The sequence below is a fragment of the Aulonocara stuartgranti genome (assembly GCF_965226115.1).
Source record: "Aulonocara stuartgranti genome assembly, chromosome: 16".
NCBI classification, from domain to species: domain Eukaryota; kingdom Metazoa; phylum Chordata; class Actinopteri; order Cichliformes; family Cichlidae; genus Aulonocara; species Aulonocara stuartgranti.
In genome coordinates this window covers 32,469,135-32,711,065 of record NC_138952.1, presented here as the reverse complement: position 1 = coordinate 32,711,065, position 241,931 = coordinate 32,469,135, and the positions used below count along the sequence as shown (strand labels likewise).

The 241,931-nt window shown below is 40.8% G+C and overlaps 8 protein-coding genes across 22 annotated transcripts; 5 read left to right on the top strand and 3 right to left on the bottom strand.

Annotated features, from left to right (window-relative positions):
• Positions 1 to 7,556: 7,556 nt before the first annotated feature.
• fam124a (family with sequence similarity 124 member A) lies at positions 7,557 to 31,721 on the bottom strand. 5 transcript variants are annotated; one of them, XM_082508224.1, is made up of 5 exons: positions 31,393 to 31,481; positions 30,977 to 31,011; positions 26,858 to 26,889; positions 14,667 to 15,439; positions 7,557 to 8,650 (listed from the first exon to the last, which is right to left on the bottom strand). In XM_082508224.1, the coding sequence occupies exons 4-5, from the start codon at positions 15,420 to 15,422 to the stop codon at positions 7,844 to 7,846; spliced, it is 1,563 nt and encodes a 520-aa protein (XP_082364350.1). In that variant the 5' UTR covers positions 15,423 to 15,439; positions 26,858 to 26,889; positions 30,977 to 31,011; positions 31,393 to 31,481; the 3' UTR covers positions 7,557 to 7,843. The 5 variants fall into 5 exon arrangements, with proteins under 5 accessions (XP_082364350.1, XP_082364349.1, XP_082364346.1 ...); XM_082508223.1 differs by having other exon boundaries at positions 14,667 to 15,433; XM_082508220.1 differs by lacking the exon at positions 30,977 to 31,011 and having other exon boundaries at positions 31,393 to 31,721.
• Positions 31,722 to 33,531: 1,810 nt separating this feature from the next.
• Positions 33,532 to 36,928, top strand: tsn (translin). Its single transcript, XM_082508226.1, has 6 exons — positions 33,532 to 33,726; positions 34,489 to 34,582; positions 34,668 to 34,764; positions 35,034 to 35,149; positions 35,236 to 35,315; positions 35,622 to 36,928. The coding sequence occupies exons 1-6, from the start codon at positions 33,538 to 33,540 to the stop codon at positions 35,850 to 35,852; spliced, it is 807 nt and encodes a 268-aa protein (XP_082364352.1). The 5' UTR covers positions 33,532 to 33,537; the 3' UTR covers positions 35,853 to 36,928.
• Positions 36,929 to 37,034: 106 nt separating this feature from the next.
• arhgef49 (Rho guanine nucleotide exchange factor 49) lies at positions 37,035 to 108,757 on the bottom strand. Of its 9 annotated transcripts, none has more exons than XM_082507347.1 (8): positions 108,674 to 108,757; positions 58,926 to 59,073; positions 53,172 to 54,814; positions 47,338 to 47,533; positions 45,759 to 45,969; positions 43,204 to 43,793; positions 40,395 to 40,540; positions 37,035 to 40,071 (listed from the first exon to the last, which is right to left on the bottom strand). In XM_082507347.1, exons 3-8 carry the CDS (start codon positions 54,752 to 54,754, stop codon positions 39,243 to 39,245), a joined length of 3,555 nt encoding a protein of 1,184 aa, XP_082363473.1. In that variant the 5' UTR covers positions 54,755 to 54,814; positions 58,926 to 59,073; positions 108,674 to 108,757; the 3' UTR covers positions 37,035 to 39,242. The 9 variants fall into 9 exon arrangements, with proteins under 9 accessions (XP_082363473.1, XP_082363475.1, XP_082363472.1 ...); XM_082507349.1 differs by having other exon boundaries at positions 108,670 to 108,687; XM_082507346.1 differs by lacking the exon at positions 108,674 to 108,757 and adding an exon at positions 107,650 to 107,937.
• A 6,445-nt stretch (positions 108,758 to 115,202) lies between these two features.
• On the top strand, positions 115,203 to 122,301 carry eaf2 (ELL associated factor 2). Its single transcript, XM_082507393.1, has 6 exons — positions 115,203 to 115,417; positions 115,887 to 115,981; positions 116,384 to 116,520; positions 117,527 to 117,696; positions 118,863 to 119,090; positions 120,920 to 122,301. The coding sequence occupies exons 1-6, from the start codon at positions 115,315 to 115,317 to the stop codon at positions 120,964 to 120,966; spliced, it is 780 nt and encodes a 259-aa protein (XP_082363519.1). The 5' UTR covers positions 115,203 to 115,314; the 3' UTR covers positions 120,967 to 122,301.
• Positions 122,302 to 128,461: 6,160 nt separating this feature from the next.
• cyp27a3 (cytochrome P450 family 27 subfamily A member 3) lies at positions 128,462 to 139,839 on the top strand. The gene is made up of 9 exons (XM_082508725.1): positions 128,462 to 128,976; positions 129,464 to 129,654; positions 131,020 to 131,219; positions 133,760 to 133,957; positions 134,474 to 134,637; positions 135,815 to 135,981; positions 136,198 to 136,279; positions 136,420 to 136,626; positions 137,415 to 139,839. The coding sequence occupies exons 1-9, from the start codon at positions 128,716 to 128,718 to the stop codon at positions 137,571 to 137,573; spliced, it is 1,629 nt and encodes a 542-aa protein (XP_082364851.1). The 5' UTR covers positions 128,462 to 128,715; the 3' UTR covers positions 137,574 to 139,839.
• A 6,889-nt stretch (positions 139,840 to 146,728) lies between these two features.
• On the top strand, positions 146,729 to 169,795 carry slc15a2 (solute carrier family 15 member 2). 3 transcript variants are annotated; one of them, XM_082507364.1, is made up of 22 exons: positions 146,729 to 146,855; positions 146,946 to 147,032; positions 148,564 to 148,651; positions 149,821 to 149,962; positions 150,359 to 150,451; positions 150,819 to 150,918; positions 151,346 to 151,595; positions 152,542 to 152,624; positions 152,801 to 152,884; positions 152,992 to 153,081; positions 155,293 to 155,337; positions 155,624 to 155,659; positions 158,217 to 158,305; positions 160,021 to 160,102; positions 160,445 to 160,570; positions 161,511 to 161,672; positions 164,326 to 164,372; positions 164,524 to 164,631; positions 164,910 to 165,009; positions 165,088 to 165,231; positions 166,489 to 166,593; positions 167,390 to 169,795. In XM_082507364.1, exons 2-22 carry the CDS (start codon positions 147,024 to 147,026, stop codon positions 167,588 to 167,590), a joined length of 2,184 nt encoding a protein of 727 aa, XP_082363490.1. In that variant the 5' UTR covers positions 146,729 to 146,855; positions 146,946 to 147,023; the 3' UTR covers positions 167,591 to 169,795. The 3 variants fall into 3 exon arrangements, with proteins under 3 accessions (XP_082363490.1, XP_082363489.1, XP_082363491.1); XM_082507365.1 differs by having other exon boundaries at positions 146,734 to 147,032; positions 151,346 to 151,436; positions 151,518 to 151,595; XM_082507363.1 differs by having other exon boundaries at positions 146,729 to 147,032.
• Positions 169,796 to 169,889: 94 nt separating this feature from the next.
• On the bottom strand, positions 169,890 to 186,355 carry hspbap1 (hspb associated protein 1). The gene is made up of 8 exons (XM_082507383.1): positions 186,258 to 186,355; positions 184,304 to 184,517; positions 182,168 to 182,358; positions 180,521 to 180,657; positions 178,307 to 178,478; positions 176,497 to 176,580; positions 175,988 to 176,098; positions 169,890 to 171,041 (listed from the first exon to the last, which is right to left on the bottom strand). The coding sequence occupies exons 2-8, from the start codon at positions 184,500 to 184,502 to the stop codon at positions 170,457 to 170,459; spliced, it is 1,479 nt and encodes a 492-aa protein (XP_082363509.1). The 5' UTR covers positions 184,503 to 184,517; positions 186,258 to 186,355; the 3' UTR covers positions 169,890 to 170,456.
• A 247-nt stretch (positions 186,356 to 186,602) lies between these two features.
• On the top strand, positions 186,603 to 233,418 carry slc49a4 (solute carrier family 49 member 4; the record flags this gene model as incomplete). The annotated part of the gene is made up of 9 exons (XM_082507385.1): positions 186,603 to 186,897; positions 190,632 to 190,725; positions 198,676 to 198,947; positions 199,653 to 199,782; positions 204,618 to 204,726; positions 210,054 to 210,121; positions 217,571 to 217,698; positions 219,581 to 219,763; positions 231,773 to 233,418. The coding sequence occupies 9 exons, from the start codon at positions 186,603 to 186,605 to the stop codon at positions 231,886 to 231,888; spliced, it is 1,395 nt and encodes a 464-aa protein (XP_082363511.1). The 3' UTR covers positions 231,889 to 233,418.
• Between the last annotated feature and the right edge of the window lie 8,513 nt (positions 233,419 to 241,931).

Genomic DNA, 241,931 nt, shown 5'->3' with positions numbered 1-241,931 from the left:
ACTATATACCAATATTATATACCGTATTTCTGTGTATGTTTGCGCATGTTTCACAAGAATCACTGCACCTTTTCCCCATTCTCCTAGAAAAATATCTCAGCTTGCACAGTACTGTGATTTGATCATATCACATCGATCTTGAGGTTATAATGTTTGTGTAAGAGGCTGACTACTGCAAACACCTGCTTGTTTTTTTGAAGGTCACACAGACACACTCACTAAGACATCCATTCTGTTATACAAGTGCTTTGGCCTTTTGTTGTGATGATCAAAAGACATTTTTGCTTTGAGCGTCACACTACTGTGTCAGCATTTTTTAATTGGTATCGCTCTGTGAGATGTGGAAGCGTTGCTCCAACATGTGACGCATAACAGCATCTCAGCCTTCAAGAAACAACATTATATGAAACAACAGACTTTGAATGAGGTTTTTAAAAGTGTTTAGACATAATATTGTAGGGTTACAATGTAAGCACCTTAAGACAGAGAGAGAAGTCTTAGTAGTTATGTTATGAAACAGATTCTTCTTCCTCATCCTTATACCTACACATTACCTATGTAGTCTTCACATATGCTTACAGTATGTGTTCCATTACTAACATTCACCATGACATTATTATTGCATTTTGATAAAAAAAAAACAACAACCCAAAAACATGAAGAATTGCAAATATTTGATCACGGTATGCCCTTTTTTTCACCTAAAATCAGTCTGCTCTGGAGTGATCTGCCCCTCAACTGTCCCTCTTAATTGGGGAAATGAGAGTCAGCAAAATAAATTGTGGGTATTTTTCCCATGAAGACAGAGCATGATTGGTAGCCATCAGGTATTTGGCAGCTTTGACTAACAGTGGATTCCAGCCATTACTGGACTTGACTAATTAGTGAAGCCGTGGCTTGGCTTCATTAACCAGAGTCAACGCATTCTTTAAAACCCAACTCTCCGACTCTAAAGGCAGGAATTTGGAATTTTAAGGACTTTGTTGGAGAACATGAGACATCACAGTGACTGACCAAAGACAATTCTTTGTAAAGATGCCACCACTGACAGCAGCTTTCATCTTGGTGGACAAGGGGCCTTTGGTGCAACACTATGTTAGAAATTCACATTGGTGAAGTAGAAATACTGGTTTGTACTCTCTACTTCTGATCCCTGGACATGCTACAAAGTGAGCTTCAGCTGCACTCAGAGTTCAAGATGCAGGTCAATTTACTCTACAGTGTTGCTGTAGAGTAACCTCCAAAGGGTTATATTCAAACGTTGATGTTTTATGGTGATGTCAGCAAATCCTCAAAAATGACATCTGGATTGTTTTCATGGCTCATTTGTGCTGATGTACAATGATTAACATATTGCTTTAAAGTTTGGGGAAAACAGTGAAAACTAAAGCTTTTTGCCTGTCATTTGACCTTGAAGCATTACATACTAAAATGGCGCTTGTTGCAGCTTTACAGTATGATTGGAGCAGAATTGGATTCTATAAGCTTTTTTGTAAGAGTGTTATACAGCTCTCTCAAAGTTTTTATTCATTTTGCCACTTGGTGTGATCTTGACCTTGACCCAAGTTTCACCAAAATTAAATCTGCTCGAGCTCTTATTGGTATCTAGCATCACACAGAGTTTGAAAATGATATCTTGAAAACTGTGGAGGCTGGACAGCTAATAAAGAGACTGATGGGCAAACAGACAGATGGAACCAAACACTGATAACACAGTCATCATCACTGCTCTTTGAGTAAGCAGCTACTTGGTCATTGAAGCGGCGCCCTTGCATGACAGCTGGCTTGTACCAGGCTACAGTGAAGACTATACTACAAGGCAAAGCACTTTAAGTCTTGCAGTTCTTATATAGACTGGGCCCAAGTGCGAACCCTAAGTTCATGCTCTGTCTGAAACTAGCCATGTTAGCTCTCTGTTTAAGCCAACTTTCTTTTGATTGGCTGTTGCTTGCTTGGTTTTTAATGAAGTGGTGATCTTGTATGGAAGGTTGTTTCCTCCACTGAAAATATTTTTGGGTTGTTTTTTTTTTTTTGCCATCCATAAGAAAAAGATTTGGCTTAGTATGTCACAGTTGTGAGATAACAACTCAAAAATGTTATGTAGCTCTGCCTAGGTTTATTTATTTATATATTTTTGAGTGGTGGGAACTAGTTTCTATACTTTGAGCCCTGGGTGTCCCACTGCGCGACAAAGATGCCCAATCTACCTTGGACCACAATCCCCAAGGGAGCAGGCCAGCAACCGCGCCAAGACATCCAGTGAGCTACCCCGGAGTCACCAAGCGCTTAAAGATATCTGCTCTCTTTGACATCATAGAGATCAAAGAGTATGGAAAAAATTGCAAACTGAGCATTCAGAGCCTTCTGACACATCATTCATTCACTGACACACACGAACACACACTTTGCAATCATTTTCAGTTTCTCCTTGGTCACTTTATATCTCTTTGTGGTTGTTTTTCACCTATTTATGCAGAACTCAAATGTAGTGCTATGCTAACTGAAAATGTAGTTAATACTAGAGATGAAGAGAAGCTGTTGATTCCTGTCTAAAGCCACCATTCCCTGCAGATCTACCTGACACTCCTTTGCACACATATTATGTTATATAATAAAATTAATGATGTAAGAGGCGCTCCCTTAGGTTCCTGGGCACATATCTGGTTGGTTTGTTCAGGTAACGATCCATGCCAACACCTTTCATGTGCACATGCATTCAGCTTTTTGTTTCCAAGAGCTTGGAAATATTCAGTGAAGTTTTTTTTCCTTCCCGAAAGCAGCACCGTTAGTTGATGAGTATTTGTGCAACTCTGTGATATCTCTGCCTTTCTCCACATAGCAGCAACTTAATCCCTAACTAGTGGAGGCTATCCCCAGGCTCTCCATTCATATCCTTCACTGCAGTCTTCTCTCCACCCAGTGACTTTTACCCTTGCAGGGAAAATAAAGGTCATCTGAGGTCACAGTGTAGAAAGCAATGAAGAGGAACTATTACAACTAAAATCAACACAAGAAAAAAGAAGACAATAAAATGAAGGTGACAAAGGATTGAGAGAAAGCAGCTTATATATAGTTGTAGAAATGATGTGACAGACTCACTTACTCTGCTTCACCTCCAGTGGCCTACTTCCCTTCGGGCCCCGGGGCCTTGGGGCAGTTCATTAGGATTAAAGGGGATGCGGGTGTGTGGGGCCGGGCCAGGCTGTAACAACGCCGGTGTCGCCAGAGCGATCTGCCAGGTACGCCACGGCGGATTAGAGCCAGTAGTGCTGGCACTGGGAGAGGGGCGACGTGAGGGGACGTGTCCCGTGCAAGCATCACCTCACGGGGACATGAGCGTGGCTCTGGAGAGTTATGGGAAAAATCTCGGTTTTACTTTTTAATTTTCTTTGAAGCACAAGAAATTGGAAGTGGGTGTGGAAACAGCGGGTACTATGTGGGAAACTGGAAATACCCTAAATGTTTAAGAAAGTATCCCATGCTGCAACAAAGAAATAAAACATCAATGACACAAAAGCATCATTTTTGAAGCTTTTAAGAATCAGACAAAGTAACTGTAAAGCAGCTGTAGTTGTAACTTTTAAAATCCTATTTCTGTTTCACTATAGCACCATCTGCTGCCAGTTAATATAATCTCTTCACAGCCTAGTCAGACATCTGTTAACATTAAAAAGTCATAGTGGGACATAATTAAAACGAATTCGTTAGGGAAGGCACAGATAATTTGGTATATTTATATCGGTTTGTCAGGGTTTGCACACCCGCCTAAGGTCACAAGGCTGTGTTGTTTAAACAACACCTAGTTGGTACAAAGAGTGCAAACAAAATAACCAGCCCAAACTGTTGATATAAAGAAGGATGAATCCATGCTTTCATGTTGTTTATGCCTAATTCTGACGCCACCATCCAAATGTCACAGCAGAAATTGAGACAGGCGTGGCACCTGCACACGTTGGTCCTAACGAGCAGATATTTGAGTTACTGTTGCCTTCCTGTGAGCTCAAAGCAGTCTGGCTATTCTCCAGTGACCCCCAGTAACAACCAGGTATTTTCACCAAACTTCCACTCACTGGATATTTTCTCTGTTTTGGACCGTTCACTGTAAACTCTACAGACAGTTGTGTGGGGAAACTGCCAGTAGATCACCCATCTGCCACCAACAACCATGCAACAGTCAATGTCACCTTATTAACTTCTTCCCCTTTCTGATGATTAATTTCAGCATGGGCTAATTAGATATTTGTGTGAACGAGTGGCCAGTGAGCGTATAATTAAAATAGTAATGAATGCAGAGTTATTATACAATACACTGTAAGGAAAACTATACCGTTCCCCTTTATGCTAATAGCTTTATTAAACATACTGTTAAGTGGTATACTTATGGATACATAATAACTGGGCACTTCTGACTCATATCTATAGGGCTGATTACCAGTGATAACATCCATCCAATCAAGTGAATCTGGTAATCAATAATCTATCAGACCTATAATCAGGTTTTCTTTTTTATGTATATATTTCTAACCCAATTTGAAAATCCACTATCCTCCTTTTTCTGTCTTCCCTGCCTCTACATTGTGTCTTCTCTATATTTAAGTGATTTTCAGATCTTTGTTTTTTGTTTTTTTACATGTTGCAGAGCCCTGTAGTCCAACTATTATTCATTTCAACAGTTTCCTTGCACAGATTTTCAAAATTTTATTCATTTAATCTAAGTTGTTGAACAAATTTTCCAAAACTGTCTGGGATCTCAGGATCTCAGCTTGCAGACTGATCTATTTTCCAGACTTGGCCCGAAGAGGTAATATATTACACAAATCTCTGTGTTGATTGGTGGATGATTACATCACCTCCTCAGGGTTGCAAGGTTTCACCATGACAACCAATGTGCACTAATGTTGGATATTTCTTCTTCAGACTGTGGACCACACAGGCAGGCTCGCACCTGCGTAAGTGCTCAAACAGTGCAGAGAGACAGCTTTCACAGTTCGAGCTGAAACGAGAGGTCGTTAAAGATTTTCCCGAGACGCAGAAGAGAGTTGCAGACCTCAGTGAAGCAGCTCTGACACATGCAGATACTGTTTCAGTGAGTCCTTGAAAGCCTGTGGAGAGATTACCTGAATTTATTCATGTGGAGATTACTTCAAAGGCGAGACCCAACTCTTAAGTAGTAATAAAAAGAAAATCACTAGAAGTGAAACTCTTGTACTCAAGTTACTTCTTTAACCTCAAAGTTCAGCACAAGAGGGCAGCACTGCATTGTATTGAAATACTTTATTGTAGTCTCCACATTCCAAGAAAAGTCTCTTAAGAAGATATCTTTTTCATTTTTTTGCAAGTAATTTGTATTTAGGGAATTATTATTATTTTTTATTATAACAATGCTTCTTACACTGCTGGAAAGCCTTTCCACATAAACTGTGCCACATCTGCAAGGAAAAATGCATTTTGAAGGTTGAACAGCAGATTGAGTATTTGGTTTGAACTCATGAGAAATTTGCCAAATCTCTTCTGCCAATGCCAAACAACTTATTCTGCTGTTGACTCTTATTTTGAGGTTCTGGTACCCCAGGTGCTTACAATCGTATCCCTTATGAGCAGCACCTGTGAGCATGGACCCTACTACAGCGCTCAGTTGGTGTCTGCGCCAAGCATACCGTGTTTGACTGATCTGGATATGGCCCTTCCTACAAAAGTTGGTGTGAAACCTGGTACCATCTCTAATGGGGGATGTCAGAGACAGGCCATGAAATTGGCATCTCAAGAAGAAAAAGAAGACACCACAGGAAGACCATTTCCTCACCTGAACCTGAACATGTGGGGAACGTTACGTTATAATTTGTGCAGATTCTGTCTACGGCAGTACACATAGAACATCATGCTGATTGCTGCACCGACACAGTAACACCTTTTGGTGGAGACGTGATGGTGTGGGGAGGGATCTGCCTCACTAGGAAAACGAGCCTTGTCATCATTGAAGGAAATCTCAGTGCAGAGATTCCAGTGACAGTCCCATATCTCCACAGTCTGGGACTGAACTCTATCTTCCAAGATCACACCCACCTCAAAGAGCAGGTTTATTGGAGACTACCTCCAGAATTTAAAAATGGAGAGGATGGAATTACCTGCCTGCAGTCCTGACCTCAACCCTGCTTATGGGATCAGCTTGGACATGATGTTCGTGCCAGAGTGACCAACACAATCACATTTGCCTACTTGTGACAAATGCTGGTTGAAGAATGTGATGTAATCCCACAGCAATACTACCGAGGCCCCTCTTTGTTAAAAGAATAAATTATTAAATTGCCAATTTGTCTTTAGTCTTCAAATTTCAGTTATCCAGTCCAGTAAACAACACCAAACAAGAGCCAGTAACAGAATCTGCTGTTTGGCATTGGCAAAGAAGATCTGGCAAGTTTTCATGGGCGCAACCTACAAATGCATTTTCCTTACAAATGTGGCACCATTTAAGGGGAAATAAACAGGCTTTCCAACAGTGTAAGATTTGTTGCCAAGAAGCATCACTACAAGAAATAATTTCCTTACTTTCAGTGCCAAGTTTAGATAAAACGTTCCCTTTGAACAGAAAGAAACTTGCAGGAGAATCATGTGTGTGTTATTGTTCCTGAATCTTATATCCTACTCTGTGGTGCAGCCTTCTGTACCTCTTGCACTTTTTATATTTACACAAAATGTCTTTTATTTTCACCATCTGGCTTCTTTTTAACATGCAAATGATCTTGTGCATATTTTTTTAAATATACTTACCACACATCTGACCACATTTACATTTACTATCACTCTTCATGTCTGAATTAAGGTTAATTTAAGGTTCTTAACCACTAAATTACAGACTATATGAAAAAAAGAATGAATGGGATCTTAAGTACAAATCAAAATAAACACATCCCCAGTCTGTGTACCTTAAAATGTGGAAGGAATTTAAAGCATTTCTCTTAACCGGAAGGATTGCTTTCCCTCTCGTGCTTCTCAAATTAATTTATGGCTACATTTCTTTGACCATTTAAGACCATATGACTGTACTCTAACTTTTAGTAGCTTCTGCTGCTTTCTCTGTGATAACTTTACATATTTTATCCACCAAGTTTGCAGATCCATGTACTTTTGAGTACTGTTAGTGTGTCAGTCTTATTTTGGACAGTGGCAGGCCCTTGATTTAAGAAAACTTTTTTTTTATTTTTATAGAAGAGCACTGGTGACCAACCTACTACCTGCACGGCAGTTTATGTTTAGCTTAAAGAGCTTTTTCTATGTATTTGGCAGCTTAATATTTCAAGATGCACAGTCTTCCAATTTTAAACCCATCAGATGAGGCATCCAGGCCAAAAGGACTTCACACAGGACTGAAATGCTAAATGTCTGGTGAAAGCATTAGTGGCAGAAATCTTCTTTTCACTTATATCATGTCAGTTTTTAATGTTGCCATTTGGTTAGGCCTACACAACAAATCTAATTGGTTATGATCAGTGATGTAGAAAACGTGACACCTACCCTACGTTTAATGGAGTGTTAAGCAACACATTTGAAAGGGGACAAACAATTTGCAATTTTATTAAATGTTTCTGTACACAGATATGCAACTTCTCCATTAAATGCGTGAAAGTAGATATGAAGTAGCATTTACAGAGTTTATATATACACATGCAAAAAAAAAATGCAGCATTCACAAATATTTCAGAACAAACTTTGTGCTTTGCTTCAGTTTGCTGTTGTTGTTTTACTATCAAACACCAGGGGGCAGAGTAGAGCTTACATGATTGTCTCAGCACTAAGGTTTGATATTACTGACCAGAGTTAAGTCCTATGAGCCTTTAGCAAAAGATCAGATGTAGAATTCTTGTTCTTCCTCTTCTGTCGTGTCTTTCTCTTCAACTGGCACACTAATTATGCTGCAGCTGTCTGACTCGTTCACTGAAGCTGAGGACAGTGTGTTTGCACTGGTGCTTTGGGAACATGACAACTGCAAGGCAGACCGAGAGCTTTTGATGGAGAAGCTGTTTGGAGTCCGGCCCAGAGCGGCCGATTTGTAGGTGCCCTCTTGGGTGATGGGAGAGAGGTGGGGTCCGATGTCTTCTGGTGGGGCCGATAATGGCCGAGGAGTCTGTGGGAGGCTCGATTTGACGTACGCAGACACAACTGTGAGGTCCACACTGCTACCTGGATTTACCTTGTTTCCCGTGTCTACATCCGTCTCCTCTGCCCCGATCAGAGTGTCCACATTGAGGCGGAAGGGCGGGATGAGCGAAGAACTCCGGTGAAGGGAGTGGCTCCTGTAATTGGGGCTGGGACAAGGACCCGGAGAGGAACAGGCAGAGCGGGAGCTGGCTGAGCCCATGTTGGGTAGAGAGAAGAGGGATCCGGACCGATTGCCCGTCCAATGGGACCTCCAGCTGTCAGGATGTTGTTGGTCTGGCCACTGCTCCTGCTCATCTGGCTCCTCACATGCCAGAGGCATGGAGTAGTGGGAGGTCGGGTGGACTTTGGAACGAGGTGGCATCCGTTGATGGTAACGGCGGTTCCTGTGAGAGGTGGCGCTGCGGGTGAAGGTGGACGGAGCAGAGGCAGATTCAGTGACGGTGCATGATCTGTAGCAGGGATCATGTCTGTGTTTGCAGTATGCACCCTGGACCTGAATAGGAGGGAAAGAAAAGCAGTGAAAATATAGCGATTTGGGGTCAAGGGTCATATCACCACGTGGGATAGGTGGTAGGGCAAAAACAATTGTAGCTTATAAACTGCTTCCTTTAACCTGCCTATTCTGATAGTAGACTGTCTGTATGCTCTATTTGTTCACATGGGATCTGTGGGTTCAAGACCATTAACCTCCCTCTGTACAGGGCTTCCATGCAACAGGACACTCCTCACACAACATACAGGCAGCAAAGTGAAGGAGGAAGAAGTACAAGGGAACCCCGGGGTCTCCAAACACACCCCACACCCCCTGCTCTCACCCTGGCCTCTGAATGCTGATGACTTCTCCAGCTGTTGATGTGAGTCACAGAAGAACCCCCTGTGTACTGTACATATATCCATTCAGGATCTTAAAATCAGAGTGCGCTGTTCAGACAAATCGATGAAATATTACAAATCCAAAAAGGAAATTATGAGAAGCAGGAAACACATGAAGCAACACTCCCCTGTTCTGACATACAGTGACTGCTGTTGCTTTAAACATGTAAGGCAGCTGCAGCAGCAGGTTCTCGTCTATGATTTCCTCCTCTGTATATATTGAAATCCACAGCGCTCTGCTGATAGTTTCTCCATGTTTCTGTTCTCTTGTCAGCTCCGTCATCCGACTTTCCAACAAGACAATACAGACAGAAGCAATAACTTCCCACACAGCAGCCCCCAGACAATCTTCTGAAGCAGCACAGGGACTGAGGGGAATCTGCACATTTCCATATGTTGAACAATAAATATATAAAAAGAAGTTCAAAGTGATTTACAGCTTCCTCACAACAATCTACAGTCTGTTCAAGAAATCACTAAGTCTCTATTTCTAACCTCTATAAATACTCTGTCTGATAATGATAGGTTGAATCCAGTACAGCAAATATTCACTCAGTCACTTTATTATTGGGTACATGGCAGCAACTCAACGCATTCAGGCATGTAGACACTATTAAGGCAACCTGCTGAAGTTTTAACAGGCCATCAGAATGTGGATGATTTGGTGATTTGAGTGATTGAACAGGCAAGTCCAACTATTTTGAAAACTGGTGATTTGAGATTTCCCCCACAAACACATCTAGGGTTTAAACAGATGGTCAGAAAAAAGGAAAATATCCAGTGATATGGATCACGTCTCGTTGATGCAAGAGGTCAGAGGAGAATGACAAGACTGCTTCGTGCTGATAAGCATCTCTGAATGCACATTACATCAAACCTCGAAGCTGCTGATGAGCAGAGGAACCAACTGCATGACACTCCTGTCAGCAAACAACAGGAAACTGAGGCTATAGTTCAGAAAGACTCAACATACTGGACAACAGAAGATAGAAAAATGAGCCTTGATGTCATTTAGATGGTAGTTTCAGACAATATGTTACTGCAGCATAATTATAATGCAAAAATTCTGCTCAGTTCAAAGCATGCAGGCAGCTTTTCTTGAGATAATAAAACAAAAATTACAGTTACATAACACGAGCATCTGTATTTGCATCTCTGAAACTGTAATGTTTGGAAGTAACACACATACTTCACAACAGTGACGTGCTGCTTGCAGGGCTGGTTCCTGTAAACTGGAGAGAACTGTAAATGTTATCCAAGACTAAAAACTACATATTTTATTAGCTGTAACATTCTGGAGTTTTACTGATGCAACTCAGTTTAGTAAAATTACTCTTTGAACTGAGGAAGGGTTTTATTTTGAAAGTCTTTATGAGACAAAGCTGTAATCCAGGGTTTTGAGATTGGTTTATGGCAAAGAGGGTCCTCACAAGACTAAAGGTGCGTATGTGTGTGTGTATAAAAAGTGTAACAAAGCGCCCTGTGTTTTCTTCTCTCCCTGCTCAGTGTCTCAAAGTTGACTCTTTTATAAACCATCTCTCTCCTTTGTCTCCATCCTGCTCTCTGCTCTCAGTCCACTTCATCCTGTTTATCTTTTCCTTACTCTTCTTCTCTTTGTTTTTCTTGGTCTGCTTCTGCTCTCAAGCAGTGGCGTCACCTTTTCCTTGCATGATGCCCATTTATTCCTTCACTAAAGCACCGACTGAGACAAAGGTGGAGGACCAGCTACATTCTCTGTCAGCGTAATCTATCGAGCTTTACTAGGTACCATCAGTGAATGCTGACAGTAAAAGAGTTTAGACTGCACTGTAGCACAAATAGTGACATAGAAACACAATAACCTGCACTCATTTTGTGTTCACTAGGTTCATATTAATCCCAAAGCTTCCACAATTTCCTTTTTCCATCCGGACATTGGATAAAAATGTAACATTAGCTTCATTGTTTGGCCTTTAGTCATTTGTTGTGATTCTCTCATTGCTTAGACATTTGACAGATAGATGTGAGGCTCTAAGAAGTATATATATATATATATATTTAAGTAGATCTCTCAGCAGTTGTTCATTCTTTGTTTGTGGCTGATGCCAAACGAGTCTCAGTGTGCAGATCAGCTGCACACACTCGTTATTTACTAAAACTATTTTCTGTCCATGCGTGGGTGAAAGTTTCAATCCTCTGTCTACTATTAATACATGACAGCACGAGTTCAGCTTTCTGTGAGGACAAAATGCCAGTGAGGAGCCACAGCAGGACGCTGGGTAATGAGGCTGTTGACATGGTGATTATCAGACCCTAACTCTTGTAAGCTTTAGTTATCTGGGATAAGCCAGGTCAGCCGGATATATGACCTCAGGAAGGCAACGCCACGACAACGGGACACTAATCCTCAACAATGCTGTGGAAAGCAACACATTTGGACTGTATTTATGTTTATAAACAAAACTCTTCACATGATGAGCTTTTGCTTATGTGTGGCAGTGTGACTGTGGTTTTCAAAACTGCGTTACTGAGGCGACGCTCTAGATGATCAAATAGGGAACCATTTTATGTTCCTGTTCCTCAGACCATGAAGAAAACAGAATCCGATTATAAGAAAGGACGATTTCTTTTCCAGACTTGCAGCATTCTGGAGGCTAAATTTACTAGAAAGCTGGAGCATTTTTGAAGCTGGCATGGTTATAAAAACTCCAGTTGATCAACAGAAACATTTAATGAGCTGGAGAATTTGTTCCTTTAATAAAAATTCATATTAATTTCATATGAATATGGAAAAGCATCTCCTATGGAGCACTTAGTGCTTTGAAGTGTCCACTCAATAGTCATCCAAAGCAGGTTTTGTTAATGCATTAAATATTATAAGAATTTGTAATTTAGTAACAAATTGATGCCGAAAATTCTATTTGCTATGCTATGCTACTGTCTCTCAATGAAAGCAACAAACATATGTTGCATCATATGGATAAAAATAAAGAGAGAAATTAATACAGTGCTGTGCAAAGTCTGAAACCAGCCCTCATTTCTTTATATTTTGCTTCTGAGGAGCCATTGTAGCCTTGTACCTGACCATTTTCAGAGGAAGTTTTTTTGGTTGATAACCCACTCAACACTGACCTATGAATCATCTAAGTATAAAAAAGGCACTTAACTCAAGTGATGTACCAGTGTTGTATCCATGCATAACAGACACCTTAACAAAGAAGCAGTTTTAAATAGTATCTTTAGGTCCTTTGTTACCAAGCAGCCCGTCACAAAAACATAATTTGTTCCCATTTCTGTATTTCAACCTATGAAAAACACCAAAGATAAAAAACACAAAAAATTAAAAAAAATTTGAAACAAGTGATTTTGAGTATACTTTCAAAAACATTTTGTTTTGCAGAATCGGGAGGCCAAAACATTATCTACAGCAAATAAACAGTCTCTGAAAGTCCTGAGCTTAACAGGAAAACAGGAAAGAAATCTCATCACTGAAGCCTCATCAGAAATGGTCTCAGTGGAGGTTTGGCTGTCAAGAAGTTAAGGAAGGGAAATGGGGAGTAAAAGCTGAGGTATGTCAAATTACACAAGAACTGGACTGGGAAAAAAATCTGTGGTAACTGGTCTGATGGAGTGAGGAATCTTAATTTTTAAACTTTGGTTCATCCTGTCATCAGTATGTATGGTGGAGGTCAGAAGAGAGGTGAGTATCTACAGCCATCCGTGGCTTCATTTTTCACCATGGCAGTGATCCCAAACACACTGCCAATGCAGCAAACGCAAACCTGGTTAGAAAAACACTGAATGGAATACTCTCAGTCATGGATTGACCTCCATAGAGTTCAGACTTCAACATTTCTGAAGCAGTGCGGGATCATCTTGACAGAGGACGGAACAAAAAGCAGCCAAACTCCAAACAAGAGCTTTGAATGTCCTTCAAGAAGCCCGGAGTAATATTCGCGTACATGTACAAACTGCTGTTGCCTTATATACTGCATTTCCATATTTGTTTACACATTTCAGTAAATTGTTGCACATATTTCCAATTTTCCCAGCAAAGTATAAAGAACTGAGGGGTGGCTTGAGACTTTTACACAGCACTAGATGCATGTGGTGATTTTTATTAGCGAGCCAATGAAAGAAAACAAAAATAGACAGAAATAAGTTTGACAGATTTTCACTATTACTCTAACACGTCAGAGTATTTATTATATACTGAAACGTTACAGCTGCATCTGTAGCTCCAGGTTCCCAGGAGGCTTGTGTTTCCTTGTTGGGAGCTGGGTGTTGCCATTATCCCAGCCTGACAAAATATACATACACTGTGCACAACTTTCTGTGAATAAAAACACTCCCTCTCTGCTTATCTGTACAAAGAGTGTTTTTACAGAATGTAGTTGATGTTTTGGGAGATAATTTATTCCTTTCATATCACTGTGCCTCTGTTTCACTTGCCTACATTTAATATATTTAATGTATTGTAGTCGCTGCAATGTGGAGGTCCATGTGACTTGATTCCAGGTGGCAGCTAAGCATCATGCATATGGCCCATTGTCATGATTTATTAGCTTATTGTTTCTCTCTGTGCCGTTCCAATCCCAGTAATGGACTGAAGCTTAATTGGCTTGAACTTTCAACACTACTTATCTCCGACCGCCTGGGCACATATCCCCCGATAGGTGATACCTTTCCAACAAGGGCCGCTTGATTCATGTCAGTCTTTATGTGGGTGTTTATATTCAAACCCACACAGGCTTTTCCAGCACCTTTCAATATGGAAAGATGGAGGAATTAAATTAAGGACCTACAATAAAATAACTGAATCCTTCTTGTCTGCTGTATGATCTTGTTATTTCTGGATTGAGAATCAGTCTGAACTGCTCTTCTTTTTCTTCCACCTATAAAACTGCCACTTTTGTCTGCTTCTCTTTTACACAATTAAACACAGATTCCAAACACTGCTGCACACCCAAGCCCATTTTCAGTGTGTTTTTCATCTTTCTTTTATTTTTTTACTCTTTTAATAGCATACAGTCGTACACAAAGGAAAGACTTGTGAATCGCTCCTTAGCATCATGTTTCAGGAGTTGAGCAACAACAAATCCTTTTACATGAGACCAGCTGGTTCCAACAACTAATTATAAACTTGCCTCATTTCATCAGATTAAACTGAAATTACTCGTGTAGGTTTTGGTGTATCTGCAGGTATAAAAACATAACACACTCTTTCAAAATAAATCACACCATGCAATTGTGTTGAGTTGTACTTTTCCTATGTTAAAGTTACAGTTCAGTGAGGGCCACTATATTCAAAAGAAGAGTAAGAAGTTCCCATTTGCAGGATTTCACCATGCCTCCATTGTGACACCTCCCCACCGTCCCAGATGCATATTTAGTGGAGACTGACTCAGCAGCTGCAAGACCCCCAGCAAAGACCACAGCAGGCATCATTAAGAGATCGATGTAACATTTATTACAGCACAAAAAGTGAAGGCGGGTAGCAAAGTGGTTTGCAGATGTGCAGCAACTGTGACTATGTAAATAAAGTGGTCCTTAATGAGACAGCCAAATGCGTATTTAAGCTGATGTGGGCAGGAAATTTTAAGGCACATATACATTTAAAAAAACAAAAAAAAAAAAACAGAATGAAAAACGCTTACCTGCAGTAGGATCTTATTTCCATCGTAGTCCTCCGTTTGCCAGCGCACCTCACTGATTGGGCTGCAAGGGTGTGGCAGCAGGGGCACCAGCACTCCGACGTCCCGGACCCTCACCTCCATTACTGCCGAGTCCAACACCAGGGGACTGTGGCCTCGTGGGAGTCTCTTAAAGGACAGCTGGATCTCCATATCAGGGTTGGAGTACACCACAAAGAAGCAAAAGTCATCCTTCTTTTGTGCAACCCTCCGCTGAAGCAGCAGCTTGTACAGCCGCACCATATCAACATAGTTTTCATGGCGGCAATAGACTGTGAAACGCACGATTTCCTTCCCATAATGGACCTGCCGCACGGCCCAGAGCGGCGTGCCAGGAGACAGAGTGAAAAAGTCCTGACTGCATGGGGTCAACGGTAGCATCCGCCGGCCATTGCTGACTTTTTCAGTATGGTGGTAGTGCCAGGGCGGCCGCTGCAGAGCGCGATGCAGCATCAGTATGTGCTCATCACCGCCGTAGGCCTCCTGGAGGAACAGGATGACCGCCAGGGCTGGCTGGCAGGCTGAAGCTGGGCTTCCATTTTGATGCCGCTTTGCCCGAGGTCGCTGAGAGACGGAGGCTCGCTCTGAGACCCTGAAGAGCTGCAGTTCAGGGTGAACCCACGCCAGCACGGCGTCGGCAGCATGCTGCAGGAACTTGCCCTCGCCGGGGTCAGCAATGAGGTGGATGCTGACAAGGAAGGGATCCTGGAGCTCACCCATGGATAAGTCACCTCCAACAGCACACATGGAAGACAAAGTAGAAGAAACAAGGAGGACAGGAAGAAAATTAGATAAAATGGGTATTTTTGAACTTTATATAGAAATAAGAAGGTTAAAAAAAATATGAATTCTTAAATAAAATGAATCTGTTGCTCCAAACTGTCGAGATCTATCCATCCTTCTGCTAAGCTATTCCTTGGACACTGGGAATATTTTTTCCTGACACATTCACTCTTTTCTTTGTTTACTTCTTTGTTCAAGTTTTCCCATATTTTCTCACTCGCCTTCCCCATTCCCACAGATCTCTAGATCTCAGCTCTCCATTTCACTCGTCCACATCCAACTCCATCTTTCTTACAATTCTGAGGTTTACCTTTTCTCCCCTCTCTCCCTCCCTCCTTTCTACCAGACTCATGTGGAGCAGGGCTTCTCTGTGGAGGCTCATTAGTGCCATTTAGGAGTCATTACTGAAGCCCAGAGGAATGTCCCAGACCGCAGCGGGAGCGATGCATTCAGGTGTAGCCTCTCCCTGAACCCCCGACATGGAAAAGCTCGGCACCGTGATGCAGGTGCTGCAAATCCACTTTTCCTATGCTGCCGACACATTTACGTCAATCAGTCTTTTCTTTCTTGTGTGTTACATGTAGAAACTCACACGGCTGCCTGTTATCTCCATGTACACTCACTCTTTGTTTTGCTACAGTCTTTAATCCGAGTTCTCATGGGACTTGTCCCATTTTGTTTGTGCTTTGGGAAAGGACACACAGGCTACTTTCCCTGGCACAACATACTGTTTCACCATTGCCAAAATCCCTCCGTGAAACCGAGAGGCCAAACAGGGATGGGTTTTGTCTCTCGAGTCCCACCGGCCTTTGTAAAAGGACAGTTCAACTTGACCAAAGAAGTGACATTTTCAAAATGTCACTCTGTGGTTCCAATGGAACAGACCTAAATAATAGGTGTAGAGGTGCTATGAATGTAGCTGTTAAATATTAAAAGGTTCAGTAAAAGCAAGATGTGGTGGGAAGTATACATTTTGGTACAGTTAATTTATTTTATAACGACCCGAGGCTCGTGTCGGTGATGTTCCACCACAAAACTAATGTTGGTCCAGGCTGTGATTAGTTTTGTGGCATGTAAACACCGAGGATCTATAAGCAGATGTGAAGGCAAATTTAGTTTTAATAAAATGCAATGAAGCCTCAACTGTGACACAGAGCAGCCCTAAATGGCAGTTTGTCTACAGCGGTAATGACATCCGGATCAAGAATGTTCCACAGCAGGTTTAAGCGGGATGTCGGCGCACTGACATCCTGTAACACACATCTACGCGCCTACACAAAGAGAGACGGAACTGCTGTCATTAACGTCACCCTGATCCCTTACAATCACTGTTAACATGTAGCTGGCATTAAAACGCCAAACAAGTGGATGATAGGGCTCTTTAAGGGTATTTACTGCACAGCACATTGTGCCGACACACAGACAGCTCGACGTCTTCACACTCCTGCTGCACACAGCTCTCCTGGGATCAGTTTTCATGAGTCAGAGACCTTTGCCCCAACCATCTTATTTCTGCCTCATTAGAAAACAAACAAAAACAGCAAAAGAACCTAAAAAAAAAAAAAATCATCATCATAACCATTCCTTTCTTATTTAAAAAAATAAAATAAATAAAAATCTCAGTTTCTTGCTTTTACATTTGTCTTTTTTTTCCTCCATTCCCCACCCCCACACTCTTTCTTCTGCCATTTTTACACATGACAACTTTTGGGGGAATCAAGTTGGGATATTTTCCACAGTTTCCCTTTCTTTTGTAGCACGCAGCAGGAAGCAGCACGCCCCGGCCGTGTGCTCACTAATGGAAATACTGCATGTGGTTTAGGTAAGGAAGCTGGACGGAGCATGCAGGAGGCAACGTACACCGACATCCAAGCAGAGAATGGAATATTAGTCTCTCTCTGTGTTGTGTTCCTTGCACCAGTGCATAAAGCTACTAGCTACATGCTTGCAAAAATCCACTGAAAGGTCAAGATGTCTACATACTGACTTGTTCAAGGGAGACAGATTAGATCAATTAGAAAATTACTGAATAAGAAGCCGTTTATGGGTTTTTAGTCCACTGTTTAAGTTCAAAAATCAAAATGTGTTAGATTCACAGATGTCCCTGCGTTAAAAGCAGCGGAAAGATAATCTGGCAAGCTCATAGACGAGCTGTATGAGCTGCAGTGTTTTGGCCCATCTTTCTAAAATATACAATTCCAATACCTTGTACAAAGTGATACTTTTCTTGGCAATAAGGGTTAATGTGGAGCTGGAAAACAAGAGAATAAATCAGAGATTAAGTCTCCCCAATCCTGTGAAGGGAACGTAAGGCGTTTGTGAGTAAAGCTCTGGAGAAGTGTGTCTCTAAGCTCTTAATCCACTTGAGTCTTCAGGCTAACTGACTCGATTGACTACATACAACTCATGCATGTGCATATCCATCCTCAGCACACACACAGGATAAAGTGATTTCCATGTGTTGTGCATATTTGTCAGACTTACATGTTTTAGATTATCAAACTGTTTTTTATGTTAGACAAAGATAACGCAATTAAATGCAAAATGCAGTTTTTAAATGATGGTTTCATTGATCAAGAGAGAAACGTTTCCCAAACCTAGTGGGTCCTGTGTGAAAAAGTAATTGCCCCTCTTGTTAAATCGTGAATTAACTGTGCTTAACCTTTTTTTTTTTTTTTTTTTTTTTTAAGCAGAGTTCACTTTCATTAAACACACTTAGGCCTATTTATTGGCAGAGGTGTTGAATCAAGAAATCATTAAACAGAACTTGTTTGACAAAGTACAGAAAGGCTAAAAGATGTTAAAAAAAATAAAAAAAAAGGAACACATCATGGCATGATCCATGGGAGAGTTCAAGGAGAAAACTGCTGTTGACCAGTGGTTTTCTCCTTGAATACTCATTATCAGTTTTTCCAAAAAACATCTTGATGATCCCCAAGACTTTTGGGAAAATATTCTGTGGAGTGACAAGTTTAACTTTTTGGAAGGTCTGTGTCCCATTACATCTGGTATAAAAGTAACACAGCATTTCACAAAAGGAACATCATACCAACGGTAAAGTATGGAGGTGGTAGTGTGATGGTCAGGGGCTGTTTTGTGCCTTGGGACCTGGAAGACTTGCTGTGGTAAATGGAACCATGAGTTCTGCTTTCTACCAAAACATCCAAAAGGAGAATATCCGGCCATCTGTTCTTATTCGTGTGAAGCGCACTTGGGTTCTGCAGCAGGACAATGATCCAAAACACATCAGCAGGTCCACCAAGAAAAACAAATAGAAGACTTTTGAGTGGCCTAGTCAAAGCCCTGACCTGAATCAGATTGAGATGCTGTGGCATGACCTTAAAAAGGTGGTTCAAAAGCCCTCCAATGTGGCTGAATTACAACAATTCTGCAAAGATGAGAGGGCCAAAATTCCTCTGTGGCGCTGTAAAACTGCTTAGGGCAACTCTAACCAGTTATTAGGTTTAGGGAGAAATCACTTTTTCACACAGGGTAGGTTTGGATTTTTCCCCCAATTAATATCAAACAAATTCACTTAGAAAATGCATTTTTTTTTTTGTTTACTTGTGTTATATTTGTCTAATATTTAAATTTGTTTGATGATCTGAAACATTTAAGTGTGACACATAAAAAAAAAATGGAAATCAGGAAGGGGGCAGACACTTTTGTACTCCACTGTAAAAGTGCCCATTTATAAAAAGGGACGGTCTTGTCCAGTTCTCAGAGACTTTAACCTTGTCTCTGTGGATACGTGTTAACCAGGAACACATGCTCGCTGCCGTACCCGCAGATGATGACGTGAGATAAAACAACACGCCTTCCAGCGAGCCCCCTCCACATATGAGAGTGATTAGCAGCGAAAACTCAACCTCTCCTCGATGTGTGTATGTGTGTATGTGCGCAGAAGAACTCCAGTCGCAGCTCTAGCTAGCCAGGCCTTCAGTGTAAAAACAAAACAACTGAACTTGGAAATTCAAGATGTGGGCCCCTTTTGTCGTCTGCTGAGAAAGAAAAAAAGAAGGGGGGGGGGGGGGGGGGAGTTCCAAATCTCATACATCACTTTGAAATGACAGAAAAAAATAAGTCAAAGATTTATATTAGTGCAAAGACTACATTTATTATGTTTTGGCACCAGTCACTCAAGGTGTTGCTCGCACACAGAAGCTGTTCTCTCATTTAGATTCAAATATCCTTTCTCTCAAGTCTCAAATGTGTGCCGTTTTCCATTTTCTGATAACTATAGAGTACACATACAGTCACAGTGGGGGATGCTGATTTTAAACGAGGAGGTCTGTGTTTGTAAACAGAATCAAAAAGCTCTCTTTGCAACAATTTTTCAGCTCTCCATCTGTGTGACGTCAAAGAGGGTGAATATCGAGTAGCCAATCAGAAGAAAGTTCACTTAAAGGAAGGAGCTAAGAAAAGCAAAACAAAACAGTCAATTACTTGACTGGATATAATAAAGCAATTTTGTGCTCATTACTCAGTACTGCATTTTCACATCATCAATCATTACCTGTCACTTCCCAACAACAATTTGGACATTTTTAATTATAGTAAAACATCAATAAGCCAGGTACTAACTCAGGAAGTTGTTAAACCTACGTGAAACCTAATAATTATTATTAATAACTGTATTTTATTTTTTTATTTAACAAGTAGTAATTTACTTTTTTCGGCCTTGCCCACTCCACTCAGCTGCCTTTCCATCTCATTCTGTCTGCAGTTTGCTGAGTCGAGGTTTATCTGATCATGTCTGAACCAAGCTGAACATAAATGTGAACCCCTTTAACTTAAACTTTAACAGTTGTTTCATATGACTCTGACAAAAAACAAAACAAAAAATAAATACCCCCACCCTTAAATTACCTAAGCAGTTCTCATACAAAGACTAAGGTAAAGTGATATATTGCTGTCTTCTGAGATAAGAGCTCAGGCTTCTGTTTGGATCTCTGCTTGTCAACTGCATCTCACACTGTGAGCGACATACATGGGAGAAAAAGAAAAACGCCAAGTCTGCATTTCTTCATGTAATTAAATAAATTAAAGCTGCATGAGTTGACGCAGTGAGAAAGAAAACAAGCTTGTTTACTTTGTTGTCTAGAAGATACAAAAGGACCTGCTATAGAGCAACATAAACAAAGAGCCTTAAAAAAAAGAAAAAAAAGAAAAAAAAAAAAGGGAATTGCTGACTTCCTTTCCCAGAGCGGAATATACAAAGGGCTCAGTATGTGAACGCCGCCAGCCCTCAAGTTTCACAGAAGATAAAAGCAGTCAGACCAAAATGTAGAGATACTATTCCTGGCTTTAAAGTGCTGTTAGATTCAAACTTAAGAAGAAAGATAGATTGATTAGATAGTGAAGACTACACAGCCAGGATCATGGACGTCATGTGACCTTCATTGTCTGAACACACGTGGAACGAGGCAGAACGGCTGAGGCGAGGGACAAACGGCAACTTGAAAAAGTTGCATTTCCTGCACAAATACCGGGTGAATGCTGTATAGCAGAAATCATGTGCTGAAAACAGTTGAAGAAACAGAACTGTCTGCTGAGAAAGAGGTGACGGAGCTGAACTGTCTGCTGAGAAAGAGGTGACGGAGCTGAACTGTCTGCTGAGAAAGAGGTGACGGAGCTGAACTGTCTGCTGAGAAAGAGGTGACGGAGCTGAACTGTCTGCTGAGAAAGAGGTGAAGGAGCTGAACTGTCTGCTGAGAAAGAGGTGACGGAGCTGAACTGTCTGCTGAGAAAGAGGTGAAGGAGCTGAACTGTCTGCTGAGAAAGAGGTGACGGAGCTGAACTGTCTGCTGAGAAAGAGGTGACGGAGCTGAACTGTCTGCTGAAGATGGATTTTTTTTTGAAAGAGTACACTGAAGAGTGTCAAGAAAGCAGAGGGAGAACGAGCCAGGAGGATTCAAACCTGCGCCACCGCTCTCAGGGCCCCTGCTCATCTCAGTGAGCCAAAGCAACACTCATCCCAGGGATAGATGTGACGAGAGAAAAAAACGGCGTCAGTTCCAGAGTTTGAAATCTTAGAGGAGGACAGATTTCCTATTCTGAAACAAACGTAATTCATGGGAAAACAGTAAATGGTATCAAAAAAATTCTTTCACCGTGAGCGTCAGGAGTGTTTGAAGATATATTGCCACAAGGCTCATGTCTTTGGAGTCCACAGTTTAGGACAGGGGTGTCAAACTCAAATACACAGTGGGCCAAAATTCAAAACTGGAACAAAGTTGCGGGCTAACGTTAATATTTATTGAAATATATTTATTCCTCCAGATAAAAGAATGAATCTTTTCTTATGGACTCAAACACGTTTTGCTGAAAAACTTAATATGGAACAAGCTAAGCTTAATACTAAACAATATATATATTAGCTGTATAATACCAGTAGCCCAGCTCTAATAGTAATTAGGTGTGGCTTCGCGGCCCAAATGTAATTAGGCTGCGGGCCAAATTTGGCCCGCGGGCCAGAGTTTGACACCTATGGTTTAGGAGATATGATGAGTTGAAATGTTAAAGAGCTTAATATTTTAGAAAGTATATAAGTTGCGAGCAACTTTTCAGTAACTTTTGTTTGCTCTAGAGCAAGCCATATACTAATCTGAAGGTCGGTGGTTTGATCCCTGACTGCTCCAGTCTGCATGCCAAAGTATCCTTGGGCAAAATACTGAACCCTGAGTTGTTCCTGATTCGTTCATCCAAGTGTGAATTTATATGAACGAATGGGCAAATGAAGCGCGTTATATAAAGCACTTCAAATCCTCAAGTACAACAGAAAAACACTACATAAGAGCCGGTCCATTAACCATTTATACACAACAAGATTCTAATAAAAACACTGAAAAACACTCTTCGGTGCTGGTGAACATGCATTTCTAAATCTTAGTTATGTAGATCGAGCAGCATGTTAAAAGCTCAATATAGTCAGTGCAATTTTAATTCCTCACAGGTTTGAATTTCTGGACCGAGTTCAACATGGATCCATTGAAAAACATCTCAAATCTCCCAGTTCTTCCAGGATCTGGGAATAAGTTCAAAAGATGAGAAACTGCTTTTTCCTGGTTTCACTAGCCCCAAATTATAGCAAGATGACATTTTTTTTTTTTTTTTTTTTTTTAAACGTAATCTTAGATCAGAGGCAACATAATGAAGCTAACTATGAATACACTGGTATTTGCTCTCACATTGACTTAACAGACGGCTAGTACCCAGTAATAACTGTCCTACTTCACTGTGCACTCAGTCAGCACGTACATACTCACCCATTCATTATCACAAGGGCCCACAACAAGGCCGACAGACTGAACTGCTTCAATTAAGCCATTAACAAAAAAGCCGACTGCAGCACATTTAGCGCTGTTCTGGCCTCGTGGTTCAACTCTCATTCTGGAGGATGCACATTTGGTAACACTTAATCCAAGCTGCCTCAAAACAGGGCATGGATTTCATACATTCAGCTGGAGAGAAGGCACCCCAACCTTGTGTGTGTGCGTTACAAGCTGGTCTGTTACGGGTGGTCCTTGGGCCATCAGGTACTATTCAAACTGACTGTGTTGAAAGTGTTTTGGCTGACATCACCACGAGTGGTTTGCCGTTAAAATGGATACTCGCCGCTGTCCCTTTGAAAGAGCAGTGTGTTTGAGCGTGAACACAAGACGGCGCAGATAAAAGGCAAAGAAGCAATAGACACCACACTCTGTTACACATGAATTTGTAACATGAATTTGTAAAATTTGAGTTAAAAAAAAAAAGAAAAAAGAAAAAAAGAAACCCATATAAAATCACATACTTCAGTAATTATAGTTGAGCGAAACAAGACCAGCATGCAAGTGCCAAAAACTGCAGTTCCTTAAATGAACACACTCCAGAAGTGAGTCAGTCCCCATGTTTGCAGCCTGATGCATACAACCGTTAAGGTCTCCCTTTCATTTTATGAAGGCTTACAGTTAAGCATGATTATTGGCATGGTCGTGGCTGGGTGGGAGAAGTGGAAAGGTTCCAGACTGTCTGAGATGATATTAAATGGTAAACTTAGGCAGAAGAGAATATAAACAGACTTACAGGCTTCATACGGCTTTACTTTATAAAATAATCAATTCTTGGATTACTTTTAACTAAAGATAAAAGTTTTTAAAGCTAAAATTTTAATCTCTTGCCAGGGATCTCAGGGATCCAGACAAATGAAGAATGAAGAAACGTTACACTACAGTGATGAAAACCAAAACCACATTTTAAGAAGCAGCTGCTTGTGGCAGCAGTGGTGCTTCTGCTGTTACTTCTTTTCTCCAAATTCTTTGAAGAGTTGCCTCAGCTGGCCTTTTCCTTTTAGCTCTGAATGTATCACCGTTTCTAAAATCTGCACCAGATTATTTTTATGTAACGCACATTTCTTTTGCTTCAACCAACAGACTCATTCTCATTCACAACTGGTAACTTATTTATTCAAATTTAAATATTTTTAAAAGCTTTCATTTCGAGGCCATGCCAGGTGAAGTTGTAAGTTGCTGCTACGTGAAATCTTACTGTGAAAAAAATAAAAATAAAAAATACTGGAGGGGAAAGGATCAGTTGACAAAGAGCGAGCGAGTGAATTCGACAAAGTCGAAAGCTGATGGCAGCTCGCGGCTCTTGCTGTCGAGGTATTGATGTTGGAGGTTTAGCGTGACATCAAGGACTTAATCACCATGGACTTTATGACTAGTGTGAGCTGAGGTCAAAGGTTAGGGGTTAGGACCACCTTAGGAGAAAGTAAATGCACTTCTGTGGAGGCAAAAGACAAGAGGAGACTAAACCAGCATGCACCTCTGTGAAACGAATACATCAGTAGACACTCTGAGACAGGATGTTCCTGATTTTAGAAATTGTGCAAATGTAAGAAAACAGTTCTACACATTTGTTTAATTTGCACATTGATCAGAAAAGACTTACTGGAGGCCCGGGTAATGCCATCCAGAGCAAGTATCTGGTTAGACACCATGTTTCTAAGATTTTTAGTACAATAAGCTCAGTTTTATCTGAGTTTACAAGCAGGAAATTAGAGGTCTTTATGTTTTTAAGGCATTCCTTCAGTTTAATTAATTGATTGGTGTCATCTGGCTTCATGGATATCGATATATATAAAGCAACTTATCAGCTTTTATTGCAGTTTCCTCACTTCTTACAGTGTTACAGGGATGCTGTATGCAAAATTTTAAGAGCCATGCTAAAGATGAATCTGGACAGATGCAAAACAGGTCGTTTTTAGAACTTATACGATGTCTTATTATACAAAGTAAAAGAACAGTTTTCAGCCAATCAGAAACTATATCTTCTTAGACAAATGGTGCAAATTGTTTTACTTTAAAAAAAGGTCCTCTGGATGGATTTCAGTGTGTAAATGTATGCACGGTGTTTGCGCTCAGTAGTAGTTCCTGTCCAGCAGTGGACTTGTGAATGTGGTCACACTCTGTCCTGCAGTATGTATTTAAAGTTCTTGTGTTTTCGGACAGTGTCCCAGTGCACATTTTGTTCCAGCTCTGACCTCCAGTGATGACAATGGTGGGCAGAGGCTCATCTGACACAGCGATGACACAGGAAACAACAGGGGAAAACCAAACCAGACTCTCTCCTGGATCACTGTGTGTGTTTCACTGCTTCCTGGCTTACGGGTGCGGTTCAAGTGGGATAACGCAGCTTCCTGCAGACCAGATTAATGGGCTAATATTGGATATAATCCTCCCATTGTAAAAAAGCCTGGAGACCTGGCAACCAGACTGAGAGCAGGCCACGGCCTCTGCAAACACAGACCTTCACAATCACGTACACTTTCAAAGAAAACTATGGACACACCCACAGTGTGTAAAAAATGCCCAAGACAGGAAAATGGCCTAATGATGCGAGACAATTCTGTCCAAATTTTGATTATTTATTATCCAGATTACTTTTTTTTTTTTTCCCCATTTATTGTTATTTGTGAGACTTGGGAAAGCAGTAACATTGTTAACCCACAATGTGTAAGTTATTATCCAGATTACTTGCTGATGTTTCTCTCATGTCATGTGCACGTTGCTTCAGATTTGTCTACCATACTGGATATGATACAACCACCGGCTGCTAATGAAAAATGCATAGTCCTCCTATTGGTTGACAAGTGATTCCTACAGGTTACTGACCAATGCTTAGTGAAATCAATCAAAAAGAAGGTGCTGTACCAGAAACCTCTTTAATGTTGCTTTGGTCACTATTGGATTGCTGTGGTTGCCGATAGTGTACAACAACACTTGCCAGCTGCTAGTCAAACTGTAGTGAATATTAAGAAACTGCAACTGAGACAATCTGCTAGCATCAAAAGTAATTACACTGAAGTTTTTGCCAGCTGCTCAGGGAATACACATTTTTCCTTAGTCAACACTATTGTTACACATCCAAAATTGTGGAAAATTGACTGTCACATGGTTAGTGACCATGTGATTCATGTGCCTTTAGTTTACTACACAGGCAAAAGCGTGTTCACACAACCAACTATGCAAGTACAGGCAAATAAATGTATGCTTAAACTTGTGACTGGGGCAGCGAATGGTTGTCTTTGTCTGTGTGTTAGCCCTGCGACAGACGGGCGACCTGTCCAGCGTGTACCCCGCCTCTCGCCCTAAGACAGCTGGGATAGGCTCCAGCGCCCCCCGCGACCCTAAAAAGGATAAGTGGAAGCGAATGGATGAATGAAACTTGTGACTGGATTTCTAAGCCTTATAACATAAGCCGATGTCATAATTAATAAAAAATATGGCCAAACCTACCAAAACAAGATCCAAATATTGATGTAAAAAATACACGTATAACACATTTCTACACTTGAATAAATTTATTAGCTGACTGAAAGGTTTGGTTAGAAATGCTTCTTGTCATGGGTGAACAGTTGCTGTGTATCTTAATCGAAAATTGTTGCATAGTTTTATCTCATGGGACTGTTGCTGTGTAGATTATAATGATGATGCATCTGTTTACTTACCTCCCTTTTTAGGAGGACATTAAAAGTAAGCTTTTTATGTTTTCCCTCCACTTTGGCTTCTTTACCTCACCAATACAAATGTTTCATTTATCCCTGCGACTGCTAACCATTACTAACGTGTAAAATGTAATGTGTAGCATACAAACCGAGGTGGACAGAGGAAAGAAAAATGTAATAAACAATGTTGTTGTTGCTATACAAATACTCTTCCCTAAAATCTGCTGTGGATCTTACAGGCCACTAAACACAAAGACACAAACACAATCCTGGCCTGTGAGTGGATTTATTTAGTCAGTGTGTATTAGGGAGATAAAGACCTGAGCCTGAGCTGTGTGTGTGTGTGTTAGCAATACTTCATGTCACTGTTAATTTTACTTACTGCTTGTTGAGGACAAGGGACTGTAATCAGACCTGCAGAGGACAAAAGAAAACAGATTTTTTTAAAAGGCAGAGGAAATGTCGACAGAGAGGACAAGACAGAGAGAGGAGACAGAAGTTTATATTACAATATGAATTGCAATCTACATGATTTACAGGATGACACACTCCTATTTCAGATGAAGTGCTGACATCTGGCTAAACAGTAGGAGAGGTCCAGCTGGAAGGTCAGCAAAAATGCACACAGAGATTTCAGAGTGGTTTCTAACGGAAGGGATAAAAACACAGGCATTTGCTCAAGTACTACTTCCACTACTGAGATACAGTACAGCTCCTAGCCTCTTGTATTTTACTTGAGTTCTAACTACTGCATTTTCCTAGTTAATTAACACATTAAATAAAACTTCCTGTTTTTTAGGAGCTAACAATCCCACTCAACCAGTAAAAACATCAAAAATGCTCCTTACACACTCACACATTAACAACAATAATAATAATAATAATAACTATTCTTATCCACATGATTGACATGATGCTGGAAATAAAAGGACGTGTGTGTGCCGGATTTTAATGTGTCATGAATTACTACAACCATATAGTTTCTCTTAATTATAGAATCAGTTCAGCAACAACTTCGTTGTTCCTTCCAAAAATTGGATAAAAAGATTGGTAACACATTCTACCATTAAAGTTACAAGTCATACAACTCAAACTAATGACTGTACAAGCGGAAAATATGCTCACTGAATCAGACATATTGGGAATTTATGACATTTAAAACATAGAAACTACTGAAAGTGTGAAGCCATCACTGGTATTAGCACGTAGATAAAAATAATGTTAATCACACAGTTGATTTAACTAACTTAAAAAACATACTGGTTTGGTTTCCTAGCCAAACCAAGTATGAATAACTACAAGAACTGGCATATAAAGTATGTGGCTCCAAAGCTGGTGGAAATAATGTGTAAATATGGCCAAGTTGAGATAATTTGGTTTTTCCCCTTCAATCTGCTGACAGCGTGTGCACTAGAAATACCTAGCTAGAGCCAGGAAGTGATTAGCCTAACTTAGCACAAAGACTTGAAAGAGGCTAAATTCTCCTGGCTAAATTCAAGGGAAAACTACCCACCCCTCAAAGCTCATTATTTCACTCCTGTATCTTGTTTAATATGTACACATGAGTATAACAGTTACATTTTTATGGCTGTACTTTGGCTTTCTTATAATGCTGGATTCTTTGTATATTGGTTCAAATGACAACCAGTCTCCCTGGAGAGAGGCCAAAACATTTCCAGTCCTTCTGATTTCTGTGCTATGTGAGGCTAGCCATGCCCAGGCTCCAGTGTTTTTGGTTGCACCAGTCTTTATGTAGAGTTCATTACAAGAAAGGGGGGGGGGGGGGGGGGTATATTTATGGTTGGGAAAATGTAATTGATGAAGTAAAGGGTCTTCACTTTTTGAAGATTTATCTGCTCTTAAGCTTCAAAGAAAAGATAGAGAATTACATTTCAGCTAATCTGATCTCCAGACAGAGTAAAATTATGACATTTTATGAAATTACATCCAAGACGTGTTTGCCCACATACAACAAGGCTGACTGAGGAGCTAACTCAAATCCTGCAATTAATAATTTGGTGAAAAGGTTGCATAACTCCAGGTTCACATATATGCATTGCAACTTGACGATATTAGTCCCACAGGAGTCCTCCGACAGCCAGAGAACACTGTTCCTCCGCACACTCTGTGAGTCCATCTCTAAACTAATAAAAGTCTCTGGAACTGCAGGAAGCAGAAGAGCAAGTCTATTTCCTGCAGCAGGAGGTTATCAATCTAACTAATGGGCATTAGCGGTGTAGAGAAAGGAATGGGTAAGAGTGAGGGAAGCAGCAGGTGTGAGGACACAAAGGTAAGAAAAGATGATGGGCTTGCAGAGGCAATATAAATATTGGGAAGAACAGAAATAAGCAGAAAATTGCAGCAAAAGGGGACAAAGTGAAAGTCATACTCTCATCTCTGAGTGCACAAAGAAAAATGACAAGGAGTGGGAAAAAAAGTAGGTTTATGACTCTTTGAAATAGAGTTGGAGGTAGTAGTGTGCGCAGTTGCACACTAGTCTGTTTATTTTGATGGCTCCTTTGGGTGTGAGCATTTGGCAGGGCTACCCCTGCAGTGCCGGCTAGCATCCCGCCTGTGGTTCCCAGTCTGGCCGCACTGCCTCGCTTCATCTCCACCCAAAGACAATAAACACAAAGTGAAGCGCAGACAGGCAGCAACCCAGTCATACGCATAAAGTATGAGCGCAGGGTGACCCAGTGGGCTTGAAACTGAGTATATATACGTATATTTAAAAAAACAAAACAAAAAAAACTTCTTTGACCCATGGAAAGCTAAAACAGATTCAGATGCAGAGCGATGAAGAGGGACTTAGGATGGCAAGAAAGGGATGAAGATGAAGGCATAAGCTAACCGAAAACGTTCGACTGTTCCAAGCGGTGACTCATGTGAGCATTTTACGGCCTATCACCTCTAAAGTCAGGCTCTGGTTATATTCAGGAAGGATCTTTATCACGGCTTAAAAGAAACCAGACATGACTGATGGTAGATGGAAAGTCTGTATTCAATAACAACATAACATTATCATCCTACTTCCCCCAGAGCAGGGGTCTATTTACACAACCGTGACGCATATATTCATGTAGGTTTGTTGGTGTTCAGGAATAAAAATTATAAGTATTCTGTTTTTCTCGTTTGACAGAACAGCAGTTATATAAGAACACGGCAGAGACAAAGTCATACACAGGACCGACTCATCTATTTATAACTCACTAATAGGGGGTTAAGATGGACTTTATGACCAACAAAATATTGTTTATTTTATTCATTTATTCAAATGCACTGGTGGAGTGAAAGCGTTCTAAATTTAGTGGATTGAAGAAGAAGAGGTGGGGGATGTGAGCAGGTGGAGGTGGACGGGCCTGGAGTTTGTCATTTAACAAGGATACTTTTCACATACAAGTACTTTTAATGTAACTGATATTTGTCTGTATTTTGTTTTTAACCATTAACAACACAAACATTGATTATAGGCTAAATTCTGAGACGCTACAAGGCTGCGAGTGGTGGCAACAATTAGGTTGGACTGCTTGATATGGTGGCCTCGTATTTTCTTAACCGTGTGCAATTACACAATCAAATGTAAAACCGTGCTTGCACTACTAGATAAACTATTTTATGTAAGCCGTGACTGAAATGAAATCCTGTAATAAGAATATATAGAGTAAATAACAATTAACCTAATTGCATACCGGGCTTTTAATCTTTCTTCCACCATACATCTCCGTGAGGGATCACAAGGATCTATATAGGCAAGGTTAATACAATGTAAAGGCATAAAGAAACCTTGATGTGTAATCTGAGAGTTCAGAGATGTGCAGTTTGCCTGTGACTAATCTGTAAGGACACCACAAGCCCTTTAGCATAGGACATCATGTGACATGGTCATGTGTACATGAATGCCTCAATCGTTCTTCTGGTTTGTCCCGCACATGGTCAGTTTGACTTCAGGGTTTTCAGACACAACAGTTTTCTGACATATGGGACACGGTTTATTCAAACACAACGAGTTATATTTACCTAGACTTAACCAAGCTGCTTTGAAATGTGAAAATAAAGAAAGAAAAGTTGACGACACTTTAACTTCATCTACAAAACAAGCCACAGCTGGACTCTAACCTCAGTCTCCATGGTGAAAGTCCTGTGTTTGGTCCATTTAACCAGCCTTTATCCTGCTGCCTCTGTAGACTTATCATAAAATAAAATAAAAATCTCACTTCATCTTCTATCAGAAAGCCTTTCTGAAAAACCCTGAAGGCAAACTTCTCACACAAACTCACTACCAATTTTACTCTTTACTTAAAACAACAACAACAACAAAAAACAAACTAATATCCCAAACACATTAAAGACATATACGATCATCACGTTTATCGTGTTAAAGCTTCAAAAAAATGAAAGTGAACCTGTCTTTTAATTTTGCGAGACATACAGAGACACAAACACGCACGGAAAACAACTAGTAAATCCTTCACAACAACACAACATCAAATCAGTGACATACCGCAGGAGACAACGAGGCACATCTTTGTTTAATGGCTGCAAAGGAGTAAACAGCGTTAACTTAACACGCTTTCCTGCCAAACAACTTTGAGTTAGATCTTTTTTTAATATTCCGCTAAAAATATTAGCATCCCAAAACAGCTTGTCCCGAGCTTAGTCTGCCTCAGTAGCAAGTGTAATATATAACATTTAAAAAATAAAATAAATAAGCATGTGAATTTAACTGAGGATCGTCGAGACCAATAAGCCAAATCTCATTTAAAATAAAATAAAATAAAAATGTTGTGTGCTTTCTCGCTTCTTCTTAAATGAAAATGAGAATGCACGTTGGCTGTGGTTAATTTAAAATATTTCCTGATTCCAAAATCCCAAACATTTAGTGAGATATTCTGCATCTGTTGTTTCTCCTTCACTCACCCTCCAGTCTCGGCTCCTGAATCCACGCAGTCATCTTCTGTTAGGACTTTCTCCATCTCAGAGGCTCGGACGCGTAGCATTTAGCTGCATTATTTCAGTGAAAGCCACAAACTGAGCGTTCAAACGCCTGGAGAGACCACACTGAATCAGACGAACAGAAAACGCTCTAAATCCCCGCCGGTGTCTGGGTCCGCACACGAGCAGAGGGGTTTAAACTTGTTGGATCAACAAGCTGACTTTTCTGCGTCAGCGGCGGGCTGACGGGATGCCTTCAGTTGCTGTGGGAAATCTGACGACTACAAGCGAACGAGGCAAACGTTTGGATTGGAGTTTGGATTTTGTTCTCACATGTTTCAGTTTCCTGCTGCCAACATTATACCGGTATTACCGTGAACGGTATGATATGGCCCAGCCCTAATTCATAGTGTCTTCTAGACTAGTGGATCAGTTGAAGGGTCAGATGCATCTCTCAGCTCCAGTTTCAGAGCTGTGCTGAATTTTCCTCCCCTATTTCCTAAAGACATGACTTTCAGATACTGTTCATCTGCTGTAGATAGTTTTTAAGTCTGTCTACTTCTTCCACTTCTTCTTTTGTATTCCACTTGTGCAGTTTATCATAGATTCAAAGTGCCTTGAGTTAGGTGACTTTTTAAGTCCTTGAATAATGCATAGGTCAGTATGATTTTTTTTAAGACCAAACAAGCCTCAGAAAATGGTCCGGTGCAAGGACCAAGCTCACCCTAAGAAAGCCTGGAGAGCTATGCCTCAAGACAACTTAAAAAGTCTGACACCTTGCAAGTAAGATATAAAGAAACTGCGGGTGGCTCGAGAGTTTTGCAGTGTACTGTAGTTTAAAATACGAAATCAAAATTATAACCATAAAAATGGGGATAAATATTCTGACGTAATTGTGATTTAAACTACTACTCCAGTATTTTTGTTTTGTTTTTCATTTTAAGAGCGTTGAGCTAAAGACGTTTTTAACTCATAGTTTTTAAGACGGGTGGGTATATCTATATTTTTAGCAGTGTATGTATTTATTAGTGATGAAAATAAAAACTCTCGCACGTAATGAACGATGCACCTGGGGCTGGTAAGGCTGCGTTAACGAGCAGCACGCAAAGGCAACAGTAGCAAAAGTGCTGGTTTGGCGCCGTCAACAGGAAGGATAAGGTAATGCAGTGAGTCTGTCTTCCAGGTGGACCCACTGAGGTCAAAGAAGGGTCAGATTTCCTAACTGTAGACAAAACATTTTTTAGGCTCCCCCATATATCCCCATACTACCTTTAGCTTCCCTTACATTTAATAAGGGTTGCCTGTAATTGCACACCTGGATTTATTAGGTAAAAATATCACTTTCATTTTTTGGTTTTTTTGTAATAACAAGCTGTTTAAATTTAAGCAACCACAGCATACACTGAAGTAATGAAATAAGCAATGAACAATTATTAATCTATATATTTTAAAAAAACCCATCTGTCTTCTACTTTTAAAACAGAAAAATGCACGATGACGCCGGCACACAGATTTGGTAGATATGGTTATTAGTGTGAGTAGGACAGAGCTCAAGAGTAAAATACGATACAAAATGAAGGAAAGGTGGCAGAAGCAATGGGAGGAAGAGAGGATAGGGCGATGGTTTTATAAGATCCAAAGGAAGGTGGGGGAAATGAGAAGTACAGGCGGAAACAGGAGAGAGGAGACGATTATATCTCGACTGAGATTCGGACACACAGGTTTAAATAGCACATTGTTTTTAATAGGTAAACACTGTACAGGGGAGTGACTGCAGTAGGGAACGGGAAACAATAGAACATGTTTTCTTGAATTGTCAGAGGTATGATATTGAAAGGAGACAACAGTTCAAAAAGCTGGACGATATGGACGTGAAGTTGGACTTGATTGATTTGTTTCGCACGACCTCTGTAAGTGAAAGTTATCGGGCTGTATTTTGGTTTTTAAGGCAGACCCATTTGTTCGAGAGGCTTTGAATTTTTTTTTATTATTTTTATTATTTTTGTCATTTCTGTCCACACTCCACACCAGTTGGTGGCGGTACTGCACCATTTTGCTGTTTGCCAACCGCCAGTAAACCCTATACAGAAGAAGAAGAAGAAGAAGAAGAAGGCTCTGATTTATGCATTGATGACATCATCACCAGGCGCCAGCTGGAGGCGGAGATTGACCGTTCTCGTGCACGTTGATGTGTTGAATAGCTGCGGAAGGTTCATTTTCGGTATCAAGCTTACGGCTGGATTCAGAAGAGAAATGTCTGTCACCGAGATGTTCAGTTACATCCAGGGCTTCCTGAGCGCAGACCAGGACATCAGAGAGGTAAGCACGAACAGCACAGCGTTAGCTCACAGAGACTGCTAGCTAGCAGCTAACCAGAGCCGAAGACTTGTCGTTAAACGTTTAATGAAAATATTTAACCCTGGTAAATGGGACATTATGGTTTAGCTGCATCAGCTAATACATTTAATTCAGGTCGATAACAGTTCGCAATAAATATCACTTTTACTGAAATCTAAATATCATCAAGCTCCAGTGTTTTTACCACGCTTGTAAAGCGTTTCCCCCAACCAAAGTTAATTTAAAAATTAGTGAATTTAATGCGGGATAGCTTTAATTCCGAATATTGCTGATTGGTTGTGGCTGTATCGCCCTAAGACAGATTTTAAACCATTGAAAAATATACCCGGGTAAAATAGACAAAAAATAACATTGCCCATTAATAATGTAGAAAATATGAATGTACTGGTGAAGTACAGAGAAAGTCTTTGTGGATACAGAGAAAGCATGTGATAAAGAGGAACTGTGGCACCGTCAGGAATGGCAGAGAAGTATATGAGGGTGGTGTAGGACATGTATGAAGACAGCCAGACACAGGCGAGGTGTCCGGTAGGAGTGACAGATGAGTTCAAGGTGGGGCTGAGATTATAATAGGGATCTGGTCTGAGCTCCTTTTTGTTTGCAAGGGTGATGCACAGGTTGTAAGCATCTTAGGTATTCAAAGTGGCAAAGGTATATTGATTTTATTCGGACTTTAGTAGAAGCTTTAAACACTTTGTTGTTCTTCATTCCCTCTTTTCACAGGATATTCGTAAGGTGGTTCAAACCTTGGAACAGACCGCCAGGGAAATACTAACAGTACTACAGAGTGTCCACCAACCAAGTGGATTCAAAGAAAGTGAGTGACCCGTGGAGCTGTAGATACTTGGATAAAATGATTTTTGAACCTCTGGTATGATAATCTTCTCTTTTCTCCCTTTTAGTTCCCAGCAAATGTGCGAAGGCGCGGGAGCTGTTCTGCACAGTCAGGACACAAATTGCTGAACTCAAAACAAAATTTCCTATGGAGCAGTATTATAGGTAGGAATGACTTTCTTCTCAACAATTACAGTTATCGCCATGATTATGCAACGCTAATGAGTTTTTGAATGTTTGTTATTTTGTTCATGAAACCAAAACTCGCAAAATTTTGCTGATAATGTGTTTTTAACTGTCTTGTTTTATTATTAAGTATTTTTAATTTATGTGCCTCTGGCTCCCTAAAGAAACAGGACTCACTGTGAGCAGGATATCCTTAAGAAATCAAGTGTTTTTATCTTTGTTTCTCGGCTTTCTTCTTCTCTCTTTAGGTTCCATGAACACTGGCGTTTTGTCCTGCAGCGTCTGGCTTTCTTAGCAGCGTTTGTTGTCTACCTGGAGAGCGAAACTCTTGTAAAGCGGGAAGAAGTGGCACAGATACTCGGGAGTAGGTACCACTTAATGTCATAAAGTCGAAGTCTCACTGGAGAAAGTCGGCTAATCTTTGCTTCCTCCTCTCTCTCCACCTTGTAGTCGAAGTGGTGCGAGAGAAAGGCTTCCACCTCGATGTAGAGGACTACCTGGCAGGCGTCCTGATCATGGCAAGTGAACTGGTGAGTTTACTGTTAATTGTTATGTTGCTACATGCAGTCATGTTCTATATATTAAATACATTCTAGGAATCATGAGGACAAGCACTTGATTGATTGATCATCAGCAAGTTTGAGCTCCTCTATAAAAGCAGAAGTTTTGCCAGTTTGCAGGTCTGGAGCATTCAGGTGTGTGTTTTGGGGAAGAAAGATATTATTGCAGTAATTTCTGTCCTTAAATCTGGTGGTAAGATTATTTCCAAAATGTTGTAAACAATGATTTGTTGTGTATAAGTTGACCTTAACTCACCATGCTGTTTGTCGATCCAGTCACGCTTGGCGGTAAACAGCGTCACAGCAGGAGACTACAACCGGCCCCTGCGCATCTCCAACTTCATCAACGAGCTGGACTCGGGCTTCCGCCTGCTCAACCTGAAGAACGACCCTCTGAGGAAGCGCTACGACGGCCTCAAGTACGACGTGAAGAAAATCGAAGAGGTAGTTTATGACTTGTCAATCCGCGGTCTGGCCAAGGAGCCCGAGGCCGCTGGTGAGAAGTAGAGCGGCGAGGGTGCGATTGGCAGTGGGAGAAGGAGGGCGTGGTGGCTGCCCCGCCCCCAAGCTGGGAACTCTCCATGGCTGCTGCAGATTGGAGACTTTACACCACCTGGAACATGAGAGCCAGGGATCTGCCTGAGGCCCCAGCAACCGAAGACAGACTGTGTGTGTGCGTGCTTATCGGCGTATATCTGTGCGAATGCATGTGTGAGACGTGCGTCAGGTGGATGGCAGTCTGTCGGAAAGGATGGCAGAGGCGGCGACGCCCCCCATCAGATGATTTACTATCAACGGTTTGATTTGTTGCTGGTTTTGGAAACACGTTCTCAGTCTTCTGATCCCTGTTAAACTGAGCTGGTTTTGCAGCTGTTCACTCTCTTTCGCAACAGTCAAATTTTTATTATTTCTTTACAGTGTATTGATGCTTAATTGTTTAAGATGGCTCAGAGTGAAGCGCTCCAGCCAGGCTCATTTATTCTGTCATTGTTTTTATGTGTTTACAAAGAAAAAAGAAACAAGTATTTGTGTTGTTTACCAGCATTTGATGCCCGGTGTTTCTTAGGACTCTGACTTTATTGTTTAAAAAAACAAACAAAAAATATCTAGGAGCCTCATTTATAAAGAAGATGGTCCACTCAAACTTGAGATATTAAATCTAAAATCCATAAAGAGAGTAACAACCGATTCATACATTTTTAAAGTGTTTGAACTCAGAAGGTTTTGGATTTCCATCAGTAGCATTTATAAACGAGGCTCTGGGAGAGGACGAGCCAAAGAAAAGACAAAGATGCACTTCATATGACATAAAGCTACTGTGATGAGTCAGGTATGTTCTTTGTTTTCATACAGTAAGAAACCCTTGCAGCGCAGTGCCAACGTCTCTGTGTGTAGTACAGTGTGTCCATTTGTTTTTCATGGAGAGAAACATCTTGAAGGTTTGTTTCTGTTGTGGGCGTCCATGCTTCAGTTTGCTTCGATACTTTAATGTTGCTGAATGGTGTTTTTATATGGAAAAAAAAAATCACTGTTTTCCTTCTATATTGTGATTTTGTTTCAAATAAATTGATCTCAATTGTTCAGTGTGTGTTGTTGTCTTTGAAATCCTAAAGATGATGCGAATGATTCTGAGTACACACATCTACGTTATAAAAGACTTTATACAGGAAAAAACAACAACAATAAAGGTTGTGTTTAAAATCTTTTAATATAATGCACAATATATTACACTGAGGAAATAAAACGTCAGGTCTTTCATACACAAATGAGGAAAAGAAACTTTAATGAAACTGCAGGTTTAGTTTTTTCTTTTTAAATCTGAAACCGCGTCCTCCAACAGTACAGGCGTATCGGTGTGGAGCTGAGCAGCCCTGCCCTCCAAAACACAGTGATCGTGCTACTTCATAACATAACAGCATTGGTCTTATCTGGTGGTTTTGGTTTCGATGACTGGGTCGACTTTATAGTTTCAAAGTGCTGGAATCTGCTTCGGTCGACCAGAGTCCCTCTTTTACATCAAGTATGGTCAACAGTAATGACTGTGTAACAGAGTTTTTACCAGCGGTTACACTGGAGAATATACTATTACTGAATCATAATAATAAAGTGCATCAAACAAAATAAAGCTCTCTTAAATAATAAAAAAACAAAACACACCATGAGTAGTAAAAACACAAATTAGAAGAAGACACAGAGGATCAGTCGATCACATCAGCAGTCAGGGACTGTCGAAGGAATAATTATATTGCCTGTAAATGAATCTCGGTCAAGTGACGGAGAGCAGACGAGTCTATTTCAGAGGTTAATGCTACTATGACGGATTGCAAATACTTCAGTCAGTTTTCATTTAACAGTGATCAAGTACCAAGGCACAACAGCTCATCGCTAAGTCACATAACACAGCTGAAACTGCGTCACGACGAGATGGTTTGGATGCTTTTTCTTTGAGGCGTTTGTCGTCAAGGTAGCAGGCTTTTTCAACCTTAACGCCAGAGTTTCACAACAGAACCTTTTTTTTGGTCTCTCACAGCTACACAGAGGGTGGGATGGACAAGAAATGGTGGCATAACTGAATCAGTTAAAGTATTAAAGTCATAATAGATAGTCTATTAACAGAAAGTCAGTGATTCTAAGTGGTTTGTTTACTGAAAAGTGATATTCTTAAAATCTGAATATAGTGAGTCTCCTAAGAAGACTCTTAGGAGTTACTGATGCCAGACCAAATGATTGGTTGAAGAAACAACCAGCAAATCATTCAATAATACAAAAAACTGGTTGTTGATTCTCTGTTATTACATTATTACAACTGTGCAGAGGCCAGTGGTGGTCTCCACATGAGGTCCTGAAGCTGAGGTTGGAAAAACTCTGCACTTAACACACAGGTAGTGTTTGACGTCACCCGGTTTGACAGGATGTTCCAAGAAAGAGGACTGACGAGACTCTTCACAAACTGCTTTCATGGCACTTAAATATAATGACCGTAACAGAGGCGTCCTTAGCATTAGGGAAAGCTTTAGTCGTGCCCACCGACCAATCAGACTCCAGTTAAATGTGCCACATAAAACCCAACGACACAGTAAAGCAGGATTAACACCTGAACGCCAAAAGGAAAACCTCAGGAAAACGAAATGCATATACAGTAGCTACTTACTTTGAAACTGGCAGAGATTATTGCTGTTACGTGAGTTCTCACTGAAAGACGGTGACGCGTACAGGTCTGTACAGCCCGTTTTGAGAGGCTCTACTCCACTGCTTATCTGGCAGTGAAAGATTGCCCTACCGCCAATGTACAGTAGAGGGCGGCACACGGACACAATAGGGCGGTGATGACAAACGAAAACCACCGAACAAAAAGATGTGGACGACATTTCTGCCTTGAGAAATGTTCTTACGTCACACTGTGTTGTATTAAAAAACAGAAAAGAAACTAAAAAAACAAAGATGTTACAATTTTTCCCGTTGCAGTCGGTCATGTTCAGTCATGCTGTTCAACAGACACACGTTACTTACTGAAAAACACAGCTCTGCTTCTCCGAGAGCAAACAGTCTTTACAATCAAGGCCGACGAGATCGACCCAAGTTTTTTTCTTTGTTATTCATTTGGTCGTCCAACAATCTGACTTTGCTCTTGTAATGTAACAGTTTCAAATTAAATCTACATACATAATATTTTATGACAGTATGGCGCACTTACAGCTTCGTAACAAAAACAAAGTGCTTCGTCGTTTTCTTGCCCTCATGAGAGTCTGAGATTTTTTCTCTCTTCCCTTTTTATTTATTGTTATTGAATTCTAATGAGTTATGACAGCGGAGTCACTCAGAAATGCTTCCTGTTGTCGGCTGATTTTTGCAGTAGGAGGTTATTTACAGTGTAACAAAGGTGAGTGGTGGTTAGTCTCAGGACCGCGTTTGGTTCGTGTTGATCATGATGTTGGGCAAAGCGTTACGTCTTTTCCTCCAGGTGCCCAAGTCCCGAGCGTACCTCTTAATCTGGTGGAACCACTGCTGGGTGCGAGATTTGTCAGAGGCGCGGAAAACGAAAGACTCCCGCCGGATGTCAAGCACCTCGAATGTGTCCTCGCAGTCCGGATCTGTCGACACCACGCAGTTCCCCAGTCGGATGGGCTCTCTCAGCACTGTGAACTTCCCGCTGCTCTTGTCCTTGATCAGAACCAGCACTCCGTCCCGAATGCTCTCTCCGCCGCTTTCCATCTGATCCCCCCGAGCCACCAGGTCGGCGCACAGTCCCTCAACCGTCCGCTGCGTCCTCACCATCAGCAGGCTCTGGACGTTCTGGAACTTGAGAGCCTTGCTGCCCTTCTTCACCCACTGACCGTCCGCCGGCTGGGACAGCTGGAGCGGCCCCTCCATGACAAATCGCGTGTTTTCCCTCGCCCACCCCACCGTTTTCATCGACACCTCTCGCATCTCGATGTTGATGACCTCCCGGTTCTTGCGGCTGTCGCGGCGGAACGAGCGCAGGGACCAGGTGACCCCGTTGCCCTCCTGCTTGGTCTTCATGTTGATGTGCTCCAGGTGGGACTCGACCCGACTCTTGGCCTCACGGAGACGCGCGTAGTCGGGGTGGCACTCGGGAGTGACCTTAATGATGCGGCTCAACAAAAGCGGGTACTTGGTCACGCGCTGGAGGGGCGCCATAAGGAAGGAGCGCAGGTTCATACGACGCAGGGCTGTGTTGTCATTCTGAGAAACATCCAGGAAGATTCTAAAGAGAGAAGTGAGACAAGAGGACGATGAGAACGGAGACATTCTTACAGTCTGTGTATGTCTTTGGGGAAACTCTTAAAAACTTGATTAATGGAATCATAAGACAGCCTGAGTCATGGGTGAGCTGCAGTTCTGTCTAAAAATATGAATCATTGCAGCTCTGCTCTTGAAATAGAACATCTTCTGAATAAGTGATAACTCGCTGTCCTTTCCATTAAGAATTACACAGCACAGCCGTGGCAGGAACAAGAGAAAGCTCCCACAGCAATTTTGCCATCACACAGAGCCACAGGAAGACCAGTCCTTGTACTTTGTGTGTACCTTAGCAGCTCTTTTTCTTTCTCCAGTGTATTCAGCATGTTGACTGAGGTGGACTGCTGCAGACAGTAGGTCTGAAAGGCGGGCAGCATGTTGACAAACTCCAGAAAGATCTCTCCTATGTACACTGTCAGCAGATCTTCATCTCCCTGAAATCAAACCACAGGAAAGCAACGGCCTTAAAAGTCATTGTCCAAAGTGGTACGTGCAGACTTTATGCTTGGCTCTCGCCTCATCACTTCACACAAGGGTACTAATTAGTGAGCATAGCAGTTATCAGGGAGTGACAGTAATACTCCCAAAAATTATTAGTCCCAGATATACCAGCTGTTTTAAGGTAAACTTGAAACAAATGGTAACTAAGTACAGTATCATACAGAGAGCATTTTAAGACTCATGCGTCTCACTGAGAGAAGCAGAAATGAAACAGAGCTAGGAGAGACACCCTTCAACTGTGATATGAGCGTTGATATTCAGAGTTCTTCCAACAGAAGACGCTTTGCAACTTCCCTGTTTGTGGCGCATGTGCTTGAACAGCATAAATATGTAAATGACTACCTACACATAACAAATGTCAGGGATTTTGTTCATGTCTTATGTGTCTGAAAGAAAGAAATGATCAGCTGATATTTCAGAATACGCACAAACAAAATAAATAAGTAATAAAAGTACCAAAAGTGGCACATATACCGTTTTCTGATGACTCTTTAGACCATAGGTGTCAAACTCTGGCCCCAGCCTAATTACATTTGGCTCGCGAAGCCATACCAAATTATTATTAGAGCTGGCCTACTGGTATTATACAGCTAATATATATATTGTTTAGTATTAAGCTTTGCTTGTTCCATATTCAGTTTTTCAGCAAAACTTATTTGAGTCCATAAGAAAAGATTCATTCTTAAATCTGGAGGAAGTTTTTTTTTCCAATAAATATTAATGTTCCAGTTTTGAATTTTGGCCCACTGTGTATTTGAGTTTGACACCCCTGCTTTAGACCTTTAGTCATTTGAAATTCAAGGTGGCCGACATTTTTTAAGAAGGCTGTTGGCTCTCCTTCTTTAAATTTCTTTTAAGAAAATTTCTTTCTTTAAAGATAAGTAGAATGATCTTAATGCTTGACCTTAAAGAAACTTATTTTAGTAATAAGAACTTTATTTATGGAGCATTTTACAAAGTGCTTTATGAGTCTGGAATTACTTTTTTTCTAAACAATTTGTAAACAGGGCTGTAGCAACAAAGCTTGTACTTTTGTTTCAGACACATCTCCTGGATGGACTCCTGCACTCTTCACTGTTTAACTCTCACCACTGGCTAAAGCTGGCTCAGGATCTTTCTGACCTGCTCAGAAGGTTAGCAGTTTGATCCCTGACTTCTATACTTAAAGCTTACCTGGCAAGACAATGAACTTCAAATTTCCCCTGATGCATCGACTGGAGTATTTGTGTGTGTGTGTGTGTGTATAATTAAATTGTATGTGCGAGTGTAGTGCTTTGAGATCTCAGTAGAAGCACAACAGTGCTGTATAAATATCAGTCCATCTACCTTGCGTTGTACTATATAAGGACAGAATGCAGAGGGATGATAAGTTAACTGAATTAACTTCAACTAACTCTGATTTATAAAACAGACGTTGGTGACATCATTGCTGTCAAACTTGTTGATGAGGCACTAGGTGTCTCTGTTTTGTTGTACTGTGTTATGCAGACACTAATAGGAGGGTAATAAGCTCCAAGAGCAACACCTGGGCCCAGTGAGCTGGGCTGTAAAAGCTCCCTCCCTTCTGCAGTGACCATGTGACTCCCAGGCTCGGACCAGCACAGCCACAGTGTGTGCTTCAGGTTTATTTTATTATTTGCTCTCCAGCCACCCATGCATGCTCCACACTGCTGACTTTCTGATAAACACACACACTTTTTAGTTTCATTATATTTTTGCAAGTAAATTGTAATTCCCTTCATCTTTTCTCCCTCTTGCTACTGCAGCCAGTGAGCTGGGCTGTCAGCTAACTAATGTTACTGACTTGTTAGTGTAGTTATATTTGGCTCACAGGAAGATTGGACCAGCCAAAGGGTAAACAGTGCAGAGACACGTGTGCCAGGTTAACCGGTGATTCTAAATCAGCAGCAGGGTTTAGATGCGAGTCTGAACGATTATTTTTCACTCTTTGTTAGAGTGCCCATGGTGTACCCAACCTCTCGCCCAATGTCAACTGGGATAAGCTGTTGAAGAGGCAAATGTTTACAGTTATCAGTAGCACTAACGCTCCTTAGCTTTAATGCTAACCACTGATTTGTTATGTGTTAAGCCAAAATAAGTAAAAAGAAGACTAAAGTGCTCTGTATAGCTGAGACGATGTCCAGAATTGGTGATACTTTACTGCAGGCACTATCATCACTACACAAACAGTATACAGTCACTCATTGTTAATGTAAGCATATTCTTGAGAGCATGATTAATGGTTCCTCTCCTCTACTTGACAATAAGTGACCTTGTTTTCGTCGTCGCTGTGAGAGAAACAAACATTTTTACCTGCAATTGCTTTGAGTGTATACATGTAAATGCGTGTGCTTAAACTTGTAGTTCTGATGTTTGTACTGAATCTCTAAAGTGTACTTCTACATATATCTGAATTTGGACTCAGTAACAGTTAAAAAAAGAAACAATGGCATTTAATGACATTATAAGTGTGACCCTTAAGGTGAATTATGCAACAACAGGAGATGTTGAAATCCGTTTGTGAGCCAGAAGATGCCAACTTTGCTCATGCACAGCTGGTATTTATGTGTGTTGAGAGACAGAGAGTGTGGGTCACCTGGTCAAAGGCCTGATCGATGCTGTCCTGCAGGTGTTCGGTGAAGCGTTCATTGACATCTATCAACTCCTGAACGTTGCTGAACACCACGGCGAGCTGCTCAGCGGTCAGCAGCCCGGCACTCTGCATGGGGCAGTAAAACTCCTCTTTGATGATGCGCAGGTCCTCGCCGTAGCTCGACTCCGTGTTCAGAAACTCCAGGATGGCTTCCTTGCGTTCAATGCGCAGCTTGGAGCAACGTTCGCACATGCGCTCTCCCCGTTCTTTCGAGGCCCCGTCCCTCAGTCCACAGTCCGGACACGGTCTCTGGGCCTCCCAGGCTCTCAGAGAGGCCGACGGTCTCTTCCAGGTGCGGGACAGACCCGGCCCGATGCCGCTGTCCACTCGTTCCACGTCGGCTCCCCGGCTTCTGCGGTAACGGCGAGGCTCGTTGTCCTCTTCGTCGCGCTCATCGCTGAGGCCCACCACTCCGCTGTCTGCACTCAGGCTGCTGATGGTGCTCCAGCGGTGTTGTCCGGTTCGAGTCACGCCCAAGACTGCCTGGCGCTCCTCACCGGGAGGCTCTGAGCGACCACGAATTGCTGCGGGTGCTGGGGAGAGGGATGTGAGAATGATCTGATTCATTAGCAATCAGAATGTTTATGGATTTACCCTCCAGTTTTTGTCAATCAAATAAACGCAGGTTTCTGGGAAAAGGCCAGCAAGGTCATCATTAACATATGTCGTATTGATGGACTTCCTTTGCCCAGCACTAGTGTAATGGGTCTTCAACTGACAGGGAACATAAGCGGGTAGTTTGTGTGTGTGTGTTTGGTGGGAGGACTTGAGGACAGGGTCCAACGGCCATAATGTTCAGTGACAAGCAAGACTCCAAGTTGCATAAGGGATGTAAAAACAGAACAAATGTATTTCTTAAAAGCCTTTTTTTCTTTTTTAAAAAAAGAAAAATGGGATGGGATGTCAAATGCCAGGCTCAGCTGGAGGCTCATTCACAATTTATTTGGATTCACCTCATGGTGAGGTCAGAGGTGTAATGAGGACAAAGAGTTCTGTAAAGGTGCTGGCATTTGTTCACAGGAAGGAAGCATCAAGTCAAATCCCATCACACAGTGATGGGGTCAGTGCCATACACCATAGGAATATGTGCAATGTTTATATGTTGAGACTGTATACAAAGATAGATGACCTGAAAGTCCCCCAAAAACAAAGCCAAAACATCTCAATCACCTCTTTGTAGATGGATGAACCCCACCTGCTCCATGCTAGCAGACAGGAAATAGGCCTAAATACAAACCATCCAGCTTTGTAGGCGACTGTCACTGAAATCAGCTGAGTTTACACATGAGGAGTCGTCAATGAGATGGCAAATAACTGAGAGAAACTGAGGGCTTAAATAGACTGGATAATAAGGAAGAGTTGAAACAGGTGAGAAAACATCTGGAATAAATCTAACTAATGACACAGAGGAAGTAGAACTAAACACAACGCACAGGACAAAAGACTAAAAGAATAAAACAGGAAACAGGCACAGGGAAACGAAACAATAGCAAAAGGTCCAAATTGACAACACTGGGTCAAGGATCCAGGTACCCTGACAGAGACAGCTGTAGTGGACATCACAGGCTCTGATTGCAGGTACGTCTCTAATAACCCCAAAATACACCAATCAGCAGTATTCTTTATAACTTTTGGTACAAAATCAAAGCTGAGAAAAGTGGCTACAATATACTGAAGTTCATTCACACTGTAAGGTTACCTACATAGCTTTAAAAAAAGTTGAGAGGCCCTTTTCCCCAAATTTAAAGTGCTGTTGCCAGTTTTCTAACTAATCATAAGATAATGTTACCTGCCATTGTGCAGTTACACTCAACAACCCACAGCAGTTGAGATGTACATGATTTCTAAAAATCATTTCAAAAACACAGAACATGGACAAGATTTTAATGTCAAAGGTATTATATCTCTTAAAAGTCAAAGTGATACAGAATCCAGAAAGCTTTACTGACATGTAGGCTTCCAGCAGCCTACATGTTAAATAGCTACCTGCCCCCTGAGTTATGTTTTATTTTATTCATTAGGGTCATTCGACTCGAGCTTGGAAATATTTGTGTGGAAGCAAAGTAGAGGCAATAAATGTAAGTGTTTTACCAGTTGTGAAGAATCTCTATTTTGGTGACATTCATTAAAAATGACCTTAGTGATGTTGGCTGGAAAGTTGGATTCAAGGATGAAGGAAGCATCACGTTGATTAGTGTGTGGCTCCTGTTTGCTGAGGTAGATATTTGAGCAACACACACATATTCTTAATAGTTGCATTTTTGTTACAACCCAAACACTTCCAACCAGATTTGACGCATGGACATCCTTTGATGGAAGTTCACCAGTCTGTGTCGTTTCAGCTGCAGTGACACAGAATTTTTTGTTGAAGTCGTCCTTATTTGTGGGATTTTCTTTATCCAAAGTAGCTCCATTTAATTTAACTAAAACCTCAGCGGATTACACACTTAAAGAGGAAGAAGAAGGAACACGATGTGGCACACCTGTTATGCACTTACCACTGTCTCTGTCTCTATCGCGATCTCGACGGTGGCCGTGGAGTCGAGCGGCGGCGGCAATCTTCATCTCCAGCTGCTTGCGCTTGGAGGCGTCGGCCGGCATGGGGTCACTGTAGTGGGGTCGCAGGCGGCACTCACGCTGCGCTCTCACCGTCTCAGCCAGCTCATAGGCTGCGTCCGAGCTGGAGCGCCTGCAGCCCAGACTAGCGTGCTGCCAGTTGGAAAGACACGTGTGTCAATCAAATGGTCGTGTTGCTATAGCAACAGGTGAAAGAGGGCAAAGCTCTCTGAGGTACTAAAGGAGGCAATGACAACAAGACTGAAATTCCAGCTTGCGTGTTTCTGCGTGTGTGTGCCTGTGAGAGCAGTTACCATGCACAGTGTCACCATCTTCACTGGCATGACATCATTACATAACAAATTTTGGTTATCGCTCTGATCCCGGCTTGTAGCACTGACAAGAATCCAAATTTCACAGTCAGTCGCAGCACTAATCGTCTTCCAAGTCTCGTAAAAAGGCTGTAAATTCAGCGAGGCCACGCTTTGAAAATTCTGCTCTTATCGCAACTTCAAACCACCCAGCCTTGAAGATGAGAGATATCCTCCAGATGACAAATTCTTTAGAGGTTAAAGCAAGGAATTCCCCAAACACTGCAGCATTCAGCATGGACAAACACTCCTCGAGTGATCTCTGAAATTCTTTTAGGGTCTCTCAAGCCCCTGAGAATCAACCTGAGATATAAAGTTCAAAGGTCATACCTATAGCATCTTCCTCATCACCCCAAAGGCATCGTCAGCATCCCCTATAACATCCATATAATGGCTTTAAATTGCCCATTATCTTCCTAACCGTAGACACGAATAGAGCAACTAAATATGACTGAAAGGTGCAAGACTTCCATCGCTTCACACAGCTCGCAGCTATTGGATAAAATGAAGGAGAATAATTCATATTCTACTAAATTATCTAATAACACCCGTTTGTCTGGTAAATGCAGAGGCTGTTAATTTAAAATAAAAGAAGGCAAGAAAGAAGCAAACGCACCTCGACATCTGTTGTCTAAGCTACCTAACAGCTGCTGCAACATGCAAGCGAGGTATGACTCCATGTCAGTCCGGCTCTTCTGTTCTGGTCTGCAGATGCAGAGAGGAGCATGATGCTAGCTGCAGCTGAGCCTGGTGTCAAGCTGCAGCCAGCCAGCCAGCAGAGAGAGAGAGGAGGCACGCAGAGAGCAGGAATGGAGCGCTCAGTTACCAGCAGCAGCTCACTGCTGGAGGGGTGCTTAATCCTCCTTTTTTTTTTCTTTTACTGCATCCTCAGTCGTTGAGCTGTAGCAGGAAGACAGACCGCTGCATGCTTGTTCTCAGCAAATACCTCTGCATCAGTATATGTGAGGGATGTGCATGTGTGCGTGTCGCAGTCCCCTTGCTTGTCCCAGTCACCGATGAATACCAATAGATCAGCGCGTTTCTGCACACTGCGAGGCAACGGCAGAAAGCAGAAGCAACCTAAGGAGCGCACGGGGAACGCTGTTAAGACATGAAAAACAAAAAAAAGAGAGAGAGAAAGAATCCTTACGCATTCTCCTGCTTCCTCTCTTCCTCCTTCTCCTGCAGGTGCTTCTTCGCCAGCCTTGGCTCCGCAGGCCGTTGCCGACGTTGCCATGGCAACGGCGGAGGGCTGACAGTCGGCCGAGGGGGCGGTGATGTCACAGCCTCCGTCCCGGTCACCTGACAGCCTGACGGGGGTCTCGGCGGAGATCTCTGCACTGCAGCTGGTGAAGAGAGGAGGGAGATGGACATAGAGAGGAGGGGAGGGAGAGAGATGGGTGAAGAGAAGGGTGGGAGATTGGGAGGGTGGGGAGGGGGGGGTGAAAGGGAAGGAATAGAAAGCAAAAGGATAAGGGGGATAGAAGAAAAAGAGGAGGGAACAAGACGTGTGGGAAAGGTATTGAATGAAGGAAGAGGGGGAAATTATAATTCTGGCAGAGCCCTCTTCTGCTTACAGCATCTCTGTCATTCATTACTCCTCAGTCTTCCTTCTCCAGCTCACATGCCTTTCTTCTTCCTGCTATGTCTTCTCCACCACCCACCCAACCACCACCTCCTCCTTTACCCACCCAGACTTCCAAATCAATCCCTCTCCTCTTTTTGTGGCCACCAAAGCCCACCCGCCAACCCTAAGCTCCTCCTCAGGAGCACAGTAATTAGGCCCACCAGCAGACATTAACACCTGAACCCCACGGACCACGGGGACAATGCCTTTTCGCGGCCACGCACAAACACGTGGAGGCATTATAGTTTTCTTTCATTCCTTTGTCTGACAACTGGGGATTCGTTCTTGCTGCACACAGACAGCATGAGATCTGTGACATCCCAAAAAAGCACACAGTGACAAACTGCTGCACAGGAATTTCACTACACTGGAAATTGCATATCCTTGAACACACAAACCACAAATACATGCCTGTGGGGACTTATACGAGCATTTGTAATAGCAGAAAACAAACAGACCAAAGCAAATACAAATCCACCACAAGATGTGCACCTTAAAAGTGGCCAGGGATCGTTGTTGTGATTCACTTAACGCATCAGTGAATGAGTACAATGAGTTTATTAGAGCTCGTTTACACTGAGTTTATTAGGGGACATTTACTCTACGGCCGAGCCATGCAGTAAATGTGCCCTACTCGGAGAATGGACTAAAACAACTTAAAAGCTAATTATACACAGGCGGCACAAAAGTGCCCTCCAAAAGTCGCTATAAAATCTAATGCTGAACTGCACAACTTTACGCCAGCACAAGAAGTCTGCACGTTTATGTGGTCAACCTTTTAACCTTTATAAAGGCTTAACATTCGGACTGGTAGCTGGTAGCTATCTGCAAGCTTCATAACTGGACCCACTTGTAGTTTCGGTTCCTTGTGAAACATTTTTAATATTATTATCTGACAAATAACTTTGTTTCCTGTGTGGTTAATTTTTCTAACAGTTTGTTCAAGATTAAATTTTAGTAATATTTGAATGTGCTAGCACTGATTAGCAAGTATCTGTGTCTGTCCGATACTGTCTTTGCATGCTACTTGCTAACCTAGCTAGCAAGCTAGTTAGCTGACTAGCACTTTCTCCAAATATGGTCATTTCTGGCTCAACAAAACCATCACACTGAGGCTTGGAAACAGAACTTCACAAACCAACAGGTACTTTCCTCTTTTATATACAGTCTATGTTCATTCCTGGCCTACCCTGTTTATTCCGTCCCTCTCTTTAAGTCCTTTGTGATTTCGTGAAGTCATTTAAATGAAGTGTTAATAATACAGGAAATGTTGATTTGTGGTGTTTTACATTTTGTTTATGCCATTAACTTCAGGAGAAAGAACCAACTGCTATGCTGTATATTGATTTTGTTTTTTCAGCACTGTTAAACTTCACGGTCCAGTAGCCACGTGTGGATACTACCATATTACTGCAATCATTGTAAAAAAAAATGTTGTGACATCAGTTTGACATATTTTTATATATATTTTACTCAAAATAAAGGTGTTTGTGATTTTTTTTTATTAGCTACGCGAGCTTAATTGCCCCAGGGATCACAACCCATAACGGAGTCTCGATGATGTCTGGGCCCTCACAGGGAAAGACAGGCTGTAAATTCCTGATATACTGACTTTCTTCACAAAGGCGTGTATTTGACAAGAACAGAGGATGGTTAGTCTCAAGAATTTGACGCAAGAGTTTAGTAAAACTGGCTCGAGCTTTACTGTAATGTTGAGTGAAATGTCTTCTCCATTGTGTTTTAGTAACAACAACAAAGCATCAATCAGCCACAATATTAAAACATTAACTGGTAGAATAAATAAGATTGATTATGTCGTTATACGGCAGTTTTCCTTTGGGAATCTCTGAGAAAGCTCTACACTGACCCGTCTTTTAATCTTCCCAGACTTAAACCTCTTTGAGTTTTAGGTCTGGGAAGCACAGGCTTGTTCTACACCCTGCAACCCACATCGACCAAAAAATCCCTGCCAAGGTCCTTCGACACCACAAACAGCCCAACAGTGTCTGAAAACCAACTGGTCACAAGTGAGACCCACACAGTAGGTATATCAGTGATAGCCACTACTAAACTTACATAAATAGAGTAGTCATAGTATGTATTCATTCAGCTTGTGAATGCTTCATTACTTGTTTGTTTAATCCATACATTGATGGAAAATGGTAGAAAAAAATAACTCAAAGATATTAATACGGCAAATGACCAATAGAAAAATAAGAAATTCATTGGTGTTCTCGGGGCCCAGAACCAGTCGATTCATTGTTTCAGCACCAGCTCTGCTATTAAATTTCCTTTGGCTTCTCTTCAGCGTGTGTGTGCTGACTTAACACGAGGTCTTATTACTCTAATGGTTCTTACATAACAGTGTCTTTCTGAGTTCTGTCCCTCCCAAAGCAGTTAAACTGCTGAGCCCTTTCTGGACATGTCGTAAAAAAAAATGTTTTCAACGTCCTTCATATGCTGCGTGGCAGCTACGTGCGCTTCAGCTCAACTACTTTCTTCTTTGCAGATTAAATTGCATGAAACTCTGGCAACCTGCACGTTGTTTCTCAAGAAACACCAGCACAGCAGATGAAGATGTCCAAATCAAAGCGTGGCAAAAAGCCCAATACAATTAATCCCCCGGCTCTGAAGCATCTGATCGCTTTCCCGTTGAACAAACTGTCATTAAAATGCATTTCTATCACAGTATTAGCTGTCACACTCTGGATGATGCATGGGATCCAATAACCTGTAGTTTAATTTATCAGGAAACCGCTGCATGTGATAGATCAGCACTCAACACTGCACGGCGTGACACCAAAATTAGCCTGGCTGTCACCTTCACTGATCCATCTATCTCTCAAATTAATTCATTTTGAATCTGATTGGGCGAGTGCGATCAATTGAGACGAATACACAGAAAATAGATATAAATAAAAATAAAATCTCATACACGCCTTCTTCTTGACGTCTCTATATAACACTATTACTGCAGAGTGCAATTAACTCAGTGGTGCAGCTTTATGCTTCAGCCTATGAAAAAACGCTCCCAGGTGTAATAATATGAATATTACTGTAATAGCGCAGCTAAAACACAACGCCCTGCACACCTAAACAAAGAGACTCGCGACGGACGTCAGATACCTCGGGGTGCAGCGATCACACAGCATACTGTCATGTTTAATTAACTAATAAATGTCCAAGTATTAAAACATTCACAGAGCCTCGGGCTGTATTTAAATCTCAGGAGAGTGCGGGGTGTGTTGCATTATGGGTGCTTTTTTGTACATAAAAGAAGAATCCGCTCCGGATGCTGGAGATGTGAACGGGCTTTACGAGCACTGTAATACTGCTGACAGCATCAGCTGAGTAATTGATTAGTGGACCGGGAGACAGTGAAATAGCTCTGCAACTGCTGGACTGACTGTCGGGAAATTTTGCAGGGACATTCAAACTGTTTCCTTTACTGTCACTGTGATTTTTGGGTTTTATTCAAAGCGTTCAGAATTTTTTAGGAAAGAATGCCACAAAATTTTGTTGCAAAAACCAACGTCTCTCACTTGCCTCATCTCTTCATGCTTCGTATAGCCCCATGGTCAGGTCAACGTCTCCCTAAAAGTTTGTTTAAAGAGTCTCAGATTCTCAGATTCAGCTGTTCTTTGTGTTTAGCAGTATTAAGCAAATATTCAACTAAAACCAAAAATGGATGTGAAAAACAATGCATACATAACTAAAATACATTTCAATTAAAGAGGAAATATCCTTAATTTTTGGTATTTGTTAGTTTGGCGAAATTTGTTATCACAACCTCCCCGATGAGGCTCTGATCGACGAGTTTATTGAGACTCTGGATGTCTGCAAGACTGTGAGTCAACTGCTTTCAAAAAGTTCTGCTTATATTATAATATTTATACTAATTTAACTTAAAACTTGTCTCTCGCATTGGTCATAAATACAATCATAATTCAAAAGACTCAAACTAACAAAGAATAACTATAATAGCTGTAATGCTCACAACCAGTGCGACCAAATGCAGGTCCACTGAGCTGCTAGCTAATACTGGTCTTGTTATAAAGATTAAAGGAAAAGAAACAAGCCTGCTGAAGGCATCACTTGGAGCATCTTTCACGCTTTTATAGTCTATAAAGCCTGATCGTAAAAATAAAGTAAAATAACTGTTAGTTGCAGCCTTAGACTACAGCTCTGCTCTCTTACATACTGAACATATTCTGTATCTATACAATCGCACACACGCAGCAGATATTTTTCTGCTGCCTTCATGCAGTCATCCATCATTCTTTCTAGCAGTGCAGACAAAGGAGCGACAGTGAGCGGAGAGTCCAGACTGGCAGGGAAAGATACCGTCTATCTCTCATTTAGCAAAACCAGGCAGTTGGGGGGTGGGGGGGAGTTTATATTTCTCAACTGACCTTATCAAGCAGCTCTTTGTTCGGGGTCTAATATTTACACTGCAAGAAGACCTAAATGGGTGCCCAGTGCTGTAAAACACACCCTACCCTTGTTTGTCCTTGATCAGAATGAACCACAGTGGAGTGAAGCCTGCATTTATTTAGCCAACAGATGACACTGAGAGAGGAGAACCAGGGAAACAACAAGTCTGCGTCCTCCAGTCTGTCACTGCCTCCTCATGCCAGGCTCCCGCCCACAGTCTCGTCTGCAGAGCCAACCCTGTTAGCTCCGACAGCTGTTATCACAATAACTGAGATAAATCAATAACACAACAGCACGTGCGGGCTTAAACAGATGGACGGGCATACACTGATACAACGCTGGAAGTGTACCTGCATATACTTTACAGATAAACACTTCAGCGGTTGTAAGCCCCTACAAGGATCGGATAATGTATATTGTGAGATTTAATTTCTCCATTAGAAAGATTTAACTGGATTTTAAAAGAATGTGCTTATTTGTAAGCACCACTGTATGTACAAAATACACTTTGCTGTACTAGTACTGCAAGTTAAGAGTTAATCATAAACCTGTTCCTTGAGCCCAAAGGTCTTGTGTGTGAATGTGTGTGTGAATGGGTGGATGACTGGATATGTAAAGCGCTTTGGGGTCCTTAGGGACTAGTAAAGTGCTATATAAATACAGGCCATTTACCATTTACCATTTGATCTCTAATAAATAAGGATATATTCTAGATACATTATGTATGTTTGGTTGTGATGGAGCCAATATGTGTGCAGGTGCATGCCAGACAAATAGGGAACAACTCCATAGTCATGGTTGTTCCCACCACTATTATGCAATATTATGTATTTTAACCTATAGACAACATGTTAAGTTTAACTTTACAACAACTAACACATACACAGCACTCCTCTCTCTCCTGCCACGCCTCTTCCACTAACCTCTTCTTGATCAGGTCCAGTGCAGAGCCAATGAGACCATCCTTCATCTTATAGATCTTGGCTCCATAGCTAGACAGTTCGGTCCCGTCCAGCAGAAGAGCAGGGCAGCAGCTGGAGGGTCGTTCCCACTTCTCCCTGCTGGGCGGAAAGGGAACTGACCCAGCAGGTTCCAGACTGCTCCTCCTACGCTTGGCACTCCCATCATCCCCTCCTACGTTGCTGGCCTTTTCCTGGGCCGAGCCACCCTGGGGCGGCAGGGGTGAACGTGGAGAGGGCCCCGTGCGGATGGGAGAGTACGTGCTGGTGTCAGAGATGGAGGAGGGAGCGGGAGCTGCAGTGCCGTTAGCGTTCACAGTGTTGAATGTACGTTTCTCTGAGGACGTGATGGCCTCGGGATTTTCTCTCTGCTTTTCGAAATGAGGGTCTGAAAGGATTATCGCACCATCTGATGCTCCTAGGTCTTGCTGGAGGTCAGCTACAGGTTTTTCAGATCGTGTAGCATCCACTGTGGACTCAAGGTTCTGCTTCCTCTCCATCTGCCGCATCCTCTTAAACTCCTCAAAAGTAGGTATATGCAAGCGTCCCAAAGGAGGTCTTCGAGGCTCTAATGTAGAGTCTGATCTGCTTCTGTTACCTGAAATACTGTCTGTTGTGTAGGATGTCTTAACTGCCTGCTGGGTGGATGGGGCGCTGTGGAGAGCCAGGTTGGGGCTACTATTCTGCCGACGGAGCTGTAAACGCCTCAAGACCTCCTGTTTTATCTCCTCTGGGCTGGTGATGCGCATTGTAGTGGGTGGCCTGGAAACAGGACCTGTTGACTTCCCGTGATGCCCACTGTCCCGTTCCATGGGTACAGCGCACGGGGACACCGTAGGACGCAGTGGGAGGGGCTTCAGAGGCTCAACAGCTGACCTTGCACTCTGAAGGCGGAGTTTCTCTCTTAGGCCCTTCCTCGCATCCCATTCATCCACACCACTTGGAAACAGCAACTGAGGGAAGAGTGGCAGGTCCTTCCTGGGCAGTCCGGGTCGAGGGTAAAACGCCAGGCTTTCTGGGTTGGGTGCCAGCCCATGGGAGCTGTCTGGAGACCCATCATACCAGTGGCTAGTGGAGGTGTAGCGTAAGATAAACTCACTGTCCACGCTCCTGTAGGGAGCACTGCTGAGCGAGCACAGACCAGAATCTGCCAGAGTGTTCCAGTTTAAGTTCTCCATACTCCTGTAAGGCCTGCTGCCATTGCTTCCAGTATGAATGCAGGCTGCTCCCTGACCTGGCTCCATCCCCAGACCGCCCTGTTGGCCGGAACAGTACCTGAGCCCCAAGTTTGTAAGCAAGGTGCTGCTGTTACACCGGGCCATGAGGGGAAAAGGTGGACCATGAAACCCTGGATAGTGAGGGACGCTGGTTCTGTGCCGGGGGAAGGAGGACAGTGGGTCAGGAGACAAGGGGAGGTTGGCGATGCAGGGCTCCACGTCCATGACGAGGTCGAGCGGAGAGGTGCAGCCAGCAGGGGAGCCGGCAGAGGCCGCGACGGAGGAGGTAGAGGGGTAGTCACATGGCGGGGGAGGCTTCACGTCTGGCATGGCTCGGGGCAGAGCGAGCAGCCCTCAGACGTGCAGTGAGCTGGTACAGAGATCCACAGCCTGCAGCAATGAAGACGAGAAAGGACAGAATGTCTTTATTCATGGACCCAAGCAAGAAATTGACAAAATGACTTCACATCTTGGAACATTAGCTCACAGCCTCAAACGTGAATTTCATTACTTTAGATGTTTCCTCTATCATAACACAGCTCAAAATTGAAACATTACTCTTCAGTGTAGATTGTAAAATGACCTTTTAGTACAGATCAGTCTTCTTCAGCCACATTGGCGACTACACAGACCACATGTACTGGATGACCACAACTCTGGACACAGAGACAGTGTCTCTGAAGCCTGGTTCGTTCACCAGAGTAATCACATTTATATCATACAAATGGCGTTCTATCTGCCCCCTTGGGATATTTCTTTTTTTTCCTTTCTCTGCGGCAAGAATAATAATAGAGGGATTATTGCCTGGCTTTTCGGCTATTAAAACATGAGATTGAGAGACAGATAGTGGAGGATAGTGAAAAAAAATGAGAGAACCCTAGTAGATGAGACAAAGATGAGACAGATGAAGAGGAAATGAGTGTGATGTTAAGAGAAAGCAGTAAGCTGAGGGGACAGTAATGAAGATAACTGCCTGGCAGTCCACTGGCGGATGGTTCTGCTTTTTTCCTTCAGACTAACCAGACAGTATAGCTGCAGATTAGCAGCCAAGACAGTTGGCAAGATGGCACCGGGTGTACTGTGGCTCTGTCGCTCTCTTTAATGAGTACAAATAGCAAGTTCACCGCCCAATACAAATTCTCATTCTCCATATCTCACATCGGGTCTACATCACAGTGAGTAGCGCAGGGTCATGGCTGTGATTATGACTATGGTTATGAAACAAGGACTCAGAGGGCTCATCCCTGATGCATTATGTGAATAATAAAATCCAAATCATCTCCAGACTCAGATGCTCTCAAATGCTAAAGCACGAACAGGCCGCCACGCTTCTCCGAGGCTTCGCGGTAATAAGTAAATTGCCATTCCTTACATGGTTAGAGGTAAGCAGCCCTGCGATCCGAGTTAATCAGTGGGCGGTTTCCCTCGGATTTTATTTGTTGGCTGCTAATTAGATGAACATGCTCAAAAAAACAGAAAAAAAGCACGAATCTGTTTTTATAAAACGAATCCTTGTAGCAGCAGAGTCTGAAAGACACACATTCACAAAAACATAATCCTTTTATCTTTATCTTGAACAAGGAGGAGACTGGTGATATTTTTATATATTTCATATTAAGAAAACAAGAGTGGAGTGATTGCACTAACAAGTACTGTGATTATCTAAAGCCGGATATATCTGACTTCTCCTTTTGTCTATTTTTTGTTATGCATTGCACAAGGTCGCATGCTGCTTCTCTACCACGCATGCACAAGTAACACTACATTTTTATTTAATCTCAAATGCACTGTCCTGCTACCTGAACACTTTGGATCCCCATACGTAGATTACTCTGACAATGACAAAAATGTAGGAAAATGTAGTGCAATGTAAGAAAATACTCCTGGTTGAATCACACTCGAGCATGTAAACCTGTGTCCTGCTGGTTTAGGCAACGCTTTCTTTTTAAAGGAAATGAAAGTAGATTTGTGCGTTTTAATAATGCAAACATGCAACAAAGAAGGACGAATTGACTAACACTTTGTTGTAGAATAAGAGCAGCTTTTTCTGTTTGTTATATTACTTCATGTGGCTGAGTCATTCTTCGTGATCTGGGGAAATTACATTATTTCAAGTCCACTTTTTGTAGGTTTTGCATGTTCTGTTGCTTTACACCGATCAGTATCTTAATGCCTGTGAATCATTTTGATAGTTTTTTGTATATCCTTGATGTTTGGCTGACAGGTTCTTGTGCACCACGCCCTCTTTTCATTAATGATCTGATCGTTATTAAGTATGTGCATTCACTACCTACTTGCATCCCAAAGTAAAAGAAATCCAGTATTGTTTTTTCTTTTTGCAAAATGAACAGATTTATTTCTATAATCAGTTTTAAATCACTACTTGCAAAACTAAGTGATGCCTTAGAGTGACTTCTCTGTTATTCTGCTTAGAAGACACATACAATATGCATGTGCGCAGTTCAGCTGTGAGGGAAAAAAATGCTGAAATCTGAAATTTGGCTTTAAATTAGCTTGCGTGTGAGTGTCTGAATAGCAGGGAGCATCCTGCTCGACATGCCTGTGCCTCTCCCTCTCTCTGTGCCTTTCTCTGGTTGAATTACTGCCAGAGTAAATGCTCTCTGGAGGTCTCGCGCTCTCTGCTCCCTCTGTCACCAAGCTAACTGAGGAATAATTCATCCCCACCATCAGGGAAGTAAATCAGTCACCATGTCCAGCATGCACAGGGGCTGATTTCTCGAGATATGATGGCAGAGCGCACGGAGAGGACAGCTTCAAAATGAGGAAATAAATCAATCAAATGATTGGATTCAGTGTCAGAGTTACTGCATTGCTGAGAACGCTGACAAAAAAATCTCCAATTTAATGAATCAGTTTGTGTATTACTGAGTCCTTCAATTTAAAATTATATGGCCAAAAAGGTCTGTGTCTATTTCAGGAACATTTGATTTAGTTTTGCATTTCCCAGTTGGAAGTAGGCCAGTCACTTCTAGTCAAATCAAATATTAATGGCATATACATGCAGTCCTGTAAGTTCACCCCATGATTCAATAGCTTGTGGAACCACGTTTAGCAGCGATAACCTGATAAGTTTCTGTATGAATACCTCACATTGTCTGTAGGTGTGTGTGCATCTCACATTGCTGTGGAGGAACTTTGGCCCTCTCTTCTTTTCAGTTCACTGAGTTTTCCATGTATTTGTTTTCTTACAGTCTCACCACAGCACTTCTGCATCGTCCTGCTGCAACCAACTTGGGCCAAGCTTTAGCTGTCAGACAGACGGCCTCACATTTGTTCATGGTTAACTCAAACAATGCAAGGTTGCAAAACAAGCCCAAATCATCACCCCTCCGCCACCATGCTTAACAGTGTGTGAGAGGCATTTGTGCTGACATCCTGTGCTTGAGTTTCTCCAGACTGTGCCTCTTAAAGCATCTCCACTTTGGTCTTGTGTGCCTAAAGGACGTTGTTCCAGACGTCTTGTGGTTTGTTCAGTTGTAGCTTTGCCATGTTCTTTTTAGAGAGAAGAGGTTTTCTCCTGGAAACCCTTCCAAACAAGCCATACTTGAACAGTCTTTTTCTAATTGTAATCTCACGAACTTTAACATCCTAACCCACTTAAATGCTTCATACCGTCACACTGTAATATCAAAACTTCCCTATAAAAACATTCACCATTTGGGAACTCCCTTTCCTGTGTCAAAATGATGTTGCTTCTCTAGTCAGTGCACACCCTGACTGGACCAGAAAGAAATTCAACTGCAAGAAAGGCTTCACCAGCCATCATCGGTGTTAGGTGATAATCCTCTTGTGAATTGGAGTAAATCTTTAAATTCAAGTTTCAGTGCTTCAAACCTGAAAAGAAGAGGCTACTTTAAGACTGGGGGTCCACATATTTTGTTCAGGTATCTAAATAAATCCATGTCCATCTGGTTATTATTCAGACAAAGGTCGGTAGTTTTCAGTCAGTAGTTTTGTCCTATTGAAACACAGAGCAATTATATCACTATTTGACACAAAATGAGTCACTTTATCTTATTTCAGTCGCTTACACAGTTTATCCCTGTATCCTCTTTTACTTAATATAACACAAAACTGTGCGTCTAAACCACTGGTGACACTGAAGGTCTTTAGGTTCCTCCTTCTCTGGCTCTTTTGCTCAGTTAAGCAGCACCCCATTCTGTTGGCACGATTGAAGAAAATCTAGCATAAAACCTTCACTCTGTGAGTTGCAAGATTTTCCAATTAAACATAAAGTGTATGGCAGTAAGTCGCTGCTGTGAAAAGACCACAACTCTATTTGTGCCTATGTGCAAACACATCATCAGTGTGTTATAAGCGTGTCTTTATTCTGCTGTCAGCACATCTGCTTTTCACTCTGATCGGGCAGAGTTTACCTAACAGTGAGCATCATGTTGCAAGGATCAGTTCTGGAGCGAAATCCTCTTGTTTCAGCCAACAGTTCCTGCTGGCAGCATGCTGTCTGATCTTCTAAACTTACCCCATTTTAATCAACTCTCTATGCTGCTTCCCTCCTCCTACAGGTCATTGGCTCAGATCCCACAGTGCCCAGCTTCCTCTTCTCAGACTCCCCTCAGCACAGCTATCCGTCTGGAGCGTCCAATGAGCCAGACAGACGTGGCCCTGAGCTACAAGTTAACAGAGAGAGAAAAGCAAGAAAAACAGGACATCAATCAATAAGCTGCCATTTCTAAATATAATAATAAACTCTTGGAGTAAAAAAACACGATTGCTCTGCCAGGTGCAGCTATATGTAAGGTCTGCTAGTAAAGGAGAGAAACACAATGGGCATCAGAGACTTCAGGCTTGAATAGCAGATGTATCCTGATACTGTAAAACAAACCGAGTCCTCCTTTTTAGAGTGAATTAGATGTTGAGTCAATTACATAATTAGTGTTCGTCTGACAGGAGAGAGCATCCTGAATTACGCACATCACAAGAACATGTGTGTGTTTAATCAGTTAGGGGTCGTTCATGGACTTCCTCAAAAACACTCTGAGGAGAATATATATATAATATATAAATATATATTTACAAAAGGACAATTTATACAGTAATTATTTTTCATTAGAAATCACAATTTAAAACATTTTTCTGTTAATTTTCAATGTTAGGTCCAGACAGCTGGATTTGCCAGCAACATACTGTTATTTTACACTTAAACTACTGTAATCTGCAAAAACAGGTTCTTCCAATAAAAAAATATTACATCACTGTGATGGGTGACATATAAGCTTAGCAGTTTAATACTGTCAGCTCTTTGCTTATTATGAGAATGGTATTTTAATGCTCCTGTAATCTCAATAAACAATGTATTATTATAAAATGATTCAAAGTACTGTGAAATAACCCTCATAACACTAAATTAATGACTTCAATTAAGCATTTAACAAACTAACTGAGGAACTGAAGCAGCATAACTTTGCTCAGATAAATTACAGGTGTACTCAAGGAAAATAAGGTAATGTACCGTGTTATTGTGAAATAGCTTTCTGTCTATATTTTTTTCTCAAATGGGTCAAAATTCAAAAAAGTCAAGCGTATTCACAAAGACGGACATGCAGTTTTGTGCATTGTTATAGCAATTAGTTACAGTGTAGTAAGAGAGGAAACCCATACTGGTTGGACCTACTTTGAAGCCTCAGTGTAAAATTAAACTTTGAAGTTTAAATATCCATTTAGCAAACACAAACGATTAATCAAATTAAATAAGATTATTTAAAATGATCCTGAAATATTGTGGGCCCTTATCAAGAAACACTATTATAATGACATAACAATATATATTAAGAAACAGTCTCAACAGTATCATGTAAATATATTTGAATCTGCACACAACAACATACCAAACAAAGCACCTCAAAGTTTAGTTAACCTTCAGCATCCAGTGTGGAACCACCGTACAACACTTTGCAACTACACCAGCCTCCAGTTGCTTTTCAAGTAATGGGTATTTTTTGAGCAGTAAAGCTAACAATAAAAGCAGTGAAGCAAATGACGTAAATTCCATACATTACTACTACCCAGCAGACATGAACGTAATCTAGGACAACAGGCCAAAAACAACAGAGACTGACCTGATAACACACATCTAAGACTGGGATGAATGAATCTGCAGGCCTGATGCAGAACAAAGTCTAATAAAACAGAAAAAAGCCTCGGCCCACCTTGTGTTAAACCCCAGCTCTTCTGTTTAAACCTCCATCCACCTCCACCATCTTCAACCACATGATGAGAAAATCTACCAGAGACTCATGCAAAGCTCAGGTCACATGATTTCTGACGTTAGCACCCACCCAGTCTCCTTTCCCCCCCTTGCCCCTTGCAGGATGCGGGGAAGTGAAGAGTGCTTTGGCTCCAAAGCTGTGACAAGTGGCTGTCATTTAGAAATGAACCCCACCCCACACTTCCCCTCCTCCATCCCAGGAGTGCTGGATGATTGGCAGGGACTTGGGTAGATCCGCCCTTTTTTCCTTTTTTCTCCCACTCCCCCTCTACACAGGCTCCTGGTCCTCCCGGCAAATATGATGCAGCTTTTTCATTCACATTTTGTTTGTCCCCAGATGTGGAGATTTCAAACAGATTTGAATGCTTAGAATTAAGCTCAGTACTGCGAAACAGTGGGTGACACATACTCCCTCTCTCGTTGCCTTTTTGCTCATGGAATAACCCTGCTCTGACAATCCCACTGAAACCGATAGGCTTTACAGAAAGGGAATGAGAAATTGGTTATCGCCACTGACTGAAGTGACCCATTTATTTATTTCTTTTTTCTGTCTTTATCCAGCGAGCATTTAAATCACTGAGCCAATTCCCTGCTGTTCCAGCCCGTTTCATTCATCCTCTCCTCATGGGTGCTTCTGAACCTCCTAAACTATGCAGAAGTGTTTCTGAGCAGACAGAGTAGGCTGTCTTATTACTCATCTCTCTTTCTTTGTGTGTGTGTGCGTATGTGTCTGAATGATGAAGGCTGGATGTCTTTCAGATCCTGTGCGGTAGTAGAAGAGGTGATAATAATGTGCTCGTGGTTTTTGACACCTCCTAGTGTTCCCTACAAACATGCAGACTGTGCCTGTCTATCTCATCCAGATCTGTGTGCAGGTGTGTATTTATGTGTGTGTGTCCATCTTTGTGTGTTTATTTATATATGTGTGTGCCTGTCTGGCAACCTCTCAGCTTGACACTAATTCACACACCTCAGTGCTCACATTTCCTGAAAATGCCATGAGTTCATCACAAAACAGATACATTAAAGGATGTAAACATATTCTGGTTGCTGTCATGTTTTCAGGAATCAGAACCATCTTGATTCAAAAAAAGGGAAAACAGGATCCCTGCTGCTGACAAGAGTGATCTATTTTAAAAAACACAACAATAAAAGTTTATCCAGCACAAGACAACACAAATATTAGCTTAAAGCACCACAGGAGCATTGCAGAGGCAAAGCACACAGTCTGCACCTGAGTCTTTTATTTTGAAAACTGGCTGTATTCACTGTGCAGTTTCTTATCTTATTCCGTGCCCTCCTCATCTGCTCTGTACAATCTAATGCAACTTCTGCCAAAAATTTGAGTTACATTGTTAGTCATATAATTTATACCACCCAGAGCAGGGTGCCACATTTGGTGGGATTCCAAGCATTGTCCTAAGCAGATGTGATTGGTCTCCAGTGACCACATTGAAGCCCGAACTAAACACAACCCTGCCCGGTGTATTCCAGTAATTTGCCAATGGTTTTTAAAAAACATTAAAGATGTAGCTAAATGTAGCTAACAAAACTGGTTTAAAATCTACAATGATTTTGTCACATGTGCCTCTAATGCATCATAACACAATAAAACACTTCCTGTCAGTAATTAAGGCCTCATTTTGACTGAATTAGAATAATAAGCAGTTAGCACTGAATCTGTGACTAGATTTTTCAGGGTTTAAATATAATACACTGCAGCAGGCGTCCTAAAAACTCTTTGCTTACAGACCTGTACTGCTAGTAGGGCGATAGCTCAGACTCCAGCATAATTAGCTTTTCATTCTTGCAAACCTTATCCACAAGATGCAAGAAATTCTGCCATCAAAAATCAGGCAGCTACAGATTTGACATTTTGGGGAGTCTGGCAGCTCCCTTTTTTACTCTTTGTGCCTTTGCTATGTTCCACACCAATAGGCAAAAACACTAGAGCACTGTAGGTCCCTCATGTGCCACTAAAACAGCACTGACCCATCGGGGCATTCACTAGGGCGCGGTCTGTATCTGGCACCGGGACGTTGGCACCAGATCCTTTGGGTCCCGTGGTTTGCCGGATGGAGCCTTCCTTAGATTGTGCTTGTTCCAGTAGATCCTACAAATGCTCGATTGGATTGTAATTGGGGAAGTCTGGAAGCCAGGTCAGTGCGTTAGATCTTTTGTCGAGCTGTTCCTGGGAAATGTCCAGTGCACTGTCCTGCTGGGCTGAGGAGGTCCACTGACGTTGGGGAGAGCCTCATCAAATAAGGGCAAATGCTTCATCTCCAACAGTCTTTAGGCAGATTGTGCTTAGATTTTCAAAGTAGCTTCCACATGAATGCCAGCAGTTAAGGTTTCCTAAAACAATATTGTGTTGTAACGAGATGATCAGAGTTTTACATGTCAGTGGTTTTAATATTGTGGCTGACTTGGTGTAGAATTAATATAATATATATGTTATTCTAGGTTTATAAGCAAAGTAGTGGGTCAGAAAAGCGTCATAAAAGCTATAATATATATTGTAGTCCAATATAATACCAATGCCCAGCCTTTAGAAATCAGGAGTTTCTAATGATATCAACAAAATCTACACATTCCAAGCATGCTAAAATCATTTAGGGTAATGGTGCTGCTGCTGTCGTGGATTTAATTACCTAACTTTGAAACTTAAGGCATTAAGAAAATTTACTTAAATTTGTCATTCAGAAACGGAAGTTACATCAAGGTCCTCACGTCCTGATGGTGTCTAAAAAAACTATGAAAAGATTCCCTCAAGCGTTCTGTGAGGTGGTCGGGCTGACTGGGAAAACAATATTTAAACACCCTTAAACCTGACACGGCATGAAAAGGTTTACCTGCTGCCAAAGTGTGCTGCGTCTCAGCAGGTGTCTGAATCAGAAGGTCTGTGCTGTGTGAAATGAAGGCAAGCCAGCGTTAGCACAGCTGGAAAGCGCTGCAGGAAGGCACCGCAGGAGAGTGACAGACTTGCCAGAGCGCACAGCGAGGCCAAGCAAGGGCACACGGTGAGACAAATGGAGACTGATAAATTCAACTTTTTCCGATTACCTCTGTGCGCACTGGCCAAACTGGTTTCAAAACTTCAAAATTAGGCTTTTTGACAGTCACCTAAGGAGCAGAATGTGAAAATCTGGAAGATGCTTTTGAAAAACAGCGACTTAAATCAGCTCAGTCATTGCTGGATGCGCTGTGGCAGTAAACTTCTGAAGACAACTTTCACAGTCAATTAGATCTGTTTGTGTTTGTTGTCCTTTACGCTGCGCTTCACATCAGCTGTGGCGCTGAGTCAAGACACTGCACGAAGATTGTTTTGACAAAGTAAAAAAAACGTTGTGCACAAAACGATTAAAAAAAAAACAGACAAAGCCAGATTCAAATATATCTTCATGTCTTCTAAGCCAAGCCAGTGCAGCGCCTTAGAGTACTTCAAATGCGTGGGAGTGCACATGCACTTGAATGTACAGACACACTGCGCTTGCAACTCAGCGTGTGGCAGAAAATGGCAGACTGCTGTCCACACACTGTGTGCCAGCACGCAGCCTAGACTCCAATACAGCTCCAACACAGGCGGCTGCTGTGATATTTCACTTTACACGAGCCCAAAGGCAGCACTCACAAGCGGCACTGAAATACGACCGACTGGTTTCCGTTTTAGAGACCTCTGAAGCCGCAATAACAGCTGCCTGCAACAACAATGACTTCCACGGTGACCAAGGGAGCAGACTTTGTAAATGTGAGGCAGTCTGAGAAAGCTCATAAGTAATAAATCACCACCAAATGCTAAGTGTACAATATCACTGCCTCTGTCCTCTTTTAAGTGGGTGAGGTGGTTGGGTAAAAGTTGTCTGTCTAAATAAAGAAAGCTATGGCACGATAACAGTTTCCTTACACATTTAGGCAAATCAGCAATCGTTTTAAACAAACTGCAGCTCAACTGTGAGGCAGTGATGAATCAGGCTGAGTTAAAACAAAACACACCTCATTGCTTTTTGAAATATTCATCATATGTGCCTCTAGTTTTGCATAAGCGACCTGGATGTGATGCTTTTCCTGCTCGCCTGCCCTCTGTCTTTGTAAGCCATGCACTGATCCACCAGTTTACGTCTCTATCCCTGTAACTGTCGATTCACAGCAAGCTTCAATCCTCCAGAGCAATCTGGCCTCTGCGTTAAAGTCCATTGATCGAGATGCTTATCTGCAGTGTCTTACGTAAGAAACATCTGACCGCCATTTCAATTTTAGATTAATGCACACAAGCAAGATTGAGCCAGAGAGGAAATTCATCTGGGAAAAAGAACTTAATTCTAACAACATGATCGAAATGTTTCATTTTAGACTCTGACTTGCAGGCAAGCATTTCGAGGCATGAACACAAAGGAGTTTCAGTGCAATCTGTGTGGTAAAATGAATATAAAATGAATCAATTAAAACTTTTTTCATCTGATATGATGGAAAATCAAATATACTGTGTTTCTCATATATAAAAACAGTAGAAATAAATAATGGAGGTCCCAGTCTTATTTGTAATCAAGAACAATGGCTCATTCCAGATGAGTCACCTTACATTTGAGACTATTAGAGTTCATTGCTTTGACAGACAGACAGGGCACACACACACATTGCAAGACGAGGGCTGCGCGGGGCTCAGCAGGTAATAAGAAACTAGTAACCTAATGAAGTGAAGTGCCTCTCATTCTCCTGTCAGGGGGAGGATGCACAGAGAAGAGGGAAGAGCACTGAGGGATCAGAGTCTATACATTTACTTCTATTAGAAGGATTAGTTTACTAAATGGTTTTAGATGCAAATTAAAGCAATGAAGAGGGAGGCTGAAGAAATTCTAATCACAGAAAGAAGATAAGGGTCTGGATGGAACTGAGTGTGAGCAGCCTCGTGGAAAACGTAGTCTTTTCCTGTCTGAGAACATGTGCAGTGGACTTTGAACCGTTACAGAAAATTTGGATCAACTTTTTAAGGACAAAATATTAATCAAGCACATTTTAATGTAATTTGTTGACTTGAAATCCTCTCAAGAAACTATACCTCTTAATCCCATTTTAGGGGAAAAATTTGAAATTGTAAAGAAACAGCACAATAAGTATGTTGCTAATATGTTTGATACTGCTGTGCCATATCATAGCAATCGCAATAATAATAGTATAAATTTTCATGTAATCACAAAGTGTCATAATGTCATATCATGTCTGAAAGCAAGAGCCTCAGGTGAGGATTCAATACCTATAAAGGGAGCCTCTACAACCTTCAACAAAGCACAGTGCTTTAAAAAATAGGCAAGAAAACGGTTGAAAAGCTGCTGAAGGTGGAAACAACAAACCTGTTTCACCACTTGATGCAGAAACATATGTACAACCAGGCTACAAAGGAGGAGATGCTAGCAGCTGATGATGTACAACCCAAAAGTAAACAAACGATGAGCATTGCTAGCTGCTCTGGCTAGCTGCTCTGGCTAGCTGCTCTGGCTAGCTGCATTATAATGCAGGCTTAAGGTTAAGTAACTTTAGTTGTTGTTAAATTAAAGTGTAAAAAATGTAAACTTTGTACTTTTACTTTAAATTTCAAGATAAAACACTACCCAGGCTACTTGTGTGCTTATACTTAGCTTGTGCTGTATCACTGGTGCGGCTGTGAGTCAGGCGGTAGAGCGGGTCACCTAAAAATTGGAAGATCTGCAGTCTGATTCCCAAACTACTCCTGTTTGCATATTAACCTCCTAAGACCCGAACTCTTCCATGGCATGCATTTTGATTTTCTCTTTGATATTTGGGCTGATTGGGACCTGATGAATGTAAAAACAAAGAATTACCAGATTTTTATTTTTTACCAAATTTTTGCTTCTAAGAAAAATGAGAGCCACATATGACGATATTCGTTTAAAATGTTTCTAGAATAGTAGCAGTATAATGTCCTCGTAAGTGGATATCAGGCCCTAAATAACCCAAAATGTGATGTCCACAACCTAGGAGGTTAAAGTATTCTTAGAGCAAAATACTGAATCCCAAATGGCCCTTGATGCATGAATCTGAGTGTAAGTGTGTGTTAATGTTACACAAAGCGACAAAAGTGCTTGGATGAGGCTTGTAGTAAAAAGTGGCTTTTTTGTACACTTCATTAATCCCCCAGGGAATTTGTCCTCTGCATTTAACCCAACGCAGCACGGTGGTTAGCACTGTTGCCGCACATGTTTGCATGTTCTCCCCGTGTTTGTGTGGGTTCCCTCCGGGTACTCCGGATTCCTCCCACCGTCCAAAGACATGCAGCTTGTGGGGATAGGTTAATTGGATAATCCAAATTGCCACTAGGTGTGAATGTGAGTGCGAATGGTTGTCTGTCCCTGTGTGTTGGCCCTGCGACAGACTGGTGACCAGGGTGTACCCCGCCTCTTGCCCTATGACAGGCTCCAGCGCCCCCCGCGACCCTGAAAAGGATAAGTGGAAGCAAATGGATGGATGGATGCATTTAACCCATTCACCCTGTGAAGCAGTGGGGAGCCACCAATACAGCGCCCGGGGAGCAGTGCGTAGAGACGGTATCTTGCTCAGGGGTACCTCAGGGTAGCTGTTTGGTGGATTTGAACCCCTGAGCTTCCAATCATGGGGTGAGTGCTCTACCTACTGTGCTGTCTCTGCCCAAGATTTATTGCCGTGTTATAATTAAATAACCTTCACTTACTTTTAAATGCTGCAGCAAGAAAATGTTGACTTTTTTCTGTATTATCAGAAATATCATTACTTAAAATTTTCTTGCGCTATATCATGAGGTTTGAGGTAAAACAACAGTAAACAAACACTACTTAGAAAAGGAGTCTGCTTTTCAGCAGTGATGTCCTGGGGAATCAGCTTCATCACCTCGGTCCTTTCAAATCGTTTCACTCACAACACACAACAAGAAAAACATCAGCTCTAATCCACAGAGGTTTTCAGTGGAGTGTTTTCCAGTTTCTTCTTCCAGCTTCAACGTATTCTTTCAAGGGAATCTCAACCAGTTTTCCACATCAAATACGACTGGATGTGTCATAATTCTTTGAAAATAAAATATCTCTTTTGAGGCTCCAGGTAAGATGTGCAATTGAGTCAGCTCCCACTGGGGGTGACAACTACATGATTAAGAGGAAAAAAGCATCTAGAAATGTGAGGAGGAGGTAGCCAAGCTTCTGTAAACTGATCCTTACCCTGCTTGAAGCTAGAAGCTTAAAGCTGTGCCAGCTGATACTAGCATGACCCACCCACACCTCAGACTACACTGTTGGTAGTTAAGCTGCAAAAAGACTCTACGTTTGCTTCCATCTCATCAGCAAAGAGAAATGATGACCTGTGACGAATGGGAAAATGGCACCTGTAGGCTTGCAGATACAGATTGCAACACGATACAACATTTAACCTCTTCAAAGACTTTCAAACGGTGGATTTGTTTATTTAACTAAATGTTTTGGGGCTTAATAGTAGCCAAGCAGCATCCTGTGGGCTTTTTCCACTTAGGGATTTAGAATGAATAAGCAGAAATCATGCCTTTCCAATCTTTAAGCTCCAGCTTCCAGCCGTAAATGAATACATCATTACAATAGACTAGTTTGACAATAACATGGGGAACTGGGTGATGTAAAATAAATATAAATGGTTTTTCAAAGAAAAAAAAACATCCTGGTATGCACAAGCTGAAGAGTATCTTCAAAAGCATCGTTCAGCATTTCCATTTTACATCTCAGACGCATTCCCACAAACAGACTAAACCCCCCCCCCCCCGGCTCTCTGTTTACCATCAGCCACTGAAATGTGGGTTAATGAGGCACCACCCGGGGGCACTGTCAGCAACACCTATACTACTAGTCTCATCAGAGGGAGGGGAGGCCAGGGAGTGGGCGGGGGAGCCCGCGAGGCTCCGAGCACAGGCAACATCAAAAGGTGGAAGTGTGGAAGAGTACCTCTAATTAGGCAGAATGACTGTGGTATGTGTGTGGACTACAGGTCTCTGTGGAGATATGAAGAGCTGTACAGTAGAGAAGTTTTACTACAGCTGCTGAGTGCTCGTCTCCGCAGGAATCTGAAAACGGTTATTTTGGGCTACATATGTAAAAATAAGAAGTGCACTTTGTTTTTATAGCAGGCCGGCTGGGCGCCGAGCATCAGCGGGAAATGGTTTTAAAACGTTTTAACAGCAAGTGAAAAAAAATGCATTTGATTATGATGGCAGCACAATGGGCACAGGAAGGATGCTGGCTGTCAAAGTTGAACGTGTGATAAAAATGCTAGAGTGAAAATATTGCAAAAAATAAGTCCTTGAGCACAGATACTCGTATCTTCCTGCTCCTCTCCAACTATGTGCAGGGTGTAGATGCAATTTGAGCCTCGATTTGCATGTCTTGTTATAATTGATAGGACTGTTGCAAAGAGATTATCCCCCAGTTTTTTACTAGTTAGTTTTAGTTGGCGAAATTCTCCATTAAGCTTCTTCTTACATAGCACATATCTCCTATCACCCTGTTTGTTGCAGACACACTGTTTGACCACCAAATTGACTGGCTTGGCGGTTTTGTCCAAAAAAATCTTTATCCATTTGAATGAGTTTAGAACATTACTAAACATCAAATATAAGTTGCAGAGTGGCATTAAAGCGCCCCTCCAAGTCAAACTGCCCTGCTGGGCACTGCGTCTTCAGTGGTTCCAGGTCATCTCGGTCTCATTCATATTTCATGTGTTGGGAGGTGGAAATGTTGCAGATGAATAATACAGGCGGCAGATGACCTGAGAGCAAACACTTTGCTTCTTTTGCATGAGGTTTTCCATGAGCCGCACAGCAGATGTGCACGTATTCAAAGAGGACAAAAGAGGAAGTCTTTTCCGCTGAAGAGAGACAGTTCAAAGGAGCAATAATGCAAATGATGACCGCAGCTATCGTGTGATATGAGGGCTTGTAATAAAGATAAAATGATCTGGAAAGACTGGCGCTTTGAAGTGATACGAGACGGGTTTCCACTGAGAAAAAGCACTGGCTGTTATCTTTAAAGGGGCGCTGTTTAGCTTTACTGTGTTATTTTATTGGATTTTTTTGCCTGTTGATTGGTCTTTACCTTGTAGTTTCATCTGCTGCATATGTGTGTTTCTGTGTTATATCCAGGGCGCTGCGTTAAATCAAATCGAAGGGCTGATTAATTACATTTTATACACTATTCATTTAAACAGTGTTCTTTTCTAGAGAGCCTGCTGCCTCTGAGAATGAAGGCGCAATAAAAAGACAATAACTAACAGCTAAAATAACAATCTCAATTAGAAAATAGTCAGCACTTTACTCGTGTTGTCATATCAAAAAATGGTGTGATCAATATTGTGCTACACTGTAAGTCTGCGTGTCAGACGCGCATGTTTAATTGATGAAGCAACAAGCCATGTAATTACCTGGTGATTGCAGAGGAAAATAAGCTGTGATAAAAAATAGGCAGACTCAAGAGTGAAGCTTAAAGAAGGTAAGATCTATTTTCATATATATATGTTTGTGTGTGTTAGCCAATCAGCAGAGTGGCTTTCTATCATGCCGCAGCCAGCCTCTCCCATTGACTCACGGAGCGTCACAGATCTCTCAAATTGATGGTATCCATAACCACGGGTATACAAAGCTAACCTTTAGAGCCACAGGTATGTGAAGGCTCAGCATACACACACAAACACACACACCCTACAGATACGAGATCAAACTCCAGTACATCCCTTTTAACTGGGAAGCTGCACTACGGTGATTATGAACCCGTGTGGCAATTTAAAGTTCTGATCTACAAAGAGGATTTTGGATGAACATGAGATCTTTCCCTCTGAGGAGGAGAAATGAAGCGCGCCCATCATCACTGCTGATCTGTGTTACATGATGAATGAACAAATGAGAGCCAAGAAACAGAGACAGAACATGATGTCATAAGTAAGCTTTGTGTAAAGCAGGGAGGAAATGCTGACATTTAAGTGATGCAGAGAATTAATGAGTTAGTGTTTGCGCATGAGACAGCTTGCCCAAGGCTGCAACTCTGATGCACCATTTGGAATCAAAAGAACAAAACAACTTTGCGTTCTTTGTTTCTGTGAGGAGTACACAGTACTCTCAGATCTATAACAGACTACAAACAGTGCATTGAACCCACGTTGCACTGCCAGCTATCGCTGTTGATTCTTCCAGTTTTTCATCATCTTCCTTAGTTGTTTGTTTTTGAGAGGCACACCCAAGCTGCAGACTACTCCAGCATGAAACGGGTAAAAGCCTAGGATACTGTCTTCTTCATCGAGACACATTTTATTCCATTTTTTCATTCAAAGCTCAGAAATGCAGGTAAAATGTGACCACCAATCAACAGCTGAACAACCAACTAGACACCAACCTACAAAAACTTTATACAAAAGATCGGCGTAGCCAAAGTATTTGATGTTGTTGTTAAGCTACAACCGTAATTCATTCAAGGGAGTTGTCACCTGCAGGATTTTGTTTGAAAGCAGGTTTACGCCACTGTCACGATGGCTTTACTTTTGAGACGTGAAGGCTAAATCAATATTTTACATCCCGTCAATGAAATAGCTACATGACCATGTTTTTAATGAACTAATGTTTTCATTCATGTCGGTCACACATACAGCACATACATTAAAACAATATTTATCATAATTTCCAATTCACTTGATTTTAGCCAATATGTTCCAGTATATATATATATATATATATATATATATATATATATATATATATATATATTTGGATCTTCAATTATTGACCAATGAAATCAATGCACGTACTATCTCCCTTAAATGTCTCTTTTTAAAATTACAGGTTAAACATGTATGTTTTTGACCATGTCAACATCAAACAAACAGTGTGCAGGTTAAACTTTGTTTCTAAAACTAAACAGGATTATATGTAGCTTGCAAAGAAGACAAATAAGTCTACAGTACTGTGCAAAAGGTTTAGGCAGGTGTAAACAAAGAATGCTTTCAGAAATATAAATGAATGTTTATTTGACCCAAATGTATTCTGAGACATGAGAACGACCCCAAACATACAGCCAAAGTTATTAAGAACTCATTTCAGCATAAACATGAACAAGAAGTACTGGAAGAGATGGGATGGCCCCCAGAGAGCCCTGATCTCAGCATCATCAAGGGTGTCTGGGATTTCATGAAGAGACAGAAGGATGTGAGGAAGCCTACATCCACAGAAGATCTGTAGTTAGTTCTCCAAGTTAGTTCTCCAGCCGAGTTCCTTCAAAAACTGTTTGTAAGTGTACCTAAAAGAATTGATGCTGTTTTGAAATCAAAGGGTGGTCACACCAAATCTTGATTTGATTTAAATTTCTCTTTGGTTAATTTACTGCATTTTGTTGCTTGATGAAAATGAATGAGTCGCACTTCCATTTTTGAAAACATTCTTTGTTTACAGCATTTTTTTAATCACCTGCCTAAAACTTTTGCACAGTACTGTATATATGCAGTTACACTCTTTAGCTCCTCAGTCATGAGTCACTGGACATTGTGGACATCGACGGTCACAACTCATGCATAATGCACCTTTTATATGTATGGACGTGTGCAGGTATATGTGTATGTATATGTATACATATGTACATTTAGTGTGTACATGTGTGTGTGCGTGTGTACATGTCTATACTTATAGATATCTATTACTTATATAGTAATAGTAATGGTAGAATAGTTACATTTATGTCTTGCACATTTTTACAACTCTCTATCCATAATAACATACTGTTGTATATAGTGCATTATCTTACTTATTTGTATTTGTTGTATTTTTTTTGTATTTTTCTTCTGCTATCTGATCCCACAGCGGGGAAATTTGTGCGTTACCTCAGCTCAGGTGAGGTAACGCACAAATTTCCCCGCTGTGGGATTAATAAAGTCTTATCTTATCTTATCTTATCTTATCTTATATGTATACATATATCATTGTTACATGTATACATCATCCTGTTGTTAAGTGCTTATAAACACTGTTTATAAGTGTTTTTGTCATCCAACTAAATACTGTGACATAAGAAAGAAAGTTGAATTAACCATAAATGTCTGTGTCATACATGAGCGAAGCGAAAAAGCACAGCAGGATAGCTGCTTTTACTCCCTCGCTGAGAAACAAAGTAGCAGCGTAAGCCTCGGCTGCAGTTGCAGCCAGAAGCTCATAAAAACTGTAGCATTAGAGTGGTACCAAAGTTCACCCCAAACTGCATGGCCAAAGTATTTTAAATTAATGAATGTTTTATCAGCCTATCCACACAGTGAATGTTAAGCTTCAACTCATCAGTGCACACCCATTCAACTTTAATTGGACGCTGACAGTTGCACATGTTAAATTCCCAGTTTTATCAAAGAAGCAGACATTTTCCATCAGACTTCCTTTTTCAAAATCTCTTGTGGGATAATAATGTGTTGTTTGTGAGACCCTTGATACCCACAACCACCCCACCCACTTTTTGTGTCTTCTCAATATCAAAATCTAATTTTATTGAAATAAATTTTAGTTCCACTTGAAGAGATTTTCTCCTGTATTGGTAATAAAATACTTCGCACTACTCACAAATTATTTGCATTTTTAAAGTTACAGTTACAGTTTTGTGTATGTGTGTTTCGGGATTTTTAAAGGTTACTAAACAGTATCAAGTAGCTGACCAAATAATAAAATATACATAAATTCTCGTTTTTCACATCTGAGTTAAATAACAAAAAACAGCTAAATATCTAAGCTCCAGGAAAACAAAGCAGTCCCCAAAGATCTAGGAGTTGCTAGAGTAAACCTTTAATCTCTAATTACTTCCCGAGGCAAGAAAATATGATAAAAGAATATGCAGTAAAGTAAACTATCTAGTGATGTAGTGTGGGCAAACATAGATTCCATAGAAATACAATATGACAGTAGCCAGGTTCAATGAAAGGTCCACACACACACGCATGCACACACACACCTATCCCCAGGGTATGTTCCTGTGTCCGTTGTCTTTTCTGCAGGGGATCATAATGACATCAGCAAGAGCAACACCTACATAAACAAAACCTCAACAGTCGCCTTACATTCATATCCACATCCATATGCTCACTTGCACACAGACACACGAACACACAGTCTCTGACCTCATTCCTACAATCTGTCTTCTGGGAGAAAAAGGCAGACGTAGACAAACAGAAGAAAAAATGAATGCTACCAGGTAAAATAAAGGGAGCAAACAGTTGCAGAGCTGAAGAGCCTAAACTGAGTGGAAGAGGAACATCTGATAAAAGCTCACAGAGGAGAAAAGAGGCGGAGAGCTTAGGTGACTATAGAGAGGAAGATGAGCAGAGATTGATGGGATAAGAGAGATAGAGGTATCGCTGCTGTCCCAGGAGTGGCGTTAATAAACAAATTAAGGCTGATAAGGCAGGAGAGGATTTGCTGGGCAGCAGATGGCTGCATGCCTCACCCCCTCCCAATCACCAGGAATCATGAGAGAGAGGGGGATAAGAGAGGACGAAGGTGGATGTTGAAAAAGAGGAATGGACATTGATGATGAAGGCAGTTAGAGTTTTTTTTAAAGAGAGCACTTTTTTTCTAAATCATCCTGTCAGTCAGAGGAAGATAAACAGATTGTGCCATGTTTTATTCACCCACTCTGTTACAGGCAGCTGCTTGGAAAAGAAAAAATAAAATCCTCTTTGACATCAAAATAGGGAAAAATGTTTCAATAATGCCCTGCTGGTCTTAGAAACTTAAGGTTATTCTTAAGATTTGGAGTTGAGAAGCTGAGAAGCATTAAAAGTTTTAAGATTTAAACAAGAAGCACTCAGAGAGCACAAACCTCCGTCCTTGTAGTGCAGTAAAAATCAGATAAAAAGAGGTAAGTAAATAACAGCAATTGATTTGTAATTACATGCACATGAATAACTTGAGCTTATTACATTTTTAGCTCAAGTTACCTTGTTATATTTTAAATCTTTATAGTCATTCAATTCAATTCAATTGTATTTATATAGCGTCAAATCACAACAACAGTCACCTCAAGGTGCTTTATATTGTAAGGTAGACCCTACAATAATACATACAGAGAAAACCCCAACAATCATTTGACCCCCTATGAGCAAGCACTTTGACGACAGTGGGAAGGAAAAACTCCCTTTTAACAGGAAGAAACCTCCGGCAGAACCAGGCTCAGGGAGGGGCGGGGCCATCTGCCGTGATTGGTTGGGGAGAGAGAAGGAAGACAGGATAATACAGTACTTTCTATATATTGACAACACACCACACCACACTTCTAAGAATCATAGTCTCTAAGGTAAACGACCTTTTGTCAATTTTTGACCAATAAATCATTACGTTGACCTTGAAGACCCTTGTACGCATACGCAAAATTTAAATTTTTAATTTCTTTAAACGGAAATCATTTAAAACTTTGAGCTATTGTGTTTACAGGCAGGCTGGCAGACCAAAAAAACATAACTTGCTTGACAAAGGTAATTATATGCTATTAATATGAATACTAGGCTCCTAATACTTGGAGACATATAGGTTGCAGACCGTTCCCCCTATTTAATTTCATTTGTCTTTATTTTTATTTCAAATGAACTGCAACCAGAGCTTACTGAAGCGTAACTAGTCAGCAGCAGTTGGACTACAAACTGATTTCATATCAAAACTACAAAGTTCTGGTGTTGAAAATCTGGTTCTTTGCAAAAGAGCCCCTGTTACAATACTGGCCAGACTCAGTGAATCAGAAATGACTTGGAAGATGCGACTTTCCAAGCAGTCGGAGAAAACATGGCAGAAACGAAACTCTGTGACTCTGTAACGTTAGACAAACTGCTTTTAAATTCAGCCATGTATTCTTGCAGTCGCCTCTTTTTCACCGGATCAATGCTGAACCCTGACCTTGCTGTGGGGGGTGTCAGTGTTTTCCATAAGCCTTTCTTGTCAGCTCATTGTCAGCTCCATCAGAGATACATCGAGCCCTGATTATCGACTGACTGGCTCCTACAGGCGCCTATGAGGATCTGTATGTGCTGAAGCTTTTCTGGATGTCATCACATGACTAACACCTTTTTTAAAGATAGGGAGAGTGAGAGGAGGAGTAAATGAACAGGGGAGGGGGAAGGAAGTAAAGCCCCTTTTCTTGCTCCCCAGGAAGCCAAGGACACACTTATGACTGGCTTAAACTGGAGAGGAGAGGAGAGGAGAGGAGAGGAGAGGAGAGGAGAGGAGAGGAGAGGAGAGGAGAGGAGAGGAGAGGAGAGGAGGGGTTTGGAGGAAGAAGGGATGAGAGCGATGAAAAGATGGAGCTGGAGGGATGTATCTTAGTAGCACAGACAAAGACGTGGGGCTGAACGGGTGGGTGTTGGGACTGGAAATGAAAAGGATGAAGAGCCATTGATCAGCTGTCACCTCAGTTTACAGAGACCTGACTAACAAACATCAACGCTCAAATGCTCAGTAAACTCACTATTGTATGAGAGTGCATTTACATTTATGCAGTTTAATGCACGGCCTGCTGCTGTGTTCTCATCATTTTTTAGATAGAAACAATTTCTAAAATGTGGGTCCAAATGCTGCATGTATCTTATGCAGCCAGTGGAAGTGCAGCACTTCCCCCATCCACCCAAAGTTGGTGCACATTTAGAGTCCTTGCACCTCGCCAAGGTCTTCTGAGGGCTAAAATAATTTCCCCAGAACATAATTTAGACCCCAGTCCTCATGGTGGAAAAGCAATGACTCCCAGAAGATCCTTGTCTTCGGGCAAAGTTCCTGCAATGGATATATATAGTTGAACACATAGCATACTTTGACTAGTACTTCCATCACACATTCATACAAGCATGCATGACACCTTACTCTTACTCTAGCTGTCTGCTCCAAGCCATCGAAATGTGAACATCACTAAAAATCAAACTTGACATCCCACAGTGGGTCCCACTTTACTGGCACCAAGCAGAAGATTCACCCACAAGATGCTCCAATAACAGCTAAGTTTATTTCTCTGATTTTTGTTAGAATAATTACTCTTCCTCATTTTCCTAAGTACACCTAACTATATACCAAAGCACCATTTAATTAGCGCTGAAGAGCCAACCACATTGGACTGTATCTTTCTATAAATGGCAGATGGAAATAGCTAATTACTATCCCCAAGAAACCTTTTGGTCATCCTAACCGGTGGGTACAGACATGATTAGCCTCGCGTGAACCTTTTAAGCCCCGAGTCAAAAGCTCTCTTCTCCCACTCCCCAGCATCAATATCTCTATGCAAACCTGCCTATGTCAACTCAATTTATTTTCCAATTTCCCGCAGGGTGAAAGACTGCCTCCCTCTCTCTCCCACTGTCTACCATCCATCACTCTACAACTTTCCATTCTCTGATGCTTTTCTCTTTTCTCCCTAGGCAGCCATGTGTCCCATCCTCTCCTCTTTTATTTGTCAATTGTCCTCTCAGTTGAAAATTTTAGGTACTGCTGTGTGTGCCTTGTGTGTCTTTGTCAGACAGGCAACTGAGAAGAGAAAGACAGGGGAAACTTAAGCCTTGATTATACTCTGTTGCAGACACGGACAGCTGGAGACATTGCTGTTAGACTTTTTTAATGTGCACTTGAAGTCCGCCGCCTGGTGCCCGTGCACGGTTGGTGCATTGTGATATGAAATCTCTGCAGATGAGTCCTCACGGCCACAAAAAACAGTCAAACGAACGGATGTCGACCCGCGCACTCACAGTCTCATCATCAAATTTATATCACTTGGACCAAAAGGGAAAGTATAATCCAGGCACTGGAGTGGTTATGTAAGTAATGGAACAGGAAGAGGAACATTACGCAGACAATAATTTAACAAATTACTAATATGAAAAGGCTCTAATCCAAGTGGCTGTAGTACCTCAAATAGCCACTAGAGGTTTTTGACCCAAAAGTGAGTCGTTCGTTGTAGACTCACATTACCAGGAAGAAGTGCCACTTTGAATGCCAGGTGGCCATGGCTACTAGGTGGCTTTAAGTAGTGTGTTTTATATAGAGTGTGTGATCTGAAGCCACAAGAAATTTCTAACAGTCTATCTCAAGCAATTTTTTTTGCCTCTTTTAGCTTTTTGTTTTGATTTTATAGCACATTTACTACTTAAGTCCCAACTTTCACTGTCACCATTTCCAGCAACAGCAGCCAGCCGATAAACCTCTTGCACATTACCTGATGTCGAAAAATACAAAATATAAAAAACAGCAAAGACATCCGGCTGTACTTATATTTATCCAGAACCAACAAACAACAACTCCAAAAGACCTCACTTCCTGTGCCAATAGACAATGATTGCCGACTAAGATGAGTATTGATGAGAATTTACTGATACCAATGCCTTTAATGATTCTGCCTATGTGTCCAATTCTTTATCAATTGTTGTATTGATTCTTGATCAATTTTTTTCGTTTAGTGCAAAAGACACCCAACAAAGGCTTTCGGGATAAATTAAACTGCGCTAATATCTTTTGAGCCTTTACACAATATAGAACAAGAGTAGAGAATAGGTTAGCATGTGCAAATCTTCAATGCTTTATGACTGTATCTGTATCTGCAATTAGATGTTTGTGTTTTCTGTTTGCAACTATTACTGCAAATGTAATTATTTAGAGCTTTAGACTGTTGGTCTAAATCAAATTTTCTAAATCAATTTCAGGACATCAACATGGAACCATGTAAGCTACAGCTGGCTGAAATAAACTACTTGAAAAAAGAAATTAAGGAGCTCTAGTCAAAAGTTTGAACAAGTTGGTAAAACAGGTCATTCGTAACGGTATAAGGAGTTTTATGGTGTCATTAGATGACTGCAAAACATACTTTATTGCAAGGAACTATCCCAACACAAGACTAATGTTCATAAGCACTGAAAAAAATTGTTATGAATTTGATCACCCATTCCTTCACCTCTGCTTTACATGAAGCCACAGCCAAGGCCAGTTGATATTCATGCTGCTCTCTAAATAACCATCAGCATACACCAACACAAACACAAGGCTCTGGCCAGCTGCAGAGGAATACACTATCGACCAGACAGGAATTTATCAGCCACCATAATTAATCTTGTGGGAGGCGGGCAGTGAATGTCTGCCTGTGAGTGAATCTCTAAGTATGCCTCAGAGAGACACGGGGCGGGAATGATGGCTCATATTGACGATATCTCTTGTGTAGAACAGCCCCGGTACAAACTCGCACACAGACAGACAGGCAGACAGTCCGCAACACACATACAGGCCCAAAATCTTTAGAGGGTCATCCAGACCTGAAAAGAAACTACTCACATCATGCAACGTTTTCAAAGATGTCTGAGCATCTACATCAGACTGCATCTGTTTATCCTGCTTTTCCTCCAGGAAAGACTTTGCCCTTTTGAGTTACACATTTAGTGATCACACAAGCTCCCAGCTTTAGTCCGATACGAACACACGAATAAGCAAAAGTAGGTTGTAAAAATGGGCTGTACTATCAAAAGAAGCTTAGAACATCTATCTTTGTCCATGCAAAGCATCACATTACACCTGCTGTCATCCCTCGACTTCCCTCCATACAAGGCTCTATGAATTATTGAGCGATCCCTGCATCGTCAACTACTACACCTCCGATTGAGCAGAATAAATATTCAATCTGCTTTCACCATTCATAAAATGACAAGACCCCCTGTTTGCAAGAGACCACCTGCAAGCTGAAACATAGGGAATTGAATGTATGATAATAGCCTCATTTCAAAGGCATTTTAAGAAAGAGGCTCATGCAGCTCTTTCACCAACCAGACCACATGCTTCTTTCCTTTTTGCTCTAGTTTTTCCACCGGTAACAACTATCTCCACTCTGCAGGTCTTTCCAGCACAGGGAAGGATGCATATGCCACAAACTCTTTCGCATAAGATAATAAAGGCCATAAAAGTGAAAAGAATTTTTGTATGTTTGTGTACTCACCTTTGTTACAAAGCAGCGTGTGTCTGTTGCTCGTTGTGTGTGTTATGAGCTCCGGAGCGCAGCGGGCAGCCTATCCTCTCTGTCTCGCTCCCACTGCGAGCTGGAGTAAAGTGCGTGTGAGAGAGAGTGTGTGTGAGTGTGAGCCCTCTCACTGGCTATTGTTACAGAGAAGGTAGCCAAACTGAGCATGCTCCAACATGAACAGCCCTTGCGGTTGGCATGGAAACCGGGAAGCGGCTGTCTTGCTCAAGTTGTGAGGTGCTTTTCAGACACACTCAGACAAATGCAGAGCGAAGTGCTGGCAGGTGCTGGCGCCGTGTCATCATCCTGGCCACGTTACTATGCTTGATTAATCCTTCATTCTCAGCGTTTCAATTCTCGTCAGTCAGAGTAACGTGACAGCTGCTCTGACAGCCAATGACCTGGATCACACACAGAAATTCACACGGCGTCCTGGATAGAGTAATCCACCACAGTATGGAGCTCCGCACCGCACATGATTGTTAACCTAAATGTTACCAGAATCTGTTTGGGTTTATTAGGGATTATCATCCCACCAAAAATGTATCTTATCCAACTTTCCATGCTCTGTCCATAAACCCCAAGGCCACAAGAGTGAACTCATTGTAAAATATTTGTTGCATTTAATTTGCAACAATATTGCATTAGGGTATAAAACAAAGCATGTCTGTGTGGACCATTCATAGTGGCCTGCTGTCAAATTTGTAATTTATTGGTGCAAAAACCTGTCAATAGCTTGGATAAATTATTCACGTTGTTTCTAACATATTTGTATAACCAGCTGTTGAACCATCCTAGGTATAGAAAAGAAATCTTTTGACAAGCATCAGTTCAGACACGCACATACCCACATTTTTAAAATCACAAGCATTGTGATAATATACGTTTTTTGCTCCCAAAGTTACAAAGCCCTCTAGTGGATAAAAGGCTGCTAAGTAGGAAACATCATGATCATTTTGTAGCAGGGCTGGGTATCGTCACTGATTTCTAGAATCGATTTGATTCTGATTCACAAGCTCCTGAATCGATTCGATCCACAATTTGATTCAATTCGATTCGAATCGATTTGAATCTGGGAAATTTTGCCTCAGACAGTCAGAAATATTATAATTCAGATCAGTACATTTACATATTTTTGTATCTATAAAAAGGAAGCTGACACTTTCCAGACTTTATCAAAGGTGTAAGCATCACAGCAGAGGCCTTTGTGTCAAAGTAGCTGAAGATAAAACACAGAAAAACATGAAGGTGATTTTCCTGGCCTGGAATTTTATCAAAATATTCTGCAGTAGATCAAAAACAAAAGGAAACCATTAATCAACTTATGAACATCACCTCTGAAGTTACAGCGGTTTTATTAGAGACACGGTTAAGCGTTTTGCATTTTGAATAATTTTAAAAAGTTTAAATTTGTTCAGTATAGAACGGCAGAAATGAGGTTTTCTTTTCGGAAGTAAGTAAAAGGAAAAAAAAACATCGGCCGACAGCGCTGTAAATAACGGTAGACTTGTGCGTAACAAGCAAGCGAATAATGCAGAAAACAGATTTTTAGATGGGAAACTGTTCTTGAAGTACAGAGAGAGAGAGAGAGAGAGAGAGAGAGAGAGAGAGAGCTGTGCATGAAGTGTGATTTTATTGTGGTGGAAGCAAAACAGCAAAAGTAAGAGGGAATCCATGACGATGTTTATGTGAAGCCTAGTTTGGATCTTCTTCTGCTGGTTCGGTCAATATTGTTTGGAGAGAGATCAAACTAACAGCTTTAGAATCAGCGCAAAAATGGCGTAAACACAAAGCGTGGACCCGCCGAAACATCAGAATCAGCGAGCTGTCGGCTTTCAGCCCCGAGTGTGTGAGAAAGGCGACATCTCACTGATTCTGATCCGTCGGCGGGTCCGCGCTGTGTGTTTACGCCTTTGTGCAGAAGCCGTGTACCTGCTCTCATTTACTGTTTTAAATGTTTGGTGGTTGTCGAAATTTGGTGACGTTTCACCTGAGATTCTGGCATTTTGGGCAAAATACATTTATATTAAAAAAAAATCGATTCAGGATTTTAATGAATCGATATCACGTTATCCAAGCCAGAATCGATTTTAATCAATGAATTGCTTATTAAAACTCACCCCTATTTTGTAGCTATAAAGCTACAAAAGGAGGAGGTTGGGGTGGATAAATGGATCAACAAAACAAGGGACTTGAGACTGCTGTTTGCTTCCACTTTTCGTCTGACTGCTAGTGCTTTTTTTTTTTTAACTGCTGATACAATCATTGATTAAGTCTGATCAAATGGTTAAAGAAACCATGGTGATTTGTGTGGTTTAAAAGGAATACATAGTGTTTTTCTTTTTAAGTAACATTTTTTGGCATGTTTGGCAAGGAACAGACAATTTATGTGTCATAATTTAATATCTGAAAACATTGTTTAATGTAAAGCGCAAATGTATTTCGCTGTTTGGACAATTTGTTGTTAACATGCCAAAATGCATTTTTCCAATATGTATGTTAAGTGAAAGAGTTTCTGGCATACTCGCTGTGAAAGCCTCACAATGTAGACTTTCATTAGATGAAGAAGAACAAAAACAGATACCGATCACTGAGTCTTTCACCTATCCAGAATTACAAAAATCAGTGAATTTCTAGATATTTCTACATTTGCATAAAAGACTTGCCTTCTCATGAAACAGGAAAGGTTTTAGTATGGAGTCTTTGTCTTGATAAAATCAATTTCTTTCATTAACATGCAAATTTATTTACCCAGCAGGGATGCTCAAAATCCAATCTGATGTTCGGTTCTCTCAGAGGAACATGTGTCGTAGGAATAAACTATATTAATAGGCCAAGAATCAAACATTATCCATAAATATAGTGTTCCACACAATAAAGCAGAGCCTCTGCTGTCCTGTGTGTGTGTGTGTGTGTGTGTGTGTGTGTGTGTGTGTGTGTGTGTGTGTGTGTGTGTGTGTGTGTGTGTGTGTGTGTGTGCGTGTTTCTTCTTCTGGGCATATGGAGAGAGACTGCAGGGGCATTCCACAACCTTCACTTCCTGTGGGAATAACAGTCACGAAAGGCACCATGCAGGCAACAGCCCGCCAGCTAAGCAAATTGCCAAGAGAACTGCTTTTGCTTTTGTTTCGTTTCTTGTACAATTACACCAAAAACCTACACGTTCTATTATTTTTTTTATATTCATACATGCCAAACCTTTAAAAAAATCCCAGTGTCTTTATTTTGCTTTCTTGGTCCAAATTCATCAACCACAAAAGTAAAAACGAGCTACAAAGCAACAGGAGAAAAAGTGAAACCATTGGTGAAACGATTATAAGCGGTCAATGCTGCCCACTCGCCGTAGGGGGTGTGTTCACTCAGCACCTGCTGCTCTGCATCTCAGGGCTGCTTGCCATCAGCAGAACCACACTAAAACGTTCAAAGCTGTTGAAGTGTTTCTCCAATATTCAGCAGCTCTCACACACGTCAAACAATCAATATTGTGACTGCAACGAGAATTAATCACAGGAAGCAGGGAGGTCTGGGTGTTTATGGTTAAGTATATAAATGTACAGCATTTAGTCACTAGCAAACTGGCTCATCTAGAAGTCAGTTTTACATTAAATAATGAGCAATTAGAATCTGAAATGACCCTCCGATGTCACAGAGTGCACGTACTGCACTTGATACAAAGAGCCAGGTGCTCAGAGATGTCAAGGACTGTGGGCAACATCTCAATAACATCAAGTCTTTTACTTCAGAAACCTAAGCACAATTACAGTATATTATTATATTACCATTACTAACAAACAGGTGAATTAAAAAAGAATTGAAAAAATTAAAAAAATCTTTAATTAGACACTTAAATTTTTTTTTACCTTTAACCTTTTGTTTGGTTGTGGATAGACAGAAGAAGAAAGAATTATGAACTTATGATTATATTTTTAAATTTTTTACTGAAATAACCATAAAATAACCAATGCTATTAGGCATAAAAGCAAGAAAATGTGTCACATTAATTACAATTTTTTCCTTTTATCCATCCTCTGAAACTTATTTAACGCTGGGTTGCAGGGACAGCAGCCTCATGAGTCTATTATCTATTATCTATTATCTATTATCTATTATGAGTCTATTATCACTGCTGTCCTCCAGTTTGTCCAAGGGAATACCTTGGTATTCCCTTGGACAAACTGGAGGTGGTGGCTGGGGAAAGGGAGGTCAGGGCTTCTCTCCTGCAGGAGAAAGGGAGGTCAGGGCTTCTCTCCTGCAGGAGAGAAGCCCTGACCTCCCTTTCCCCAGCCACCGCCTCCAGTTTGTCCAAGGGAATACCAAGGTATTCCCAGGGAATATTAAAGATGCAAGCATATTCTCGTTCCACCCTGGGGCCTCCTCCCCAGGACATGCCCAGAACACCTTGCCCAAGAGAAGCCCAGAAGGCATCCTAGTCATTTGCCCACACCACCTCTAGACCTGGCTCTATACCTAATTCACCGCCATTACCTACAGCATGCTGGCAGTCCAGAGACTGGATTGTACTGTTGCCAAATCTTACTGTACGACACCAATGCAGATTAATCTACTGCTGGGTTCTTTAATTAATGAGCAGTTTGACATTTTTATTTCCTTTCTTGTTCAAGAGTTACATGCGAACAGTGACACCTAACAAGTAAGTAACACATAAACACATACAACACACAAAATCATTTACCAATTCAATCCAAAAATCCAAACTCAAATAAAAAAAAGTTGCGGTCTTGGTTACACAATTAGTCCTAATACATAATTAGCACTCAAGGACATCATTATGACTGCATTGAGTGATGGTTTTAGCTAGTTTAGCCGAATCACCACAAACTCCCACGTAGAGTGTTATTATCGGCCCATAGCTTTAGTCCTCCAGATTAAAATTCAGCTGCTTTTAAGCTCTGTTTGTGACTCACCGACTCAAATTTAAAGCCGCTTTCACACATAGACTGCCGCCCAGAACTCATCAGCTGTGGAGCTCTATGACTCAAAGCAAAGTCCAACTGATCTCAGGTAAATATCCAAACTATTCACAGTGAATGGGTGGGTATCACGGGTCCCACATTTCCTTTTCTGAGCCACAAGTCAGAAAAGGAAACTGACCTGATTCTCGACACTGTTGGTTATTTATGTGGAACAATGGCTATGGCTTTAGTGGAATTTAACCTCTACAACATCAGGTTAATACAATACAATACAACTTTATTTGTATAGCACATTTAAAAGACCAGTGGTACACCAAAGTGCTGTACAATAAAAACAGGAAAATTAAGACAATAAATAAAAGACTATTAACAAAGTACCACATGTGTCATCAGGTTAAGAGCACTAATTATACAACAATAAAAGGGAATATAAGAACAAAGTTACTAAGAACAGATATAGCTAAAAGATAAAGTACATAAATAAGAAATTGAACCAAATATAAAACAGGGGCGCTAACTAGATGGAAAAGCTATGTTGAATAAATGAGCTTTTAAACGGGGTTTAAAAGATAAAACGGAGTCTGACGCACGGATAGCAATAGGAAGGTTGTTCCACAGATTCGGTGCAACCAGGGCAAAAGCACGGTCACCCCTAGATTTAAGTCTAGATCTAGGCTGAGCCAGGAGTAATTGGGCTGAAGACCTGAGGGCTCGCCCAGGGACATATAGACTAAGAAGATCGACAAGATAACGAGGGGCTAAATTATTTATAATTCTAAAAGTGAGCAACAATATTTTAAATTCAATGCGATATTTTATGGGTAGCCAATGCAACTCAATAAGAACTGGGGTGATAGAGGCATGCTTTCTAGTGCCAGTCAGAAGGCGAGCCGCAGCATTCTGGACAAGCTGAAGTCTGTGAAGGAGAGCGGAGTGAAGACCAAAGTAGAAGGAGTTACAGTAATCCAATCTAGAAGTCACAAAAGCATGAATGAACTTTTCAAGATCTTTATGAGGGACATAGTGCTTAGTCTTAGCAATAAGGCGCAGTTGGTAGAAGCTAGATTTGATTACTGAAGACACTTGTTTGTTAAATTTGAAAGAGCTGTCCAGCAGAACCCCGAGGTCACTAACTGAGTCAGAGAAAGAAGTGGCAAAGGAACCAAAGGTATCGGCTGATAGGCCCCTAGGGATATGGTTGCCAAACACCACAATCTCCGCTTCCTTTTTGTTCAGGATAAGGGAATTGTCTGAAAGCCATTCTCTGACTTCTCTCATGCACTCGAGGAAGCAGTGCAATGAAGAAGCAATGTCGTACAAAGTGTCACAGAACTTCAGAAATAGTGGGTTAGCCAACTGTTAGCTGGCTTATTACCAAGGTGTTACAGAGTGATTGGGCTGGTGGGTGAACCCTGATATCTGGTGTAGCTGTCCTCAAACTAACTTCCAAATTGATTTGAACTGTGCGCTGTGAGCTCCAGTAGATATGTTTTCTTTGCAGACAGGCTCGGTATCTGTACTGCTTGCTGGCTTTGCTCTTTGTGAATTTAACCAACTGCAGTCATCAACATATTGTTGTTGGCTGAGTTATCATGGCTGCTCTCCAACTCCTAACCAGGATAAGCCTGCTTTGCACCAGTCCACCAGAGGCCATTACTGTAAACTCTGAGACTTATTTAAACTGTCCAGTTGTTTTGAACATTTGAGTTATGAATTATCATTCATTTTGTTGTCACATTTCACAGTATCAAGTGGCAGTAATTTCAGTAAAATATGTAAAAAGGTCAGATAGGGAAAAATAATAAATCTAATTAATTACAACATTACACGTGAGCTTTATTTGTTTGTTCACAGCATATCTGAGAACAAATTTATCACACATCAATTTTTTATTTCGCTTTGCTTTATTTTTTCCAAATACAGCCAGTGTACCTTTAACTAGGAAGACAGATTGCATGCCAACGTGCACAGTCTGTGTGTTTGCTGATATTTGTTGTGCAGCTCGCTCTCATTTGGTAGTGCTAACTAGATGCTGATATACATGGCTGCAACATTTTTGACATCTGCATGCATGAATGCATGACGGAGGAAAAAAATGCGTCGAGTGCGTAGATGGGACCATGGGATGACAGTACTCTCTGATTTAATGACACACATGGTATAGCTCTCTCATAGCTCACTTGACTGGTTTATTAACTTGCAAATTAGACTGAATGACTAATTAACTGTAGGCGAATGCTATTGCAGATAATCTTGCCCACTTTATCCCCTCCTCATTACTACAACTGTATAACATATTATTCAGAAGAAAGCACAGGGACATGGTCTGACATTTAAATAGCACAATTCTACTCTTACTGACAACTGAAAGCACTTTAAAGATTGCACATATTCATAAAGCACTTTATTCTATATGCTTAAGCACTTTATCTGCCTATCTAAATCTACCAATTTAGAATCAATTAATGAAACGTGCATGTTTCTGGACAATAAGGAGAGGACTCAGAGGACTCAGAGGATACCCACTCAGGCAGAAGAACAACATGCAATCTTACATAGAAACTGGCAAACTAACCAGGAGATCCAAACCAAGAATCTTCTTACCACTGTGCAGTATATCTACTACTGACTCTTTACAAGCGGCCTCCACAATATAGTCTGCATTGGCTTGTGTTGTACTGGCAACTGTCATTTCTGTTTGAGAGCCCAGACAGACTGCTTTCAATAGAAGCCAATGAAAACGCTCCATATATCTGTATATTGTCGAGTTTGCATCTATGTGCAGCAGTTTATGTCCATGTTGGCCTTTAGCTGTTACTGGACCCAGGTCTAGGTGGTACTGACAGTGAGACTCAAGATGAGATGTATCCAATGAACTGACATGCTCACCCAGCGATATACAGTTAGATTATTTATGAGAGCTCCACCATTGGTTCAATAATTCATAGGGCCCCACTCTGCCGTGGGTGAGTCACGGACAAGCCTTTTACTGAGAAAATAAGCATAGAGAGCAAAACACAACTAGGTAGAGTGAGAGAGATATTTGTGGGCAGAAAACTCAATAAGAACTTGCCACACCATTACTTTTTGAGGTCTGCTAAATTTAGCATAGCTTCCATGACTCAGGGGAGGTTCTACACATGGAGATGAAGGAGGTGAGCCAGCTTTTAGTGTTGAATAAGTATCCCTGGGAGTTTGGAAGAATGTAGCATCCTAAAACTGGGAAAAAAAAAAAGGGTTTCCCTGAACCAGCAAGCAGAACGAGAGTGAAGTCATGTCAGTTAGTAAAATTTATTTTACACGTACCATGCCCAGTACAGTACATATGCAAGCGAGTTCCTCATTTAATGTAGATTTAACTGCTTCACAATGGCTGCAACTGTTAGCTCTTCAGGGCAGGAATAATATACTGTTGTCGACTAGATGGAAATGTTTACATTGGAAAGGGGGTTACTGAGTTAATACAGGATGTCGTAAAAATGTCCTTTGTCAATTTATCCGGAGCTTGATTGCTTGGCAACCACAATGCCATTGTGAGCCACAGTGTGTACCTTTGATGCCTAACAATCAGCAGAGTGATGAGTGAATGGGTGGAGGTTGATGAAGGTCACAATGCACAATGGAACACAGTGACACACATACAGAAACATAACCACAGGCTCGGCACACTGAACTATATTTACCCCATGAACTAGGTCTTTGTCCACTGACAAAGGTTAACCTCAGGAGGTTCTGGTAATTAGAATGAGAAATGTGCTATTCAGTTATTTTTATATATTACCTGTAAATAAACATTTCATTTTTCATTCTTCCAGTGAGCTTTTGAAACATACAAAGGGTAATGAAGTTACAAATGCCCAATGATAATAATTACAGTTTTTTAGCACTTTCTATTATAAGGTAAAGACCCTGCAATAACACAGAGAAAACAAACAACGCCCAATGAGCAAGCGCTGGACAACAGTGGGAAGGAAAAACTCCCTTTTAACAAGAAGAAACCTCGGGCAGAAGCAGGCTCAGTAAGAGGATAGCCATCTGCCGCGGCCGTTAGGGAAATATGTGAATGAAGACAGGTAAACACACTGGTGTGTTTCTAAAGTGATTTGAATATTTAAAATAGCACAATTACATTAAATATAAGAAGCAATTCAAAAGATGTAAAAAGTATACTGCATATTACTGTAATTGACTGTATACTATAAATCTCAAGAAGAAATTGGATGCCTACCTCGTACTGCTAATCAAGTCTGGTAACTTTACAGTGTGAAAAATGCAATATATTATGGCTTAGGCTTTGATGCATGTCACTCATTTGTGCACTTGGTGTTTGACTTGCTGATTTCATATTTTGTGGTTGACTGAACACTTGACTGTCTGTGACTGTTGAACCAGAAGACCAACATGAAATATGAAGATCAGTTCTATCACTGTTTAGAGGTGACTGGAAATCTATTAGATCCTGTATTTCACTGCCATTGACTGTAACTTGGATGAGTCATTTACAAGGGGATAGCTCTAAATGAGAATGCAAAACAAACCCCGTAAAAGGGTGTTGTTGGTCACATATATCTTTTTTCAACAGCGGTTAGCCAAATGTGTCCTGGGCAATTATCAACTTCAGCCATGACTCTGCTTTGGTGAAAACTGAATCTCTCAAAGCACAGCGAGCATTTCCACTGCATTTTGTACAGACATTCGTGGCCCCCTGATGAATTCTGATTTCCATCCAGCACTACCAACATTTCAAATCTGATTTGTAAGGAAAGCAGCACAAAGCTTTAAGTCTGTAGCCACGTCTAGTGGAAGTGGAAGTACACACTTTTTTTTAATAAGTTCTGCTGGATGCTGAACACAAACTATTCTTATGTGAACATATTTTGACCTACAGTGTTGAGACAGGAGGCAGCAGGGGAAGTGGCCCACATACGTCAGCTAAAATTGCAGCTTCATTCACTCAAAGTGTGTGTTTCTGCATGCGTGTGGGTGCACAATATCCACAACTCTGCACATAGAGAAAGTTTGACTATCATCTGCGGTTGGAACTAATCCATATTTTTGTCATCAGATACTCTACTGAATGATTTAATTTATGAAATGCAAATACAATAAAATCCAAGAGCCACTGGCCCTTTCCCAAATGCAACCTTTTCTTTCAAGTCACAACAAAAACAAAAGATATTCAAACTGAAATTGTTATCAGCAGGTGACTGAAGTTTTGCCACAGCTGCTGCTAGTCCCAAGAAAGCAGCTCTAAGCTCTTAAAACATGAGTTTGTTAGTTAGATGATCAGATCTGCTCAGCAGCAACAAACTAGGCTGTGTGTGTGCTGTTATTGACTGGACCAGACAGTGCACTAGAACAGGTGACCTTCCTGGAAAACGAGAAATAAATGGAAAACAGGGTCATATGTAACCATCGTGACCCATTAACCTCATTCATTATTTAATTTTCCAGCGGCTCTTAGTAGGCCTGAACGGAAAGAGAAGCAACTGCAGGACTCCATTAAACTCCCGTGTCAACTGTTACATAAAAAAACCTTTATGACCTATATTGTGAGATGTGTTGGCGAATGAATATGTGAGTGTGCAGTATGCGCGTATGCACATACCCCGTTTAGCCAAGTATTGGCAGACTTAAAGTCCTGTGTGCACAGAAGAGCTATGCTATCATAATCAGCATGCCTGCAGACACACAGCACGCTGAATGAACCCAGCCCTCCTGATGGTACGCCATGAAATCCAATTTTCTGTCAATCTATTCTTCTCTACAGTTTACCAGAAAGTTCCTCTCTCTGGATCTCTTGCACACCATCTCCAGGCTTCTCTCATCGCTCTCTCCTACAGATGTTGCCAAGGTAATGGATAATTGACTGAAATGTCACTTCATGGAAATGAAAGTAGTGCACTCTTTCCCGACGTTAAGTCACTCTTCTTTATCTGATTGGGACATATCAGTTTGGCTGGTAGTGGCTTCAGGTTTGACAAAGAAGCATGAGGCTGAAATAAATATGTTGCTTTTATTATTAGAACAGGCGTTCAAACACATTTACACAAACCCGCCCGGTCTCTGAAAGCACCTAGCTTCCTTTTATACTCTAACTGCCTCAGGCATGTTTCTGGAATGGTCTACCAAGCAGACAAAGGACGTGTGTTGTATTCTACCCCAAAAGCCAAAAATAATATCAAAAACATCATAATTCACAGGCTGTTTTAAGTAATAAGTAGGCCCATAAAAGAGACCAACTAAGCAGAACTCTACTCAAAGATAAGCCTTAAATTAACAAATAATCTACCCTAATCAAAAGAAAGCTCAACATGTGGCGTAATGGAGTAAACCATTTTAGATGCAATGGGGGAAATAAATACATTTCATTTAAATTTCATGTTGAAAACATTCTCCCCCATGCAATGACAGCAGATGGTTCAGTCCATATGATTGCCCTCTATATTTAAACCCTGCTGCTTCTTTTACTTAAACCAGCAACTGACAGGTAACTTGAGAAAATAGAAAAAAATGGTGAATGCAGCTTATATAAACCAATAACAAAGCAGTAGTGTGTGAATGTATATGAACACAAAATTAATGAAATTAATGAAATATGACTGCCATGTGACTTTAATGACACATTTAGTATTAAGTGAGAATGAGGTAAAAGTGTAAAACCTCATATATATGTATGTGTATATATATATATATATATATATATACACATACATATATATGAGGTTTTACACTTTTATATATATATATATATATATAAAATTCAATAACACGTATGCTTTAATCATAAATACATAAATTAGAAAGACCCAGACTAGCCTCCCCTGAGCTGTCATTTCAGTCTCCCCTCAGCGGTTCCTAAGCAGGGAACCTGAGCTGTTTTCACTCTTCAGCTCTCCTAACATAAACCGACACTTAAACAGTCCTCCCAAAATATTGACTAAAGTCAATAAAGAATCCCTAAACAATAAAAATAATGTGTGTGTCTTTTCATTTAGCTTCCAATATCAATCATTCATAAACAAGTAAAAACACAAGTTAAGGTAACAGATCCCCTGGTCTCCATTACAGGCTACACAGCATGCCAGCATGCGTCTGAATAATTGCTAGTCAATTAGAAAAATACCTAACAGAAGCAGAAACAAGACTGAGCTTTAATCATCTAGTAAACTGATGCCCCGCTTAATATTCATCTTAAATTAATCACTTCAGTAGATACAGTAAGCACGCAGTTGTTGACATACTGATGCTTCAGTGCAACAACATATCTGCAGATGGTGCAGTGGACCCAATCCATTTCCAAAACTGAAAACAAACCACAAGTTATGTTGGCTGGTTCGTACTTATCAAGGGAAGCTTAGCCTGAGAAACACAGATCAATGCTGTTCCTCTTCTCATGTGAAACAATTGCTCGTCGAGACTGTGCTGCGTGGGAGGCAAAAATAAAACAGATAAGCCATAAAAATTCAACTGCAGCAATCTTCACAGTAATAGTAGGAAACTCGGGCGTACTTCAGAAACATCAGCATTTACACATCAATGAGAGGGGGCGCGTTGAGACGTATTATGATGCAAAAAAATTCAGTGGAAAGGTCTTTTTTTTAATCTCAATGGTACTGAAATAGGCAGGAAAAAAGATAACAAGCAGTGGCTGTGAACTGTTGGAGGCAGTTAATCAGTATCAGGATGGGGTCTATGTCTGTAGTCAGACGTGACTATGACTGGTTACTGTAACATTAATTCATGACAGTGATGTATGCAAAGGCCTAAAGAGAGAGCATGAAATCGGGGCCAAAATCTCATATCCCGATATTATGCATTTCATATAACACTATATATCATGATACAGTGCATTTTCTGTAAATTGGGAGAATAGCTTATATAATGACCACACAGAAGGGATTATTTCTGTTTTAATTTTTAAATCAGCTGCTTGAGGCACATGTTGTTGTGAATAGTTTATATAAATAAAATTACATTTAATTAGATACTTGAAAATGAATGGTACTAATTTGTATGTATTTTTTTCTTTTTAGTGAGAAAATCAGAGCAAATGTTGAATTGAAAAAGTTCAGATAAAACATTAATGTATAAAATAGAAGACACTTTTCAAAAACTAAATGATTAAAGGTCCAACATATTGTAATATTCTGCTTGCCTATAGCATTAATACAAAGTCTACAGTATATATTAAATATTAAAATATATAATGCTACCTTCATCAGCATTATGTGAGACCAACTAAACTATAAAAGGCAGAAAAAAACTGCTTAAAAAACACAACGATACAATGCATTTTGTAAGAGACAAAATGTAACCATGGACCTTTTCAAGCTTAAACTATAGCAGCAAACTAAGCCTCACCATAAATATGTACGTTATAACAAGTAAACAACTCACTTCAAGTTAGAATTATAGCATATGTAATATGTAATCTTGCATATTCAGCCTGAGAGCCAGCAAAACAAATGTTCGCTAAACTAGCACCTTGAAAATTTTAAAATCCCATATGACCTACCACGGGTTATTATTACAGAAAAATATGCTTATATTTAGATACTCATTGATGGCTACATGGAGACTGTGAACAAAAACAGTATTTTGGTCACAGGATTATACATAGTGACACACACTAGATGATCCTCACGTGGAGCTTCCCTGAGCCTATCATTTCTCCTGCATGGTCATCAAGAAAAAAGCCTGCCTGCAAAACACGACTGCAAAGTCTCAATGCAATCTCAGATAAAGTGCACCATCAAACTCAAACAGGGCTGTGTAGTTGGGCTCGTCCACATACCAGTAGTAATGCCACAGTGTATTCTGAAATACCACAAAATGCGAAATGACAGACGTTTCATTTTATCATATGATATATATCATCGCATGGCGCAGTCGTAACAGGAAACAAGCAAGGTTGCTGTATGACACACGGTAAAGCCCTTAGAATAGCATTACAGCTTAATGCTAGAATAACTAGATGCCACTGCCGGGGTGTACACATACCTCAGGTTTCCCATAAATGGCTCTCTTTAAACATAAAAATTTCAAAGGTTTTCTATCAGCCTCCACCAGCACCACTGTCAACAAATGACTGTGTGCACCTTGGAAATGTGGACGTTTTCCCCTTCTGCAGGAATCACCCCGGACACTGACACCATCACTCCTCCTGTGTCAGTGAGGCTTTTTCAAAAGCAGACATCTGGACTACCACCAGAAGGCGTACAGTTAAGTCTATACATGTTTGCACAATGACACAATCCAGCAGTCTATCCATTTTCTTCCATCCATGGTCCAATTCAGGGTCACTGTGTGCCTTTCCCAGTTATCCCGGGTTGAGGGTTGAGACACGCCTATGAGCAATTTAGAATCACCAATTACTCTAACTCACACATGTTTTTTTGGACTCTAGGAGGAAGCTGGTGTACCAGGACAGAACCCATAGAAAGGCCTCAGTTTTGATCCCAGGACCGTCTGCAGCAACATGCCTCGATTTTTATATGTATTTCTTATTTCTACAGCACCAAAACAGATGTGAGGTCATTTGAGAAGAAAAAGGCATTTCTGCTTTTTGAACTCAGTGCTTGCCAATAAGCACATACAATAAAAATGAGCTTTTCATGGAGAAGATTAGGATAAAAAAGAAAAAATCCCCCCAAATATCTCTTACTGGGATGATCTTGTGATTTATATGAAGGCCACATTCCAGGCAGGATTCTAGACAAACAGCAGAAAATAAAAGACAGCGTTCCCAACTGAAACACTCTCACATCCCAATCACTGCACTTACTATAATAATGATTGTAGCATATCTATGTTTGTATGGTCCCCATCTCCTCCTATAAGTGGCTTAATCTTGATGAAACCTTTCATAAAGAATGCCTAGGGCACTGTGAGTGTCTAAAAATATTTCATACAAATCCCACAAAATATGTTATTACATTTAACAGTTTAACTAAGCACTGGATGAAATGTCATAGTATATTGTGATACTCCATTCTGATGTATGATAATGTTCCCTAGTATCAGTAATTGTATAGGTGTTACATAAATGGGCCCCTTTAGCCTTCTAAATACATCTGATGAAAAAAAGTATAGACTTGAAACATAAAAATTCACTTGTGGTGTGTTGGTGAGCACGCAGGAGAACACACAGCTTGCTGTACAGACATGACACAGTCCACTGGAGGTGTATCCAAAACATGATTTGACTGCCTGACGATGCTACACAAATTTTCAAAGCTTCAAATTCAAAATTGTAACAATAATAAAATAATGATATTTATAAAGAAGCTCCTTTAGCCAGATTTTAAACTACCACACAAGTAAAGACAATAAAGGAGTAGAATTAAATAAATTAGAATAAAATAGAGTACAGAAAAACGTGTGTATTCGATTATTTCATTTGTAACAATTCTTCTTGGCAGTTAATCTGGTGCTGTTGGAAAGCCTGTTTATTTTCCTTTAAATGGTGCCAAGGACCTGTCTGCAGTCTGACCTCAACCCCACTGAACACTTGATTGGTTTTGTTCTGCGTTCGTACCAGAGTGACGAATGCGACCACACTAGCTGACTTGTGACATGTGCTGGTAGAATACTGGGATGCTATCCCATGGCAGTGTATTACCAAGCTGGCGACGGTGCCAGGCCCGTTTGTTAAATGAATAAATTGCTAAATTGACAAGTTGTGTTTTTCTTCAGATTTCAATCACCCAATCCAATCAACGGCACCAAACTAGAGTTATTAACATATAAGCTGTTTGTCATTGGCAAAAGATTTGGAAAGTTTTTCTACATACTTAACTCTGCTGCTTAACCGATTTTCCTTTACAAATGTGGTGCAATTTAAGGAGAAATAAATAGGCTTTGCAGCAGTATAAGATTTGTTGCCAAGAAACACTGTTACAACAAAGAAATCACCCAAACACAATTTTACTTTTTGTGGTTAGTTAATTTTTTATTTGATGTCAGAGCTACAGTGGGGCAAAAAAGTATTTAGTCAGCCACCGATTGTGCAAGTTCCCCCACTTAAAATGATGACAGAGGTCAGTAATTTGCACCAGAGGTACACTTCAACTGTGAGAGACAGAATGTGAAAAAAAAATCCATGAATTCACATGGTAGGATTTGTAAAGAATTTATTCGTAAATTAGGGTGAAAAATAAGTATTTGGTCACCTCAAACAAGGAAAATCTCTGGCTCTCACAGACCTGTAACGTCTTCTGTAAGAAGCTTTTCTGTCCCCCACTCGTTACCTGTATGAATTGCACCTGTTTGAACTCATCATCTGTATAAAAGACACCTGTCCACAGCCTCAAACAGTCAGACTCCAAACTCCGCCATGGCCAAGACCAAAGAGCTTTCGAAGGACACCAGGAAAAGTATTGTAGACCTGCACCAGACTGGGAAGAGTGAATCTACAATAGGCAAGCAGCTTGGTGTGAAAAAATCAACTGTGGGAGCAATCATCAGAAAATGGAAGACATACAAGACCACTGATAATCTCCCTCGATCTGGGGCTCCACGCAAGATCTCATCCCGTGGGGTCAAAATGATCATGAGAACGGTGAGCAAAGATCCCAGAACCACACGGGGGGACCTGGTGAATGACCTGCAGAGAGCTGGGACCAAAGTAACAAAGGTCACCATCAGTAACACACTACAACGGCAGGGAATCAAATCCCGCAGTGCCAGACGTGTTCCGCTGCTGAAGCCAGTGCATGTCCAGGCCCGTCTGAAGTTTTCCAGAGAGCACATGGATGATACAGCAGAGGATTGGGAGAATGTCATGTGGTCAGATGAAACCAAAGTAGAACTTTTTGGTATAAACTCAACTCGTCGTGTTTGGAGGAAGAAGAATACTGAGTTGCATCCCAAGAACACCATACCTACTGTGAAGCATGGGGGTGGAAACATCATGCTATGGGGCTGTTTTTCTGCCAAGGGGACAGGACGACTGATCCGTGTTAAGGACAGAATGAATGGGGCCATGTATCGTGAGATTTTGAGCCAAAACCTCCTTCCATCAGTGAGAACTTTGAAGATGAAACGAGGCTGGGTCTTCCAACATGACAATGATCCAAAACACACCGCCCGGGCAACAAAGGAGTGGCTCTGTAAGAAGCATTTGAAAGTCCTGGAGTGGCCTAGCCAGTCTCCAGACCTCAACCCCATAGAAAATCTGTGGCGGGAGGTGAAAGTCCGTGTTGCTCGGCGACAGCCCCAAAACATCACTGCTCTCGAGAAGATCTGCATGGAGGAATGGGCCAAAATACCAGCTACTGTGTGTGCAAACCTGGTAAAGACCTATAGTAAACGTTTGACCTCTGTTATTGCCAACAAAGGTTATGTTACAAAGTATTGAGTTGTATTTTTGTTATTGACCAAATACTTATTTTCCACCCTGATTTACGAATAAATTCTTTACAAATCCTACCATGTGGATTCATGGATTTTTTTTTTCACATTCTGTCTCTCACAGTTGAAGTGTACCTCTGGTGCAAATTACTGACCTCTGTCATCATTTTAGGTGGGGGAACTTGCACAATCGGTGGCTGACTAAATACTTTTTTGCCCCACTGTATATGGGAACTGGTGCAACAACATAACCCGGGGATTGCAGGTTTCTCAGCACTCTGGTGGCTATTTATTTCAAATCAAGGTTAGTTTAAAAAAAAAAAGCTGTGCTTGTACAAGGTTAAAAATATTAAGAACAAGAGGGAGCGGTCAAGTCCATATTTATTGTCTTTGTTTAGTATTTTTACCGCTATCTTGATACTTTATTTTCTGCAGGTCAGGTTCTTGTAACGTTCAACAGGATAACATTTTTTTTTAAATGGCATTGTCCCTTATAGCAATTTACAGAAGACAGAGACAAATGGGGAGAAAGAGGAGGGTGGAAGGTGGAGAGCAGCAGTTTAATCCATATTTCACCAACCAAATTGCTAAAGGCGAAGTTGAAAATCAGCACAGAGTCTTTAGCCTCTTCAACCAGACACATTCCTCTGAGACCCGCTGATCAACTAACCAACGTCTCTGCACACACTGGCAGCCTGTTCAGCTGTTTTTAGGATAATCCGTCTTCTGGTAAAAATGTTGTCTGAATCCTAATAGTCCGGCGGTAGACACCAGACATAAACATGTGCACTGCAAACACACACAAAATACAAACACAAAAGCAGAATCTGTCTTCGAGCTGTCAGGTGGCAAAGAGGCAGCAGCGGCTTCGAGTCTCATTAGGATTCTGCATCTGGCTTCACATCACACACACACACACACACGCACACGCACGCACGCACGCACGCACACACACACACACGCACGCACGCACGCACACACACACACACACCCAGTGAAGTCTCCTCTGAGAAAATGTGTATATGTTTATATAGCTGCTAAAATGCTACTGTCTTGGATGGCAAATCTAACATGAGTAATACCTCACTAATAAAAATGGTCCTGGGCACAGATCTACTAAGTCACAATGCTATTTTTGTCTTTGCTATTTTTGTTTTTTGTGGAACAGACACTCATGGTTGATTTCTAGCGGGTTTCCCGCTGGGAAGGTTATTCCTGTCGACAGAATTCTTTAGAAATTTCTGGTTTCAAAGATCCGATCAGGTGAGAATATTCTGCATCGTAAGGCATTGGGGCTGTGGAAAACATCCATCAAAACTTGTACAGTATATAACCTTTAAATGAATTTTGATGCTATGAAACACTTCCAGGTGATTTTAATGTTTTTAGTAAATATGAAAAAAATAAACAATTGCTATGGAAGACTGAACCTCATGCCATATTTTTTCAGTAAGAGTGGGAATAAGTGGTGTGCTTTCTAACCTCTGACTTAGAGACCTGTTTGCGTGCACTGACAACCTTATGTTGCTAGGTAAAAATGTGTATTCCCCAATCAGTGGCAAGTGGTTGCTAGAGGTTGCTGCAAGTTGCTGCGAAATCGATTGCCTGAGTCATGCAGACCTTGACCATGTCAACCACAAGTCGCTAGAGAAAAATATATATGACCTAACCAGCTGGCAAGCATTTGCTGCCAAATGGAATCAGTCGCAAAGAGGCTGCTGCACCAGAAACATCCTTGTGATTGCTTTAGTTACTTGGAAACTGCCACCGTTGCATGGAAGATGAAAATTTGTCTGCAAACACTTGCCAACTACTCCCTATGCGGTAGTCAAAAAAGTGCAAAGAAAATCTGAAACGGAGAATCTTCCACTTTAAAGTAACATTATGGCTTACTGCTGCAACCAACACATTTAAACACAGGTGGCAAGTGGTCATTGTCTTCTGTGCGAACGATGAGGGACTGCTACAATATGTTAGCAAACAATTTTTGGTGCAGCACTATATACCTCTTTGTGACCGATTTTTACCTGGCAACTGGCAGCAACCACTCGCCAACTGGTTGAGGAGTACAGATTTTTCATTAGTGAGCTGTGGTTGCCTGAAGGGGTCACTGGTCTGTAAGTCTCTGTAACCAGACTTTATCATCTATTTCACAGTGAATGGCATCAACATCCAGTAAGTATTTGAAACCGGAATATAGATAATTATTTTGGTTGCCAATGGTTTATATAATATATATAATTCCTTTAGTGACTAACATTATCCAAGGGGTTGCCGATTGGTCTCTAGGCCAGTGTGACTGGGGCCTAACTAACGAACTACAGGGTGGCAGATATTAATTTAAAAAATACTTAATATTGCAATTTACCTTGATTGATATTTTTTTTACGTAAAAATGTCCCAGAAAGTAACATTTTTACAGCAGTCTGCTGTAAAGTGGTTGACTTCAAGCAACCACATCTCCTCTTCTATGGGCACCAGGCTAGTACTTTGTCTCAATGAACCTTTGCCCTACTTCTAGTGAAAAAGACAGTAATTTAACACTGATGTAATGCACGGTGCTCGTTTTATCTTCAGTTGTGCTTAGTGTTTTTTCTTATCAGTGGGAGAAAAAGAGAGAACAAACTGCTTGCAATAGAGAAAAAAAATGAAAATTTGGAGAGAGGCAGAACAGATAGGATCACTGGAGCATGCAGTGAAGAGAAGGAAGAGCAAAAAAGAGGCACAGAAAATGAGAGCGGTGTTACAAATGGCTGCTGGTGAGGGGAAGGGAAAAAGGTTGGATGTGGAGAGTGAGCACAGCTGGAGCTCTGTGTGAAGCCTTACTCATGGTTACACCAGATGATGGGTGGAGAGGGCACGGACTGAGGGAGCATTTACGCTGCCACAGGCTGTCAGCAAGGTTATGCTTTTTAAAAAATGACTGCACTGAAAGGAACCTGCTGCTGCTGCTTGCTGAGGTAACTTGCAAGTAACCACCCTCATTCTTTGTTTGACTCCCTCGAAACCTGCCTTATCATCACTTAACATGCAGAGCTGTGCAGCCAGGTTTCCAGCTAATATGAGAGACATGAGGGATGTATGAAATAACATTTTTACACACATTTTTATGGTGTATTTAAAGGCAGTATGAAGCGCTCAAAGTATAATATGGTCTTTTGCTAAAATGATTAAACACACCTTAAAATATGCTTCTTAAATACCTCTGTTGACTGGTTGTGTCACAGGATTGCAGCTTTTGTCCTTCAGTACGTTAATACTACCTGAATAATAAACCTGAATGGATTATAGAGGCTAATCCACATAATATTATTATTGGATTGATGCTATATTAGAGAGGATTACACCTTGCAGAGAGCACATAGACATTACAAATGAAAGGTGTAAGCAAAGAAATACACGCCTGAAGCAAGTTTGGGGCTTATTTCCTGTTTTCATTCTCCTGTGTGGAGTAATGCAAATGTACAGTAGTGTGCAAAACTCTTCAGTAAGCCCCTTATTTCTTTGTTTTACTTCCAAGAAGACAGACCTCTTTGTAATTTCTTTAAAATTGACATGCTATACAGCATTTGTCACAAATCTGTATTCAAATCGTTATGTATTTAAACGGTTATAACCTGTTATTGCAATGTAGTTATAGTAAAGTAACATATTTCCCCATCTAACATTCCATGTCTGCCTACATGATATCAGCACAAACACTGGCAGTAAGAAAAACAGATGTGAATCGCTTTATATAGCATTATTGTCACTTTCCCTATCAGATCAATCTACTGACCTTGAAATCTTGAAATGCTACTTCCTATATGTTAACATTAAATACCACAATTGTAAGCATCATATTTTCTAAACTTTAAGTCTTTTTGTCAATTTAACCAATAACTTTGAAGACCTTGGTGGATGTAAGCCAGATGTTAATGGATTGTTAACATGACATCACACCCCTATACCCATACAGAGGAGATTCATGCCTATATATCTAAATATAGCCACTTTGTTACTAACAGTCTGTTGCAAAAACACATCATTTGTTATCATTTCTTTAGTTAACTGTACAAAAAAATGCTAAAAGTAATATTGTTTGACAGGCATGAAAAAGTATTTTTGCACCAAGATGATTCCTTGTGATAGGCCAGAAACGATCTGTGTATGATGTGCAGCAGTGGTGTGCAGTGGCTTTTACAGAAAGACAAGCAGGGATGATGTTACCATTTTTTGCTGCCAGTCTTTTATTCTCTTATACATGCCGACTGCCTCCTACAGCTTGCTGCACTGATCCTGCATGTTTTTACCTTTCTGCACTCCTTCCTGCCAGAAGGATTGTAAAATATTATTTGATATATTATATCATCTAATGATTTTCTACTAACTCGCAATGACGAGTGCTGGAGGAGCTTTTTCAGAACCATTACTTTAGCAAAAGTAGCAATAAAATATCATCAAAACGCCTCGCTACACATAAAACTGTATTATGTGCAGTGAGATTGTTTCTGCTCCAGATGTTTAAAGCTGAGCTCATGTTAAATACTTATATAAAATGTTTAATCAACACTATAACATTCTATATAATCATATACTTACAATGGCTATCATGTGAGTACCACTATCTCAAAGAAAAAAACTAACATGCTAATCAGCTCAGCCCTAAATTTCTTTTTTTTTAAGAAAAAAAATTGTTTGATTGGTAGTGGCTCCATTTTCCAACATAACAATGATCCCAAACACACTGCCAGTGCAGTACAAACATACTTGGATAAAACATAAGACATAGTGGAACACTGTCAGTCATGGATGGGCCTCTCCAGAGCCCGGGCCTCGACATTATTGAAGCAGTGTGGGATCAACTTGACAGAAAATGGAACAAAAGGCAGCCAACATCCAAAGGAGATATTAAAATTCAAGAAGGATTGTCTCAGAGAGTTCAAGCTGTGTTGAAGAATAAAGGGGGTCACACCAAATATTGACTTCAAGCTAGAAATGTACAAAATTGCCTTATATACTGTTTTTGCATGTATGTTTGCACATTTTAATAAATTGCTGGACCTATTTCCCATTTGCCAAGCAGAAAATACTAAAATGAGGGCGACCTCAAGACTTTTGCATAGTACTGTAGATCAACATGAATGACTTCAGTCTTTAACTGCTTGGCCAGATTTAGAGTCTCTTTATAAAGGCTCATTTTAAAACTTACATTATTATACATCCTAAAGGGTTGATCTGGATTTAGTGTTTTCAGGGGGAGAAACATTTCGTCACTCATTCAAGTGACTTCTTCGGTCTTCTTCCGTGGCTTTTACACCCCAAAACACACTGCAACCAAAAATTGGACCACCCCAAGGATCGGGTCCCCCGACACAAATAGAGTAATATAGTGTACGCTGTGCCAGGAGGATTGCCAGGATTTACACATCGGGGAAACCAAACAACCTCTGGCGAAGCGAATGGCACAACACAGAAGAGCTACCTCGTCTGGCCAGGACTCTGCAGTCTATTTACACCTTCAGGCCAGTGGACACTCTTTCAATGTGGAGGATGTAACATCCTAGACAGGGAGGAACGCTGGTTTGAGCGGAGAGTCAAGGAGGCCATTTACGTGAAAAGGGAAAGACCATCTCTGAATCGAAGAGGAGGCCAGGGTACATCTGTCACCATCTTACAATGCTGTGATTGCAGCCATTCCCCAACTCTCTGTGAATGGTACTCATGGCCATTGATCAGTGGTCTTTGATCAATGGTTCTTGATCAATGGTCATGACAGTTTGCATATTAATGATCAAGGAACTGACCTCACAGCCCATTGTTCATTCAGTGGGTTAGTTTCAGTTATTGTGCAAATGTACTGTTTATAAGATTGGGGAAACCTGCAGTCAGCTGAGACTGAAGAAGTCACTTGGATGAGTGACGGAACGTTTCTCCCACTGAAATCGCTACGTCCACATAAACGGGATCAACCTTTTGGGATTTACTTACAGTACCTGGATTATTGAGCATTATTGTGCAGGATGACTACTACTGATGCACTTAATGTGATTTTGACTATTAAACATACATTTTGATAATTTAGTCTAAAAATCTATCTAAGTCTAAGTTTTTAGGTTTTGTCTGTAAAAGCATAAGTACCGGTAAGTAACAATTACCGACCACTAGTTTAAAGTACAGTACTGAAATTGAAGCTGAAGATGAACCTCAGAAAATAGGAATCAACTCAAAACACCAAACAAAAATACACTACATGTAAACTATGCTGGAGTAAAAACATTTGAAGCCCAAGGCTGGGATTCTCATGGTCAGAATAAGTAAATGTTTGTGGAGAAGGAGACTGATAAACTATCAATGTCATTAGTTGCACTCTTTTTTTCTTTTTTAACAAACTGCTGAATGTGTGTCTGTCCGTGCAAGAGCTTGTAAGAGTTGTGCTTTCTGTGGGCTTATTTGGAGAGATCTTGAAGCCAACAAGCCCACCCTTCTTCGTCAGACTTGACAGCACATAGACCCAAAGCACTTGTATTAGCATTTTATCGAGTGACCTTCCTGCTCTTCAGTCTGCCTCTTATGTTTTCGTTTTCACTCCAGCCTTCCTGTTCCCTCAGAAAACGCAACTAATACCTCTGTATGACCCAACGTGAACTGCATCACTCAAAACTGCTCAACAGGAATAGTTCACTCTGACTTTGAACATTGAAAACTGCAAGAGTGTGCTGCAATATTTTGAGGGTGCGTGCATCCAGCTTTAAGAGGCTTGTTAACTGTTTTACTTTGGGCATTTCTCGATGGTTTCCTAGAAGCACATGACTGTTGCCACAGCTGCCACACTTTTAATTACTCCACTGGTAATTAGGGGTTGCCCATCGTTGGTATAGGAGATCCCGGACTGTCATCCATGCACAACGCCTTTGTTGGTGGTGTTCATGGCTAAAAGGGGGGAGCACTGGGAAAAAATGAATGCTCATTCACACTGTCAGTCAAGCTGCCTTCATGTGGCTGAGCATGCAGCTGTGACTGATGTTCTAACAGGACACAGGGGGATGCATTATAGTTTATCCTGAAGGCAGGACACAAAAACAAAGGAGGTTCTCGGGGGAGAAGAAGAGTTCACTCTATGAGGTTTGAGGCTGCTTGGCTGCCTCCAACATGTTCTTCTTATCATTGTTGTTTTTGCCTTGAATTCCAAAAACCAACATAACAAAGACAAAGACCTGATAAATGCATTCCGATCAAACCTGATATGTGGGTGAGCTTTTGCGGCGCATCATTTGGGATGTATTTTTTAAATTTTCCTCAGTTTTCTTTACAGGTGCCCCCTCTTGAATCAAGGCTGAATGCCTTCTACATGGCGCCAATAATGAAGCAGAAATGTTTTGTGTACGTTCTTACAGACTCTTTTCTGTGTTGTGTTATGATAAAAATGGTAATTTCCTGAAAAAAAAATCCACCTCGGTGATAACACATTTCTGTGGTGTAACGTAAATCATCTGTTCATTATCTATACTCGCGTACACTGTGAAGGTCATGGTGGCTGAAGCCTATCTAACCTTGGCCAGGATGCTGGGTATACTTTCGACAAATTACCGGGCTTTTACAGGACTGACACAGAGACCCATTTGCACACAGACTTTAACGATGCTCTACCAAAACATCAAAATCAACATCAAAATAAATAAGAACTCTCCAGCAATAAATTTGATTTAATAACTTGAAGCCACAGGACCAAAGATACCAATATATTACTTTAATTCTGTATGTAAATCACACATTAAATATATTTAAACTGATGTTTAGTGCAGTGATCCATGTTCTCAGTATTCATTTTGTTCACCACATGTTGCACAAAATAGCCAATTTGAACAAGCGACAGTTTGAGAGCAATCTTTGGAATAACGTGGTTTTAATTTGTATGGGTTTTCTTAGTATGTATTTCGCTGTACAGCTGCTCCTTTTTTATACATGTATAGTTTTACATAGCCTACCCAGCGACTACAATTTTTCAAATATCTGACATGTTAATGTCTTTTTTTTCCAAACTAAACTCTACTCACAAGCATCGTGCTTGTTAAAGAAATCAACTGGATGGCAAAAATCATTATTTCTACAGAGACTGTAAGCTAATCGTAAACAGTAATCATATGCAAGCTAACACTGCAGTGACACTGTTTTAATTTCCTGGTCATTATTTGTATATTGTACAAAAAACAGAAAAGGCTCATATCATAGAAACTAATCCTTTAATGACCACACTAATGATCATCACTAAGGAACAAAGTAATTGGAAGTGAATGGACTAAAAAAGTGCCTGATCTGAAGCAATGAGTAAATGGAAGGTAATTAAACTCTGTCCAGTCAGGCTGATCTTTCTCCAAAACAAAGCCAGTATTTTATAATGCCTGTCACAAGTATGCGCATTAGTATTAGAAGCCTAGGCCCTTTAGTATACCTTCCACGCATTTCTCCCAGCTTAGCCTGACAGACTCACCTAATATAATTGACTTTGTTTAGCTGGCTGTGCATATCTGTGTGTGTGTGCGTAGCTTGCATGAAGCTGTGAGAGTCTGTAGGTCCACCGCTTGGCCTTTCATCACATCACTGCACCGACTGAGTCCATGCAGAGATCAGATAGGGAGCAATAAAGCCAGACTCTGAGGAGGAAAATCTTTGAGACTCTTCAGTGTGAGACCTCTCGCAGAGCTGAGCGTTAGCCTATCAAGCAATAAACACCCTCAGAGCAAGTTTATCTTAAATTTGCTTAACATCTGTTGCCAACATCAGATGGGCATAAAGTCTTTACGAATGAAAGATTAGGCGCTGCAGCCAGAATCTTCGAATTTTAGTTCACAAGTTCAAATTCCCTAATGCAAAGCCGGTACTGAAACATCTACAATTAAATGTAATCTCCCTACCCGATGATTTACAGAGTGAAACTGCTTGATAGGTTCGTTTAAGACGGCAGAGTCTCAATAAAAGGCTTCAGTTCAATTCTTTCACAGAAAATGAGAACGAAAATGGAAGAGACAGCAATAGTGAGGGTTTACTGGCAAAAGAAATCAATTTGCCAAGAATTTGATTTCTCTTAATGAGTAAATCCTTTCTGCCTAAAAACATACCCAAAGCTGTGCAAGCACTGCACTAAAAGGCTTCAGGGTGCAGTAACTCATGTCCAGTGGGAAATGCCTTTGATAGAGCACCAGTAACAATTCAGGTAGAGTCATGTGGCTCTTATTTTGGTGGGAAAAAAAACTAAAAACACCTCCTACTAAGTCCACAGGCATAAAATATGTATGCACAGCAAGCCTGAGGTCTTTCATACTGTATTTTTTATTTGTAGAAAACAAAGAAAACTGCTGCAAGAGTATAACAGTTTCATTAAAATTATCTGATTGCAGTCTGGATTTTAGCCAGTATTCCTATCAATCCTAGAGGTATTTCCAGTCATGGCTTGGATGACTGCTGAGCCCCAGTCATCCCGAAAAATGCTGTACTAAAGGAGCCCCGAGGGTAAAACTGCGAGACTCCGCAGATTCCACAAGGGAAATAAGATATTACTGCAATGTTTTCCTATTTCATTTACTAAATGGCATCACAGAGCGAAAGCAGATAATGAAGACAAATACAATCACTGTTGTGTAGCTGCGTTGTTCTACACTCTCCCATCTTGGCTATATAACATATTCATTGCTCTGACTCTCCTCACCTGAAAATGTCCCAATTTGCCGTTAAACCAACAAGCACCATGTGCGAGTCAGTTTTTCACTACAAACACAAAAACTGCTAATTTTTGCAAAAAGTGCAATTTGTAAAATGAAATAATTTTTCGTTTATTCATAAAGACTAAAATACAAAATATTTTCTAGTTATTGTGTTCTTGGAATGTAAGAACTTATATATGACTAAATTTCATATCTTGGCTTTGCTGAAGCTATCAATATTTAAAATATGCTGAAATGTTCTAATTTCCATTTTTTATGTACACTTTACTTGAAGCAGAAATTTCATTCCCAAGCTTCAAAAGGCAATTAATTAAATAATAGATACAAGAATAGCCGCACTGGCTCTCTTCCACAGTGTCTTTGTCAGATGGCCCCGCCCCTCCCTGAGTCTGGTTCTACCGGAGAGTCCTTCCTGTTAAAAGGGAGTTTTTTCTTCCCACTGTCGCTGGGTCATCTGTAGGTCGTCTGATTGTTGGGGTTTTCTCTGTATTATTGTAGGGTTCTTACTTTAAAGTATAAAGCACCCTGAGGCAACTGTTGTTGTGATTTGATCCTATATAAGTAAGATGTTTTACTTGAGAATGAAAGAACTCTGAAGTTGTGATTTGCAGTTTTGTTAGTAATAATAATAAATTATTAATTAATCACTCAACGAGCAAAAGAAGTAAAAAATATAAAGTAGCACTATGGTAATATGAACAGTCACGAAATTAAAAATTTAACCCTGTGTGTGGAAAAAACATAAACATAACACAAAGTACCCTATCCTGGGTTGTTACAAAGAATACTACGTGTATAATTAATATAGTGATGGGGAAAGAAAGCTTCAAGCAGCTATGTGCAGGTCAGTCATACCAGCTGAGGACCAAAAGCACTCACAAATCACTGCAGGGATCGCTCCAGTGACTCTGAACCTGACTGCCTGGTGATGCAGCTGCCAGCATCAATCAGCTGTTACCGCTCTTCTAATTCAAACGACAAAATACATCCTAATCTTTTTACTTACTCAAAGTTACTCCCAGAACGCTTCCCCCTCCATCACATCAGAAGAAGACGTCTCGTTTTATACGTGGGCTCAGATTCACAGAGCAGGTTCAATCCTCGCAGCTCCTCACTATTAAGAATCTGATGCCGGTTGCACACAGACCGGCTCCCTCCAGGTGGATCGATAACGACACTAACGTAAAACCGCGTGCCACACGGCCGTTCGTTCACTCTGTCCCTCCCTCGTGCTCTTTTGATGGATTTCTATCGAAGGATCCCGGATACGCGACCTCTTGCTTTTGCGGCTTTCTCCTTGGGAACTGTGTTGCCTTCAGGTGCTGCTCGTAAAAACGCCTCCTTCACCTTACAACTTTATGATTACACAGTAGTAATCCAATGCACTTCATGTTTCTAAAATAATAATAATAATAACAACAATAATAATAATGATGATGTCACTGTTTTGCCATTAAAAGTTGATTATTTACAATCTGTTTTTTATTTCTAAACTTCAAAGAGCCAATACGTTTTTATATTTGCAAACCTGGTAAATGTTAAAAATCTATGGAGTTTGCAGCTGATAAGTCAAAAATAAAGATCATAAAATATCTAATGCATCTCAGTAATATGTGATGTGTTCAGTGTTGGGAAGGTTACTTTTAAAATGTATTCCATTACAGAATACATGCCCCAAAATGTATTCTGTAACGTATTCCGTTACGTTACTCAATGACAGTAACGTATTCTGGATACTTTGGATTACTTAATAGATTAGCATGCTTTTTACAACAACGTGAATGTACTATTGCTGTGTGATTTATTACTATTACTGAAGGTCCGCGACTCCGAACTGTAGTAAAGGACCTCTGACTAATACGGCGGGGTCCCTGTCGGCTCATAGCCGAAAAATAGCTTTACTTTGTTGTGTGGGTCAACTTTTCTTGCGAGAGACAGAGAGAGGCGTTGAAAGGCTGCTCCAACGGAAATTATTGTTTCGGAGGAAAACACGAACACAGTGTACAGTCGAGTCTTAATAGCTTACTTACAACTGGGCTCGTCAGACACTCTTCTTGGCTGAAGTGGTTATTATTACATTTACATGTTTCCAGCTCCCGTTTTTGCTCGATGACAACTCGTACCTTTCCACTCCCCTTTTTCTCCCTCCTCGCGCTCACAGACCCATAACGTGTATGGCAGTCCATTCTCCCTGCAACACGGACTACACTGCCCGTGATGCTACATTCTTTAGAGCTATGCTTGTAGCATTCTGCCTGTTAGCTTAGCACAACAACAACAACGAAAAGGCGCTCTCTCACCCAGGAAACACACAGTCGCAGAGAGAGAGAGAGAGAGCGTCGCCCTGTAACCATGGCAACCGTAACGCTGCCCCTGGAACAACAGAACGTAGCTGTCAAACAAAACCCAAACAGTCCTGACCCGCGACAAAATGAAACAGGAAAGTACCGCAGTGCAATCCATTTATTTCAACAAAGTAACTGTATTCTAAATACCACCTTTTTAAACGGTAACTGTAACGGAATACAGTTACTCATATTTTGTATTTTAAATACGTAACGGCGGTACATGTATTCCGTTACTCCCCAACACTGGATGTGTTACAGTGACAGGTGAAATCGAGTTTAGAGCCAGCTGGTATTCATCAACAACACGTGTGAAATTGATATTTACGACTGCAAGTGAAAGTAGCACTAGCCATAGGACAAGCTCCCACTCTGTCTGTGATTGGCCACGATGAAAAAACTGCCACACTGACCCCCTTCCCCAGCCCCCCTCAAAACTCCAGGCAGAGAGTGAACACATAATGCTTGCTGCCATACCTGTCCATCTGCCTGCGGTTAGTAAAAGTGTTTAATACTAATTTTAAACAATTTTGTGCAGGTTCCTTGCCACCGGGGACTCCTTCAGGACCATCGTGTTTAGTTTTAGAGTTGGTGTGTCCACGGTGTGCCAGATCACCCCCCAGGTAGCGACGGCCATCTGGGACTGTCTAGTGGATGATTTCATGGCTGTGCCTTCACCTGGAGACTGGCGGTCCATCGCAGAGGGATTCCAGGAGCGCTGAAACTTCCCTCTCTGCTGTGGAGCTCTGGATGGGAAGCACGTCCAGACAAAGGCACCCCATATGTCATACAGGAGACACACACATTGATATACACTAAATATTTATTTCATTTCTTTTTTTGTGGTGCCCAAATGTATGCACCTGCTTGATTTTGTTTAAACAATTATTGCACACTTTTTGTAAATCCAGTAAACTTCTTTTCACTTCTCAAATATCACTGTGTGTGTCTCCTGTATGATATTTAACTGACATTTTTTATTGTAACAACCAACGATTTATACAGGAAAATAATGTCTATTAACAAGGTTGCCCAAACTTTTGCATCCCACTGTATTAGTACAGGGAGTGCAGAATTATTAGGCAAGTTGTATTTTTGAGGAATAATTTTATTATTGAACAACAACCATGTTCTCAATGAACCCAAAAAACTCATTAATATCAAAGCTGAATGTTTTTGGAAGTAGTTTTTAGTTTGTTTTTAGTTTTAGCTATTTTAGGGGGATATCTGTGTGTGCAGGTGACTATTACTGTGCATAATTATTAGGCAACTTAACAAAAAACAAATATATTCCCATTTCAATTATTTATTTTTACCAGTGAAACCAATATAACATCTCCACATTCACAAATATACATTTCTGACATTCAAAAACAAAACAAAAACAAATCAGCGACCAATATAGCCACCTTTCTTTGCAAGGACACTCAAAAGCCTGCCATCCATGGTTTCTGTCAGTGTTTTGATCTGTTCACCATCAACATTGCGTGCAGCAGCAACCACAGCCTCCCAGACACTGTTCAGAGAGGTGTACTGTTTTCCCTCCTTGTAAATCTCACATTTGATGATGGACCACAGGTTCTCAATGGGGTTCAGATCAGGTGAACAAGGTGGCCATGTCATTAGTTTTTCTTCTTTTATTATACCCTTTCTTGCCAGCCACGCTCATATATATATATATATATATATATATATATATATATATATATATATATATATATATATATATATACACACACAGTGGGGCAAAAAAGTATTTAGTCAGCCACCGATTGTGCAAGTTCCCCCACCTAAAATGATGACAGAGGTCAGTAATTTGCACCAGAGGTACACTTCAACTGTGAGCGACAGAATGTGAAAAAAAAATCCATGAATCCACATGGTAGGATTTGTAAAGAATTTATTCGTAAATCAGGGTGGAAAATAAGTATTTGGTCAATAACAAAAATACAACTCAATACTTTGTAACATAACCTTTGTTGGCAATAACAGAGGTCAAACGTTTACTATAGGTCTTTACCAGGCTTGCACACACAGTAGCTGGTATTTTGGCCCATTCCTCCATGCAGATCTTCTCGAGAGCAGTGATGTTTTGGAGCTGTCGCCGAGCAACACGGACTTTCAACTCCCGCCACAGATTTTCTATGGGGTTGAGGTCTGGAGACTGGCTAGGCCACTCCAGGACTTTCAAATGCTTCTTACGGAGCCACTCCTTTGTTGCCCGGGCGGTGTGTTTTGGATCATTGTCATGTTGGAAGACCCAGCCTCGTTTCATCTTCAAAGTTCTCACTGATGGAAGGAGGTTTTGGCTCAAAATCTCACGATACATGGCCCCATTCATTCTGTCCTTAACACGGATCAGTCGTCCTGTCCCCTTGGCAGAAAAACAGCCCCATAGCATGATGTTTCCACCCCCATGCTTCACAGTAGGTATGGTGTTCTTGGGATGCAACTCAGTATTCTTCTTCCTCCAAACACGACGAGTTGAGTTTATACCAAAAAGTTCTACTTTGGTTTCATCTGACCACATGACATTCTCCCAATCCTCTGCTGTATCATCCATGTGCTCTCTGGCAAACTTCAGACGGGCCTGGACATGCACTGGCTTCAGCAGCGGAACACGTCTGGCACTGCGGGATTTGATTCCCTGCCGTTGTAGTGTGTTACTGATGGTGACCTTTGTTACTTTGGTCCCAGCTCTCTGCAAGTCATTCACCAGGTCCCCCCGTGTGGTTCTGGGATCTTTGCTCACCGTTCTCATGATCATTTTGACCCCACGGGATGAGATCTTGCGTGGAGCCCCAGATCGAGGGAGATTATCAGTGGTCTTGTATGTCTTCCATTTTCTGATGATTGCTCCCACAGTTGATTTTTTCACACCAAGCTGCTTGCCTATTGTAGATTCACTCTTCCCAGTCTGGTGCAGGTCTACAATACTTTTCCTGGTGTCCTTCGAAAGCTCTTTGGTCTTGGCCATGGCGGAGTTTGGAGTCTGACTGTTTGAGGCTGTGGACAGGTGTCTTTTATACAGATGATGAGTTCAAACAGGTGCCATTCATACAGGTAACGAGTGGGGGACAGAAAAGCTTCTTACAGAAGACGTTACAGGTCTGTGAGAGCCAGAGATTTTCCTTGTTTGAGGTGACCAAATACTTATTTTCCACCGTGATTTACGAATAAATTCTTTACAAATCCTACCATGTGAATTCATGGATTTTTTTTTCACATTCTGTCTCTCACAGTTGAAGTGTACCTCTGGTGCAAATTACTGACCTCTGTCATCATTTTAAGTGGGGGAACTTGCACAATCGGTGGCTGACTAAATACTTTTTTGCCCCACTGTATATATATATATATATGTGTGTGTGTGTGTGTGTGTGTGTGTGTGTGTGTGTGTGTGTGTGTGTGTGTGTGTGTGTGTGTGTGTATGTATAAACATGACAGCACAGCTTAGGTTAGCAAAGTTGCATCTGAATAAACCACAAGATTATTGGAACAAAGGACAGACAAGACTAAAGTGGAGATGTTTGTTATCAGCATGAACACATCATAGAAACTGCGTGCATGGTGGTGGAAATGTCATGGTTTGGGGCTTGTTTTGCAGGCACAGGACCTGGAGACCTTGCAGTCACAAAGTCAGTCATGAACTCCTCTGTATAGCAAAATGTGAGTCCATCTGTCCAACAGCTAAAGATTCGTCCAAACCGAGTCATACGGCAGGACATCGATCCCAAGAACAACAGCAAATCTACAACAGAATGACTGAAAAAGAAAAGAATCAAGATGTCCAGACCTTAACTCATCTAAAATGCTGTTGTAGGTCCTTAAGAGAGCTGTGTATGAACAAATGGCCTCAAATCTCAATAAACTGAAGCAATTATGTAAAGAGGAGTGAATCAAAATTCCTCTGCAACAATGTAAGACTCTCACTTCAGGAATCACTTCAAGTTATTACTGCTAAAGGTGGTTCTGCAAGCTGGTGATTAATGGGGTTTAATCTTTGTTTTTCATAGAATTCTGTGAAAACTTTCTTTTCCATGACTGTATATCTAATTTGCAATTCTTACAGCGCATACTGTTATTATTTCACCTTCTTCTTTTTTTTACCCAGTCAAACCTTTTATTGAGATCAAAATCATATTATCAAGAAAGATGCTGCAAAAAGCGCTTCCTCGTAATATGTATAACACAAACAAGAGAAAGCGAGAGCTAAAGAAAGCCGTCACACTGCAGTAATTCACAGATAATAAGACGTGTCTCAAACTATACATCAGCATAAAAACAAAAGGAGTATATGATAAGTCTGTAGCTGTGATCAAAGGTACATTTCACCCGAAGGATACAGAATGAAGGTTAACATCGCTGTATTTATGCTGAAGCTGTGATCATTTAGGTTGTATTGCTGCCTTTGCAGTTTCAAAAACGATTGTGCGAGCTGTGCACTATGAGAAAAGTGGAATGGGTGTCCCATTTCCTTTACTGCAGAATAATCACTTCTAGTCATTAAAAAACCTGAATGCTTAATTGTGCTTAGTTTTTCACGTGTTTCAGGAGTTTCCCAAAAGGTGGATTATATAATCAGATGTAATAATGTATTAAATGTGAACTTTATTGATGATGTGAAGGTCTGAAAATGTGATTGCTAAAGTTACTTAGATTTATCTGTGTCGTTTGCGGATGTATCCACAGCCTTCTGGATTTGGCTTACATCAAGTTGTGGTGTCTTGTAACCGAGTCAGGTTTGTTTAGCTGGCACAATAGTAAAACCTTTGCTAATTTATTATTTTTGCACTGTTATGAGGTTGAACATTTAATTGTATGTACCCAACAAGCCTGTACCCATAGTACATAGCTTTGGTTGAGCTTGTATCCCACCCCCCCTCCCTTGCAGAGTGTTGCTGTCATCTCTTTCACCACTGCCACTGGCTTACAACCTGCAGCAACTCTCTATTGTGGCTCAGCCGCTGTATTGTGAACTTGCGGATTGTTGCTTGGAAACAGTAAACCTTACCTCGCAGAGTCCAGGGGCAACCCCCACAGTAACTGATATCACCAGAGGACAGCTGCTGTTTACCTCCATCCATGGAGACAGACTTATGCTGGTATCTTTTTCACATGGGATACAGATACAAAGTAACTGAACTGCTTTACTTCTGCAATCCGTTTGTGGTTAATTTTCAAGTATAGATAAGACTGAAAAAGATTGCCTAAAATAACATGATAATGTTTAACTATTTTACAATTTTTATACTCTAACTGTAATACCACGCTGAAGAGATAACTATTTAGTCCCACTGCTGTCTCAATTTCCTCTCTATTGTCATCTCTTATTCCACTCCCCACCACCCAAACACCAGCTTGCATATGTTGTCCAACGTGGATAAGAAAAACCATGCTGTGACCAGTTGGTGAAAATGCATTGGTGTAATCATTCCAATTGACTTAGATGCTGATCCTTTAATGTTTGAAGGCAGCAGAGCATATGGCCTTTGTAAAAACGCAGGCACGGCAGGAATTAGGAGGCTTAGGAGTCATTAACAGTTTAGAGAACAGAAAAGGAGATTTTCACTGACACAAGGTTCAGAGAGCTCAGGCCCCCTGAAGCCTGTGGAGCTTGAAACTGCAATCAGTAAGTGCCAGGGCTTTCTGACACATTGTTTCAGTTATTCAGCTAATAGCTCCCGTGATGCTGCTAATTTAGCATACAAGGTACTGGGTAAGTGCTGAAATGCAAATATTTACTTTGTTAAACAGAAAAACAGGTTAAAAACAACATCGAAACTTATAAAGTTAACATATTAAAAATAAGCAGTAGGAATTCGTGTTTTGTTTTACATGTGGACTGCATTTTAAGCAACCTCAGAGTAAACCCTGCAATATGTTTCACTATTAAAGCACCACAGCAATAAATTTGAAATAATTACCATCAATTATTTAGCATACTCGTCCACAGTCTGTCTAGCCTGGGACAAGATGAGTAGATATTTACAATATTTTTTTTCTTTTAAAAACTACTACAAGTTAGCGAATAATTTAATCGAATTATAGTTAAACAACATAGATTTGGAAACACTCAGATTTCTACAGTCATTGCTCGGAACTGAGTGGCCGTTCTTTCACTGATTCTGCCCTGTCGTCAAAATCTTGATTGGCCTGAACCAATCAGAAAATGAAACACTTCGCTTGACGAATCATGACGAACAGTACTTTTGAAGGGGCGGGACTTAAAGTGCCAATGAGCTGGCCGAAATGCTGTCGCTGTACATGGTTATCGGATAAAAAAGAGCAGCGGAAACTCAAAGTTTACAGCTCATGAAACTCACAGAATGAATGGAACGGCTTACTCCAACTTTGACAATCAAGAACATGTGCTGAAATTGGGAGAAACGTTTGAGAAACACCCTAAAAGTGCCTATCACACAGTGCGATGTAAGTGGTGGTTTCACTCGTTTGGTTTTGTGATCGCTAACCGTAGCATGCTAGTTAGCTCATTAGCTGAAGATCCGAAAACAGCTGTTTGGTGTGTAGCCAGTTTAGCAGCTTCGTCAGTTCGTAGCTGTCGACTTACTGGTGAGACATGCTTGTAAAAGTATGTAGTAAGTTAACTCTGAGATATACGTAGACTTTAAGCTCTGAGTTGTCAATATGCTAGATAATGTTAGCCCAGCTTAAGTCTGTACAACACTACCACCTGCTGGTGCCGTTACCCCACTGCAGCACTGTCAAATACATTCGTGGTTTACGTTTACAAATTCAGCAATGTCACTGTCATTATTAGAACATTGTACACGTTGTTATATGTGATGTACATATACATTGTTTACGTATGTGTTATTTTACAAAATCTTGATTTTCGTTTGCGTTTAAAAAAAAAAAATGTTGTTTTTAATTGCCACAGATGACTTCAAGCCAGCATCCATTGATACCTCATGTGAGGGGGAGCTCGAAGTGGGCAAAGGAGAGCAAGTCACTATTACGTTGCCTAATTTAGAGGTTAGTGTCTGGTGCTCTAGAGCTTTACACTGCAAGACATAAATGTGGATTTCAGTGGTGGATTATGGTGCAATCTTGTTTTAAGACCTCTTCTGGAGCTCATGTTTTTAACTTGGATGAGTGTTTGCAATCCACAATAGATCTCAACTGTTGCTGATCTCAACTTTCTGTGCGTGCGTGCGTGCGTGTGTGTGTGTGTGTGTGTGTGTGTGTGTGTGTGTGTGTGTGTGTGTGTGTGAGAGAGAGAGAGAGAGGAGCAACAAAATTTTCAGCTTTGTGGTTTAAATTTTTGACAGATTTTTTGAGAAATTGTTAAAATATTCTCTGAAAAAGTAGCATAATAGTACTGTGACATCTAGCTTAAATACATACATACTTACTTACATTTATTTTGCTTTTTAGGGTTCCAGTGCTCCTGTAACGGTCTTCAAGGGATCCAAGAGGCCTTACATGAAAGAGTGCATCCTCATTGTAAACCATGACACAGGAGAGTACAGACTCGAGAAGCTCAACAGCAACATAGCTGTGAAAAAGACGAGGTGGGGTTAAAAAGAAGTAGCACACTAATCTAAAGTGGTATTTCATTTAACCTTGCAAATTTGTGTGGCAAAATTTTTTTGAAAGAATGAAAGGTAGGGCTGCCGTGATTAGTCGACTAGTCACGATTACGTCGACTAATAAAATCGTCAATGACTAATTTAATAGTCCTTCATTTCCCCAGATTTGAAGGGTGGGTCAGGTGTATACTTCGTGGCCCAACCTATCCCAAAATTCAGCTCAGTTTCCAACAATGGCGGCAGCTAGTTAGTTTTAATATTACTCTTATTATTCTTTTTGGGTCACAAAATAAGCGTTTAACATATTTTCAGGCGAGAATGTAGCTGTGTAAACCTCAAATATCTGCTCAGTTTATGAAGACACCACATATTTTCAAAAGCGCTCCGACGTTTTCAGAGACGTCTTGTTACCCACCAGCTCCATAGCTAGCCGGGGGGCAAGGCTCACTAGAGCCGGTGAGAACACCGGACTCCCGGCAAATTGTTTTCAAACCCACCGCCGTCTTTCGCTACTCAGGTTAAACATGATATATAAGTCACTTAGATAACTTAAGAATGTTATTGTTTGGCTTTTTTCAGTATTTTATTTGTTCCTGAGTAAATCGGTTTGGCTGAATAAACGTCAAGCTAGATAGCAAGGAGCAGACGGCTGAGTTTATTAAACTTCACCGAAACAATCTGCACATTTCATTAAAATTTAATAAACTATCATCTTGTCTTTATTTTTAGTTAGCACATACCTTAAAATCTTAAAGCTGTAAGCTAATGATAGTTATATAAGAGCAGATGCTGCTGGTGCAATAAGCTGTACGTTTTACGTCCAATAGATGCATGATCTGATTAGTCGACTAATCGCAAAAATAATCGTTTGTGGCAGCCCTAACGAAAGGTTAGTTATCAACATTTTTTAAAAAAGAAAAAAAAAACTTAAAAAACCGTATTAAAAGCTCCCGCGTGTCCGTGTTTGCCTGTTCTTGTGGATTTTCAGGGCTGAGGGTAGCAGTAAGATTCATTCTCGACTGGAGCAGCAGACCAGTCGTCTGGGCCAGCAGATGAGGAGTAATAACAGCAGCAGTAACAAAACCCCAGCCAGCACTAAAAGTTCTCCACCAAAAGAGAAGACTTCCCCAGCATCCCCAATGGATGACATCGAGAGAGGTAACATGGAGTCACACTTGGTGTGTTTAACTGATGACATCCACATCTGTATCATTTTTATTGGGTTCGGCAGAAGAAGACTCATCTTTTCTCATAGACAAATTAGTCGTCATATCTTGAAGTCTTATGCAGAAATGTTTAAGGATGGGAATTGATAAGAATTTAACGATTCCGATTCCATTATTAATATCACTTATTGATTCAGTTTTCATTGGCTCATTGTCACCACCCTCTCTAAGCAGCATATCAAAGATATTACACATATTACACAGAACACTTTTTTTAAAAGTGTGGGTGAGCATTCACTCAGCTTTAACATCACTCTCAGTTCTTGGCTAGCTAAGTAATGTCCATATCCACACTGCAGACTGCGCCATTATTTTTCTCCTCCAGCACACGAACTGCGAGAGTGCAAGAGCCGATAAGCAGGATTGATACGCAGGCAGACTTAGGATTTCCAGGACTTGGTCTAGTGGGAACCCATTCTCTAGAAGAACCAGTTCTTGATTCCGATCCCTAGAAATATCAGACATATTCACAAATATTCTGTCACTTTGCTGCTCTTGTTTGCACATTTGCACATGCACTTTGTTGTCTGCTGTCTGATAACAAAAAAAAAAAAGTCTTCCTTAGATAGTTAGATAGTTAGTTTTTTTTTTTTTGTTAATTTATGTTGTAATTTATGTTACGTCAGTCTGTCTTGTCTCTGCTAGCCAGCTAACTAGGCCTCTTAGTTAGCTAGTTTAGTGTTTTCTGTTAATTTATGTTGTAAATTTATGTTGCATGTAGCACCTTGGTTCCTGGAGGAACGTTGTTTCGCCTCACTGTGTACTGTTAAACTGTATATGGTTGAAGTGACAATAAAGCCAACTTGACTTGACTTGACTTGAAACACATTTTCTAGTTATGAAGTCACGTTGGATGTGATCCAAAATAAACCTGTAGCTTGTCCCTGGCAGAGGACATTAGAAGATGAAATGATTTTCTGATATATTTGTTTTGGCTATTTCTGCATTTTTGGGGCTGGACAAAAGGTGGAATAAAATACTGCCTGTATTTATTTTACACTTGGGACATACAGGTGATGTTCCAGCCTTGAAATTGGAAAGGCAACCAAGATCATTTTAACACCCTTGTCTTTTTTTTCTTTCTCCCCCCCCCCCCAGAACTGATGGCCGAGGCTCGAGTCATGGATCAGATGAGCAGCAGTGACAGCTCCTCAGACTCTAACAGCTCGTCGTCCTCCAGCAGCGACGACAGCTCCAGCAGCAGCGATTCAGAAGATGAACGTACTTCCGCGGCACCCTCAGTCAACCACAGCATGCCTATCATCACCAGCACCGACTCCAACAGCCACCACCACGAGAGTGGAGGAGGACTCATGAACACGCTCAGTGAGTAACCCCCTCAGCTTCATCTAAGTTAGACGGACGTCATCTTTACATAAAAGTCGATACCACCTGGTTGCTCCTAAGTTAAAGTTGTCACCATAAATATGAACACATGAATCATACGCACCACAGAGCTGAAAGATTAGTTTTCCATTATAACATGTAAGGGCAGGTTCTCTCTTTAGTGGCAGTTCTCATTATTGTCACCCAGTATGAAAGCAGTTGGAGCTCTTAAGCTCCATCCACATGTCAGTCAGTTCACCTAGCTTTGTAGTTGACGGTTATTAAAGCGTCTGGCTAAACGGATAACCCTGCAGCTAGAGCTGGGCGATAGAACGATATGTATTGCGAAATAACTTTTTCTCGATAGAAAGATTAAACTATTCTGATAGGCCTCATCTCTCTTGTCCTCTTTAAAAAAAAAAAAAGAAGAAAAAAAAAAGAGAACAGCGAATCCAAATTAAGTAGTGCAGAGCGGAAACAATCACAGCCGCAGCGTCACGTCACGTGACTTGTCACGTACAGCACAAGTGCCAAGCCGCACATGCGTATTTGTTTGGGAAGCAGCCAGCCGCCGTGCTGCCCGGGTAATGGAGGAAATGAGTGTGCTGACTACAGAAAAATCAACCGAGCGTGACCGAAGGTTACCGAAGAGAAAACAGATGATGGTTCCAATGCCAGACAGATTGTCGAACGGAAGAGCCATAGAAGTTCTGTAGTGTGACGGTATTTCGGCTATTTCAAGTCTGACAAAAAGAGTAGCGTGCACTGTAAATTGTGCCGAAAGCAAGTCTGGAAATACAATAAAGCGGTGCAGCTCAGTCTCTGACTGGAAGCGCTAATTCGTCATTCGGCTTTTGTCACACTAAAGTAACTGTTAAAACTGTTTGAAAAGCTCAGCTATACAACAAGGAGAGATTGAGAATTTCCTTTTAGTTCTCAGTTTATTTGATATTGACAAAAGTTAGTCAGTTTTGTCTGTTCTTCTGTAAAACAAACTAAGATTTATTTTTAGAATTAATATTTTGTTTCTAAGTGGAATTGACAATTTAGTCTGTTTCGTTTGTTCTGTTTTGAAACTTAAACGCTTTAGCGGCTGCCTTTTGTGTAGTTTGCAATATTTGCCTTTATTTATCTGAAAAAGTCTCATGTTCCTTAAGTACATCTACCCTGTTGAACTTATTATGGGAAATAAATATTTAAATAAAAACAAGCTGCTGATTATTTCACATTTTACTTGTGAGCAACGGCACATTTAAATCTTACAAATATAGTTATTTGGCTTATATCGTGATAGATATCGTTATCGCCTGAAATGAAAAAAACATATCGTGATATGAAAAAATTATATCGCCCAGCTCTACCTGCAGCGTATTTCCACCATCAACTGTATTCATTACTCACATTAGTAGCTGCTTCACGCACTCTATTCAGTGTTGTTTTGTCCTTTTTTTTTTTCTTTACACCTGTCTTGTCTTTGGCTTTTGTGGTCAGAATTATGATCTGAATGGGATGTGTCAAATACATTTTGCTTTTCCAAGATAATCTCTGTAAATTCTCCATAGGTTTCTCTTGTTCGTGTGTTTCCTTTATCTGTTTATTCATTTCTATTAGTCTGATTATTCGTAATTTTTTTAAGTGTTTAATTGTATGATTTCTTTAAACTCCAAAGTTATAAACTACTGTTGTAGTAATTGAATAATAAAAGGGAGAGGTGAAACAAACCAAACTGTACCATACAAAAGTGATGCAGAGACCCTGTGCAAAGAGTAAACTGAGCTTTAGCGACACATGTATATAATCTTAACTTGCTGTCTGTCCGTCTGCTGCAGAAAATGACCTTCAGCTGAGTGAATCAGGCAGTGAAAGTGACGACTGAACAGCAGGAGGACACGTCTGCCCGTTTGCAGATCTCAGGAGCATTTACAGTGAGGAGTGAAGGAGCCAGTCACAGACCTGTCAGTGTCCTGCTTCCATGAATATGGAACAGTCTTCTCTACATATCAAATGTAATGTGCTGCTTCTCTGCCAGAAATCAGTTTTTATGTCACATGTGTTGCTTTATATTTGTGTGTGAAGAGATGCCTTAGTTGAGAGCGCTGTGATGTCATTAATGTGAGAGAAGCTGTAACATATGATGTGCACTCTGTGATGGATCTCACTGGATGCTTCTGTGTAGTTAAACCGACCGAGAAAATGTGATTGGCAGGATGACGGTGGTCTTCATGTAATCGTCTTAAACAATAACTTGGCTTCCTCAATTCAGCTTAGAAACATGAAAAAACTTTAGTTGTGCTTGGATAAGATATAAGTTGATGGCTTCAGGTCCGTCTCAGCTGCTTAGGTTTGTTTTATTAGAGACATATCTGTGTTAACAGAAATGAAAGCCACGCTGCTTCAGTTACATTGAGCCTTTTATTTTGGTTTACTTAAACTTTTTTTTTTTTTTTTTTGTAATTTAAAGTTACATTAATTACTTTATTGTTCGGGCCATCACACAAAGAATGCAAGTCTAATGCATACAACTCCACGCTTTGCTTCTTATTTAACTCCTGAGAAATAGGCCAGACTATCAAAACATGGGCTGAAAGATGCTAAAATGCTCCATGGAGCAGAACTGAAAAGTTAGGTGATGATTATCTGTAGCTCAGACCACCTTGCATTGCACTAGTCATGTATTCATTGTTAAAATAAATAATGGTTATTGCAGCCTGAAGTAGTAGGACGTCTCCAAAACCTTGTGGATCATGATGATTTAGTATACAGCTGGGTATTATTTCAGGCAAAGTAGTAGTCCACTATGTAGTTGGCTGACTCAGAGTCATGCTTTGTAGCTTTAAACCTGCAATACTTGAATCTTTATATCTCTAAATATACTCGACCAATGATTACTTGCTTATATTTTATATATATATTTACCAACCAAGCAACTGGAAGCACGAGTAAATAGTGAGTGTGAGTCTTAAAGAACTTCATGTGCCTTGTGTTGTTTCCTTCCGCCTTTTATAACATGGGGCTTCCTCATCACTGCTGAGCTGTCGCTACAAGCAACAAGCTGCTGTTTATGGTCCAGAATGTCTCTGGCATCCCTGCTGACTGATAGATGGAATGAGAGAGAAATATAGAGAAATTCAGTTGCATGTTTAGTCTAAAGGAGAGAGAGAATTGTTCGAGAACAATTATACAAAAATAAAGATTTTAATGCTTTCCTGTGCTTTGGCGTCAATTTTCATTCATGTGACTGCAACGTCTGTAGCTCTTTGTGCTTTGGCGTTTACTCCAAATTTTAACGCTGATATTTAAGTGTTGCTGATCAGACCAGGTGACCTTTTGCATTGACTTGCTGCCATATGATTGGGTGATTAAAGGTTTAAGTTGTCAACGACAAGTGTACCTAATAAAGTGATGTGAGTTATTATTTTACTGAGATACTTCCTTGTAGAAAGCTATCTGTTACACTGTTAGGTGTATTACTTGTATGATAGGTATTTACATTGCATAGTAAAGTATTACCACAGAGCCAGCAGCAATGCTCCACCTCTCTAAAGGCATAGATGACTATTTTCTCCAATCAGCCATTACGAACACGGCGAGTGTTTTCTGTCGTAGGTTTTCCCTTCAGTGTGATGTAAGTAAACTCCAGCATGTGGAAAGAATTTCAAAGTGAATTCCTTTCTGTGGCTCGTAGAAAGAGTATGTGTTAAAACACGTATAGTTTTCTTTTCACAACTCTGTTATGGCAGAGAGCAGACGTATGTTTTTGGTTCAAGTGCGCACACAACTCTACATAAAAGATTAAGATCACGGGTAATTTCTCTGTTGACAGACTGGGTGATAGATTAAAGTTGAAAACCATGAATTATTGCAAACAAGTAGAAAATAGAAACGGCAGCATTGATTTAAGCAGATCTGATTTAAAATAAAAAAAATTTCACTACTAAAAATATTTATTCTTGATTGCTGACAGCTATTCCAAAATAGTTCATTGTAGTTAGTTCAATAGTTCTACACCATACGTTTTGTCCTTGCTGTAGAAGGAAGAAAAAAAACTTTATTTACCTGCACATGGGAGGAAAAACTCCCTTTTTCAGAGACCATCTGCCACGGAGTAAGGAAAGCGTGGGGAGAGTAGAGATTACAACAGAAAAATAAACACTCGTTCCGTCAGTTGGACCATTAATTGCAGATAAGAAACGTGCAGCTGCAGAGCCAGCGATACCTGCAGAGCTATACAGGGAAAGCCAGGACAGAGACAAAAAGCAGAAACTACAAGAGAGAATAGAGTTAAAGGTAATTACACGCCGTGATGGAATATAACTGGACGATGAGGGAAAGGGCAGAGCAAATTGCTGAAGGCCAAAATTCCAATTAATGTGCATGTGTCAGTGCACTTTTTGACCAGATTTGTAATTAAAACTTTGTATTTGGGCCTTCAGGAGCTGCAGATTTCAAAATAGAGTTATGTTCACCAACGTAGCTAATTTGATTAGAGTAGCTGCACAATTATTCAACTTCTGCACCAATGTTAACTTTCTTTAAAGCAAAATCTGGATAATTTAGGAAACACGTCTTTTTGAGCCTCTGGGACTAGATGCACAAATAAAACTTTGAAGCTGTTAACATACCACCTACATACAAGGATCCTCCCATACATTCTGTGAATAGGATGAACTTTGACTGTCAAAGGGTTCATGTGGCAATAGCACTGTGGAGCACACCTAGTTGCCTTTGGCATAAATGCCTCTTGGCATTGAAAGTCAGAAAGTTGACACTGAGTACTGATGAAAGGTAAAAGATTAGATAAATAAGACTATTGTGAAGATGGACATTTCATGTCCTTGAACAGCTGGAGAGGAAATACAATCTCTTCAATAATACAGTTTTATGTTATTTGCAGTTGCAATCTTTTCTCAGAGCAAATATAGGCCATGAAATAGAGAGACTCGTTCAGCAGGTGGATTTAAACATAGCATCAATGGAATATCTTTTATTCAATTCAATTTTATATATATAGCGCCAAATCACAACAAAAATCGCCTCAAGGCGCTTTATATTGTACAGTAGATACAGAGAAAAGCCCAACAATCATATGACCCCCTATGAGCAAGCACTTTGGCAACAGTGGGAAGGAAAAACTCCCTTTTAACAGGAAGAAACCTCCGGCAGAACCAGGCTCAGGGAGGGGCAGGGCCATCTGCTGCAACCGGTTGGGGTGAGAGAAGGAAAAGATTAGATAAAAAAGCTTCACCAGAGCTTTTTATCAGATTTATTCCTTCAATAGTTATTCAATACCAATTTTAATTGCATATTGAGACTTGTTCATTAAAGCTTTCTTCTTTAATTGTACCTCACACCACAGAAATGACATCTACCCAATCTTGAAGTCTCTACCTTTTAAGAGTGATAGAGATATTTTACCTGGCTTTGTACAAAGGTGCCCCCATTCTAGTATGACCTCTGAGATACAGTGGCTTGCAAAAGTATTCGGCCCCCTTAAACTTTTCCACATTTTGTCACATTACAGCCACAAACATGAATCAATTTTATTGGAATTCCACGTGAAAGACCAACACAAAGTGGTGCACACGTGAGAAGTGGAACGAAAATCATTCATGATTCCAAACATTTTTTACAAATAAATAACTGCAAAGTGGGGTGTGTGTAATTATTCAGCCCCCTGAGTCAATACTTTGTAGAACCACCTTTTGCTGCAATTCCAGCTGCCAGTCTTTTACGGTCTGTCTCTACCAGCTTTGCACATCTACAGACTGAATCTTTGCCCATTCTTCTTTGCAAAACAGCTCCAGCTCAGTCAGATTAGATGGACAGTGTCTGTGAACAGCAGTTTTCAGATCTTGCCACAGATTCTCGATTGGATTTAGATCTGGACTTTGACTGGGCCATTCTAGCACATGTTTTGTTTTAAACCGTTCCATTGTTGCCCTGGCTTTATGTTTAGGGTCGTTGTCCTGCTGGAAGGTGAACCTCCGCCCCAGTCTCAAGTCTTTTGCAGACTCCAAGAGGTTTCCTTCCAAGATCGCCCTGTATTTGGCTCCATCCATCATCCCATCAACTCTGACCAGCTTCCCTGTCCCTGCTGAAGAGAAGCACCCCCAGAGCATGATGCTGCCACCACCATATTTGACAGTGGGGATGGTGTGTTCAGAGTGATGTGCAGTGTTAGTTTTCCGCCACACACAGAGTTTTGCATTTTGGCCAAAAAGTTCCATTTTGGTCTCATCTGACCAGAGCACCTTCTTCCACGTTTGCTGTGTCCCCCACATGGCTTGTGGCAAACTGCAAACGGGACTTCTTATGGTTTTCTGTTAACAATGGCTTTCTTCTTGCCACTCTTCCTAAAAGGCCAACTTTGTGCAGTGCACGACTAATAGTTGTCCTATGGACAGATTCCCCCACCTGAGCTGTAGATCTCTGCAGCTCGTCCAGAGTCACCATGGGCCTCTGGGCTGCATTTCTGATCAGCGCTCTCCTTGTTCGGCCTGTGAGTTTAGGTGGACGGCCTTGTATTGGTAGGTTTATAGCTGTTCCATACTCCTTCCATTTCTGAATGATCACTTGAACAGTGCTCCGTGGGATGTTCAAGGCTTGGGAAATCTTTTTGTAGCCTAAGCCTGCTTTAAATTTCTCAACAACTTTATCCCTGGTGTGTTCTTTGGACTTCATGGTGTTGTTGCTCCCAATATTCTCTTAGACAACCTCTGAGGCCGTCACAGAGCAGCTGTATTTGTACTGACATTAGATCACACACAGGTGCACTCTATTTAGTCATTAGCACTCATCAGGCAATGTCTACGGCAGGTGGGCAACTCCAGGCCTTGAGGGCCGGTGTCCCTGCATGTTTTAGATGTGTCCTTGAACCAACACAGCTGATTTAAATGGCTAAATTAGGTCCTCAACATGTCCTGATGTTCTCCAGAGGCCTGGTAACGAACTAATCATGTGATTCAGGTGTGTTGACCCAAGGTGAGATCTAAAACCTGCAGGACAGCGGCCCTCGGGGCCTGGAATTGCCCACCCCTGGTCTATGGGCAACTGACTGCACTCAGACCAAAGGGGGCTGAATAATTACCACACCCCACTTTTCAGTTATTTATTTGTAAAAAATGTTTGGAATCATGTATGATTTTGTTTCCACTTCTCACGTGTGCACCAGTTTGTGTTGGTCTTTCATGTGGAATTCCAATAAAACTGATTCATGTTTGTGGCTGTAATGTGACAAAATGTGGAAAAGTTCAAGGGGGCCGAATACTTTTGCAAGCGACTGTATATTAACTCATATCATGGGAATCACTGTTCCTTCAGATCCTGAACTGAGTTTACTAGGAAATGTGACAAAGGTCAGTGGATCTGTAAGCAAACACCAAGCAAAGTTAATAGAAGTCTATTTATAGCAGATGGACCTCAGAAAAAAACAGATCTGATGTATTTTTGAACATCTTGCAGCTCTAGTACACAGGTGCAATATTATCTGAGATTTCCAGCTATGTTACCTGACATGTGGCAATTGCTTTTTTGTTGTTTTATTGATGTGTCTGCATTGTTTTAATTTTGCTTAATCTTTTGTTTCATTTTCCTTTTGTGTGTGTGTGTGTGTGTGTGTGTGTGTGTGTGTGTGTGTGTGTGTGTGTGTGTGTACCCAGATAGCAAGGAGACATTGAAACAATGTTTAGTCAATATCAGGTCATTCTATTGAATCAATGTTGAAATCTGATGGTGACATCACTCTTGCACCCTTTTTTAATGTGGAAACAACGTCAGATTCTGATATTGAATCACTGTTGAATTCTGATGTTGATTTTCCATCGCTTTTGCACCCTTGGTTACTATTGAAACAACAATAAAATCATGATTAAAAACCAGTACTTAACAGGTATTTGTAAAAAAAAAAAAACGTTGCAAATTACCAGCAATGCTTAAGACAATTGTGTATGATTCACAAATATATACATATATGCATTTTGTTTAAATAGTGTTAAAATAAAATAGTGAAAAAGGGATAAATAAGCTTTGGTTTTTGTGTGTCTGTGTTTTTTTTTGGGGGGGGGGGGGTGGGTATTCATTAGTTTGAACAAAACAGGTGGTTCTTCTAACTTTAAAATGTAAAGTTTAAAAATGTTTTGTCACACTTTTTATAATAATTGTAAAGCATTTAAGTCAAAATAACTATAAGTTGAAAAACACAGACTAGGCTTCTCTATACTTCCACTGATCACTGATGATGGAGGCGCTGGGTTAAACATTATGACTTTGTTACCAAGTAGAACTCAAACATCCCTAAACATTAAAAGTAGTGAATAAACTTGAATGGCATTTTTGAGGTTTACATACACTCAGCACACTGTGGGTAACAACAACATTCTCTAAACGTTTGCAAACTTTTCAAAAGTTTGAAAAACAGAAATCAATAATCTTCGCCTTTGCTAGGCAGTCTTGCTTCAATAAGTTATTTTGTAACTTTTTTGTTGATTTTTTTTAAACACATTTTTAGCGCCGTGCTCATGTTTGGTTTTATACAGAAGGCTATATGCGCCCAAATAATGCAACAATAAAAACATATAGGCATGAGCCTGACTAACCAGTTATTATTATTAATAACTCCGAACTAATTATTGTTACGGTTATTATAATAATATTTATTATTATTATTATTATTATTATTATTATTATTATTATTATTATTATTATTAGGTTTTCCTGTTGCAATATTTTCAATTTGTGCCAAGTCAAATACTTTTAATTTATAAAGGCCATTTGAAAACGTGTAGAGTTGACTCACAGTGGTTCCAGAAGAGGCAGGTGACTCGGAAGTACGAAGAAAACGTAGTAATAATTAAAAACAGGAGGAAGAGGGCAATGTTGGGGCGGTTATCTGTCTTTCTTAGGTTCCTTAGGTAACACTGTAGCTAACAGACAACAACAACAACAACAACAACAAAAGCTGGTACGTCTGGGTGGGCAAAACTCTGCCGTCTGATCCGACCCACCCTCACCGGATCCACCAATCCCCGCAAGGCTGTACCTCCAGCCGCTGTCCTCCGGTAGTTTCAGGCTATAATGAAATTTTATTCAAACTGCATTCACGCCTACGAAACGGGCGTTTACGCAACAGTGTTTGACGGTAATTTCCCACAAATAAATATAGGAGTGTGTTTTATATAGTCACGGGTAAGGAAGAGTAAGGAAGCAGACGTGTTTCCACCCCCAACATCCTTTAAAGGAAAACGGTAAACCGGGGCTTTGGCTCAACTCCACATTAACCTTGTTTGTATAGGTTGTGAATTATGAATGTGTTTGACTAATTTATCTTCACCAGAGCTTTATATGTATATGAATAATATTTGTTCCTCTGCGTTTGCGCAGGTTACAAACAGCGTCCTGTAGGTTCACTTGCTGACGTTTATGATAATGTCAAAGTCCACAGTTGTTGGTAGGAGGCTGGTACACGGGCATCGGGTTTGCTGTTTCACAAACAAAGAGGCACTATTTCACCGCTCTCTCTCTCTCTCACACACACACACACACACATATACAGGCACAGGCACCGGGGCTGATTCACTTGTTTAGCCTCCTGTCACGGCACAAAGAAGGGACAGGTAAGACGCACTGCATGGTTAAAATGCTCGGGAGATCTCTGATGAACGTCGGACTGCGCGTGAAGTGTCAGCAGCTTAAAGGGATCCAGAGAGTGACAGCGGGACTAAACCCTGCCAACTATGGGGACACCCTCCGCCGCGAGGCAGCCTCCACCAGCACCGTCATGGGTGTCAACAAAATGAAAACTATGGATGATTTAGGCGGACCGAGTTTCATGACTACCTTGTATTGGCTTTTTATAAAGGGATATTTCCAAACGACGCAACAAATGCAAGTAAGTTGGAAAAGAAGGTGAAAACAGAGTTTTCCTTCTGGACTAAGGGTTCAGTCCGCGCCCTTGAACTACAGTGCACCATCCCCTGGAGCTGCTAGAGCGATCAGTGTATCCTGATGACCCCACTGTGGTATTTATTCACGCACAGTTTGGGGTTTAGAATTGAATCTTGGTTTAATAAGCGCTTAATAACAACGATTAAAATCATCTTTAACAAATCCTGTAATACAAATAAATGAATAAAAAGAAATCTATATTAGTTTTCCTTTGAGAGACAGTCACAGTCTTAGGAGAGTTTTCCACAGTAGAGGATAAGTAAGAGATATTTTTTTATAATGAGGATACTCTAAGCAAAGATAAGTATGCACTGATATGTCATGATATTTTCTAATTCCAACAGGAAACTGTTGGTCTCCTTAAACATCATTTACCTCCTGATAACTCTGAACATGCAACTAACCTATTAACTCCCATTATTTGCTCAAAGATCGAGCACAGCAAGATATACGGCCCCCTGTGGAAGTCCAAATACGGCCCTTTGGTCGTGGTGAATGTGGCCAGTGCCGACCTGATAGAACAGGTGCTGAGGCAGGAGGGTAAACACCCAATCCGGACAGACATGCCCCACTGGAGGAACTACAGAGAGCTCAGGAACCAGGCCCATGGACCCCTGACTGAGTGAGTGAAACCATCACAGATCCACCACATCTGTGTCCTGAATCCACACTGCACTGTAACTCTGAGCAGGCTGACAGCATGTTGTTTGTTTTGTTTCCGCTGATGAAATCTGTCTGATTAAGCTGCAATAACATGTGATGTAGCAACTGCAGATCATTTCTTTTCTACAAACAAACAAACACGATACATTGATTTTTTTTGTTGTGTCAGTTGCTATGCGAAAAAACTTTGTCCAGTGCCAAACTTTGCTAGGTGTTCAGGTTCTTTAAGATGGGAGCAAATACGTGGACTTTGAATGCAATGTTATGAACAAAAAAGAAAAAAAATCCATAATATAATCCAGTCAATATAAAATATGTAGGTATATATATATATATATATAGATATATATATATAGATGTAGATAGATAGATATAGGTGTATATAGGAGTGCAATGCCTTTAAAAGTATGGATTGACAATTTTTGATATGTGACCTAAGACAGAGGTTACTGTTACTGTTCTTCCTCTTCATAGAGGTTGTGGTTGTTGATTACGCACCTCTCTCCTCTTGATTTTGCCTTGAAACAGTTCTAACAAATTGGAAACTATAATTTAACATAATTTAATCTCACCTCATTTCAGTTCATACCTTCTGCATGAAATTACTTTGTGGTTAGTATTTGTGATGCATACTTGTTGCTGACAGGGAACATTGGCAGCGTGCAGGGATTCAGTCCAGGCCTGCAGCTCAGGTTTTTTTTTTTTTGGTTTTTTTTAGTGTTAGAGACTGAGACCAATATAGACGTCGTCAGTTTCATATAAAATCTAAAGTATTAAAAGGAAGGGCCTGTGGACCACAATGTTCTTGCAGAATAACAGACACTTTCTCAGCTCCTCATTTATTCTTGTCCGACTTGTTTTAGCAGCACTTATCAGTGTTGAAAGTTAAGACCCTGGAGCAGTACTAACAGGCTTTCAGACACTATTAGACAACCCGGAACTACTCAGGGTACACTCGTTCATGTGCATTTGGATATGTTTAAAGATCTCAAACACCCACTCGTGTTTCCAGAGATTTGCCCATCTGCTATGGATATTTCATTTTGAACAGTTTGAAGCACTTTGGAAACAATAACACTTGTTATTAGTATTAATTCCTTGTTGACTTTGGTCTTTGGACGGGATTTGTTGATAAAGAAGGGAAATATGTAGACTCTTACTAGCCTTGCCTGTAAAGTGAGTCCATTTAAATGTAAGCAAGAATAAGCCAAATACAAATCTATACTTATAGATTGATATTATAATAAAATTATTTTTCAAAGAAGTAATTTTCAATGACTTGCTCTCTGGAGCCTGATTCCCTTGTTTTTATATTGGTTTTTAGGATGGGGGCCAAATGGCAGCGGATTCGCAGCATCTTGAATCCACGAATGCTGAAACCCAAGCACGTCTCCTCCTATGCCAACACCATCAATGAGGTGGTGACAGATTTTATCTGCAGAGTGAACTGGCTGAGGGAGACCAGTGGACAGGGAGTCGTGGTCAATGACCTGACTGCAGAGCTCTACAAATTTGCTTTTGAAGGTTAGCAGAAAACAAAACAAATAAATGAAATGTTGTTAATTAATCAGCTTTAGAAACTCATGCAGTCCATCTCATTTAGATGCTTGGAAACAAGAAGAAAACAGAGGAATATGCTGTGTAATTGTTCTTGTCCTTGATTTTTTCAAACCTGCAGACCTCATTTTCTGTGTGTCATTCAGTAAGCCGACAGCTGCTTTTTCTTTTGGCCTTGACCGCTGATTAGACACGATAATGTGGTCATATAATGCGACACGGTCACTTTGACTGCGATTGTTTTTAAGTGTTACAGTCCGGTCTCAATCATAAATCTAAAATCCGACAGCAGCACCGTCCAAATGAAATCCATCTTCCAAGATGACACGTTCCTGCTTAGAATGTTGGTGGTGTTAAATTTATCTTATGCTAGCAGATCTTTACACTAAGGTACACTGGCTGCTGGCTGTAGCCTCATAAACAGAATGTGATTTCTTCCATTTCACAGCACATTACATTTAAAGGTGCGCTATGTGAAGCTTGCGTCACATGAACTGACCACATATAAAAGATCGCAGTAGCATCTCGGTGACAAAAGCGAAGGGTGGTTTCCCTCAGATGTCTCGTCTGTGACCTCAGTAAACAATGAGGTCACAGGTCGTTGGCTCCGTGTCAGGTCTAGTGAAGTGGAAAAATTCAACCGGAGTCCAAGAATAAACACAGGGAAATACTAGAGATGCATCACAAGCTCTAAACAAAATGACTTAAGGATAACATACATAAGGAACAAAGACAACCTGAGGGAATAAATACAACAGAGGTGAAAACACAATCAGCAAACTAAGAATCAAGTGGCAGGTCCAAGAAATGAGCGCTCACACTCAGTTTTACTGAATACAGCCGAGTTTAATTATGCTTGCCATCAGAGTCAGAAAGGAGGCTAAAGCAGGGTTTGCTTTGCTGAGTGACTGACGAGTGGCTAATGGTCAATGGGCCTCATTCACAAATATTAGCGTGGAAACATTTTTAAATGGTGCAAAAAATGAGTTTTGCATGCAAATTTACTGTAGCATTTATAAAATACGAGTATCAGTCTATTTTGTTCTCACCACCGTGCATATGCTAGTAAATCAGAATCATTCGGGACCAGCTCACAATATCCATACACGGAGATGATTTATCTGAATTTCAGCAGTGGGATAACATCTCCACACCCCTTCTGGTTGTCTGTCTATACATGACCACCCCCGGCACTACAAGTTGTTTGTACCTGTTTTCGTGCCCCACCCTCCCTCCCTTTTAAATCCATTCACCATTCATTAGTACGTGGGGATCTGCCCGGCCCAGGAGCCTCGGCCAGTCCCCTCTGAGACCTTCCCCACACTGCAGCCTCAATTCATACTCAAGCCATCTGCCATTATCTGCTAGAAATGCAGTCAAACCTAAAATGAGGATGTGGTCCAAGCTAGTGAATTGCATTTTATCAGTGCCTCCAGTAATCTATATAAAGAAACACATTTGCTGCCAGGTGAAGTAGAAAACGTGGTGACTGAGATGAGGTGGAAGCCAGATAAGGTGCAGCTTTCTAAAGTGTTTCCACAGGAGTGACCATCTTTCAGTCATTTCAGCTGAGACAAGAAAAATGTGGAATCAAAGTTGATATGAAAAGATTGGCAAACAACAAGAAAGGAAGGAAGAAAACAGGTGGAGGACAAGGATCATGTGACCTGTCAGCCCCAGATGAGAGAACAATAAAAGCCAGATTATCCAGCATTCATGGGATAGTGCCAAAAACCTATTCAGCAATGACAGAAGTCATTTGTAATGAAAGATAAGAACATTTAAGATACAATAAGATGAGATAAGGGACAGTGGAATATGTTTAAATGGAAAAAGGTTAAATATATAAATGTTTTCTTTATATTTATTTATTTTTATTGCATTTCTGAGCGTTTACCATATTGTGAAAACTGTAAATAATGACCAAAATTTGATAGCAGAATAATATTAATAATTAGTAGCAGCAGCAGCAGCAGTAGTAGCAGTAGTAGTGTTAATTGTAAATACTTGTGTTTATATTCCTAAGTAAGCCAGGCTGTCGTTTGTTTGTATGCATGGTCAGAGGGACTGTACAGAAAAATTCAGGTATGAAATATGAACAAATCTGTGTGCGAAACATTTATACACACAATTAATGTGCAGACATGCGCGTATGCAGCAGGAAATGAGGCTCAAATAAGTTCATCAGTCTATCAGGTTTATCATGTTTTTTCTTTTAACTAAATAAAAAGCTGGTGAAAAGTATGTGTAAGAAAACAAATAGAAAAACCACAAACAAAACAAAATTTTTTCCAAGGAAAGCAAATAATGAATGACAAGATGCCGAGATCAGCAGCTCCAAAGGTCACAGAACAGGGATCAGCGAGAGCGACCCTGGACACATTTCAGTGGTCTGTGCTGTTTGCAGGAAGGTTTTTCTATTGTATGCATGTGCTGTCAAATTGATGTTGTTTTGTCAAGTTGCACTGAGCTCTTTTGACAAACTATCGTTTTGTTTTTAAACACAGGAATATGCTCAGTGCTTTTTGAAACCCGTATGGGCTGCATGAGTGAGGTGATCCCCGAGAAAACCCAAAAGTTCATTGTCTCCGTGGGGGAAATGTTCCATCTCTCCCAAGTCGTCATCCTCTTCCCACAGTTCCTCTGGCCCTACCTGCAGTCCTGGAAAAGGTTTGTCGCAGCCTGGGATCATCTCTTCAAAGTTGGTGAGCAACATTAATTTTTAACGAGTAAATAAAAGTGTGGTGTGTTGGTAAATTCACTGCTGAATATTTATCCGCTTTCTGCCATTATGTGATTTCTAAAACCACTTTGAAACATGTTTTCTGTTTTAGTGCAAAAAAACCAAACACCTTTCAGGCTTTTCGTTAAATATTCACGATTTAAAATTGAAAAGACTTTTCTAGTTGTCAGAAATCTGTAGGATTTAATTCATGGAAACATTACCTACTCCCGATTCCATACTGGTTGTGGATCACCAAGGTTAGTTCAGTTCAGGGTTCATGGACATTTTCAAGTAGCACTATCAGCTAATTTCAAGGTCAGCACACACAACACACACAAAGAGACAAAGTCCACCCTACATGTGGCTTTTCACACAATCAGTGTGCTAACAAGATCCCTAACTGTGTCTCTCTTTCCCCATCTAGTGGGCAAACATGTCTTCTCACAGTCTTTTTCTTTTAATTTCACATGAGATAAGATGATGTTGTCTCTCGTAGCTGAAGAACTGGTGAATAAGAAAATTGAGGAGATCCAGGAGAATGTCCACCTGGACAAAGACGTGGAGGGAGCGTATCTCACACACCTCCTGCTCAGTGAACAGATGAACAGCACAGAGATCCTGGGCAGCATCACTGAACTCCTCCTGGCAGGAGTAGACACAGTGAGTACTAACTACACCGCTCCGTCATTCCCAATTCCCAAAATAAATTTGTTTGCATTAAAGTGTCTCCCATTATTCGTTTAGGCTTCCAGGTTTCCATCTTCCCAGAGCCACTTAATAAGAAACAAAAAAAAATGTTAGTTTTCCTTTATATAAAAACAACCCACTGCCACTCACCCTAGATAGAGACGCAGTTATTGGGAAACAGTTTTACTTCTTCTATTCTACTTCTAATTTCTGTTTCTACTATTGCTGACAGTGGAGCTGCTAACATGTTGGTTAATTTAAGTTTCTTTTTCTCTCTTTTCAGTTCCACCTTTTTTCTTTTTGCTTTTGTTTGTTCCTCTTTATTAAACACTTCTTTCACATTAACTCTGTTCTACAAGGTGCACGAGTGCACAGGGAAGGTAGGGGAGGGGCCAGCGATGTGACCAGAATTGATTGGGCATTGTATTGTCAGTAATGAAAATGAACAAATAGGCTGCTGTGCACAATGCACGGTGCACAGCAGCCCTTCAAGCCAGCCTGTATAGTTATATTGACAAAGAAAAAGAAAACTATACTGACCTAATTGTGGCGGGCCATCAGGCAGATTACCAGTCCAACTTTGGAGTATAGCTCTCAGCTACAAGTTAAGAGATAATTTTTGAACATATTAAAAGTCTTCTTAAAGTCAAAGAATGCATATAAAAACAAGAAGTTGAAGTTGACTTAGAAAACCAGTTGTGCTTTTCCACACGGAGGCTGATTTTCTCTAAATAGACTCTACTATATAGAATGATGCCTTAATTCAGCATACAGTTTATAGACTACTCACTGGGCTGATTCCTCTGTAACTACTGGTTTTGCCACACACTGTGCAATGCTGTCATGTCAATCTGTCTTGTCTACGGATTTACTCAAAGCAGCATTTCATCCACTTAAATATGAAATAGCTTTGTCCTGGATTGGAAATCTTCAGTAATATAAATGAGGTGTTCTTGTCTCAGATGCTGCAGATGAGTAATCGTCATGTAAAAACATGAAAGGTATGCCATTCCTTAATCAATGCAGTGAAGTTTTCTGGAAGATATTTCTCAACCCAAAGATCAACCTCCCTGAAAGTCAAACACAAATGGAACATGTCGAAACATTACATAAAACAGAACATTACACTCTGTGTTTCTCTGATTTGCAGACCTCCAACACTATCTCCTGGTCTCTGTACCATTTGGCGAGGGAGCCCGAGATCCAAGAACAGCTGTACCAGGAAGTGATAAGCGTTTGCCCTGGGGACAAGGTGCCAAACAGTGATGACATAGCTCAGATGCCGTACCTGAAGGCCATCATCAGAGAGACACTGCGGTAGGAGGGGAATCTTTTTATTAATAAGATAATAACTAAGGTGAAATGAAACACTTATCTGCTCCTAACTATGGAAGTTAAAGAAATAAAACCACTTAAAAGAATACTTCACCATTTATAGACTTACATGTTTGTAAGGGGTGAGATAGCAAAGAGTTGCATTTACTGAACAAATGGAAACTGTGTTGATGCCTTTCTGCGTTTTGTGGTCGCCAGCCTGTATCCAGTTGTGCCAGGAAACGCCCGCATCACTGTTGAAAATGAGATTGTGGTGGGGAATCATCTCTTCCCAAAAAAGGTAAGATGCACGTTAAGCACACCTGGCCTCTTACTAGTAAATAAATGCAGTCTTGTCTATACAGCGCCATCTGAAATCAGTTGGGGTTGTTGGGGTTCAGTCATAGCACAATAGCAAACGTCATGGGTTTCCTCTCTTAGACGCTGTTCCACCTGTGCCACTACGCCGTGTCCTATGATGAGAATATTTTCCCCAACCCTCACACCTTCCTGCCGGAGCGCTGGCTCCGAGGAGGGGAGGATAAGTCCAAGCAGCACCCGTTCGGGTCAGTACCATTTGGTTTTGGGATCCGGGCATGTCTAGGTCGGCGGGTGGCTGAACTTGAGATGTATCTCCTCCTCTCCAGGGTAAGAACATCTGTTCCTAATGCTAATGATGCTCCGTGCTTGCTTATAAAGAAGCAACTTTTGCCAACACAGCAGTGTACTTTGGCTTTGAGTTGAGCATGCAAAGCTACTGTGTCAAGTCTTGCCCAGGCAGCAGAGTGGATAGTGATAAAAGCTACTAGATTATACATCTAATCCAAAAACAGTTTGCATGTTTTGACAAACTGTAACTTGCACTTTAAGTTCTTAAAATATAACTTTAAGTGCAAAATTGGAAAAGGTAATGGATAAGGTTTGGAAGGAGTGCTGTGAATTAATACTTTGCTTTATGTGAGTTGCTGAACAAGTTATTATAAAAACTCAACAGTAGCTTGATGCTTACAACTTTAAAGACTTAGAAGCTAAGGTCAGGTTATTATTCCACTGCATATTATGTTAAAGGATCCATACAACTTTATAACTCTAAGACTGCAAGACTGAAATATGCAAACAAACAGGGTCAAAACATTGTGCCGTTGCTTTTTTAAATTTCCTGGAAATCGGTTGTTCTTCAGCTTCATTCAGGGAGCAGTATTAACCTAAAGTAACTTCTCGGCCCATTCAAAGCTGTTTACTCTTTTGTCGGCCTGGGCATGCACATGAATACAAACCACTCATCAGGCTCTTTGACCTGAGTCATCCAAAATACACAGTAGTCAATTGGCAAGCAGCTGGTAATCAGTGAGTTTAAAATTTCTGCTCACATAAATAAATGTCAATTCCATGTTTTTCTTTTTAAAGAGTACTCTTTCTTTTTTGTGTGTTTGAAGTTGATAAAGCACTATGAGGTGAAGCCTGATCCTGCTGGAAAACCAGTGAAGCCAATCACCAGAACTCTGCTTTGCCCTGCTACACCAATCAACCTACAGTTTCTGGGCAGACAAGTTAAGCAGGCGGAGCCAAGAGCAAAGTTAGCGGGTTCTCCGTGAGCTCTTTTTCTATTCAAAGTCTTCATTTCACTAACCACTTGTTTATGTGGAGTTTTATTTCATGAAAACTGGATTTATGTTGTACAGTATATAATGGAGACACACATACATCTTCCTCCACTGCTTACCAATTTAACAAGATAAACTGGATCACATTCAAACATACCTGCCTGGCCACCCTCTACATTGACATCTTCACCCTTCTGTACTCCTTCATGACTGAAGAATTGTAAAATATTACTATTAGTATTACTATAGTTAGATAAATATCTACTATATTATAAAAAAAACGATATACTATTGGCTGAAAATGACAAGCAGTGGAGGAATTTTTCAAACCATTTCATTGGGAAAAGGAAGCAATAAAACACTATGGAAACACCTTATTAAAGAAAAAACTGTATTAGTGGAAAATTGTGCATAAAGTATAAAAACTGTGATAATTATTCTGAAGAAAATTATTTCTCATCAACGTTAAATTGATTAAAATTACTGCTATATATGTTTAAGGGTGACCTAATTTTAAATGCTTTATATTGTGTTTAATGTCCAGCTCCATTCACAAAATATCTTAATTATGAGTTTGTAGTAGCTGTCCAGTGAGGAAGCTGTTCATGACCACAGAAACAAAAGTCTACGTCTTTATTTTGCACATTTAGCATTCAGCAAAAGCAGAATTAAAAGGATTGAGCAACGTGTGACATGGTTAACTGTCAATATCTACAGGGTGATTTCAAATATGAATGAAAAAAGAATGTGGAGTGTTGGCAAAACAGCTGGTTAAACATTTAGACATTCTCATAGATGCTAATCTGAAAGTGCTGGCTGACCCTGCACCTGGTCAACTTGCCTGTTTTTATTAGACTGGACATGTTCAGAGAAATCGTCACAGCTTTCCTTGTTAATGTACTAAAGAAGTTATTAAAAGCTTTTTCATGCTCTTCTTTACATCACATATGTTAACCAAGGGTGTTTAGCAAGAGGGAACTTCTCTGTTATGATGCTAAATCTCTGAAGCTGGTTTGCTTGGTAATGCAGACCATAACTGATCTCAGAGCAGTAAAAGCTGAGCTAGCGGCAGCTTGCCTGTCACGCTAGTCTGCCATCGGTTTACTGGCAGACCAGTGGTTTGTCCACAATGCACATGTGCAAACCACAAGAAAAAAGGTTTCTGGCCTCTCAGCTTGCCCAGCTTTAGTCATTGGTAACAGGAGATGGACACACCCTCAGGGACTGACAAAGCTGTGGTCTCCTAGGAGACTGAAATAAGCACATCTTTCAGTGACAATGTTACCAGTGGTCACAAGATGGCAGTAACGTAAAGCCACACATCAAGTGAAAGAGAAGGAGCTTTATAGCAGTGCTGTCTGAGGTGAAAGGAGACAAATCACTTTACTTTGGTGTGTTTTACTTTTTGTGTATGTTCAGACTTGACAACACACTCACAAATACACACACACACAAGCAGTATGTAATCTTGCTTTAATTAAGGAACATGTCTGTCAATGCAAGTGAAGGACTTTGAATGCACATGCAGTACTTGTGTGTGGATGTGGAGGTTTGGTGTGAGTTCATTTATGTAGAAATTGGGGACCTATATCAGCTCACACACCAGTTGATTTGGGACTACTGTCCCCAGTTAGATTTGAGGCATATTTGTATTTAGGGTGGGGTTTTTCTGTGTTGCATTGTGTATGTGTGTGTGGTAGTTCTGAATGTTAATGTGCATGGTTATCTGTCTCTCTGTGTTAGCCAGAGTTGCATAAACGGAAGGAAATTAATAGGTGGATATCCCATCAATGATCATGTCTGAAAATAGATCTATACTGCACAGGTTTTTAAAGGCATTTTAACATAAAGTAAACTTTCTTCAGGAAATCTATCATTTTAAGTTTAAATTTTGGTTTTATTGCTGATTGTTGGAAAGTTTTAATGTTTACTATTAGTAGTATATACTGTCGTAGACCAATGCTGCCCTCTTGTGGTCTGTTTTGTCCTTGAAAACATTTTTCATTCACGCCTTACTCATTTTCTTTCTTTGCAGAGACAATAGATTTTTTTTAAGCTTCTTTAATGTGTCACTGTCCAGACATAGCTTTTATAGTCACAATAAAATGATCAGGTGGCCAGTGAGTGTTCTGGTGACTTGTTTGAACAGCCATGTGATTGTTATTACCACTTCTATTAGCTGTTCGAAAAATGTTAATCCTACACTTACAAGTCATGACCCTCAAAGTGATTAATAAATCCCTACATGTCAAAAGGTTGTGATTGTTTGGATTCTTTTATAATCTGTTTAATGCTGTATGTTCAACTAGAAAAAAGTCTCTTTTCCCCAGAGAGCTTTGTGGGCCATAACACCTGTAAGGTGCTCAGATCCTGTGGGCTGCAAGCCCAAGAAGAAGAAAAAGAAGAAGACAAATCCTTTTATTGTTAATATGTGCGTAACGAAATTTTGTTCGGTAGCTATTGGCACAGAAGAGAACTCCCTTTTACATACATAAATATACTGTTCATACATATGCAGATACACTATAAGACAAGTGAAACCACACTATCCATGTGTGCAGGTGTGCAGAAATAATATGTGCAAAAAGTCACAGAATTGGATTGCACAGCTCTGGGGAATGAAGCTGTCTCTCAGGCTGGTGGTACGTTTTCATGTTCCTATACAACTTTCCTGAAGGAAGCACGTCTGGCCCTGTTTTTGGGATCTGTCTAGCGTACACCGAGTCCAGATGTGGAAGTGGATTTCCCACAATCCCTTGTGGTGTTTTCATCACCCAGGCCAAGGGTCATACTAAGACAGATGATACTTTCTTTTGTGGCTCTGTAGAAGTTCATGAGCAGCTGAGAAGAGAGTTTGTTCCGTTTTAGCTTCCTGAGGAAGAAGAGCCTTTGCTGGGCACATCACACCCAGAAACTTGATGTTGTCCACACGCTCTACTGCCTCTCCGTGTATGAGGAGAGGACCGTGTTTTGTCTTGCCGGACCGCCTGCAATCCACAATGACCTCCTTGGTGTTGCTGCTGTTAAGCACAAGGTTGTTGTCTAAGCACCACTGTGTCAGTTATTGGACACTCCTCCACTTTGGTCTGAATTGTGCAAAGGACATTGTTTGCACAAATCAGAAATCTTTTGGTTCGTTCAGATTCAGCTTTGGAAAAAGAAGCCATGTTGCCATGTCCTTTTTAAAGAGAAAAGGCTTTCTTCTGGCAACCCAACGAAACAACACCATTCTTTTTAAGACGATATTTCAGTTAGAAAAAACACTGTTTTACAACAGTTATTTTTTTGCCCGAATCTTGGCACCGGTAACTTGTTACCTTAGATACTTCTAAACTTCTGGCTACTACACTGGTTGTCATTAAGCCAGGCTGACAAAAAGTCAGAGCTCTTTTGAGCCAACAATCCCTTTAACGTTAACTAGTAATGACTTCATGAACTTCTTCACAAATAAAATTTTTATCATTAGAGAAAAAATTACCAAAAATCATCCCACAGATGTAATATTATCTACAGCTACTCTTAGTACCATTGATGTTAAGTTAGACTCTTTTTCTCCAATTGATCTTTCTGAGTTAGCTTCAATAATTACTTCCTCCAAACCATCAACGTGTCTTTTAGACCCCATTCCTACAAAACTGCTCAAAGAAGTCCTGCCATTAATTAATTCTTCGATCTTAAATATGATCAACCTATCTCTAATGATCGGCTATGTACCACAGGCTTGAAGGCCTAGCTGTAGTTAAACCTTTACTCAAAAAGCATCTCTAGACCCAGCAGTCTTAGCTAATTATAGGCCAATCTCCAACCTTCCTTTCATATCAAAAATCCTTGAAAGAGTAGTTGTCAAACAGCTAAAAGATCATCTGCAGAGGAATGGTTTATTTGAAGAGTTTCAGTCAGGTTTCAGAGCTCATCACAGCACAGAAACAGCTTTAGTGAAGGTTACAAATGATCTTCTTATGGCCTCTGACAGTGGACTCATCTCTGTGCTTGTCCTGCTAGACCTTAGTGCAGCATTCGATACTGTCGACCATAATATCCTATTAGAGCGATTAGAGCATGCTGTAGGTATTACAGGTACTGCACTGCAGTGGTTTGTATCATATCTATCTAATAGACTCCAATTTGTTCATGTAAATGGAGAGTCCTCTTCACACACTGAGGTTAATTATGGAGTTCCACAGGGTTCAGTGCTAGGACCAATTCTGTTTACATTATACATGCTTCCCTTAGGCAGTATCATTAGAGGACATAGCATACATTTTCACTGCTATGCAGATGACACCCAGCTCTATCTGTCCATGAAGCCAGATAACACACACCAATTAGTTAAACTGCAGGAATGTCTTAAAGACATAAAGACCTGGATGGCCGCTAACTTTCTGCTTCTTAATTCAGATAAAACTGAGGTTATTGTACTCGGCCCTGAAAAGCCTAGAAATATGGTATCTAACCAGATTCTTACTCTGGATGGCATTACCTTGGCCTCCAGTAACGCTGTGAGGAACCTTGGAGTCATTTTTGACCAGGACATGTCCTTCAATGCACATATTAAACAAATATGTAAGACTGCGTTCTTCCATTTGCGCAACATCTCTAAAATTAGAAATATCCTGTCTCAGAGTGACGCTGAAAAACTAGTTCATGCATTTATTACTTCCAGGCTGGACGACTGTAATTCATTATTATCAGGATGTCCAAAAAACTCACTGAAAAGCCTTCAGCTAATCCAAAATGCTGCAGCAAGAGTCCTGACAGGGACTAGAAAGAGAGAGCAGATTTCTCCTGTTTTGGCTTCCCTTCATTGGCTTCCTGTTAAATCCAGAATTGAATTCAAAATCCTGCTCCTCACATACAAGGTCTTAAATAATCAGGCCCCATCTTATCTTAACCCTTGTATGGTGTTCGGGTCTGTGAGACCCGTTTTCAGTTTCTTTCAAAAGAAAAATTAAACAATTAATTATTTTTTCAACCTGAAATTCATTGGCTTTGGCTTATTTTCTGTGAAGAACATAAATCTGAACTAATTTTCAATGACCTCATACTGTACCTCCCCCCACGCATTTACATTACATACAAGGTGTTCGGGTCCACTGGACCCAGGTCTAATAAAAGTGTTGAAAGTGTAGGTCCTGTGTTCCCACACTCTGTCCTCCTCCTTTCTGGTGCTGCTGATAGTGTTTTCTTCCCCTCCTGCTCCCACACAAAGTTGCAACATTGTTGAAAATTCAACTATCAACACCGTCTGCTCTGACATCTCACACATTTTACCCTCTTTCTTGAGGGATCCAAATTTTATTTTCTCATACCCTGTCCCACCTGCAAATTAGGGGCATAATACTACAAATAAGACTTTGCCAGTGTGGTTCTTTATCACAACTGATCAAGATGGCAAAATATTATCTGCTGCGAGGGCCATCCAATTGATTTTGGAAGAGAGAGGAGCTTCAGATGATGATGTTGACAAAGAGGTTTCAGAATATTTCACATTTCTGAAAATTCAGAGTCTGACAGTGACTTTAAAGAAGAGGATGAGGTTGAGCACCATTTAGTAACAAAACGAAGACGAGTACCCCATCTGCAGCCAGCTCCAGGACCAGAACAAGCCCACCAGACAGCAAGTGAAGAAATAAGGATGTCAATAACTGGTGAAATTGAATGGTCTTCTTGCCCAAGAAATGAGCCACCCTGCAGAGCTGTTACTGTGATAAGCCAGGGCCAACACGGCTGACAGTTACTCATGTGCAGGACATCAAGTCTTCATTTTAGCTTTTCATCCCAGATTCCATCCAGAAAATTATTCTGGATTGCAGTAATCTAGAAGGAAGGTGTGTTTTTGGAGAGAGGTGGAAGGAGATGGACCAAATCTATCTAACAACCTCAAAGGCCTACTTTGGGGTTTTTATCCTTGCAGGAGTTTTCAGGTCCAAAGGGGAATCCACAGAATCCCTGTGGGATGCAGAAACCTTTCCGTGCATCAGTGTCTCTGGAAAACTTCAACAAAATTTCCAGGATTATCCGTTTTGATAACCGAGACGACAGACCAGCTCGACGGCAGAGAGACAAGCTAGCTGCCATCAGGACAGTGTGGGATAAGTGTGTGCACCGCCTCCCCCTGTTTTACAACCCTGGGCCTAATGTCACCATTGATGAGCAGCTGATCCCATTTAGTTGTGAAACATGTTGCTTCACGTGTAAATGTGTTGTGTCTTTACACTCACTCCACTTGATTATAACGTATATATGTTTTTTATAACATTTTATAAAAATAAATAAATAAATAAAAAAAAACGAGAAGCACATTGATTCATAAATGTGAGCTAATAAAGGTAAAGGGGAAAAATTAACCATGTTTGCTGTTCATATGGCTTGTAATTGGGATGAAGTGAACATCTGTTGAGTAATTTAACATAAAATTGTTTGATAGTGTTAATTTGGAAAGCCAAAAGTCTAGCGGGTCCACCAGACCCATGAACACTGGCTGAGTAACAAAAATATGAACACCACACAAGGGTTAATGACCTTGTAGTACCATATCACCCTATTAGAGCACTTTGCTCTCGCTCTGCAGGCCTACTTGTTGTTCTTAGAGTATTTAAAAGTAGAATGGGAGGCAGAGCCTTCAGTTTTCAGGCCCCTCTTCTGTGGAACCAGCTTCCAGTTTGGATTCAGGAGACAGACACTATCTCTACTTTTAAGATTAGGCTTCAAACTTTCCTTTTTGCTAAAGCATATAGTTAGGGCTGGACCAGGTGACCCTGAATCCTCCCTTAGTTATGCTGCAATAGACATAGGCTGCCGGGGGATTCCCATGATGCATTGAGTTTTTCCTTTCCAGTCACCTTTCTCACTCACTATGTATTAATAGACCTCTCTGCATTGAATCATATCTGTTATTAACCTCTGTCTCTCTTCCACAGCATGTCTTTTATCCTGTCTTCCTTCTCTCTCCCCAACCGGTCGCAGCAGATGGCCCCGCCCCTCCCTGAGCCTGGTTCTGCCGGAGGTTTCTTCCTGTTAAAAGGGAGTTTTTCCTTCCCACTGTCGCCAAAGTGCTTGCTCATAGGGGGTCATATGATTGTTGGGTTTTTCTCTGTATCTATGAAGCGCCTTGAGGCGACTTATGTTGTGATTTGGCGCTATATAAATAAAATTGAATTGAATTGAATTGAATTAATGCCAGCACAGTGTTGGCCAGTGGTGGTTTTGGACTGATGTTCAAACAGCCGGAGATGACATCTACTGTTTCCTTAAGTCTCATCTCTCAAGGTTTGGCATGTTGCATGGGATGTTATACCAGTGGTTCTCAAACCTCTTCTGGTATGCTCCATTTCAGAAGAATATTAATAGAAAATATTAATAGAAAATCCAAATAAACATTTGTTTAAAGTAAGTATATAATACATATATGGCATCATAAAGCTCTTATTCATTTATTTCCTCCCTCTCCGAAAAATAATTCTGGTCAACTTTATGTTTTATGGTTTTTCTCCTGGTTATCTGTGCCCCACCCATGATTTCAGGCTAATTTGTCTGTTATGTTGTTTGCAGTTTTTGACCAGTGTTATAAATGGTGGATCCAGGCAAAGTAATGTAAAAATAATAATTTTTAAAAAAGAAGAAAAAAACTTTTGGAATGAGTAAAGCATATCCTACTTGAAAGTAATCGAAATTGGCTTTGTATGTAACACACTTTCAGTAATTTCGAACAATGGCACTGCAAAGATTTTAACAGTTATTTCTGTATCTGTGAGTTTTAAAATCATGTGTGTTTTCTAAAAGTCCAAGCACATTTTTTAAGTATTAATTTCTATGTAGATCTATGTACATTTCCAATGTAGAGGCCCTAAATGGGCATTCTTAAAGTCAGCAAAGAGGCACAGAAAAGAAGACCAGACACCAGCGAGAGAGGATAAGAAAGACAGATGCAACAACATTGTCATCCCCTATGTAGCCGGTGTATCAGAAAAACTCAGGAGTTTTCTCCAAGCATCCCAGTGTATTTCAGACCCAGCAACACGCTCATACACAAACTGGTTCACCCGAAAGACAAAACGCCAAAACACAGACTTAACAGTGTGGTGTATGCTGTACAGTGCAGCGAGGAATGCCCAGACCTCTACATTGGAGAGACCAAACAGCCACTTCACAAGCGCATGGCACAACACAGAAAAGCCACCTCCACAGGACAAGACTCAGCAGTCCATCTGCATCTTAAGGATAAAGGTCACACTTTCGAGGATGCCAGTGTTCACATTTTGGACAGAGAGGACAGATGGTTTGAAAGAGGAGTGAAAGAAGCATCTATGTCCACTGTGAGCGACCATCTTTGAACAGAGGCGGGGGTTTACGACACCAACTGTCTGCCATCTATAATCCAGTTTTGAGATCCCTTCCCAGACGCCTTAACGCCCACTCACATCCTGGGCCATCTGACCTCAGGAATTCGCATGATAAGGTGGGGCCAGGTTTCACAATGAACACACCCGAAACTCTGGCTGATTGGGACCCACGCCCAGTTTCCCACCTTGGCTCAGGCGATTAGAGGATCATCAGGGGGTCCTTTTGTCCCTCTGTGGGGGGTCACTCCCACTAGGTTTATATCTGGGACTCTCCACCATTTGACCTTAGAACTGAAGAAGCTTCTTGGATGAGAGATGAAACGTCTTCAAGTAACTTAAAGAAGTCCAGACGCTTTTCTTTGCAAGCTCCTTTGACTATATATGTGTAAACGACGCATGTCCCCACAATATGAGTTATTCAAGTACACACACACACACACACACACCTTTGTGGGGATATGATCGTGGATGAAACAACAACTGCAATTCCTTTGACATCATGCATTCTCCAGACTTATAGGTTTACCTTTACTATGATTGAATGTTTAAGCCTAACCCTAAAACCCATCCCTCAAACAGCAACCAACTAACACGTGTACTTGGGACACACGTCCACCACCACCACCGCTGATATTACTCAGGGTGAATAAAAAAGAAATAAATGATGCACTCGAAGTCATCCAACCAGAGATATGCGCTTTGACCCGCACATCCATCCCACAGTCAGGTCTGCGGCTGAGTGCAACAACGACTCTATTGTACCAGTAGATCCCGCTTCACTGCAACTTGCGGACCTCCCCCCCCCCCAAAAAAAAAAAAAAAATCGAGTGAAAGGCGTTGTAAATATACGCATATATAAACACTCATCTGCTACCTCCTTTTTAATATTTCACAAAAGACCGAAGTACGGAGGCTCGCTGCTTTTCCTGAGGTGACAAGTCCAGTGTTCTGTGGTGGAATATTAACTTTGAGTGTGCTTTAAGAGTGTAAGTGTCCGAGGTTTTTGCATCTGTGCCTTCAGAGAGCGGAACGGAGTGGGACGGACTTGGATGACAGTGCTGCCGTAAAGATCCCAAACTCTCTCATCTAAAACGACAACATGGGAAAGGTAAACGTGCTGTTTTGTGATGTTTTGCGGATCATGCGCTGAGTTGCTCGGTTAGTTTTGTTGTGCATCTCTGATTTTTACCACGCAAAGATGCGTAGTAAAAGAAAAGAAAACAAAAAAAGAAAAACAAGAAAAGTTGTACGCGGGTTGGAACGCGTGCAAATTCCACGTCTGTGGAAATAAAACACGCAAAGATGTGTTGTTGACGTGTATGCGAAGCATGCAGAAGTGGGCTAAGGAGACAGAGGGAAGTCTGCTTTGAGACCAAGCTCTCACTGAAGCTCTATGCTAAATTATTATTGGTAAGATGATGCAACAGGCACCCCCTCCCCTCTAAAAGTAAACCCACACTAACTGCTGCTTGGAGAAAGCTGGTGCCACATGTGGCCTGAGCGATTATGTTTTTGGAGGTAGCAAATCCAATAAAGGATCATTTTTAATATGCTTACTGTACAGATTTGTTTAATCTCCAGGGGTATCATGCAGAAAATGGACAATATCTACCACGCTTTGATTTTCCTCAGTTGTAGAAAACTGTTGATACAGCGAGGTAAAATTATATATCAGAGGCAAATTGAATGGACATGTTTTCATGCTTTGATTAATTGAAATTAAATGACACCAAAACTGACATGGGGATGGGAGTAAATGTGTTCGCTGAACATTTGGTAAACAAACCCTTAAATTAAGTCTTAGCAATTAAAAAAAAAGTAGGGAGGCACAAGTCTAACTACTCCTAGTAAGTGTTTATCTGCTTGTATACACTGGAGTGACTGTGACTCACTGACTGCCTAAAGCTCACTGAATGAGGCCATGGACCTATGATGATGATGATGTTGATGATGATTAAAACACTGACCTCATATTAATTACATCCAGCTCCAGATCAGTGAGCACATCATTACCAGTAAAATTCTACAGAAGCCTCCATTTTTAGCAGCCGGTTGTGCAAAGTGTTTTACTGCTTGTAGACAGTTTGTATAGAGCTGTAAGTACATGAATCATATACCTTTACATACCAGGGCTACAGCTGATGTGAATGATACGACCTGACAGATGGCATAAATTGTCAAAATGCACTAAAGCAACAGCGTAAAGTTGCAGATCATTGTTAATCAAAACATCCCACGCGGTGTTTAGTTGAATACTAAACATCCACTCCACAAAAATCCACTCAGAACTCAAGCGATGGATATTTTTCTTCATTTTAACTGAGCCTGGTCTCATTAAAGCTTTAAACCTATAAAACTTCTATTTCTGCGTAATGATTAACTTCAGTATCTTGTGAGATTGACTAACAGGAAGAATCTATCAGCTACATTCCTCTCTTTTCATGTCAGAGTATTCTCTGTCAGAGAATAAAACTATTCACTGAACCTGCCAGTTATTGTTTATATTTGACGAAGGTGGGGGAAAAAGATTAGATAGTGGATTCTGGATGTGCTTTACTTCAGTGTGATTGTTTGGAGAAAATGTGTACTCTTTAAAAAGTGCTGAACTTTGTTCTGTTAATACATTTTGCTTCTTTTAGAAAATTTTTGGGACCAATTACCCAGTCAGCATCTGCTTCATAGTGGTGAATGAATTCTGCGAACGCTTCTCCTACTATGGCATGAAAGGTATGCAAATAAATGCCTGGGCAATGTTACAGTGCAAATCTATATAAAGCCTAAATAAAAGCAAGGTTTTCTAGATTCACAGAGTACTTTTAGCTTGCTACATTACAGATTATGAGTATTATTGGGGCAATATAATAGAGAGGCAACAAATAAGATCTCTCTTGTTCCCTCACACGACCTCACTTATCTCCACAAGTGACAGATTTACTCCAGCCGGATCACACACAAACACACATGTAAATACACCACGCAATTTCCTGCAGTTTTAAGCTGATGCACTGTGTCCACAGTTTCAGCTACTGAAATTTCTCCTCAATCCGAGTGAACTTAAGACTCGGGGGTTTTATTTAATTATACTGTCTCGAAAATGTGAGAGAATATTAAAAAAATAGACCCCAAATATCGTATTTATTTCAGTCATTAGTAAAAATACCAACGGTATTAATTTTACTAATGAATAAAAGAAGAGAGATCGCATCAGAGAGGTAAGTGGTTTGAAAATAATGGATTACTGATATTCTGTAACCATCAGAATAACCAAGTTGTTTTGGATTTATTCTGGTGGCCTCTACGGTAATTTAAGAGCTACAAGCTAGCACAACTGCAGTCTGCCAGGAAATGCCATCTGCTGACGGAGATCAAGAGATGTAGTTGAGTGCTCGGGAAAAGCTAGGACGTCTGTTTTGAATGAAGATGTTGCTTAGTTAACAGTGTGAGTTTTGCAGCACACAAGGTTCATCTTGAACTTTCCCAAGCGACTCTCGTGTCTGTTATGGCTTATTTATTAGGAAAATGTCCCACAGCTTTTTGGTTTTAGGTTAAAATGCCTTAGCTTACCTGAATGACAAACTCAAACCCAGAATGTTTACTTGTGGATCGTCTAAGCTTAAATGTAAGCACAGTGGGTGTCACCGATTACATTATTTAATGTGATGGTTTAACCAGCTTAAAAAAAAATCTTATAACGGAATATAATCGTGTGGTATTGTTGAATTCATGAACTGCGGAGGATTCGCTGAAAGGATTCTGAGTGCAATAATACTTTTAGAATATGACAGTTCATGTTGAAGGCTTACGATGTATTGTGGTGTTTAGGTGTGGGCTTGGGCTTCTCCATCCTGTGAGCTGATTCACAGCTTATGCTTGCTCGTGTGTGTGTGTGATCACAGCATTGCTGACACTCTATTTCCTCACCTACCTGAAATGGGACAAGGACCTCTCCACTGCTGTCTACCATGCTTTCAGCGGCCTCTGCTACTTCACACCCATACTGGGAGCTTTCATTGCTGACTCCTGGCTCGGAAAATACAAGTGAGTCTCTCAGCTGTAAATGCACTAAAGTGTGGATTCAAGCAAATAACAAAAATACATTGTGCAAACTGTGTTCATGTTATGTGGATACTTTCTAAGCTTCTGCCACTGGAAAAAACAAACATTTGTTGCCATCGATAAGTCAAAGATTTGGGTTTTTATCTCAAAACGTTTCACTTCATAGCTCGAAATCTTGACTTATAGCTAGCAAAAAATGTATTTTTCAGTGGTGGAAACAGGCACATTTTATGCGTGTGCAGTATTTCATCATCTCCTTTTGAGCTGCTAGCTTTGCCTGACGTTGCCTGCTACTGGAGATGAATCATTCTGAGCACACATAGAGATTTTGAAGAAGGCCTGAATGCCCTGTACATAATCACAGCTTGCTCCCCACAGGACCATCATCTACCTGTCCATTGTATATGTGATCGGCCATGTGGTCAAGTCGGTTGGAGCCATTCCCACCGTGGGAAGCACCGAATTGCACATGTGAGTTGTCATGAGCTAATTCTATCACTCTGCACAATCACAGCCCAGCACTGTTAGAAGAGGATGAGGTAAGGAGGTGTAATAATTAATAATCCTTATTGCACTGAAGGAATTTGAGCATTGATTTCAAAAGTTTTGAATCAGGATAAAATTATTTTTTTGGTCCATGAACGTCATGTCATTGATAAACTGATGCCCATCACAGTTCCCAATGCCATACAGTTTCCCATAATTTTCACTCAGCGATTCTTTGAGTGCCATTCATCCAATCTCTTCTTTCTTTTCAGCACTGTACTGTCATTAATATACACTGTGTTGTAGTTTGAATCAGCAGTTTGTTTGTGTTTTGTGTCCGTGTGTCCTACAGTGCTCTGTCCATGTCAGGTCTGATACTCATAGCTTTGGGCACCGGAGGGATCAAACCCTGCGTGGCGGCGTTCGGAGGTGACCAGTTTGATGAGGAACATGTAAGCCTTCTTTAGTTTGTGGAAGTATTTGTATTATTTTTATTGGTATACCAAGGAAACAAGGTTATCAGAAACCAATCCCAGCTATCTGATAACGTTTATATAATGCCTTTTTTTGAGGCGCGGCTTAGTGATAACTACCTGCCCATCATCAAACATTAGGTACTGAGCCACACATACTTCTCAGAAGTTATCTGTGGCATGTAGGAATTGGCAGTTGCTCGCTAACTGCTTTGTTACTGTGTAAAAATAATACTTTAAACTGCAGTGCTAGATTTACTCGGTGTTATTGGTGTCCAAACAGTGTTTAGGACATATCCGAAAACTCCTCTGAGGGCTTATATACTCTTTAACACAACAATGGTCATGTGGAGTTGTTGTAGCAATGTTAAACTCAGTAAGTGATTATGTTTTTGATCCCTTCTAGACTACAGAGAGGCAGAAGTTCTTCTCTATTTTCTACATGTCAATCAATGCTGGCAGCTTCCTGTCGACTATTATTACACCCATATTGAGAGGTGAGCACATAGTCGTAGTTTTACATGTTACATTATATCCAGTGAGGTCCACTGTGTTAATAACACACACCACTCCTGCAGGTGACGTGAAGTGTTTTGGTGGAGACTGTTATGCTTTGGCCTTTGGGGTTCCTGCAGCCCTGATGGTTGTGGCTTTAGGTGAGTTTCCACCTCAACATTTACAGAGTTTTCTCCAAGTGCTTTTCAAATAGAGCAAGGGATTTTTCAACATAGCATTTCTAACTTGACAGTTTTCTTTGGGAAGCATACATTATTTCTGTTGGTGCACAATAACAGAATTATTTCAGGGAAAAAAAATACAAAACACGGTCAGCTCCCTGAAAAACGGACCTTTTTATTTGAGCCATAGCACAAACCTCTGCTGTGGCAAGAAAATCTTGTAAAATCAAGTCCCTACATTGTCCACAGTTTTTTTTAGCCCTTTCTGCTGTTTTTGAAATGCTTTAATCAACTTTTTCAACTCAGTATTTAGGCATGAAAATAGTGCCACTAATAGGGACTGAACTCACATGTTGTCCTTCTTCGATTAGAATCTTCAGTTCCATGTTTTTAGCAACATGTTGCTAAATGCAGTAAGTGTGCTTATGATATCCGATGCTGCAAACGTTGACCTATTTTCAAACCTGCCAGTCGCATTCCGAGATCTGAGCTTTATTCCAGGCTGTGATCAGCATGCTGAGCTTGCGTTTTCACGAGCCGGCCTTACACTTGATCAAGACCCATCCACATTTGTCCTGACAGTCAGTTGTCTCTGCCTCTCGGTCCCCGTCACCCCTGATCCTTATGGGATTCATGCTTAACTGAACCCTCGCTTTGAAAACAAACTGTGATTTAATTCTTGAGAGGTCACAGACAGATCGCAGTGAGGGTGAAGCAGAGGAGGAGCTTTAGTGCTAAAAGCCTGAAGCACGTTTACAACATGGTAGGTTTTATTACCCCAAAGCCTTCATTAGCAGCTGTGAGAGGACAAACCATCCTTAAATAGGTACTCAGTATTATTTTGGTTGTTCTGACATCAAGGCAATCACTCGCTGTGATCTTCACTCAAACAAGTCCAGTCTGACTCTTCATTTATCGCACACAGTTGTCTTCATTGCTGGCAGCAGTCTGTACAAGAGAACTCCTCCCCAGGGAAACGTCCTTTGGGAAGTCTGCAATTGCATCGGGGTGAGTAATCCCATACTTCTCCCTCGATTTATCTGAGAGCTGAAGTGCAAGCACATTGATTTACTGCTTTTTACTGCCAAGAATCATTAAGAAAGATATGAATTTCACACTTCGGGGTTTCTGTCTCTGTTGTGCACACTCCATTTTCATTCCAATTATTTACCTTTGGCCTACAGTTTGCACTTAAAAATCGTTGGAACAAATCAAAACATGACCCACCGAAAAAGCACTGGTTGGACTGGGCTGAGGAGAAGTACTCGGTAACGTCAGCGAACTCCTTCTATTAATTCAGTGATGCGTAGAAGTTTTTTAAAAGTCATCTAACTAGTGTGTGTTTGTTTGCGCGCGCGTGTGTTTTATTTTACAGATGCGTCTGATTCAGGAGATAAAGATGGTTTTGCGAGTTCTGGTGCTCTACATCCCCCTCCCAATGTTCTGGGCTCTCTTTGATCAGCAGGTAAGACAAAATAATAAATAATAATAAACTTAACTTGTAAAACAGAGTTACTTTTACATAATGCAATAACAAGTCATAATCCAAAATCAAAAAGACAACTACACACAAATAAAATAACCGAAAACAGAAGACATTAAACCTTAACAGTGTGAATATTATGACAGGTAAGATAAATAAATACATTTATAAGAATGAATGAATTTATTTACCGATTTAAAAGTAGTTGCTGGAGAAATCCACAGCTCTAACACAAACTGTCCTTCTGTAATGAGCGTGCAGGAACAGAAAAAATGTGTCTGAGGTGCGAGTAAATCTGTGATGTAGGTGTTGTGAACCACTTTTGCGGCCCCGAATGCAAGACTCAGGACACAGGAAATAAAGTCAAAAATCATCTTTTAATGCTGCAAGTTCAATGAAATAAACAGAATCCAAAATATTACAGAATAGGACAATAAAATCTAAATGCCAGATATGTGAACAATGCAATTAAGGACAAGAGGAGTCTGAGACAACATATAAACAAGACAGTAAGGGGAGAGGGAACAGGTGGGGAAATAGCCAAAACTTTCAAAGTGAAGTAAAACTAAATACATGTTTCTGTGCCTGTGAAGGCAACTGTTGGTACCTACAATAATATAGATGAAACCCCAACAACCAGACGAACAAAGCACTTGGCAACAGTGGGAAGGAAAAACTCCCTTTTAACAGGAAGAGACCTCCGGCTGAATCAGTTTCAGAGAGGCGCAGGCGTGTGGAGCTGAGGGGAGTGAGACACAAGGCTAGACACAGAGTATTGAAATAAAAAAAGGAAGTCACTAAACAAGTAACCACTATCAAGACAGGCTTATCAAGACACAAAAGGATACGTCGAAGGCTAGATTACGCAAGAGATCAGAATATAAAACAGTACTACATACCAACACACCTTCAATGACATTACTAAAAGCTTAAAAACTACAGTACAAAAATGCAAAACCTTGGGTTTAAAACCCAGAACCATGACAGTAGGTAGCAGCAAGACCATGGAAGACTTTAAAACAGGGGTGGAGAACTCCACGTCTCAAGTGCCGGTGTCCTGCAGGTTTTAGATCTCACCCTGGGTCAACACACCGGAATCACATGATTAGTTCATTACCAGGCCTCTGGAGAACATCAAGACATGTTGATGTCATTTAGGCATTTAAATCAGCTGTGATGAATCAGGTAGCCAGTGAATCGTAGTGAGGCTGGCAGTGATGCAGTGTTTTGTTTTTGATTTTGTTAGTCTGAACTCATGTGTTTTGAATGAGATTGAGAGGGAAGAGTGACTTTTGGTTGGGAAAAAGACATATGAACCTTCACAATGAGCTGCTCTCCATTATGTATCCAAACCCCATACTTTATACACCATGCACTAAAGTTAAATGCCCAATGAAAATAAGCTCTAGGAATGTGATTAGCACATCAGTTCAATTCGGTTTTATTTATATATCGACGAATCACAACAACAGTCGCCTGCATTGTAAGGTAAAGACCCTACAATAATAAAAAGAAACCTCCCACCAATAAGACGACTCCCTGTGAAGGAGCACTTGGTGACAGTGGGAAGGAAAAACTCCCTGTTAACAGGAAGAACCCTCTGGCTCAGGGAGACTATCTACCGTGACCGGTTGGGGATGAGGGGAAGAAGACAGGACAAAAAAACACACTGTGGAAGAGAGCCAATCATTAATAATAACTTATGATTAAATATTCTTAAGTATTATTTAAATTGTGTTCCACTGTTGTACTCAGGCCTTTATTTCCAGTTTAAGCAACATTTACAGTCACAGCTTTTACTTACTTTTTAATCAAAAAGAAAAACTTGCCTCAGTTCCCTTCCTACTTGGACAGACTGCATTCTGTGTCAGCACAAGATCAAGGTCTTGTGGCGAAACTTTCTTGCAAAATCCCATAAGTGTCTGTTATGTTCTCCTCTGACCAACAGTCAACACAACCATCTGATTATAGAAAAACCTCAAAGCCACATTCAACATTCCTGTTTCTCCTTCCTCCTGTATCCGTTTCTTCCTGTAATTCGACTGATTTAAAACTGATTTCTTAGAGGACATGTCAGAAATACACTATCCCTTTATTATTATTATTATTGTCCCTTCCAGGGAAAATGAGGAAATCCCATCTGCTGTGCCTTAAACAAATTTGACAGTAACAGATGTCTTTTCTTTATTGCAGGGTTCCCGCTGGACACTTCAAGCCACGAGGATGAACCTGGCTTTTGTAAGACCTTACTTACGTGAAGTAATGGTGTCAAGATGTTAAAAAGCTGATGCTGTATTTTCACATTGTTATCAGTGGGCTGGTTTAGATTAGCATCTGATATCACAAACAGTCTTTAGAAGAGAGCTTTTCTTTGTTAGGGTGTTGCTGCAATTTATCATTTTATTCTAGTAAATAACATTGTTTATGGCTCGTTATCAAGTCAAAAAATCATCAACTCATCAAGTTTAGATTTATAAAGATAAAGTTTAAGTGTCTCTCCTGTTTTTGTCTTCTTTTATTATAGGGAAACTCCTTCGCTATTAAGCCTGACCAAATGCAGGTATGTGCAGCTTATTTGGCTCTTGCTGGGATGCAAATTGTGCGCAGTCTCTGCTAATCTAAAAAAGCAATAATGAACGGCAGAAAGTCCAGAGAAAAGCAGAAAATGATTGTGATGGATGCAGATTTCTTAGCATATACTTGTAACAGTACTGATATATGTGTATGTATATGACCCAAAGTAGTTTTCCAGTGGTTTAGCAAGCGAACACACTGTGTTTCAGTGCTAATTTTTACCTTTGGAAATGGGTTAAGTTAAATTTACTGTATATTGCAAGGATTCAGTATTTTATTTATCACTGGGTAAATTGTAAACTGCTGACAACTGAAAAACATGCTTTTCTGGCTGATCAGCATATTTGAATTTCAGTAAGAATGATAGATATTTTAATGTATTGTGGCTTTTTAAAAACATTTCATGGTGCTCTATGCAGTCCCCTGAAAAACTAAGTACACCCTTACAGTTTCTATAGATATTAAGAGGGTAAACAGCAGCCAGGTGCTGCTAATCAAATGCACTTAATTCATCATGAACAAGTGTGAACACTTCTATGGAAGCAGAGGTGTTGGCAGTTTGCTGCTCTGGAGCTCTGTTAACACAATACCACAGCCTTCCCAGGAGTGGAAAATTCAAGAGCTACATTTCCGACTCTGTTTGCATGGAGTCTGTTAGCATGCTAGTTAGCATGCTAGATGCTAAAGTTCATCACAGTGCTGGCTTGTTTGTAAGGGTGGCCAGGAAAATGGCAACATGACTTAGGTTTGCAAAGTTGCATCTGGAGAAAACTCAAGAACAATGGAGCAATGTCCTTTGGATAGTGGAAGTAATGCATAGCTCCATGTTTGGTGAAGATTTAAAAAAGGGACAAACACTTCATTCGAACTATGTTGATGGTGGGGTGATGATTTTGGCTTGTTTTCCAGCCACAGGACTTGGACACCTTGCAGTCACTGAGTCAGCCATGAACTCCTGTGTATACCAAAGTATTCCAGAGTGAAATATGAGGCCATCACCCTAACAGCTAAAGCTTTGCCCAAAATGGCCCATGTAACAGCACAATGACCCCAAGCACAGCAGAATGACTGAAAAAGAAAAGAATCAATGTGTTGAAATGGTCCCGTCAACCCGATTGAAATGACTGTGGTGGAACCTTAAATGAGAGTTGTGCAAAAAATAATGCCCACACAAACCTCAATAAATGGAAACAACACTGTAAAGAAGAGTCCTCCAAAATTCACCCACAATGTTGTGTTAATGATGAGAGGCTGATAAAGTACAGAAAACCATTACTAAAGGTGTTTCTGCATACTACTGAATCATGGGGTGGACTTAGCTTTTCTCAGGACTTCATAGAGAGCTGTAAAAACTTTATTTTCACATGAATGTATGTGATTAGTGTCTCCTCCTCTTTTTTGTTTGTGGCAGTTTATCATGTCATAGTTACAGTCACAGTTTTTTCCTGCTAAGAAAAGCAGTAAAAGATGGTGACATGTTAATCTGCACTTGACCATTGGTCATGGCCTTCATTGCAGCCTTTATGGTCACTGGATAAATGCCAGACTCAATTTTTTTCTATTTATTTATTTAAAAGGGACAACACCGTTTGACATATTTCCAATACAGAGCACGAAATTGATGTGCTGCATTTAGAGTTTATAGCTCGTCCCTTATCCACTGAACTGGATTTCTATCCATTAGTTTCAGAATTTGGTTGTATAAAGGTGTCAGATGCTTAAATATAGTCGGTGGTGCTTAGGCAATATGAAAAATTAGAAAATATCGTCGAATGGATAAATAAACGAGCTGCTGAAATGAGCGTGTGGTGTTGAAGTTCATAGTCAAAATTTATGGTTGAAAGTGATTGTAGTTTTCATTGCTAAAACATTAGTAGTTTAAACTACAAACTAGTTGCAGCCACACTGTCATTACAGTCAAAAATAAACCAAAGCCATCAGGAAAAATTAAAATGTTTCTTTTTATCTCCAGTGTCAGCAGGCACTGTGGATGTCATGAGTGAGGCTTACCATGTGAGCCTTGCATTGCAGCTTCACTTATTCCAGTAAAGAGCATTACACAACTTGACTATAAAGTGTTAATGGTTACCGTGTTTTTAAGCTTTACGATTTAAAGACTAAGCATAAAAAAGAGCTTCATGATGTTCTGATATAAACAACCCGAGACTCTCTCCCTCGTAGTCTCTGTTAGGTTTCAAAGCCAGTGTGCTTGAATACAGCACCATAATTGATGGAGTGTCCTGCACAGCTGTTATATATTTCTAATGCGGAACCTACCAGCTAATCTAAGGCACAGATTTTAAACATCCAGTGAAAAGAAGCATCTCTCAAGTCCCCTCACTAATGAAGACCAATGTTTGACTAGGCTGTGATGAGGCTATTTTCATGAAAACACTTTTATGGTTCTTCTTCACTGCCATCTCTTTACAAGCAACACCGAATCAGAATCTCTCTTTATTGACGCAACATTTATGATTTTATGGACTCTACAGAGCTTTTATAGAGTCGTTAAAAGACTAATTTTCCTCCCCCTTGTTGTCTAGATGTTGAATGCTCTGCTGATTCTTGTCTTTGTGCCTATCTTTGACCTCATCATATATCCGCTCGTTAGACTCTGCGGACTCAAGATCACGTGAGTAGTGGATTTATTTGGCTTTGTTTTGTACTGCCACCTTTATTTCATTCAGGATCATCTTGTAATCTCGTAAAATGGAAAAAATGAAGCATGTGATTCCACATATATTTCCCAGGATTATGCCTTAGAAAAGAAAGTTAACGATTGAGGGAAGTGTCTGTAAACACAAAGCTGGTATTCATTTACAAATGAATGTTTAATGAATGTTAAACATTTACTTTTAAACCCGACTCCAAAGTACTTCTCACAGTGTAAATATGAATTTCCATACTTGTTTCTCAGGTAGGGAAATTCACAGGGTCCAGAGAGTGTTAGTCAAAGCCATCTTTATTCATTCGACACGCATCACACCACAACTTCTCGACCCTCTCCAAACCCTGATTCCTCGTGTTTTAACATGGGGAATTGAGGATGCCACGCAGGTGCATCCGCCCTCCCTGCACGGCACCGCACACCACGCCCCACCACATTACGTTTTTGGTCGCATTAGCATGCATGTGTGTAATCATTCTACTTGTGTGCACGATAGCTCATAAAGTTTTGAATGATTTCTGATAAATCTTTGTAAGCGTATAGAGTGAGGTCATATTAACAATTCATTAAAATTTGACTTATATCGACCAACGTCTTCAAGGTCAACTATTAGTTAAAAACTGACATAAAACCTTATAACCTGTAAGTATAAAGAGACGGTGGTTCTAGTGAAATGTGTAATGTCGACATATAGAAAGTACTGCAAAAGGATTTAAAATATCAAGTAACATTTGACCTCTGGCCTCTCCTTCAAGATTTTTAGGTTGATTTGAAAAAAACATAATAACGCTGTATAGAGCAATTTAAAACTGTGTTTCTTACTGCCATCCAGCCTATCCAAGCTGCCATAGGCCATCGTTTGTACTAACAACATATAGGCATATATATAACTGTTCCCACAAAGTTGGCAGCATTAAACTGTCCAAAATGTCTCAGTATGCTGAGGCATTAAGAGTTCCCTTTACTGGAACTAAGGGGTGAAGCCAAGCTGCTGAAAAACAACCCCACACCATAATCCTCCCTCCTTGGAGTCAGACAAGTACTGTTCTCCTGGTAAGAGCCAAACTCAGAGTCGTCCATCGGATTGCCAGACGGAGAAGTGTGATTCGTGATTCGAGATCACGTCTCCACTGCTCCAAAGTCCAGTGGCGGCATGCTTTACACCAATGCATCCAATCCGATATTTTTTTGTCGTGCAAAGCTGAGAAAGAAATTCAAGCTCACACATCAGTAAAAGCATTTTGCATGATCCATATACAGACACAAGAAAATAGAAATGCTTGGCAAAAACAGGATAATGTGAACATTTTAGGCTTCCCAAAGTTTCCCAAATCATATTCTTAGTGGACCAATTTTCTTTTTAGGAGATCCTGACTTTCTGGAGTTTGCACCCAAGTGACGTAACGCTTCTGAGAGTATCCCAACAATCAGATGATCCCCAATGAGCAAGGAGTTGGTGACAATAGGAAACAAGAACTCCCTTTTAACATTAGGACCAGACTTAGGGATGCACAGCCATAACAAGGAAATAATGCGACAGAAAGTTTGTCAGGGAGGACACTGGTGTGGAAATAACCCTTCTGATAAAATGATAAAGCCACGCTTTCAGAATATTTTAAAAAGCAGTGAAAAACAGGTAAAGGTATTAACTGTTGGGCACCAACTCTCTCTGTTTTCAGACCTCTGAGGAAAATGGCCATGGGAATGGTGTTTGCAGCCCTGGCCTTCGGAGCAGCCACTCTGGTGGAGGTGAACGTTGTGGTACGTATGAGCAGCAATCATAGTGATTGCATCTTGCTACAGAAAAGCACTCACACTCGGCAAAACCCTTACTGCTCATGTTTCCAGGAAAACCTGAATGTGTACAGTTCAGATGTATAATCATAATGGTAGCTTGCAGTTTTAAAGTTTGGATGCCAAAACTTAACAGTATCTTTTTGCTGATATTAAGTACATTTGCTGTTTCTAGCATGCCCACCTGAATCTTATACTTTAACTGTTTTGTTGTTGATTTTATCTCATAGTGATTGTCTGACTGGTCAAAAAGTGTTTTTGCTGATATTTTTCCATCACTGTGCTCTGATTTGCTTTTCTCTCTAATAGAAAACTGTGGTGAATCCTGCACCTGCAGGGAAGTGTCTCTTGCAGGTTGTCAACCTTGCTAAAGATGATGTCAGTCTGAAGGCTCCTGGCACCGATCTGTTTCTACAGTCAATCAAGTACCTTGAGGTAAGAAGAGTGCAGGTGGCTAAACTTTTCATAATTTTCACTGTGGCTCAAGGCGAATAGAATTAAAAACCACATTTCCCTGTCGTTCACATGTACATGTACGAAACAATAAATAAACAGAATTCAACTAGTAATACATGTAAGAAGAGAGAGATAAGACAAAACTAAAACTCAGTGTGCCGTTAACAGTGAAAATGCTATTTTAACTTTGATTGAGCTGTTCTACAGAAACAAGAGATTTCATAACTTCCATCCATCCATCCATCTTCATCCGCTTTATCCGGGGCCGGGTCGCGGGGGCAGCAGCCTAAGCAAAGAGGCCCAGACCTCCCTCTCCCCAGCTTATCCGGGGGAATACCAAGGCGTTCCCAGGCCAGCCGAGAGATATAATCTCTCCAGCGTGTCCTGGGTCTGCCCCGGGGCCTCCTCCCGGTGGGACATGCCTGGAACACCTCACCCAGGAGGCGCCCAGGGGGCATCCTTGTCAGATGCCCGAACCACCTCAGCTGGCTCCTTTCGATGTGGAGCAGCAGCTGCTCTACTCTGAGCCCCTCCCGGATGGCCGAACTTCTCACCCTATCTCTAAGGGAGAGGCCAGCCACCCTTCGGAGGAAGCTCATTTCTGCCGCTTGTATCCGCGATCTCGTTCTTTCGGTCACTACCCACAGCTCGTGGCCATAGGTGAGGGTAGGGACGTAGATCGACCGGTAAATTGAGAGCTTCGCTTTTACACTCAGCTCCCTCTTCACCACGACGGACCGGTGCAGCGTCCGCATTACTGCAGCTGCAGCCCCAATCCGTCTGTCGATCTCCGGCTCCCTTCTCCCATCACTCGCGAACAAGACCCCGAGATACCCCCAGATTTCATAACTTCATTCTGGCAAATGAGTAAGTTTATAATTCAATTTTCTAAAAACATTAACTCTCTGGCTTCTCTCAGGACCCTCCTGGTTATGAGACTGTTCCACTGTCCAACGGGGAGCTGAATCTTGAAGTCACTGTAGTCAATGGAGGAAACTTTTCGGCTACCCAGAAGGTTGAAGAGAAAAAGGCCTACAGTGTCATCATTTACCCCGACGCTACTGGAATCACCTACACATTAGTGAGTGTTCCTACGAGCTGTTACCACATCTTCACTTTTTTTCCCAACACTGTTGACTATTGAGAATTAAATAAGCAATGAGTACAGTTTGGTTTTAAAAGTATTTTTAAAAATCGACATGAGGTCAGCGCTCTGATCCAGAAAGCAGGTTCAACAAACTCTGAGTCTGATCATAAACTCTGTGTTGGGAAACCGAGTTTCCTGTTCCAGTTAAATCAACTCAACTGTGAGTCAAGTATGTGCGTGTGTAGCGAGAGAAAGGCGTCATCAACAGAACTCCATGGCAACGGGTATATACAGAGCAGAGCCTACAATTTAACATAGTTGGCCGAGAAATATGAATGAGCGCCACTGTGGACGAGAGAGGAGAAAAGATCCTGTCATCATTTCCCAACTTGAATTTTCTTAACATTTAAATTTTAAATTGAATTATTCGTGTCAACGGCTGGAAGGGCGGTTTGTTTAAGGAGCGGACAGAAAAGCAGATGACCGAGAGACAGGATGACAGGATTTAACAAAAAGCAAGCGTTTGTTCAGGCTGATAACTAAACACAAAAGCAAAAGGCAGAGGCAAAAACTAAACGTTACGTTGAACTGGAAAAACTAAAACTACGCATGAAAACCATAACATGAACATAAGGATGAGGATGAAGAAAAACCAACACTTGAGAAACATGAAATCCATAGACATGACGGAAAGAAAGCAAACGACCTGACAATGAACAAAGGCAGACAGAGGACTTAAATACACAGCAGGGTAATGAGGGAAGCGGAAACACAACTGACACAAATGAACATGACACCACAGGGGAAGCAAAACTAGACACACTGAACATGGAACACAAGACCTTCAAAATAAAACAGGAAACATGACTTAAACACCTGGACCAGACAACATGGAAACAAACGTAAGTAAACATACAGTCAATGCTATAAATGAATTAATACTAAATAATAGAAAACTAAAACATACCAACACAAAGAATTCACAGAAAATCCATAATCTCAAAAATGCTGGGTCATAGACCGAGCCCCCTGACGATTTAGCTATAACGTAAGTGGGACAAGCTGTCATCTGCAGCAGGCAGTTTAATTAAAAATGAATCATGGACCTTTGATAATAGGACAACCTATTTTGATCATTTGCAGTGGAAAAGATGTCGAGGTTCAAATTCAAATTTTTAGACGTTTTAAAAAGTTCATTATCGTTTAATGACTGTATTTCAGCGTGTGCGCACATTTAACATGTTGTCAGAACATGTTCAAGTTCTCTGAAACTCTGTAAACTACTCTTAGTCCCACTGCACAATCTGAAAGCCATTTACGGCTCATCTTTACAATCTTGACATCATCTCCAACACGATGCCAATGTTGCCATACATTTTTCCATCAGTGTGACAGATTACAACACAACAGCAAATGATTCTTCAGTGACGAGTGTTTTTTGTGACTAAACCATCATAGTTTTATTTAAACAGTTATTACCACAGGAATGGACGTGAAATATTTAACTGGACATTTCAGGGAACTGGCGAACACATAGACATTTATGCATTTCCATACGTGCTATAATATCAGCTGTCGGTCAGCTGGTTCAGGTGCAACAGAAGAGGAAGAGTCAGAGAGAAATGATCCATTTAAATGAAATCTCTTTATGGAAGAGAAACCCCAGAGTTGCCATCATCTTGTGGTTGTGGAGTTAGACGTGTCTGCTCAATCACATTAAATAAACACACTAAGCAGACAAGTCCGCTTAGCAGTTTGGTGCACCTGGTTCACACTGAGGTCAGTTAGTAAAGAAAGGCAAAAATACAAATGCAGAAATTCAGATTAAGCTGTTTTATTGTGGGACTCGGTAACAGGAGATTAATACATCGGCACCATAGGTACATCATAACCACAGATCATTCTAAAAACCTACGCAGAACAGAATAAATCTTTATTGGCACTTTTACAAGAACAATGATAGACAGTTAGGCTAGGTAGATTTTTATATTAAAATTCATATTTTATTTATTAAAATTCCATTAGAATAAGTTAAAGAGGTAGTGCAAATTGAGTAAGATGGTTGCATTATAATAAATATGGTTTATAAACACAGTGGAAATGTTAACAGCACAGTTAACCTTCAATTAAGGTGGAGGTAGGGCATCTTTGACAGCCTGTGGGTAGAAACTTTTATTGAGTCTGGGGGGGGGGGGTGAATCTGCATGCCAATAATAATCACATTAACGTCAGAATTAGGAATTATATTATTAATAGCCTAAGTGTAAGGAATCACAGATGTCCGCAAATTCCTGGAGATTGCAAAAACTTGAAATTCTCAAGCGAAAATTTACAAAGAAGTGGAATATGTTTGAATAAAAACAAAAGCAAAAAGAGCGACCCAGGATTTGTTTCCATCATGGCTGCCACAACCACAAGCCAATGAACACATAATGCACCAGCACTCAGTGGGTTAGGTCGTTGGCTCTACAAAGATTCACCACAGAAGTCTAAATCAGCTGTAAGAAGCTGAAGGATTACACAGACTCTCTATGAACGCTAATCTCCATTAATATTTATACAAGTTTCTAAAGAATTTCCTTGAGTCTAAATTGAAAATATGGCATAAATTACAAATAGCAGGTGTTGATGTTTTTTAATCTTTCAGGTAGAAGATCACATAACAAAAAACGATGAAGGGAATCCATTATTGAGGTAAAACCTTTTTTACCTCGAGGCTGTTGCTAAGCTTTTGTGCTTAAGCTGTAAAGCATCTGAATCTGCTTGTTCCCCTGCTGCTTTAAAATATAGGTCAACCTGGAATAATGAGGTTTGCTCATGAGTTCTCCTGGTTCATATTTAACAGGTTCCTCAACACACAGCCGGAGGCCTTAAACGTAACGGTGGGAGATAATAATTTCTACATGTCCTCCGGGTACAATGTGACTCATAACAAGACCGTGCAGCGGGGCGAGTAAGTTGGACTTTTGGGAAGTGGTGGTCAAAACTGGAAGGAAAAGCCCTAATGCCAAATATCTGCTAAGCTTTTCCCAACCTCACAAAAAAGCAAAACAAGAGACATCACTTTTTTCATAATTCCATGTCCAAAGAGATCATAATGTTGAAACTGTGATTTTTTTTGTTTTGTTTAAAGCAACAAACAGTGTTAATATCAACGTATATCTTGTTAGTTAAATCATGCTGTTTGATTTTTTTCCTCTAAATCACGTACCTCTTCTGCCCTCTGGACAGATACACTGATGTCACCTGCATTTCAAACTCAGGAAAGACCTCTAAACTTAACCTGGGCCTGCTGGACTTTGGCGCGTGTTACACTGTCATTCTCACAGAGGTCAGGATGCTTTCTAACAACTTCATTTAGTCATCACAGATCATAGCAGTTTTACAGCCCTTCTGTGTCCCTTCTCAGGAGGCGGGTAAAATTGTGCCTCACAAGATCGAGGATGTGAAAGCCAACAATGTGCACATTGCCTATCAGATCCCACAGTACATCCTCATCACTGCTGGAGAGGTCATGTTCTCCATCACTGGCCTGGAGTTCTCCTACTCACAGGTGAAGTGATACACGCTACCTATCAGGATTACCTGTACTCGTTCCACTGAAAATCTTTGTTTGGAATATTAAACACTGAAAGCTTTTTGGCTTCAAAGAAAAAGGTTTTCAAGGACAGTAGCTTCCAACCAGGAAAATTCTCCAAACTGGAATATATCTGGTTGGAAAAAAGGGAAAATTGTCTTACAACACTTTTGTCCATATTAGCAAACACAGGAAGCTTTATACTTATACTTAGCTTTAAACTGTAGCACTTAGATGTATTAGCCCAGCGGTCCCCAACCCCCGGGCCACGGACCAGTCGTTTGGTACCGGGCCGTGAGAGTTGAGGTTCGGGTGTGAAATGTATGGTTTTCAGGGTTTTTATCGGTTTTTAGTGTTATTTTGTTATCGTTTTTGTCGTTTGCTTGGTTTTTCTGGGTTGTTTCACATGTGTTATGAATAAATCTTCTTTTTTGGTACCGGTACTAGTTTTATTTTGTTGTATTTATCTGCGACACCTTAATGGGCGGTCCGTGAAAATATTGTTGGGCATAAACCGGTCCGTAGCGCAAAAAAGGTAGGGGACCGCTGTATTAGCCCACTGGCCAGTCTATGCCACAGCTGCCTTAAATGAACCGCGTTGATAGTTACAAAAATAATTTTTTATGTTTCTGTAAGGGTTAATCCACCAGTATACACAGACTTCAAATTTACTGCTGACTTCTCTGTGTGCCAGCTCAGTTTTAGGGTATAAAAATGTGAATTCAGTTGAAAAAGGTTTTTTAAACCAATGTTTTTGACTGATTATGGAAATATTTGTGGTTTCATGACAGGTGGGCTGATAAAATTTGTTAAGCAATTTGAATAGAAATTCTTACTGGAGCAGAGTATGATGATGTAAAGCATTTAGCTACCTTTTTATTCCAATGTAATGGCCATAAAGCTGACATCCACTAGCTCGCTGTGTCAGAGGAATGCTGCGTTTCAGAGCAACCTGTGACATTAAAGACTGATAAACAAGACACAGGTTTTTAGAAGAGCTGTTTATTAAAGATCCCATGAAATTGGAATTTTCTGTAGAAATACTTAGAAAACGGTGCGTTTACTATTAAAATTTTAATCCACTGAACGTTGCCCAAGGAAGTGATTTCCCCTCCAGATCTGTTTCTGTCATATTATTAAGATGTCAAATTCCTACTTCACGAATCAATGAAATATGTCCCAGGGCTGCCAGCTGTCTTTATTTCTTTAACCCTGCATCTGTCTTACCCCCAGGCTCCAGCCAACATGAAGTCAGTGCTGCAGGCTGGCTGGCTGCTCACGGTGGCATTTGGCAATGTGATAGTGCTGATTGTGGCAGAAGGGGCAGGACTGGAACAGGTATGACTCTTGAAGGGCATTGTGGGAAACATTTAAACTCTTACACAAAAAAGAAAGAAAGGCTTTTAATCACCGGCCACTTCATTTGGTTCAACTACTCAGCAATCGAGCATCTAATCAGCTAATTGTAGCAACTCAGCTGCAACTGGCAACATGCACCTAATAAAGTGGCCGGAGAGTGTATAAACCCTAACTACTGAAAATTACATCTTAACGTGTTAATAACTGGTAAGGATCGTTATTGTAATTCAGTGAGTCACATAGAACAAAATTTGTTGTGTCTGTTGAATGAAAGAAAGCTGCATCGCACACCGGCCTAATAGATGATGTCATAAGATAAGATAAGATAAGATAGAACTTTATTAATCCCTCGGGTGGGTTCCTCTGGGAAATTCGTAAAGCAATATACTTAAGCGATAAAAACACTGAAACGCTTTAAAGTAACAGAAATATAATAAAAGCCATAAAAACAGACTCTAATGGACAAAAAGAAAGATTAGAAGTGCTTTGTACAAAAGTTTCATTATTGCAATGTATCATAAAGTAGAAATAAACCAAAGCTACCTGTGCACTGTAACAAGGTTTAATGGAGAGATAAGGATGAACTTGGGGTATCTTATAATCCACTGGAGCGTGTTTCTCACCTCTTTTATCCCACAATGTGTGTACCAAAAATCGCCAGCTTAAATAAAACGTACTTCAGCAACTAAACGGTTCTGTGTCTTGGTGAGCAACAAATGAACTGAATCGGTCGCGAGCGCGTGCAGCAAACACTAAACTGTCTCTGTTATCTCAGTGGATAGAGTTCTTGCTGTTTGCCTGCCTGCTGTTGGGCGTCTGCATCATCTTCTCCGTCATGGCCCACTTCTACACCTACGTTGACCCCGAAGAAATGGAGAAGCTTTACCTGGAAAACTCAGTGAGGGAGGAAGACGACAGTGACTTCAAGAAGAAAGACAACGAGATAGAACTGAACAAAACGGGGAAGAGCACCTAAATGTAATACCGCGACATTAGTCACACCTCATTATACGTTTGGCTGCTTTGTGCTTTATAAAGGTATTATTTTAGTGAAAATGAAACGCTAAGATGTGATTGTTGGAGATTTCTTGTGGTTTTAAAGTGTAGGACTCGTGACATCATTTAACATATGTTGTGAAAAACTCCCGTTTTAAACTTTATAACCTTACAAGGAAAGGACTTCCTGAATCAAACTTAAAATATGAAATAATGTTCGAGGAAGACAAAATAGTCATTTCTGCAAAATGATCAATAGTGTTATTAAAGCATGTTAATACTACACTGTATATATTTGTTGCATATTAACCCCATGTCAGAATGCTGTTCATGATAATCACAAGCTGTGCAAATATTGGACAGAAAGCATTCAGTTCGCTTTGTGTGCCTTTATCACAATGTTTGATTTCCAGAAAACAAAGCTCATCATTACTAAACGTCTGATGTGATATGATCTCTAATTACAAGGGTTTTTCTGCCTGTTTGTACCTGAACAACTAAACAAAACGGAGTTTCTCAAACAGGTTTCAAGGGTCTGCATGTAGTGCAGCCAGTGTCTGAAACAATCTTTCAGTAGTCGTGGATACAAGTACACAAATTTACAAGTTTGTCCCTCTAGAGCTGTGTTTTTTTTTTTTTTTTGAACGGCACGGTGGTTAGCACTGTTGCCGCACAGCAAGAAGGTCCTGAGTTCAATTCCAACATCAGGCCGGGGTCTTTCTGTGTGAAGTTTGCATGTTCTCCCCGTGTTTGCGTGGGTTCCCTCCGGGTACTCCGGCTTCCTCCCACCGTCCAAAGACATGCAACTTGTGGGGATAGGTTAATTGGATAATCCAAATTGTCACTAGGTTTGAATGTGCGAATGAATGTGAGTGCGAATGGCTGTCTGTCCCTGTGTGTTGGCCCTGCGACAGACTGGCGACCTGTCCAGGGTGTACCCTGCCTCTCGCCCCATGACAGCTGGGATAGGCTCCAGCGCCCCCCGCAACCCTGAAAAGGATAAGTGGAAGCGAATGGATGGATGGATGGACAAAAAAGTCACATTAGCCACTTGAATTTTAAAAAAGTTCCAGTCTGGTTGTTTGGATCTTAGAAAGCAGCTGTTTCATTACAGAACCTCGACCACTGGATAGATTTCAGTCCTGATTTATCAGCTTTTGACTGTAACTCAAAACTGCTTCAGAAGTCTATACAACGGAAAATAGAAGGATTGTATTGACACGTGTCACATGTAGCGCTAATGGTTTTCCCCTTTTACTCACACATAGTTAGGTTTAGACTTTTAACATTGATTAAATGACTTTCACATATTCGATGCTTGAATCCTCTTTTGTTCTTGGATTGGCTCCTTTGCAACCACAGACACAGTTTTAACGTACACATGTAAGCCTAGACGGATTCATCAGGGGTACCTGGGGTTCAGCATCTCGCCCACAGGCACGTCAACAGCTGCAGGAGCTGGGGAGCGAACAAGTAACCTTCTAAATAGGAGACAATCTAAGCAGCTGTGAAAGGAAAGCTTTCTGAGGGCCTGGGTCAGAAAGCAGTGAGGAGCGTAAGGGATCCATACAGGAGCTGAACAAGTAATCTATTGAAAAAGTCCACTTTTATTCATTCAAAAAGTCTTATTTATGTCACCTGGAAAAAAAGAAGAAGCCTTTTTTGCATTCATTTGTACCAATTGTAGTCCTTGTATCCACCTGTGAATGATTTCCCTGTAAAGGTTTCTGCTTTGCTGACGTTGAAGTTTAAAATTGTGGAGAAACATCCAGCTTTGTTTTTGCAGACATAATGATTTCTTTTACTGTTTATAGGCAGAAAAATCACAGATATGAAAAAAAGTAAAAATTATGAAAGAATTTCTTGTTACTGTTCATGCTGCTCATTGGGACACGTCATCATCACAGAGCCATCTTTGCAAATCAACAAGTGTGCTGTTAAAAAACAAAAAGAAGTATGATGCAAAGTGCTGTGTGTGTGATTTTTTCAAACCTGCAGAAACTGATGTTTTTTGCCTGTGGTTTGTTTTTTGACAATATGTGATGTTTTTGATTCAGGGAAAAGTATAACTTTGATTTTTCCTCCAAAGTTCTGTAAATAAACTTGTTTTGTGATGTTTGAAGTTTTAATGCAGATTAAAACTTGTATTCTTGTCAATCGTTTACTCCCGTTTATCATAACTGCAACAATTTTGCACCAAAATCTGACAAAAACTCTTTGACCAAGTTTAGATGTGTAAAATGTCCCCACCTAGGACAAACCAACTACAGGGAATTCAATTAGGCAAAGTGGGTATATTACATTTATTATCCGCACACATACAGCAGACTATTCAAACAGTTCATTTATCACTTCTTACACAGCTTTCATCAATCACAAAACTATTACAAGGAGTCCTTTGTGGCTGCTCAATGATGATTCCCCCCTTACTAACTGACATTGTGATACATTGTTTTCTGCACAATGTTTGTATCCCTGGAATATTATCTTGAATTATTTGGTTGTTTAACATACTAAATTGATTCCAGTGGCCATTTTTCCTAGTTTGGAAGAACCAAAAAGGATGAGCATGTGCAGGAAAACAAAACAAGGATATGTTAGACTGTCACTTGCAGCACTAGAATGACTTTTGGCTGCGATTTCCTGCATCTGTGGTTCACGCCAAGAAGGTCAAGAGTGACAAATGAGAGAAGAAATAAAAGTCGGGCCTCTTACTTAATGATGCCAAAACATGACTCGTAGTTTGGAGGGCCAATTTCTGGGTAAAAAAAACTTAATAAATAATCGTGGCTCACAAACCCCATGTTCATGTTGCATCTGATAAGTGAATATCAAAACTAGGATGATCAGGTGGTCGTATCACTTCCTGTATGCTTTTCTAGAAGCAGCTCAGTGACACGGGTGATGATGTCTGGATGCACCAGGCAGTCTAACAAGTCGTTAGTGGTTATTGTTGTATGCGTTGATGCCTTATAATCCTCTGACAGGTTCTTTGATGTCCCATCTGCACAGTCACATTCTCTACACCGAGTTGAACCAGCGTTACATCCATGTGTTCTCTGATCGAGTCTGACAGCAGCTGCAAACTTGGTTGTCTGTGCTGGATCGGAGCTGACAGCGCAGTCCTCTTGAGATCTGACTGCACTGTTGCTGGAAGAGTTGACCTCTACATCTTCGGGGGTCGTCCTCCTCAGTTCTTGCTGACAGCGTACAGAGATGAGATGTGGTCCGTAGGGAATACTGAAGGGTGCACAATTCCTAACCCGATCACTATTTTTCTTGATTTGCCCACCCGAGTCCCGCTTGACTCGACAGGTGTCTCGCAACTCTGGGCTCAGTTTGCTGTGGCAGGAACTCCTTTGTTTCTGAGCCCAAGCTCTCGCCGCCAGGTTCAGATACTGCATATTTTCATTATGGGATGTTACTTCTTCCTATAAAAACAAAACAAAAATGGAGAGAAAGCTGGAGACAGCTGCCAAGAGATAAACAGTGTGTACAGCCTTTAAGATTACAAAATGAACTGCCTGAATTTTAATTGAGCGCAATCTGCTAAACAGATTCAGGCAAAGCAATAAAGAAAAAAAAATTTAATCAATGCATGCCTGGAATGACACTTAGATGGTCTAATAAAAGTGCATTATAAATCCCTTTAATGCTTACAAGGTTCTCCAAACAAGAACTGCCATTAGAATCATTTACAAGAAGCTGTACTTGAATTAATATTCAACTCACAGAGGCTTTAGAGTTTGTTTAATATGTTTAATACGTTGTATATTTCCAGAAAAAGCCCATCTTGCAGAGGCGGTTAATTTGCTTATACATTTTGGGGAAACCTTTGTACATAGATTTTTATTAATGTGCTGGGAAGTAATTGTGTTGTTTTTCGGTGCCGTTTGTTTGCAACTCAGCAAGATTATACAAAATCTACCAGGCAGAACCTAGAGAGCAGTCTTCCCACTACATTTCTCAGAGTGCACTTCTACTTCTTTACTTCTGTAGGAACAAACCAGCCACACTGGACATGCAACCAACACAAACAAAGAGGAGACAACTGACTCCAGGATGCCTTTGATCAATCAGGCAGAGTGCCACACATCAGCTCTCCTTCAAGACAAAGGGTCAGGGAAGTGTGAGGCCAAGGAGGCCTGCAGCTCACACCAAAGCCATTTCTGCAAGATTAGACCAACTAAATGGCAGCAACTGACTGGAACCCCATGGCCCACTACATCCACTGTAATCTCCATATCTACAAAGGAATTAGCATTTATCATTTAAAGCCTTATGAAGAAGAATCTGTATAATTTTCACTAAACCTGCCTCCAGGAATTCTACCTGGCCTAAAGCATTAAAAGAACATTAACAGGCAATTAACCCCCTTTCCTGGAAATCAGATGCAACACAAATGTGGTGGGAGCTCCTCAAAGAACCATGACTTTTCCCACACAAGAGGCATTTCTTCACCTAGGTCTTCCTTTTTTTAGTCTAAATTTGTGCACATTAATATATAATACACCACAGTTTCTGGAAAATGGAAATATAGGTTTAAACTGGCGCAGTGAAGGCATCTGTGACTCTCCTTGTAGGTGGGAGACTATATCCTTTCTTGGCTAATCAATATGCAAAAAACGCTTTTTAAAAAAGGTTACCTGAAGCTCTACTTTTGTTGCCACAAGAAAGACTTCAGCTGAACTGCTCTACCTGACTTCAAGCACAAGTACTCAGAATCAATCCATCACAGCATCGTAATTATCCCCCGTACAGATCACTGCTACCCCGCTGTTTGTTTTTAATCCTTCAAAGTCAGTTTCAAAGTCCATGAAAGGTCATCAGGGAGAATGTTATCATAGTCTATTTTGATAACGATATGAAACTAACTGGGTGTGCAAACAGTTGAACTAGACTAAAAATACTGCGTAATTGGTCCTGAAGTTATGTAAGCATAACTACCTTATGTGTTTAAAGTAGAGACGTCCTTCACAACTATTATTACAACTTTTATAGCCGTCTCTAAAAGGACAACTGTGAAAAAAAGACTTTTAGAATATCACAATAAATCATTTCATAGCAGCTCTGAGAAGCTACTTTAACAGGGGTTTAAGTTCAATGCCTATGAACTTATGCAACTGAGGCTTTCAGCTCTCCTTACATTATGACACTGCAGCTCATACTGTGTCTGCATAGAAAATGACACACAGTAAGTGACATAAATATAGTCTGTAAGTGGGACAAGCTGCCTGGCTGAACCTACTGATAAGCAGAGAAATAAGAAGGTGTGGGGGGGACAAGTGGTTAGTAATCTAACAAAGTCAAACCAGTGTCTCAGCAAGTTCGTGGAGGCCTGGATACACTCATGCAGAAGTCACTTACACTTCAAATCACTAATGCAATACAAAGAAGGACTTCTCGTACTTCACCAAAGATAAACACACGGTCTCCAGGGTGCTTTACTTAATCAAGGACTAGAAGAACTTCATCTGTAATCATTTGCTATTCAATAAATGTTCTGAGACCAAGTGTAAATGTCCTTTGTTTGAGAAGTCTGGCATCCCTCTCACGTCTGTACCACATAAAGCTATAAGTCAGCAAAAGCTTAGCTTAGCAGAGGATTGAACCCTGGGAAACAGCTAACTTGCCTCCGTCTGAATTCAAAAATGAAAATCTTTGATTTTCCAGGTTTTGTGCGCAGCTATAGCTTCACTATATGCTTGACTCTCTACAGGTTCTGACAACGTCATCATCACAACACTGGCCAGGATACAGTCATGGTAAAAACAAAGTACACCTAATTCTATGGTCTTACATATCAGGGCATAATAAAACATTAACTAGTTATTATCAGATCAGAAAATTAGGTAAATACAACCTCAGATGAACAGCAATACACAACAGTGTGTCATTATACAAATTTATGCAAAAACTATGCAAAAGCAGTGCATAAAATACTGAGAACACTCCAGGATGCAGTAGCTTCTACACCCACTTTTAGCAGCAATAGTTTGAAGTAATCATTTTCTGTATGACTTTTTTGGTCTCTCTCTCACCAAAAGTCAAAACAGAAAAATGGAGGAATTTGAGGAATCTTGGCCCACTCCTCTTTACAATGTTGCTCCAGTTCATTGAGGACTGTGGGCATTTTTTTCTATGCATAGCTCTCTAAAGGTCCCACCGCAGCATTTCAATTGGGTTGAGGTCTGGACTTTGACTCGATCGTGATTCTTTTCTTTTGCAGATGGAGAGAAGAGTCTTCCTTCTGGCAACACTCTCAAAAAAGCCGTACCGTCAGGAACTTTAACATTTAACTTGCTAACTGAGGCCCGTGTAGTCTGAGATGGAGCTCCTGGGCTTATTGCTGTTTCTGAGAATTGCACAATATGACCTTCGGGTGAATTTGCTGGGACGTCCACTCCTGGACAGACTGGCAGCTGTCTTAAATGTTTTCTACTTGTAGATAATCTGTCAGTGCAGAGTGGACTTCACAGTGTGTGGAAATTACCTTATAATCCTTCCCGGACTGATGGAAAGTCAGTCAACAGTTACGTCTCATCTCACTCTCAGATCCTGTCATTCATCCTCGGCATTGTGTTAATACGCACCTAACACCCCAGACCAGCAAACTTCCAAAATGATGATCAGTTAATCCAGTGCATTTGATTAGCAGTACCTGGCTGCTACTTCCAATAGAAGCAGTAATGGTGTCCTTAGTTTTTTGGCTTAGTTTTGGTTAAAAACAGTGTAATATGTCATTTTATTTATCTAAGCCTTGTTAAGAAGCAGATGATTTTTATTATTTTCTCATACATAAAACCTTAAAATTGACAGAGGCTGTACTTTCGATTTGCCACAGCTGATTATCATCAGACCATCTGTGTGAAGCGGTGGGAATGAGAATCAGCACCTCCAAATCTGAGGCCATGGTTCTCAGCCAGAAAAGGGTGGAGTGCCCACTCCGGGTCAGGGACGAGTTCTTGCCCCAAGTGGGGGAGTTAAAGTACTTGTTCACAAGTGACGGGACAAGGGAGTGGGAGATCGACAGACGCATTGGTGCTGCGGCTGCAGTGATGCGGATGCTGTATCAGTCTGTTGGGGTGAAGAGAGGGCTGAGTATAAAAGCTAAACTCTCAATTTATCGGTTTTCCTACGCCCCTACCCTCACCTATGGTCACGAGCTGTGGGTAGTGACCGAAAGAACGAGATCGCGAATACAAGCAGCAGAGGTGAGCTTCGAAGAGTGGCTGGCCTCTCCCTTAGAGATAGGGTGAGAAGTTCAGCCATCCGGGAGGGGCTCAGAGTAGAGAGCTGCTCCTCTACATCGAAAGGAGTCAGCTGAGGTGGTTCAGGTATCTGACAAGGATGCCCCCTGGGCGCCTCCTGGGTGAGGTGTTCCGGTCATGTCCCACTGGGAGGAGGCCCCGGGGCAGACCCAGGACACACTGGAGAAATTATATCTCTTGGGTGGTCTGGGAACGCCTTGGTGCTCCCCCGGACAAGCTGGAGGAGGTGGTTGTGGAGAGCGAGGTCTGGGCTTCTCTACTTAGGCTGCTGCCCCCGCGACCCGGCCCCAGATAAGCGGAAGAAGATGGACACATATATGGATGAGTGGAAAATTAAATAAAGCCATGAAATGCCTTAATAAGAACTTCAAGGCAAGTATGTGAGACTCTACTCGAAGGCTGTAAGGTAGATATTCTGTCATCTGGTTATTTGATGGAGGGTGCTATTCCAAAAAATCTCATTGGCTTTCAACTAGGTTGAGATGTGTTGAATCAGCCTGGTTATCATTTAATTCTGATCAAATTTCATATTCAAACTATTAATCTGGCTTTTGTTCCCTTTAACTGCATACAGTGTCATCCTGGAAGAAACTAGTGCCCTCAGAATGATAGCATTTTATCACAGGATGAAGATCATTACTGAGAGTGATTCTATATTGATTTGCAGTGACCCTTCCTTCTAAGGGGGCAATTGGAAACAAAGCAGGTCAGCAAACCCCCACCCCCAAAGCTAAAGAGAGATAAGAGAACATCTCACTGTGGAAGACAAAGGCTCAGGTTTTATCATCATCTGCCTGTAGTTCAATTGAAGGTCAACAGCTATAAAATCATCGCGGATAAAAGGGACCCACTGAGGCGCACCCAAATTTGGATTCCTATTTTGCCCTTTGACACACAGTATCGCTCTCTAAATAACTCCCTACACAGCAACAAAGAACAGTGAATGAAGCAGTGAAGCGTTTCATTTTGTGAAAAAGCAACAAAAACCTGCATTTCTTTGCACTAGATCAGAATATGATCCTGACAGACACAAGCAAGAAGTAGGTGTAAGAAGACGGCTTTTAAACTGACACAGTAATTGATATCAAAGAGTAATTACTCGTTACCTCAGTGGGGTTGAGCCAGCTGTCAGTGTTGTCATCGCTTCGAGCACTTTTAATGGCGCAGACAACCGTCTTAGTCACAGCCTCACCAACTCTGGCGACGTCATCCACTTCCTGTGTAGAAGCAGAGAGCCGAGAAAGAACACACATGATCAAGATGGTTACCATCAATGATAAGAAGAAATAGTTTGTGGTGTCTGTGACCTTGGCAGAAAACAACTAGAGTGGGGCAAACCTCCGAATAAACATTTGTCTTGCACCAGGGAGCCTTTTTTCATGCCCCTTCATATACATACACTCATCATAATGACAGGAAACACTTTACTGCTGGTCCTGTTCATTACTCAAGAAGGAGAGGAGCCTTAATCTCAGAGGACTTAATACAACATGAATCAACATGTTCGGGATAATAACTTGCCATCTACTCTGAAATGTTTGGAATATATATGATATTGTGTCATTTTGGGGCGTTTTTGGTGAGCTCAGGATGAAAGAGACATGATGCTGCTTACCAGCTCAATCCAGGAGTTGACACTGACGGTGATAGGATCCACTGACTCTACATAATGCCACCAGTGCCTGGGGACATAGAGCACCTGTGCAAAGAAGATAAAGTCTTCACAAACTTATCAGTAATGGCAAGGTCAATGACAGCTCCCACTCTTTTTCTTTCATCTTCCTAAATACTAGGAAATACACGACTGCACATATCCGCTAGATGGCAGCATAAACCTTCCCCCCTCTGCTGTAAATCGTTCATCCATTCATACAACGGGTGTGTTAAAGAAAAAGAAAGAATGCTTATTGATTCCCCGGCCTCCACAGCAGTCTTGATTCGTCTGTGGCCTGCTGCCTGACAGGAGAAGAGAAATGAGCCGTCTTTTAATCTGATTTGCAGAGGTGGGGCCATCTTTGAGGAGACTGTGGTAGATACTCAAAGTATTCATTCTGTCTCAACAGTTGAAGCATTTCTAGGTTTTCTTTGAAGCATAAACTCAGAGCTGTCAGCTGTATATAAAAGGTCAGGCCAAAGCTTGCTGCAACACTGACTGGAAGAGGTCAAGGTTATTAAAGTATCCCAGCTGTCATAGGGCGAGAGGCGGGGTACACCCTGGACAGGTCGTCCGTCCATCGCAGGGCTAACACAGTGGGCAATTTAGAATCGATTAAAACTGTCTTTGGACTGTGGGAGGAAGCCGGAGTACCAAGACCACGCAAACATGGGGAGAACATGCAAACTGCACACAGAAACGTGGTGGAGTTGACCTCAGGACTTTCTTGCCACGAAGCAACAGTGTTATCCACCACGCCACCGTGCCGCACTGTTGCAATTTATTTCCCTATTAAACAATAAAACACAAGGGTGAGCTCTGACCCTGACCTATAAATCAAATCACAACTAACGGACTGTTGGTTAGCCGACAGCTTGTTTTTTTGTAGGAGGGTATTTAATAAGCTGTGTGAGCTCCAGAACAAACAGATAGTGAAAGCAGACAACTGGATAATTGCTCTGTGTCCATAGTGACCGTTTCTTTTTCTGAAACAAGGTGAAAAAGGATGACCTTCATGCAGGAGCACCTTCACAATTATTTATGATCAAAGGAGGACAAGTGTTAAAATTACCATCATGAAAACCAAATCTGGATTCCACAAAACCTCGGTCGTATCTTTGGCTGAGCACATGACATAAACCTGACTGATTTATCAGGCCTGGACTTGACCCAGTTAGATCAAGAGCGATAGCGCTGCTTAACCTTCGCTTTCATCACTATAGGAACAACAGTGTGTTGAAGGTGATCCAGTGTAACTGTAGATGCCTGACTTTAATTGGGACGCAAGTCACGACTGTCGCCTTGCTTCAAGTTTTTATGAAGGACACCAAGACAAATAAATCTCACTGTTCAGTCTACTTTCACATGTTCACTGCTTAAGGACCAATAAAGTTATATTTTATGGTTACTGCTTCTGTGTCATGAGCACTTCATCATATAAATGTAAAGCCACAGCATTGCATAACTTCAGGCTTTACTAAATCACTGTGGTTTTTCTATAGTCTGAAGAAAATGCAACTGATTTAATCCAAACAAAGAGGTGTCAGCTCACCGTTAGGTATAAATTATAGAGACTAGGGCTAAACAGTACTTTTGTATTCTTCTTATTAATTTCTTATGAATTTTGTTTATAAGCATCTGGAAAGCTCTCTCAGGGCTAACACTGATGATTATTGCTCATTTACTTTATTGATTACTTTACAAAAAAAGAAAATATAGAAAAATATTGGTCTGAGATCTCCGTAGACATGATGTCATCAGAATTCCTGACCTGTCCTGGCTGTAGAGTGACGATGTGTTCACTGGCACCGTGGAAGGCAGGGAATCTCCTCAGGTCAGGATGAAGAACAGCCACCTGGCTGAAGACACTTGACTCTTCGTAGGGGATTCTAGTTGGGTAAAGCTTAGCTGTATCCTCCGGGGGAAAGAGGTGCCAGCGCTTCCTGCATATAGGACACATCAACAGAAAAGCTAAATATGACTTTAGATTAAAAGATTAATGCTAGAAATTAACTCTTTTGTCTGGTGACTCATGCGGTGTTAATCAATGACCTTTTAAGCTGTAAATCGAGCTTGCAAATAAAACACTGATAAAAAATTACCAATATTAAAAAGTGCTAACAGATATTAACATTGATATACTGTAAATTTAGCACAAAAAATGCTAATCATTAAAAGAGGAAGAAATACTTCATATCGTTTACTTTGCGCTACAGTGAACAATAATAAAAAAATAAAACGATATTGCTGTAAAGATCCAGATATCCAATATCTGTTAATTAAAGAAAGCTTTAAAACCCGTCTTATTCTGGGAGACAACAAAAGCTGACACGACCAGCTACAAATCCATCGCTGTGAAACAACTCTATTTTCTCTAACATGAACATTAAACTACATTCGTTTTTTTAAAGTACTCCACTCCCATGATTGTTTTCCGGTACTATGACCCACCATTCACACAAATGTCATGAAATCAATCAACACTATTTTATTTTTGAAAGATCAGCGGTGTCAAAGGACCGCTCGAGCTGGATTTCATTCCATTAGAGATCAATACCAAATAAAAGAACTCAAGACCCAATTACAAGTGGTGAGATATAGCCGTTGCTCTCTGGAAGAACAGTGCAGCGAGATAAGGAAGACCTGCTCCCTTATATTTCGTGACTCACAGAACCCCATAAAGCGTCTCACCCTCTGTCTTCATTCCCACCCTCTCTAGCAAGCTGTGTGACAAATCAACTCTTTTTCAGAGGGCAGAGGACAACTCGCACTCCGTGTCAGCATTTATAGTACTCTGCACCTCCAGTGTTGCAGAAGACCTAAGTGCTTAACAGGCAGAAAACTTCCACAACCACCAGAGGGGTGAAACACAGACGTGGTTTTATGAAATCCTGAAACTTCTCACCGCTCAGCTGCAGCTTCTCCCCATTAAGTGCACAGGTATGACAGGACAGTGTCACTTTTTATTTCACACCTGACAGTGAGTGCTTCTCACTGCAAACTTTTTCTGTCACCCAATTAGAAAATGAACGTGCTCGTCTCTTTGTAACGAGAAATGTGTCGATAAAATAAATGTTTGACTGGTGTGAAACTCGACTATAGACCCAGACAGTGTGTCTATCTCGCATTGCAACACTTTTTGGGCTAGCATCACAGTACAGAATACCAAACTATTTGCATGACTCACAGTTACTCATACTTACACCCTAGTTTTACCCAACCTGTTCTGTTTTGCAACATAATCAAACCCTTGGATGCAAGTTGAAGCAACGCTGTCAAACGTAAGAGACAATGAAACAATGACAAACAGGAGTTTCATTTCACACGGGCCCATTAGAAAATAGATCCACATTTTTAAATGTAGGATTTTTAAACACCAAAAAAGGGGACTTTCATCAATTAGACTAAAAAACTGCACTCTTTGCGGAGAACTCGATCAAGTTTCACTGCATACGTGTAATTTGTGTTATTAAAATTGAAGAATTATTATTAGAATATATAAATCTTGAGAGTTGTAAGCACTGGAACACAAATATGTATGTATATAACCACAGTTATGTAAATATGTAACCTAGCAGCTGAAAAACCAAAACGCTTGTTTTTTTTGTCTGTATGGGACGTTGGAGGCACGGCCACTCTGACTGAAAGATTTGTTCACCTCTGCCAATTCCTGTCAATAAACAATTCCTGGGACCACTCAGCCATTTAGTGCTGTTGATGCCTGCTTTACTTAGCAGTAATGAGCAGGTCTCTGTGCACATAACGATCATGGGGTTTATGAACGCAGCTTGAGCCTGTTAGCTGATAACAAGGCACTTCAGGCTATCACGGCATCAAAAGAAAAGCATTCAAGTACCATTTAAACCACTTCATAGAACCCAATTTTGTTTTTCCAGTCTCATGTCGTACGTATGTTTGCATTTATCTTATCGTCTGGTTACTGAGGAGCACATGAAGCATCAACACAGGTAGCGATTCATCTTACCGTCCTTGCACCTGCAGTACAAGGTTACAGCCGTAAGAGTCCAGGTGGCATGGCGTGTTGGCTCCCTCTGTGCCGATCCATAAGGTGCTCTCTCTCCCATTACGCCCCTCAAAGCCAAACTCGGACCATTTTACATGCTGCAACACACACACACACACACACACATTCAAATGCCATGTATCAATCCAAAATGCCGTGTGCATAAACGACTGTTTACGATTTTCAGATTATGGTTTTGGTGCCTTCTTTAATAACGTGACATGGAAACGAGAACTGTCACCACTCTTCTATAGGCTCACAGATGTAACCCAGCCTCATCAGCTACAATGACAGGGCCTATTACAAGTGACACCAAGCAACAGCATTTGTCATCTTTCAAGGAAAACTAGTCTGTCAATCATGTGCCGTCAGGACACAAAGGTGTAGCAATCACACCGGCATCCTGAATAATGAAGTCATTACCACACATGCAGGCAGCTGTAAGCTTTGACAGTCTGGTCAATCGAGCCTTCAGGCAGCCTTTTTGCCAGCACCATTTATCCTGCAAAAAGCCCATGTCTGTCTGTCTCAAAGGCATGAATGTCAGGAGGTAATAATTGGAGGTGGATGCCCAATAAAAATTTATCACAGAGATAAAAATGAAATAAATTTGCGGCAGTGGCTCAAGAAAGGATGGCACTTTTATGTCTTTACCGGCCAGATGATGAGAACAGCTAGTATAAAGCTGCCATCACAAAAGCTTGACATTTTAATTGAAAATGTCAAAACAATATAAGAATAGAATGAAAAAGTTATTTTGACTCGCTTATTTGAATCGCTTGTTAATTTCAGTTTCTTACAAAAGGCATAAGAAGCTTATAGTATGAAACATTTTAAATTAAACCTTTATTATTATTGTAAATAAAACGCATAATGCTTAGACTGTATATGATGTCAAACATTTGGTCATGCAATCTTCGACATGTGCTTCTCTTGTTCAATACATAACATTTGGTCAGTGTGTCTGTACTGTTTGAGAAGGAATGGAAGGAATGGACCGAAGGTGTGTCCTAAGGAAGAAAACTTTTTGTGAATGTGTGTAGTGTGTCCCTACATGCCCACTTCACACTAAGTGGCTTGTCTGAACACACAGCCCATCCACCACCATTGGGATAAATTAGAACGCAACCTCTGAGTCAGACTAATAAAAAAATTATGCTGTGACTTCCTGGGAGCAACTCCTGGTTCTCTTAATGTTCTGGTAGCCAGATACATGGGGTCAAATGTTGTGTTTTCAATATTTGAGCAGCCTACATGCTTAGAAAAAATTATTTAACTAAAAAACTCCAACACTTAAAATAAGGAATTTTTTGAAGTGCAATCAATATAGTGAAAAATGGATCCCTGCGATATGTTTTCAAGCACTAAATCCTCAAATTTTAGGTAAGTTTAATTAGCTTTTATCTCGCTTTCTTGGATATTTAACCTGATAAAATAACCTGACCAAAAGTCTTTGTCACTGCCCTTTAGTTTCAATGGCAATTAAATATCTCAGATATCATTAAGATTAGCAGTAAACTTGTAAACTTGTGCAAACACTGATGCCAGATTTCAGCTGGACTGTTTAACTTATGTTACATGTCAACATGCATGCAGCAGGATGGTTACCTCAAACATGAAAGGCTGATCTTGAAACATCATGGCAATATATTTGTAGTCAGCATAAGCCCAATACTCTGAGCAGGAGTACTCAGAAAAAGGCCCCACGTCTGTTCCAGACTGACCCTGAGTCCAGCTGAGAAACTGAGCTACACTGGCCTCCACGTAGGAACACTGGGTCTCAAAAAGAGGAGCCGGAGCTGAGAAAATAACAATAAACACAGACAAGACAATAATTAGTTAAAGGTTTTATACAGTTTTAGTGAAACAGTTCAGCTGATCTAAACTACCAGTGACCAACTTTGGTTTAAGTAGATATGTAGCCACAGAACAGCAGCTTAACTGATGATTATCGAGTGTAATCACCTCCATAAAGTAGGATTTTTGACAGGCTGCTGGTCTGGAACATTCAGGTGTGTGTTAACGCAATGCCGCAATCTTCCCGGGAGTGAATGTCCTGACAAATTTCCCACAAGGTAAGACTGCAAAAACTGCCCACATACTGACAGCTGTCAGCGGTATCCCCAAGCTCTCAGTAATCCTCCTGCACCTATTGTATCAATTTTTAAATCCTAGGTGACGTTTCCTCGGGTTATCGCAAACAAATGATTAAAAAAAAATACAGAAAAGAAAAAAAAAAAGAAACTTGACCACCAAGATTCAAAGTTGTCAGAGATTTTTAGTGGATTTATGGTATCAATTTGAAAATCCTACGTCCCCTCAGTCTCGAGTTATTGTGTTTACAAAGTTGCATGTCACCACCACCCACTCAATACCCAATCAGCCTTTTACGCCTGATGGGTAAAAAAACCCAAAAAAACCCAAGAGTCACATCCCAGACAGGCCTCAGTCAGCATGCTAAATGTTAAAGTTCAGTACAATTAGAAACACGTGGAACAAATATGGATTGTTGGGAAGATTTTCTAGAAGAAAGCCTCTTCTCTGCTGATATATCCAGCAGGACAATGATCACAGGCTGAAAAACAAAACAAGATACTGTAATAGTCCAAAGTCCAGACCTCAACTCAACTGAAATGCTGTGGTGGGACCTTAAGAGAGCTGTGCATAAACAAATGTCAAATGTAAAGAAGAGTGGGATAAAACTGCTCCACAATAACAATCATACAGAAAACAATTACTTTAGGTCGCTGATGCTGAATGTGGTTATACAAGCTACTAAATTTGGAGTGGACTTAGTTTTTCACAGGACTGCATGAGTCTTAATTAAACTTGTTTTCACAAGACTGTGTGTTAAGAGAACTGTTTCATTTACCAGAACCACAGCACTTTTCAGACATGATTTTTTTTAACCCACTTCAAAGGAAAAATTAATCAGTTGTAATGATTTATTATTTCTTTTTTTTTTTCATAAACGAGGTGTGTCTGTGGTTGAGTGATGACATTTAGAATGCATGATGAGAAATGCCCAACCTGTAAGCTGTTGCAGCTATTAAAAAAGATGATTTAGAAATCTAATTAGCCAGCTTTTATCAGAGGGCATACTCTCTGTCATTTATCAGAGAAAGAATCATTACGGGAGCCATTTCAGAGCCACACTGAGGGCAAAATACAGCAGATGCTCAAAAACAAAGACCCTCAGTGTGTTTTTCATCTGTGAGACATTATAAATCACATCGTTAAACAGCCGGCTAACCTTCATTAGATTATGTCAATATATAAATTTTCATTCATTGGAAATTGTTTGAAATGCTATACAAGTTTCCATAAGCTCACACAATACTAGGAACTAAAACAAACCTCAGTTTATTGTGATCAGTTATTGCTCAATAGAAATAGATCATCACTATCTTGTATTTTAACAGGTCTTGTATTTTTATTTTGTCTTCTTTCATTTTGTGTTCAAAAACTGAATTTTAGTTACAGCATCTGAAATCATTAGAAAGGAAAAAAATGACACAGCCCCAGATTTGTAACAGCTAAATGCAGCAACAGCTGAGTTTTCCTTTAAAAAATTTTTTTTTATTATAGCTTAATAAATATGCAATATCTAATAAAACAGCTTAAGCCCGATAGGAGTGCTTGTGGGAACTGAATTTATCTTTTTGGTCACATAAATTTCATTGTGAATGTTTAATCCAGGTGAGTAATTACAGATAAATTCATTCAATACATTGAATTACTTACCTTGTGTCTTCTCTTTTCTCCCAAGTCGGAATCGGATGAGTCTGTCACCAAGACAGCTTGACAGATGCACTGCTGTCCAGTGGAGAACAGGCCAGTCGCAGGTCATGTTCAGGAAAACTGCAGGCTGCTGCAAATGATGCACAATCCTCCGGGTCTCCTCTGGGCTGAAGGGTTTATTAATCTCGGTGGTGTCAGCCATAGCCTTTGGTACACACTGACAGTAGGATGAAACACACGAGGAACATAAAGCTGATTAAAAACGATGATGTTTTATTATTAGTCAGTGCCTACAAGCCATGTTCCTCATCTTCTATGTTAAATTAGTGAATAAAACTACAAAGCTTTTAATGTGTGCTGAAAGAAAACTCAATAAAAGAAAAGAAAACTCAATAGTGTGAATGCATCACAGCATTCACATAATAATAGAACAGCATAGTCCTTTATTGTCATTGTACACGTACAACGAAATTGTGGATGCTTCAACTGTGCCGGAATAAAACATGATATAATATAATATAATAATAAGCCATTACCATATCAGCAAGTCAGTGTATGTAGAGACAATCAAAACAATCTGCTGATGTTCAAACCGAGAAGCAGAACTATAATGAGGCTATGATGTGCTTGGGCTCACCAAAATTGGACAACAAAACACTGGAAATATGTTGCCTGGTCTAATGTGTTTTGATTTCTGCTGAGACATTCAGATGGTGGGGTCAAGATTTGCCATAAACAGCATGGATCCATTCTGCCTTGTACCAACTGTTCAGACTGATGGTGGTATAAAGGTGTAGGAGCTATTTTTACGGCACACTTTGGACCTCTTAATACTAGCAGAGAACTGCTTAAATGCAACAGCCTAACCGATTATTGTTGCTGATCATGTCCATTTCTTTGTGATCACAGTGTGTGAATGTTCTGATGGCTGTTTCCAGGATAACACACTATACCACAAAGTTCAAAGTGGTTTATTTAACATGGCAGTGATTTGAAATAGCTTCCACAGTCACCAGGTTTAAATCCAGCTGCGCGCCTTTGGGATCTGATGGAACAGGGAATTCAAATAATTGACGCGCGGCTGATATATCTGCAGCAAACGTGTGATTTTATGTCAACATGGACCAAAATCTCCAAGAAAGGTTCCCAGGCTATGGTTGAATATATACCTTTAGGAATTAAGGCAATTCTGAGGGGAAAGGGGGGTTCAAACCCAGTACTGGCAACGTGTAAATGATGACGTGACCTTGGAGTGCATGTACATTTTATGGCGGAAAAACAGCAATAAAATATTATTTGTTAGCAAATCAAGAAGTTTTATTACCTTTCAGATCAGATGGCATTTATCTACCACAGGACAGTGGGGATTTCCTATTTAGAATTTAACTGGTAATCGGATATCAGTGAAACTTTGATTCTCGCTCTTTGTAACCAACTTCTTAAACAACTTGGATCCAGATTGGTACCGTTTTCTACTTCCGGATACTCTTAGGTATATTCTTCCACTTATAATTGGTCAAATAATTATAATAAGACTTGGTATCACTGATATTTCCCACTTGACAAAATGTCGCTAACTAGCGTTACACGACAGAAATGAGCAACTTCCTGAAGAACTATCAAACAACTCCGAGGAAAGAATTAACGCCTAGGCTCAAAAGGCGCTTTATAAAGGGACAGACAGCGCTCAGGTGGCGTTTGATTCAACAAGTACAAGCGTGAAATGTATAATTAATTACAGGAGAGCTGGAAAAGACCAAGGCCATTATTAATGTTATTAGGAACACCTGGGATTTCCCCAGACAACTTAAAACGTCTGGTGTGAAGTAATGAGATAGCTAGGCTAGCTATGTTTCGTCTTTGTGAACATATTTTCTCTATTTACACTGTAGAAAGATGCTAAGAAACTAGCTTAGAAGAAATACCAGGATCCTTGGAAAAAAACACCAGGACTCACCTTTCACTACACGTGTAGACAAGGTTCGGGCGGAAGTAAACAAAGATCACATGACAGCGTACGCGTTCCAATTACGTCTATAACACATCGCTGTGAATCTGCACCATTTGGACTCTTGTGATACTACAAAAAACCCGCTTACGCTAATTCACCAGACGAGCCGAAATGGCAGCTACATAGGAACAGTTTCCCGAAACCCGCAACTATTTCCGGTTTGACATGCGCAGTTAAAGCAAACATTAGACGCTATCGGCTGTTTTTGTTTGTGTGGCCGAGGTAGTTTGTCGTTGCTGTACCGTCGTTAAAACCGGAATTTTTAACTAGCCTGACAAACGGGAGGTTAATATGGGTGCCGGTTCGAGCACCGAGGCCGAGAGGGAGCCGCTTCTTGTTCCTTCTTATGTGGAGACGAACACTAATCCGGTAAACAGCAGAGTGTATGGGAGAAGATGGCTGGTTCTGACCCTGTTTTCCCTGCTGGCATTGATGCAGGGAATGGTGTGGAACTTCTGGGGTCCCATACAGAACTCAGCCGCTCACGCTTACGGCTTTACCAAGTCTGACATCGCGATTTTGGTGCTGTGGGGCCCGGCTGGCTTCCTCCCTTGGTTGCTGTTTATGTGGTTAATGGATAAAAAAGGTGAGTTCTTTTAATTTAGCACACTGTGTCATACCTCAACGATGATTGTGCCTGACCTGGTGATTTTTCACCCCACCAAGATCTACAGCGATGTAACTTAACGACGTATTTTGTTTTAGGTTTCGAAAATTTCTCTTATCATTAGTTTGACCTTATGCAATCGCAGAATATATTTACTCTGATAAAATGCAGTATTTAAGAGACCTTATAGTCTTCATTCAGTTTTTAAATGGGTTGTTTGTGCCCAGTAAGACACATAGATGCGTTGGAAACATGGGAGGTGGGGGGGAAAGTGCTTATATGGGACAAGCAAGTCTTAATTTACTTTTTAAAAAATCTTTATTTTCAGGTTCAAAAGCAGTATTTCTTGGAAAGAATGAAAGTAGCCCTCTTGCGTGTGCTTTACCAAACCAGTTCCTCTGCATCACCTGACTGTAGAAGTTTGTAATGACCACGCTGGTTGTCAGATGACAAAAACAGTAACAAGGCACTAACAACACCAGACTGCTGGTCCATGCACAATCTTGCCAAGAAGTTGCATAACTCAACCTTGTGATCACAATCACATTAACAATTAGGTGTTTTTGTTGCCTAATTTATTTGTAGGCAACTCGATAATGGTATCTGCTTCTTTCAGTAACTTGTTGTAAATTCTTCCTGGTGTAGATTCCACTCAGACCTTACAAAAAACCTTGTGGTCATGTCTGCATCTGAGTTAAGAAGTGTCAACCATGGTGTGCCCTTGCAAAAAGACTTCTATGACTTGCAAAGGTTGTGATATGCTTAGATCTAATTCAGCTCGACTGTGGGGAAAGTACTTGGTTTCCCTTTGGGAAAACTGGGCACCAGTGGCAGACCTGCCTGTTTTCCTCTCATTTAAAGTGAGCATGGTTTTGTTCTGTGAGCACAGAAAGCAACCTGGACCCTCATGATACTCATATGGAGTCTGATTTTGAGGGTTTGGTTAGAAACACGCACATGAGTAATCCCATCGGTGGTCATGTTGTAGAGCTCTGGGAATGCTCTTCCAGTTCCTTTTTGCACAAACTTGCGCATACACTATTGCTGTTGTGTCAAAGCCTTAAATGGGCCTGTCCAACTGCCACTATGTACCAGCCCTCCCCTGGTATCTCCTCACTCATGAGACAGTGCCAAGAGACAGGTAGCTGGACTACCTGTGTAAATTGAATGGGCTGCATATACCATCTCATGGTGCCAGTTGTGACAAGGACATAAAATGAATATCTAAATATATGGAAGTAACTATAGCTTTTCGGCTGCAGTTGTAGTGATCATTAACTTGCCCTTCATGTCAACAAACTGTCTCTTGAGCACGTAGATGCATACTGTGCATTGAAGTATGCAGCTGTAAACTTGCAGGTCTCATTTACGGTAGATGGCCTCCAGCATTTCTCTAAAATATGTTGCTGGCTTTTTCTTTCATTTACTGGAAATGTGGTCACAGTTGTGCATGCATTCATTTAGAGAGCTGCTCAGTACAGCTAAAGCCTTCTCAAGACAAACATTATGAATGTTTTGTTTTTCACTCATAAGTACTGATGAACAATTGAGGAGCATGAATAATAAATGACAAAAACATAAAAATTGCATATTGGGAAAAGCTGGAAGTGGCAAATATTTGCCTTTTTTTTTGCGCTTTGGTAGAAACAATTTAGCAAATATTAAGATAATAATTTTTGGATTACCTGCTGCAACTAGTTCTAGTTGGCAAACCTTGCAAAGGTGGCTATTTCTATGTAACCTTAATGCAGAACTACAACTGCTTCTCGGCCTCTGTGTCTATGAAGGTGCCATAGACATAGGAAGTCAATATAGCATCAGCTTATATGATATGAAGTGGGGAAGCTTTCCAGTTTATTGGAATACGTTCAAGCTTCTCTTTTTCTTCCGTTGATACTGCTCAGAATGGTTTTATGAGGTTGTATATTATAAACTTGTCCAACTCATGGCAGTGAAGCTCTTGTACGTGAGTTGCATACAGTCTTGCTGTTATTTCGCTTTCATGCTCAAAACTTGCACAGTCCTCATTTTTCTAAAAAGAAAGTGGATCAAGGGTCAATAACGGAATTGATAAATAATCTAACTGAGGAGCAGAATTCATAACTGCACTGGTATCAATAAAGTCTGCATTCTGCTCATCAGTTAGACCCAGCCCTACAGGATGTTGTTAATATGTTGATCCTCTTTCCACAGCGGTCATTTAGTTGAACCTGTCAATCAAACATTCAGAAATGGTAGTTCACTTGCAGAAAAGAATGGGGAAGTGCACATAATTCTCTAAATGGCTGTCATGTGGATGAAACTGAGAAATGAGACTTGAGTTAATGGTGAAAGAAACAGTTCTCATACTTTTGCTGTTACACAAGTGATATTTAAGAAGGAATTTTCTGTTTTAAGATTTTTGTTGTTGCTTGGTTAGTGATGCTGGCCAATCCCTTTCAGTTATTGGTTAAAACTGTATTTATGTAGACTGTAATCATTAATTTAGATCACTTGTAAATAGTTGGCCATGTTTAACTAGAGCTTATTGTATAATAATTGCACTACAGTATATTTCTAACTAACCAGGCAGCTCAGTCTTTCTCTTGGCAATACTTTCGTTAAAGCTGTAACAGATTTTTGGGTCAAGTTGTCAACTCAAAAGGCAGATGAGAAATGTAACGTTGTAATGTTGGCTGCAAATTATAATAATGTGTATTTTTAGAATCCCCATTAGGGCAGGGCAATATGGCCAAAAATATTTATCATGATATATATTTGGAAAATTTGCGACAACGATATAACTGACGATATAAGTGGCGCGAGACAAAATACTTTACAACTCCACAACTTTATTAGTGCAAAAAACCCCATCAATGTATTTTCACTTAAACAAGCAGCTGTTTTTTATGTGCATGCGCTTGCATGCTCTACCAAAAAATGTGCTTTGGTGTGTATCTGAGGGAAGAAAGTCAAACCAGTTCCACACCACTGAAGTTGCAGCATTTTTACAAACCAATTCTGGTTCATCTGTTTCATTCGACGATCCGCTTTCGCCCTTCTCCATCGCCGCCATGTGTAAACTAAGGCACTGCGCATGCGCATTTTACCCATTTTCTATCGCGATATTTCATTTTCTTATCATTGCCTAACATTATACCGGTATTAACGTGAACGGTATGATATGACCCAGCCCTAATCCCCATAATTCTTAAATGCTCCTCATACAAACAAAGGCAGTAAGAAACATGGTTTTAAGTAGCATTATTATCACTTTGATCTTGAAGGAGAGGTCAGAGGTCAGCAGTGACAGGATGTTTTAATCTTCATGCAGTACTTCCTGACCCCCCTCTACACCCCTTCAGAGTTTTATCAGCATTCATTCATAACTTTTCGTGCTCTCAGACTGACATCAACACTACCAAAAACATAATCTCCTTGGTCAAGGTAATTATGTAAAATATTTGTTCCAGATTTTAAAATGTGTTAATTTGCTGCTTTCCTCTGTTATCATTCTTTGCTTATTATCTATTTATTTATTTTATAGTCTCTTATAGCTCCAGGAAACTGGATTTTGTTTTTACTTTTCTCTTTTTATTGTTAGATAACTAATTCAATAAGAACAGAAATAATCCTTTGTCGTAGCAAAAATTGAGAAATCCCTACCATGTTCACTGCTGTCTCTTTACTTTTTCTTACACGTCGGTGTTGATGCAGTGTGTTGTGTATTCCAGGTTTGCGAGCATCCCTCCTCCTCTCTACCCTCTTCATGGTGCTAGGAGCAGCTCTAAGAAGTATCCCACTGACAGGCCAGCCTTTGAGACGATGGTAAGAAGCCCGTGTAAATATTAAGGTAGCAGATGGCGGCACGATGCAAGTGTGATGATGATCATTTGAAAGATTTTGGAAAGGCGGTGCAAAGTGACTCATGAGCTGCACTGCAGTTATACAGGTTCTATAGTCTCCATAACTCAGTTTAGGCAAATTTTCTGAGTGAGTGCCGTAATCATTTTAGGACCAGCTTTGCACAGCGTTTCATTGAAAATGAAATGAGCTACTGGCCAAAGTTACTTAGGACCATGGAAAAGTTACCCTTGTGTGATGTTTGCCAATGCGTGCAATGCGTTTGACAAGATTACACAAATTGGGATTTGGCAGTACGTGAAAAACTAAACATTTTTTCATATAATTGTTTCCATTCAGTTTTTTTAAAAGAAGAAATATGAATCATTTAATCAGTAACAGTTAATCAAGATGGCATGCACAGATGTCAGAGGTCCATAATTTTCTGTTGTCATGTCAATTTTGTGCTTTCTAAATGTTCCAAGATGGTCACCAGCAAAAGTATTGGACAGAATAATAAAGTAATTACATTTCAAATTGCACTGAAGGGACAAAAGGTCACATATCGCAACACAACAAACAATAATTATCAACCTCTTGATATCACTACAGGAAAAATCAGAGAGTTACTAAAGTCAATAAATCATGAATGTCTGCACAAAAGTGGCCTCTTAGGGTCTTGTACTGTATGCATTTGTACTGAAGCTGAGGTCGTGCTTCTTTTTCATTCTTGATATGCAGATTTGTAACTGCATAGAGACAATGAGACTATTTATGTGGCAGAGGATGTGATTGTGAAGGACAGATCAACACTGTGTGGACGCTTTGCTTCTTTTGGTGTCTTTGCTGGCAGTTTTCTCACTTATCAGACAGCATTTTGACAGGCTGTTGCTGGAAACCAGTTTCCCACTTTCATTCTCATTTTCACTTGAGTTCAGTGTTCTCATTTTTAGAAAGGGTAAGAGCTCAGAGAAGGTCATTTCAATTATACAGTGCCTTAAAAAATCTAATTTCCTTGAATATTTTTGGTGGTAATCTGTGTAATGATTCCTGTTGGGCTTCACAATGAGGCAGTATGTTATAATGAATAAAGAGAATCATATTTCCATGGAATAAGTCACATATCACTTTCACTTTATGCAGTTGGAGCTTTTTAAAATAGGTTTTGGCTTTCAAAGAGCAGATAAATTTATTTGTTTCTCTTTTTCTGTCTCGTGAGGCTGCACTAAGAAAACCTAGCTGCTAATTAGTGATACGGCCTAAAGAAAGAAATAAGGCAGGAAAAGCTCCTGGCAGTGTACAAGGAGAATAACTGATATAACCACGATCTCCAGGCGATAGTCTGTCCCAAAAAAGTATTTACAGTTTGGAGTGAAATATCAAGCTTTGCAACTTTAATTTATGATTATAAAATTGAGTTTTTGTATTTTTGTCAGCCTGTTTGTAATAACCCTAAAGCTTTAAATCAGGAGTAGCCTAAGTCCTCTTAAAAGAAAGATGCAATACATTTGGGCCATGTGCAGATGTCTTATCTGGGAAACTGACCTTTGATAGATTACAGTGTGACCTAAAAGCTTAATATTATTAATGTGTTTTCATTGGCAAATTACTCTCGCTGAGACAGGGATGTTCCCATTTGGAACTACCTGTTATGTAAAAGGGACAAATACCAAAGCAAAGGAGTTTCTTGTCAGGAAATCTGTCTTCATGCAGTAAAAGCTGAGCTTCATCAAAGCTACCATATGGCCTTAAAAAAAAGTCTCCAATAAAGAGCGACAGTGACCTAAATCTGGCCTGCAAACAGAGCTATGGAATCTTTTTTTCTTGTTGTTGTTGTTGTTCGAGAGACTGTAGAGAGCTGAAGTTTTTATTTTAGCACTAAATTTAAAGACATAACTTCAGAATAATGAAGAGCACTCCAGTGTCTTTACACTACTAAAGTGTTGGTGGATTTAAATTATTTAGAAACAGATTCAGAAGAGACTGCATCCTATATCCTGACTTTCAGTTCTTAGAGGGCAGCAATACTGGATTCTACACTTCCATATTTCTTATTTATCATTTTTATTAGTCTCTGCCTGGTAATGGTCGGTGTCTCTCCTCTTTTTCAGTTTGAAAATGCAGTTGCAAATTCATATACCTCCAGCAGTGACATGTAAACTCAGCTTCAATTGTTAAACTTTAACAACAGCATGCGCATCGTTGAGTGTTGGTCTGTGAAGCTGAAGTGGTTTTTAGCCTAATCACATCTTGTAAGCTGAAGGTAAAAATATCATCTCCACAAAGCATAACTTTGACTTGACATAAATTATTTAAAAAAATAAATCCCAAAGCACGTGCATGCACACATATTTCAACCACGCTAATGTTGCAAAAGGCTTTTACTGTAAAGAGGAAATGGAATAAAATACCAAGCTCTTCCTCTTCTTTTTGGACGCACTCGAGGGCAGTATTGTTAGAAGTTTTCAACTTGCCTCTCGCTGTTGCTCGAGTGTCACTTCAGTCCAAAAGCCAGTCACACAAGCAAGCTTTCAATTTCACCTCTGCTGAATCCAGCCATGACATATCAAGTTTTTATGTCCGCTCAGGTCGAGCTAAGAGTTTTTAACGCTGCCCACTGTGCACCCGTACCACGATGAGAGTTATGCTGCTCTGCTGCAACCTTCAGCTCTTTAGATACGGCATTCAAAGTGGAAAACAAGATAGGATGGCGAAAGCAAAGAGGACATGAATCACACGGCAAATGTTAGTGTGTCACAGTTCAGTTTAATTTGCATATTAAATGTTATAGGTCATAGATCTTAAGGCGATGAACGGCATACTGGATTATTATAGAACTGTAGAGACTCAAAGCTTAATGTAGCTGGATCACCAGTAGAGGTCACTCTTTGCTTTGCAGTAGTGATCAAAATGCAAGGGCTTTGTTTACTGACGGGTGTCGCTGATGAATGTGCTGCCTGTCATGCAGAGGATACTTATCAGATGGATGATGATGTAGATTACCTTAGAGAGGGAATCGCGACATAATGGAGCAGTTAAGTTTTTCAGATTCCTGAAGTTTGGATATGGTGTTCAAGGACATTGCAGGCGGGATCAAACAATAGTTTGAGGAGACGTCTATCCAGGTTTAGAAACCGTGACATTCCTTCAGTAACCCCCTGCAGATCTGTTTGCTCCAGATTCCTTTTCATGTTTAAAAAGGCGATTACCTCTTTGTTTTTATGATAACCTCTTGAGGAAGTAAGGCGTCTCTTTGTTTTGAGGTTTTAAGATCCCATTTTTGAAAATCAAAGGGAGCTGTGAATGTTTGAACACTGAAAAGTGGAACTTTCTCTCTCTTTTTTTTTTTAAATGAGATCTTCTGTGAAGCCACATTTAAAAAATGTTTGTTTTGTGAGGTTCAGTCAAGGAGATAAAAGGTGCTGTTGAATTGGCAGTCACTGATTAGACCTTGCTGTGATTAGTTCTGCTCTCAAATCAAAGGTTATTTTTCTTTTTTCAAACCCTTCTCATTTTCCTGGCTTTTCATGCGTCTACTAGTTTCTGTTGCTATTTCAATCTCCGTCTGTGTTATGAATTCGAATACAGACCAGCTGTGTGATTAGCGTCTATCAGTTACATCTCAGACTCACTCCGACAATGTCTGATTGGCCATCAGAAAAAAAAAAATTGTGGATCCCATCGTATTACTCCAACAATTGCGATGGTGCCATTTTCAAGGCGGAATTGGTTTGGCCTTTTTGTGATGGCTGAATTTTGGTCTGTCAGCTTAGGCAGAGCAGAAGCAGTCAAATGACTTCGCTGTAGTGCAGGTTTCTTTGTCTCATTCTCAATCAGATTCAGTCTGACAGGGTTCATAAATAGTGATTAATCATCTCTTCTTGAAAAAGCTGCTCTATTCCCTCTCTTTGCTTCGCCAGCCACAGTGCAGTCTCATGTGACCGCTCATCCTCGTGTTAGTCACCATCCGTCCTCATCACCTGTCATATTAAAGGCACTTTTTTTAGTCTCATCTGTTCTCTAATCTAATACAGCGAGGCTGGTTACTGACCAAACTTTGTCAAACTTTTTAAAAGGTGTGAAGTGCTGAAAGCCACTGTCGACTGTTCAGGTTATTAGTTGATTCCATAAGTTTTAATTTGGTTTGTATTGTGCATGAAATGCAATTTAAAACAAAACAGTTGAGCTGCTTCGATTGTTGGTGAGATTCAAAATGAGATCACTGTAGGTCACAGTTACTGTTGTAAATTATGCTGCGTATCTTTGTCTCTTTTGTTTTTGTTTTTTTGGAGAAAGTTGATTAGAGTGCCGGGTTTGGAATAATCATCATCTAATGAAAATGTCTAGTACAGCAGGTGGACAGGACCACTCTGTCTGCACCCTTTTGAGTCCTGAATAAGACCGTAATCAGTACGTGCGCCCAAAAACCTGATTGGGACTGTTGTGCTAGTTGGCTCCGGGTAGCTCTCGATTTCAATTCAACAGACACAATGACAGACAGCCAGCTTGACTCAAAGGCTCGGTGTGGTAGGTAAAAAAATGTCATATGTATCAAGAACATATTATAAATCATGTCGTTGTTACCATAAAATACAAATTAAATGTTAGCTTTTGCTCACATCGTGCTGCCTAATTCATAGACCTGCTTGCTTCGTGCTACCTGCATTGCCATCTTTGCACACTGACCCATCCAAATGGAGGACGGCCACAATAAGATGCCAACTATTGCAGCTGTAGATTTTGTTTTTGCCAGTACACACAAGTCTTAATCATACAGAGATTATACCAGTGGCTCCATAGTGTAGTGGTTTACACATTTACACAAGCAGAGGATCCCTGCTTAGATCCCGGGGAGATTGAAAATCAAAAAATCTGCCAAATCAAAGATGCAGAGCTACCAAAGTAGTCTCTGTTGCTGCAAATCATTTTCTGAATGTTTCAAGAGGTTTTTATGCAGTAGGGTAGATAGAAAAGCACATTTGGTGCTTGAGAGCATGAAGACCACTTATTTTTGGTTCTGGCTGCTCTGTCAACACCTCGTTTGCTGAATCTGGTGTTTATGTTTAGTTAAGAAGTAATGATGGGGAGACTCTTTGATAGAAATCATGTAGCTAAGTCAATGAAAACATAATGACAAGTGATGTAATGATAACCTACATGCTTAAGTGAAAATGACAGTGTGACGCCAATAATGAGGATAAATTTTTACTGCTTGTTGCTCACACTTCCCCTCTCACATAATTAGATGAAGAAAATGACAGCTGTAAATACAGCAGTGTCCTGGCACTGGGTTCATCTGCATCCTGTCGAGTTAACTCACTCGGTACAGAAATGACACACGTTGGATGCGGAGGAGTCAAAGACATGTCTGCACCAACGCAAATGACCAGATCAGAGAAGCTCGATGATGTCAGAATCGTGTAAACGGGGACTCGGATAACCAGGTTATTCAGTGTCAGTGTTGAAAACATACCCAGTTAGCGATAAAGACTGAGAAACAAGGAAAGAAGAGGTGGGATGAATAAAAAGTATGAGGCACAGAGTATTTTAGGAGGTGTTGGTGTGTAGGAGGGGATGTTAGCAGGTCTGAGATGTGGGAAGAAGATAGAGGGTGAACAAGTTATTCTCCAATCAGCCTGTCACTGACCACAGCACTTTGTATTCTGCTGTGACACATTTATCTGTGAACCCCAGAGGCAGTGGACTCCAAAGTTAGAACGAGTTAGAGGGCAGAGACATGTCAGCACAGTGGAGACTGAACAAACTAGTTTATGCCTGCTTTAGACATAAAGCAGGCATAAACTATATTGTTTCGACAGGGCTCAGTATTAGAATTAAAGGTTTTGTCAAACAAAATGCCATTCAAGGAATTTTTTTATATTAAGTGTTAGTGTAAAATCTAATAATTTTGATACTGATAATATTTTTTCAGTCAATATTATAGAAGATTTTTAAATGGCATAAGCTCAGAATTAACCCAACATCTTCACGTGTCCCCCTCTCCTCTCTCGTTCTCTTCTCTCCCTGCTGAGCCAGGGAGTCTTTACTGAGTGTACAGACAATCAATCAGCCGTGAGCCGTCTCCAGCGGCTGGCTGTCTCGGTCAGACAGTTCTGGAGGGGGCCGTGGGGTGGTGGGGGTGCTGGTGGAATCCGGGGACATCTCAGAATAGGGCTGGGCCATATTATACCGTTCACGGTAATACCGGTATAATGTTAGGCAACGATAGGAAAATGAAATATCGCGATAGAATGGGAGTAAAACGCGCATGCGCAGTGCCTTTGTTTTCATACGCACATGGCCGATTGTTGAGTGAAACAGATGAACCAGAATTGGTTTGTAAAAATGGTGCAACTTCAGTGATGTGGAACTGGTTTGGTGTTTGTCCGTCAGATACACAACAAAGCACATTTTTTGCAGAACATGCAAGCGGCCGTTGTTATTGTCGTATTTGTCGGACTAAGATGCTCTTAAATCTGGGAGTAATCTGGGTCCTAAACTCCGTATACTTCAGGTCAAACAACACTGCAGCATCACTTAGAGTTAAAAACTGTCTAAATTCTTTCATCTTTAATAAAACGATCAGCATTGCTGCTTTACCAGGTGTAACTATAAAGTTTAACTTCCAGGCATCCATGAAAACAAAAGTTATTACATTTAACGGAGTTAGAAGTTAGCTAGCGGAAGTTAGCTCGCTAGTTTCGCTAGTTACCTAAGCATGATATAGCATGTTCTGACTGAGAGATTTCTGAAAAAATTCAAACGTACAGCTCTGCTATCACTTCCAACATAAATGAAGACAGGAAACTAAACAGCAGTGACGTTTGTAGGGTTACTGAAGTTGGGCTAGCTGGTATATAATGATGTGCTACGTGATCGCTAGCGACACAGCTATGTTAGCATAACATAAACAGTGAAGCTGGAGGACGAACACTAACACTTTTCCACTTATAAAAGTTAACGTGAAGGTTCTTCATGGTTAGAGACAAATGCAATCGCATGGCAGGATGCTGTAAACGGACCAAACTTCAGTCAGGAGAACAACTGAGATAATCCATCCACAATACGAGGTTAGTCATTAATATACTGCAACAACATGGGAATAGAGCAGCTGCCAGAGAATTCAACATTAATGAATCAATGGTACAGAAGTGGAGGAAGCAAGAAGAATGAGTTTAATAAAGTTTGATTTATCTGACTGCTTTGTTTCGCTTAATGTGCCTTATAATCCTGTGCACCTTATGGTCCGAAAAATACGTACTGCACACTGCAGTTTAATGTTGCAAAGCACCTCTTTTTAACTTCAGTGGATATTATACATGGTTATGCTCAGGATATGTCAGCCCATTTCTACTGGAAATGCCTTTTGGTTAAACTCTCAGCAAGGAATTTGCATTTGCACTGTTACATTTTTATAAAGCTTTAATGTACATAAAAACCAGCTTCTTAAGTGAAAATAAATGGAAGGTTGTCTTTTTGCGCTAGTAATGTTGTGGAGTTGTATTTTGTCTCGCATCAATTATATCGTCGGTTATATCGTTATTGCAAATTTTCAAATATATATCGTGATAAATATTTTTGGCCATATCGCCCTGCTCTATCTCAGAATACATCTGTCTCACACAATTCAGTCTGAAGGTGCAGAAGTTAGAAAGAAACTTCAGGGGCAGGTGGTTACTTGACTCCTCTGGGATAATTATGCCTTTATTTTTATTCCCTCGCCTGTCATTCTTCCTTTAGATGCTCAAAAGAAATGCCTCATTACTTTGTCCTTATTTAGTTTATTTTGAACTTAATAGGGATACTGAGGGTGATGCTCTGCTGCTGCCGTTTTGTTTGTTTCAATGGGATATCAGAGAAGTGTTTTCCTGGCACATCTTGATATGAGGCATGTATGTCTTCTAAATAAGAACGTTTTTTTTTTTTCTTTTACAGGTTGATACACGGAGGTCAGTTGCTTAATGGTTTAGCCGGCCCCACCATGATGAGCGCCGGCCCCTATCTGTCCACCACATGGTTTGCCCCTGATCAGAGAGCCACAGCAACAGCCGTGGCCTCACTCTTCTCCTACCTTGGAGGCGCCGCTTCATTCATAGTGGGACCTCTGATAGTTCCAGCTCCCAATGACACTCAGGCACTAACCACGATCTCGGCAGCGGTTTCCGACATCTTCATCCGGGACAGGATCCAGCTAGTAATGTATGCAGGTACTAAGAAAAAGCAAGAGCCTCTGAGGGCAAGTTGGATCGATATCGCATCATTTCGACATCATGTCAGCCCCGTCAAGGGACAGAAATACAATCAGGCGAAAGGATCCAAGAATATTGCACAAACACCAAAAACACCAATTATAATCTTCATAACTGCGTCTCTGAATAATGGCTTTTTAGGGCTGATATGCTTAACTGATTCAGAAAATTAAAAGCATGCTGAAAAGAGAAACAGGCATGCTGTAATAGATTGAGGCAGCGGCTTTTGTTTAACCTAAGGTAGTATTGTTATTAATTTCTTAAGGGCAAAGCGGATACATTTTTGTGAATCAAAAGTTTTGCAGGTTTTCAGAAGTAAAAAGGAGTCACATAAGAAGTAAGCTGATATTGTATCACTTATCATATGATGGAATGAAAGCGACCCACTAATGTGGCTACAATGGAGCTTTTTAGTAAATGCATTGCTTTTTTTAAGAGACGAGTTGTGATATCAGCTGATGCTATGTCAGATTGCATCGTTTTGTTAGATGCATTTATTCTACAGTCTTGTCTAGTGGGCTGTTATGTTCATCACGGGGATGGCTTCAGAGGACTTCTAGATGTCACGGTGACCTTTTTTTAAAATGTCAAACTGGACTGACTGTCTCATCTTTGAAAATAACATGTATGTCTCTTTTCCTCTACGTCGCTGTGCTCCGGCAGAGTTGGCTGCTATTGCTGTGCTTTTTGGAGCAGTCCTGCTCTATTTCCCTGCACGCCCACCAATGCCTCCCAGCGTGGCCGCTGCAAGCCAGAGACTCAGTTACAGGAGCAGCATCTGCAGACTTCTTAGGTAAAGTCCAATGCACACATAGATGATGTCTTCTGGTAGTCCAAAATCATGTGAAAGATGATGTTGAGACCATTCTTTCAAAACCTTATTCAAGAGGCCTAATTTAATATGTCCTTGATTTTAAATAGATTACAAAAGATGTGTATTTGGACTTTGCTTCGTGCGGTGCTATTTTGTATGAAAGCGGTCTCTAAGAGAGCAGTTGTTAGCCTGTTTGAAGCATTTATTCTGCTCTGTGGATACATTCAGTCTATTTTGGTGATGCAAAGTATGCTTCTTGTCTCAGAAAGTGACAGAATCTTATGTTACAGTTGGCACTCACCATCTGCCTGGCCTGTTATCAAAGAAACTCCAGCCTTCGCTCTAGATTTGTCACTAAGCTCTGGCCACTGTTGAAAAAAGACATCACCCTGCATCTACACTGTGAGGGTCAGTTACTTACAATAACTCTCAAGAGACACAGCTGATGCATGTAGCTGGAGAAGAAGAGAGATGTTCTGTTATGTTGAGGATCTGACTCTCTGTGGGCTTTTTCTTCCCCCACCCTGGGAAAGGGTACAGGCGAGGTCTACACGGCAATCTAGAAACGATGATTAAATAACACTTTATTATAAACCTTGCAGCCCCATATCCCTATATGTCTTCAAACTTTCCACCATGGGGATAGTAATCCTCTGGGCCACGAGGAAACAGCATTGCCCCAGAATCAGTGCCCTGGCTTGTAAAGAAATGAGGCCTGTGGCAGTGGCCATAGTTTGGATTAAGGCTGGGGAAGGGTGAAGAGAAGGGAAAAAGCTGGATGATGGCAGCCAGGAAGTTGGCCCAGCTTGGTTGGCTACTCTCGGTCCCCTGAAGTAAGAAATGGCTTCACTACAGGGCCAGACTTTCCACAGGCCTCTGACCAGCACAGACAGGTTTAACTCATTAAAGAGTTCAGAAACCTATGCGATCAGGCTGATATCGATCTAATACATGTTTTTTGACACATTTTATTCATGCGCACATGCTCATCCGTGCAGAGGTTTCTGGCCAACTTAACTAGGCCATCCAGCTGTGAGGGTTTCTGTTCCACTTGTGATAGGCAGGCTTCCAGTGACCTGTTTGGGCAACATGTTGTATCTCAGTCCAGCAACATCAAGCCGTACAGTTGTCCTGCAGGGACTGGGCATGTAGCAGGAAAAGTGACTTGAGTCTTTGTGGCCTTGTGCACTCATAGAGCAGTTAGACAAAACGATTGCCTTAGTTTGAGAACTTTAAAGCTTTACTTAGTGAAATTTTAACTTCTTATATGACTCTAATTGTAATTTATTAACCACACTGCAGCTTTCCATGAAACGTATCCAGATGTTTTAGGTTTCACTGTTTACTATTGTGTTCAGTAGTGTTTCTCACCCTGATTACAGGCGGATCAAAGAATTTGGCTGTTTGAACTTATTTTACCTCACTGTGTAACATCATTTTGCATCACTTTTAGGTATCTTCAAGCCGGGGTTTACTGTGAGTAGCTGATAATCCACCATGTGGAATAATTGGTAGTTGGACTGATAGAGACAGGGAATTGGTCCTGTATGGATAGGATCTGTTTGGTATTGGGCCCGATACCAAGATGGCAGATTTGAATAGTGCACCTCGCGCAGCATTTTGTAGCCTTCACAGTGATGGCAGGTACCCGCTAACTTGCCATTAAGCTTGATGCTTATCTATTGATGTATCTGTTCATCCATTTATCTGTCAGGGTCCGAGCACTGGTTAACGATCTTCAGCTTGATGAGTGCTTCCAGCTGTTCACATCTGCTGCCACAGCAGCAGTCTAATTAGAAACCTGGATGTCTCCACACATGGTGCAAAGTTATCATTGTATTCTCATCACCCGGTGTGGTGATACTAAACAGGCCGAAGCTTGACTATTAATGACCCCTTCCTCCCACCCCCAGTCATACTCACTTTGAAAGTTGTCATTTTGATGCATTGCGCTCCAGCCGGTTCTGCCAAGGACACTTAGCTGATGACACCGGCAGCTTTGAGACTCCTTTGGAAATATTTCATCCCCAGCAGGAAGTGGAGAGGAGAAAAAACTTACCAATAGATGGTGTCTGCCTGCTTGCATTTGGTTATCTAAGTAAGCTCATCTTTAGAGGGGAAAAAAATGCATGGATATGGATTTCCTGTTGTTGTGGCAAGGTTAATGAAAAGGGTGCTAATAGGAAAAGCAGGGGGAGTACTTTGTCACAGGGCTTTTATGACTGTCCCTACATACTCTGTCCAAGGCCAAACCGCTTCATACTGCTTAAGATGAGACAAGCCGTCTGCAGCTGAGAGACTGGCGGCGTTTGTTTTTTCATGTATAATCAAAGCATTCTTCCAATAAAGCGATTCATTGTGTGAGGTTCACCGGTGTCAGGAAAGGGAAGGGCTGTGGATTTGTTTACAGCAACACTACTTTGGCCGTACAGGTAGTTTGTCCTGGGAAGTTCTCTCTCTGTAGTTTGTGTGTATTCGTGAACTTTGTCTGCATTTGAAGCATATGGGCGATGCCGGCCTCAAAGTGTTATCCAGATGTCCCTGCTTGATACCGTTCAGGATGCTGGCTGCATTATAATAAAGCAGAGGCAGAATAAATGTAAGAGTTACGTCCATAAACCAACAGCAGGAGAAGAAAACAACAACAATCTGTGAATCTGCTTCCAGCCCTGCCTCATTTGTCAGACACTGAGTGATTCTAATCACATTGTTTGGGTTGAGGATGTGGCTCTGATTTTTAAATCACCATGTCACCTCACTGGGCGAAGGTGATTAGTGTGGGTGTTTGTGCTCCAAGTGATTGTATTTGACTTTCATGTGATTGGAGAGGTGTTATATATTCTAAATGGATCAACTTTGAGTGTATATTGGGCACACATACATAAATGCACATACACTTTATTAATTTTCTCCCTTTTTGCAAACAGTTCACTGTGAGCTAAACTGCTTGTGTCAGCCTCATGTCTGCTGTAGCATTTAGATTCCTGCTGCTGCAGTTTGATTCCAGTGAACTGATGAACGGTTATTATCTGCAAATGGATTTACCTCAAATCAAAGATGCATTTATAGCTTTTAATTTTGAGCAATTGTTACAGTTTGTTTTTTTTTTTAAACAATTAAACATGGTTTTGCAGCTAATGAAACAATAAATGCACATACTAGTGGCTCACGTGCACTTAACTATAACCTCAAACCCCGTCACATTTGTGATTAATTGCAAACGAGTGGCTGTCTTTGAGGAGTTTACAATTAAAAGCAATCCATTTTTCTTTTTCTTTTAAACCACATTGTTATGCAGTGACAGACATAACAGTATCAAAGATCTGACTTTCATTAGAGAGTGGAGTAATAACAATAGATGGTTTAACAGCAACTGTGTAAAAATGTGTTTACACTGTTTTCTCATGAGAGTACCTGAAATGTAAGATGGCAAACGCAGGAAGGCTCTTATAGGTTTGCTATTGAAACAGGTTCATGTGATAGAAAGTGTTCCAGCTATAACAGCAGTCACTGGTTGCAGTCATTATTTTTATTGCCTTATGGACAATTTATAATTGAGTCATTGAACGAGTACATGTCACACACTGTTAAGCTTTTAAGCTTTACAGTGCAGTGCCAAGAATTCAGAGTATTCTGAGTGATCATTCAAATTCCTAATTCTGAGTTTTTGGTCCTTATTTTAGATCCTTTAGCTTAATGTTGGCAGCTTCCCACCAGTGTTCATGCTGCTTCTTATCTCTCTGTCTCTGTGCTCTGAACAGGGATGGGTTTTCTGTTGTGACAGGCACAGGGAGATGAGCCAAAGTGGTGTGCCTGTGTGTGCTGTGTATTATCCATGTTGTGAGGACAAAATCTGTTTGCGTAATCACATTGTGGGGGGTGCGGGGCGCGCTCACAACTGTTTAGTGGAATAGGAGCAAGTTGCAGTAATGTTGGTCAGTAAATCTGTGAGTGAAGATTGAGTAAGGTTGGCAAGTAGCAGGAGTAGTTTGTGCTAGTTGTCACTGTCTGGCACAATTTCAATGAACCGCTGGGCGTTTACAGTTGGGGCTAGCATTAAGTTTAGTCTGGGACAAGTGTTGGAGGCAAGTATATAATGTTAGACACAGGATTTACAGAATGCATTAATGTCAGTGAGTACCCTGACAAAGATAGAAGCACTTGAGTGCGTGTGGCTGTCATCCCACCTGACGTGGGATGACAGCTGATGGCAGACCTCCAGACATCAATGAACAGGACAGGAAAGACACACCACGTTATGCTGCTTTCATTGTTTCATCTCGGGCCGCTGCTGCTGGGATGTAGGCTGTAATTGGAGGCGGCATTATGCATTCATGCAATTAGTAACATTTAGTGCTTGGATTATAATTATGAACCCCTCAGTGATTCTGCAGAGGATATCCTTTCAATTAAATCAAGTGACCAAGCTCTCACATTTATATGCAGAAGTCTTTAGAGGTACACGAATAAATATCAGATAATCATCTGTTTTTGCTAAAGTAAGAGCGGAGGTAGGAGTAATACACCAATACGCAATTAATATACTATTTATTTTAGGACTGAAATAAACCCAGATGCTTTCAAGGTATGAAAGATCTGGATAACTGCATGTTAAATTGTAGCATTCAGTGAGATACTATCTCTCATTAATTAGTACATACTGTAAACACTTTTGGTCTCAAATCTTTTTCTTTTTCCCAAGATTACATTGATAGATTCTACAAATGTGCTGAAATTTCTGTCTGGAGGCTGGATGATGTATAGTATAATATAGTTTGTTTTCTTGTGATTGACATGTTTAATGTCTCTTTCAGCAATCTGCGGTTCCTGATGATAGCACTGGCCTATGCAGTCCCCACAGGAGTGATTGCTGGCTGGTCGGGCGTCCTCGACATGGTTCTTACACCAGCCAAAGTCAGCCAGGTATGGCACAAATGCGCACACACAGGATAACATACTGCCTTTGCACCAGCTTCAGTAAAGTGAAGTACCTCAAAGCAATTCAGTAAGAGGCTGTTTCTTCAGATTTCATTTTTTTCCAGTGCCCTTTTGAAAGAACAGGTCAGTACTGGTGTTTTGACTGCCTTTTGAGGAAAGTGTGGAGACGAGGTCGGCATTTTTCCTGCATAACAGACTAGTTTTCATCTGGGTTACCCTTTAGGTGGGTGAACTGCAAAAAAATATGTATGAATATTTGTATTTCTCTTATTTGACTAGGTAAGTAGTCAGTTTTCATCCACCTGTGTCTATAATTTGAAAAGCTTTTCACACATGCGGCCCACTGAGTGGAACAATGGGGCGAACAGCTGGGGTCCTTTCTCTTGTTCTCATTGTTGCATCTTGAAATATATCTCAGATGTTCTTCCTGCCAGTAAACTGTAAAGTCTGTTATTATCAAGATGATGCACTGAAATGACATTACACACATAGAACACATGATGATATTCAAGACTGAGAAGTATATTTTGATGTGGAAGGAATTCTGACGTTTGAATTCTAAAGAACCCGTTTGCAAGCCTGTATTAATCCACTCTTGTGCAGGAATAAATACACACTGTCACTCCCCATGTGAAACCTAAAAATAACCAAATATGATCACATATTTTGATTTGGTGCTGTCTTTTTCTGTTTTGCACTTATTGAGCCTACACATAGCTGCGTCTTTTGTGAAGGGCACAATCGATTGCAAATCGCTATCCGCATGCCTGCCAGCCATCTTCCATTTGAGACAGAAAAACAGAGTAATTTTGAGTGGTGCAGCTTGGAGGAAGGAAAAAAGCTCTGGATGGTTTGCATCTTCCAGGTCTCAACACAGCAGCATGTCAAAAGGCAAAGGAAGCATCTTTTCAAGGTTATCGCCAGACAGGTGCTGCTGGAGAGGAGATCACACGCAGCAGAGCGGGGGATGAAACGCTTCTTGTCACACCCTCTACATTATACCTCTGTCAAGAGGAAGCAGGGCGCATACCAAATTGTTCTTAGATTTCATTTGTTCTAAAAAGATTTTTTTTTCTCTCAAATTCTTTTTATCCATGACATTTGAAAACACAAAAAGTATGTTGCAGTGAGATGAGCTATCCCTTGGGTATAAAAGTTGAGCTTAAAAATAAATGAAACGATGTGCGTGGTGCAGTACGAATGCAACTGAAGCTTTGTTCTTTGGGTGTGGAGACATTGAAGTCAAGTTGAACTAAGGAAAAGCAAATACTGCATTTTATTTTGTTTTAGCTTAAGATGCACCCACAGATCCCAATCCCAGCTCTAGCTTATCTTGTTTTTCTGTCTGTTTTAAACTTTGTTGACTGTCACATCCAGAGACGGTGCAGACAGACGCTGTGCTGGGAGTAAAATAGGCATTATATAAATGCAAGCTCTCATCTAATTAGATCTTTTTCTTCTTTCCCCAAGCACCAATGCATTTGCACTGGAATTTTTGTTTAAGTGCAAACTTTTCCCTTTGCATTTGCCTTCAGCTCTTACTGACATTTTAAAATGAACAAAGCATTAATAGCAAAAGAGAAATTTCCTGTTAATTTCTTCTTGCTTTGCAATGATTTGCTCATGTTGGTGCAGGTTTACTCACGAACACATGTTTACACCTTTGCTTTACTGCGGAATCATTTTCTGAATCCACGTCTGGTTGAAATTGGATGTAATGGCTCATCAAACAAATGTTAATATTAGACAAAGATGACCAGATGAGATGCAAAATGCATCATTCAGTTGATGATTTAATTTGAGTGAAAAAAGGTTATCACAAACCGATGTGGAAGTAATTGCCACCTAAACCTAGTAACTGGGTGTGCCAGCCTTGGCTGCAGAACAGCATTCAGTCATTTGCATTGCTGTGGAGGAAATTTTGCTCAGTCTTCTTTGCAGAATTCTTTTTATTCATCCACGCTGGAGGGGTTTCCAGCATAATATTTGTTTTTTAGCGGTTTCTCTAGATCAGGGGTGCCCAATCCCGGTCCTCGAGAGCTACTATCCTGCAGCTTTTAGATGCATCCCTACTCCAACACAGCTGAATCAAATGGTTTGATCTCTTCAGCATGCCATCATGTTTGGCAAAGGCCTGATAACAAGCCATTCATTTGATTCAGGTGTGTGGGAACAAGGATGCATCTAAAAGCTGCAGGACGGTAGCTCTCGAGGACCGGGATTGGGCACCCCTGCTCTAGATCATGGCTTGATGTGTTGCTTTTTAAATTTTTAATCGTTTGGCCTACTTCACTTTGTCAGTTTGACAGATTCTATTTGATGGATGTCTTGATTCAGCAGGTGTGATATTAATCATGCCTGGGTGTGGCTGGTGAAATTTATTCAGTTAAGTCAGATGACTTATCGTAGGTTTGGATAGCTCCCCCCCCCCCCCCCATTAATACATGAAATCCTCGTTCAAAACTACATTAAAAAAATTATTTTTGTCTAAAATAAAATGTATTTGATCTTTAATGTGTGACAAATGTGCGTAAATGAAATCAGGAAGGGGCAAATCCTTTTTTCACTGCACCGTTTTTCAAATTCTATTTTCACTTCTTTTTCTTTTCTAGTGCACACATTTGGTAACTCAGTTCTGCTGCTGATTCATGCAGTCATTTATCCTTGGTGTGTTTCAAGACCTAACCTCATCTCTCCTCCTCCTCCCTCTCTCTGTCAGCATTTTTCTTACACATGCTTCTTCGGGGTCCTTTTCTGAAATAAAGATGCTTCTGTCATCTGTTTCCGCAGCTAGCCACCCAGCCTGAGTGAGAGGTGACCATGAGTGCCGTGAGGCAGTAAGAGCAATCAGTTGTCACTGGATTAGACAAATGTTGATGTCTCTTTTCTTTTTTTCCCCTCTCCCCCAGAGTCTATTGGAAATACAAACATGTTCTTGTCCCACAGCAGAGTGTCTGAAAAACTAATAAAGAAATAAAACATGAAGGCGAACGAAACATGCTCTGCAAGTGACAAAGACTGTTACAGCACCTAGCCAGCTCTCTGGTCTCAGTCGTCATGCTGTTTTTTTTTTTTATGACTTCATGAAATACGACCTAGAAGTGATGTTTAACGACTTACAAGGATTGATTGAGTAAATGACTGGAAGAGGGGCAGAGGCACACGGGGATCTGTTGGCAGGGAAATGACACAGCATGTGGTGATTTGACTGGAGCCCGACTAGGAAACTCGAGTCTTAAAAATATGCGTGAAATTACTGACGCTCTTAGAACATAGTGTGCACATACAATCACCCCAGGAGGGAAGAAAATGACAAACTCCACCGAGGCCTTGTATCTTCCAGCGAGCAAATACAAGTCAGCAAGTCATGCCTCAATATATTTCCATACTGACACGGTGTGTGCTGTGTGGCCACCCAGAAAAGAGATTGAGACAACAAAATTTGTGTTGTTTTTTATCTTTTGTAAAAAACTCATGTCAGTGGTTGAATTGCCATTCTTTTCAATTTTGTACCTGCAAATGGGCGCTCTCTTCAAATGCAATCACGCCGCAGTTTCTGTGCCTCTCCACTGTGATTGTTTGTGGTAGGAAATGGGAGTTGGGGTGATACTAGGACAAGAGCCATCGAAACGCAAAAGGATGAGAAAAGTAAAAATGGTCACCTATTCTATTATAACAAGGGTGTGTATTTCTGGAATTTGGATACTAGATGCACAGGGGAAGCGCCAAACGTCCGATGCTAAGGATGCCATTTGAGCTCTAGAGGGGAAATGTGCTAAACCTGCAGATACAAGTATCATCACAATCCGTAGGTCTCGGGAAATGGGTGCTTTAGTGCTTCAGCTCATCAGTTTTTAATGGAGACCCATTTAGAATGCATAGAATTTGAATGCAGATTGCGTCCTGCTTCTTTTAGTAAGATTAGTTTTTCTTTTTCTTTTTTTTTTTTAATACCAATACACAACCACTGGGAGTTTTGAAGCACTTTTTAACATGTTCTGCCTTCACATAAAACACTTCTCAGCATTAAACACTGCTTTGTGGATTTTTAGGATTATACGAAGAGATTCAGCATTAGCACGACATGCCACTTCTTCTCAGAGGATCAGGTTTATGACAAGCGATCAAGAGAGAAAACAGAAACAAACACATTAACATGATATGGCTTTCTCCATCCTAACTGCAGTCGTCGCCAGCTTATTGACACAGTCACAAAATAGCAGACATGATTAAGCTTCAGGCTTGGCCTTTTAAAGGATCCAAGCACTGAGAATGCTGCAGTTAATTAACTCTCCACCCACACATGAAACATAGTAATTTGTATCTTTTGAATTGAAATGGCTTGGCATGCAATTTGTGTTTAGCTCCCTGAACTGGCGCACAAACTGATGTGACATACACCATAGAAAATCCTAGCATCAGTGCTGCACGGCCTACATGGAAGATAAACAGCAATTATAGGTGCTACAGGGTTGTGGGTGTTTTGATTTATAATATATATTTTTAGATCTTTTTTATTTACTTGGGGAGTACAGTTCACCTCTCTGTGCTGCTTCAGGCTATGCAAACATGAGATGAGTGCCTTTCCATTGATCTTCACTGCTTCACAGAAGGCTGGCCCACACAAAACTCTGATCAAATATAATGGCATTTTGGCATGCATCACTTGTAAGCTAGAATCGGTCTACATTTAATAACTTTGATAGTCCACTTTTCTTCATCGTGAACTTTCTTGACAGATTGGTGCAGAGTGTGATTAAGCAGAAAGCATCAGGTCCTGCTTTAGATTCAGCTTCCTCGCTGAATGATCTACCATCTGAATTTGACTTAATGAAAGTTATTGTCAATAGAAGACTTATGAGAACCAAACGCATTTATTGGCACTTTGACTTTTCCTGTGAGTGTGTGAGAGAGAGAAAGGGAGGTGTGCTGTATTTTACCTCTTATTGATTCTGTGGCAGTCCCTTGGTCAACGTGTCCTTTCTTCTGACTGTGTGTGTGTGTGTGTGTGTGTGTGTGTGTGTGTGTTTTGACTTTCATCCTGGAAAATAAAAAAAGGACAGCAAGCTTTGCGCACGCACACACACTCATGCAACATTGCCAACCCTGGCAATTTACCGGACACGGTGATTGGCAGGCCTTCACAGTCTTCAGGCACTTAGAGCCTGCTCTCTGTCTAGCTCTGTCCTCAGTCATGGACTGCATGTTGAACAGGGTGTATGCTTTTCTGTTCTTTTCTCTTGGCTTCTCTCCCAAACCACCACCTCATTTTCCTTTGTTTTCTTTCTTTCTCTCTCTCTTTTTAAACACAGGTGGATGCAGGCTGGATTGGTTTCTGGTCGACCGTTGGTGGATGTGTGTTCGGAGTGGCAATGGCCCGGTGAGTTATGCCATCCTTTTTGTGTGTGTCTGTGCCACTCTGACTACTGAATGTGGATTAAAAGTGAAGCTGTACTTTAACACTGCATTGACATTATGAGTGAAAATATTACAAGTCTGCTACACTGTCAAAAAGACCTGCCGTGAAGTGTTGGTGTAAATGTGCTGTGCATGTGTGTATGCATGCAAGGATGAAAGAATGATGGTGGATGCTTCACTCCATCACTTAAGTGCTGAAAAACTGTTGAGAGCAGTGCAACTTTGACTATTTATTTTTTTTATTGTCAAGCCCATCATGAGAGCGACAGTTGGTAGCTTCATATTACTGGCTTTCATTGGAAATGACTCGTAACCATTGACTGATCACTGCGTAAGACTTCACACGTTCAGACTGTAATGACCTGTCCATGTTTAGACCAATTCCATTTTATTTATATAGCGCCAAATCACAACAAAAGGCGCCTCAAGGCGCTTCATAGATACAGAGAAAAACCCAACAATCATATGACCCCCTATGAGCAAGCACTTTGGCGACAGTGGGAAGGAAAAACTCCCTTTTAACAGGAAGAAACCTCCGGCAGAACCAGGCTCAGGGAGGGGCGGGGCCATCTGCTGTGATTGGTTGGGGTGAGAGAAGGAAGACAGGATAAAAGACATGCTGTGGAAGAGAGACAGAGGTTAATAACAGATATGATTCAATGCAGAGAGGTCTGTTAATACATAGTGAGTGAGAAAGGTGACTGGAAAGGAAAAACTCAATGCATCATGGGAATCCCCCGGCAGCCTACGTCTATTGCAGCATAACTAAGGGAGGATTCAGGGTCACCTGGTCCAGCCCTAACTATATGCTTTAGCAAAAAGGAAAGTTTTAAGCCTGATCTTAAAAGTAGAGATAGTGTCTGTCTCCTGAATCCAAACTGGAAGCTGGTTCCACAGAAGAGGGGCCTGAAAACTGAAGGCTCTGCCTCCCATTCTACTTTTAAATACTCTAGGAACAACAAGTAGGCCTGCAGAGCAAGAGCAAAGTGCTCTAATAGGGTGATATGGTACTACAAGGTCATTAAGATAAGATGGGGCCTGATTATTTAAGACCTTGTATGTGAGGAGCAGGATTTTGAATTAAATTCTGGATTTAACAGGAAGCCAAAACGGGAGAAATCTGCTCTCTCTTTCTAGTCCCTGTCAGGACTCTTGCTGCAGCATTTTGGATTAGCTGAAGGCTTTTCAGGGAGTTTTTTGGACATCCTGACCACTGATGTGTAACACATGTCCCTGCTGCACCTTCTAATAAACCTCTCAAATAACCAAACTACATGGACCAAGCAACAATCTCACCCATGTTATGTCACTTTTGCATTGTGTAATAACTTAATTAACTTAAAGTGTGAGTCTGCTGATTCCAGAGCTGAACTAGTTTTAGCGTTTCTGATTTTAAATGGCATTCAGTCTGTTTATCAAATTAAAACTCAATAGAATCAGCAAGGCGTCAAATTAGAAAATAAACATTTACTGTGACCCCTCATTTTACATTTGCACGCCTTCTTCACAGCTGAATCTGACACATTCATACATCTGAATACAGAGTTGCAGATAGATGGATAGAGACACTCAGTCATTCCTAATCTGGGCGTCAGGTCCACCAAAGCAGAATAAGTTGTGGCATCAGGAGATGATCGGTGAATTAAAAAAAACCCACACACATTTCTGCCTTGCGAATTTCATTCCTTAAACATAAAATTGAACATAAAGCTATACACACCTCACAGATTCATGGAGTTTATGATGATTTGATCTCAAGAGAAAAGACAATGCGGTGTTTGCCAAAAGCCAAAGAGTAGGGAACGATTTATATGGTGATGAAGGTTAAGCAGATACACTGAACCCCACTTGAACATTATTTGCATATTTAAAAGAAATGGTAAAATGGAGCCTGGATAAAGTGCACGTGTATTTTTACTTATTTGTTTAATGTAGTTCAATACTAGCTGGAGAGTTGGCAAATGGAATAACATAATGCAAAAAGATTTTGTGAACAAAGTGTTTCTTTATTCAGGAAGCAATGAAATAATCAAGTGTTCTTCGTGAGAACTTTAGTTGCACCTATTCTATATAAAAGGCATATTTAAAAAGTGTTGCCTGTGAATGTTTTTCATTGTGTTAATCACTCTGTTCACTTGGTCTTTGCGTACATATTATATGTTGATGTGTACACCTGCCACTTGCAAGGCTGTATTGTTTCTAACAATGTTAATAATTAATAAATATCATAAAGAACAGTGAAGGTTGATTTGAGGTAAAAATAGGAGCCGCTCTTGCTCCTCTCTCATCTGCTCCCTTTTAATATATGATCTGAGTGCAGCGATGCTGCAATAGAGCGAGGGAAATTGATGCTAATGCAGCTACCACTTCACCTCCAGTGTTGGATCGGGAGCCACGCTATGAAGACAAAGTGTGGACTCTGCAAAAGGAAGGGACTCATTCGTGTCTGATAGATGTATATTTGTCGTAGGCTGAGGTGCAATCAGCACTACCAAGCAGATCCAGTGTTTTCTTTAAGTTGTAATCAGGGAAATGAGCCTATAACTCCCGCTGTTAATCAATGAAGCTGTTTGCTGCATTAGGTGAAAGTATATGTAAACAGAACTGTTGAGTTATTGGCGTTGATTGCAATAGTCTTGGAGTCAGTGGATGCATAATTAGTCTTTCTTTGATGCAACAGTTGATGGGTAAATGAAATTCCTCCAACCGCTCCTGTGTCATTTGGGTTGGGTTGTCTTGGGGCTTGATCGTGTGAAAGTGACTGAATATAACTTAAGTTCATCCACTGAACGACGGTCTTGTGGTTGGTTGTGGTGAACACTGGATATCCGTTCATCCATCCAAAGTTTATTCATCTGTAGTTGGTAATGATTAATCTACCTGTTGAACTGCTGCTGTAAATCCAGAAAGATTCACATTGAAAACAGAAGAAACGCAGCAATTCTTTTGTAGCTTTGTTTTGTCTGTGCAAGTGCTGGAGTGAGGTAAGTGGAGAGATAATTTTGTAGTCGCTGACAGATTATTAGAAAAGGTCTCAATTTTTATTGGAAAGGTCTGAAACAATCAAGCCTGGAGAATGAGTGGAGTCTTTTGGTGAGCTCGGTGAGCTACTGTACTTTTTATCTGAATGGAAAGATGATATGAATATTTGTCTGCAGCACATAAATGATCCTGGTTGGAGGACAGCTTTAGAACTGGGAAGATAATAGGACCTGTACAAATGTGCAGTTGCCCTTGTTTGAAGTATGAAGTAAAAGCAGGAGACGATTGTTTAACTTGAGTGTCCTAAAGTTTCATTTCTACAACAAAGAAACTTCATCTAACAAAAAACAGCACAGCAGTGCCCTTCAGTGCTGCGGAAACCCAGAAAATATGTTAGATCTCGCTTTGTTTACCAGATATGAGAAGGAAAACCAAGTCCTTTTAAAAGTGTTATGGCTTCCTGTGTTACCAGTAAAATAATGGCCCATTCTTTTGACTTAAAGTGAGTCAGACGAATGATATTGCACCTTCAAGCTTTGATGATGATGCCAAGAATGGTATGCATGCTGGTATGTTTTATTAAGAGGAATTATTGATGAATCATCCTCATGCGTGAATGATACATTATAGCCATAATTCTACATGTGCGCCATAATGATGAAGAAAAGTGTATTCTTTTTAGACTCCCCTGCAGTGTGCACCATGGTGTTGCATGACAGGAAGCTGGTATTCGCATGCAATACTTCCAGTCAACAGGCTCACAGGCCTTTGGGATTTTAGCTCCTAGATACCATCTAGGAGCTAAAATCCATTCTTTGATTGGAAAAATGTTTCTCCAGAAGAAGAAATTACTTTTAAATGTATTAAATTCTTTTTCCATTTCCCCAAAACTCTCTATTCCCCCTTTCTGTTTTTACTTTTTTTTCATCAACTTGCTGCATCACAGCATCATTAGATAAATTCCCAGGAAAGATTGTGCTAATGAACAGAACAATCTCTGTCCCTTGTCTCACCCGCTAGCAGCCCTTAAGTTGTTAATGTCAAGTTGTAGCTTATTATACGCCACCAGCCGTCCCTCTCCCTTTAGTCAGCACTCTGCGTGCCAGTCGCGAGCACAGTTTGCCGCAGGGAGCAGGTGTTGCAGTTTCACATTTAAAGTGCTACTGCTGCTTAGCTAAATTTCTTTGGGTGTCAGCACAAGCCCTTTGCCAAAAAATAAATGAATAAATAAAAATCATACACAGGCTCGTGCAAACATTGCGCTCCCTGTGTCTTGGCTCAGTGGATGTTTGAATGGCAGGGACCTCGATCCAGCAGGTTCAATTAGCGGTGGTAGCTGCTCCGAGGTGTGGCCCCCGTCATGAAAACATTTGACAAACAATCTGGCATCTGTGTAATTGTCTGGCCCAGACAGATGCTGATTGGACGACAGCACCACGACACTGCACACTATTTTTATTTATTTATTTTCCTCCAGATTGAGGAGAGTGGAAAGAATAACTAACAAGCTTCACTCATTATCTCCCCATTACAAGCTCTGGGGGAAAAAGGGGGGGCGAGGGGTGAATACGAAGGAGGTGGCAGAAAACAGAACCAGGTTATTCTCCTTCACATCACGGAGGTCTGAGCTGGAAAATACTCCAATAGAGCAAACGCAAATGAGTATCAGCTGCGGCCTAATTTGTTTTCCCTTCAAACGAGAACAATCTGTGATTGCGTGTTGGTCATCATATCATATCGTTCTTTTCTTTTTTCTTTTGCAGGATGTCTGCTCCTCACTAAAAACGTAGACGGGCCTAAATTATACTAATGATGATATTTCATCATTCCCTGCAGGCACCGGGGAGCAGAAAATGGAATCTGATTCTACATGACTTAAATGATGCTATCTTTATGGCCAATAAATCCTGTTAGGGGAGTGTAAAAGATAGGCTTTTAATTCTGACTTTACCTCATGAGATGACATGACCCTCTTTACTCTGTGAGTAGTGCAACAGTTATATCTTAATCTTATTTAACAAATCCAATGGAAGTGGCTCTTTCATGCGTCATATGTGACAACCTCGTTCCCATGAATGTGACGTATAGTTCCACTTATACAAGAAGTTGTAGTGATTTATTTATTTATTTTTGTTAATTTTAATTGAATTAAATTTTTAAATGCAGTTGTATATTTTTGGTTTTTAACAGCACGCTAAAATATTAGCAAAATGTTAATGTGTGCGGGTTCAACTCAAAATATCTTTCAAGTTCTTTTGACTTCAAGAACGCAGTGTAATGTTTACTATTTGTATTTGATTTTTGCATGATAATGGAGTTCTGTGACGAAGATCAATAAATTACTGTATATAGGTTTTAAACACAATTTTATCTGCTTGTAATTTTTGAAGAGTAAAGGAAGGAACAGCTCAGTGTTACTGGTCTTACTTCTAAACGAGGACCTCCTTATCTGTCAATACCCCAAAAAATAACAGAAAGAGAGCAGCAAACTAACAACAACAAAAAAAACCCACAAATATAAAAATGAAATGTATAAGGGACTCAGTGTACAGTTAACTATGATAGTGATATAGAGATCTGGTATCAGGTGGTCATTTTAAATGTTTCCATGTACATTAGAAATGGCTGCCATGCCTTAAGAAATTTGGTGGTTGAACCTGATAGTATATATTTCATCATTTCATCAAGCCACTGTTCATGTGTGGGAGGAGCTTCCTGCTTCTTAAGTATAAGGCGCCTTGCAGTGAGTGAAGCAAAGGACATAGAATTCGAATTTTTTATTTTTGAGAGAATGACGTTTCGAGGTGTCTCTCCAAAGATAGCTGTTAGAGCAGAAGGATCAAATTTAACGTTATATATCTCTGAAAAGGTATTAAATCTAATTTTGAATGAATGAATGAATCCCTGTGTGCTAAAACGTCAGACTGCTCTAAATAATAAATCGTGCAATGCTACTGTAGTGGAGTCCAAAAAATGCAAATTTGATCGACTTTTAAAAAGAAAAACATGGTTTATGATGGGATATTTTTTTATTACTGGTGGCTAACTGTGCACCTCAGTTAGCGACATTTAAACTGACATTCGTGAGTTCAAATTTAAAACGTGTCACTCGCACCATATTGTGCCAATGAGTAACCAAGCTCTTTATCTAGTGGAGTGGGGATCCAGAGGTGTAGTATAGGAAATAAGCTACTTATGGCATTTTAGTCTGAAGGATCAGATTGGATGTAGTACAGGGGAACAGTCTGTGATCCCCTCTGCAAAGAGATGAGCTCTTGGCTGGTTGCAGACTAAGGATTTCGTCCCTCTCTGGTAGCAGGAGTGGTTGAAGGGTTGTGGATGTGAGCCAGTCAGTGGCAGATGAGAATTGTGATCCCCGTGTAGCACCAAGCGCTTGGCCCTCTCGTCTAGCCTGCCGTTGCTATCAGCTCATTCTTGTAAGCAGAAATATGAACCATTTAGTTGGATTTTTTTTTTTTTCTGAAAAGGCCAACAGAAGGAACCAGGTGTGCATCTTAGCCTCACACAGTGATTTAAAAGACCAAAGGTAAAAATCCAGAGTACAGCTGATTTTCTGTGAATATGGAGATGATATGTAGAGACGATGAGTGACGGCTCATAAAATCCAAAGAGACCATAATTTCATCTAAAAATGCCACCCCGGAACATTCTGAGTAGAGAGCTTCTCATTATCCTTCCAAAGGATGTTTTCCCGCGTCCCCTGGCCCTCGGCAGACTGACAGAACTTCAAAATCTAGTTGAACTAATCAACCATTTTCCAACATGGGTTTTTTATTCTTGCGTTAAGTTCATTGTCAATTTCCGCCCTCCTTCTCTTTCAGCATCTTGTCTGTGAGCAACAAAACAAAAGTAATTAGTGTCTGTCATCGCTAAAGGCTTCTGTAGCTTCATCTAATCTTTCCCATGCATACATATGCATACCCAGAGGAGAAGAGAGGAACCTAATGAACTATGTGGGTTTAGAAAGGGCTACAAAGAGAAACCGCAGAGCTCGAGAGTTTGGGAATGGCCCGATGGCTTGTCTTCCACAATGTAATACAATGTGCATCTCAAGTCTGCCTGCTTAGCTGGTGAGACAAATTGAATCTACTCTTGCAGTAGTGTCTCCTTGTGTAGTGACAAGTGCAACTGATGCACTCAGAAACAAGTGGGAGAAGGAAATGATCTAGCTCTTCTGTGAAACAATGCATGCCTCCAGTAATAGATTATGACACAAGTCGCCGAAGAAACAGACATTGAAAAATTGCATAGATGCTCGTTGTGTTTATGAAGGATGCTTCTTGTTTCTCAAGCAGCTGTCTGTACTCACTTCAGTAGTCTTGAGTGTTTTTTGTCCTTGACATGTTTTACTCTGCTTTTATGTATTTATAGTCCGCCTTTCCCTCCTTTTCCCAATGCATGCGCTCAGATTTGCAGACTCTATCCGCGGGATGCTGAAGCTGATCCTGGTGCTGATGCTGGCAGGAGCCTCACTGGCCTCTACGTGGTTCACACTCACCTGTCTGAGCAGCTATACCCACCTCCCTTCCACTTCAGGTGAGTCCACAGCTGCATAAAATCTATGTATACCTGTGTCACTCGATCTTTATCCAGTGTGGATGGAAACGTCTTCAGTAAATGCAGGTCACAATAACAGGTCTCACAGGCTGTACTGTATATCTGCTACATATTCATCAAAACCAATCCATTCATTGATATCAGTGTTTGGGCTGCCTTTTCCAAAGCCAAATCAAAAGGCAGAGCAGCATGTCACCCGAAGCCACTAATTTTAGTCATCATCATCCATCATCATTCTCCAAGCCCTGGAACTGCCACGTAGCCCAGACACTGGCAGTCTGCAGCTGCCAGGCTCCATCCACCTGGCATCTCAAAGAGGGTGGTATGACACTGCAACAAAATCTGCCAAAACCAGTTATTATCCTAGTGTGGGACGGTCACTAGCATTTAAACACCCATAAGCGTAATCTTTGGTTTCTGAGAACAAGCGAAGAAGTTTTAGAGGGAAATGAAATCCTCTATCTGATTTATTACCCATGCAACACAAGTCTGTGGGCCAGAAACCCCAAATTCTAGTATAGTCTGTGTCTATATTCTGTGTTCTTGGGTAGTTGTGATCAATCATGTCTCTTTCCTTCAAGGGATCTTCTTAAACCTGTTAGGAGCTGGTGGCATATAGGCTAATCTTATAACGCGAGGCGCGTGTGCAGCGGCTGCAGCATTTGATTTGAGCTCTTTGGTAGCACTGAAGGAAAAGAATCAGGGGGGACAGCTGCCTTTGATGGCTGCGGCGTGGCGGTTAGATTCCCAGTCACAGGCAGGCAAGTAGGTACGCTGGGCCCTCAGAGGCACTGTGATTAAAGGGACGTGCAGGCTAATGGGGAGCTCGTTTGGACCAGTCTGCTGTGATAAGGGAGATTGAGGGTGCCGTGATGCTCCAGGGGTAACTGCTTAATCTCGCCACACATCCGCTCTAATACACGTGTTTTACTTTAGGGCCAGCTGAGGTCTGCAGCTGGGACGAGAGTACGCAAGTGCCTAACTTACTGAAACATTTCTGATTGGTCTGCAAAGAAGAACACACAAAAACAAACCTGAATTATATTTTCTTTTTCCCCACTTCAGCACATAAATCAGCAGGTGTGTCCAGTGCACACGATTCTCATCATGCACAAAGAGCAAACAAGACGAGCTGTTTATTATATGGACATCTGTGCATTTTGGAAGTAGAAAAAGGAATTTTATTTTTAATGTACTGTTGAATCTGTGAAATGAGTTGCATTTTGATTCAGAATGGGAATGAAGTTTTTTGTTACATACATTTATGGAAATGCAAACCACGCGCATTAAAAACACCACCCAGGCCTTAGTTTCAAGTACATGTACTATTATATTTGCAGGTGCTCAGTGGAGGGTGCAGCCTTTAAAGCGGTCCTTTCTAAAGCTGAGCACATAAAGTGGGAATAGAATAACAACACAGTAAGGCAGAAAAACACATTTCAAATTGCAAAACTGCCACATTAAGCTAATCAGTGTGACACTTCAGACCAGGTATAAGTGATGGTGGGCTTGGGGTAGATGTGACTTGTTGTTTGGGTTACAAACTGGCCATTTTCTGTCAATACACCTCCAGTATATTGCTTTTGTTTGTGTTAAATTGCCACCTGAAGGGCTGGCAAATGAAATGTTGTTTTTAGGATGAGGGTTCGTCATAAATCTCAGTGCTGCTGAAAGCAAATGGTAGAGTACGAAGCTGTGGAAGGTGGAATAAATCACTACTGCTGTTCCATAAAGTTGACCAGTATGGCATTTTTTTTTTTTTTTTTTTAAATTTAATTGCTCATTTGAGATTTGAAACCTTCTTTCATCAAAGCTTCCAATTAAACTGTAGCTTATTCTGCCCCACTCTCTGTTTTCACAGCAATCCTGTACACTTCCTGCATCCTGGTCGGCATTTTTATTAACAGCAGTGTTCCGATATTCTTCGAGCTGTTCATTGAGACGGTGTACCCGGTCCCTGAAGGCATCACCTGTGGAGTCGTCACTTTCCTGGGTAACCTCGTCACGGGCCTGCTCCTCTTCTTCCTCACCTTTTACTGTAAAGGTATACTCAAAACATAAATGCTCATTCATTCATTTAATGCGCTCATTTTCACCCCTATTCTGCCCTCGTTTAGTGTCATGGGGTAAGAACAACACCAGTTAAAGCACTAATTCGTGTACTTTACGAGGCTCTACGAGCAAAAGTGTAATATAGTAGTCATAACAAACAGTTCTCATCTCTGAGAAAACAATACTGTGTTACTGCTCAACAATCCCCTTATGCTTACTTTGAAAGTCCAGTCGTTGCTACACAGCTAGCCCTGCCTCCGTCTTGTTGACTGGGTGAGCTTGTTGTTGTTGTTGTTGTTGTTGTTGTTGTGGCAGTCCTTGACATCAGCTGCCTCTTTAGTATGTTGTTCTGACAGAATGACTTCAACTCCACCATCTTGGACTGCATGTGGCAACACCAGCCTTTGTTCTGTTCTGGAGCTCCACTGTGATCTCAAGGGTCGGCCTTAGGAGGTGGTAAACACTGGTTTCTGAGGAGAACAAGTACTTCTGTCATCAGCTGCAGGCCAATGCCGAGGAGTTGGAGTTCATTCAGCAGCCCGGATGCTCAATGGAGAGGCATCGGATTACACTGATTGCCTATTTGCTTATAATATATATATGTTACAAAATGATTAAGATATTTGCTCGAGACAACTTTATGAACTCCTTAAACTTATTAGGAAATCACAAAGTGTGTGTGTGCGTGTGCCCCAGTGTGCATGCACATGCTCTTGCCCAGCATGAATAGCATGAAAATCTGATAATTATATCTTCATTAGTGTAGTGGCTTTCAAATGGTGGGGCATGAAGCCTCTGCAGGTGGGGTGCAGACAACCAGGTAAGAAAATGTGAAGCGAAATTAGTTTGCATTTTATTTTTAATATGTGGGGGGTATAAAAACAGAGAAGCGCTGCTGCTGCTGCACCGACCTTTATTCTATTTTGATTCAATTAAGATGAAGTTGAATCCTTTTTTTTAATCATTATTATTATTATTATTATTATTATTATTATTATTATTGATATTTGATGGAAAAACTCTGTAGAGAACCTTTTCAGCTTTTGAACAGGGGCACGCCAGAAAGTGTGAAAACTACTGCATTGGTGTACCATCACTAAGAGCAGTTGTAATTTCTCATAATTAGATGACAAGTTGGGTTCTTCTTTCTGTTTTGTTTTTGCTTGCTTTGCCCAGTTTCTACAGTAGCCGAACATTAGCTCCCGAGACGGCGTCATTTTTGACAGCGCGGGGCGAAGGACGGTTTTCTGTTCCTGTAAAGGTTTCTCGCACTTCCCAAAATCTGGAGTTTTCATTGTTTACTAAAATCCATTATAGCCCTATAGACGCAGCAGATAAAAGAGGGAGGGGGGGCAGCAGGAAAATTAGGTTTCTGTGGTGCGATTGACATGTTTAGAACAAAGAGAGAAACTTCCTGCTGAAATTTAGCCAAAGCCTCATCTTTTCGTTGCAGCGTGACAGAGTTTGATATAATAACCTGCGTCTCTTCAACCTTTGTGGTTTTCACAGGAGGAAGTGAAAGTAAAACAAACCCAAAAGTGTGTCTGTGTGTGCTTGTGTGTGTGCGCACATGCATGTATAGGTGCGTGTATTTACAACCACGTGAATGTGTGTGTTGGTGTGTACACGGGACCATGTTTTTCCCTGTGGTCTTTGCCCACCTGCCTTCAGTTTCTCTGTAAGTTTTGTTGTTCAAAGCTCCAATTATCTGCTGTTACACATCCATCACAGACAGGCAATTCTTTCACCTTGTTTGTTTGAATGAATACGATATTTTCAGAAGCCTATAAATATTTATGAGCTTCATTTTCAAAGTCCTTGTGATTGCTCCAAGGCTGACAGCGGCTGCCTGAAAACTGCATCTCAATCCTGCCTTCTGGGTTGTTTTGCCAGTGCAGAGGGAATACCAATGTTTGACCAGAGGCCCTCGGGATCCACTAACAAGTACAACAACCAGATCATGAAACCTGCTTGCCTTGCTGGGAGGGGAGGGGAAAAAAGGCTGTAGCGTGATACAGATGGCATTATGGGACAATTTCAAGACTTCAGCTAACAGTTTTCATCCCGGGTTAATCTGTTGGTCATATTTGAAAATGGTGAAATGTTGCTGAGGTGAAGTTCACAGCATTTTTTTTGTTTTACTTCTCTTTTCACATTTCCCAAGTGTCAGTAATTTGTTGTGGATTCTTGCTGTGCGGCTGTCATTTTAGGATATTCTTGTTACTTTATGAGCTGAGATGGCCTCCAGCAATTTAAAATGTGTAACTGAAGCACTGCAGTACACTTTCACTGACGTGCAAGTTCCTAGTCCATGTTTGAGCACCTCCTGTCTTCTGAGAAATGATTTTGTCAGTTTTAGTTTACAGAACTAAACGTACCTGCTGCTGTCACAACTTTCTTACCCAGATAGATTAAAAAAAACTCTGAGCTCAGATTGTTTTACTTCCAAGATTACAGCAGCAAAGTAGACATTTGGGACTTCAGTCATCTGATAGAGATGGTTGGATTTTAAATAAAATTTTACAATTCCAATTTATTTGCTATTAGAAGCAGGTTTTCAGTTGCACCAGTAAGTCAGATGAAGTCTTTTCGTAGAAGAAAATATGAATCTGTTAGGTTTTTTTTGTTGTTGTTGTTTTTTAAATTAGGATAACTGGTGGAGTGCCTCCCTATATAATCCAGTGATGAAGCGATGACCTGTCCAGTGTGTACTTTATCCACCCTGTGTCAGCTGTTATAGTCTTCAACCACTCTGCAACACTGAGTTGGATAACCAGTTAAAAAAAAAAAAGATGGATGGAACCGGAAACGTGTCAGTACAGTAGTAAATCATAGATCACACAGAATTGCTTTGGGTAGAGCAGCTGCACACATGGACACACACACTAATCACAAGAGTAGGACTTATAAAGAATACATGCTGTACCCTCTGCTCCACACCCGTCTGCAGCACCTGCTGATGGACTGCTTTGTCTGTGTGCGTGGTCCATTCTTTGCATGTTATTGTGCACTTAATACATTGCTGCATGTCTATGTGTATGCACACATGTGTCTTTGAGGGAAGGTGTGTGTAGGTGGGTGGGTGAGCTAAAGGGTTTCTGTTGTGCTGAGATGAGTCCTGACAGCTTCCTGTGACAGCTGGGGAGAAGATCAAGCTGAGATGATGGAGGCCTTTGCTGCTCTTTTTCTTCACTTCTCACCCCGAAGTTGGGAAGGATGTATCGGAGTTCTCTTGTCAGTTCTCACTGCTGCAGGCATTTTAATTTAATTTGCAGAATCTGTGCCGATTGCCACCTACAGTCTGTTTTACCTGCCAAATTCGCATGACATCAACCATTGTCTGAGGTCAGATATCATTAGTAAGATAAATTAGCGTATTGTGCATATAATGATATAAATGGTGTAATTTGGAAAGTTGTCTGTATAGACGAAGTGAAATATGAGCCTGTGGCCCAGCAATGAGGGGATCTGATGACTGTTAAGTCTGAGATACTTAGCTGGCATTGTTTGGGGTTGTCTCCTTTGGGTGACATGTTCACTTGAAATCAATGCATAGTTGTTCTTGGCGATTAGGGTTTATCTACAGAAACATTTCCTGATTGCAGTGGGGTCTTCCATATGAAAATTATGTTCTTAAACTAAAAGAACACCTATATGAATTTTAAACCAATGTGAAGCACTATACACCATCCTCACCATGTCAAATGATGGAGTACCCTTTCCTATCCATTTGCTTCCGTACTTCCAGCAGTTTCAGAGACTTATCGGCTCAACTTCAAGGCACAGTGACATCAGTTTCAGCTTACCACAGATAGATGGGTATCTGTCTGTCTCATCTGACCTAATTACCACATCAGTGCAGAACTGTTCTTTAAAAAAGAAAAGAAAAGTAATCCTCGCATACAGTATTGTGTCAAAGTCTTGAGGTACTCCTAATTTCTTTATATTTTATTAGGTATATTTGTGCAGTGAGTTATTGGTAAAACACAACATGCATGAAGTTACAGCACAGCCTGAACTCTTTGGCAGCTTTCTTGTCATTTCTTTAAGCAGTCTTCAGGAATAGTTCTCCAGGCTTCTTGAAGGACATTCAAAGCTCTTCTTTGGAATTTGGCTGCTTTTTGTTGCATTTTGTGTCATATGGATCCCACATTGCTTCAGTAATGAGATCCAGGATCCTGGGAGCCCAGTTCAATGCTGATAATGTCCCTTCGAATGTTTTAAAATTCATATGAGTTTGCTGGCAGCACGCTGAGATATGTTTTTGGCTAATACTTCTTTGGGAATCACCTTGTTGGTGCAAAAAAGCATTTTCATCTTTCCTATTTCACACAACGCGCTCTGTTTAGACCCAGAGCAAACAATATTGTTTGACTGATGGCCCTTAATATAAAGACTTTGGACTTTACGTTTCCCAATTTTTGCTTTAGGTTATTTTGTTATTTACATAATAATGTAGATAACCTAATAATTATCCTTGTTGCTGTTTTAGAGGAGCGGTGCTTCAAAGGATAGCTGCAGATTTCTGTCAGAATCTGCAGAGACAAATAAAATGTTCATGTTTCTCCAACGTTGTCTTCCCAACAGTTTCACTGACATCTACGCTGGATGTCCAGGAAGCGTTCGCGATGTCTTCTCGGGAGATGATAATTGGCGTCTGTCTTGTGTCAGTGACGTAAAAGACAGATTTAATGCGACTTGACCATCAAACAGCAGTCGCCTTCTAAAACATCAGATATGTATCGGATTCAGTACCACATACGAAAGTGACCCAGATCGGATTTGAAAATATTGGATTTGTGCCGTTCACACTGTCACACCATGATCGGATACGGGTCGCATAGGGTCAAAAAAATCGGATTTGATGCGCTTTCGCCTGCAGTGTGAACGTAGCCTAAGTTCACTATTTGAGTGAAAATGATCAGGTATAAAGCAGCCAAGAAAAGTCCAAAAGAAAACTTTGAAAGTCTTTCATCGGTGTAACTCTACTGTGGGAGAAGTGTCCGATTTGAGTGTGGATATTAAACTGTGACTGTAACCATTGATCTTAAAAAAAAACAAAAGGCAGGTGGGCGTGTCCTTCCTGGTCTATAAATTGGCAGCACTCTGTTCTGTTGAGCAGATCACTCCTGCAAGCATAAATTTAGATTACTGTGTAAATTCCCTTTGGAGTGTTTTAGTGGGCTGGCTAATTGCTCTAATGTCCTTTCTTTACTCTCATATTGTATTTAGCAAGTAATGTGCAAACTTCAACCCCCCTTCACCTTCTGATATTCATGAATATGGCAACTTTCGCCTTTAAAGATGTCCACCTATTCCCAGTTTATTGTTCATTTTAGGGTTTTCCTTTTGGCTGCCCACTGCCTCGTTATGCATTCTGAATTATAGCTCCTTCTCCCTGAGAGCGAGGGGGCGTTTATGAATTTACCCTCTTGTCCGTTTTAATATCTGTGAGGAGCTGGTCTTGGATCAGTGAGCTCTAACTGGCCTCTTGACTGTCATGTTTTAAAAAATTCCCAAGTCTCTAAACCATGTGACTCAGAAACGTGAACGGAGCCTCTGGGCCGTATATCTGTACTTGTCCCTCTTTTCCGATTTCATCTGCTGCGCATTTGTGTCATTTTGTAGCGAGCATGGAGGGGAATGCAAATCAGCAGAGAGGTATTGTGGAGGAAGAAGAGCGCTAGGAGGTGGAGGATGAGTGGAACTTCAGTTGCATAGGAGAAAAACACAAATTATTCACTATTGAGAAATAATTGGCACAGTTCTAAGGTCCCAGGGTTTCTTTTCTTTTTCTTTTGGCTAAACTTTATAGTCTCTGAAGTGAAAACGCCTTCGCTGCCTTTTTCATGCCCCTATAAAGATGGCGGAGAAGTTAAAAAGAAAGAAAGAAAAGGCAAACAACCTTTCTTTGTGTAGGACTCCTGAGAGAATAAAAGTTTCATTTGCTGCTTTTCATTTTTGCAACAGTGCCACACACACCTTTGCACTCATTCTCAGTGATCTCCTGAAGTAAGTGTTCTCACCAACCTGTACGCAGACAGTTGTCATTTTGTGATGGATGGTCTTTACACCAAGCTGAGGTCGCTATCTTCATGCGTGACCCCAATCCTCTCAAACAAAGGCGACGGCCGTAAAGGAGAAGCGAGCTTCATTAATTATACCGCTGCATTGACCTCAATTAAGACTGATTAAGGCCATAAGATGCTTGTCGGCACACGTCTCAGTCTTCATCTGTAGCACCTTTCTGCTGACCTGGCAGCCATAGTAATAGGCTGTTATTATGATTAACTGTCCAGTGTTCACAGCGGTGTCCTCTGACTGTGATCATACAGTCACAGTGAACCCAGTGTAGTTCATGACATCAGCGATCAGTCGGATTGCCATTTGTGGCTGATGTCCTGTTAGAATCAGGAGACTGATGATGGTCAAGAATGCCATCTTACATCTGTGCTCGAATCAAAACAATCTGAATAGGTAAGTATTAAAACTTTAGCAGAGTTGAATAACAAGAACGTGAGTGTGACCTGGTTTTTTATTTTGATCCCTCCACAATTCACAAGAATCTCCTCTCATGCTTCAGTGCTTAATCAACTTCCAATGAAATCAAAGCCATGTGTATCATTTTCCATTCCAACAAGAACTGTTATTCACACGAGCGCTGAGCTCGACTGTAATATTCATAGTGTCTGCGTGTGCCCCTCTGCTGCCCGTGCAGAGATGCTGTCGTTAGGATCATTTATGGAATAGTAATATCTTAATCTGGGTTAGGTCTGGTCAAGAACAAGGTCTTTGGCAGTATTAACACAACTTAGCAAAATAGCAGATGAGCCAGTGGCTTGAAATACAACTTTGCCACCTGTTGCATGCTGCTTGTATCCTTGTATACAGTGATCGTGATCTTATTGGCATGATTTTATGTAGACATGTTGAGACGTGCACTTTTTTTCTATATTATTTCTAATATAATTCAGACTTCAGATCAAAGTGGGCTGTACGTGGCCCACGATGCAAAATTAGCTTGTAGTTAAAGTCTTGGGGATGATTGATTCACAGAGCAGACGGGAACATTAGGCAGGAGTAGATTTTGATGTTAGATTGATAGTGTTTGATAGCACAGTACAATGAAAGTCAGCCAGTCAGTCTTTCACTTTTATTTCCCCCCTTTGTGCCGGAAAACACAAGTCTGTTATAGATAAATGACTCATCTATTTTTTTATTTTTTTTTTTATTTTTTTTTTAAGACTTTCAGGGCAGAACATCTAAAGATCAATCTTGGCCACTGACATGGTAAATGGTAAATGGCCTGTATTTATATAGCGCTTTACTAGTCCCTAAGGACCCCAAAGCGCTTTACATATCCAGTCATCCACCCATTCACACTCACATTCACACACTGGTGATGGCAGCTACATTGTAGCCACAGCCACCCTGGGGCGCACTGACAGAGGCGAGGCTGCCGGACACTGGCGCCACCGGGCCCTCTGACCATGGATAAATGTCACGTTTTTTGGCGACGGCCAGCACGGCCATGATAATAAACACCCTCTGGATGTGATCTGAGTTTTTCCTGTTCACAGATCTCTGCAAGCCGACACAGTGATGCAGTCGTATGACAGAAAATGTATTTATTTATTTTCAACTGATCACCACAATGATGCAACATGATTATTACTGCAGGTGCTGTGATGCTTCTCATCTATTCATTGGTTCTGAGACTACAAAGATCCGACCAAATGTTTACTCTGCGATGTCATGTAAACTGTCAGACGATGACACGGTATGTCAGTGTGTCCTAATGAGCAGGCTGCATGCTCTGTGAACAGAGGGGCAGACGATGTCATGCTGCACATTTAGTTTTGCTCTGTCGTTGCAGTTACATTCCACCATAGCAGCTGGAATAAACCAGACAGGGTTTGGAAATTAAAAATAAACCCACTGCATTAAGTTTTACGCGTGTGTTTTTAAACTTGGAGCAGTTCATTCATCCTCATAATGCCATAGCAGCACTGACAGGGACAATTAGTAGGGACTGGTAGAGATTAGAGATGGACCGATCCGATATTACGTATCGGTATCGGTCCAATACTGACCTAAATTACTGGATCGGATATCGGAGAAAAATAAAAAATGTAATCCGATCCATTAAATATCACGAAAGCACCTCACAAAACTTGCAACACGCCGTAACTCACCTCAGAACGTTAGCAGTGGAGCAGTATGCATCACGTGATAGAGCAGCTGTGGCATGCGGACCTGTCGGTGGTCTGGATAGCATGTGGAGCTTCGCTAGCAACCTGGCATTTCATCTCCGACAAAGTTATCCCCGAGAGAAGTAAAGCAAGTGTGTAAGTCCATCTCTGAATGTTTGTAAAGCATTCCCACGTTAAGCTTAACAAGCGACTGCCTCTCGCTCTCCTGCTGCTACTTCAATCGTGAAACTGATCAGCTGATCGGCTTTTCTGTCGCGACTCCGTCTCTCTTGTTTGTTTTTGGCCCACTTTGCACCAGAAAGAGGAAACCAGCGGCTGAACAACAGCAGAACGTTTAAGCTTGATAAGCTGTTGTTAGAATTTATTTAATATTTCTTTCTACACCAGGATCTTTTTCTACGCAGCTGACGCTGGTAACTGTGCAGGGGCGGATCTAGCAAAGTTTAGCCAGGGGGGCCGATAGGGCATGAACAGGGAAAAGGGGGCACAAAGACATACTTTTCTTTCTTATTCTCATTTAAAATGTCTAGCTTTTAATAAATAATTATCTGACACCCAAAGTTTTAATTTGATGTAAAATGAATAGAAGTCAATTACTGTATATAGTGACTATTAAGTCTAATATATATACCCTAGTAAGCTATAGTACTTTTTACTTTGGGAAGGTACCATCTGTGCAGTCTGCAATTTTGTTGAAGAAAGATGTTGAATCTATTTAATATTTCTTGAAAAATAATTGATTTCTGTGCATTTTTTTTTTCACACTGCATCAAATTAAGGTTGATTACGTCGATTAAGCATCATGAGGTGGCGCGTGAGGGGTGGTTCTCTATTTTTTATTTATTTATGTTGTTGCTGGGAGTTGGAACCCTGTTAGTTAGGTTGCTTAATATTTACGCTAAGTACTCTTTAAAATACCAGAATAGGGAGGATGGTGTAGGTTTAAGTTTATTAGATTGATCAGTATTGCTGAACTATGAAATATTTTTTTTGTATACAGGTATAACAGAATAGCTTTAGTGTAGTTGTTGTTTTAAACTTGAGTATGAACTTGCAGACTTGCAAAATGCAGCAAGATATTTTAAAAAACAGTTTTGTTGATTAAAAAACACTATATCGGATTCATATCGGTATCGGCAGATATCCAAATTTATGATATCGGTATCGGTATCGGACATAAAAAAAGTGGTATCGTGCCATCTCTAGTAGAGATACGAGGACAAAGGATGAGAGAGAAAAACTTCTTTACAGAAATGGGTTTTACCAGCTCCTCAGCTTCTATTTCATAAAACATTCCCCGTCATCACCACCTTCCTCTTAGACAACCTGTTTATCAGTAACTTAAAAGCCCCACAAAATGCTTCAGTGCTGAGTATAAAAGCCTAATAATCAAATATGTAACAGCATGAGGAAAAGCATAAGAGGGAATTTATAAAAAAAAAAAAAAAATCCAAAATACTGTAGAAAAATGATGAAAATGGGTTTGAAACACTTTTTTTTTCTCTCTCTCTCCAAGCTTTTTAAGTGTTTCAAAACCAATAGTCCAGCAAGTGCTCAGCCTTGAGTTTACGACAGAAATCAGCTGCTCGCTACGTTGAAGGAAAGTGCAGGAATGCAACGCATCTCGAACCAGAGGAAGCGTTAAGATATTATAATGGTCATTAAAGCAAACAGGTGATCGGATGAGCTTCAAAGACTTGGAGCTACTTTCACTTCTTTCTTTGCTGCTTCCTTTTATTCAATTTTAATCTTCTCCCTTCCTCCTCTGCTCCTGAGTTCCCGTTTGCTCACTCAGACTTGAACTCCCTTTCCTCCATACTTGGCTTCACGTTCGTCTTTAGAAATCAGAGAGGAGTAATTGGCCGTTTTCACCACATCACTTGGTTGAATTACTCTGATTGCTAAACTCCACATTAGCATTCATTTAGGGCCGTGGGCTCAGACCCACACGCTCGCACACTTTGTCTCTAACTTTAAATGGACACGTCTTTGTTGTGGGAACGTGTAAGATAGAGAGACAGTTAGACAGAGACTGCAGGTCAGATAAACACAACTCCATTAACCTGCCTCCTTGCCAGGTCTCCTGCTGTCCGGCTCGCACGGTTCTGATTAATGAGGCTGATTCAGGAGTCTTGACTTCTCTCTGCAAACACCCTTATCCAATCCCTCACCTCCCTCTCCCCTCAAGCCCCTTCACCACCTTCTTTTTGCCCCAGTTTATCCTTTACTTTCATCTTCGCACTTCTGGCCGCACATTATTCCTCCTCACGAAAGCGGTGACGCATCAATCATGTGGATTTGTGTCGTACGGCCAGGACTCATAATTTACCACAAAGAGGCTGTGCTGTGCAGTCCGAGCAGCGAGCTCTTCAAGCATCGATCTGGTCAGCTGATTAATGACTTTATGAAAAGGATGCCGACTGGACACGGAGTTGAGCCAGTGTGAGTTGTGACACATTGTCCTGGCATGTATTCATGGATTCTGCTGCCTGTTATAACCTGATTTTCTCTATATTTACTCTGTCAGCTTCCTGCTTCCACTGCAGCCTGTATCCTGGCTGAGATATTGGCCTTCACCAAGCGGGAAAGATTCAGCCTAACATCTTTGTCAGGACAGAGTCTCAAACACCTGCAACTCGCAGCCCTCGCTGCGAGACGAGCAGCTTCCCAGCGAGGGCTGCTTAATGCACGTGAAAGGAAGAGTTTATCGATTTGCGTTTTGTCCAGGCTTTAGACCCGCGTTTACACGTGCACGCACGTGCAAACGTGCATGATGACAATCTGTGGCACGCATCACGGAGGCTGAACAAGCAGAGGTTATGTGTGCTGGTGAGTTAAGATGCCGGCGGTTCAGCGCTGGTGTGAGGCTCCCATCTGCCCTCCAGATTCAGCATTATTGCAGACAGCCAGAGCACCTCTCCTGTGGTTAATGGAGCTTGAACAGAGCAGAGAAAATAGAACACCTCATTCTGCACCATGTTTAGGTTCAAGTGTAGGTCAATGATAATAGGGAACACTGCCAATATCATTGAATTATTGAGAGTGATTATGAAAGACAGCACAGGCTGCTTCTGTTTTGTGTGGCATGTCAGAAATTCCTGTTGATTAGCCATTAGGGCTGTTAATGCTAATTAATCATTCAGTGTCATTTCATGTGAACATCTCCTTTAGGTTTCTGTATATATGTGGAGTCATATTATTATAAAGGAGTACAGTGTCATATGTAGGGGTTTGCTGCTGTGTACCAGGAACTCTGGTCGTGTCCTTTTCAGATCCTTTTTATTTTTTGACGTGACCACCAATACCACAGTCATTTAACCATGATGATAGTGTTAATTGGCCATGATGAGAGCCTAACCAAGATTTTGCTACAGTTCAGATCAGCTGATATCAAAGCTGACCCTCAGTTTGATGCTCCTTTTGCACATTTAAAAAATACAAGTACAGCGATGCCTTTTAGGTTGCTTCTTACTCTGGCCAGCTTATGCTTTCCAGATATGTGCACAGAGGTGAATTGTGGGATCTCTTTTAAATATAGTGGTACTGACTGAAAGTTATCAGGAAGCCAAGAAGGAAAAGGTTGAAGAGGCAAATGAGAAATGCACAGTTGTCCATCACAATCAGAGTGTGGCTGTCTCCCAAACCATTTCGATAGGGGTCTGGATTAATTAGGCCAAAATGACTGTTTGGTACCAAGATGGCTGCTAAGTAGGAAAACTTGCTTAAAGCTCTTTGGTGATTGAACAGAAATCTAACTCGTGCTTGTTCCCTTTCTTGTCTTCATCTAGATGTGTCGTGGCTGAACTGGTGTCTAACTGGCTCCTGTCTCTTCAGCCTCGTCCTCATCCTCTTCTTCAGGGAGTCCTACGATCGCCTCTACCTGGACGTCTTTGTCTCTGTGTGACACTATGAGGATGCAAATGTGCAACCGAATAATAAAGGACTAAATGATAACTCTTGCACAACGAAGATGAGAAAAGGGAGATGAAGGGCAAGTGAACCACCTGCGCTCTTTTAACATGTAATGTTTTAGGAATAAGCGTGATCTCAATGTTTACTCTTTATAGGTGATCGACTCAACGCCATATGACTGTTTAACTCGTTATTACCTCCTTTTGTCTCAGTGTTTGTACGTAAACGAGCTTTTGTGACGGCTTGAGTTTTCTTTACCGGGTACAGCATGACGGACGGTTGTTTATTAACTGATGATGTAACATTTAAAGCTGTAATCAGTGTGCCCCCCCCCCTCTTCCCGCCTTCCTGCCATGCGGCTGTTTGCATCCCTCCTCCTGATCATCATCCCTGCAGAAACTGGACACGCTCAAAATTACTGCACATCACGTTTACTACAGATCGGCATCAGAGGTGTGCCCCTAACGAGGGTGGAAAGGAAATGTTTCCTCAGCCAATCAGCAGGCCTGGCTGTACTGGATCTCCTGGTGTTGTTGGCTGTTGCAGATGTGCTCGTGGTGAGTTTGCCTGTAATATTGCCTGTCAGTGAGAGGCAGGGACTCGCTCCCTGTTTTATCAGCCTCTCGAGACGAATCTCATGGAAAAAAATCTCCCAGATTTCGAGACATGGGCCGGGATCAGACACACCTGGAGTCTTCTACCAATCTGCTGCACATGTGGAAGAAATAAAATGCTCTCTGTGTTCTGCCTGTTTATAGATAACTGTATCAATTTCTGGGAGGTTTGCTTTTTAATTTGACATTCGTTTGGGGTTTTTTTTTGTTTTGTTTTTGTTTTTTCGTGATCGTTTTTATTCATTTGTTTCCTCAGAAATCTGCCAGTATTTACTGGAAACATCTCAACACTAACAAAGCTAAAGAGTTAAAAAAGAAAAATCATAACAGGATGAAAATTTCAACCCCTGCTAAGATCCACAAAGATGAGACAGGTTGTTTTATTATACAGACTGGATTACGCAACATTTGAATTGCCAAGCTGCTGGTCTCCAAAGCACCAGCGGGTGTTTTGCACCAAACATCTGTCACTTACATTTGTAACTTGTTCATGTTTGTGTCTTTGCCTTGCACATCACTTATGACAGAAGTGTTTGTGTTTTCCTTTAGGTCCTCTAAACGGTTTCCTGGTGCTTTTTTGTCTTTTTCTTTCTTTCACACTTTTTTTTTTCCTTGTACGGGGGGAAAAAGAAGGGACGTGTTGCCTTAATATCCCAGTGCAGTGCGTTCAGCCTCCCTCTCCTCTACACTGTGACTATTTTATGTGTAAATTTTGTAAAAGGTCATGTTCTGTTTTGTGGCACATGCTCTGGTCACACTGTGGTGTCCCAGGTTTTGGTGATAAATGTTCTGTGGAAAAGAACAAACATGACTGTCAGATATTTCCAGCACCTTATTAAAGAGCATTTTACAAATAATACTGCTGCTGTTCTCCTATTGTTATGCTAATAAAGGTTATTGAAAACGTACCTCTGGATAACTTGTAGCCACCTGACATCAATTTGTGCTTCCCAGAGTTAATCTTTGATTTTAGTTTCTTTGGCCACTGACCTGTTCATTTGTTGCTTTTTTCTTCTTTCACATCACAGTCCTTCTCTGACCTTTCCCCAGAGGACACTTGCCTTTGTTCAGAAGCAGACGTTTCCTGTGCTGTGCGCTCACACAGCTTTTTCAAACACTGTGTCCCTCTCACTTTAACGCACCCTGTTTAGGCTTTACATACATTGCACTGTGATCCTTAGTCAAAATGCAGTCTTCAACATTTTGGATCATCACTTGTGCTCCATGCACATGCTAGTATGTATACAAAACACGGACCATCGCTCATTGAAGTCTGTTTTGAAATCTCGATTTTTTTATTTTTTTTTATTTTATTTTTTTTAGCATGTTCTTGGGTTGTTTACAACCGTTCTATCAGTTCACAAGAACTGATAGTAGTCGTTATCAACCCACTTTAGCAAGTATATTTGGCAAGGTGCAATTATCAATTGTATAAGCTGAGTCACAAAGATGCAGACCAGCTAGTTATTGTAAGAAACATGCAGGTAAAATGCAAAACTAAAGCTCACACTATGAAGTTGTTTATAGAAAGTAAGTCATGTTATTTTAAAATAACTGCATTAAACATCTCTTCTCTGAATGCAGAATTTATTATAGCTTGAAGCAGATTTCAGTTAAATTCGATTGAATTTTATTTATACACCACTAATTCACAACAGCAGTCACCTCAATCGCTTCGGTTGCTTAAAATTTAAAAATAAAGGCCTTACAGTAACAAAAATCTCCAACAATCTAACAGTTCCCTATGACCAAGCATTTGGCAGCAGCAGGAAGGAAAATCTCCCCTTTAACAGGGCATATTACTGCGACATTTGGATGGTAAACAACATGAAAGCATGGATCCTGCTCTGCATCAACAGCCAGTAGTGCTGGTTGTGTGAGGGTATCGGGCAACTTTTCTTGCAACACTTTGGGCCTCTTAGCACTAACCGAGCATCATAAAGAGCCACAGCCTGCCTGAATATTGTTGCTGCCCATGCTCATTACTTGTGAGTACAGTGTTCCCATCTTCTGGTGTCTGCTTCTGATAGGATAGCGCACAACGTCAATTAATGCTTTTTATAACATCAATCACAAATACTTGACTTACACAGCTTGTCACACTGGAAAACATAAGATTGTGTTACAAATAAATATTTACTAACATAATAAAACATAAGTTTTCACGTCTTGAGTTGCAGAACTTTATGTGTTCACACTTGTATTGGCGATTGGGCCTTTAAGAAGCAGGTTGCATCACACTCTGGTGGGACCTGGACTTGTTTTCTGTTATTCTGGCAGCACAGCAACCTCCATGCACATCATCCTGAGGCAGGAGGAGAGGAAGCTCCCAGGAGGACACCTGCATTCTAGGAAATCTTTCAGTTTTCCTGCTTTTGTCTCTCTTTGGATAAAAATCAGGAAGAAGATGCTTCACCCATTACCTCACTCTTTTTAGAGCCTTGCATTACATCCATCCTGCCTGCACGGTCCCCTCCCTCTGGTGGACCAGCTGGGGATGAGCTCATGCTCTGTTGCTGGCGAGAAAAGGTCTCTGGGGCGAGTGTGTATGCTACAGTCATCAGTCTGGTTCCAATTACTATGAGTGGCTCTTCGTGCGAACTAAAAGATGCTGCGATTTATCGAACCCTCTGTACAATATTATTCTGTTGCGAACTTAAAGCTTTGAGCTATTGCCATTGAGACTGGCAGGAGTTGTGACCTGCATGGGCCAAGACCTTTATCAGGGGTCAGATTCACAAAGAGACATAAAAAATAAGTAACATCAGATTTGATGGTTTTAGGTTGGGTGTGCCGTAAAAAATTATTGCACGGCATTTGAAGCAAGCCTCCAGGGACATAAAATGAGTCCACTTTACGTCCCTGCTGATCCATGATGATCTGTTTGGTTTTGAAGACACTACCACAGTTAAAATAAATGTGCCTTCTTATGCCTTTTTTTTTTTTTTTTTGCTTTATTGGAAGTTTATTAACAAAGGTTCAGTTTTTTCCTCCTATCTTCCATCCTTTTTGTCCCCTGTGATTGGGCAAAAATTGGACATGACATAACACCGAGATTTTTTTTTTCAAATTAATCAACAATGCAGATTAAGAAAACTCTGAGGTTATTAATTGATACATTTTTTTGCCGTGGGTGTGTTTGTTTGTTTATTTGCAGTATCAAAGTCCAAGAAATGGTTCCAAGGGAAGGTCGATTACTCGTTACAAGTGGTTGTCAAGCCAAACTCCCGGAGCTGTTTATATAAAAGCAGCTGTTGTTCAGTAAAACTTTATCATGAAACTGGAATGGTGTCCAAGCAGCCATTGTTGATGGTGGAGCTGGAGGATTTTAACTTCATAAACACAAGAACACAGAATCGATGTGCACATTGGGGACTTAATGATTCAGTCCCATGCAGAACTTGTGAGTTTGCTCACTTACAAAGATATCAACAGTCTCTGATTTTGTTAGTTTCATTTTCATGGAGACGGAATATCAACCAAAAATCTCAGAAGCTTGGTGGGAAGATGAAAACTGTTTGGAAAATAACCTTCTAGGACCTGGCGTCCACATATGAGGACATCACATTTTGGGTTATTTAGACCAAAATACAGAATTTTGCTCTATTAGGGCCTGATATCCACTTACCAGGACATTATACTGCCACTGAAATTTAAAACTAATGTCCTCATATGCGGATTTTTGTTTTCTCAGAAACAAAAATCAGATAAAAAAAAAAATCAGGTAATTCTTTGTTTTTACATTCATCAGGTCCCAATCAGTCCAAATATAGCAAAGAGAAATTAAAAATGCATGGCATGAAAGAGTTTGGATCTTAGGAGGTTAACGACATATAATGACCATAAGTCGCCATCAGTCTGCAGCTCCATGCCTAACATCACCTCATAGGGTGAGGACGATCATGAGAAAGGTGCTGGATCAGCCCAAAACTACACATGAGCAGCTGACTAAGGCAGTTGGGACCAGAGCCACCAAGAACTCCATGCTGTGCTCGACTGAAATCTAGCAGTTTCATAAAACCTGAGGTGGAAAAATATCTTGTGTGAAAACAAAAAAGAATCAGATCTCCAATGAGTTCAAGCAAATCTTAACTTAGTGAAGTTTAAAATTCAAGTCAGATTCAAAGAGAAGCTCCTGCAGGCAGAACACCACTGTTGAATACTTTTATTAAATCGGGTTTTAGCTAATGCAGAAATGACTAGCAAAGGGAGCAGATGTTTTATTCACACAGAGGGATGTTATTAAGGAGAAACCACTTTTGTCTTTTACAGTAAGGCCCGGGTTTTAGCTAACTCCTCTAACAAACACCGGGGGGAAAAAGCAGTGGCTGTGTTTTCTTGTCAGGGAGAGATTAGGTAATGATGCTTACATTTCACACTGTTCGCAAATGCAACACTAACTGTTTATTAACAGCCTTTCAGCAGCCGTTCAATTCCAATTTCTCCCCCTGGCTCGCTGTCAGTGTGGGACGTGGTGTCATGGCTCCGGGTCCTCTGGGAGCAGATGGGGGCCACACAAAGTGTAACAATAGTCGTCTTTTACCCACAAGCAATTTGGATATTTTGGCTTTTGTTGCTCAGCCTGTCAAAGGCTATGAAAGCAGCTGGCTGGCTGACAAAAACTGGTGTCACTGTTGCTGCGTCTGACATTTTTATACCCTGTCCTTTGTTTTCTCCTCTCAGACACTGCTGCTGGTTACATTTCCCTGTTGTCTCTCCACTGAGACTCTGCTTGTTTTTCTCTCTCTTGTGACTCAAAATCACTGGTGTCTTTTCCTATCGTCGCACCTCAATGTCTCCTTGGGCCTCCCCGAGCTTCAAAAGTCCCTTAATTGACTTCTCCAGTATTATGAAAAATGAGCCACACTTTCAAATGGCTCATTTAGCACAATTGCTATCACAGTGCTACTTTATCTTCAACATATTTAAAAAGGAGCTAGGTGCTCTTGATTAGGAGCGATGGGCTGCAAAAGCCAGCGCTACCAGCGTTTGACAGCTGGCCACTAATTTCCCAATTCATCACAGGTGAATTTGAGGTATTTGGTTGCTCCTGTGGGGAAAACACAGCATACATTAAGTTATAAATATGACACAGGTATTTGTGAAAACCCTGAGACAGACTTGTAGGAGTTATAAAAGGCGCACGTGCCTCCAAGTGCACATGTAGCAGGTTGATTTTTAGAGCTTGCAGGGCGTTTTGTTCGCAGGTTTATGAGCTCCAACAGCTGCTGTGTGACAGCCATGTGTCCTGTGCAACATGTCAGACTCACACAGGCTTATTTCATTTCAGCGTACTGAACGAAAGCATCAGTTAAGTGCAAGCACTCAATACAGCCTCCCATACATGACAACAGGTATGAACTCATTTCAGTCCAAAGGATAAAATCTGTCAACGCAGACTTCATTTAATACGAAGCTTTAACAGAGGATATTTTCCTTTTTTGGACAAAATACTCTCTTTTGTGTACTTTTGCATAAAAGAGAGCCACTTTCAAACCTGATGTTTTTTTTTAAAATGAAAACATCCATACAAATTGAATCGAATAATTCACTAAAGATAAAATATATAAAAAAATAACTGAATTAAAGGAGCATTTTAATCAGAGTATAGCATTAGTCAGTTAAACTTGTGGGATATTGTGGTCAGTTAAGTACCAGAGGGGGTTGTTAATCAGTTTCAGCTGCTTTGGTAGGCGCACTAGAGGGACAACAGTAACACAACCTCCAAAACAGGAATGATTTTACAGGCCTCTCACATTTGATCCCTCCTTAACTTTTCTGACTGTTTCTTTACTATTTTTGCATTTGGCTTGGGCCAGTGTCACTGCTTACAGCATGAGGTGATACCCTGTCCCTACAGAAGTTGCACTGATAGTCCAACTCCTCCAAGATGGCACATAAATTTGTGCTATTGGCAAGAGGTTTGCTGTGTCTCCCAGCACGCTCTTAGCATGGAGGAGATTCCAGGAGACAGGCAGTTACTGCAGGAGAGTTGGACAGGACCGTAGAAGGTCCTTAATCCATCAGCAGGACTGGTATCTGCTCTGGTCTTGTTGATGGGCAAGGACGAATAGGATGGACACTGTCAGAGCTTCAAAATGACCTCCAGCAGGCGACTGGTGTGAATGTCTCTGACCAAACAGTCAGAAATGGTTTTATGAAGGTGGCCTTTGGACCCCACATCCTTAGTGGGCTCTGTGTTCACTACCTGACACTGTGGAACCCGACTGGGGGGTACCAGAATCGGCTGGTCCACTGCCTGTGCCCTATGCCTTCCACAGATGAGAGCAGGTTCACTTTGAGCACATGTAACAGACGTGAAAGGTTCTGGAGAAGCTGTGCTGCAACATCGTTCAGCATAACTGGTTTGGGTCTGTGATGGTGTGGTGAGGCATATCGATGGAGGGATACACAGACCTCTACAGGTTCGCCAACATTACCCTGACTGCCATTAGGCATCATGATGAAATCCTTTGGACCCATTATCAGATCCTATGTTGGTGCAGTGGGTCTTGAGTTCCTCCTGGTGCACAGCAACACCCGGCCTCATCTGGCGAGAGTATGCAGGCAGTTCTAGGAGGATGAATGAGCTGACACCATTGCAGCTCCTGAACACGATGTTTCGACCCATCCTGCACCAGCAGGTTGCACCTCAGACTGTCCAGATCTGGGAGGAGACCTCCCAGGATCATAAGTCATCTCATTATGCATACCCTAATGTTGTCAGGCACGCACGTACATTGGGGTCATGCAAACTACCAAGTACCATTTTGAGTTGCTCCAATGAAATTCATCCTGACACATAGTTTTTTTCTCTTTGGTTTTCAGGGTGTCTTTGAACTCAGCCCTCTGTAGGTTGATCGTTTTCATTTCCATTAAAACAGCGTGGCATCGTTTCCTAACACATCAGCCAGTACATTTCAGCATAGATACATTTTATAGGCACATTTTGCTTTGTATTGTAGCTTCCTAACTACCACGAGTCAAGCTGGCCAGAGCCAGGTGTTCTTCTTTTCACAAGTTTTGAACTTTTAAGTCTGCGGAGAGCAACTTGTATATTCAACAGAGTTTCGGAGGTGTTCTGAGAAAAAGGAGAAAAAGTATCTACCTGCACAGCCAGGTTCTGCTTGGCTGAGGCTCCTCAGCTCTAATGCAGGAGGACGTGGCCCTGACGGAAGCAGCATGTCCTCTGAGCAAGAGCAATTATGATAACCATGCAAGCGGAAAGGCTGTAGCCGGAAGAACAGGTAGGCAGGCTTTGATCCGGCAGGCTGTCTATTTAAATCACAGCTCACCTTTGCTACAGATGCAGTCCTCAGCTAATGTAGATGGGGTTGGTGAAAAAAAGAAGCTGTCTGCAGGATCCGTGAGCTCCTGTGTCATGATCCACAGCTGTTTCACCCCACGAAACATCACATGTTTCACTTGCCCTCACTCCTTGTTAAAGATGAGTGAAGGTGGGAGCGACAGACTTGGAACAGGCTGCTCCTCTGGTAGTGCAGGCAAAGGCTTTGAGGGAAGAAAACACTGTACTGTTACACTGATTGTTGATAAGTTGGTCATTAAAGCTGCTTTAAAGTTACATCCCACATGCAGCTCATGAAATCTGCAATGTTAGACTTTAATTATGTACCAGCAGTTAGTGTAAAAGCGTTTAAATACCAAAAATATTGTGTGCTTTAAAAATCTTTTTTGGACTCAGCTATTCTTAATGCAGCTGTTCACACCAACTGCATAATTCTGCTGGACGACTTTGCGGCATTTATTTATTTTTAACCAAGCTCAAGTTTTCAGATTTTTTGGACGTGAATAAACGGATCTGACCAATCAGACTGCTGCATTGGCAAGCAAGGCTATTGTAATACGAATACTATTTTACTCAGACACACAGTTAGACACTGCTATGGCTCAGTCAGCTGTCTGAAATCATCCCTTCTCTGCCTCAGATGTGGTCCCAACTCTGGCAACAAGAGCTCATCCTGCCCCACTGACATCCTGAAATATGTACGAAAGCGGTCGTGATTCAGCTTCAACTCCTGGATCAAACCATGAAATTCTCCCTGCTGCTGCCTTCTTGTGAGAATTGGACCCAGAATCTCTGCTTCTTGTTTAGAAATCAGGACAAGCTCATCATTACTTGATGATGATGTCATTTTTTTTCACAGTGCATCTTTTTCAGGAGGAATTTTACACAATGTCTCAATTAGTGGAAATTCTTTAAAGACAAATAAGAACTGGTCCTTATGGAAAGAACTTATGGAGCAGCTACGAAGCTTTTAATGCACAATAGCACAAAAACATGCGTTAATGTAGGGATGGGCACAGTGGTACAGTGATTAGAGACGTCACCTCAAAGCAATGCGGTTATATGCTCAAACCACAGCTGGGGGCCCTCCATATGGAGCCTCCATGTTGATTATAAGTTGGTTGTAGCTCAGAATGAGAGCAGTGAATGGTCATGTGTCTCTCTGTGTTGTCCATGTGATAGACTGGTGACCTGTCCAGAGTGTGGATGGGCTCATCCCTCCCTTTTATACTTTACAGAAACTGAACACACATACATCTACATGCAAACTGTGTTAAAGAGGCGTATATCACAGCTTTCAAACACTTTCTTAGGAGGGACTTTCTTAATCTGACCTTTTTCTGTGAGCAGAAAATCTAGAAAGACGGTGTTTTAAACGTGCGCGCTGTTAAAAAAGCAGCATACACTATGATGTATCTGTCATTTAGGGTTCGCAAGCAGAAATAAACATTTTATGTCACTATTGAACATATTGATTTTTACAAAATTACTTTGGTGGTTAAAAGAGGAAAGTGCTGCATGAGCAGTTCCAGTGTAATAGTGGCTGTTAATGAAGTTGTTGTTGTTGGCGAGCGGGTAAACAGCTATCAATATAAACAGCTCTCTACTCTCAGTTTAAATGCACAGTATGCTTAAAATGCACATCTGCAAAATGTGCTTTATTCATTTAAAAAAAGCTATTTTCTTGTACCCATGAAGTTATGAATGCAGCCACAAACAATAAAAATACATAAATAAAGCTGAACAGGACCAAAGCTCATTATGCCAGCTGATAAAATAATCGGGACGTCACTGCAACTGTTTTTTGCAAGAAAATATTGGCTTAGTGAGGCACTGTTTACTCTCCGAGGTAATCTGCTGCTGCTGCTGCTGCTGCCAGGAAATGTGCAATGTTTAGTTTTTGTTTAGAAGAAAAGAAGACTGCAGATGAAATACGTTCTGAAGGCTGTTGGAAGCACGCTTAATTTTGAGGTTTGTTTTTTTTTAAAGCAAGTTGGCGTGTTGACCTTTTCGCCCTGCACTGAAAGCACCCCTGTGGACAGTGTTTTGAAGTGAGCTGATTGGTTAAGTGTTCAGCCGAGTTGTTTTGTCGATCCCCCCACTGTGTTCGTTTGC

What these genes read in the sequence shown, in the direction of transcription:
- fam124a (XM_082508220.1), bottom strand. Translation starts at nt 31,472, where the DNA reads ATGCTACGCGTCCGAGCCTCTGAGATGGAGAAAGTCCTAACAGAAGAT. An exon ending in TCCCTTGTCCTCAACAAGCA is followed by an intron (nt 15,440 to 26,857) that starts GTAAGTAAAATT and finishes CCATGTGTGCTG; the next exon opens with TTGGAGGTGACTTATCCATG. An exon ending in GAAATAAGATCCTACTGCAG is followed by an intron (nt 8,651 to 14,666) that starts GTAAGCGTTTTT and finishes CCTCCTATTCAG; the next exon opens with GTCCAGGGTGCATACTGCAA.
- tsn (XM_082508226.1), top strand. Translation starts at nt 33,538, where the DNA reads ATGACATCATCACCAGGCGCCAGCTGGAGGCGGAGATTGACCGTTCTC. An exon ending in AGTGGCACAGATACTCGGGA is followed by an intron (nt 35,150 to 35,235) that starts GTAGGTACCACT and finishes TCCACCTTGTAG; the next exon opens with TCGAAGTGGTGCGAGAGAAA. An exon ending in TGATCATGGCAAGTGAACTG is followed by an intron (nt 35,316 to 35,621) that starts GTGAGTTTACTG and finishes TTGTCGATCCAG; the next exon opens with TCACGCTTGGCGGTAAACAG.
- arhgef49 (XM_082507347.1), bottom strand. Translation starts at nt 54,754, where the DNA reads ATGCCAGACGTGAAGCCTCCCCCGCCATGTGACTACCCCTCTACCTCC. An exon ending in CTGGACCTGATCAAGAAGAG is followed by an intron (nt 47,534 to 53,171) that starts GTTAGTGGAAGA and finishes TCTCTTCACCAG; the next exon opens with CTGCAGTGCAGAGATCTCCG. An exon ending in TCGATCAGGCCTTTGACCAG is followed by an intron (nt 40,541 to 43,203) that starts GTGACCCACACT and finishes GTTTGATTTCAG; the next exon opens with GGAGATGAAGATCTGCTGAC.
- eaf2 (XM_082507393.1), top strand. Translation starts at nt 115,315, where the DNA reads ATGAATGGAACGGCTTACTCCAACTTTGACAATCAAGAACATGTGCTG. An exon ending in TTACGTTGCCTAATTTAGAG is followed by an intron (nt 115,982 to 116,383) that starts GTTAGTGTCTGG and finishes TTTGCTTTTTAG; the next exon opens with GGTTCCAGTGCTCCTGTAAC. An exon ending in AGGACTCATGAACACGCTCA is followed by an intron (nt 119,091 to 120,919) that starts GTGAGTAACCCC and finishes CGTCTGCTGCAG; the next exon opens with AAAATGACCTTCAGCTGAGT.
- cyp27a3 (XM_082508725.1), top strand. Translation starts at nt 128,716, where the DNA reads ATGGTTAAAATGCTCGGGAGATCTCTGATGAACGTCGGACTGCGCGTG. An exon ending in GCCCATGGACCCCTGACTGA is followed by an intron (nt 129,655 to 131,019) that starts GTGAGTGAAACC and finishes ATTGGTTTTTAG; the next exon opens with GATGGGGGCCAAATGGCAGC. An exon ending in GGATCATCTCTTCAAAGTTG is followed by an intron (nt 133,958 to 134,473) that starts GTGAGCAACATT and finishes TGTCTCTCGTAG; the next exon opens with CTGAAGAACTGGTGAATAAG.
- slc15a2 (XM_082507364.1), top strand. An exon ending in CCTGATGGTTGTGGCTTTAG is followed by an intron (nt 151,596 to 152,541) that starts GTGAGTTTCCAC and finishes TATCGCACACAG; the next exon opens with TTGTCTTCATTGCTGGCAGC. An exon ending in GGGCTCTCTTTGATCAGCAG is followed by an intron (nt 153,082 to 155,292) that starts GTAAGACAAAAT and finishes TCTTTATTGCAG; the next exon opens with GGTTCCCGCTGGACACTTCA.
- hspbap1 (XM_082507383.1), bottom strand. Translation starts at nt 184,502, where the DNA reads ATGGCTGACACCACCGAGATTAATAAACCCTTCAGCCCAGAGGAGACC. An exon ending in GAGAAAAGAGAAGACACAAG is followed by an intron (nt 182,359 to 184,303) that starts GTAAGTAATTCA and finishes TTATTTTCTCAG; the next exon opens with CTCCGGCTCCTCTTTTTGAG. An exon ending in ATCAGCCTTTCATGTTTGAG is followed by an intron (nt 180,658 to 182,167) that starts GTAACCATCCTG and finishes TGTGTGTTGCAG; the next exon opens with CATGTAAAATGGTCCGAGTT.